The following is a 221,301-nucleotide window of genomic DNA, read 5'->3' as shown; positions in this document are numbered from 1 at the left end:
AACAGTAACAGCAACACATCATAAGCGCAGGTATCGCTGAGCGGATGTAAACCGTCCTCTTTCAGTAATGCCGAACGTAATTACAAACAATACAGAGCTCTCAGTTACTGGAAACAGCACATTGGGAGTTTTGTAATATTGAGAATTCAAATAAAATTTTGATTAAAGCAAAAATCAGCCTGCACAGTTTGGAGAAAATAAAATGCAATACGTAATTCCAATGTGTTGGAGAGCAAAGATTTGATTTAACCCGTACAGAGCACAACCTGACTTGTGTCAAAGCCAGATGACACACTCTGTTCTCTTTCATTTGGTTATGCAGAATGCAGTAATATTTAATCGCGTCCGCTGTTATATTGAAAACGCTTTCAGAGAAAATATTTCTTCATTAAAGGCAGAGAGCTCTAAGCACACAGCTAGGTCAAAACCTCCACTAACCTCCTCTCGATGTGCATATGAAATACAAAGATATTATGTTGACACCGTCTATCAAAGTTATGAGTCAGGGAAGATACATGGACCCAACTCCCAGGAATTCTGACCTTCATAACCCCAAGTGGATATCATCTGTTCAACCCCCTCTCCCTGACCGCCGCCCCCCCCCCCCCCAACCCCACACCCAGCAACCCCACCCACGCGCCCTCACCTGCCCACCCCCTTTCCCTCTCCCCTACACCGTGAAGGTAATTAAGGAGCAATGGAAAAGGAGTCATTTTTCTCCTCATTAAGTTTCTGATTGGTTTCTGCCCTAGGAGTGTGCCGGGCCTGCAGTTTGTCACCCGTTCCAAACGGGGCCGATCGTTAATACTTGTGTTTGTGTAGCTAACCGCGCGGTCTTTTCACGGCGCCTTGTACAGCGATAATGCACAGCGGCTGGGGATTAGCGATTCGCGTGTTAATTCACGCCGTATTCATCAGGCAGAAATCTATGGCGCAATTACAGCAGGAAAGCAGGCTGCTGGAAACAGAAAGGTCGTTTGCCGGGGCTAAATCACAAAGGGCCACGCGACAAGCACTCACATTCTGCGCCCGGTCTTCCTTGTATGAATACAAATAAGAATAAAACTCTTCTTCCTCACTGAAGCCCCTCTGATCACTATAGTGGATCTCATACAGAACATGTTACCAAAAAGTGTAATACCACATTAGTAAGGTGTGCCATTGTACTACCTTATGGATTTCCTGTGATTAAATGGTAAATGGACTGCATTTATATAGTGCATTTTCCAGCAACTACTGCACAAAAAAACAAAAGTAAGCCATTCAAGGCGTCAACCAGCTCGTCGAGGGGGGGGGGGGGGTGCAACTAGGGTTAGGTGTCTTGCTCAAGGACACTTTAACTCACCCAGAAGGCCAAGGATCGAACCAACAGCTCTCCGGTTACCAGACGACCGCTCTACCTAGCGCTCTATCTAGCTAATGCCAACACAAGTCAATTCTCATTCTGTGAACTGTGGGTAGAATTCATGACCTTATCTTTATATCCATAAACTTTGCTTTCGAAACCTTACCGGGCCTAACAATGTAAATACAAAGATGTGTCTCTGAATTTTAAGGTCAGGTTCATTGTCTTTAGAGTTTTAGTAAATGCATGGTGCACATGAACAGGTGTTTGCAGGGGAACTAGACCTAGCATACAGTGCTTCTCATCACCCTTCGCTGAAAGCTTGAGGACAAAGACTTCCTTCTATAAGCTGACAGTGAATCAGCGCCAACTAAGCACCACATGCGTCTCTCAAGTAAACATAACTGAAACGAGAGACGTCTTACCCCTCGTGTTTTCTAAAGAAGCAGTTTCCCCTGAACTTTTGCCCCAGTCACCCACATTCGACATTCTATCTTATATTTCCAAACTACTAAATCGTCTTTGTGTGGTTCAACAAAGGAAGGAATTTTTTCAAAACCACAAAAAAGGTAGGCAAAAAAAGCTTGACATGTTCTAGGGCTGCTAAGAGGGAACAAAACCCAGGAGTGGACGAGAGAGAGAGGAAATGAGGATACAACAATGTTTTACATTGATGGACAAAGGATAAGTCTTTTCACTTTAGTGTATCTCCACATTGAGAATACATGGGAGACAATATTCCATATTTACATAACCCTAGACATATAAAAAAGCAAATGCATGCACGCACACACACACACACACACACATGCACAGACACACAGACACACATACACACACACACACACACACTCTGCCAGATTAAACAGGATTCAGATTAACATAAAGCTCTATGCTAAGGGCGCTAAACACACTGGATTAGGGCGCGCCAGAGTGAGGCTTCTGTTCGCAGCGCGCGGGACACAACCCGACGGAGGACGACCCTCGGAGAGATCGAGTTTTCCCCGGGAATGACACGAGCGTCTCGCTCAATCATTAGAGCGGTGGCAGGACTTAATGACGCAGAAAACGCAGACGAACAGCGGGGCCCAGTCCCTTAAACAGATGCTGACTCCTCCGAGTCAATATGGCAGCCGGAGACGAATGCTGTGGAGGAGGAGGAGGCCGTTCTTACTCACCTCCGTGTTGGCACAGGGCCCAAAACACACACACACAGAAACACACAAACACACACACCCTCTTGTTGAAAAGGGTTATCCAATCACAGATTATAATAGGTGTTTACTTTGAATTGTCATGTTGTATATTATGCTCTTGTGTCACCAACTGTTATGAAACGATGAATAAACGCTATCTATAAAATTCATCGGTATCGTCACCAATGTTATGATGACAGATTCACATTCGCATTAACACTAGTTGCCAATCACTTAAATTCCATTAGGCAAAAAAGTGAAAACAGACAGTATATTTGATAAATAACAGGAAAAAAGGTGGGGCATATATCTATTCCATTTTATTCCATTCGTTTAGTACTGTTGCTTATTTATTTGCCACTCATTTGAACTGCATTCACACAAAGCCAAAAACTGGCGATCCTATCACAGAATGCTTTTGTAACACATTTATTTTTTCCAGAAAAGCCTCTGTTTCCAACATCTCGCCAGTCCAGTGTTCGCAAAGCCTTATCAGACGGATTTAGTGTTTAATTGTAGTCTCTGCAGGCCAATCTCATCCTTCAGCACCACAGGGGAGCACTTAAATCCTCATTATTGGTGCATTAGGGAGCGCGCCCAGTGGACACCAAGCACTGGCAGGAGGCATCGCAGGGGGTCAAAGGCTAATTAAACAGATAACAACCTCTGATCCCGCATTGTTAACTAATCTGTCCTGAGTGAAAGTGAGTCATTGTGAGTACTGACACACGCCTGCTAAATCATCGCCTCCTGATAATGATCCCATCAGGATGGCAAATGGCCTGTCTCTCTTTCTGTCGCACATCTGATCCGTGGAAACATTACGGATATATACCCCAAAACGCCGATCGATACCTGGACGATTTCTTTATCGCCATCTTGAAACGAGGAATTAATTAAAAAGTAAGCAACAAAGCACTGCATTAAAATTCAAATGGGGGCGGAAAAGTCGATACGGACGTCTTCCCAGATGTCTTGACGCCTGGCACGAGCTTGTTTCAGAAGCTCTATTTTAACATCCGTAACTTTCGAGGCAGGAACGCTCTAGGTCAGAAACCAGAATCGGTAATTCATGGGGGAACTAAACAAACTGCAAACAAACATGCTACTTCCGAGACTAGATATTTGATTAGATGTTTTTTTTTCCCCCCTCTTCAGTGACACAACCACTTTGAAGCCGGACAGTCTGCAAGATTAGGACATAAAACACGAGGCCTTGTCTGCTTAATCTCCTCGCAGCCTCAGGCAAACGCTAATGGAGATGTTGTACAACACATTACGAGAGAGCCCGGGGCCGTAGCAAGCAATCACACTGGTATTTAACCAAATCCATCGCGCCGCTTAGCGCTGGCGCTCGGGAGCGATGGACAGGATGACACAGAGGAGTTTCTCGCTGTCCCCCGCGGGCTTGGAAACGCGGGAGTTTGGTTACACGCGCTGAACAGGAGCCGAGCGGCGGGGCTGTTTACGCCTCCAGCCAATGAGAGGAGGCAGCCTCTCGCTCCCTCTGAGCTGAGCACAGATTTGCAGTCACCTGGGCTGGCCACACGGAGAGCCGGGCCACACTACGGACTGCACTCGTCTACGTTTAAACAGAAACAAAGCCAATGCATGGGCTTCTTCATAATTCCAAGTAATGCTACCAGATGATGATAGCTTGTGTCTGAGAGGACCATGATGGTGTCTGGGTGAAACCAGATGAAAGTCCAGACCTTTGGACCCCCCTGCCCACCTGGCTTTGGGGTCCTGGGTAATCAGTTCCACTATTCTCCCCACTACAATGCCAGTGTGTGTGTGTGTGCGCGTGCGCGCGCACACTTGTGTTTCAAGGATGCTGATTACCATGAAAATTGTAACTAGCTCTCTACCTTACAAACGTTTATTTTTTAAAATGTTTAGTTGCATGTAGCAACCATTATAATACATTCCATTTATGTATCAGAGTATCCTATTTACTTTGCTCCCAAGAGAACATATGAATTCATAATGAGGAGAAAAAAGCATCCAGCCCATCTAAGCTTATACCTTATTTTTACCATTTACCACTCTTGCTTTGCATCAGTACCAGTAAGTCACACCATTTGTATTTTCTTTGATAATAAGTTTAACTTACTCCTGAGAATTAAAGAAAACTACTTGACTTCTAGAGAAGGGGTCTGACCACGGATAAGTTGCCTCATGATTTTGGTACAAGTTGTGGTGACAGACATGGAGAAGTCAGCTGTCCTTAAGAGAATTTGTGGGTGGTGCTAGCAGTTTCTCTGCCTGTCACCAGTGAGAAGTGCTTGGAGCAATCCAGGACGAAAAGGTGGGCAAAGTGATTTACCTGTGGTTCACCTGGTACTGCATGTACATGTATGGAACCTGGGAATTCTCATTTCTGGAGCAGTTGTTAGTAAGTTAATTGGCAAAATGAACCCTTTAATTGAACATTCTAATGCTGATGTACTGTAATAATCACTATTAATAATTGAAAGCAACGGCATTCAACAACATTGAAAATCTAATCTATTCAAAGGGTTAATGGGTTACATGTACATATTCACCTTAACCAAAACACTTGATGTATCACATATTACCAAGGATATCAAAGTGGAAAACTATTTTTTTGCTGAAATGCTGAAAATGTTAAATGTATTATAAGGTATGGAACATTAAATTAGGTCAGACATGATATAAAGTTGAATCTGTGTACCTTAAAATATTTGAGACTAGTTAATTCAATAGTGTGCTAGAAATAAATAAAAAAGGAGAGGAAGGCTACATAAAAGTTAACCACGTGATCAAGATTATTCATGCTTCACATCCAGACTAATAGACATATTAAACAATAAGTAAAACTGTCATACCAATATTTTTATTTCTTTTTTCAGAGCATATAAAACCAATATGCCAAACTAGTAAACATTTTTTTCATAGAGAGACAATGGGTTACGATTCAATCAATATGGTCCTTAAATGACTTACAAAAAATGTCTGATTGCTGAATGTGTGTGTTTGTTAAGAAGAGAGCAAATACCTGCATTTAAATTTGTTAAAGTTAAGGACAAGTGTTTTTTGAATTCAGGCTAGAAACTAGTTCATACCACACTGACCTTGAAAACTCTTCTGGAGTACTGTAGCAATAGGCAGTGTTTTCAGAGTGGATTATTTGATGATGGAGATACAGATGACCCTTTACACTCCACAAAATGAAACATTACACCTCTTCTCCTGGGTTGCCCATTTCCTTGTCTTTCAATGAGAATTATTTTTCATCCTTTTATTCCCAGAGTGAATGAATGGGTATTTGAATGTCCTGTAGTATGTAAGGAGAGAGAGAGAGAGAGAGAGAGAGAGAGAGAGAGAATTTAGGACTCTCAAATGAATCTCAGTCACAACAATATCACAATTTTTCATTTAACTTACATTACATTTAATGCATTTAACAATTTCACATTGACACAATTTTGCATTTGAGAAGTTGGAGCAGGAGAAAATAGTAAAATATACTCCAGACGGAAAATAATAAATTTCAACTTTATTGACCCCGGTAACAACTCCAAATTCTGATCAATATAAAACAATTGTTAGGTGGAATTTTATATTGTAATTACTAACACAAATGGTCACAATTTACATTGTTAAAAAAAACTGGCCTACTATGCATCCTTTGAAGTATTACGCATGACTTTAAAAAGAATTCATATTCACAAAAGATTGTTTACTAAAAATATGTTTTAAAGAAGTAAAATTTATCATTTATTTGAAAGTAAACCTGGTGTTCTCACTGCAAGAAAACTAACTTTGAGCACCCCCGCCGGAAGAAAAAAACAAAAAAACGCAAGAAAACAAAAGCTGTCTCATATAACACCGAAATTCCTCCATAAGTCAATCTGGGCATCTCATCTGGGTCTGCCGCGCGCACGTTCCGAGAGCGGAGCGGGCGAGGTGAGCCGGCCGGTGATCGACTGCGGTGTCACCTCCCGCGCGGGATTTACAGTGAGCCGCTGCTGACGAGCTCCCCGCAGTAAACAGCGCGCAGGGGCGTATTTCACACCGAGCTGCCTTTTATGAAGAACACTTCAACGCCCTGCCATGCTGCCAGCGTGATGGATGGAGAAAGACGCATGACAAGCTTCATCATTGTTTGTAAATCTTAACTGTTCCCGCTCACTAACTCCAGAGGCAATTTTCCCGAAGACAGCGGGCCGACGGAAGGACAGCGTCGCACTCCTGAAGGTTATTCGGCTGGCCCTGTATTTGGCCAACTGATTACCCGCCCGTGGGAAATAAATACGCCGGCGCGCTGGCGGATTCGGGGAGTTTGGTGCTACGGAAGAGTCGCCATTGACTCTTCTCACATACGTTACTTGGTGCACCAAACTAATCTCTATATGGAACAAAGATTATGTTTTATTAAATAGATGATATCTTAATCGTGATATGTTTGGATGCAAGTAATACAGCCAGTTGTCTAATAACCATGGTTTATCTTATGACTGCCTTAGCTCTTGCTTAATCTGCGTGCATGTCTTTACTTGAAGTCGATTTAAATTCCAGCTTTCACTGAAAGATACCAATTGTAAACGCTTAACCACATGAGCTGTTTAAGTGTGGGAATCAATAGCCAGGTCACCTTCCATGGCCCAACCTACATGTTCTGCAGGCCAGATGGCGATTTCAGACATATAGGGACGTGATTTAATCATTAAGGCTGTCCATCTGCACAAGTATTTCTCTTGGCAGTGAATAATTTAAATAAGCTGCGTATTGGCTCAACAGGTGCAACAGCAGTAAAAAATCCCAATGCTGCCCAGAAAGAAGCAATACTGCTTCCGACAGCATTAAGACAAGAGGGTCTTAAATGGAGTGGGCTTAATGATTAGGAATTCCAATGGTAGCAAAATTAAACAGATACAAACTGGTTTGAAAACAGGGTCAATTCAGTAAGGGAAACCAACTATCAGGAAGACTAAAAGCTGATCCTTCATAACAAGCTAGAGAAAACTTGAGCCATCTCCTATCATTATGCTCCTCTTCACCTGTGTGTAGTAAATATTCAAATATCAAAAACATACAAGCTACTGTGATTGAACCAGAGGGGAAATTTATACTGTCATGGATGATACAGTTAGCGGCATTAAATACATTACTGAGCATGCCAGTCCCGCACTCCTTCTGACCAATACATAGATGGCCCTAATAAACGTTTTATTTCAATCATATTTTTAAAACTTATTTATATATTTTTTACAGTGCCCTTGGCATATTGTGTGGCCCTCCCTCGGATGTTCTTAACTACACTCTTGATAAACTCTTGATAAAACTTTATGGGCCTGTGAGTGGGGGGGCTGGGGTGGGAGTGTCTCACTCACAGTCAGCCTTGGGTCTGGTTCTCGTCATCCAAGATGCTTGTATTTTGTCAAAGAAAATAAAATGCTTAAGCTTTTTTTCTGTCTGGTCCAAGAGGATAATTCAAGTCATTCTGTCATCATACTATTACAAACTGAGGAAGGTATTTAAGCCAATCTCCAAACCTAAAGCAACCCACTATGTGGTTTTATAACTCCATCAGAAGCAACACTCAGTATAAAATCTAAAACTGAAAGCAACATGATAAATTACAGTGGCATGAATCGACCTCAGGGCTGGCATCTGTGCTGGGGAGTCAGTCATACTGAACCAGGTCAGGTGTGAATCTCTGGGCAGAAAATCATAGGTTATTTCCCATGCTACGGTTGTGCTGCAGACATGAATGAGACTTCATGCTGGCACTGTACAGAACTAGACTTCAACTGATACAGTCATGAAGGCTGATTAATCTGACCATGACTCACATGGTGTGGGTCTACAAACGGGGCCACTGAACCCCTCTGAACCCTGAATTTGACTGTGAGCACCTGCTCAGTATGAATACAGCCATCCATTTACAGACAAAAGCAGTGCTGTAAATAAAGGAGTTAACAGCCAAAATTACCTACAGAACAGGAATATGACCCTTTATAATGAGCTGCATTCTCACAAAACAAGCAAGCATATTTCCTTGGCATACTGTCTGGCCAAGAAAATATTTTTGGGAGCATGTGTTTGGGCCACTTAAACTGTGCTCAGCATGGGGGCATTTCTCAAAATGATTAAAAAATAAATGTGGTCAGAGAATGGGAGAAAAAAATAACATATATAAAGAAACATTTTCAAAAGCATTTGGACACCTGGACATCATACCCCCATATGCACTGGCTGAACATCTCATTCCAAAACCACTGGTACTAAGGGGCCTAGCCCAATGGCGGTGTGACACCACTCCAGCTGAAGCTTGGCATTGCACATGGTGATCTTCAGCTTGTGTACGGCTGCTCAGTCATGGAAACCAATTTCACAAAGCTCTTAACTAACAGTTTTTTTGTGCTGATGTTGTTTCCAGAGGTAGAATTCCGTAGTGAGCGTTGCAGCCGAGGACAGATGATTTTTACACGCTACACGCTTCAGCACTCAGTGATCCCGTTCTGTGAGCTATTGTGGCCTACTGCTTCATGGATGAGCTGCTGTTGCTCCTACGCGTTTCCATTTCACAACAGCACTTACAGTTGACTGGGGCAGCTCTAGCAGGGCATACATATGGTGAACTGACTTCATGGAAAGGTGGCATTCAATGACAGTGCTACATTGAATGTCACAGAGCTCTTCAGTACGACCCATTCTATTGCCAATATTTGTCAATAGAGATTGCGTGGCTGTACGCTTGATTTTATGCACCTATTAGCAATGGGTGTGGCTGAAATAGCCAAAACCACTCATTATAAGGGGTGTCCACATACTTTTGGAAATGTAGCGGATATATATATATATATACATACATACATACATGCACACACACACACACACTGGCCTATGGTTGGTTTTTCCAACAAGCTGTAGCTCTAAACAGAATCGCAACAAACAGCTCAGGCAAGATTTTTTTTTCTTTTTTCAATCACCTCTGAAACTTGAAAACGAGCCACCTACTCAGCGGCAAGGGGGTTTAGCCGATTTTCAATTTCGCTTTTATGGAATTTGATTTCTGTCAGCCAGTGATATGTCACCATTTATTGTCCACGCCATCAATTCCTTCCCAGACAGCTTTATAAACTGTTATTTAAACAACGCCGAGCTCCAGTATAGCTGGAGACAAATACACTTGAGATTGAACTGGATTTTCAACTGTTCAAACTGAGTATGCCGAAACAAAATTAAGTTTAATAAATTAAAATGAATGCGAATATACCGTTGTGTTTGAAAGGTCGCACATCGGCGCGTTACATCAAATTGACGCAATAAAACAAGGCTTTTGAATCTACTGTTTGCTTGTGCGGCTATCTCTCAAGACAAACGGCAGGCTAATGACGGAGCATTCACTAATACCGCCTTTTTTACCTACCTGAAACGCTCTTATCTGGCACCATCATATGTCTGGTTATGATTAGTACCCTTATATTTTCATTCCATGCCTCCATCTACAGACCTCTCAGCTTGGGAGATTTGGAGATGCGCGCTCAGATAACGCTCAACCAGAACACACGAGATCCTGCTGCCACACCGAGCGTCTAGTCACAAGAGAACTCGTACTGCTTACACTCACTCTTCCTTAGCTCTCAATCTTTCTCACTCCTTTCGTTTTTTGACGTTTAGCACGGAGGGAAAAATCGAGGTTTGATTTTTGCAATGGGAGGCGGCTCAATCACGACTGGTTGACCGCTCGGCCGGAGGCGAAACCGTGACGCTACGGGCAAAGGGTCCGAGTCACACTGGCACGAGCCATGCGCAAGTTTTCTGCCAGGCCAGCTGAAATAAAGTTGTGCCTTTCACTGTATATATATCTTAATTAGAGCCATCTCAAAATACGTATCACACAGACAATGTCTCATACGGCCATTTTCCCTATTAACACTCTCAATGTAATAAAAAATCTAAATGCATAGGCATTTGGAATTGATACACTTCAGTGAATGAATCATTCTTCAAGCAAATCTTAATGAAACGTATGAATGAAACTGACTATCTGAAGGCCATACAACAACAATGAATAGATATCGAATTTGGAATTACCATCAATAAATGTGCTTAAAAGCCGTGGAAAGAAACCATCTGCATAATTAATTTTAAAAACCCACACTAAGCTTGCTGTGATTGGCGCAAAAGTTCCACTTTCTCGGAGGCAGGACTGCGACGACTTCATCTTTCCCGTGACAGACAATATCATTAACCTTTGCAATTCAGCTCCAACCTGCAGCAATCTGACGGAGGCAGTGACCCCGAGAACGGTATGTTGCCATCAGAACCTCAACTGCGCCGACGCGGTGAAATACGGCCCCATCAGCACCGCGAGAGAATAAAACACTCACATTAGGTCCCAGAAGAAATATAGATTTAATTTCTTTCACACGTGAGCTCTCTGTTACAACGAGATACTTTTTAACATAAATCTGCTGAATGAATATCTAGACCAATGAGTCACATTGAGATGCATGTGCATAATAAGGCTACTCTTACATCTCTTTCTCTAAATTAATATATATTTTTAAAATTACTATTAAAATAGGTATTATATGCGTGTCTATGCCTGTGAATTAAAAAAGATATATTAATGGAAGCACAAAATGTATTTACAAATATTGATATCTGTTACCAACAGCTGAAAATGAGAATTTTGAGGACAATACCTATCGAGTATATACTTTAAATGAGACCTCAAGGAATAGAACCCTTTGCAGTCTTTGAAAGAAAACAGCTGCCTACATGTTTCTATCTCGCATGCATGTATTTATCGTGTGCTTATGTGCAATAATAGCATTTGTAGATCTTAGCTGCTCAGATCCTTCTTCATTCTATTTAGCCAGAGTACTTCAGTTCCACCATGCACGACACATCATACTAAATTGTGGGGGCATTAGGTAACTCCCTGTGCATTCAGGGGACACCTGAATTTATTGGGACAGTCCCATTAGAGCCAAAGGCCTGATAATTATACATTCCACTGCACTGAAGAAATATCATTCCTTAACCATGAAGCTAAATAACCACTGCACATTACATGTTGTCAATAAAGTTAAATGGCACTTCCTTGAAAAATTAATAAGTAAGTTAATGCCTGATCTCATAACTGTTTTCAGATTATCCAGGTACAATTCTAAATATAAGGTTTGGGAAGGGAAGGGAAGGGGGGGGGGGGGGCGGCTTGCACAGCAGAGGAATGAGTGCATGCCCCAGAAGCAACAGCAATTCTGGTCCTGGAGGGCCGGTGTGTATGCAGGTTTTTGTTTCCACCAATAACCCTGGCTAACTGAGCCAATTGCTTGTATACACCAACACTTAGATCACAATAAAATTTTTCATAAAGGGACACAATAAGTGTCCAGCAGTAATTCATACGCTGAAGAAATGCAGCCTAAATGTCAAATGGCATAAATGTTAGGGATAATTTAGTAATTAAAGCTAGAAGTTGGCATGAAAACCAGAAACAGACATGACCCTCGTTCCCCATCTCTGAGCCACAGCACTGCCGGAACAAGTGTGTGGCAAATGACTGCTTCTCCCAGACAGTCGTGACGCAATTAACCAACACACGATAAGGGCTAAGGGACTCCCAGTGGCAGAATTAGTTGCGGTTCTGTCTGGAAGGTGAGGAGAAGTGTAAACAGCGTGTACAGGCGCAGCGCAGCGTGAACGGGGGCCGCGCCACGGCCCTGTGCTCAGCCAGTCAGTCGGAACCGCGGCAGAACCGCCATTCCGGCTCGCCGGCGCGGCCTGGACGGGAGGCCGGCTCCTGCCTGCCAACTCCAGCACGGAGCCAGGGGGGGCCACCATCAACAACTCCTCCTGCGCACTTAATCATCTGCACGTGACAAGCGAGGACCTGTGTGTGTGTGTGTGTGTGTGAGAGAGAGAGAGAGAGAGAGAGAGAGAGAGGACCTGTGAATGTGAATATGAGAGAGAGAGAGAGACAGACAGAGAGAGAAGACCTGTGTATGCATGTGGGGGTGTGTGCATGTGTGTGAGAGAGAGAGGACCTGTGTGTGTATGTGCGTATATGTGAAGAGATAGGACCTGTGTGTGTATGTGCGTGTATGTGAGAGAGAGAGATAGGACCTGTTCACATGGTATGAGAGAGAGAGCAGTCCTGTGTATGCAAGTGTGTGTGTGTGTGTGTGTGTGTGAGAGAGAGAGAGAGAGGACCTGTGCGTACATGTATGAGAGAGAGAGAGATAGGACCTTTGCGTGTGTGCGTGTGAGAAAGAGAACCTGTGAATGTATACATGTATGTGCGTCTGTGCAAGAAAACCCGTAAGCGTGTGTATATGTGAGAGAGAGAGAGAGAGAGAGAGAGATCGATTGCTGTCCTTCACACTACTGAATGCAGCACACACCCGGCGTGTAGAAGCTTGTTCAGTACATCGCTTAACTGCCAGGACCAGCATGAGGTCTGCATGAGGTCCTGGCCCACTGACTACGCCCCCCCACCCCACCACCCACACTCACTCACCCTGGGAGGGCGTAGGCCCGGACTGCCCAACCCTGTTCCTGGAGATCTACCGTCCTGTAGGTTTCCACTTCAACCCTAATTTCAACAAATTAACAGCACAGCTGTTGAATGAGGTGTGCTTTGTTAGGGTTGGAGTGAAAACCTACAGGGTAGAAGATCTCGAGGAACAGGAAGGGGCACCCCTGGAGTAGGCCCTACAAAAACCCTGTACCCACTGCTGCCCTTTTCAGATAACACAGTTCTACGATGATTAGGTTCCATAAACAGTAACCTTTGTCCATTCATGGAACACATATACACATACGTAAATACTAATAATTTAGCAAACACTTCAGTATTTATTTACACTACCATGCATTTAGTTTGAATGTAAATTCTACCAGCAATTATAATATGGGTGCGGATAGCATTACATACCATATTTGACTTTCTCCTCATCTCACACTACAAACCGTTCTTACTTGGTTAGGAGCATGGCATTTAAAATCTGCTGAGCATATGGACATCATATCAGCCCAGTGAATTGAGAGCTCCATAACATACACCAGCGTTTCCCAACCTTCTTCCTTCCGCGGCACACTTTCCGAATTTACAGAATCTCATGGCGCACCACGCCGACAGAAAAAAACCGAGAGCGACGTACTGACGTTGATGTGACGTGCCAACAGTAGGCCTAAATGTTCTTTTGGGGTTTTAATTAAGCGATATGTGTTTTAATTACATTTATTTTGGCTTTTTTCATTTGAACATTTAAATTTTTTTAAAGGAGTTTTCACACGGCACACCTGACGGCACACCAGTTGAGAAACGCTGACAGGCACCTACCTACATCTATATCAGGGAGAGGTAACGCTATCGTTCCAGAGATGCAGTGCAATGGATTAAATCAGCCTTCCCAGCCAGCACAAAACATTCCAGTAACACTGTGAGAACGTTTTGTGTTAGCTGTGCTTCACTTCGCACTTGAGACCCCTGATCACTTTATTTTCTATCCAAATGAACAACATAGCCTGGAGACAGATTTTCACCTAGAACTCCTGACAGGTTGATTTTCCTATCCAAATAAAGATAGCCTCCCCTCTCAGCCGTACAGCTGAGGCAGATAGATAATAAAGCCTGCAGATAATATCTGATCTTGAGCAAGGTTAACAGGTCGTGGAAGCCAGAATCCAACCATCTGTGAATCAGTAACACCGTAAGAGATGGGGAAAGGCTATCAACACTAACAAACTCAAATTTCAATCAAGCCCAGAAACGTGAGGTTTTGGCTTGACATGGGCCACCCAGAGGTCAGGAATGGGTACCTTTCCACCCCACACACACCTGGTGAGATTCATGGTATCGCAGGTAATTCTATAAGATTCTGAAGGACACAAGAAGAGAAAAAAAGCCAACAGAAACCGTAGGAGGGGCATCCATCAACAGACAGGATGGATTGTGATCCCCCTGGTGGTTGCTGTGGGACACAACAGCGCGAATCCAGCATCTGGGACAAGAATTAAACCATCCCATGGCTCTTATTTATCTTAAGCTCTTTATCCAGGTGAATTACCACATTAACATTATTTTTAAAGTTGGCACAATAGATTAGCTTTTATTACCCATACAACAAAATTTTTTATTTTGAATCGTTTTCGTGCATTAAATGTTACTACTAAAAAAATAAAATAAAAAACATCAAATGTAACTGCATCCTTGTTAGATAGCATTTCAGCTCTGTTATTCTCACAAAGAATAACAATATGTTCTCTCTCCACTAGCATTATCAAACCACTCCAACTCATCCACAGCCTGCAGCCTATCTGGACTGTTTGGTCTTCTACCACTCTTCACGGTTGGTCAAATGCAACTTGCATCTAAATAAATCCTGTTTCTGGTAGACTAAGGCCCTGGCCACTACACACCAGTTTCTCATGTTGCTCTTAATCTACTGATGGTCTGCATGTGCCCCCAACTCTAGCCTGCTCATTCTCAGCAACGGCCCCCTAGTGGTGGAAAAAGCAGTCTTACCACCTTCCAAAGACTGCACTTGTGACACTCAACCTCAATCTGCTCTAAATCTCTAAATCATGACTGTGTATTTACATAAAGCACACCTGCAAGCCTTCTTAATACATTTCTTTACCTTATGGTAGACACCATCATCTAGCTATTGATTAATGTTGTATTTGTTGTACGTCTGTTCAGGATTTTACCGCTTTATCTTGCCTTTAAGATAGTTGCACAGAATGGCACTGTTGTCTTGCACTATACATAGCTGCATACTAAGAATATGCTATTATTTGCATCTTTTAAGATGATCTGTCTCACCACAATCTCACACAAAATGGCTCATACTAGAAGATTCACGTATTAGACCTAACAAAGCAGCAGCTTTTAACCAGAAAATGAAAAGACAAGATTACAATGTGCATCAACCAATGTCCACCTCACCACACACACGTATGGTCTCTTCCGAGAAACTACACTAGAAAAAAATTTTAATGTAATTTTAAAAAGAAAATGTAAGAAACGGAACTATTTCATTCAGGCCGGCAAAACACCAAAATGAAACACCGCATTATACTCTCAGGAAATAAAAGCAAGTCGGCATATTAATATGAGACAATAAAAACATTTGCATAAATGTGTCAGGTGTAGTGATTTAAAATGTTTATTTGCACTTTTGTAATACAACTACATAAAGAACATAAGCTGTGCGATAACAGCACTGAACATTTTGATAAACACAACCGATTTCTACATAAAGAGTACCATGAAATATCAAGCGTACTATAAAGTACTTGTGTTCTCTGTATAATACTGCAACTAGCGAATCTGTCTCGGTGAAATAATGCTGATAGCTTTTCTCACCGAGACGCCGAAAAAAAAAACGATTTGCTCACCAGACTGCAAATGAAAATGGTGTTTGTTATTCAATCCATCCAGAGAAATAAATTGCGTTGGTTGTAAGTACCAATTGACACCAGTAGGGGGAGACATTAAGCTGTATATCGGTGGCACAATGCGCATGAGCTGTTCAGAGAAGCCAACATTTCATGGCATGCAAGGAAATAAAAGTTTACAGCTTTTGGGGGAAGGACAATTACACAACATTAAGAGGTTGAAGAGCTTGGATTAAAGAGCACCCATGTACATTTAATGCAGCTTAATCTTATTATATGGCAATCTGAAGGCACTTCAAACACTTAGATAAAAAGATTAAAGTACCTTAGTTACACTAAGAAAGGACAATTTATTATAAATGTACATAAGACAATGGAGAACATGCCTACCACCTCTAATTCATCTGAAACATACAGTATATACAGAGAAATACAATATTAAAATAAGGATTAAAAACTATGTATCGATAAATATTTAACTTCATGACTTGTTTATAGGGAATATGAAATATTCAAAATACTGTGATTTTTAAATAGATAGAAAGGATCTGCATATAAAAGTTAAGTCTTATATCCCATCTAAAACACATTGACCGATTGGGTAAATGAAAAGCAGATAAATTCACATATGTCCAGGAAAGAGCTGGGACACAAACCCAAATAGAGAGAAAAGTCAGAGGGAGTTGATACTAATGCGTGTGTATGTGTGTGTATGCGCGGACATACACACACACACACACAACACACACAGATTCATGTGCGTACAGGACACACAAAAAATATATAAAATATGAAATAACAGGCAACAACGGTAAGGCTTCCACACCTCACTCCTTCCTCAGACACTTAATACTTTTGGGTTTCTCCACTGCGGACCTGCGGATTAGAAACAAGGGGACAGACGGGCACGAGCGAGACCGCACTGAAGAACACCAGAAACGCGTCCGTGTGGAAGTCCGCACAGTGAACAATGTCATTTCCGTGCACAGGCGTTTTCCGATGACATCACTTCAGCACGCGCATCGCATCTTCCTCTATAGCGGAGAACGGCTGGTGAGATCAGGCACAAATGGAACTTTTGAATACATTCAGAATGCGTCCAGGCTAAAAGTTGCCGGGGGTTGTTTTCTGGATTTTTGTTTGATTAAACACTTTCAGTATTATCCTTCTTTTGAAATATGTCTTAGGTCATATCCAGTGGAGCTCGGGATCAAGTTCTCTGTGGGGGATAAGGCTAATGCCATGCTTATGTGGAAATTAACACCCTTGGGGAAAGCGTTTGATTGGATGGTACGAGCACAAACTCGATTGGCTGCCTTGACGGGGCTGCCTGATTGGTCCAGCCAAAACACATTCCCCGCAGTCAGTTTTCCAGAAAACAACCCTGGGCAACCTTGAACGTGAACCAATAGCAGCGTGGGGGCCGACCAGGGAGGCGGGGCCTGGGATTTTGGGACACCCTAATCAAACACGCTTCTCCGCGTGGGACTGGGGGACATCTTTCTCCCGAGCCGGGGTGTCCCCTGTAGAGAGGGGGCAACAAAAAACAGTTGTTCACAAAACCCATACAACTGGAAGGGAGGAAAAATTCATTCATTCTCAGTGTATCATGCTATTAAATAGCTTAAACGCCACCTTTACCCCAGACAGATTAGCTTAATGCTAACAGTATTGATATTAATAACAGGAGACATCAGTATTATCATTCTGTAAGCACTGGGGCCCTGTGCAGGGTACACACCGGGGACTGCGCTTTGGAGAAGTTGACGTGAGCGTATAGCAGCATGGCGATGTCATTGTGTCCAGCCTCCAGAGCGATGGAGAGGGCGTTACTCTCGTCCTGGTACCACACACACGCACACAAGCAGACACAGATGAATAGACAGACACACACACGGAGGGAAACGCCTGCCGTTACTCACACAATTCTGTGGCCATGGCAGCAACATGCCTAGTCACACAAACAGTGAGTGGTCTTGCCCACTGTTACCCACAACTCCACCTAAAGTCTTGCTACAGACCGTGGGTGAAGCCAGAAACACAATCATTATTATTATTATTGTTGTTATTATTATTAGATATTGTTATCTGACTGTGAGTCTCAGAAGCTGTGAGAGTTGGGCAGTTGAGAGGGGCGGAGACTCACGCTGTCACTCAGCGTAGCGTCGCAGCCGGATTGGGCCAGCAGCAGCTTGACGATCTCCACGTGGCCGTGCTCGCTGGCGCACATGAGGGCCGTGGAGCCCTCGTCGTCCTGGATGTTGACGTCGGCGCCGCACGCCAGGAGGGCTTTCACCATGTCCATCCTCCCGTGACTGACCGCCAGCATCAGCCCCGTCTGGCCAGCCTGGGGGGGGGGGGGCAGAGCGCACGGCGCGTTCAACTACCAGCATGCTGACTGCAGAGCCACGTTTATCGTCCCTCACAATGCTGGGAAAATTTCACTGAAAGCATTTTAGTTAGTTTAGTCCTGCCAAATAGTCTAGTTTAAACCAGCCTAGGCCAGTCAAGCTGGTTAAAGCAGGGTTCTCAAAACCTCTGGCTGGTTGTAGCTGGTCGACCAGCCGTTCCCCAGCTGACCAGCCCACAGTCAGCTAGTTCACCAGTTTGACCACCAGCTTAACCAGCTTTTCACTACTTTAACCAGCTACAGGCAAGCTTTGACTGGCCACAGACCAGCTATGACCTGCTAGAAGTATTGAAAACAGCTTAAACCAGCTAATGTAAATTCAGTCAGTTTATATAAGGTGTAGACAGAAATTTGAGCTTTGCAAGACTGAAGAAGCAAGGCAACCTATATTAATTTTTTTCCCTTTCCATGTTATAGCTGCATCAAAACTTTATTGTGGCTGACCCTGCAGAACATATCTGAGAAATGTATGGACCCTGAGGATAAAGAGTGTGTTTTACTGCAGAATGAGAGAGACCTGGCTGGCTTTGGCGTTGACGTCTCCCTTGCTGAAGAGCTCCTCCACCACGCTCATGTCCTTGGGCGCCTCCACCGCCGCCAGGGCGGCCAGCATGATGGGGGTGTAGCCCGCCTTGTTCTGATGATTGACGTTGCAGACATCTGCCACAAAAAAGGGAAAGGGGGAGGGGCGGGGGTGGGGTGGACATCAGCGTGCGCTCAAAGCCAATCCCGACCACCCGCCCCCCCCATCCCACTCCTTCGTCCGGTCATGGGGGGAGCAGGAAGGAGTGCCTTTGTCAAGACAAGGACACTTGACATGCCGGCCATTCAGCCCAAATCCTGGAGGGGAGGGGAAGGGGACGCTCAACGCTTGGGTCCGTTTCCGTGGGGATAGCCAGGGGTGGGAGGAGCTTAGCGTGTCGTAGGGGGACAAAGGGGCGCGATGGGGGCGGCGCCCAGACCAGAGTCCGTCAGACAGCACGGAGGCACAAAGCCGGAGGGACAATGGCCTTTTCTCTCTGGAGTGGCCCGGAGATCATCGCCCGCTATACAAAAACGCCAGCGCTCTTCACTCCCTGAAAGGGGGGCGCACCCGAGACCTCTGTCTGACACCGGGGGGGGGCTCATTCAGGGTCCTCAGGCCGGGGGCGACCCTCGATGCCGGTTTAATGACCGGAGGCTCGAGTAAGTGCGATTGAATTTGCTTTTCATGACTTGACCAATCACAGGTGCGGAACGGTAAGTCAGCAGGGCGTCAGGGGCTAATTCTGGGATTAGCATCATCTTCAGACATTACATAAGAGCTTGTTATTTAAGTTAAACACCCTGTAAAATATTTTTTATAAGAAATTTTCTAAATAAGATATCTTATTTAGAAAAAAAAAATTCTTATTCCTGTTTTACACACATTTGCGGTGTGACAACACTGCTGAAGCTCTGGCTTTAACAGAGTTCTCAGAGGTTAGAACAGACAAGCTCGCACTTACCTGCTTGGAGAAGCTTCTTGACGATGTCGAAGTTGGAGTGGGACACGCTGTAGTGCAGGGCGGTGTTGCCGTTGGCGTCGGCCATGTTGACCACGTGTCGCAGCACGGCGGGGGACACGCCCCTGAAGGCCGCCAGGTAGTCCTCCACCGTGGCCGGCTTCGCCGACTTCTGACTGGACACCCGGAACCATTCCTGCTGGACCGTGTTCAGGCACGCCCTCTGCGGAGGTCCGAACATGACCAAGTCAACACCAAACACACGCTGAACGCTGCTCCTACTTGCGGTCTCAGTTCAACACGTGTAATATATCCATTCAATCTCCGCCATAGTGTCCCAATTCATAATGTGTCCCATTCCAACATCCATACTTGCATATATATTTTCACAAATTCCCGCATCCACAACCTCAATCCAATATCTGAACTATGTTATATGCAATATACACTCATACTCTCCAAACAGTCATAGTGTCCCCATGTACACTCATGCTCTCCAGGAGTCACTGTGTCCCCTTTCATAATTTCAATTAAAAAAAGAGTCTGCACCATATTTTTGAGTGAACCTGCTAACTTAACCTCTCTTAAACTCTTTTACACACTGGGCAGAGGGCTTCATCTCCTCTCTCCTTGCACAAACTTTTGCCAAGCTGAAAAATCAGCATTCTAATTTGACCAGAACCACTGTTGATTTCTGCCGGGCTGATCTTAAAGCCCTGGGTTCGAGCGGGAGGCGGTGGCAGGGGCATAGATGATTGTGCCAAAGGGGCACTGTTAACACAGGTCACAGTTCGCTTGTTTCCCAATCCCACAGAGCCGGAAAAAGCTCCTTCCTCTCACCACGTCTTTGCCCGTTAAAGGCTTGGATTCGCTGAGGTGGTTTTTCAGAACGTTGCAGGCCGCCAGCATCTTCTCACTCAACTCGTACCTGAGAGAGGACAAGGGATCGGGATTTAATATCCTAACAAAAATAATACTTTGTTCCATGTAATCATTACCGTGTTATATTAGATCCTTCCTTGGAATCTGTGACCTTTTATTGTTTTTGCATGTTTTATTGTCATTGATAATAGTAATATCAATAGAAGACATAATAACACTTAATGCTGACTTAGGCTGATAATAGTAATATCAATACAAAACATGCTAACACTTAATGATGACTAAAGCTCAAATGAGGCTTAAGTGCAAAGTTTGTTTCATTTAGACTGCAGAAAGATCCAGAAAGAATCACTCACCTCTCCCTTATCTCCTCCTTCCCTGGGCCGCTCTCTCCTACTCCTCCTCCTCCTCCTCCTCCCACCTTCACCGCTCCCTCCTTACTCAACGCCTCTGCCTCCGCACCCTCCTCCCCGACGTACACCTTTGCCTCCTCCTCATCCTCGGAGGAGCTGCTCTCCTCCGAGCTGGAGTCGTCGCTGGATGTCGTCTCGTATCTGGGGCCGGGAAAGCGTGAGCCAGTTAGAGGAACAGCTCAGACTACACCTCTTTCAATTACTGTCAATGCGGTGTTTTATATTGTGGCCACTAGAGGCATTTAAATACTGTACAAGTGCTTATTTGTTCTCTTTTCTTGTGATAAATGTTATTAATAATCACCACTTGCGTTCATATACGTAATGTCCAATAAGTACTGGCGACATTAGTGTTATTAATAATAACAGCCATATTAATAGATTCACACACAAACCTAATGAAATAATATTTAATAAACAGCTTATTTACGCGCATGCATGCGTACATGCTAAATCATTTCCGAGTCTCAATGCCCCATTTATTGCAAATGAGACTCTAAAACAAGAAAGGCCACATAAGAGATTCATAAACAACAGACACGAGGCGAAGACGCCACTTTTTCTGCCAAGATGCTCGTGTGAAATATCTCCCGGGTCTCACCCTCCATTAACGCCCACAAACTGCAGGTTCTTTTTGGTGCCGCCGGAACTCTGTCGTCCGTCTTTTTTTTTCATGATGGACTTCAGAGCGCCCCGGCCGCCGGACTCCCCTGGAACGACCGGAGAAGGGGACCAGAGCCGTAAGAAACGAAACTTTTAATTCGCCGAGCAGTCGGCAGGAAATTTAGCCGAAGCTCGCCGTCCGGCGATAAAAAATCCTGACTGAGGGTTACTGAGGGAGATGACACAATTACACACATCGCACTTTATTGCGTCCCACACTTAATTTAATCCCAAACACAAGAAAACGGGTTTCTATTAGCATGCCACCGGTTCATTTACCCAACGGCCATTATTCATTGTATTTTCGTACTGTAATTCAGAAACCGACAGAAAATGACTTGCAGATTGTCCGCAATTCTTCAGGGCCAGCAGCCTCGCAGCGGCAATGCTGGTGTCATCTCCTGCCTGTCTGCATTACCGCTACGCTGCATGAGTTACCGCGAACTGACTCCTGCGTTGCCAAGATCTCGGTCTTGTACTGTCAAAGCAACCAAAGACCTGTTCATCGTTTCTATAAAGAGCAGAAACAATGTAAATCTCGCTGCCTCGCTTACTTGTGAGAGCTAGGAACACTCGTAAACAAAGTATTTTAGCCCACATCTTACAAAGGCTGTAATTCCAAGAGGCACGGGAACTTTCCCAAACCTACCATCAGCCCAAGTATTTTAAGTGCAGGCCTTTGCTTTGCCAAATACCACAGCAAAAAGCAATCTCTCCTCCAGCTCTCAAAATGCAGGATAGTGTTATGCAGGGGATAATATGCCAGTAAAAACTCTGCTGGGACCTGCCCCAGAGTACGAACAATATTATGGGCCTCTCTGCCTCCCAGTGTATAGAGGGTACTGTGCAAAAACGGTTTTTGCTTCCCTTATTTTGACAGGTGTGAACATAATCCCTAAGGGAACTAATTTGGTACATGCTCTGAATTCCCATACTCATGCAAAAATGGACGTGTGCGCACCCACCCACCCAACGCACACACACACGTACACACACAGACACATGCATGCACACAAACACAAGCGTGCATGTGCAACTGCGCATACATGCATGTCAGCACATACGCGCAAATGCATACACACGCCCAAGCATGTATGTGCAGTTGCGCATACATGCATGTAAAACTTGCACACACAGAACACTATAAGCGTCCATTCTTGCCGTTCCTTATAATCTAATCATAAAACAGAAAGCACAAGGATGAGCGAGGCAGCCAGGTTTTTGATGCACATAAGTGGATGTGAAAGGTAGCAGGGTAGTATAATAGGTAAGGTCTTGTAACTTGAAGGGCACAGGTTCGATTCCCCAGTAGGACACTGCCGTTGTACCTGTGCAAGGTACTTAACCTGCATTGCTTCAGTATAAATCCAGGTGTATAATTGGATACAATGTAAATGCTATGTAAAAGTTATGTATGTAATGTAATGTAATGAAAGCTAGCTGAAGTTTTACCATGTAGAGCAGAGGACATCTGCTGGTCCATTAGGCTTTTCTGCATGGCTGCGCTCTGCTGGAGCGTGGGAGGTCTGGAGCTGCCAGCAGAGGGCGCCGGTGGCACGCTTCCCACACGGGTGACCTCCGTCCTCACGGCGACAGACTGGGTCCCGGCCCCGACAGCCATCTGGGGCGGCTCCGCGTCTGAGGGGGGGAGGGGCTACAGTCAGGTGGCAACCAGAGACGGCCCCCTATCCAAACCAAACAATGAGGTAACCGGCCCCTGACCGAAAATGGGCCAACGCAGGACAGAGCGAGTCGCATCTCAGGTTTCTGACAGACGAGGAAAGAACGGGAGGACTGTCTGAAATAACAGCGCTGGCTGACAAGGCAGTGTTACTTTGTCTGTCTCTGCATGCGTCTGGGTATGAAAACACTTCAGAAACAAGAGGGTCTCCACACGATTCAGCAAAAACGATACGTTTAGAAAACAACTTGCATCAACATGTCGGTGGAGAAGTGTGCATTAATGGACCTCTTCTCCTAGGTGTCTCATGGAATATGCCAGAGGCATTTATCACACTGTTCAAAAAATCACACAAACAGAGCTGAGATACCTCACTGTAAAACTGAACTAAAAGAAGACTATCATTCTCAGACAATACTTTCTCTAGACTCTTCAGTCTTTGTTTCCGCAGCTGAAAGCCTCATGTTTCACATGGACTTAAGGATAGATATTTTACATGGATATTGGAGATCACTGAAGTGTGCAAAAGCTGTGATCTAGTGGTTAGTAAAAGGTAACTGAACTTTCCTTTCAGATAAGAACAGAAAGACCCATAATTCCACAGTTCCAGTTCCTGTAACATCCTGTAAACACAAATTCTAAATCTATGCTCTCCAGACTTCCCCTCAACATATCAAGTTTATTGCTGACTACATTCAGTTAAAGTTGAGAGGTGAGGTGCAGTGACAGTGACTAATTTTAACTTTGTTAAAGCAAAATATCACAGCCTGTTTGTTACCAAGAAGTAAACACAGAAACATTAAGGCGAGGGGGAGGTTTTTTAAGAAAATCTTTTTTTTTTAAAGATTGATGTGCATGTAGCAAGTTAAAAAACGGGGAAGAAACGCACATGAAACACTGTATCAGAAGCTTTCTGTGCTTCGCTACATCAGCATTACCTGGGGTAGATTTATTTACAGATGAAATAGACCTTCCAGTTAAAAGCATATTTCTATGAGAGTCATAGATAAATGATCCAAAAAGAAAAAGTCAGGCAAACTAGTGAACTGTTAAGCTCTCAGATCCTGGTCTTAAAAGGCATCTTTAAGCTTCTTGTCTGGCAAAGCTCAAAGCTTGGCAAAAGGCTCAAATGACCAGCTGCAGTTGGAATTCGATATATGCACTGAGCATTTGGATATCAGGACAAACATAGGATTTTTGTCATCAGTTCAAACATGGTGATCACTGTTCTTTAATCATAATATAAGCATATTTTTGTCCCAGATGACAATCTTGCTTTGATAGCTGTTCAAATCATAAAATTGTCTTTCAATCAAAATTCAGGGAAGGAAAACATTTAAACATTAGCTATGAAACAAGACTGCTAAATATTTTAATAGTCACTTGATTTATGGACCAAACTCTGTCATCCTTTCCTGAGAAACCAGGTACACAGGAAATAAATGACCAAGGAAAGGTTCACCATTTTGTGAAAAACAAATGCAGAGGAAATGTTATTACTAAACACACTGTGCTAACCTACCAAATCACATGCACCAGCAATGTTCAGACATGCTACAAAGATCATTAATTGAACAAAAATCAGAAATTGTATTGCTATTTATGATGCATACACATTTCCCTTGTACTTTCTCACCAGACAGTAGCAATAGAACTTAAAAAAATCACTGCTTAAATTAAGCATTGCACAAAGTAGCCTACATTTAAACAGTGTGTTCAAATATTCCCAAAGGTTTCTATTTCTAATACAATGTAGATTATATTTGCAAGTGATCTCCAGTATGCTGCTAAAACAGGAGGTGGAGAGCATTACATAAGAGAAAAGATCTATGAATCAGCAGACGTTTAGCAGAACAAAAACTGATAATTTAGTCTGAGCTGCTGGTCCCCAGAAAGGAATGAGCTCATTACTGGTGCACAGCCAGAGCCTGGAGCTTTTTTTTCAGGGTCAAAGATAACTTCGACCTGTCAAATCCTATCAGAGGTCAGCTCAGAGAGAGAGACAAGGCAAGTGTGGCTCATCTCCCTCTGAGGGTGCAGGGTCCACATGGCAAAAACAGACATGTGCCCATTTTCTGGACTAACCATGGAGAAGAACCCTCAAATGAATGCTTTCTGGGGGATAGCTATTTATACGACTAACCTCCCCCCCCCCTTTTTTTTTGTTGTTTGCACAAGTTCAATTGTTTGTATAACCTAAGTGAAAACTGCTGGAGAGTGCAACTGCATTCCGTATGGCCCAAAATACCGATATTTGTAATTACCAAGACAACCAGACAGGCTTGGGAGTACACTTTAACAAAAACATAAGCTTGCCTGTCCAAGCAAAGAACACGAACAACAACTAAATGTGCAGTGGTGAAGGGACTTGTACACTCTAGTCCAACCCATTTCGCAGTTATTTAGTAGACACTGTAGCTGGCGTTAAGGTATTTGTCATACCGGCTGTTTATTATCGTACTCTGTGTTTAAGGAGGTGCTGGCCTCTATGCTTACATGTACACCTTCACAATTCCAACACCTTTGTTGTTTTTGCAATCATCCAGCAACTGGCCTAAAGCGAGGAACAAACCGCTGAAATTTATTGCGAAATCCAGTGAATGGCGCAATCTCAAACTAAAATACCGCGCCTTTTCAGTTTTCATAAGATTGCTAAATGACAAACAAATGTTTCTTATTATTACCTTTTTATTGTGTGATTGGCTTTATATGCACAAGACAAGGGGAACTGCTAAAATTAACTAAGGGTAAAAAGAGGGGGCTTCAACACACCACAAACCACCATGAGTAATTCACAAAAATATTTAGTTCCTAACCACAGCTGCCATCGGCAAGACGGAAAGAATGTCTGACAGTTTTTTTTTAGGGGGAGAAGTCAGACTTGTCATATTTGTCATCGCTGCTGTTTATTACCATGTTGGCCTGACTGCAGCTGTACCCTTTCCACCATCTTCGTTGTTTTTGCAATGATCCTGCACCACAAAAAATAAAGAGCAGCGAAAGACTACAAAATGAAAGAATGGAATGTCCAGGTAAAACGCCTGACCCGATGTCCTTGTAAGGGCTTCTGAATTTGCGTGTTTGGTCTGTGCAACCAGAAGCTTTCCCTGGGGTTGATTTTCAGTTAACTACTGAATGTTCCCCCACAGAACCTTCTCAAAGAAATGCCAAACTTCTAAATTCATACAAATTGAATTATAAATGGAAGAAAAATGACTGAATGCTCTGTAAGAGAGCAGTACTAAAAATGGCTACCACACTAAATCAATAGCTGTCATACCTCTGTTGGCACTTGTAGTCTCTGGACACAGCTTGGGGATGTCGAAGCTGCGTAGCTCCTCAACGCTGCCGAATTTCACCACTGAGTTGATGGAGGACAGGGTGTTGACCAGCTGGCTGTTGATGGAGCCGATCTGCGACTGAGGCTGCCCAAAGGCGTCGGCAAGCTCGCTGTAGTTCTCCGCCAAGAGCGCCTGCTGCTCCTGCAGGAGCTTCTGCACACGCTCGATGTAGTGGTCCAGTCCGGCCGCCGTCTCCGGCTGCTGCTGGGGTTTGGCTGCCCCCCACACCACACCCTCCCCGACCCCGATGCTTCTCGTTTTGGCAGAGTCGGGCGGGAGAGAGGGCCCGCACGCGATAGTCCTCGTTTTTAGGCCCACCAGAAAGTTCTCCTTCACGTCGGCCAAGCCCACCCCTATCTCTTTGGTCTTTGCCACAGACGGCCTGTCCAGGGCAGCCTCCCCTGGCGCCGAGGTCCCGACCGCAACGGAGCGCGTTTTGGATGCCGAGTTAAGGTCTTTCACGCGGCCATCTCCCACGGCGACCGTCCTGGTCTCGGTCGGTGGCGTGCTGGTGTGCTTTTCTCTAGTGTCGAGGATTGTGTTGGTGCCGGAGTCCATGGAAACGGTCCTGACCGTGTTGGTGAACCTGCTTGTGGCATCCGTCGCTGTGTTGGTGAGCTGGGAAGTCGTCTGAGGTGTTGCCATGACTCCCAAGTCCACTCGGCTGACCTGGTCTGTGACAGTGCCCAGAGAAGCCAGCTCCTTTACCGGACACACAGTCACATCTACTGAACAATCTCCACATCCGATCGACCTCATTTCCTTTGCCTGCCTGAGCCCTGTATTGCAAAGGCCATTACTTTCCACAGTCTCCTCTGTATTGACTCCCATTTCGCATACACTTATCTCCACTCCCACGCTCTGATTACACATGACAACATGACTGCCAACACACTTATCTTGGACCTCCGCTCTTTCCTGTACAACCCATCGATCCATAAGTACCTCTGGACCCACGGCAACATGCCTCAGTTCTGGCTTACATGATGCCGCTACTGCAAGCGTCTGTGGGGCAAGCTCAGCGCCCGTGTCCCTCAACTCTGTGTGTCCTCCCACCCCTTGGCTCTGCATCTGAACCTTCGCCTCCACGCCCGTACTGTATGTGTCCGGCCTGGCCATGCAGCCCTTGTCGGCCTTCTTCCGCGACCCGGCCGCCTGGAGCTCCAGCTTCAGCTTCCCCATCTCCACCTCGTGCGTGGTCTCCTTCAGCTGCACCTCCAGCCGGTAGATCTTGTCCTTGAGGGACTCGATAGTCTGGTGCTGCATCTCGAGCTCAGACTCGGCCTCCGTGGTGATGCCCAGCATGGCTTCCGTCACCCCCACCGCCGTGCTCCTGGTCTCCACCTCCGTCTGGACCGCCGCATCCCTGCCCCGCCTGGACGACCTGCGGTAGATGACAACGTCGTTCATGTTCTCGTCAGCGCCCACGGCGATGGACTTGAGGCCCCTGTCCCAGCGCTTCTGCTCTGGGTTTCGGTTCGTGCTGAGCGGCGCCTCGTAGCTGTTGTCCTGGATCTTCCTCTCTAGGGCCTGCATCTCGGCCGTCAGCTGTCGGAACTCTTCCAGCCTCTGGGAGCTCTGCTCCGTGGTCTCCGGCTCGTCCTCGGAGTCGATGTGCAGTTCCAGGCCTTTCCTGATCTGGGAGAGCTGCTCCAGGTGTTCCGCATTCCCCGCGCTGTACGACCGCTTCCGGAAGACTCCGCCGCCCGTCTGATTCTGGTCGGAGAGCTTCTGGTTCCTCATCTGCGTGACCATCTGCCTCTTCTCCTCCTGCAGGACGGAGATCTTGACCTGCAGGATGGGGATGGCTTTGACCTGCTCCTCCAGCTCCTTGAGCCTCTTGAGGGCCACCACCATCTGGTCGCGGATGTGCTGCAGGTGGAGGGGGCTCACGTTGGTGACGGGCGTGGCCATCCCTGAACTCAGGGGGCTGTGTCGGATGGAGCTGCCCATGGAGGAGGTGAAGTAGGGGTTGTACTCCCCGTTGGCCAGGTGCCCGTTGTGGAGGAGCGGGTGGGAGTTGGGCGAGATCTGGTTCTGCCCGCTGGAGCCCGTGAAGGAGGACAGCGAGCTGCTGGAGCCCATGCCCCCGAAGCTGGCCAGCCGCCGGCGGGGGGGCTCGCTCGCCGGGGGCTGCAGGAGCAGGCGCTCCTGCTCCAGCCTCCACCGTGTCTCCATCAGCGTCTTCTCCACCTGGAGGTTGTGCCGCGGCGCCCTGGGGGAGGGGGGCGGCAGAAGCTTGCCGTCCGGGACACTCAGAAAGGCCTGCGGGGGCTCATGGACGGGTGGCGGCCTGGTGGCCTGAGGTGGGGGGAGTGGCTGGCTCCTGGCGGGGAAGAAGAGCGGGGACTGCTTGCTCTCCTCGCTGGTGGAAGAGGACAGGGAGTCGGTGGAGGCCCATGCGCTCTGCCCGCTGCCGCCGCTTCGGGGGGGCGGCTCCGCCTTGGCCCCCCTGGGCTTCCTCTGGATGTTCAGCTTCCTGATGGTGTTCCCCCGCTCGATGTCATCCACGTACTTGAGAAAGTCCAGGTCTAGCTGGTAGCCGTACGGGGTCTCCAGGAAGTAAGGGGCCACAGGGTCATCTTCTGCACTTGCACCTCTCTCTCTTTTTTCTGTTGAAAGAAAAAGTAAACTATTAATTTTTTATATTCATATCAATCTTTGTATCAATTAATTTAAAAGACTTACACCGCAAGGAACTTAGGTGCGGTTTCAACTTAATATCACGCAAAAATTAATTTAAATAATACCCAATAAAAACAGCAAAAAGTGTTTTTTGCCAGGTTATGATCAGTCACTACCACACTTTCCATAAAATATTGGCAACTATGTTTGAAGGAAGACAGATTTACTCAAGAGCAGGCATACAATTTTTCTACCTTCATAAAAGTTTTTTATCAAACTAATTATTTAGTAAAGCTTTACAGCAGTTTTAAAATTTTATGCAAATCAAAAGATTCTTTATCATTCAGATTACACTTGTCATTTGAACTACTGGGATTAATGATAATATTAGTTCCATCTTTCTGTTCTGTTAAAAAAAAAAAAAAAACTATTACAACTGGCAGAAGAAAAGTCATGTTTTCGGTGACAGTTCAGACTACTTTGTTGGGACAAGTACAAACATGAGGAGGGAGTTTTGCATACTTTCCCAAGCCAGAGCAAATTATTTAGTGCAGAAAATAGAATTCAATATAAAATCACATTTGGAGTAAAAGTGAAGCAAACTTTACCAGTTTCTTAAATTCACAAAATGAACAATCCCATGATTCCAAATATCCCTCAAAAACATGCTTACACCTAACCTTACTATCACACATTCTATTTCAGTTCATTTTTCTTTTTTAAGCAGAAACAAATGTCGAAAAGAAAATACCAATCCTTCAACTCTGCTACGTGCTTTGGCGGATTTGAAGGGGATGGAGAAGCAAACACACTGAGTAAATATTTTCCTCTTCAAAAACACTATGTAAATAAGGGTTTGGTGATAGACGTTCCGGGAAAACAAAACAAGCCCTTCAGCGCTCTTCTTGAAAGAGGGAAAGAGAGAAGCAGAAAAGATTTCTGAAACTTCAAAAAACCGCTGCACAGAGGGAACCACGAAAGTGTTTTGCATGGAAGTCCGAATTCCTCGCGCTGAACAGAAAACGCCTGCCGTGAGTCAGAATAGAGCGTCTCTGCGTGAGTCCGACAGGCTTCCCAGCCCACCAGAAAACCATACATTCAGACTGCGTCCTCCAGCAGAAAGCATGCATTCTTAGTGTGCTTGGAACTTTCCGGAATAAAAACAGCCCAAATCCCCCCCCCCCCCCAGTCCGTTTTAAACGGAGGTAAAAGTTTCAGTTGGCCTCTTCGCTCGCTTAGCACAATACGTGTTTAATTTAAGAGCTCAACTTTGTATTCAGCTTTGCTCCCACCACACAGTTTGTTTCTCACTTACCTCAGTCTGTCTTCCTCTCGAACGCTCGCTCTCCCTCTCGCTCTCTAGCTCTCTAACTCTCTCAGGCAGCGTGTAATGGTTTTTTTTTTTTGTAAAAAGATCAGGCTGGAGGCTCGTGCTCTGTCCTGCGGCCGAGACTTCTCATTTCTCTGTCCATAAGGGGAAAAATTCCACTATCGGTGTAAACTTAGCCAGGCTCAGGGCAAGCATGCCATAGGCTGGCTGCCTCCTCCAATCAAATTGCCTGCCTTAGTTCACAACACAATCAGGAACTTCTTCTCTAATTTGCAGGTACCCCTCTCCCTCTCAAGATGTAGGGAAAAAAGAGGATCTACATTCTTAAAGTGTCTGGTTTGAATTTCTCTTCACATGGTTACCCTCAACTTCAAAAGTACTTTTTTCTTCCAGTTTCTTGATTTTTGGACCACAACTGCTTACAGTGCTCGCACATGGTAAACTGTCCTGTGTATATATATCTAGTGTAAATCCTTTTGGACTGCACTGCAACTTGCAAGACAAAACAGGAACATAGGCCATCGATATCCATTTCCTCTCGGTTAAAATTTTGGCACGGCCAGAGGCTAAATAAAGAAATGAAGTAAGACGTGGAACTCTCACACTTCTGAACTTACGACTATAACCTGACGAGCTGCTTCAACCATAGGCAGCTGCCTGATGACAATAAACAAAAGCTCGTTAAGCACGACGCATCGCGTGGCGTCGGGTGAGGCGCGCACACCGGCGATGTCATCCCCCGCGAAACAGAGAACAGTGGTACCAGGCGCAGAGACCGCTGACAGCTGAGCTGGTACCTCTGGCCCATGGAAACTGGGCGGTCATAGACTTATGACCCTGTGCTACAACGAGTGATGAATGAGGTCTACTGTACGCATGGCTGCTATACTAATCAAACACTGCCACGTCTTCAATGCTGCCGTTATGCCTTTCACCAGGGACAGTTGGAACAACTGATAACAAGTCATTTGTTCCACTTAATGAATAGTACATCTGTACACATTATACTATTTTTAATGACAATCCTGATAAGAAAGAATGGTTAAAACACACTTTTACTTCATTTTAAATACAGAGATATTTATGGTTTGCTTATAACAAGAAGGAAGTTTGAATAGGGATTAAAAATACCTATAAATAGAAATTGTAAGTAAATAGACCTTACCGCAATTAAAAAGGACACAAGTTCTCCCTTCAAAATTGAATGCCCAAAGTTAATTCTCCAGACACCATGCGTCTATGAAGATTTCCCACTTCTCATAAATTGCTAATTGGTCTTGTTAAGGCTGGTACAGCGTGTGCTTCTGGCCACAGAACAAAGAATGCCATCTGGACAAAGTCAAGAGAGGTATGACACTGACTGTTTGCTCAAGATATGATTGGTCAGAAAAACCAACATTGGGTAAGCAAATGAACAGAACCAGATGAAACCGGTTTAAGCTTTGGAAATGCTGTTTGACTCTTCCCACAGAATGCATGAAAACAGATGAGACAAGAGCAGATGGCATCTGTCATCGGTTTGAGTAAAAACTATTTAATTAGGAAAATAGCGTATAATTCCTCATTAGGAAAACACCAATATAATTAAACTACTGTGTGACGTGAACATATTAGACAACAGATCAGCTTCATCCATTGTATAAGGAATGAACATAATATCATTTTTTTTCTTCTAATTTTTTTTTTTTTGCCTTTCCACTGTGTTTTGCCAAACTCTTTGAAACATGTCAACAAGGAAAACAAATCAAACGGAACCAAAAGAGAGATGTCTAGGAATTATTTTGAGGCTGTTGAATTATGACAGTGAGGGCATTTTAAGATTTTATTGTGTTATGGTGATGGTACCATAATCCCAGACATCACTAATAGCATCTATCCATCCCATGTGGTGATATCTGCCAACATCAATGCAGAATCCCTCCGCAGCTGAGGGAAGAAGCCAACAGAATAATTCCTCGACAGTCCTCCAAAATGGACCCCGAACCCTGCAGTGCTGGTTTGTTTGCAAAGGGGGTGTGTGTTTGTGGGTGGGGGGTCACTTGTCTTGCTTGTAAAGTGGCAGTGCAGTCACAGCTCATATAATGCTGGCGTGGTGTAAACAGCTAAAAATAGAATTCTGCAGACACCCTGGGTCCAGGCAGTCCATTCTGAATGGACAACTTCATCCACTGGCCTGAAATGTGCAACGTACACTAACCACTCCCTGAATTAAAAAGGTATGCGCCATGTGCTCAGCTGTTCTCTTTGATCAACAGGAAGTGGCCGAGCATCCCGAAACGTTTAGCGTCAGAGCGGCAGACACGTGACCGCGGCTCCTTCTGTCGCCAAGCCTCATCAAGCGAGCCGCTGTCATCGACTGTAACACACTCCGCTTTCCGTGTCTCCTACCGTCCGCTTAAGTGCGTCTGCGAGCTTTATATGCTTAGGCTAGCAAAATAATGCCAGTCTCCTAATGAGACGCTCAACAATTTGGTTGAACAATCCCCCCCCCCATCCCCCACCACATCTACTCCCCATCTCCACCCATCTCAGTCCCTGTCAGACTGGATAGCAGTAGTTGTGTGGCCTCCCTGACACAACACAAATTTCCTGTTCCACTTTTCATAAACACACTGCAGCGCTGAGCGTGTCTAACAGGCCTCTGTGGTCATATCGCACAATCATTTCACTCTCTGATAAAGCTCTTAAGTCACCTTGGATGTAGAAATCTGATGTATACATGTTTACAGTGATAACAGAAGGCAGATGTGCATGTTTGGCCTTGGTCCAAAAATCACAGCGAGAGACGGGGAGGGAGATAATGAGACTGCTCATTCAAGTGGTTTGACTGAAGTGTTGAAGAAACAGAACATTTTTATGTGACATTTTAAATACAAAAATGTCACAAATATATACCTCGTACTACCAAACAAAACTGTGGTTGGTGTAAACTAATGTCTCTAAGGTCAGGCCATGCACACATTCCAAAAATACCAGGAGATGCACAAAAAACAAACCAAAAAAAAAAAACACGCTTTATATAACCAAACGTTAATTGTAAGATTTAAAGTCATAGACACAAACAACATAAATGCATGGTTTGATTTTTGATTACTGACCTGAACATTTTTGCAGATAAAAATAAATCCTAAATTCATCGATATGAAGTAATAGAATTAGACATAAGGAAGACCCCACAAATGGTCATTTCCATTTTAGCCTCTTTTGTGTATACTTGGCCCTATCTAGACTAGTGTCTCCGGCTGTAATGGGTCAATGCACCTGTTCGAAGCTGATTGTAAAGCTTTGTTTTGTTTATCTATGGAAGAAAACATAGCCCTAGCAACATGGCACACTGATGTAATTGAATGTTTAGGCTAACTGAACAACAGTGTCAGACATTGGAGGGTTAAGAAGAGAGAATCTTATAGAGAATTTCAATTTCAGCAGACTTTTCATTTTCACTTTTCCCCCTAAATGAAAGCCACGTTATACATGTTAAGACAGAAACAATCACTTCACATGAAAAAAAGGTTTGAACTTGAACACATAAAACCACCATAAACAAAAAATCCTCACAACCCACTACAGTGTGGCTTTTTATGAATGCAGAGGGCAGGGAGGTGTGCATTAAGACTTCACCACTAACCTCAAAGCCACCACAGCCCCCACCTAGACCCTAACCTGGCCTGTGGGGTGAAAAGAAACAGTATGTGGGGCAGCGCATGTTATTGGATGCTGTGCTCCCCCGAAAAAGATGGAGGATGTTGCAGGAATGTGCCGGGGCTACAATTAAGACTGGGAATTCTCAATCAATGAGGAAAGGAAAATAAAATGTCAAAAAAGAGAGAAAAAGAAGGAGGGGGGAGGGATGCAGAAGGGAAGTGAGGCTGGTCTGGTCCTAAGGGACGTGGTCCCGGACTCGGCGCGTTGTGTACACAGCCAGCGGCAGGCCCCCAGCGACTGAGGGGGAGGGGCTTTCTCACACTCCAGTGGCATTTCCTGTCCGAGGCTGCCGAAAGTCAGCTGGCCTTTAATTACTCCATTAACCCACGTCACTTCAACGCTCCGACCACAGAGCCGTCTCCATTAAAACCCTGGAGGGGAGGAGCGCGACAATACTGTGCAGTTAAAAAACCCTTTCACAAAGAGAGAGAGAGAGAAGCAGAGGGAGGGGGAAAGGGGGAGGGAGAAGGAGAGAGAAAGAAATAAACAGAACCAATAAATAAATGCCAACCTACTAAGAGAGCAGAGCTGACCCCTGCCTGCAAAAACACAGTAGTGTGGCTGGACCATGAGCGACAGACACAGGAGCACAAACGCCCCTCTTCAAATAAAGTTATTTTAAAAGTTTGCCATCCAACTAATATTTGCCAAATGTTTACCACTTCCAATCAAGCAGTGTAAAAAAAAATTGCAAAAGAGATGGAGTTAATGTTGCAAATACAAACCAAAGAAGTCATGTACAGCACTTCCACTTCGAAACTCATTTATTACCTGCTCAAACTACCTAAAGTGATTATCTAAATTCTTACAATCCGGAGGAAAAGGACTGCTGTTAAAGAGATCTGTTTTTTTCCTTCCTTCCCCGCCAACCCTTAACACCACTGAAGACCAAAAGAAACCACTCCCCTCAGGATTACTTGCGCTCCTCACCACTCCCTCTGACTGCGGGATTTTATTGGACAGGAGCAAACTGCCTGTGCAGCAGGCCGAACCTCCCTGCTGACTGCATAGCACGGGAATCACCAGGGACTACACACGGACCTGACAGGATAGAGATTCCTCATCCGGCAAGGGAGACAGCTCTCCCTCCCACGTAAATAACGTGGAGTTCAGTCACATTTGGGCTGTTGTGGGGGGGGGGGGGGTTAGTGTAGTACATACATTTGGTATTTTCTTTTTGATGATAAATTTTTGTGTTTTGTGTGTATTATAATCTGATCTTTGCACCGGTGGCAGTAGTTTAATAAATGGATTTTTCAAAAATTCCCTCTCCCCCTCACTGTCTCCCATTCTCGTTCTCTCTCTCTCTGCGTCGCTCTCAGTCTCTCTGTCCATCTCTCTCTCTTTCTCATGGATAGCAGAGCACAGTGGGGAAAAGTCAATGATTTGCTTTTCAGTCAGTCACAGAAGATAACTTTATTGGGTAACTTTGTTTAGCTTGGTGCTCTGTACTGTATTTATGCTTTACTTATTGGGACAGACAGCCCAACTAAACGAGCGCAAAGGTCTATAATGGCCTTTTTATACCAAAAATGGCTTTGGTACAAAATGACTTGCCAAGTGCCAAGTGCTTGATTTGTTTCGCAAGCCACAGACAAATTGTTTTTGTGCCAAAAAATCGGCACCGAGAAGGCTGAAGCAAAGATAAATGGAAGATAGTGTTGCAACCTAATCTTTCCCTTTCTTGCTTTCTTGTTCTGACAAAGCGTGGGAATCGTCTATAAAGGCCTAATGAATCGACGCCAGAGCACGAAAGATCGCCAGAACTCTACGTCAGTCGAAAATGGGAAGGGAAAACAGCGCGGCAGACTATTAGCCATTGTCGGTTCTCGTTTAGAAGCATGCCAGCATTCCTGGCGCCCGGACAATGGCCCGGCGCCAGCGGCGGGAAGCTCAGCTGCGCCGCGGCGAAAGCTGGGCGGAAAGCGGCGGCCTCGCACCCCGAAGCAGGTACACTTCAGCCCCGTCGTCCCAGACAAAGAATCCCCCGCTTAGCCACTGGCAAGCTGCGGGGATTACGCCTCGGTGCCAACAATGAGCTAAACCTCCAAACCTTCTCCCCTGGGGTGACCCAAATTGCACCGCATTAACAAGCAGAGGTGAGGGGGCAGAGGACCACGCCCCCCCCCCCCCCCCTCTCCCCGCCCACCCCAACCCCACCCCCCTCCCGCTCCATCTCCGCCGTGCCAGTCTCGGAGATTTATTCGGCTGCGGTTTTAAAGATGATTTCCATCTGGGTGAGCTCGGATTTGCCGCGAGGGACCTCCCCCCCCCCGCCCCCGGAGGTTTCCATTACACCTCCGGGTGGCCGAAACGCGGAGTGCATGCAATCACGTCCGCCGTTCGTCCCCCTGCTTTCCCTTTCACGAAAGGAAAGACGAGACGAAGGGGCTCCCTCACTTACGACAGAAAGCTGCCCGTATCTGCTCTGACCACTGTACTGCGTGAAATTGCATTCAGGAGAAAGACTTACATTACATTACATTCATTTAGCAGACGCTTTTATCCAAAGCGACAAACAATAAGGGCATGCCAAAGGTCAGTGCAACAACTACAAAACACAGGACCCCTAAGTTACAATACTCATTTTGTACATTTATTCATAGCCATGAACACATTAAGTCCAGTACACACAGTGAACATTACTCTGACCTAACCTATGCTAAGTCAAACTAGGAGGAATGACAAGCTACAACATCAAGACAATGATACAAGGCACAATAAGTGCTGGACGCCTTATCCATTCTCACTTTTAAGATCGTTGTGGCGAGCAAAAGGAAATGGCTACGGAATATTACGCAACTGATCAGAAATTAGACTGATCACAATCATGTAACTGATAAATTAATAATCAGACTTGACTGATCACAGCAACTGATCACAAAGAGTAGGCCGTTCACCCGCATTGACAAAAAAAACCCTGCTTTATGTAGGGGGCATACCTTTCTAGGCACACAGATGTTCCACCTTTTCTCCCTTGTGCGTCTGATTACAGAGCGAAACTCGGAATGTGTGAAGCCACAGGGCATGTGTGCAGAGATCCGCAAGGTTGACAGGGAATATTTCATATTGCGCTGTGAAAATCTCTCACGGACACACGTGCGCACAGTCTGGTTCCAGTGTTCTGTACCTAAAAAGGAATTCGGGGGCTCAAAGCTCTTCACAAGCCCAGAATGTTTTTGAAAAAAAAAATATATAGTATGTACTCTGAACTGTGCAATCAATCACTTTATCTGTGGTCTATAAGATACATAAAGTATAAATTAGGCCTATATCCAAGTATGTTAAATATGCTGATTGTGCACTTGATTATACAGCTCTTTAATAAAACCCTAACCAAACTGTATATAACTTCATTTAAAACAAAAGAAAAGGGGCTTTTGAATCTGTTTTGAATAAGTCAAATGTTCAATGTGGTTATTTGGCATCATAAAAAAGCTTAGACTAAGTTTGCAGGGCAAGCCATTTCCAACACACTAGACACAAACTGCCCTTGTCCTGCTGGCATGTTTAAAGGTCACCTGACTGGCTTCCAGTGAACTCACACATTCATGCCACTGAAGATGTGAATGCACAAAGGTCTCCTTGGGCTTCACAACGTGACAAGCAAACGTTCAATAAGACATTAACCCAAAAGTTTACAGACTATACAAAAAGCTTAAAAACATTCTACTCTGCTTCTAAAGCCAATTCTCATCTACAGCTCTGTGTTACCCTGAATAAGGAACGCTCACAAACAGGTAAATTAATGTAACGCTACAGCACTGTATGAAACAGCATGAATTAACAAATGACTAAATCAATGGGACACAGGAATGGACCACCATTTACAGGTGCTCATTAATCTATAAAGGTGTTAGATAGGACCCAGCAAAAATGATCAGTAATAGCAACTATAGTAAACACACATTAATACAAAATGCTGTACCACCTATGCCATATGATCTAAAGCTATAGAACAAGTCAGTCTAGTAAGCCTCTTGATCTTGATAAAGGTGCTGCAGAGCATTTTAAAAAGGCACCTGAATTCATGGCATGGCGAGCAACCGATTGTTCCCTCTAGCTCCAATTAGAGACCTATTCACGACCCAGGAGTTACGGGTGGAAAATCCATTAATGCGCCTCGTTTGCGTATTTCCACTCTAGTGCAAATGCAAAAGAGTGGTAGCGGTGTTTCCACTGCGGTGGATAAAACGACAACCACGGTTCTTCCAGAAGGTTCTTCACACACATCACCCCAGGTGGAGGGTTCTCACTTGTAATACAACTCACAACCTGTGATTTACATAGAATTATGGAAAGAGGAAAGAGAGTTTGCTATGGCAACTCTACATTTTAATGACAACCTGTGTAATAGTGCTTTCTGGCTCCAGGTATACAGCTTATAAAGATCAAGGCCCATATTCATAAATCATCTAAGAGCAGGACTGATTCTGGATCAGATATACCCCATCCAAATCCTAACCTTACCTATCAGCATTACTTCTCTCAGATGCTTTATGAATATGAGCCAAGATTTCTCAATATCATTTAATAACACAATCGTCAAATTAAAAAACTTCTGTTAAAAGTTACCTGAGGTATTCCCGTTAATGTGTGTTGTTTGAGCCATGGGTGCGTCTGATCGCAGTCAGTTCCACACTCAGAATTAGCGGAGTCATGCAAATGCCATGCACCAAGTCCAGGTTACCATGCAACCTGAAAATGGAGACACAAAAGACACGGTTACAGAAATCTGCTTGATCGACACGACCACACATGAACTTTCACAATATTATAAATCAAACATTTGTACATTTATACAAGCAGACAAACGCACGTGCACCCGAACCCCCTCGTCCCCCCGCCCACACACACACACACACACACACACGTGCACATGCACCCATGCCCACACACGCACGGACATGCACGCACATGCGCGCACACACACACACACACACACTCACATGCACATGCACACACACACATACACAGAGCAATGTTAATGGAAAAAGAAGAGACACAAGGGTAGACCAACACCATGGACTGGCACTGCCTTCCTAAAACAAAAACAATGGGGAAAAATGTCCTTTTGGCTGACAGCTGGCTTCCTCATACTTGACCATTTGTGCCAAGTGATTTTCTAGCAACAAGAACTGAGAGTTCCTCCAACACTTTCATTTCCTGCCTGGATTTCCTTACCCGTTTTCCAACAATAATTCACACCTTTACAGTACATTAACTTGTATCTCCTGAAACACTGCAGTGACATTCCTAAAGACTGTTCTTTGATACCGGATGATGAGTGGGTGGCCTTGTCCTGATTAGTTATCGCATAAGGGCCCGTGTTTGGGACAGGAGCCTGGGATATGGGCTCAGGTCAAAGGTCATAGAGACAGGATGCTGACCCCCAGACATCACACCGTCCCATCAGCGACGAGAACCACACTCCCACAACAAAGATAGCTTATTGCTTCTGGTCACGCATTCAGAGATACTCGGGAATAAACTAAGACACTACCAGCAAATCAGGCTACAGCATCACGCTCTTAGGGGCTTATGAATCCAAAACATGGAATCTTTCTTTCCAAAGAGCAATCATAATTTCACTTTTGAAATTATGTCTACTGTCATAACGTCAAGTTTTCTACATTATACAATCTACACAAATTCAAGCCCTGGGGATAAAAAAAGACCAGGTCCATTCTCTTTCTAAAGTTAAAAAGATGGTTAATATCTGTTTATGTCTATAACTATCAATACGTATAAATGAAGAGACTTTAAACAAATGGATTCAAACTCAAAGCAGGTGGCGAAGGGCGCACTGACAGCATCAAATATAGACCCGGGCGGTGTTCAGATAAAGAGCACCAGACTGTCGGCTCCAAGAGACCACGTCTTTAAATACTCTTCCCGTCATATCAACTCTCATTTTATCGCAGATCTTAAAAATAAACGCTTCTGGGCGGACGAGGTAATTTAACAGCTTCGATAGTCTGCTGCCTGTTACAGAAGAATGCTACGCAGTTCAGACAGTGTATAGCATGTGTGTGTATGTGTACGTTTGGTTCCCGGTTAAATAATCCGGTCGGAGCGTGTTTTTGGAGGGAGTCGGGTAGTGACAGACATGTGCGGACCAGACGGGATCGGTGTTGCGCTCGCGCCCTTTTCTGGCTCATAAATCCCTGAAGGGAACTGAGGGTAAGGTGCTGAGGGACGGGCTGAAGGCTGAGACAGCTCCCGGCGAAAAAGGCGAACCCTTTTTTCATCTTTCAACACACCAGAGAAGGACACACATTCTGCTTTAAAAAATAATAAAATATATTATTTACAAATTACACAAGCTCAAATTTCAATATCCCACAGACCGTACACTAAGGTGCATGACACCTACACATTGTACAAATAGCCTACAATTTGTTAAAAATTGTATGGGAGTGGGGGGGTTGTTTAAATTATATATCAACTCTGTCACATAATAAACAACAGATGAATGAGGTTGAAACATGCTTATTCTTGAATTTAACAGATTCCCATTAGAATGATTACCATGCTACGGTTTGCCAGGGGGGAGTTACACTTATTCCATCTTACACAACTGCAGTGAAAAACACCAGAGGCTGAGAAATCTGGGCACAGCTTTCTTTCAAAAACTCACAGCACTTGCTATACCTGACGGAAAAGAACAGAGATCCCACTACAGAAACCAGATTCATTACACAACTAAAAGTAGCCTAAAACAAGTTACACTCAGCTATAGGCTGAAAGATGTTGTCTCTGTACTTCAATTAATCCCAAGCACTCAATGAGCCAAACCAAAATGACACTAACAAAGTCCAGACATCATTCATTTCCAAGGATAACCTAATAATTGAACGAAAAACAAACCTTCATAGAGCAAATAGCATTCTACCTTTTTTCTAATTGCCATTTTTGGCTGTCAGTGGCACACGGTGTATAATTACTGCTAAGAGTGCAGGTGGGTTCGAGTTCCGATTTAATTCCAGAGATGAACAAAAACAGGATTTGAGCTCTTTCAGAAAGGATTAGACCTGAAAGCCAGCTGCACATAGTCAAAATGTGAAAACAAACCTTCACCTCTAACATCTTACATTGACCAGCAGCAGGTTCTGGTGGTGCCGGAATCAAGGCCTGTCAAGGCAGTGTAGGAAATTCAACTCCAGAAAAGGATTTTAAAAATCTTTTTTTTTCCCACCAATGAAGAACAATCCACCTAAATTCTCAGACTATCATTCAGAACGTTCTGAACGTCCTTTTCAGCAGGGATTCTGTGGTGATTGTGGGTGCCCACACGACCAGTATGCGGTAAGCATGGGTGTACTTTAAATACCGCATATGGTAAGATGCCATTTTGTTGGACAGTGATTTGAGGGGGCCTAGATTTGCAGGCATGGATATGTGGCTTACAGGAGACTGACAGCAAGTATCCTGCAACTGACACTATGGGCAGGTCCAGCACAGACACCGGCAGGAAAGGGATTGGACAGGCTTTACTCTGCACTGAACACCAACTCCGCCCCTCCACAGGATTCCCACCAACCCCAGTCCTTTACTTATTAAAAGCAGGGCTCCATTGGTGAAGAACTTTTCCTGTACTCCCTGTCATTGCATGTTCTCAGGGGATCAAATCGTGAATTTAACGTTAAACTCTGTGCAACTGCAACAATAAGGACATCCATTAAGAGACTGCCTAATTATTGTATTACTCAATTTAGTACTACTCAATCTTTCATCTGAAATTTGAACTCTGACAAGCTCTGCTACAAATCATTCGTTAAGCACGGTACAACAAATGAAATTTCGCAGATCTTTTGCTTTTTACCTTGCCATAGATAACATCGGCCTGACATGTAACATGAGTCTTCAAATGGCAGGATCTGTTTAATGTGTTCAAGCCTATCCTAACTGGCGTCAAAGAAACGTTTATACTCCAGTTTTACCTTGTCAGCCATCTCGACAGATCAAAGCCATCTACTGTGTGCCCTTGGCTGTAGACTGGTGCCGCAATGCATACACTTGGTAGTGGATTTCTGCAGCACTGTGTACTGACGTGAGAACACGAGAACTACTTCCGAAAGATAACAGGCTCGGTGCAAACGCCTCCCCATTGTAAAAGCTCAGATAATATGCAATCAAACGCGTTTGGCGGAAAGAAGAAACAAAAGGTCCATAATTATCTTCGGTACTTACGTATGCTTCATGACCTTAAAAACAGGTGGCAGGGCATTAAAGAGAATTAAGTTCCAACCCTGTTCTAAACCTGGGTGTGATAAGCATTGTCCAAATTTTGCTGTGTGAACAGCCTGAAGGCAATAAAATGTAACAACTGGCACCATATTAGTTGAAGACTAAATACAAATGCAATGCCAGGCCCAATGTAGAAAATTACACTGCAACATTTAATTCTAGGATATGAGCTAGTGGTAACCGCCTGCCGGACATTTCAAAATAAATATAGCAGTTTTCACTGCTAACTGGAATGTGTGTCTATATTTAAATTAAGCACATGGTGTCAGTCATCTAGTCATCTAAGTCTAAATGTAAGACTCATTAAATCCTGTTTAAATATATAACAAGGTGAATCATATTACAACATGGCATCTGATGAATCAAAAATGGAACACGTCCACCACTGTCTGAGTTGTATTCTCCCCAGAATCCTCTCTGCTACCTATTCAATCACCATTTACCCAGTAAAATTATATCAGAATAAAATGCATGTACATTTTCAAAATTGTCGACAAATATATTCACAGTGCATATTTCTAAAATGGCAGCCTTAAGACTTAGCCATGCAACATTAGCAAAAGATGCTTTCAGTTTAGAGATATTACGAGGCAAAATTAAGTTCAACCACCCCTCGCAAAATGTAAATGGTATTGCATAATTAAGCTTGTCGTTATAAAAATTCAAGCGTTGGAAAGTTGCTTTGCCATTCCTTCGTATAAGATTCAGTTCGGCATTAAAGGCTCTGAAAACCTCAGTGCTTACCTGCAACTTTCATACTAAATCCCACCGAGCTCTCACGGGCACCTGGTGTGAATGGAGTCACCACGGTACAGAGACCCGCCTTACTGTCGCCTCACCCCTAAGGGGCGGGTTACGCGCTAAGATTAGCCAACTTCCTCAAATGACAGCCAAACGATTCGCGCCGTATTACCAGAACGTTTTGTTTTTTTTACACCGAGCTGAAAAACCGCGGGGCCAGCTCTAAAATGAACACCTCCAACGAGCGCTCGTGGTGCCTCGCCCCCTGCCATTCAAAGCCGTCCTCCGCGGGCGAAAGAGAAAAACAAAATAAAAATAAATAAATAAATCTTTCTGCGTTACTGCCCCGAGTGAACACGGAGCATACTTCAGAGAGTAGAACATTAACAGGAGAGGTGTGGGTGGCGGGCTGCAGGGGATTCTGGGAGATTTAAGGCATTCTGATACCTGTGATCCCCCGAGGACAGCAAAGGCTGAGGCAGAATAATTCTGACCGTCATGTAGCTGGACGGCTGTACGTCTCAGCTGCCCCAAATTACACCCCTGTCCTCAGATGCTGTGGATCACTGAGCACATCTCTTCATGATGTGCTCCAGAGCATAGACCGTAAGCTCCTGCATCTTAAACGGCAGTCCAGCCTGCCCGTGCACAGACCTCAGGCATGCGTGGGATGGCTCGTGCACACCCCTCGAGCGTGCGTGTGGGACGGCTCATACACACCCCTCAGGTATGCGTGAGATGACTCATGCACACCCATTCGAGAGCGCATGGGAAGGCTCGTGCACGCCACTCAGGTGTGCGTGAGATGACTCGTGTACACCCCTTGAGCGCACGTGGGATTCTACCACCTGTAGGTTCCCACAGCGTATTACTGGATGGCTGTAAACAGGGCTGTAAACAGGGTTGAGCTGGGCCATACATTAACAGACACACGCTTACCAATGCAGAGGTAAAAATCTAAAAATAAAAGGTAAATCTACCCCAAAACTGAATATAATTAGACTGTCGGTTTCACCACACAAAACAGGATGTGGAACAGCCCTCTTCCCTGCATCTTGCTGTACTTAAAAGGCCATCCTGATCCTTGTAACAGAGACACCCCCCCCCCTTAATCTATGCACCCAAACAGTCTGAAATTAAGTTAAGCCACGTCATCATTACACTGCTCCTTTAAAAGAAAACACAAGCTCTCAACAGGACCATCAAATTAAAGACAAACAATCCTCTGGCAATGAGGAGTCAAGGCAGTCACATGTGAAGTAATATGACTGCTCCTTGTCGCCCAGGGCGACCTGCAGGTCCCAGCAGTTTGCTAATGCTCCAAAAAGGACCAATGCTGTTGCAGAGTTTAGGCCACATAAGGCCAGGACACACCCACTTGTTGACAGGTTGGTGGGCCAAATTTCAGAGTTTCTTCAGAACTGCCTGCTCCGTGTACCCAATTTACAGGAAGCGTTTGATATGGTCAAAAACTACAATCCACATCATAATATGAATAACCGACAGTATATTTTATTAAATATATAAATCAGTCCAGGTCCAATGAATAACAAATAAGCCATGCTTTACCTTGCCTGTTCTCTGCTGCTGAGATGTAGGGGTCTGTAGATGTATCCACTGTTGAATTCAATGACTAAGATGAAACAAGGGCATACATTGCCACTAAATTTGCCACTAAAAGTCAGCACTCAGAGCCTTTTTGCCTAAGCTGTAGGAAAAGATGTGAGTGTCTGAAGCTCACCTTGTGGCCATCCAAAATTTGATAACAAAATTCAGGACAACACAAGTTTTTACAAACTGTGAAAAAACCAAAACCAACCACTATGCCCACCATGAAATTGGAATGGGGGTTATTGTCTCGTTTGGGCACTCTGCCAAAAAAAAGGCCTCCGTTTGTTTAAATAACAGAAAGCTTCCGCAATAAAGACAAGGCTTTGAGTCTCTGTTGGCAGGGGTCCCGCAGTCTTGAATTGGTTTTTCGGTTTACCAGGAGAGGCCGGGCCGGTGAAGTTGGAGGAGGAGGACGTGCCCACCGCGGTCGTCGAGCCCAGTTTGGCTTTTGCAGCTGCGGTTCATTAACAGACCGCGACACACCTGTAGAGTTGCGTTAACCTCCATTTGACGGCCAGGTGCTACCGCAACCCAAACCCTCGTCGGCGTTCTGCGGAAAGGCCAATTGCCCTTTTATCTACAGGGAAATCCCACGGGAATCTCACTTCAAAGCCGCGCAATCCTCCATAAAATCAACTAAATAAAAGGGGCCCATGTTTCCAAATGTCTGGGAAACCACATGTAATTAAAGGAATGAGAGGAAAAAGTATATTTCGCGAGACATATATTTGACAAAGCAAAACCCCGAATCAGCACCTCCTCTCATCTCAACCACAGACAACCTCTGGGTAATGTAGTGTGTGTGGTATAGGCTTAAAGCAAATTTTTGTGGATGAAAGTTAACAGTTTCTATTTTTCACAATTGACTTTAATATTGCTAATATTAATTAATGTCAGTGCATATTATTCAGATAAAAATGATTTGTTAAACATTGCTAAATTGCTCTAGCTTCATTTTCATCTCACGCTCATCACCCTACACACTTCTACTGGATTGGTTACGAATACAATGAACTTGCATAATTGTTCAGACAAGGAGGCGCCCGACACAGAAACAGCTGATCCTGCAGTATATAACCCCGCAGTGCCTCGAGAGTAAAGCAACTGAGAATTCCAAATGCACAGAGACTGGCTGAACTCAAGAGCCTATAAAGCAGATAATGACAGCCAAGCTCCCCTGATAGAGTGTTCAAATCTGCGATAGAACAGACCCTGAGCTCTGGCCCTCCCAAGACAGGACTTAGGTGCTTGAAAGCAGATAACTCTTATTTTGAGCCACATGTGGCAGGCTCAGCTATCACTGGCAGATAGGACTTCATGTGAAGACAGTTGGAACTGCCTGAGTGCAAAGAGACATTGGGCGTTGTTTGGGTGATTATTTTGATGATGGTAACTTCCTCAGTAGTTTTGTTCAGAGTAAGGACATGCCTATGATTAATTTTTAATTGATTTCAGCAGAGACTTAGCAGAAGCTTAGAATAACCTGCAGAACTCACTCATTTGGGACTTCTGCAAGCATTCCAACAGCCCCATCTAGAGTCCCTAAGAGAGGGTCCCTGCTGCGATGTTGCCAGATGCTTTTCACATTCATTACCTAAATATTTATCAAAAATCCCCCAAAGTCAACTGACTCCCATTCAAATGTTTTTACACATTGCCAGCATTAACTCCGTTAAATGTTTCTAAAGCCCCCATTGTTTTTTTCCTTCTTTTTTCCAAATCCCTACATTTTAACAAAAATCCACACTCTGGCAACCCTGCCCAGGCAGATCACGGAGAACAAATCTCTTTAAAAGAGAAAACAGGACTCAGAAGAGGAAGTCTCTAAAGGAGACAGGTCTCAGAACAGCATGTCTTTAGAAGCGCATATCCGCTACGTGTTGTTTTTCCTGGGGAAAGGTTACATTTTTGCGTTTTTTGTCCTTAGTAATGGTTATAAAAACATTACCAGATAAATGTCCTGCCTGCATGTTCCTAAGCAACAAACAAACTATTGTAGGCATGAATGTGGGTCTGTCGTCACTGATGTTGGCAGGAAACAGCACTAGAGAGGAGTGAAAATAAGCAGACTATTCACAAAGCTGCACTGACCTCCATTACACAAAACTGTGAGAAAATGTGTCTGACGAGCATTCTTCACCGCCACCTCATTACTCTAATCCGGGGCTGCCCAACCCTGTTCCTGGAGAGCTACCGTCCTGTAGGTTCTCTCTCCAACCCTAATTTGGCACACCTGATTCTACTAATTAGCAGCTCAACAAGATCCGCAGCTGTTGAACGAGGTGTGCTTTGTTAGGCGTGGAGTGAAAACATACAGGATGGAGGTAGTCCTCCAGGAACAGGGTTTGGCAGCCCTGCTCTAAGCTCTCAGCTTCTGCCGTCATCTGAAACGGGTCGCCCGTACTTATTAACACCAAAACGATGATTATCCGGGCAGCTTGCGCAAAGGCCCCAGAAGAGTAATGGAAAAGGGCGTGAGGGGGCACGCCAGGGAACGTAAAAAAAATAGGAAAAAACGCCCAGTACTCGTCCCCCTGCATTTTTCAAACCCGGTTCAGTCACATTGTGTTCACTACTGCACATTTGAGACTGTCCTTTACAGAATCTAACGCCCAGCAAAGTGGATAGACCCATTTCGGTGCCCACACAGTGCATAACAGTGAATGGTGGTCAGACAGGCTGGCCCCTCCCCCGTAATAAATCCCGTTCAAGGCTTTATGGCCCAATCTGACGAGTTGTTTCACAGTGAGATAAAAACATGACCTTATTACGCGTTTTGGCACCCGCCCTTAAATCAGTAATGTAAGCTGTTTCTAGAATGGACTACATCGGGAGAGAGATTTATGAAGCAAGGTATATCAGTTCAATCAAAAAATATATAAATCAAAAGATCGTCTTTGTGTCTTGGTTGGACAAGACTAGTGAGGAGTGGAAAAATTAAGGTGCGTGATATCCTATATCTATGAGAGGTACTGCTGTATTATCTTTGTAGACAGCAGCTCTATTCTGGTTAAGTTTACATATCACAATGTTTATATAAACATCAAGGCATGATTAAATATGCACATAACTCTGCCAAATTTAAGAAATACTGGTGTGAAGAGATATTACTACATATAATTTTTATATTCATTGTGGTCATGCAACTTTTCTTAAAATGCTCTTGACACCATGATAAAATACTGAAGTCCTCACAAGGAAAATAATTTTGAATGGAAATGAATTGTGTGTTTGTGAGCTGTTTAAGTGAAAGTGTTATTAAAGCACCACGCGCACTACAATACGCAACACAGGTAATCCTTTGTGCGGCGAACAAAACAGCTCCGGCGAAAAGGGGGCTTCGGCCGTCCAATATTGAAGGCGGTCATCTCCCGAGCCCAGTTCTGGAATGCTAATCTGGCTCAGATATCCCTATTTTAGGAATGCGTTTTATCTGTTCAAACGCGGCCGCGGTCGTAACTGACAGCCTGCGCGAGCCACAGAAACGCAGCCTCGGAAGGAAAGACCGCTTCACTCGCTGTTAGCACGGCCCAGCTGCAGGAATGCAAGCCTTCAATTACCCCCAGGAAACGCTCGGCCATGACGGCTATTTTTACATGCCCAGATTTCTGCGGCACTTGCGAAACAAACGGGAGCCGAGTAAACAACAGCAAAAGGAAGAAACAATTGCTTTGAAGCACATGTTGCTTTAATTACCTCCAGCGTTCCACTTCGGGGAAATGATTTGACTTCAATTCCCAAAAGCGCACTGAAATGTTACCAACACATTAAAGTGAAACACGAATATATTACTAATCTTCGAATTATTACCTGCTTTCATATTTGTGAATGACAACATGTTAATTTGGTTTCACAATATAGGTGTAGACATAGCAGATGCTGTGCTAAGTTGTTGGTAAGCAACCCACCATTTCACAAGGTGAACAATTCACAATCACAAGGTCAACTATTCACCCTCAGGAGGCATTCACCATTAGGTCTCTGTTGAACTGCTGTCAAACCAGCAAACATTTTTTAAAATCTTGTCAAGCCAGTTTCCTCATGGCTTCAAAAGTACCCTCCATCTGCTTCCAGTTTATCACACAATTATTGTTAAAGTCTGTTAAATTCCACATTATTATATAAAAATGTTGTGCTATTTTACAGCACCCCTTTAACTGTTTATGCTTCTTTTGGAAACACACTAAAAGCAAACACACTCCTCTAAACTTCTATGTCTGGCAACACTGCCCTCTAGAGGGGAAGTTACTTAAATCGCGTAGTAACAGGAGCTGAGTCCACAGCAGGTGCACTACGGAGTCGCTAAACACATTCAGGCATACAGCAACAGCTCATGCATAAAGCCCCACTCTCAGATGTTTACAAGCACGTGCACTGCCTCAATAAATAAATTAGTAAATAATAATTAATAATTGCATTCAATCTCACAAGACTTGCTTTTGCAATACTGTGAATCCTCAATTATTCACAGCTTGTGCACAAACATGAAGATGGCAAAAGAAAGGAAAGCACAAGTTAAGACAGGAGATGAGAGTTAGTGGCTACATCCCTGGATACATATAGCAAAATGAAAAGCAAACACAAACAATTGTGGCCTGGCTACATCCACCTCCCGCACTGCATTCTTACCTTGATATTCTGTGAAGAAGAGAAGATTAAGAAAGAGAGAGCAAAGCTAGAGTGGTGAGAGGGACCGGACCAGCAGGGCACACGAGCCAGTGCTTTAAGCCCCCCCCTAGTTCAGAGAAAGCAGAGCGGCTGCTAGCGCTGAGCGAACCGCGCTATCTGCACGTTTTTGTTATCTGCTCCCTGCCCCGCTGCACTTGGCCACGGACCGGCTGGAGCCACGTATTTGTTTTGCACTTGAGCGTAGCTGGGCAGTGGGGGGTGGGGGGGGGGCAGGGTTAGTCACCCCCGGCCAGCCGCTGGGGGGGGACACGCTCCCGACAGGAAGAGAGAGTGCTAGCGAGCTCACTCATGCCAGCAGGACATTCCCGCTATCATACAAAACACTCCAAAGTAAACAAAACCAGAGAGAGGGGAAAACAACGAACAAAAAAGTATCCTGTACTGAATAACAAGGAAAAAACATTATACACTGAAATATTTCTCATTTTAAAACAGAGGATTCTTTTTAATTCACTTTCAGCTTTCCTTTTCAATCACGTTCCAAGCTGTATAACAGAAAGTCTGACCTTTCTGTGAAATTTTTATCCCACACATGCATCTCCAAAACAGGAAACGTGCCTCTCCAAACCGATCAAAAATCTTAAAAAGAGGTGGGGGCTGCAATGACATAATTCCCAAGAGATGTCCGAGGTTAACTGAACCAAACAAAAGACAATACGTACATCGGACACATCAGAGAACAAAGGGGTAAAGCGTGGGATCTCCCAACACAACTTCACTGTTAGTCACTGGTCCAGCCTACACCCAGAGAAAAGGCCATGCAGACCCAGACGTGTTACCACAGCATCAACCCAACGGAATCTCACACACAGAAAAAAAAGGGGGGGAGTGGGGGCAAAACCATTATCCATCAATCTAAGTTCCCCACAAATATACGATCCAAGAACTGAAAATGGGGGAATGTGTAAACAGTGCTACAGTGGCTGTGCTACAACGTAGGATGTGCGAAATCTGAATTTGGATGAGGACATTTAAACAAAAGTATTCAATTCAATTAGAGTTAAAACAATGCTAGGCTGGCTTTTCCAAACCTTCCGCCCCCCCCCCAAATAAACAAGCCTACAGATACATGACGTCAATCAAACCCCCGGCGAACAATCCGAGGAATTTTCCGCGCTGAACACACACCTCGTCAGCCTTCGTTAAAAACCTCCCTCCGCAGGGCCGCTCGTTTGCCAAGCGGGCGGGGACCTCGCGGGACGGACGGGGGTGTTAATGAGCGGGGGCCATTCTTCCCCAATTACCCCGGAGAAATGCGCGGAGCGGGCATCGTCCCGCGCCTGGCACACACCACACAGCGGCCCGGCCCCCCGAGGTCCCGCCAATTATCGCCAGGAGGCGGGAGGGCAGCGGCGCTGGAGGGGCAGCTCCGAGCTGACACGTCGCACGTTGCGGGCTAAAGTTCAGCGAGACGCAACGGGGGGAAAACCGCGACGCTGCGGGGCCCCGGAGAGGCCGGCGAAGCGCCGTTACATAACCCCGACACCGCCCTCCGCCGTGCCGAGGGGGCGTGGGACGGGATTATTCCTGAACACGGGGGGACGGAGCGTTAAGTTGCCGCGGAGAAAGGCCGCCGAGATCAATCGTTGCCCCCCGACCCCCCCACTGTTTCCTTTCCCTGAAGGCACATCCTGCACCCGTTCCGCCTGTCCGAAATCAGCGCGGCAGACGTATCCCCTGAGCCGTAGCCGTGGAATCGCCGCGGAAACGGCCGACCGGCCCCCCTTTTCACGGTGCGCTGTGGGCAGGACGCGGGAACCAGAGGCCGAGAAGGAGCGCTTCCGAACACGGCGCTTTCTCTCCGCCACCGCCGAGCGCTCAGAAACCCCGCCGCACAAACGCAGGTGGCAGGTGAGGCCATCGCGTGGGACGCGCAGCACAATGAGCGCTTAAGGTTAACGCGGGCTGGCGTTCATTTGCAGCTCGTCTGACACCGGGATTATCCCCTGCTTCGCCCCGTATCGTTGGGCGCATCTTGGAAAGGCTGACCTATTGTCTTTCTCTGATTTCATATTCCAGCCCTGAACCGCTTATTTATTCACCTCCATCTGGTGACTAGACCAGATGTCCCGGCCAGCTTGAACACCTTTCGCCTTTGTTCATCTCGCGGGCTCGTCCGTTAGCTGCGCTGAAAGCACCCAGCTTTTGTTCTCAAAAAAAAAAGAGGATATTGGAGCATGTGTTCTTATGGCGTGGCAACAATGTAATGGATTATTAAGTGGCTTTAATTCCATCCATCATGACATCGGGAAAGACAACCACAGTCAGCCTGTTCAATACAGGAAATATAACATAAGGCTGATAAAAATCTGTTTGGGGTCCAATAACCCGAGATACCTTTTAATTATATTTTTTAATTACAACTACGTAATGTATTTAATTCAATGGCTTTCATCCCACAAAAAATTGTACCAATGCAATGTACCTTTCAAAGTTTGCAAATAGTATTAACTCAACAGAATAACAAAACCCTGCAAAACTCACAGTGAAGTCTACTCAAGCAGTGAATGCTTTTGAATGTCAGCGGAAAAAAAAAAACTATTTGGTCACGACTCAACAGCCATGGTCTCTCCTGTCAAACCACCGGCATTTCAGACCCCAGTTCCAAACACATGCCACAATGAGTTCCTTTCTTGAGAATTCTAGTGTCACACAGAAACATTACAAATAAAAAAAACCTAAAATAAAACTTCCTCAAATCTGAATTCACATTCAAGGGGACGTTTTTTTTCAGTCCACATTCGGAACGGACTACTGGTTCTGCAAAACATAACTTTCAAAAGTTATGTTAAAAAACAGAGACACAGCCCAAGCTCAATGCAAAGATTTCCTCAGAGAGAAACAGACAGAGCTAATCCCATTTGGGTCTCAGTAAAATGATTTGTTCCAGTTCTCCCGGGATGGGACAGGCTGTATGGGATCCATCTGGGATGGACACTCCGGATAGGGAAGCCCTAAGCCTGTGTGTCCCGTGGGGGAGGGGGCAGGGGGCTCCCTTCCGCCGGCCTTTTGTGCAGCGCCCCACTTCCCCCTGGGGCAGAGCGGCCCGTTGTCCTCCCTGACAGCCTCTCGACTGCACTTCGTCACGTCACGTCGCTTTGTGCCAAAACGCATTTTCAACGGCGCGCGCACACACACAAATAAAAAAAACCACAAAATAAAATAACACAGGACAAATGTTATTTGCTTCTGGTACTAAAGCACAGGAAATGGGTGGGCTGGCATTGCAACAAAGGAAAGCAGCGATTGCAGCAGGTAAGTATGGACCGGTGCGCTAATAAACTCAATAAAAATACCCACGCAGCTCGCCAGGTGTACTGGTCCGACTGTGTATTCCATCTCACCAACAGGAAGTTACACGTGATCACCCAGTGTTACAAATATGCTTCACCTTGCTTTGATTATTTGGCTGTTAGCCAGAAGAATAATTTGATATATTTATTCAAGACTAGCACAGGTAACAATAAAACTGGCACATTTGGACCTTGCAACATAATTTTATTAACCAAAAACTAAATCTCCGATTGATCCATTCTTACGATCAATGCAAATGGTCTGAATAATCAAAACATTGTGTCGAGTTCTGATTTAAGTTTCAGATAAGGACAGCAGCTTTTCCGTGAGGTCTGTTTGATTCAGAATTTGGGTCGCAGTTGTGCTGAAAGGCCCGGGACGAGATGGTCTTGCGGTTGACAATGTGTCGGAAGCACCCGGAATCCCATTCATGTAACCGGCACGGTCACAAAGGACCTCTGTCTTTGCGCATAAACTTGAGCAGAAGAGGAAGTCATTAAAACAGAGCATGGCCACTTCAACCACCACATCTCTACCTTTTCTGCAGAGATAGGTGGGTGAAAGAACGACTTATTTTATAAACAAATTGCCTGGTGCAAATTACCTGCAATTTCCAAATGCTGTAGCTAAAATAGCCAATTGGCTTATAGCTTCTCTCACCTGTTTTTGTTTTTGTGTTAAAATACATACCTAAAAAACTGATGAAAAGCTATAGCCTAACTATTTGATTTCATTTGGCCTCTGTAAGGTCCACCCAGAGACTAACATACAATGTAATCATGTATATATCATTAATGTATAATACAGACCTTCTGAATCTTTTAATCTTTTATGCAATTTTAAAAACAATGGAAAACACTGAATAATGTTGACATTAACCCATATATAAATGTTCGGGGGATTTATCTATATTGTTGTTTTGTGTATTCAGGGCCGAGTGGAAGAGCCATTCCGGATGCAAGAAATGAGCATAAAGTAATAGAAAAAAATATATTCTCCTTGAACATGATTATTGTGGCGTTCAATTTCATTTCAAATACTTTACTGGGGAACGTGAAGAAGAAACTCGATTACTTGCATCTTTCTTGGTACATGATTTGCAAAAAACTGAAACCTATAAACAAAAACCCCCCCAAAGAATCTCAGCAAAACAAACAAAAAAAAAAAACAGAAAAACAGCCTCACATATCTCTGTGTTTACTTCAAGTGGAAAGCCCATCCTTGCTTTGTGTGCTGCCCTGTGGGGCTCAAACACAATGAGCCCGAACTCAAGCTTAGGCTTAAACTAAAGCTATGGGGTGAAAAGGCCCATCAGGCGACTGCCACATCCCATGTCAGCCCTGCGTTTCCACAAGTCACGTCTCAAAGGGAGGAGGCTAATCCGGAGTGTCAATAAATGAAGAAGCTAAAGCGGCGTGTGTGAGAAAGCCAAAAACGCGTGAATGGGGAATGTGGGGAGAAAGGACGCGTTTGCGCATCTGCGTTTGTGTGTGAGAGACAGGGGTGGGGGAGAGAATGAGAGAGAGAAAGAGAGGGAGAGAGAGAGATTGATGCGACTCACCTGGCCAGGAGAGGAGAGGAGAGGAATGCTCGCTAAATTCAGATCTCGCCAAGATCTCCAGACCGGCCGGTGGAGCAGGACAGAATCCGTTTCATAGGACAGACATCAGGACCTGGGAACACAAGACAGCCGGTCAAAATGGGGAGGAAAAAACCTCATTTATCTTTTTATCATCACTTCTGTGATCACAGGAAATCACAGCAGCAACCCACTATAAAAGCCATACCAAGAGCAGTAAGGCTACATACGACAGTTTATCCAGAGATAATGTTTGCCATTGGTAATAATGTCCTTAAAACACTTAACACTGAAAAGCGTGATCACAGCATTAATGTAGTTGGGTTTCCATACAGGCCTACATTCTTTAAGTTAAGGTAGTAGCATTTTGAGATTCAATTACAAGAGGCCAGAACATAAAGAATTACATCACATGCATCAACTCCAGCACCACTGTTAAAACCGTTTAACTCCTCTACAACAGACCACAGAGTCAATGTCGTCTTACAATGCATTCCAGTGGAACAAAACGAGGGGTCGGCAGGTCAAAAGGCTGTAAAAGTATTAACATGTCATCAGCCCACAATATATAATCAATTGTTCTGACTTGAAAAGAAGGGAGCTCGTGCCCCTTCAGGAATCATATTTCTGTAATAACTGATCTCCAGGGAGCAGACAGTAGTTACATTGTGACCCGGGGTCACTGCCACAGAGGCTGGAGGGAGAGCCAGAAATCTACTCGGCTTCTTTCTTTGGGGGAATATGCAGCCATTTCAGTGCTGCCCTTGCCTCAAGCTCCCAGAGTTCATTGCCAAGTCAAAGCCTAGCAAGTGTTCAGGTTAATTCAAGCCCATAATCTGAGTCCATAATCTGTTTATTATAAAATATCAATGGGTGTCCACATTGGTAGATTGATAAAGTTCCATTTTTGACAGAGTCCTTTTTTTTTGCTAAAAAATATTACAGCACTCTTGTATACATACAAACTGATGACCACACAGATGCACACACACACACACAAGCACGTTCTCCCCTATAAAGTTAATTAATAATAAATGATTATGACCTTCCTGCATAGGAGTGCATGAGAATGAAGCAGCATACAGTCTTAGTGAATGACCACAGATCACCGATCAAATTAAGTAGTGCATCTCTCAAAATACAAGCCTGTCATGCTTACTCCTCAAAGTATTTACATTTCATTTATTTGGGAGATGCATTTGTCCAAAGCGATGTATAATAAGGGCATACTGAATGTCATTGGAACAACTACAAAAGCAGGTTTAATAAGGTATTTACAGGGACACTGAGACCTACTCCCCTCCTTTGTGCATGAACATCAGGCTGACTCAAGGCCCTCATTCTGCATCATTATAAGAGTCTGTAATTGAGCATTATGATTGCGTCCAAGTGAACCACACTCTGGTGAGCGAGTGGTCTGGACGTGCTCCTCATTCACACAGTATTTGTGAAACCTTTGGTTTTGTTGTGGTTCGACTGTCTACTTAATACTGTGAACTTTAGACTTTGCACCAATGCCGTCCAAACAAAACATAAAGCGGGAACCCCATACTGATATGCAAAGGATGTTTTTCTACATGGTTCTTAGGGTTCCAAGGGATCAGAGACCTATCTCTGGCAGTAAGGGAGACACCAACATAAGATGGGAAGCAGTCTTTTCTCCATCCACTCTAATGAAAACATCCTCCTGGAAGCAACCACTGAGCACATCATTGTCTGAGGGCGATAGACAATTCCATGACATGGTTTAGAACGCTCAGTTCTCTCAGCAATGTGAGCACCTGGTCCATAACATAAAGCGTATCAAATTTTATGGTTTTTTTTTTTTTTGTCCGGAGTTCCCCTTTAATCTAATTTAGAGTGTAATTTGTACCCGAAGGCTGCCACTCTGGCCAAGTCCCAAGGCGGAGGAATTTTTAATTAAGACACCAAGCTGTGTGGCTCTTTCAGAACACAGCTGTATTTGGTGAAGAGGGGTTTTGCTGAGGTCCAGGCTCTGAAAGGCCTGCGGCACACAGTGGGGCAGGGGCCAACTGACATCCTCACAAAAACCTTCAAATTAAGAGCAAAAGCACCAGGGGCAAACAGCAAAAAAGGGCTTTAAATGGAGACCAATATGTTCATTAACTACTGTGTGAAATCGGTAAATTTGGGTGCTTCTTCCATGTTTCAGGACATGTTTTCCACCTCTCTAATATTGGACTGCATTATTATTATTAGTTTTTAAATACATAGGCTAACTAATGAAGGAAGCACATGCTAGTGCTCTCCCAGCCAAACTGAGCAGGACACACCGCAAGCTGCAATTGGCCATTGGGAGAAAAAACAGCGACTGATGTGGCCAGAGGCTCCCATGTGACCCTGCGGCAGAAGGGCGGACTCGCCGACACAGGTGCTACCTGGGCACGGTCCGTCCTGTTCTCAAATGTCAGCTTCGCTTCATGATAACGCTCGGAGATTAGCAGCTCATATCCACGGTTCGGGGCAGACCAGAGAAACAAGGCCCTCCATTCACGGAACGTCCATCGACGCTCATCGCCAGATGAGTCAGCAAAAGCTGAGCTTCTCGCCCAGAGAGGGGGGCAAACATTACTTTATTACCCTGCATCCAGCGTCTAAGGGCACAAGGTCAGCCATTACGGTAACATTAGCCACAAAGAACACAAACTGTTATGAGGTCAGTGACCGAGTGGCAATAATCCAGAGTATACCAAATCCAAAAGACAGCACTAAATGAATCCTTTCATATGCAAATTCGCAATACCATCATTGAAAAAATTATTGCACACAAGCAGAACAAACGACCAAGAAGTAATGCTGATGACTCCAACCAATTTCGTAGAATGTATGCTGAAATATACCGGACTTAACTAACTTTAAAAAGTGAATGCTGAAGCATTGGGCGGAGCCTATTATCTGGTTCTCCTTCATATTGAAGTTTCGGAGAGGTCAAAAACATTTACAACCATTGTGGAAATCCCAAATAAAGATTTTTTAAAATATGGCACATGAAAAAATGAGCTGACAAATAGAGAGAGCTTTTGAGCAATATGCCACGTCTCTGTGGTGATGAATTCAGGTGAACTTCAGGTACTTCTCGCCTTTACTCTTTAGGGGAGTGAAGCCCTCCATTTCTCCTTCTCTGGCCTTCAGATTAATAAGGAAAATGATGAAGATCCACAATGCTGCAGCACAGCTGGTACTTTAAGCTAATTCCCTCTCTGATGGCCCTGCTCAGTGAAGATGCAATACACCTCAGGGTGCAGATTAAAACTCTTCATCATTGCCTGTAATGGACTGACCATCCTGCTAAAAACAAAGACTGACTTGACTTGCTTTCACTTATTGCATCCTACTGACAACGCAACCATTTGCATATCAGTTCCAGTTTAGCACCACTGATCTCAGACTTTACATGAACAATATGAGAAACACTACATAATCTACAGTGAGGTCGTATACAATGGTGACCAATGAAAGAAGGTGGGGTTATTTTTTAATTAATGTTCAACAACAAACTCAAGGTGGATTTTATTTTTTAACTTTTGGCAGTTTCTGCTAATGTTTCTCTTATTGCAGTGGACCTGTCTACAAGACTCCCCAGTTTAAAACATGCAAGACATTCTCATCGGACAGTGTGTGCAAAATACGGTCACAATGTCAAGGTTTCGCAGCTCAGCTAGGCCGCGGTGCAAAATTGCTAACCGCGCATAACCTACAGCTCGCCAAAGCACCAGGCCAGACAGGCACTCCTTCCGCAAACAGACATCCAATATGCCTACTGCCGCATTGTTCGAAAGCCTGGGGGTGGCTGTGGCCCCTTTGAGAGAAAACTTTTAAAGAGTCATCCAGGAAAACTCTTGGTGCATAAACCAGTTTAGCGGGACTGCGCGCTAGGACGCTAACGGGCCTACGCGCCATCCTCGGCCATTTGAGCAGGACCCGTCCTCCCTCGGACGGGGCTCCGTGATGCGAAGAGCGCATCGACAGGGAAGCCCGTTGCCAAGGTGAGCCTCCCCCCTTTATTTGCGAAAACAGAAACCTGAGACGGCCATTATCGGCAGGGCTTCAGCGCAGGCTGAAAACCAGGCACAAAACCGCAAATGCTAAGCTAACGCTGCGCTGCTGAGCTACACTGACTGAACTGTACAGAGCTCCTGTGCCAACTGAGATCCTTTCAAAGTGTGAACAATTCCAACCGGTCTTAAATATAGGACCCACCAGATATAATCATGGGGGTCAGTGAAATTCACGCATCTTTGAAACAAGCCAATGCTGCAGAAAGGTTTGACCATGAGTGCGGAAAATACTGGCAAAAAACACCTGACATTGGAACACAATAGACAAATGTATCTCACCTCAAGCTAAGAGAGAAGGGTCATTGACCTGTGATACAAAAATGCTGCTCTGCGGCCTAAAATTTTGTTTAGCCAGCTCCAGTCCCACAAAAACTGCAACCACCTCCCACGTGGCTGAGAAGTGGTGGAACACTTCAATTTATTGCACAGTGATTAAAATACGATCCCCCAAGGGGGGGTTTGCTTGGTGCAACCCTCAATCAGTGAACCAAGCATAGCAGAAGAAGCCTTCAGTCTAAAGAGGTGACACAAGATTAAAGGGTGTCTCATTTAGAGGCTCTCCTATAAGGTCTGTGAGTGGGGGGGGGTTCACCGCTGACGAGAATAGCTCAGAAGCCAGTCTTACTCAGAAGCCAATCTTTAGTGCAAACAGAACAAACCAGACCCAAAGTGCACTCTAGATTCAACGGTTAATTGAAAAATAACAGCTGTCACACTGTTCTGAGGAAAACTAAAGCTGGCAGGCCAAACTCATGCAGCTGAAAGTAGCACACTCGTGGTCCAAAACTCAGCAGGAGGACTTGTGAATGACTGAAAAACAAATCCCCTCAAACTCACACAAAAAAACTGCACCAATATTAGAAGAGTCATCCCGCGCAGTCGTTCGCGAGAATAACTTCTTCCCAATTCGGAACGAGGACCCCCAGTGCGCCCTCGAGGACCCCTTTCATTATGCGAGAGCTGTCCCGCGACGGTCAGAATTTAAATCCGCCAACAGCTGCGGACAAGCCCCCCCTCTGTTCGGGGAAGCGGGGGCGGTTGGCAGGGCCCGGACCGGCACTTTCTTGGACGGCTCGGGTTCCTCGTTTATGCCAACCCAGGCAACTTTCACAGGCCCCTTTATGAGGGAGGAGGAAGAGGCGCACCGGACCCTTGATGCTGCGCGTGAGAAACAGCACGTTACCCCCAACCCAAAACCCCCCCTCCCCCCCAGGGCTCACACCCAGAGAGCAGAGAAAAAATAAAACGAATTAGCCTGGGTTCCTTCAAAGAGCTGTAATTATAGGGAGCTTTCGTGTGAATCTTAAAGTGTTAGAGGAACCATGGAGGGGATTCACTCATCCACCCAGTATGGACTCACTTTGTTTAAAAGAAAAAAAGTCTAAACTTCTCTTTGAACAGGCACAGTTGCAAACTTACATGATTTAAATGTACAGTGAAATTGTAGTTTCAGTTCAGTTAAAATGTGTAGTTCAAGTTTTTGGCACTGCACTCAATTCAAATGGGTCATGGATAAACTTGTAACTGGGCACCCATTACAAGGCAAAGCTTAAAAGCTACTGCACAGAACAAACAATACACAAAGCCCAGCAGCCGATCTCAAAAGTAATTCCCGTGCTTTGCACACAAGTATTACACAAAAATGACGATTAGGCTACCCATAAACACCACAGTGATGAAAAACCTCAAAGGGACCAAAATGGGAGGTAAAAGGGTTAAAAACTCACCGTGCCGTGCTCTCCCAGGCGCTGCTTAGCCCCAGCCTTAAAGCGCATTACCCATTCAGTTCCGTTCCCGCGGCACTGACAGCGCAGTGTCGGCACGGTAACCCCTCGGCAGAGGCAGAGCGGTAACCCGAGCGCGCTGGGAAGGATTGGGACACGGGCGCCTCGCAGCTGACACGTGAGGACCGCGGCGGCCCCGGCGGGCGAGCGAGCGAGGTCTCGCGCGAGTCCCCCGCCCCCCCAGAGCGCGGACGTACGCATTCCTCAGTGCGCCACTACTCCGCCTGGGGCACCGACGAACGCGATTCCCTCCTCATTAGGGCAAACGCGATCCGTACGAAATCCGCGCATATTATATCACAACCGTTTCTACGTTTTTTCCTCTTTTGCCTGCAGCCAAACGTCACAAACATAATTCACTGCATCGTTAGACTGAGAGGTATCACCTATTTTTGCGCATTTTTAAAAATGTATTTCAGAACATTTGCTGCCTAAAGGGAAAGAAATTGGCTCATTGCATGCAATGTAAGTTAGGCAACAGTCCATTAGATATGGAAATGTATAATTTACGTGAGAAGTTGCAGTTTGCTTCTCAAAGAGCTTCAAGGCAGTCATCTTGTTTGTTTTTCATAGGCTAGCCATAGCCTATGTTCAGTTTCATATTCAACACTGCAGGCATTTCCATCCTTCAATATACTCCAGACATTAAGAGTACTTCAAAGTCATTAGACTTCACAGGACAGGGCAGCGTAATTTAATTGGTCAAGGGTAACTTTCAACAGCCCACTGTAAGTTTTAAAATCCCGCTGTGCAAAGACAATAATTTTGGATGAGCCTGATTGTGCCTTTTCCCAAACTACGAAGCGTGTGCATTCAGGCCACCTTCCTTTCAGGTTCTCTTTTTTCATGCAATTAGCCTCCGTGAATAAATTCAATGATAACAGTGGGGGATGAGGGTCTGCCAAGCTTATTTTGCATGGCTACAGAAAATTCACTCCAAGCGCCGTGAACTTTAACCACAAGTATAGTATAGTATCGCACTGCATAGTACAGAAGTAACTAATTGGGCTCCGCACTTGGCATTTCTCTTGCCCTATACAGACTTCACTCAATCAACAAGAGCTATCAAAACACTCAATTATAACGACCCTAGTCAAGCAGCGTGCCGTAAAACTTTCCCATAGGGCATCTTTTCAAGGCGGAATTAAAGGGCGGTTTATTTTAGCAGGTCTTCACAGTGCTCCTGATTGGCTAGGTCAGACAACCCACAATGCCTTCACTGTATCTCCGCCATGGGAATCGGACAGCTGTCCAAGCCTGAAGAGCACCTACTTCAACAGGACACAATATCAAACCCCTTCCCCCGCTCCCACCTCACCCCTCCACCGTGCAATGGAAAAACAAGACCAGTCAACTGAAGGTTTTAGATTTATTTATGAAAACCCACTTTAGTTTTGTTAAAAGTAAAAATAAATAAATGTGACTAGCCAGGATGATCATAAAACTAAGCTTTAACTTGTTAGTAACTAGGCTATATGTGGACAAGCAAATGTGGAAGGTAAGTGCCAAACTCAATTAAATTAAAAACACAGTTTCACCAGGTCTATTTCTATTTGTTTTTTGACTCGATTGTTATGTTGCCATTTTCTCAAAGAAAACTTCAAAGCGGGGAATGTAAGACCTAAAGACCCTCGCAATAGCTGAGAGGTGTACTTCAGACACAATACACCTTGTTTAAAAGCATGCAATCGCATTTTAAAAAGCCGTGAAAGAGAGTAGTTCAGAGACTGAAGTTTAATTTTAAAAATTTCATATTTAAATTTGTGTTTTGATGCTTTGAATTTTGTTTTACCATGTGTCATTTCTTCTTTAATTCTTTCCGATACTTGTTATTTAATTTTTTTTTTTAATGTACCTACACTCATTGCAATTTGCAGTTGAGACTGGCTTTTAGGCTGGGTTTGGTCCCTGAAGTCCTTTGAAATCTTTTCATGTTGTCTTTCAAGGCTCTGTTCAACTTAAAGGAGTCTCCATTTCCATCCTTCCCCCCAAGGTTGTTCAAACAGTGTCTGTTTTTTTTCTAGGTTTTCATTCCACCAAAAAAGACTTTCACTAGTGGAAGAGTCACCAGGGCAAATGGTGTAGCAAATGGTGAACTTTCAAAGAGATAGTAAGTGCTGCATCGAACTATGCAGTAAAAGAGCGGGAAGACCTTGAGAGGATGGAAGGAGGAACTTACACATCAAACGGACACCCCAAAATTACTAGCTATACATTTTACCCTTCCTAGTGCTTTGAAAACTAACTTGGAAGGATCTGATTATGTGGCTTTAGCGCTGAAAGTGTTAGCGGTTATAATTTCAAAAATGAATGGCCCGTGATTAAAATTTCAAAAGTTTGGGCTGTTGAAGAAAGGGCTTAACATGACGAAGAACAAAAACATCTCTGTGGCACGGTGGCGTGGGTGTCGCGGCTTGGGTAATCCCAAGCGAGAGAGACCGACCCGCTCTCCTGCACCGCCACAGACCATGTGTGCACTACCAACCTTCTGCAAGTTTAACTCTTTGAAGTGTAGGTTTTTTGGAATGTTCTCCCCCGCCCCCCCAAAATTAAAAGTTAGCATTCTGTAACCTTTGCTTGCACCCAGAATTCCATTTCATTAAGCAGGAAGAATGTGCAGTTAAACTAGTTATGCTTAAGTGTGGAATGATGACGGCTTTTGGTCTGCTTCTAAGAAAAAAAGAGCAGGTGTTTTTGGTTATATAAATGGTTATATAAAAGGCTATTGCTACATCTTCTCAGCTCATTCAGAATACTAATTTTGAGAACCATTTTCTTGTCTAATAGAAGGTCTCCTTATATGTAGCTACATTGTGAATACTGAAGAAGCAAAGGACACAGGCTTGCCGTGAATTGTGGAGACCGTGTGCGGCACTTGAAATAGAGGTTGGTAACCTGAGCCGTCCTCCAGGGTGAAGGCCAGAGGGAGGACAATGTGGATTGGTTTCACTGGTTGTTACAGTCATCTGATTTCAAGGTTCTAACTAAGGCCCTCTGTTGCAAATGCGGCTGAATCCCCTGTAACAATTGAACATCGCCCTGATTGGTCGATACCAATTCAGCTCAGGAACCGGATTGGCTCTTATTTGCCAAATATAATGAAAATTGACCTTATAAGTCAATGCAGCCTTGAAGCTGGAATAGGAACTGCATAATATAAAATGTGTAGTGGACAGCACTGAAATTTTGTTTCCCAAATTTTATTAAAAAAAAAGACTTAATATGATAAAAATGATTCTTATGAAGAAAATTATGCTATACCAACCGTTTGGAAAAATATGAAAAATGTCTTTGCACAATATTATCTCTGCTTCCCAATGCTATAATTTGAAAGAGGAATAAAGTAGCTGTAATCATTACTTACAATGACTTCCTTGAGAGAAGCAATTACAGAACAGACAATTTATTAAGTTACATCACTGTCAGTACAGTACACTTGTATCATCTTCATAAATAATAATTTAATCATACTTTTAATACACTTTTTTGTTTCTCATATAGGCTACTTCCAGTAACTTCACAAGGAGCCTGCAGAGTCATTCTTGAGGACATGTGACTTAGGCGATGCACAGTAGTTCCTTAAAGTGAAGCCCAATCAGCCTCATTTTAAAACCTGTAAATCCAGAAAGTTGGGGCTTAACGAGATGTGTCAAATCCAGTCAGGGCTTTGATCATCAGATAATCGCTTCCTGGTAAATTTCTTTGCAAATATGCCAGTGTTAACCTGGCTACCAGCCCATCACATGGGGGGGATCACCTGATCGGGACAGAGGATGCTTGCTTTGTCTTTTTTAACACACCTAAGTAACCCCCCCAGCTATCTTTTTTTCTATTTTTCAATCCACTTTCAATCTACTAGACCCTGTTTTTTCATTGCAAGGTGTTCAACAACCCTATTAATGGTGAATGTCACTGCACAGCTTAAACTTTTACTCAAAATAATAGTGTGATGTTGCTCTCCCCCCACACTCCCTCTCTCACTATCAACCCACCAACACTACAGTCCAATTCCCCCTTCCACATTAACACAATACGCTTCATTTTCCCTTTCAGACTAAAGCAGTAATTGTGCTATGCTCACATTAATGCAGGCATGACACAGGCCAACGCATCACACACAAAGCTGAACAATGTTCTGCGCAGTGCTAACAGCGCTGTGTTTGCCTTCTTCAGTGTGACCGGTTGGCGAAGTCACACGTGACCACTAGACAAATAGGATTTTCATTCTATTCCGTCCGACTGTTTCTCGAATGACACACCCACTGACGAGAGAATTCCTCGTTCATTGTTCAGCTTTGGAGAGGCTGAGGAAGTTCTGTTCCCTGGAGTTCACAGGGACAGCCTGTTCTTTTGAATCATATAATGGGCGGTATGGGGATTCCGTACCAAAAAGTGATTATTTTTTCTTTGGCATACCATTGCTGCCAACATTTTTCACACTTCCCTATTTTCACCATATAATTGTCACCATTTGTCACCCAGCTCTCTCTGCTTTCTGTGACAGTGGATGTGATTTCTAAACCATAGCGTAGGAAATCTACACTAACTTGAACTGCAATCACCTGCTTTATGGTTTTCAGGAATGAACCAACAAATGTAATCAACCCTCTCTATAGCTGCACAGTCGCGTTCGAATATTATTTGGCCAGAAATGTCACCCTGGACCAGTAAAACAGACCTAATCTTCACAATGTTTCAAGTTTCAAAATCTAACCTCTCTCAAAGTTCCACACGCACGGCCTTTTTAAAACTTTGCAGGAACTCAAGCATAACAGAGCAGTTGGTTATATTTCTCCACCTTTGTACTTGTCAAGTTATATGGAGTGTGTATTATTCCACTCCCACTTTAATTTCCAAGCCACTCAAATAATACAATCTCAGACCAACCTTTGCTCAAGCTTCTGTTGGTCCGATTTAGATCACACCTCACTTGTTGCGTGTATCTTGCATAACCACTCAAAGCAGCTGAGCCGGAGAGTCTGTCCCCGGTGTCTCTCACATTGTAAAGACCGAGTCTCCCCTCCGCTGAGGGGGATTACGGAAACACAGTCATGGCAAGGGCAGATTAGATGAGCAAACAGTTCTAACCAAGCAGCAAAGTGGAAGTAATTTCCCCTAAACTAACACGGGCTGATGGAGCCATTTTACAACGAGGCCCCTTCGGGGCCAGACGGGGCTTTGATCAGCCTGCGCCGAATTCACAGCAAGGCGTAAATTTCGGAGCCTCGGCCCATGTGTCCACAGGGGCCGTACTTAAACATGTAGGCTACGTACACTCCCCCGCCCTCCGGGAGAGCGTCCATACGCCAAACCAACACCACCCGGCGCTTTCCCCTGGGTTACGCCAATGTACTTTGGCGAGGCCTGGAGGCTGGTTCTTCAAGGAGAAAATGCCGCAGGAATGTATGCCCACGACAAACATACGCTGGTTGAGAAAACCGTGCTACAGCAGCCGAGGCTTATCCACCCAGAATGTGCACACTGCTATGTCCTCATAACCTGGGTGTCAAAGGCATAAAGTAAATCCAAGTGTACTCAACTCAGTAGAACTTTCTGGAAACAGCCTACTCAAAATAAAGTTCTAGGCGCAGACAGGCACAATATGGGCTGCGGCCTTCAAGGCTTCAGCTCTGTAATCCTCGCCTACCTTTTGGTCTTGGGCTCGAAGTGCGTAAAGAGCTGCAAAAAGCCTCTTCCGTCAGACCGTACAGCCATTTGCTGACGGGCAGAGGCGTGATTGGAGCGCTGGGGAATTATAGACTGGTGAGAAAGCCAGATCTGATTATTCTGAAATGATGAAAAGGGGAATTAAATGGCAAAAAAGGGGGCCAAGCAGGACCTCGTTCTTTGATATTGCCTCCCGTTATTAAATTATCAAAGGCTAGCATATGATTAGAGATGAAACCAAACTCTTTGTACCGCTGGGAAAATCTCCAAATTCAGAAGGGTCTCTGCCCAGCAAGGCCTCAGAAAAGAACATTGTGCAACTGACACCCTGTGGATGACCAAACTTTATATTCTGCTACCTTGACTATACACACAGAGGAGCACTGTCAACTTTAGATCAGACCCTTATAGGTAAGGGGAAAGAAAGGGGGAAAACTGTTAATTGACTAGAAATTCAACATTATTCCATGACACATCCTGTTATATCTGTTTCTCAAAAAAGTTCCTGTTATAATCACATTTTCAACAACAAAAAAAGAAGAAATAAATAAAAGCTGTGCAATAACTTTTCCCACTGTGTTGATGAATAATTAATCTTCATAAAGAAAGAAATTAAGAGAGGAAACAATCCAGATTAAGTTGTAATTCTGCCCAACGGGAAAATAGGAAATAAGGTTTTTTTTTCTTTAATCTTCCAAAAATACCTGAATCAAGCCATAATTGATAGTGAATAGTCCTTAATTAAATTGACTTTTTCCCACTTTCCACCAAAGCTGAGTGCTCACCGCGTGGTGACTGTTGAGCTCAGCTGGTGGCTGGCCACACTTTTTCAGAAGGGCAGCCCTGCTATTCTGAATTCCAGAATTGACGAAGGTTATTGCAAAAATGTGACAGGCCTAAAATTACTTCCAGGCGTTCCAAAATTAGAGAGTAGAAAAATGGTTAAAAGAAATGTAAAAAAAGATGGAGGACGCCACAAAAATAGCCACACTGATTCAAACAGATAAAAGGCAGAAGTGAAACACAGCAGCAGGATTGGTTTTTTTCTCTCAGGTTGCTTTCAGATCTTCGAGAAACAAGCCCATGCAGCGCATCACAGGCTGAGCTGGAGATATCGGTTAAACTTTTATACGGTGTCTGTCAAACCATTATGAAAACAGAATGCACGCCACTGAACTCATATTCACAGAAACCTGTACCTTTCAATGGAAAGTAATGGTGACAGTGTATAAGTGTTGCATTCGATTTTCTATATCACCCTCCTAGGTTACCCCTTCTCTTCACATGACACTTGGTAGCAGGGGGCAGTTTGGGGCCAGGGGCCCTCATAGCTTAGCAGTTTCCAACTGGGGTTCACTAGACAACAAAAAAAAAAAAGTCCACAGAACTGAAGCTCTGTACTTAACCTGTTATTCTTACTTTTACATGTTTGTGATGTTCTACCTCTGATGGCTACTGGAAAAACAAATGTCCCAAGTATACACAAACGGTAAGACGAAAGGAACTGTCCACTGAGAATTAGGCTAAATGCATGGTAAGCAAGGGTACTGACCCCAGATACTTTTATATAGACTAGAATTGTGTACATACACAAATTCCTCTTAGGATAGTTTAAAGTGAATAGAACATGAGCGGAAATGAATTTACTAAGCATTTTAAGGACCACAGACACAGTGTGTTTGGGACATCCAATAAAACACATTTTATGAAGCATCATTTTCAAATCATTTGAATGTAGGCTACAGTGACTTTACCCTTGCACATAACTGAGTTGTGCTCATATCCTGTTATAAAGCTGCTATTTTCTGCTGCCACAACAACATTAATGACTTCCAACAGTTAGTTTTGGGTGAGGAGAGATATCCACTCGGCATGGTGGGGCTTTGGCATGATACACAGTCTTCATTAGGTTGTGAACAGAAAAAAATGTATATCATAAAGTAATAAGAGTGGGAAACGCTTTGAGTCATAAATACCTTCCATTTCATTGAAGCCTTCGGGTTTTCACCATCGATTCAACTATTCTCGTTTGAAAACACAAAGCTACATGTGCACTCACTACCTAGTCAACAGAAAACTAACAGGTGCAGACGCGACTGACCAGACCGACACACTTCCACAACTAACTAACGACAGCCAAACCGATTAGTAGCATTCGCGGCAAAACAACTATGTTTTAAGTTAAGGTTTCACAACAAACTTGAAATATTTGACTTTAAAGGTAAGCACTGCAGTTAATCTTTAGAAAATGCAATGCTTTACATTCAGTACTATATATGCATTTGCTACTATTCTATAAGGATTCAATAAACCACACGGGTCGTGCAGAATGCATTTTGCCCTATAGCTACATGATTAGCAAACATATAAAGACAGCGTATTAAATGATTAGCTACTCACTTCGTCTCGGTGAAATGCAGATGCTTCAATTGTTTACCACGATGCGGATGTTTTTCATTTAAACGAAAAATACCACTCTCTCAGGCGAGCTAGTTAGTAAACTTTCTATAGGTGATTTTTCCACTGTTGTCCGCCAAACTAAACAATGACCACCCACACTACCGAGTCCCGTAGCCTATATCTTTCTTTCACTCTTCTCTTTGTAGTTTGTGTGTCCGCCACCAGCTTGCCTCGCTTCGTGCTCATGCGCACAAAACTGAGCCCTACGACTGATATTCCTCTCTACGCTATGGGGTGCCCCGCAGTGCGACGTTCCAACAGGACACCGCGACAGGTGGACTATCCAAAAGAGCTTTCCTAAAGGTGTCAAAGAGTCTGGAATTTCACAAGAACACCCAGTTCTTAAACCACAAAACGCAATCATGTTGTTTTCTACGAACGAGTATTATTTCGTTATTTGTAATAAAGGGGAAAATAAGCTAAATAAACAAGAGGTCACATTAACTTGCATGAATAATGTTCCGTTTTCTGCTAGCTTACTCGAGATGTATTTTAGGGGTTAGCAAGTCTGTGTTTTAAAGTCATTTAATATAGGCCAATGACAAGTTAATTTAAATAGTCTGTATTTTATTATTTCATTGAAATCTTCAAAAAAGTTCAAACACTTTGATTCTGCAGTCCTGTTAGTTGAAAAATTCAAGATGTACTTAATATGGTTTTGCAAATCCACTACATAGGCTAGCTACATATCTGGCTCTGTCGAGCAAAGAAGCATACCGCGAGAGTCGTTATTCAAAAGTCGGCCTATAATATTTCATCGCACAAAGCAAGAAAATAGGCTACCTGAAAGGAATTGTGAATGGACTTGTATCGTGTTTCACTTCTCCAAATCGTCATTTAATGACGTAGGCTAATTGAGAGGACGCCCATTTATAAAATTTATTCAATTTAGAACGCGTTACAAATCACTTCCTTCAGCCTAAATTTACTGAAAAGGCCCTTTGAATCAAGGAGAGGAAAGCCCTTCCACAATTCGATTTAAAATCATTTGGCCAGAAAGCGCACGCCTCCTGAAGTTTGCCTTACCTGGCTAATGAACACCAGAGCTTTCTATGGCTCTGATGAACACCGTTCAGCATTTTTTCCCCCACTTGAGTGTTATCTCTGGTCCTGGATTACAGCACAATTTCCATATCGTGACTAATTCTTATTCTATTTTTTTTTTTTTCGACCCACGAGCAGCCAGCTGGATCGTCGCCTGCTTCAGCTTTCAATTCACCTGGGCAATAAATGTTTCTTTTGTCTTATAGCGAATTCAAAATTTACTCATGGGGTTATGACGGACGGTCCTACAAATACTAGTTTGGTGTAATTTAAAGGGTCGGCTGTCACTATAATTATATATTAATAAAATATCTAATCATTTTAATAACGTGAGACGAGTCTTTAATTCTTCTCCCTAATAATCATTCTTAAGTCAAGTCCCACCATCACACCACCTTTGCCATATAGTCGTGTTGATTTTATTATGAAATACGTTTATTTATGCCGTTTGAGAATACATACTAGCACATGCTTAAACCATAGTAACACACAATACATATGAATTACTTCAGCTCTTTTTCAGACTGTGCGTATCTCCTGCGGAATTATTTTATGAACAGATGATGATTATGGTCCGTGTGATCTGATGTTGGGGATTAGCAACCCTGGTCAATGAAGGGCCCATTCGGGAGTAAATCGTATCAGTAGCTTGGTTAATGTGCCAATATCTGTGACAGTCTGCACAGCTTCTTTCATACGCTCAACTAAGAGTGAGCACCATCGCAGTCAAGCTAACCCGCCAAGGCAGGAGTTTTTTGTCATATCTGCATATAATTCACTGAAAACATTACTGAGATTGTGAGTAAACAAACAAAATCTGTTACCAACTGTTACTTTTTTATCACACCCAATTGTCATTTGTAAGCACAGTACTTAAAATGTTCTTGCTGCATGATGGTAATGAAAAATTATACATTAATGAAAACACATATATTTTATCAAAGTACAAGATAACACACATTTATTCCAACGTTGAATAAAAATTCTTAAAACTTTCCGTCCCTCACTCTCGCTATTATTGTGTGGACCTGGCATATCTAAATGAATACAAGTGTGACACCTTTTGGTCGTATGAGGAAATGCTCTTTTACATTCCGCTCTTAACTTTCCTGGAGTTTTTATGGAAGGAGAAAAGAGTCAACAGGCCTACCTATATTGAGTTTTTATTTTATTTATTTTTTACATACTGTCAAAATACTCTGTTGAAATATTACCATCATCTTGACTAAAATTAATTCAGCTGGTGAGTGAGGAATGTTGTGAATGGAATATCCCCAGTAACAGCAACATTTCTAAAATTAAAAAATAACTCTTTCTATATTTAAACATAAATGCTCAATCTGTTCATTTGCAGGGTAATTTCAGATTTGTGCATGCTCAATCATATTTGGATAAGTTATGAAGTGTGTTATGAAATAATGTTTCTCCTAGCTTGTGACCTTATCTCACTATCGTAGTCATCAATGGCTTCTGTTCCCTCTGTAGTTGTTCAGTAACATATTAATTAATTTTGTGTTATTCAATCTTGAGACTGAACTTTGATCATGGAGAGCTTCTATGTATGGATACCAATGAGAGCATGCTCACGGAAGGAATATTAATAAGTAAACATTGTGGAATAATTGCATATTATGTGGTTATATTTAGTCCCATACTCCACCTAGTTTTCATTTTATTTTATTTGAATTAATTAGTGAACAAACAATGACCAGAAAGTTTGACTTAGAGGTGATAGCATTAGCATAGCTTTTTAAATACATATTTATATTTCTGTTCTTGCAGCAATAGAATTTATTTTATTATTTTTTTATGCTCAAGGTCCATGGAAACCAATTACATCTTCCTATGTTGCTGGCTATATATTGCCTAAATATCGGAATACTGAATTGTAAGTTGCCAATTAATATATAGTTGCAGGCACAACTCTTACACATGCACAGACAAACACCATTGACTGGACCTAGTAAGTGGTTTGAAACAATGGGATTTCCCACAGAGAAAAACTTTTAAAGACTTGTATAATACGCATTTCTATACTGACAACACAATCCTATATGCCTCTGCTACCTCAATCAGTCTGGCTGTGTCATACATGCAGGCTGCATTCAATACCATACAGAACGCACAGGCAAACCTTAAACTGCCTTTAAATGCTGGGAAAACCAAATACTTTTTTCAAAGGCACTAAACTCAGAATCAGTATGGATACATTTTAAACAGTGATCAAATGGAATGAATCCCACACAGTAAATACATAGGTATTTGGAATAATAAAATGTTCCCTGTTAAAATGCATATTATGAATTTAACCCAAAAAAAAAAAAAAAAAAACTAAGCTAAAAGTCAAAACTGGATTCCTATAGAGAAACCACACAATTGCCTCACAATTGAAAACCGCAAAAAGATTGTGCAAGCTACAATCTTACCAGTTCTTGATTATGTGGATATTTTATATATGCATACCACAGCTATATTCCTAAAACCCCTGGACACAGTCTATAATAGTGCATTACATTCATTACAGGTGACAAGTTTCCTATTAATCACTGTCTTCTTTACCATGCAGTATCATGACAATCGCTAGCCTGAAGGAGAAAGCAGTACAGCATTTTATTTACATACAAAGCCCTCCTCGCAAATCTACCTTTTTATCATACCACACTTTTATCTTTTAGAAACTCAAACTATTGCACAAGATCTCATTATTGGATTGTGCTAGAAACACCACGATTCACAAGTGAACTAGGAAGAACTGCTTTTAAAGTATATGCACCACACGTGGAATAAATTTCAGGAATCACTTAAACTTGGTGTCCTTTCGACAGTTTAAGGCCTTGGTGGTTAATTTGATCTTTGAAGAAGTGTATGGAATTGCTTTGTATAATTTAACTGTCTTAGTTGTATTGTATGTTGTGTTTGTGTTTGTTCCTTTGCGTTAGCTTTTTTTTTTTAATGTATGCTATTGCTATGTATAATTCTTTCATATGTGTACTCTGTTCATACACTTTATGTATCAGGCCTTTGTACAAGGCTTGTCTAATATGTATGGATTGCAGGGCTCCTTTGCAAAAGAGACCTCTGGTCTCAGTAGGACACCCTGCCTAAATAAAGGTTAAATAAAAATGGCTGGAAATGTGGTTTAGTAGGAGCTGGAAAGACTGAAAATTCCAGGTCCAGTTCCCTGGTGTGGAATGGCCATTATCCTGTTCAGCACAGAGCTTAATCTGAAGTATTTCCAATATAATTGGGCTCTATAAAAGAACAATATAGAATAGTACAGATTGCTAACGGGTTTTGACAAACAAGCGCATCTCCAACTGCTTCTCTCTTCACTAATCAACAGAGATAGTGAACGCTCAGGGCAAAATAATAATAAAAAAATAATAAAATATATTACTACCCCTTTGTTTTTGTTAACAGTCTACTAATCCGTATTCCAGATGTATTTAATGGTCAGTAAACTATAGTACAATAGCAACATGGCAGCTCAATGACATGTAGGCTAATACAGCCGTTATGCTGACACTCAATTGTACTGCAGAGATGCTACTCAGCGAGTCCGCCCTCTAGCTAACTTAACACTTATCTGACGCTACGAAAGGACAACTATGAATTAGGCTTTCATTCATTCACAGAATTCTTTTGACTCTCCTTGTGTTTATTGTCCTCCTCAATGTGCACCACACAAACACATCAGTGTATTCGTCCTGCCACACCTCTGTGTGTATGCTTTCTGTTTGGATTGGTTCAGTTTCACTCACACCCCCTTTCCAAACTATTTCCGTGTTCGAGTCCTGCTGGTGGGTAAAAGTGAATTATAGCAATCCGTGTTCATTTTCTGAGGTGGAACTGCACCTGATCAGCTCCGTTCGCAACGCCAACATGACAGACAAAGGTGCATTCGATACCAATGTTGTTACCTTAACCAGATTTGTGTTGGAGGAAGGCAGGAAGGCGAAAGGCACAGGAGAACTGACAACCCTGCTCAACTCGATGTGCACAGCCATCAAAGCAATCTCTACTGCCGTCAGAAAAGCTGGTATTGCTAATCTGTAAGTTTTCCAAATGCAAGTACTTGCCTGCTAACGTTAAACTACTGATTGATCGTACAGAATCAAATCGAAAAGACTGCATCAGTGTAAAACGTACTTTTAAATGAAGGCTGAATAAAGTATCTAAGGAGCTGGCTTAGTATAGTTAGCTAGCCAGCCAACAGAGGTGAGTTACACGCTTTCACATTAGCCCATGTTATAGCGACCTTTGGTTATGCCAGGATGATAAAGTACAGTTATACATTTGAATCAACATTTATCGATGAAACCCAATCAAACATAAAAAATCTGGCTAATAAATGTCAGTCATTGCTGCGATGCATGTGCTAGCCAACTAGCCATTCTTGCCAAACAAACGATACCGCCCGTGCAGACGATGAGAGACAACGTGGAGAGAGGTGTGTCGTTTGGACACCTTTTCTCCTTATCGTGCGGGTAGAATCCCCTGACCTCTTTCATACGTCTGGCCTGTAGACTTGAAAATATGGCCCTGTTGTAAACAGCTCAGCAGTAGAACAGTAAAATTCGACTTGCAAAATCATCCTTGATCGCGCACGCAACGGGTAGGTGTTCGAGATGACGAATGATTTAGACTTCAGTAGTTAGAATCGTAGAACTGCTATCAAACAGACGTAAAGGCCATAGTATCTGCTGCCACAGCTCCAGTTCTGGGGTTTATCCACATGACACGATGCCAATGTTGAAGTGAACGCTGCGTTCCTGTCATTCTGACGTAGAAAACGCAGCATCATGCCTGCAGTGTGCATTCGATGTTGCGAAAAAAAGTTAGCCTAACTTCTTTGCACGTTGTCTCTCTAAGTTCTCCAGTTCTTGGATTTTACCTGTTCTCTGAAATACTACTCCTTAGAAACTGCAGTACGGTATCCACAGTGTATTTAGTATGCACAACCTCATATCAAAAAGAACCCTATGTATAACAAAATCTACTGTCTCCGTGTTTGTTAATGTTCAAATAACAGAAAGGCAATTAAAGTTGCCATGAACGATTTGCAGAACTTCGACTGGGTGTGTGCCAGTACCTTACTGGCTAGAATATACCATCACCTGCTCAGTAGTTATGCAATCATAACCTGAATCCTGTATTGCACTTCTGTGGGCTGGAATTGATACGGTCATAAATTGTAAACCCATTTATACCAGGAAAATGCATGAAACGCTTATGTTAATTTAAGAAAAATATTAATGCATTGTGTAGAATCCATGTGTTTTTGGTCTTTACTTTGTGCATAATTTCAAAATCAGGTGACAAGCATAGTTTACCATCTGTACAAACAACAAACACTTTTCAAATGAAACATGCCCCACTGTGCCACAAAACATTGAATTATGAGTGTTCTGCTGATAATATCTTTGAACAGTCCTAGCAAAACCTGAGGCAAAACAGTCACTGAATATTTTCATTTTAGTCAACCAGCTTTAGTAACTGCAGCTTTAGTAACTGCAGTAATAGGAAGGGCACTTCCTTTTATTGCATCAGTGTGTCATGTGATTATCTAAGACCTTGGAACTACAGGCTAAATCTCCCACCCAACACAACGTCTGTTCCATGTGCGTTTTTTAAAAACCACAATTTGTTAATTTTTTAGCCACCTTTTGTTATTTTTATCTGGATTTTGAATGCCCAGTTCTTTCTTTCCGTAGGCCTGTTGCGTCACTGAAGCCCTTGTGTGAGTTTTTATCATAGCTAAGGCTGAAATCACACCACCAGTTGGCGTGACACACTTTTTAGACTTCATGAGAAAACTACTACATCTCCATGCTAGACCACAGCTGGTATCTGTAATCCAATAGCGTACATTCTGTTCCTGGTCCCTGGTGTTCTTCTAGCCCAAGTCATTCCGTTGCTAACACGCCCCCTTCTGGGCAGCTATGGCATTGCAGGAAGCACCAACGTGACTGGAGACCAGGTGAAGAAGCTGGACGTGCTCTCAAATGACCTGGTGATGAACATGATCAAGTCCTCCTTCACTTCCTGCGTGCTGGTCTCTGAGGAAGATGATAAAGCCATTATTGTGGAGCCTGACAGGCGGGTGGGTGCGTGGGTCTAGATTAAAGGCCCCTAGCATGACTGTGTAAAGTTTTTTTCACCAAGGTTTGTCATTTAATAGGATTTAATGTGGTGTTAGCTTGTTATATCAACCTAAACCCCTTAACTGGAGTTTATTTTCAAACCTAACTTGATTTAACACAGTTTTACCTTTGACGTTTTATGTGATGCAAAATTATGAAGTCACTTCTCATTAGAAAAAACTTGCAATGATATACTTTTCGATGAGTGTTTTTGATTGATTTATAAAGTTTTTTCATCTACGGATATAAAAGTATTTGTTTCTTTTCGTCTATATCCCAGGGCAAATATATCGTCTGCTTTGACCCTCTGGATGGGTCTTCGAACATTGACTGTCTTGCCTCAATTGGATCCATCTTTGCCATATATAGAAAGGTAAATCTCTAAGGAGTTATTGTGCTTTCACTATTACAATTTGCAATTGGTATTGACCCAATTGGTATCTCACCCAATTCATGTTAGACTAGACTCCAGACCCTGGCCAGGAATAAGCGGGTTCGATAATGGATGGATGGATGGATAAACGGTCATCTGTTTGCATCGTATTTTCCAGGTGACGGATGACGAGCCCAGCGAGAAGGACGCGCTGCAGCCCGGCAGAAACATCGTTGCCGCCGGGTACGCCCTCTACGGCAGCGCCACCATGCTGGTCCTCTCCACCGGCCAGGGGGTCAACTGCTTCATGCTGGATCCCGTGAGTCCTCCTCCTAACAGACTCAGGAAGTGGGCCTCAACTACGCCTTCAAACTTTAGCGATTCCAGTTTTTAAAAATCAACCAATTTACACCACTTCTTAACACAAACATTTAGATTGGAACTATCACCCTGTTTTAAAATTATTCACATTTCATTTGAATCACATTTGAATGCCCTTGAGACACTTTTTTGGGAGCGGTGCACTGTGGATTGTACATCTTTAACCTTGTGTTGTGTATAGTTTGCATTGCATTACTGTGGACTAATTTACCAGTGAGCAAACATGGAGAATGCTGTTCATATATATTCTGTGCTGACTTTACGCCATCTGTTGGTTAATGTCTATAGAACATGCCTCACACCTTTCACAGAAGTTCTATCACACCGGTTTTCTTGTTGAATTAACATACAGTACGGTGCGTACTTGCATACTGTGTATATGTGTGTATTTGACTTTACCCCTCAGGCTATTGGTGAGTTCATCCTGGTGGAAAGAGATGTGAAGATTAAAAAGAAGGGGAAGATCTACAGTCTGAATGAAGGCTATGCACAGTATTTTGACCCAGCTATCACAGAGTATGTGCAAAAGAAGAAGTTTCCTGAGGTATGGAGGCATTAATGTGAAGTACAGAGATGCAGAGAGTAGGATTAAAAAGCACTGCCATATTTAACTGCCATAGCCTGAAATATCATGTCATGGATTACTTTAGTCTTCAGTCAGCCAGTGTATTTCAAGCGGTCTTTGTGTTCATAAATAGTATTTATTAGCATAGAAATAACCACTCTGCATGCACTTGCTGGAATTCAGCTCCTCATTCAGGCACTCGTTTTATACTTTGGTTTTCAAGATTCAAGGTTATTTTACAAAGGCTAAAATCTCCACAGCTTGCTGTAAACGATATACATGAATGGAAAGTGAACCGGACAAATGTGTTTCTGTATTTAGCCAATATTGAGACCGTTATGCGGCCTAAATGAGTTTGATATAAATTTGGATTAGGATATAGGGTTTCAGTGAATTGCTTCTGTGCCCTTTCTCCTGGCGTTTAGGATGGCAGCGCCCCCTACGGGGCACGGTATGTGGGCTCCATGGTAGCGGACGTGCACCGGACCCTGGTGTACGGGGGCATCTTTCTTTACCCGGCCAATGTGAAGAGCCCCAAAGGAAAGGCAAGTGCTCAAGAGCATCTTCTAAAATGGCATCTTATAATAGAGGGGCTCATGTTCATATAAAGCAATACATTTAATGTATTACTGTCTACTTAGTTTATTGTGCAGAATATATCATTTTACAAGCTTGGACATTTTTATGTAGTTCTCCATCAAGCCGTGTAGTTAATTGGATGTACCCTCTTCTGTTGTCAGCAGTTTCTACATCTGAAGCCTGTAAGATCAGTTGATAATGTTATCTTTGTTTTGATTCTTGACCTTTAATACATGATATGCAGTGTCAAAGTCTGCAGGCGAGTTGATGGTGTCACTGACTCTACAGAATTAATGGCAGTTCATTTCTGCACCTGAACTATAACCTTTGTGAGAAATTTTGAAAGAAATAACCCGGTAAAACAGAGACGATCTTCTGGAAAGCAACTGCTCAGTAGTGAAGCACTTAAATGTCTGCCATTACTTCAGTTATAGTTTGATGCATAATTGGGAAGGCACCCTTGTGTCGCTTATGTGCATGGCATGTTACACTAACTGCTGCACCTATTTATAGCCAAGTCACACCCAGAACCCCCCCCCCACAGCAGAAGGGACGGTGAGACTTTGCACAGTTAGACCTTCTTGGGCTGAGGAGTTTAACTTGTGCTTGATCTATAGATCAATAGGTAGGACTTGCCCTAATCGCTGAACTTGCAGTGATAGCCAATCCGTATGAAATGAAATGGGTGCCAACAGTGTCTGTTAACTTCCCCTCCAGCTAAGGCTGCTGTACGAGTGCAACCCTATGGCCTTCATCATGGAGCAGGCAGGGGGGATGGCCACTACGGGGACCATGAACGTGCTGGACATCCAGCCTGAGTCCATCCACCAGAGGGTGCCTGTGGTGCTGGGCTCCCCTGACGACGTGCAGGAGTACATCTCCATTGTCAAGAAGCACGCCAAGTGAGTGCGCCATCGCCTCCACCTGGACTGGAGGTCAAGGAGACGGTGCAGGACCAAAGCGGCATAGCAGGGGGCGTGTCTTCAGTATTGTTCATGGTGAAATAATTATCAATCCATCCCAGCTACACTGGTGGTGTCACTGTTCATAAGTATTTGGCATGTGACTGTCAGTAATTTGTTATGTGGACCATCACTTGATTTTTCTAATTCCAATGTTTGTAAAACACAAGTATTGTAAATATGACAATCAAAGTGAGCCAAAGCTGACCAAATGTGACCTGTGTGCCTTACACATGTTCTTGACAAAAGATGTGCCTTTTGTTTTCCATGGTTTACTTGAAGGATGTTTCAGAATTAAAATGCATCTACAGAAGCCTGTGCAGTTGTTTTTTTTCATCGCCTGCAATACCAAATCTTTTTGTGCCCACATATCTAATTCGCACTTTCCTTTATTGGCTGAACATACTGTTCTGTCTCATTTGAGACACTGCAATAAGCAGCTAAGTCTAATTTCTGTTCATTTTGAAAATGGAAAATACGTTATAGCATGCTAAGCTGTGAAGCAGGATTTATTTTCAGAGCCATATTTACCGAGCATGAGAGGGGTTTCTCCTACGATTATATCTACTATCTCAATATTTGAAATGATTCAGATTTCAGCAGAGGGTAGAGTGATATCCAAGATGCTATATCTAGAGAAGGCAACCTTTATGTGAAAGGTCAGGTGAGCTGTCTGTGGTACAATGATATTTGAGGCCGACAGACATCTTTTTCACAACACGGTCTAGACCCCTAGTGTGCTTTATGTTTTCAGTCCGGTCCTTAGACTTTACTTACTCTAAGAAGGTAAATACATTCTGACAACCTGTAGAGACGAGGATAATTTTCATATGTAATTGATTTATATATTTGCTGTATTGGTTTATTCAGACTATCTTGTTCATATTTAATATAACATTTTCTGTGCCACCATAAAGTACAGTACTGAGGGATCTATGGTGTGTGTCCCATTGTCCCATCTGCATGACAGCCAGTAGTAACCATCCATTTGCCATTATACGCATTTAAAAACTTAAATAATGAGGGTTTGTAAAGAGTAACATGATAAGTGGCAACACAATTATCAAAGGATATGTATAGAATTTAAGTATTGACAATAGTGACAATGATAGTAAAATGATGGTAATCAAATCAGAGCATATTGTTTAATTAAAATGATTTGTTCACTGTTTATATACTTGCTAAAAAATAATTGCCTTATCTTGGACAGTTTACCTTGCTTATTATTTTGCACATACTACTTTATTCAGCAGGGTTTTTGTTGAAGTAATTCAGATGGAGTATCTAACCCATTTTGAAACTCAGACTTCTGTTTTATAACAAGTTGGGTTCCCTAAATCACTACAAACGAAGGATTAAACGGAACCAGATTGTGGGTAGAACCTGTTCAAATGCCACGCCGCCTACGTGTCGAACAAGCCTGGCTGCACATCACGCGACGTTCTGTAGCAGTTTCTCTTCTGTAGATTCCAATGACTGGACTCTGCTGAAATATCTTGTCACTTGATACCCACGACATTCGGGTAACAAATATAGCGCTGGGCGCTCATCCACCGGAGCCGTCTGAAAAGAGCGAGGCTGGTTGCAACTTCACTCACAACCTCCCCTTCGTGCCTGCCTCCCGCACATACACCCACACACCACTCAGAGCCAGCGAAAATGTCGGATCAATCGGCTTTCGATACGGACGTATGGACGCTTACCCGCTTCGTCATGGAGACGGGCCGGCAGGCTAAGGGAGCGACCGGCGAGCTCACCCAGTTGATCAATTCCATGCTGACGGCCATCAAGGCCATCTCCTCAGCCGTCAGGAAGGCGGGTCTCGCTCACCTGTAAGTCCTACCTGTCTCCGTGTTAATGGTGGGTGCGGGAGGAGGTGCATGTGGATGAACAAAACAATCCCTTGGTATGTAATATCATACCATTTGGCGGGGGATTTCTGCTGCGAAGCAGTTAATCTGCTTTTTCCATGGTGCGTACAATTGCAGAATGCAGTTGGTTAAACTGATTTTCACGTAAACCGTAGTATTTTAACGCAGTGTTAAAGCACTATTCAAGCAGAGTTACGTTTGGCCTGGAGTTGACTTTCAGACAGCCTTGCCTTGACGTACTCACAAGCATGAGGTGACCTATGACATTTAGGGCTTGTTTTTAGGGACTGTCCATAAACCAAGTTTAAAGTGCCTGTAAATCTATGTATCCATGTAAGTTTTTGCATATCATTGCACAAGTCAAACATAATTTTAGTTGTGTTTTTATCTTTTTTTGTGTGAGGGATTTGCGGTAAAGCAATGATAGAGCTGCAGTTTTATGACTCAGTTTTATGGTGTTACTAACGACATGAAATCACATAATGTTTCCAGGTGGCTCTGCACAAGATATAAGACACAAGTTCTCTGTCATTCAGACAATAGCATCCAGCAGTGAGCACTTTTCTCATTGACTGAAAAACTTTGCCTGTAGCCTTTCTCCTTTAAAAGCAAATTGTGTTATCTTAAATCATGCAATATTTATGTTTACCTGTAGAGTAAATCCAGGCAGTAATTCAGAATATATGTTATATACAGATGGTTGATAGATGACAAAATTCAAATTGAGCTGGACTTTCTAATCCAGCCAAAGAATGGCGTATGTGAAAAGTCATATTGGGTTTGGGGGAGGGTGGGTGCAGCTGCAAAGGTTTCAGATTGTTTCTATGGTGCTGGATACTTTCGTAATTCATATCTACCTTGTCTAACTTGGGCTGATCATTAATGCATTCAAAGCATTGTGGGGGGGTGACTGCTGCTGTGACCAGAAACACCAGGCACTGTGGAAGGAAAATACTGCACCAATACATGCACCACTGCGGTGCATATAACAGCACTGCACGCTACATGCATTGGCGTAGAAAAAAAGACACAACACTGTAGGTATTGCAAGTAACTACAAGGATGCACAGTGCACAGTGTCATTGATTTGTAGCACCATTCAGCTACATTAGTGTTAGTAGCTCCCTCTTGTGGAGAATGCATTCGTTGCAGATAAAGATATGTCAATGCTCTTACAATGTAACAGAAACATGAAAGTCGCTCTGGATAAGAGTGTCTGTTAAATAAATGTAATGTAATAATACTGTGTTTCTGATGGTTAGACAGGGCCTTGCTGGCTCAGTGAATGTTACTGGGGATGACGTGAAGAAACTGGACGTCCTATCCAATGATCTGGTCATCAACATGCTGCGATCCTCGTACAGCACCTGTGTGATGGTCTCAGAGGAAAACAAGGATGCAATTATCGTACCAGCTGAGAAGAGGGTATGTCATACACATGCCTGGCCACTAGGGGGACCACTGGTATAGTTGGAAAAAAAAGAAGTGACAACAAGACCAGTTTCCAACTATTTGGACTATAATAAAAATACATATGAAGTGAAATACATTTGGTAGTTATATTGACCATTATCTAAATTATCTCCTCTAATTTGGCTTACTTATCAATCTTTGAGCAGTCTTATTTATTTAGTTATTTGCCATGTTTTTAAATGCTCCTAAATGCCTTTTGAATAAAAAGTTATGTAATTTATTGAACAACTTACATTTATATAGAACTAGATGTAAATCATAATATCATATCTAAGATACACATATTAGAACCAAGTCTCTTTTCAGACAATGGAGTATAGACTGTTACACAATCCTTTATTTTTTTTTCTAATAATATTCTATTTTTCTCTTTCTGAGAAAGAGAATGAAAAATGTTATATGAAGAGATATATCCTGTACTTAACTGTGTGAAATGAAAAAAAGTTATATGATAACTTTATTTGAGGTATATTATAATGTCTTTCTGTAAGGAAATAAATTGGAGAAAATGGCTATTTCTGTGTTATTCACAGGGCAAATATGTTGTCTGCTTTGACCCGCTGGATGGTTCCTCCAACATAGACTGCTTGGCATCCATAGGCACAATTTTTGCCATTTACAAAAGAGTGAGTATATTATAGGACTGTTTCTGGGTATGAAGTTTGTTTCTTTACCAGATGTAAATGTGTTTTTTGCGTCCATATGCTTTTATAAACCTTTGCAATATTTATGTCCATGTGAAGCCTGTATTGTTGATGTTGTGAGCTTCTGTCAATAAGCAAAATGAACCCATATGTGTGCTGTATTTTGAAAAAATGTGCAATGTATGTCAAAAAATACATGGTCTTTGTAGATTTAAGCTTGAAAAATATGTTGCTGTTGTTAATGCCTTCTAACCTTACAGTGTGAAAGATGGCTTGCTTTGACGTCCAATCTGCTTGTGCTACTCTCTCATGCAGATCGATGAGGTAGAATTCTCGTTTTCCAGCAACAAGATCGCACGCCCCAACTGCAACACGGAATTCCTTTATTTTAATCCGGCTTGCTTTATTTTACCATGAAAACTCAGTTGCTACAATACAGCGCCACTGACAATCGCACAATTAGCAGTGTGGCAGGTGAAATCTTAAAGATGAATCTGATTAAATACGAAACATGCAAGGCTTTGATAGGTTTGGTCAGGTCAGCGACCTTCACAAACCAAATATTTTCTGGTAAGCGCACTCTGCAAAAACAAAATCTGTAACCGATGCAGTAAGTACCCTCTAATTCACAATTGTCACAATGTGTGAACAGACAGTAAGAACAGTTTACTTAGATTCCCCCCTCTCTACAGACTTGTATTGACCTGAAGAACTAATCCATTCACAGAGCTGTTCTGTGCAAATAACTGTTTGTGTTGGAGACTGCTTATGTTGGAGACACAGGAGGCTGCAGTGACTCTAACTCACATCCGGGGGGTGCTCTGACCTTATTAAATTAAGACACCACACCAGGTTCTGTAACCTCGTCCTAGAGAGAAACGTGCACTCTATTTAGTTATGAAGTCAGCAACCAATTTAAACCCAAAAAAGAGGTGGGTTTACTGTGCAATCAGCGGGCACTTGTCTGAGTCTACCCAGTAACCACCTGGTCCTGTGACTCTCCAGAACAGGGTTAGGATTCTCTGCACTGATTTCCACATTTATGAAGTTAAAACTAAATGCTCTACTGTCTTGTAGCCGATACATGCTATTAATTTCACTCCTTTGAACATGTTATGCTGTGCTTACATGTGGGCTGTGTCAAAAAAAAATGTATTAGTTCATAAAGTGCGTCATGTGCTTGAAATATTTTGGAGCCCCTACTTTTATAGCTGAGGAAGTGTAAATTAACACAATTTTATGCTACTTTTGTCTGAAACTAATTGAATTAAACAGTAAGATCATTCAACAAATCTGCCATTTGTACACAGTAAAATGTTCAGTGTTAAATTAACTCGTACGGTGCACATGTGGTCCCGACTGGACTCAAATAAACTCTGTTGGAAAACTGGACATTTTACTGTGTACGATCTTGATGAAAGTTTTTAATTTTTTGTCTTCTGGGTGTGCAGCTAAAAGTAATCTTGATCTTTGTTTTGGTCTACAAATTCAGACATCCGAGGGCGAACCAACTGAGAAAGATGCCCTGCAACAAGGCAACAAGATTGTGTGCGCTGGCTACGCGCTGTACGGCAGTGCCACGCTGGTCGCGATTAGCACTGGCGCTGGAGTGAACTTCTTCATGCTAGATCCGGTGGGTGGCCTTTCTGCAGGCTTCTCTTTAAGCTTCACAAAATGGAGGACACTGTAGATTCTCTGAAATGCTTTAGTTTAGCTCGCCCGATAAACGAAGCCCGTTTGGCCACGGAGGTTTACGTAGCGTAGAGCGATGAAACGTGTTGCCAGAAATAGCACAATAGCCTACTGTCGTAGGCCATCGTGAAGGCTTTCAGCCTAGCAACAGAGCACTAAAACTGTCAGCAGTGTGCTGTGGTAGATATGGAGGAGGAATGAATAAATGACTGATGGGAGGAACACGAGACAGTGTTATGCAAATCGACCTTTTCTCATGACCTTATTTATTTACTTATTTATTAATTACTTATTTATTTGTAAGTGGGTCACAATGTTTTTAATATACAAACGAATGTTTCCGAATGAGTCTTGGAGCCTAAAGTGGCAGGGTTATTTGGAAGAATTACATCTACAGCCTAACCATCTACTTTAAAGTGGGATCTAGCCTCAACATGGATAGTCCTTTAACGTGGCTCCACGGCGTGATATTTGGTCAGTGGTCATGGTTGTGCCATGATAGAGAGCATGCATTCGTAAACTGCTTGTTTTTCATTTTCAGGCTTTGGGGGAGTTCATTCTCACAGAGAAAAATGTGAAGATCAAGAATCGGGGCAAGATATACAGCCTTAACGAAGGCTATGCCAAGTATTTTGATCCTGCTCTGACTGAGTACTTAAAACACAAGAAGTTCCCTGAGGTACTGTATAATAATACTAATATAATAGTCATATATAAGACTACACAATAGGTACTGTGAGGCATTGTGAGCTTGCCGTAGTGATAATTCAACGAGCCCCCCTTTTGTGTTTGTTGGAGCACAACTAATGCTAAGCATTCCATTCCTGATGCTTTGTTATTTGGGCTTCCACATAAACACAGTGCTTTTGTACAGATGGACGCATCAAGTTCTTGTGAACCCCAACGGCCATTTAAATTAGACCCCAGCATCTAATAATAATCCTTTTAAACACGCAGAAGGGGAAATGGGGGTTAAATGGGCACAAAAAAAGGCAGGAAACAAATGCAGACAGGACAGGAGTTTCTTGCTGTAGTGGCAGGATGACAGAACTCAGCACATGACAGGTTTCCTCACAGAAGGACGCACAGGGGTGTGATCCTCTTCCTGTTTGACCGCAGCCTTGGTCATCTGACCCCAACCGATGGTGCGACTTTATCAACACCAGGTTTTGCTGCGGTTGGTCTTTCCTCAGGAAGTATGGCATTAAGCGTGGTTGAATCACAGTGACAGGACGCTTTCTGCACGTCCCGGCTGAAACACTCAGCAAACCTCGGTCGCGCGTGACTGTACGCGTGTCGGACGGGTCCACGCAAAAAAACGTGCCAGATAGGTGAAAATAAGTGTGTAGTGTGCTGTCTGCTGTCAAGTCAAGTATAACCAGAGGGAAGAGATGGTCATGCCCTGGTGTAACTGTGGCCACAAAATTGGCTGACCATTAATAGCAAGATTCCGAACACAGCGTTAAAATAGCCACAGCAAGGAGACCTTTGATATGAAAACATGGTTGAGTGATCCTGTAAACACTGGACTCAAAGTCTGTTTTCTACTGATGGGTGATTTTATATGACAAATGTGAACTGTGCAGCAGCTCGAGAAATACTGTAAAGAGCACAAAGGCCGTTTCTGTGCTGAACTCATGTGTTTTGCATTGTCATGTCTTTCTTTTTCAGCATCATGTGATTAATCAGACTTGTTTTTCGAGCGTTGGATTGTCGGGCTGCTGTAGGGGTTTTGACATACCTGTCACTCCATGACACTGTTCATAATTCAAAAAAGGAATGATCACATGATCATGTGCTGCTTTACTACATGCCTTGAATTTTCTTGTTAATTCTAAATGATATTTTTCAGAGAAATGTTTTCTCAAGCATTCTGGCTTAACGTGTCTCAGTTTCACATTTATACAGGTAGCATTATCTAAATTTCAAATAGTCGCTGCTATCTCTTCTTCCTTTTTCCTCTGATAAGTGTTTCTGACCTTTGATCAAATTGTTATTTGTTGCTCTTTGGGCTGTTTGTGATTACTTTCCTTATCTGGCTGTTTATCCAGAACTGTTACAGAATATTCCATTGTATGACTGTATTACTGACAAAACTAAATATTCTTAAACATTAAACAAACATTAAACATTTTTACTCTACCTTACAGAAGCAGACAGCTAGCATTCTATACATTAAATATATTGCGCTCACATATCATTTCTTTAGTTTCAATGGTTCAATGTGGTGTCTGGCTGACTTTGAGTTATTGTCACAGAGAGAATAATATTTTGGATGGATTGTTCCAGACAAGTCACACTAAATTCTCAAAACATGATATAGTTATTTATGTTGGGGGTTGAAAGGGATTTGTTCCATAATTGGATTTAATCTTTAGTCTTTAGAACCTTCTTAAATAGATTTGGTTCAGGCCCTGACATTTGAAAACTGATCTGCCCTGTAAAAATCTCAAGAATGTTTGGTTGTTTGAGTACGTGTAGCCAATGTTTCAATAAAGCACTGTGCTATGCATTGCGTTCATGCCACGTAGGCTTATGTGTTTCTGCTTTGAGCTTCTTTCATAGAAATTTTGTTTTCAAAACTGGCAAAAAGGTAGACAATTATGGGCACAATGCTTACATTTTAATTACCTATTTAAACAAAGGGTGTTTGAATATTACAACAATTGAAATTGACACTCCATTGTTATTGTTTCATTTGTACAACTGTTCAGTAATTTTATGAGAAACCTGGATTAAATCTTTTTCCCCCTCAACTATGACTTAGAAATGCAGGTGGATCTTTTTTCTTCATAGTCACACTTTCAGCAAGTTCACTGAACCTTTACTCACTAAACTGTCTGTGGAAAAAAAACAAGCATCTGCATTTTGTAGGTCAAATTTAAGGGTGAATGCTGATTGAATCCAGGTCATCGTGTCAGGAATATACTGCCTTTTGCATTATGTTGCATAGATAGCTTTGTTTTAGCCTTACGTTCTTTTGAAGCAATCGGCTTCTAGGGAGACCTTTAAACCCTCTGAGGGGCATGGCAAGGGACAGGGTCTGCCTGTCCTTTCTTGGTATCAGAGTTTAAGTTAGACTTACTGTAATGTTTTCTCAAAACATTTTGACAAGAGATGGTCTCAAGTTATTTGATGTTGACCTTCAGTGTTCTTTTGAACCTTGCATGGTGAGGTTTTTGTAACCATATAGCAGAGCAACAATTCCGCAGTTGAACTGTTTTTAGTTTTTTGTGTTTCATTTTAGCAAACTATACACTTCTGTATTTCAGTTTTTGCTAAGTATTAATGTGCCATTGGCTTTAGCAGTTTGGTTTAAACTAGGGCCTTAACATTAATTATTACCCTGTCCAATGGCTACATTTTGTTTATTTATTTATTTGTTTTATTTTTTTCAATTCAGTAATTTTTTTAGTATCTTTTACATTACCATCACACCACTTGTCACATTCAGACTTTTAAACAAATTCCATCCCTCAGTTTCATGTCATGAATCCTCACTGTAGAGTCCTCTGTCAATTTTAAGAGACTATTTATTGAATAAACGAAAAAACTAGGAGAATATATGCTGGGAAAGTTCTGAAATGCATTCTAAAATAAATCCTTGTCCTTCTGTAATTTGCAGGATGGTAGTGCCCCCTATGGAGCTAGATATGTGGGATCAATGGTGGCTGACATTCACCGCACAATTGCATATGGAGGAATCTTCATGTACCCAGCCAATGAGAAGAGTCCAAAAGGAAAGGTTTGTATGGCTGTGTGTTTGCATAAGTAAAACATGATGCAAAACAGTTAATAGTTCTCAGTAATGTCTCCCCAGACTTTCTAGTTTGGCCAACATTATAAACCTCATTTTCATCATCAAAGACATACTCCTGCCCTTGTATTATTTTTTGGTGAATTTGCGGATCCGCATGGCAATGGGTTTTAAGTACCTTGGAGTAATTTAGCTTCAGAACAATATAACCCCGGGAAATTTAGAAATCCTAAATGTTTGTACCATCTAATCTAAAAAATTCCCATGGGTCTACCATTACCATTTATTTTTCCAGGTAAGTATCTTTGGACCACTTTAACCCAGATAGACCATGTGCTTGTAATCTCCACAACAGCGTCTAAGGAAGGCATTCATTTCAGACCTCTTCCTTCTGTTTATAATGGAAGACGCATGTTCCCTTAAGCTACAAGTGAATAGATTTCATATCTGTGCTTTTAACAATACATTTATGAATACTTAATTAATTTAGATCAGATTGAGGTTTAAATTGTTCTTCGCCTTAAACAATCCACTAAATTGCCCATGTTTTTAAACAGCATAAACTTTAAAAACTGTTTAATGCATTAATCATGCTTTGCCTGTGTGAAACAATAGTTTGTGTACCTTGAGGAAATTGTAATGGTTTCTAAAGCTTTAGTAGTCTTAAACACCTTCCCCCATTCTCACTTATATCAAGAGACACTTCCCTTTGCATTTCCTGCAGAGGTTAGTGAACCATGATCGTCTAAATGGAAACAATTTCCTCTTCTAACCCTCAAGTTCAAATTCTCTTAAAGTGGCTTAAGTTATTCCAACACGATCAGAGTATGCTTTGTAAACATAGCTAATGTTTAAATAATGCCTCTCATTGCACTTGACCTGGTTTCTCAATGTAGGCTACATCACACCGAGACCTCATTGTGAAAAAATCTCTGTCATGTGGTGAGAATGTACTGGTTTAGAGTGTCGTTCTGTATTTTAACGCATCAGCAACTGTAGAAGCGTGCCCGCAGAGTTTGCTATCAAATATAGCTTCACTTTTTCCCTAATACGGTATTATTTTACGACTCAACTGAAGCAGAACAGAAAGTAGCCGATGTTTTTTTATTATTTATGTTTAATCTGTCATAATATAATACTCCGTGATGCCTACTACGAAAGCCAAGCTCTAAAACAAATCATGTCATGGAAGACGGTACTTGCTTGGATTGCAGTCTTTAAAACTGTAGTGAGAAGGGGAACGCGTTCTGACGTCATTGATTCTGAGTATCGCGGAACCATCGACCGCTTTTGAGTTCTGGGTAGAATCGCGTACCTTATTTATTTACACTGTCTCGGTTTGTTCTCCCTCCCGGGTCTGCGTAACTAGCTGAGGCTGCTGTACGAGTGTAACCCCATCGCGTTCATCATCGAGCAAGCGGGCGGCATTGCAACGACCGGGACGCAGCGCATTCTGGACGTGCAACCTGAGGCCATCCACCAGCGTGTGCCCTTCTTCGTGGGCTCCCCGGAAGACGTGGAAGAGTACCTGTCCTTCGTCAAGAAGCATACGAAATAGTAACTCGCTGAGCCACACTGTTCCCAGATCAGTAAAGTCAAGGATCTCGAGTAGTCCATAGTTACCATTAAATGCCTGGCAAATTCCCCAAGGAATGGTAAATCCAAAAGAAGTGAAGCGAGTGTTGAAGTTCAGTGAGTTTTTGAGTCTGATCATGAGTAAAAAGAAAGATAAATGCAGAACAATGTATCATGTTAGAAAGCATTGATTGTTCTTTTCTATGAAAAGCACAATAATAAAAACTGACTTCGCACTCCTTGGCTAAGGACGAAAATTGCTTTTGTTTTACTTTTTGTGTGTCATTCAAATGACAAATTTCAAAAAAATGTATCTTTCTTGCAAGAGATTACCCAGTCCTCCCCCTGTATGTGGGTGTCTGTGTGGGGTGGAGTGGAGTGGAGTGGAGAGGGGAGGGTGTTGAGCATATTTGCTCGCAGAACAGGGAGAGTTGGCTCTGTGCTCCAGGCCCTGCTTGTTGTCAGCACAAAGTGCCGTGTCAGCATGTACTGCTGAGAGCAGATAGCAGGCTTGCAGTAAACACCGCACCCACCCCCGCCTTCCCACCCATAGTCCTGAACATCCAGCAATCATTCAAAACAGCCAGTGCTCATTTGAGACACCTCTCCCTGTCTGAGTTTAAAATAAATATGCACACACTGTAGGCAGACACCGTAAATAGTTACAGTGAAACACAAATTAATGTTAGCAGCTATATTGGAAGTCACTGAAAGATTAAATCACTTTTCATTTTACTTAGAAAGTATATTTATGTTCGAACTCTAAAAACTCAACTACAAATATTTAAAAATAAGACAGCAGTGGGGGTGCATATAAATTAAATGACAGATTTACCCCTTTAAACATGAAATCAGGACTAAGCAGTCATTGATCAAGGTGATGCAAAAACAATGAACTGTCATTTCCTATATGTAGATGAAAGTCAGAAAAGGCTGCTTATTTTCCAATGAGACTACAGAGCCAATCAAGCACCAGCCTGTACACAATTTGAAGTCTGTTTTTTTGACCCAACTTAACTGGCAAAGCTGACTTTACTCTGGAACACCACCGCAGAATCCCCACCAGATCCGATTTGGAATATGTTCATGTCCGATATGTTCATTTCACACGGCAAATGGGTTCTCTCGTACCCAGCCTGCAAATAGGGTCAACGCACACCAAGTTTCTTCTCAGCAGTGTTCCTTCTCAGCAGTGAAGGAAGTGACGTGGCAAGAAATGTTTACCTTGTACCACAATAGAAGCGAACAGAACATACCAGTAAGCCTTTATCAAAAGTTAAATATTCACAGGCCCTAACTAGTGGTCGTACGTCAGGTCTTTTAGGTATAGGCCCACACAACACTAATATATAGAAAACAAGTTTATTCTAGTTTTAGGATTCAAAATGCTGCACCTTATGTATGGCTCAAGGAATATAAAGTGCACTTTTAACTCGATTAGTACATTATTAATTCTGTCATGTTCATTAAGCAGCATAGAAGGGTAAAAACAGGAGCATCCCTTTTTAAAAATTATCTGAGCACTTCTAAAGCTATGAGAACCTGGGTCTTAAGATATTGGAACTTAAGGTGAACTTAAAAAAATTAGAGACAGTGGGCACTAAAAAGGAAACCAGAAATATTTTCAGCCACTTTACTCCCAAGAACATCAGATCCCCTTTGTAACCAATAAAAGAAAAGAAGGCGAAGCAAATGCAAAATGGTCAGGTTGAAACGGTTTAATTAATCATGAACGTAGAAAAACCATTTCCACTAATCAACACGTAGAACCCAAACCTTTAAAAATTACACATCTATCAACTTTACCACATGTGAATGTATTTACAAGACAAAAAAAAGTCCTAACGTTTAAAAATCAAAACATGGCATAAAAACAAATTCCATAATTCCCTAAAAACAGCTTCTTTAAAAACCACACGACGTTTGGTATGGTCTTCCTCACGTCCGAGCCTTAATCAGGCCGTAATGCAAACATGGTCCTTTCAAACCACCGAAGGAAAAAAAAAAAAAAAATTAAAAAATGTAACTATGCGTCTCAGTCGAAATCCATTAGACCAGGGGGTAGCTTGCAGCTGTGGCGATGCCGCAGTGGTTCTTCCTGTCCTTGGCCATGTAGATGTAGCCTTTGTCACCCCAGTTCTCACTCCAGCTGTAAACACAGACACAGCCGTCAGCGAGGCCTAGAATTTGGTTGTGCGTTCACAAAACTTTGCAAGCAAGGAGAATGTAAGAACAACAGAAGTGTCAAGCCCAAGCCCAAGCCCATTTTGAATTTATGGATGGTGCAAGACTGTCAGCAATGCCTGTTATGTGGTTGTGCATTCACAGTTTTGCTCGTGAGGAGAAAGGGGGAAGAAAAGAGAAAAGTAAAGAGAAAGTAAGAGCACATCTACACTGAACAGACATGAAACTCAAGGGATCCCTTTGCTGGGGTGGGGGGGGGCTCCATTTTAATTTATGTATGGCGCATGACTGTTACCTGTTCTTGACAATCCAGAACTTCTTTCCGTCAACATCCTGGCCCTGGAAACCGTAGCCCACAACCAGCACCCCGTGGTCAAGCTCCTCACTGCTGCAGTCCTTCTCATAATAGATCCCTGTGCAACAAGCAGGCCAGGCCATTAGTTCCACTATGAGGCTTATGCAAACGGAGAAGGCACAAGACACGGGGGAAAGCTTGTTTACAATAACTGACTGCTTTAGTAGCTTGGTTGAGTATGCAAATGTTAAGCTTCCAAATGTAGAACTACACATTAAAAATTTTACGACAAGAAATAACATACACTGGGTTCTCATCTAGAAACCGCACACATTTTACCACATTACAGTTCCCCATGTGTGTACTCAGTTTCATAATGAATTTCATATTACGTGGATGTGGAACTGCCTTCGGTCAGTTGGCTGAGAGGGACTTCTGTAAATCTTCTGAATTTGGGGAAATGCATTAGAAAGTCCTGTAGTAAACCAACTAACCAGTGTCAAAAAAGTGACGGGGGGGTGACTATACTGGACGATCACCCTTTTGTGAACTAAAGGTTCAGCTGCGGCAAGGAGAAATCCTAGCTTCCATTTATGAACCGCAAGTGATTTCTCTTTTGCATAGTCATGCAGACAGAACTGCTGTGTCCAACAGTAGCTCCCAGCAATACCTACCACCGATGGGCTCTCTCATCTCATACATTACAAATGCTTCCCAAAACTTCGGGAATCTGTACTGTCACTTAAAAACAAACTTCTGCTGTAGGGCTTCATCTCTTAAAACAATGTGCAGGGGACAAGAATGTCTCAGGCACTGGTAAATACGCCGATCCAATCTGGTGGTGGTCCCGATTAATCTGACGAGAACTCTCGCGAAAGCTTTGCCGGCGTACTCACCGGATTGGTAGAACTGGAAGGATTCGTGACCGGCGTCGATGGCGACGGAGACGGGGCCCACCGAGGCCACGGCCTTCATCAGGGCGCGCTCCTTCCCGCTGGGCAGGTCCACGAAGCCGGTGTCGTTGGCGGAGTTGTACTTGGGGTCGTAGTGGCACGGCTGATCGTCCTGTGATAGCAGGGGTGCAGAACAGGTCTTTTAACAGGGGCTGGTTTTTGCACAATTACCACATCAGGAAATGAAAATAGCAGTCTATTGGTTACTGCCAGGATTCCCATAGTCCTTTGTGTGTCATTAGCATTACCTCATTATTGGCCTAGGCACTAAAATCATACGCTTAAATCCACCTGAATCTCAAAACTAGCTCAGCACTCATTAGGAAAATACAGTCATAGAGCATTATTAAAAACAGTAAGAGGTCGGACGCAAGGTCTTAAATGACAGCCCTGTTAAGCAAGGCGAGTAAAGCAGACACTCACAGTTCCCAGGTAAGGGTAGGACTCCTCGGAGTCCAGGCCGCCGTTGTCCTTGATGTACTGGAAGGCCTGGTCCATGAGGCCACCGTTGCAGCCCTCGTTCCCTTCCGGCCTGGAGCACTCCACCAGGTTCTGCTCGCTCAGCGACACCAGCGTGCCCGTCTTCCTGAACTGCTGGCCCTCCATGGCGCCAGTGGTGCTGAAGGCCCAGCAGGAACCGCACTGACCCTGATGGACGGCGGAGGAGGACGACAGACACGCCGTTTAACACGGTGGTAACCGATCCTGTTCCTGGAGATCTGCCATCTTGTAGGCTTTCATTTCAACCTCACTCTACTAATTAACAGCTCAGAAAGATATCTAGCGGTTGGATGAGGTGTGCTTTGTTAGTAAAAAAAAAGTGAAAAAGTGGATGGTAGATCTCCAGGGACAGGGTTGGTTACCACTGGTTTAACACAACAATGTAAACATTCAGAAACCTAGGAAGCCAAAGCTAGTGTGTACATAAAACAGCTATGTGGGTGTGTGCATATGCATTTGTTGACATACCTATAGATAACACTCCCTCACGTGGTTGGGTATCGATGTTCAACTGAGAAAAATTACTCAGATACTACTAAAGAAAACAGGTGGCCCTGTATCGTTACTCAAATAGACTGTTTTATGTGTTCAACATAGTGCTGTACAGCATTTACTTCAGGAGACCCAGCACTCAAACCGGTGATAACAACTTGGTAAAGTGGCTAAACCTGTTTGGATGAGATAGAGCTTTGGGCTTGGGAACTGTGAAAATGTTTTGCTTGCCACAGCAAGGTATGTGAGATGAACAAATGGGAACAATTGGGGGGGGGGGGGGGCGTCGGGTGGGGAGGGGGGCGGTAGGAGCCACCCAAGGCAACACAAATTCAGCTTTCACATTCAGCAGTGCTCACCTGGTCTTTCACTGGAGTGACGTAGCCCTTCTCTCTCCAGTCAACCTGGCGCGGGGCCTCCAAGAAATTGGGCTCCAGGAACATAGACCCCTTGGACTTCCTCTCTGCTTTGCTCTTGTAACCATTCATGACCTGCCTGAACTCCTCATGTGTCTGGAGAAAGAAAATACATAAATACTTTTTCATTTAAAAAAGTAAAGGTTGTGACCACAGTATCACACACACACTGCTGAAAACATACTTATGCACAGTATGGCTGTACCAAGGCGAAACATTTCAGATCTAGTCGTCTAAGTTCACTCACCATGTCGCCGAAATGGTTCATTCCCAGACGGTAAGAATGCTTTCCCATGGAGTGCTCCAGGTTGTGCAGTTCAATCTTTTTCAGGTTTTTCTCCCAAACCATTCGTCTCCACCCTTCTTCCTTCTGAAGAGCACAGATTCACATGTAAGGTGGCAATGTCTTCATTTCTGATGTCAAAAGGGTCTGGGTTTCATAACACAATCATAAGTCACAGAATACTCTACGTTACGTTAAATTATGCACAAAACATTCTACCCTTGTTGTTTCAAACACAGGAGATACTGTGCCTGCTGCAAATCATTCATGATCAATGTTCTGCCTTGAAAACCCACCTCGTGGTACTTTTTACTGTGCCAGTCCTTCCATTGATTCCAGTGGTCGTTCAACTGTGGGTCCAAACTTGGCGCCGCGAGCACGGCTCCAAGGCAGAGTGTGAAGGACAATACCACAAGATGCATGGCGACGAGGCTGAACAGACAAAGAAAGAAAACGGTCAGGTTCCGAACTCCGCAGGGTACCCTCGCATTTAAAGCAACACTGAAGAAAAGGTAAATTCTTAGAGAAGGGGCTAGAACAGCCACAATAGACAAACGTAATGTGATCAGATTGCAGGCGGATCCCTTTACATAATACTGAAATGAACATTTCAGAATAAAACTTTCCATGTAACATTCACGTCCGCGCAGCCTAAGTTAGGCCTATAGCCAGCTACGCTTGGCGTGAAGCTCCCATTGCACATTCCGCCAGTGACCAGACGAGATACTGTGTAACATTAGCAAAACATCTTCGGATCTTAAACATGGAAAACATCACGTGCCCACCCAAACACGACGAGATCTGAAGATCAGTAACGAAATTGCTACAAACGAACAAATAAATATAGCCTATTTTTTAGGCTAAGTAGGGTATGGTGTGGAGGGGGTGTAGAGGGAATGTTCTCGCTTTGTTCTAGCAAGTCACGGGATATGGGCGCTTTCTAACCAAACAGCTGAATCATTCGGAGAACAGAACATGGATCGAAGCCAAATTACCGAAATCTAAATTTAAAAAAGCGATACAAGCATGTAGGCTCCAGTTTCAGGAAAATATAAACGAGTTTCTCTGCATCAAAACAAACAAATAAATAAATACAGCCAACGTAAACCAGCTAGCAGCGATTCTTTATAAGAACGTATTTTGGGCCACGGAGAAAAAGGAAAAACAACGCACATATTGAGTTACATATTGAGGGAGCACAACATCCAACGAATAAGGCAAAATGCTAATTTACGTTAGCTACAGAACTAAAAAACAATTACAAACAGAATAACCCCACAAAGTAGCAAATATAGTAACATAGCAACAAAACAGCCTATGTTCTGAATAAAAATAGCTTTTACATAAGCAGTGACTTTCCGTGTACGAAGAGGGAAATTATATCCATAGAAGGGTACGTGGAATACGTACACAGTAATTTGACCAATTTCAAACAGTATTTCAGCAAAATATTGCACTTACTCTGTGATGCGTGAGGTAAATAGCTCCCAAATGTTTAGCCTCCGAGGTTTATAACCTTGTGGATGGACTGTATACGTCACACTCCAAAGATATGTGATTGGCTGACATAAGGCAAGCTAAACACATCTTGATCCCGCCCATTAAGTGAACTCATCTTTGCATGTGATCTACAGACACGTGACACTGTTCCAAGAACCTCTAAGTTTTGGGAATTTTGCGTTGACGGGAAGTAAGAGAGGAAGTAGAGTGAAAGTTTTTTTTTTTTTTAAATAGAACCTTTATCGAAATGTATGAAAATTTCTTTGCAAATATAACTGGCAGCATCATATAACAATCACATATAAAACAAAAGAGGGGAAATAAAAGTAAATAAAATAGAATAAAAATAAAAAAGTAGAGTGAAAATTGTTTTATGGTGAAACAATGCGTTATGTTTCATACAGCCAAACCACCTTGCTCTTATTGAATGCTGACCGGCCACTGAAGGACACGACCAGAAAAAAACTGGGCTATTTGGTCGGATCGGCGGAAGTTTTCTGATTGACTGCAATTCCATTAAAATACTGTAACCATTATCGTATAATCCCGCCTATTTAACACATTACATGTCTGTGCATTGTAACTATTAATTGTCTTGTAAAGAAAATAAAATTCAGATAAACATTGTGTAGCGATGAGTGGTTGGCAGGTTAGCATTAACTTCCCGTCTCTAAAAGCATATTCGCTTGTGAAGAAAACTGCATGCGGCGTCCCAAACGCCCTTTGATAAGCATACGTAGACCTACAGGTTCCAACAGGTAGGCTTTGCTAACAGCTTTGAGGGTGTCATTCTCACATGACACAATTGCGAAACTGTGTTTGTTACGAGAAACAGCACCACTCAAGAATGAAATTGCGAACATTCTGTCTTTAACGCTAGAGCCTTCAATAAAATAATGCAGTGTTTTTCAATAATTTATTTTAACAGGAGAGACAATTAATTGTATACAATTGGCAGAATTCAGGAATGATTGTAGGATGATTTCCCCCCCATAAAAAGCCCTGTAGGACGGACGGGGCAGTTGGTACATAGCGCATGTAACGACAAAGCGCCACAGTGAGGATATAGGCTATAATTCTATCCTTACAAAGTAATGTGACTTGCCTGTGCTTATGTGTGTGATGTCTGCTGCATCAGGACCTACAATAGGAAAAAAGGCTTCCTATAGCTCCATTAATAGAGTTGTGCAAACACCGGACTCATGTGACTCTGGCATAGCGTACATGGTAACATAGTCTATAATGAAACAATAGTTTTTCAACACCAACAGAATTAAATGTTTGTAAATTGTCTTCAATTAAGTTCAAAACACCACATCTACTTATGTATTGAGTTATAAACGTGGTCCTTCCTACAGGCTAGATTTAAACCTTGTGAGATGTTGAAATAGTACAACCATATTAACAGATTGAATCTAGGTGTATGGATGTAAGGTTACGAACCTTCAACCTCTTCACACCTCTCTATCTGTCTCAGTATGTATTTTGTGCTAGCAGGACGCTGAAAATTAGTCTGATGTTGTCACCCTGGAATAAACAGAATATCCTGTTATAATGACAAGTCAGATACCCATAGATTCCACCACAAGCTTATCTTGTGACTGCAACAGTGATCCAATGATCCAGGAAGTTATCCAACTTTTACAATGGACCATCTTTCTGACCAAAATCTTACAAGCTTTTTTTCTTACCAGTCACGAGAGAGGTCTGAAAAAAAGAGATATGAATACCAGATACCTTATGAAGCACTTTTCAATTCAGTGACTTTCTGGTTATGAAAATACATTTCTTAAATTATAGGCAATGGTTTAAAAGCCTACAAGGGTCTGCAGCGGAAGTGTATGAAAAGTGTGCTACATAATTTCTGACTAGGTCATGTAATCAGGTATTGCACCATTTACTGCTACTTGACAATTTCCTGCTACCTGCCAACCTGGACAGATCTACCCACAGACCTACAAATGTATTATGAATTATATACTTGTTGTATATAATGCACTTAATTCAGTTTTAAATCTTAATTAAATGAAATGGTGGCAATAGCAAAAATTGACGCTACATTAGTGATCATCTTGGATGGTTTATTAATTGACAGACAGCACTTATCTGATCTATCTTTGGGTAACATGTTGTAGTGTGGGGGATGAAAAACCAGTTTTGCACATCAAAAGGCATGATCACTAGCTCAATAACATGTCAATTATCTTTGCTGTACTGCACTCGGTTTACAAAAGTAGGTGAAAAAGCCCCTATTGTTGTAGGTTTCTGAAGTATTTAGATTGTTGATAAACCAACCTGTGCCTGTGGAAATATTTATGACTTCCATGAACTTTGACGTGTGCACAGCAGACACAAACGTCTTATTCTGGGCCTCTATAGTACATTTCAGTGGTTCCCAAACCGGTAATTGCTGATTTATACCCCAGTAGAATTCCGAAAGTTTCCTTTTGATATAGAAGGCAAGTTACACCCTGACCAGTAACCCTGCTGTGGGAAAAAAAAACCCAATTCATTGTGAAATTGAGGCATTTATGTCACATGATGCACAGTACTGTAACCTAAAGGACAAACGCAAGGCACTGACTGCCTCTGCTGAATGAGGCCAATCTATCTCTTGTATGCTACAATGTTTTGCTGGTGGTGTGAACAGTTGTTGCTTTTAGCAAGTTAACTGTCATTGTATGAGTTGATGTTAGGACATCAGTATGTCACTGTTTTTCTGAGCAGTGAAAAAATGTATGATTGTGATCACCTATAAAATCATAAGCAACTGAAATTTATCAATCACATTAAATTCCCTTCTTTCAATCATTTCAAAGCATACACAGCCATAATGCTGATTTGCACAATTGTCCCTTCTAAAACTAAACCTGAGACCAAGTTAGTCTCCAAAGCAAAACACACGGGTTCAAAGGTACAGGGTTTCGTAAAGCGTTTCTCTTTTACACAAATAGCCATCATGTGATCATTGACCCAAGGAGACAGCGATACAGCAAAAATACGCCAGGAACAAACGTATCAGGGATAGCCAGCAAAACAAACACGGCTAATCAGGCAATCCCGTGTGAGCGTATGCAGTGAATGCAGTAGTTTGTTTTCTAACACCCTTGACGTGAAAACCTAAGTTGACAGCTGATTTTTTTTTTTCTGTTCCCCACTCTTCTCACGGGAAGTTAAGGTTCTGCTGAGGGCCTGCTTTCACGCACCGTAAAACCAAAATTCAATGTTTAAAAACAAACTGTTATACCCTTGAACAAGTCAATTAACATGATTTGCTTCTGGAAATATCTTGTCTGATAATGTGTTTGCCATATATAACCCTGGATTTTTTATTTTTAAAGTTTAAAAAAAAGAGAGTGGAAAGGCCACCCTCCTTTTATAGTTTTTTATTAATTAGATATGGTCATTCGGTAAGACATATCAGGCAGTCTTCTTGTGACTATTATTCTTCTATTTCATTGGGTCAAAAATTGCATTCTGAAGTCTCGCCAGGCCACAATGCAGAAGTCTTTCAGTGGCTTCTTTAAACCACATACACCACAGAGGAAGGTTAACTTTGTTTCTTCCAAACAAAGATTATCTCACCAGGGTGGAACAACACCATACAGACACTATGGGTCTCCAGGGTGCAGGGGTCAGTACGAAGCATATAGATGTTGCTGCTGAGACTTGGGGTCAAAAATCTCAATACTGATATTTTTCACATTATTACAAGTCTCTGCTTGCCTTACTTACACTCCTGAGTTGTGTTGTCAAGGGGGAGGGGGGGGGGGTCACATAGTCCAAGTTTGTTGTCTACCCAAAACAAGTTGTTCCAAACACTGAAATCAATGCTAGATAAAGCTTCAAAGAAATCTCAGGAAAATTCTTCGAAATACAATCTGCAATGGACTGAGAAAAAAACATTGTAGTTCAAGGTACTTGTCTGTGAGACAAAGAAGTGTTTTGGCATACCAGTGGGTAAAAAAAGACTGCGAGGTCATCAGGTAAACAGTTTATTATAAAAAATGTACTACACTATAAAGTTTAAGGAAGTATTAAGGACACGGCATTCCAAGACATGCTTTAAGAACATAATGGTATAAATAGAAGAAATATTCTTGTGCAAAGAGATGGCTGTACACATAGTCTTACTTACACCTGTTTCCTTTCCCTCGGACCTCCACTGGGTCAAAGAAAAGTACAAATTTTAGAACAGCCCCCTCGAAAATTCACAATCATTTCACATTAAGACTTTTGAAGGCTACCGTTCTTCCTACAGTCATTCATGGTAAGAATGTGCCTTTTTGGAATGAGAAAATACAATTATTGTTTTATTTCCCTTTCAGAGATTTAGTTTTACAGCTCGGCTGCAACGTAACCATGAGAGTCCAGAGGCAACCCAATTGTCCGTACGTAAATGGCCGCCACCCTTTGTCTTTGTGCTGTGCTGTTGTCTTTGTAGTATCCGGCAGACACTTTGACAACTTCACAAAAAGAGACGGCTATAAGAAAATGCAGCACACGCTTGGATACGTTGCCATTGTGCTGTTGTCTATGCAAATATTGAAACCCTTAAGATATAGTACATTCCAGTTGTCCTGTTTTTTTTGGGGGGGGGGGGGCAATGTCACCCTTTTAATGATGCCTTTTGGATCCAACCAACAGAGAAAACATGGGAGGGAGAAAAGACAAGAGTATATTTCTTGAAGGCCTCTGACGTTATTTACAAAATCATTACATGTGGGTACATTCTCATATACTGTTACAACTGTTCACCTATCTGGGTCATTGAAATAATGCACTGCCTTACCAAAAACAAAAACGTTAAAAAATATCAAAATGGTCTACTTAATCTGGTTGCATTCATTTAGAAAAATCTTGTGAAACATTGTTAATCGGTTAAAAAACTGTGACACATGCAGTGTTTCCCACCGAGTGCTTTGGAGAGCAAGCTGGGCTTTTTCAAAATGGTGCCTCACAAAATATTAGGATGGGTACAGTTAAACAGTTGTAGCAAAACTTGATCACGCTTCTAAGAACACTTGCATGAAATTTACCCTTTTCTTAGTTTGACTCGAATACAGATGCTGTATTGGTGCAAGCATGCTTGCATGATTTTATAAATATGCTTTACACGGTAAGGGGACGAGGTGAACACACGCACGTCAGAAATTTAATAAATGTAAATATCTGTTTTGTTTTTTTTAATTGCAATGATGCTCATGGGACATTTTGGTTTTGACATTTTGTTTTTCTCCAAAAATCAAATGAGTCAGTTTGGTGGAATAAATATGACAGAATAATCGGCCTGTGTATTCATAATCTGCTGCTTTAGGGAGCAGCCTTTAAAAGCGGATCTGTGATACCAATACTTTCGAACAAATGCGGCTAAGAAATAAAGCACTTAAAATGACTGAACAGAAACATGATGAAATTAACAATGCAGCTTCTTTAGCTCGGACTTCATCTAGTGAGATTTTGTTTTTCTCGTGTTCCTGAATCCTCAGAAGATATAAGCCCTTTTTTTCTCCCATTCTTCCACAATTTTGGTAGATCTGGAATGTATACGATGTGCACTTTTAACATCCCTTCGTCACAGAAGCGGAGTTAGGGGTGTCGTGGTTAACCTGTTGTGTTCCGGCTGGAAAAATAAGAAAAAATACAGGGTGACAAAAGTTTACGGGTCTAAGCCCGTCTGCTACCTGTCTGTCTCCAGGACTAGCACTTGTGCTATTTCCTCCCCTGAAGATTACAGTTGGATAACACTGCTTTACCTTGCTATATTCACTCTGAGAAAACAGGACTGAATTCCTCCCAAGAAGCAGCTCTCTGTGGATCTCTTCCATCTCCAGTACTGGAATTTCACAGGGTTGTCTATTTCTAGGTAGGTATGTTTGTTTCTTTTCTTTGTTGGGCGTTTCCTCCAAAAGGGGGCAAAAATTGTGCGTGGAAACCTCTTTTGGTAAACACACCTTCCCTGGCAAGGCTCTTTTGGGGAGGTAGAGGGCTCGTCTAATACAATGGTCTAAAAGGATGGTTAGACTGATAACAGCAAACCATCACACAAAGGCACTCATTTTTCTGAACTCTTTACAGTTCATGCTGCCACACATATAATTTAAATAGTTTCTAAATTTAAGAATTTTTAAGTAAACGGCTAAAAGCAAGGACTTTATTTTAAATACATAAAACAATCCCAGTTTCATAAAAGAACACCGAATGTTGATGAAGTTTCACAAAAGCGGCTATCAATTAATTATGATGTTAATGAGATAACAATAAGGTGGCAGTGGCACTAATTTGTGTTTGGGAATTTACAAAAAATAAAAGTTGCATGAATCATTCTTTCGGGGCCAACCAGAAAAATAAACCATTCATAAAAGAAGGGCCTCGGTGAGGACACCAATCAGATTTAGGTTAGCTTCCCTGTGGCTGTTGACTAGTTTTTGTACAGTGGAGTACTGGAGGAGTGGGCGGTCCCCATAAGGATTGCACTTAGTGTCCCAAACCTTGCTCTCCTTCACCGGGATATGACCGAGCTTATAGAGTTGTAGGACGTCCCGCCGTTGCAGGTGGGGCCGTAGCTGTCCGGGGCGGGTGCCTCCAGGTTGACCCGGAAGACGGGCGCCGCCTTCAACAGGAAGTCGGCGGCGTCCCGGCGCCCGAGTTCTCTGAGCCGGGCCATGAGGACGCCCACGGTGCTTTGGGGCCGCCCGCTCCACTCCTGCAGGAGCACGGCCGTGGGGCTGGGCTGGGACGTCCCGTTGGGGGGCGTCCCGTTGGGGGCGCTGTACTTGGCCACCAGGTCGGAGAGGCCCAGGTTCATGGCCAGCAGGCACCAGTCCTTCCCCAGGGCGTCCGGGGGGTCCAGGAGCCGGCTGAGCTTCCTCCTGGCCAAGAGGCAGACCTCCGACATGTGGACGTCGGTCCCCACGCTGCCCTGCTGGTAGACCTCCGCGCAGCCAAAGCTCAATATGCTGCTGAAGCTCTCCTTGTAGCCTCCCATGGTGTTGGTGAGCGAGGTCTCCCTTTGGGCCTGGGCCCTGTGGAAGTCCCTGGGCTGGTAGATCATGGCAGGGCCGTGGTGCTCCCGCAGCTGCTGGGGGCTCAGGTAGTATTTGGCTGTCAGGAGGCCTGGGAGGGTGGTGGCCAGCAGGCTGTCGATGATGCTGCAGATAATGTCCAGCAGGCCGTAGCACTTGACCCGGTCCGAGTCGGGCCCGCGAACCTGCACCTCCACGCCCTGGCCGTGGTTGACCAGCAGCACCATCACCTCGGCGCCCGCGTGCGAGATCTTGGCGCCGTTGTTCCACAGCCGGACGTCGTCCCCCTCTGGCTTCTGCTGGTGGCTCCAGCGGCAGAGGTTGACCTGCAGCTTGTGGAAGAGCCCGCAGGGGAAGGGGGTCAGGTGCTCGGCGGGAACCACCCTCACCCCGCCGTAGACCAGCGCCTCCTCCTCCTCCTCGGTCCAGGAGCGCTGGAGCCCGTTGGTCTTGATGAGGGCGGGGATGTCCACCATGGCGGGGTTGCTGAGGTCGCGGGCGCACACGTCCATGGCGTCCAGGATCTGCAGCAGCTCGTCCACGTCGCTCTCCCCCACCAGGCCCTGCACCTCCTCCAGCCGGTAGCGCCCCCTGTAGTGGTGGATGGCCTTGGGCGTCTCTATGGACAGGATTTTGGCCAGAACGCCGCCGCAGAGCCAGCGCGGGTCCAGCAGCACCACGTCCTGCACGGTCTCGCTCTGCATGATGTTGATCTGCGTGGGAGAGAGTGCGTAAAAGACGGGGTCAGGAGGGCCAGCCGCACCCAGGCTTCAGTCTACCCAATCATGGGCTGCTGTGTACGCTTTAAAGTTTCACGACTGTGAGTCAGCATGATTCATTACCAAAAGGCCAGTACTGGAATGTGAAATGACTAAACAGCGACCTCTAGTGGGACAGTAATGCCGGTCGAGTAGAACAGAACAGCTTAGGGTGAGGCTTCAGCAGTCTTGTGCCAATTATTTTCACAGTTTACACAGACCGGTGGTTCCCAGCCCTGCTCTTGGAGTCCAGTAGGTAGTCACAACAACCCTATATTGGGACACTTGATTCTACTACTTAGCAGCTCAACAATCTCAACGATCTCTATCTGTTGAATGAGGTGTGCTTTTTTAGGGCTGGAGTGAAAACCGACAGTGCGGTAGATCTCCAGGAACAGGATTGGGCAGCCCTACTTCAAAGTTTCCCAGCTGCGAGTCAGGATGATTCATTCCCAAGAGGCCAGCACTGGAATATTAAATGAGTGAAGACCGACCTCTAGTGGCACATTGCTGCTAGTCAAGTAGAAAAAGCTAAAGAAATTATTAATGTGAGTCTTCAGCAGTCTTGCGCCAATTATTTCAGTTCACAGTCATGATTTCATATAGACTTATAAATGCACAGAATACCTTTCTTTCATCTCTCATAACACAAAGCTCTGCTGACACGATGCAATTGTATCTTTTAACTCTAGTACCAGTGGTGGTTTTCTAACCGTGTTAGATACTAGTTGTACTTCACATCTGGCAAAAAGCATCTGCTGAATGCCTGAATTATAGCAGCACATTATGAATGTGCAAGGCTGATAGATTGAGTACGATGATGATATGAAGATGTGAAGATAATGGATGTGAAAACGGATGTGGTAGATGTGAAAACTGATGTGAAGATGGATTTGGTGAATGTGAAGATGGATGTGGTGGATGTAAAGATGGATGTGGTGGATATGAAGATGGATGTGGTGGATAAGAACATGGATGTGAAGATGTGAAGTGGAGCGCAAGCGTACCTCCCCCATACTGTGCAGCTGGGAGGCCACCTCCCGCAGGTCCTCCTCGCTGACCAGGGGGTTGATCTGCTCCTGTACGTCCAGCACAAACTGCTGCAAGGACATGAGCTGGTTGGGGCCGTTCATCTTCCTCCAGGATGGCAGCGTGGCGATGATCTTCTCACACAGCATGGTCATGGGCTGGCACGTCTGAAGGAGAGATACTGAACACTGAGTCCCATAGGGAGCTTTACACAGAGAGTGAGAGCCATAGGGAGTTTTATACAGAGAGAGAGAGCCACAGGGAGCTTTACAGAGAGAGGGCCATAGGGAGTTTCATACAGAGAGAGAGCCATAGGGAGCTTTACAGAGATAGAGAGCCATAGTGAGCATTATACAGAGAAAGGGCCATAGGGAGTTTTAGTATTGGGAGTATAGTATTCTATAATTTTAGAATTATAATAAATAGATTTTGTGATTTTTGTTTTGAAAGCAAAATGAGTAATATCATTTAAATATCAGTTTCTAGACAAACAGGTGCAGAAACCCTCCCTGTGTGGGTAACAGTCAAAGCGTGAAACTTTTTTTTTTTTTTTCAAGGGCTTGTTTGAGACGACGAGGCACAAGGCATGTTCTAACACATCCCCAGCAGGTTGTTTGTAGGGAACAGGACATTTTTGCCATTCTCATTCAAACGGAGACTTCATTAAAATAAAAGGTGTGCGGAAGACTTACAGAAACGATAGAATTTCGAAGTTCCTGAAGATGGTTTCGCAGCAGTTTCATGTCTTTTGAGTTGGACGCCCCGGCATCCATGACAAAAAGCTTATCAGAGATCTGCAGGTCATGGCCAAACCTAGAAAATTATTAAAGTAAAATTTGGAGAAAAAAAAAACCTTTAACAGTAAATTCATTTAACTTCTGTTATCCAACATTTTGAAATAAAACCACAAGGAATGCACAGAGAATGACCACAGAATGTGTACTCGTTGCAATGACTCAAATCACAAATTAAAACAGATGGCACAAAGTACATAACAAACAGGTCACAAGGCTCGGACTTCACAAGGCTCGGATACCTGGCTCGGACTTCTTTAAGGAGAGACCTCTCCTTGTCGTAGCCAAACTCCCCTCCAAAGGCGCGAGGCAGGTTGACAATGTCTGCGTGTGTGGCCACCAGCACCACCTGCAGGGGGTTTTTTGTCTTCCCGCTGAAGGCTGGACATTAAACAAAAGGGTCTGTGTGAGTTACCTGAGTTACATATTCTATGCTTTATTAAAGTCAACAGGGGTGAACAAGGCTATCGCTGCAGCAAAGCAAAGGTTCCCTCCGCATGCATTCCTAAGCAATAATTAAACTCTATCTAAAATATGGGGCTTGATAGCTTTGTTCACACTTACTAGAGACCACAATTTGCAATTTGCTCGCAATTTGCACGACTGAGACGCATTATTATTAATTAAGTCCTCAGATCAGCCAAATGTAAGGGATATTAATGCATTCTGGAATTTAATAATGCAAGCAATTAACCACCAATTTATCCCTTTATGAGTCAGTTTTTTGGGAATATTTTTTCTCAAAATTCTAAGTCAGTCTTCTAGAACTCCATCGCACTCAATTACCAGTAGTGATTGTTACATCAGCATTAGAATGTTCGGTTAAGATCGCTTATGTATGATCTTACACTGTAAAAGGGTTAATGGAGGCCAAGGCAACTTAAAACCAAGCTAGGCTGGTGTTATAAAAGGCCATTTGGAAAGAAAAGAAAGCACAATGTAGAACAATTCCGAACGAGACCAATGTAATCAGCAATAACACTAAAATGCACTAAAAACTGTAATTGTCTTTTGTATGCATGGAGCAGGAACTACTTACTCCAAGGCAATAGCAAAAGAGAACATTGAAATATAAAATACAATCAACCAAACAACCAAGTAAATGAATGAGGTGAATTAAAAACAGATGAAAGCAGTGGTGTACACAGGGTGGGGCTATGGGACACAATACAGTCAATAAGGACACCGTGGGCACACAGTGCACAGAGCCTGTTGAAACCAAGGCAAGGCCTTCATATCTGCTCTTTCCTCCAAGTGTTTTATGCTTCTAATGATAATTGCCCAGCCAAATAAGATTTCACCTTGCTACCTCTGAATGTTCCATCAGAAAATGCCAAAAATAAAGCAAAGAAAGGAATGAGAATGTCTGACAGACTGACTTGTCTTTAAAAAATGTATTTATGCTGGCAACCTGCTGATCCAGTGTGAACTTCACAGACCCTTCAGTAAAAGACTTGTTTTCAATAGATGATCATATGGGCTTAGAATGTCCTTGTTTTGCAGCTGGCTTGGATGGCGTCGTTAAGCTCATTGCAGCCGGCAGATACTGTTACAGCTCCTTTTTTTTTTTTTGTAAATGCATCAGCTCTCAAGAGACAGGTCAGACCTGAAAGACACTGTACTCCTACGCCATTACACAAGGCACTGGGCTCCAGGAAGACTGATAGAGCTCTAGCTCTGAGCCTCTGAGCCTGTCTGTGAGATGGGGGAGGATGCTAACGGCTAAGAGCCCCGAGAGATTACATCCGTACCTACAGGGGCGTAACCACAGCCAAACAAATACCAAGGTCAAGACTCTGGACGAGTGGGGTTAGGTGAGATGGAGGAGGGGGTGTTAGGCCAGGGCATGCACTTTTTCACCTTTTAATTTGTTAATTTAACTGAGGACGCATTTATCAGTGTAAATTCTGGACACATGCCCCCAGATTAGTCTTAAATTTGAGAAAATATAAATATTCTTTTATATTTAATAAAGACCATTCATTCCCCTCCTAAATGAATTGCAGCTGATGTTCTTACTAACCAATGAAATTGAATACAGGCTTTAGAAACGGTCATGGAAAAAAAAAAAACAAAAAAAAACACAGAGCACATGACCACGCCGTCCTCAGGGGCAGTTTAGGTCCTGCGTACCGATGTTGTCCTCGGGCAGGGTGAGGGACTTGAGCAGGTTGAGCCAGAAGGTGACCTGGTTGAGCTGGACCTCGTACGGCTCCTCCAGGCTGAAGAGGACCAGGTGGATGGCAGTGATGTCATTGGCTGCGAAGTAGTCATAGCAGCAGTAGTAGACCGGGTTGCCAGAGAATTCCCACACGCAGAAATCCCCCACTCCTGACAGACAAAGAAAGGAACATTCGGGATGTTGAGGTCGAACACAGATGCTTATGTATTCTCTGGTATGCATAAATATGTTTACAATAAACACTATGACCTGCTGTTAGGACCAATAAAAACACAATCAATTAAAAATGAAATGGTAGATATTCAGGGGGGAGTCCTTTGGGATTGCAGAGCACTGCAAGAAAGTCTGTCTAATCAAACACTTAATGTCTTCTAATAAAAATTAAAGTCTTATTTTGTTCTCTCAAGCAGAAAATATTAGCTTTGTATTAAGTTACTTCTTGCCTGATAAGTGAAATTGTCCCCATTGGCAAATCCTGAAATGAACCAACCTGTCTCATCTCATTGCCAATCTTTTTGTCTTGTTTAACAGAAATAAGATTAAGTCGAAATGTCGAAAAGACTAAAATGCTTGTTAAGACTGACTTAGTCTTTGGTTTTTGCAGTGGAGAGAGGCTGAACCACGCACCATTGAGGTTGGCGTTCTGGATGTCGATGGCCTTGGTGGTCTGGTCGTCGGCGGTGGAGAGGGCGCTGTGGACGGGGGAGAAGACCTCCAGGACCCCCTTGGTGAGGCTGGGCTCGAACATCATGCTGCGGCTGCGCACGCTAACATTCTCGCACCCGGGATACAGGTTGGAAATACTGACAGAGACTGGACACACACACACACACACACACACACACACCAGTTCACTGATTACTCGCTTACATCACACACCGACAGCAAATGTATCCACATATATCTGATTCATATACATTAATATAAATTAAATACTTTAAAGCAGAAGTGGGCAATGAGGACCACACCTGTTCCCGGCTTTCATGCCAACTTCAGACCTTAATTACTTGATTAGCACCAAAATGTATGCCATCTGACATTTTAACTACATTTCTTGATAAGTGCATGAATGATAGCCGCAGGCTGTGCCTGTGTCCCTATATGAAACGTTTTACTGTGATCTAAAGCTTGAGTGAACCAGTATTGGTTTATATAGCCAATTAGCTCATTTAGCCAGGGTAACTGGAGGAAACAGAAACCAGCACACAAACCAGCCCCCCAGGAAAGGAACTGCCCATCTCTTGATTTCAGAGACAGTATCTTTCTCAACAAGAGCTGTGCCCCAATCAGGATTTGAACCGGAAGCCTTCTGGTGAAATGCGTGATATCATTAATCAGCAAAAATTCCTAAAATAGCCTTTCTTAATATGAGGCAAACGTGAAAGTTTCATGATCCACAGCAATTCTTTGACATAAGTAGTTCTGCACTTTCACCAAAAGATGGCGCATTTCCCACACAGAAGACCTGGTAGGCAAACCTCTCTTGAGAGCAAACCTGGAATCATCCATGGTGACAGGAATATCCCTCTTTCGCAGAGTGGGCGTGGCTCATTTGCATACGGCCGGCGGGTTTAAAGTAATCACGCCGCAGTCCTCAACACCCGATACTCAGGCGGACGACGTGTGTAGACCAGACGGAGCTTTGTCTTGTAACCCCATTCTATCAGATCTATCACTGGCAACCCAGACAGGATTATATGCCGCAGAAAAAATATACATACACTGTAACCCGATGGCACTTGGACAGGTAAACTGAACATCGAGAGCCAACTAGGAGGTCAGGCAAGGCTGCCGTTCCAATTCACACACCACTATCTGCTAACTCTGGATGCCAAATCTCACCAAATATGAGATTTTAATTCCCGCTGCCACCTTCAAAACTAAAGCCCAAACCCTGGCTAAACCATGGAGTGTGTGTTTTTTTTAAAGAGGAATGATAACAGGTGCGCAGGAAAGACTGATGCCGTAAACGGTTCGGTATAGCCGTGAAGGATTCGGCGGCACTGGAGCGTGTAGCCGTTAGTCACACCGCGCCGAACGCATCGGACACGCCTGACGGATCGCGGCTCCTTCCCGCCGAAGTAAGCCCCCCCCCCCCCCCGTTCCCGCCGACGCGTGACGGACGCTTACGGGCGAGGTGACGGGACGGCACCGCCCGACGCGCTTTGATCTGCAAGAGCGGAGGTCAGCGAGGCAACAGGAGGAGGAATATCTCAATGAAAGAGCATTTTGCAGCCATTTTAGCCCATCAAGGCACTGGGCTTCTCACTGCACCTGCAGTACTAATGCACATCAGCACTCTGTCAAGCATGCTGCTGAACAGACCCAGGGCTATGCCGCTTTTATGAGAGCTGACAAGCTATTGTGTGTGTGCTTGTGTGCGGGGGTGGACTTATCAGTACCGTATCAGCGCACAGACCACTTAAGTCCTTTCCATCAATACCTCTGAACTTGTTGAACTGACGAGACTATTAGTACCCTGTCCAGCTATTGCAGCGAGTTCCCATCACTCTCAATAGAAATGAGAATGACTGAAATCAGCTTGTTTCCCGGAAGGAGTGCAACTTCTTTAAGGCCGTTGCCAATGAAAAGGTACAATGGGGCTGCTGAACTCCACCTGGGAGGGGGGCCACAGGAGTCAGGTGGGGGGAGGTGGGGGGGGGTGTGACCTTACCTGCAGGTTTGTTGAAGACGGGGGAAGAGGGGGGGAAGCGGGATGAGTTGGTGGAGGAGATGCGGGGTCGCCTCCTCCTGAAGAAGCTGCGCAGAATCCCGCACTTGAGGGAGTCCAGCAGGGTGCTCTTCCCTGAGCCCGAATGGCCGAACAGCTTCACCTTGATCCGCGGCTGCGGGGTCTGGCTGGCCCTCAGCTGCTGGATGTAGCTGCCTTTGTGCGTGTCCTGGAGCGAGCGCACAATGTGAGGTCATGCGTTGTTACAGTGCACAGAGCGTCATCAATGCAGTAAACTTGGCCTGAGTGTGTCAAGGCATTTCTGATGAGAAACACCACCCCGCCACCCCCCCTACACAAACACACACAAGCACAGGCTCACACACACTCACACACACACACACACACAAGCGCACACACACTCATCGCCACCAGTGTCATCACCATTGACAGTTTGTGCCACACTCAAACAGCAAGGCTTGGATTTTACTAGCTCTGTGACTAACATCACAACAGAGGAGGTGTGTGTTAGAAGAGCATGCAACTCTGTGGTTGAGTAACATATTCAATTAATGCCATTATTCAGAGAATCCAGTTATACTGAATACATTTCAGAGGCACACAGCAGTTGAAGCAGTGGCTCACAGTGTTACCTTTTTAAGCATCCCCAGTATAACATTCCCATGAGCGACAGGCACACAACACACAACAGTTGAAGCAGTGGCTCACAGTTACGTTTTTAAGATTACCCAGTAGGACATTCTCATGAGGGACACACAGAGCAGTTGAAGCAGTGGCTCACGGTGTTACCTTTTTTAGCTTCCCCAGCAGGAGAGCGATGTGCTCGTGCTGCTCCATGCTGGCCAGGTCCTCGGCCGACTTCCCATCCTGCGGAGAGAGCGGGAGAGTCAGGGATTGATCCACAGGGCCGTTTTTTGGGAAAAGGGCCACCCGCGTCTCGCTAAGCTCCCGTGTCTCCGAGATACCGCTGCGTTTATTTTATTGATGGGCGCCGCAACGCTGCAAGAAGCCGGCAAAGCCCTCGTCCCGAGCGTGACCCCCACAGAGTGCAGGGGCACCGACTCACCCCCAGGGGGGGGCTACCACTGAGCGCCGCACCCTCAGAGCGAAGGGGTACTGACTCGCCCCTGGGTGCTCCCCTAGGCGTGTCAGCCACACGGGTCCTGTGCCGGGACAGGACGAGGTGTGGGACACCAACCCCAGGCCTGCGGACACCCAGCTTATTTCTGCACTCCAGTTCGTAACGGGACAACCCAAACTGGCCAGTTTCAAAACCACCTGTGGACTGCAATGGCAATGCAATAAGCTACTGTAAGTGTCAGGACTGCACGTCCGCATTAAATAGTCTTTTGTCAAAAAGAGGGCTGTTGTTAGCATGAAGCGTACAGATCCTCATTAGCACAGCAGTTGATTATTATGGTCTTCTGCACCCAAGAGTGTGTATGCGCACACTGACTGTTTGCATGACGCGAGGCTACATTAATAAAAGCGGTTAGACGTTTATGTGAAATTAACACCGGCGGTCGACGCTGCCGTTTAGTCTCAGAGCTATTACTGAGGTAACAGTCGCCATCCCTCTTTCCCTACGCCGAACCCACACAGGAATACATTAAGTGTGCATTAGGTAGCTTTGCCGCGTGCAAACTCTTATGCGAAACGAGCTCGGGAAATTGTCGCTAACGGTAATGGAAGGAGACACAATGGGGCGCATCTCACAGGCGAGAAACGGCCGCGTTCAAACGCGTTCCGGAATCAAAGCGGGGGCAGGAACGGCCCACCGGGCAGTAATTATTCATCTGTCTAATAGGCCTGCGATTAAACAGGACATTCTGCTGCCAATTACTGTGTGCGAGAGAGTGACTACACAAGTGGGGCTCTTTAAATGGAGATGGCGTCTCTCTCTCTCTTTCATACGCACTCACACAAACACGTACACACACACTCTCTTTATCCCACTCGTACACTTTTTCTCACACAAACGCGAATGCACGCACGCACGCACGCACGCACATTGATTTTTAATGGCCCTCAACAAAAAAAAAAAGAAAAAGATAGTTTAATGTCTCAAGGACACATGGAGGGTTTTGACATTTCATGGAATGGAGTCCTTGAAATGAAAATGTACTTCTGCCACAACAAGAGCACAGATCATTTGCATTACAAAGCAAAATACTGAGTTGGCACACCATATCTCAGTGTCTGCCATAAAGAACACACAGAAATCATATTTAATACGAAAAAATAAGGAGGAAAAACTCCTTAAAAAACATCCAAGAAAGGTAGTCTGGACAATATTGTGGGAAGCAGAATGATTTTTACAGGACACTGGTGAGCCCATACACAATAAAGAATGAATTATAGATACTAATACCCATTTCATATACTGCACACGCCTAGTGCATCCACATGTCATACAATATTAATGCTATAAAATATGGCGAGGTCAGAGAAATCCATGAATTGTTTCCCCTACTGTATATACGGTTCCAGTATGAACATTCCTGCTACTTCCACCATAAAAGTGATGGATGCACGCACCCAAGATGTGGATTGAATGCGATTCCGCAGCGGATGGTGGAGCGAGTGCGGTTATTGATTACTCGGGTCTGACGCGTCAGGGAAGGCCTGCCGCTCACCACACGGCTCACCTGGGCTCCCCTGCGGCTGGGTCCGGAGTGGTACTGGGAGATGGGGCCCCGCTTTCTAATTAAAGAGCTTTACTGGAGGGGGGTGGGGTGTGGAAGTGGGGGGGGGATGCTGAGTGAGAGCTATGCACTGTGCCCCCCCCCCTTTCCCCGCAGCTGGAAACAGTAGAGACTCGCTCTGTGTGTGCACACACTCAAACACAGCTGCTCAGTGTGAGCTCTCAATTGCACGTCTATAGCCTGTGCTGATGTGCATTCGGCTGCGTGCAGATGTGCATGCTTGCTGTGTGTTGAGCACACCACATCTGTTCCTCTGTGGCTTACATCACCTGCTTTCAAGATAGGTCTTACTTTAATCTAACAGTCATCTGCATTCTTATATTATACCCAGTTTACTGAACAATCAGAATTTACCTTGCTGTTTGTTCAGAAGCCCCTAACCTCCCCCTCTTCACGTTGAGTATACTGCTGTGGCACAGGGAACTTGTGGGAGAATTTTGCAGGAATTTGTTACCATAAGGAACATGACATCTGAACACATTATGACTAATTAAAATGGAAACAAATCCCCGGCAGGTGGGCCACTAATATTCACACAAAAGAGACTGCTGTAAATTCCAAGTTCTTACACAAGTGCTACAATTGTTTTGTGCGAGTCATCAAATTAAATGCTGAAATTAATTACGCTTGGATTTCTGCTTTCCACATGAATAACTACAGACATCGGCTATAAAAATGAGACTCCCATGTTAACTGTGAACTATGAAAGCTACTTTGAGTTGGTGGTAATTTCTGAAGAAGTGCTTCTCAGGGCTTACGTTGGTGATGGCGTCGGTGTTTGCTCCAGCAGCGCAGAGGTGTCGTACGACTTCGAGGCCTCCGTTGGAGGCAGCCAGGTGCAGGGGAGTTTTTCCGTACTGCCGGAGAGGAAAGAGGACAGACCGTTACACACCACACACGCTCGGACTGAAGACCAGCGAGGGGAGAGTGGCTCTCCACGGCTGTCCGATGACTATGGCGGTCCTCTCCTCCCGTTGTTTAACCATGCTTCTTCTAAGATTAGAGCTGCCACCACATTTTACGGTTCAAGTAAATCATGATAATGACAATAACCCGCCTGCAACCTTCATGAAAAAAACACACTCTTTCAGCTTTAGCATTCCTAGAATTTATCACTTCTTGCCAGTTGTCAAGAACATAGTACAGAAGGTAAATGAACGTTGAATTGTCGAAAACTAAAAATAAACACTCAAATGATGCCACAATAGGGGTTTTACCTCACCATAGTGTTATGGCAATAGGTAACCTCAAATAAACAAGTCATATTGTATTTAACAATAAAATTATGTTGAATTATACAGGCTATTGGGCATGCCCAGGGCATGTCGGGGCAAACACTTACTTTGTTGGGGATGTCCAGGCTAGCTCTGGCCTCCAGGAGGAGTGAGACGATGGGCAGGTTGCCGTCCTTGCAGGCGATGTGCAGCGGGGTGTTGCCGTGGCGATCCAGGTGGTCGACGTAGCAGTGGTGGCCGAGCAGGCACTTCACCACCTCCACCTGACACCTGCGCACGGCCAGGTGCAGGGCAATGTGGCCGTCCTGAAACGCACATGCTCAGTCAGCGCCCCTGCGTCACCTGCAGCTCTCAGCCCTTATGAATCACTTCGCCCTTTCACATGTGAAAACCACTATTTCACGTGTGAATTCAACATTTCACATTTGAATGAATATATTCACACATGAAAAGATAATGTCACATAAATGTGAACTGGATATTTTCATGCATACTCTCCACACATGGTTTTTGGACACATGGTTTTGGAATATGTGATTTTTTCGAAAGTGAATGCAATCTCAATGGCAACGCAACAGCCATTTTACTCAGAGAAATTGCTCCTCCAGCTGAAGATAATAGCTAGCTCTCTGAGATAAAGTAGCAATGATTACATTTCTCTAAGGGAGACCTCTGACCTCCAGGTGAAATGAAGGTTATGTAGAGTCTGAGCTCTAGGTACTGAGGCTGTTTGCTGAAGTCTTTGTTCCCCGTTATTGATGCAGGGAATGGCTTTTAGCAAGACTACAGGAAATGAGCCCCTTCAGTCTACTTGCCAGCAATGTGAACCCGGAAATGTTGAGTACCCCAAAGTTTTATGTTATAAATGTACAGTATGGGTCCCCAGAATTTAGAAACTGCCAGATGCTAACTTGCATATGTTTGGCAATTGGCATAATTAGCATAATCACCTATATGGACAATATTTCAGCAACTGCTTGGCTGAAACAATATTGGAGTGGTTTTGGGGGTTATTGAGGATGCTGAATCCATTTCTGACATTTTAAAAATTCAAAATGGCCGTTTAAACCAGAAGTGGCCATATTTCAACTCCCAGTGGGCCGATTTTAATGAATTTTGAGTCGATTTTGAGGTTATTTATATGCTTAATACATTGGACCTGCATTTCAAGCTGTTAAGTGTTGTCTTAACATAATCACTATCAAAATTTGGCAAAGTGAGTTATGCTAATATTAGCCAGCTAACAAGCTAACATTAGCTAACTAACTAGCTAGTAAATGAGCTAACGTTAACTAGCAATGCTAATCGCGATTAGCTTTTCGCCAGAAGACGGGATAAAGCTGATTGAAGAAATCGAAGACTTCGTCATCAACGCACGACGTAAGACCCGGGATATAAGCCGTAACGTGGCGAGGATCCATGATGAAAGCTGATACGGAAAGTAGTTCAAACTCAATCAAGCTTTATTGAGGAACATGCAATATGGAAATCAGACAGTCGTACAATTCGCTTTATAATGGCGGACAGGGGAGAAGCCCCTCAAACTCTTCCTCTGTTTCACCCACGGTGACACACAACAAACACAACCAATGACAGCAAAACACAAGTCAGACACATTCATACAAGATAATAACTAGGCTATTTACAACAGTTAGAAGGCAACAGTCGCGCACGAACCCAATAAAGTGTCCCGTGCACGATGCATGCTGGGAGCTGCCCGCCAATCCCACCGGAACAGCCCCCGGACACTACATTGCCCCCACCCGAGGGGCCTGTCGTCCCTGATGGCCCTTGAATCCAGGACACAGTCCTCCAGGTGCTGCGGCGTCCTCCAGGTGCTGCGGTAACCTCCGCCGCCGTCTTGGGCGTTCAGGAGAGCTGGTCATGCGGGGTGAGTCAGGGGGTGCCCTAGGGCCCTGGCCAAGGGAGTGGGCGCCTCAGCTCCCATGGTTGCCGTCTCTGCCAACAGCCAGTAGGGGGCCAGCTGGTCGTGATGCAGCACTACGGCCCGGTCATGATCCTTCGTCCGCACCCAGTAGACCATGTCAGATGCTTTGTACAGGACTTGGCACAGCCCCTCCCATTGGCTGGTGAGCTTTGGCGACACTCCCTTCTTGCGGCGTGGGGTGTACACCCAGACCTGGTCCCCTGGGGCGAAGTCCCATCCCCGACAGCGGGTGTCGTAGGCCCTCTTCTGCCGCACTCCGGTGTTGGCCTGGGCTCGGCTGGTGTAGTCGTGGACCACCTGTAGGCGATCCCTCAGTCTACGAAAGTAGTCCATTTTCTTTTCCCCCGGCAGTCTCAGGCTCGGGCGGGGCCCGGAAGACCAAGTCCATGAGGGCAGCAGGTGTGCACTAGCTGGACTCCTGGACAGCAGTCTGGTAGGACCACAGGACCAGGGGCAGGTGGCGGTCCCAGTCCCGCTGGTGTTGGCTGGTGAGGATAGCGAGGTGGGTGGTCAGGGTGCGATTGAACCGCTCCACCAGCCCGTCGCTTTGAGGATGGAGCGGTGTCATCCTCGTCTTGTTCACCTCTAGCCGCCAGCACACCTCACTGAAGACTTGGGACTTGAAGTCCCGCCCCTGGTCGCTGTGGAGCTCGGCGGGGACCCCGAAGCTGTGGTGGTGGCACTCTGATCTGGCACCGCGTACGCCTCGGGCCACTTTGTGAAGTAGTCTATAGCCACGAGGACATAGCGGCTGCCGAAGTCGGTGATGGGAAAGGGCCCAAGGATGTCCACCCCTACTCGCTCCATCGGGGCCCCCACCAAATACTGCTGTGGCAGTTGGTCCCTTCTGGGCGGTGCAGGAGTTGCAGAAATGCACGTGTAGTCCACGTCTCATCGATAGCCAGGCCAGTAGAACCACCCCCTGAGGCGGTGGAGGGTCTTGGCATTCCCGTAATGCCCCACACCCACCGAGGACAATCTGGAGAACCTGGGGACGGAGCACACCAATAGCTGCCGGAGGTCGTTCCCTCGTCCAGGAGCCTGCCACCTCTGGTACGCCAACCCATCGTGGAGCTCAAAGTTGCCCCATTGAGAGTGGTAGGCCTTTACCTCGGGCCCCAGTGCTGACACCTCTGTCCACTCAGGGCGCCGCCCCGTCTCCAGCCAGCCTCTCACCAGCACCAGGGTCACGTCTACCTCCAGCTGCTGCCTCAGTTGCTGCGTGGTCAACGGAAGCCACCCCTACTTGTTGCTGGTGATCTGGACGGCCGCCACCGTCGGCGTCATCTGGCCCTGTTCCTCTTGCCGCTGGCAGTAGCGCCACTCCAATGCCGCACGGGGCGCCGGGAGAGCGCATCGGCATTGCCATGGTGTCACCCTGCACGATGCTGGATTTCAAAGTCATACCCTTGAAGAGCCTCCAGCCATCAGGCCACCTGGCCCTCAGGATGCTTAAAGTTCAGAAGCCAGGTAAGTGAGGCGTGGTCGGTGCGGATGAGGAAGTGGCTGCCGTGCAAATACGGCCGGAAGTGCTGTAATGCCAGGACCACTGCCAGCAGCTCGCGTCGGTTTCTGCCCGACTCAGGGCACGACTGAAGTAGGCCACAGCACGGTCTCCATCTCCTCCCCGCTGGGAGAGGACAGCCCCGATTCCCCACGTTGCTGGCATCGGTGTCCACGATGAAGAACTGTTGGGCATCGGGGTAGGCCAAGACTGGGGCTTCAGTGAGGGTCTCCTTGAGTCGGATGAAGGCTGTAGCACAGGCGTCGTACCAGTCGAATGGTCGGCCCTTGTCGGTCAGGCGGTGGAGTGGGCTGGCGATGGTGGCGAAGTCCCTGACGAAGCGACGGTAGTATGACGCCAGGCCCAGGAAGCTTCGCAGCTCGCAGCTTAGCAGGGGTTAGCCAGCCTCGGAAGGCAGCCGCCTAGCTGGGTAAGCTTTCATCATGGATCCTCGCCACGTTACGGCTTATATCCTGAGTCTTACGTCGCGTGTTGATGACAAAGTCTTCAATTTCTTCAATCGGCTTCATCCCCTCTTCTGGCAAAAAGCTAATCGCGATTAGCATAGCTAGCTAACGTTTGCCCATTAGCTAGCTAGTTAGCTATTGTTAGCTTGTTAGCTAGCTAATATTAGCATAACTCACTTTGCCAACTTTTGATAGTGATTATATTAAGACAACACTTAACAGCTTGAAATGTCCAATGTGTTAAGCATATAAATAACCTCAAAATCTACTCAAAATTAATCAAAATCGGCCCACTGGGAGTTGAAATATGGCCACGTCTGGTTTAAACGGCCATTTTGAATTTTTAAAATGTCAGAAATGGACTCAGCATCCTCAATAAACCCCAAAACCACTCCAATATTGTCCAAAATCGGCCAAGCAGTTGCTGAAATATTGTCCATATAGGTGATTATGCTAATTAATGCTAATTATGCTAATTATGCAAAATGCCCAACATATGCAAGTTAGCATCTGGCAGTTTCTAAATGCTGGGGACCCATACTGTACATTTCTACCATAAAACCTTGAGGTACTCAACAATTCCAGGTTCAGAATAGGGCTCTATTGGCTGGCAAATAGACTACTTTGTGTGCTGAAGGCCAGGTTTCACACACCACTAGACAACCTCCAGACAGTTTTTATGGCCCTCATCACACTCTTGTTCTTACATTCTTTAAATAATTAAATAAAACAATAGCAGCAGTTTAATAGATACTGATTCAAGTTGTTCAAACTTTTGGAAATGTACCCTGAGGGAAGTGTTTAATTGGTACAGGAAGCACACATGCCATTTTAGTAGCCATGGCAGGTCAGAGTCAGAATAGCTTTCTGGATTCAGCCAACCTCTCTCCCTGGACTGTACCATTCAGAGCAGGAGGGAGGGGGTCTCACTTTGTCAGTGGAGTCCAAGTCGGCCCCATGCTCCAGGAGGCACTCCACGATGTCGCGGAAGCCCCTGGCGGAGGCGGTGAGGAGGGGGCTCTCCCCCTCCCGGTTCCTGACGTTGACGCTGCAGCCGGCTTCGCACAGGGCCCGGGCCACGGAGGAGTAGCCGTGCCAGGCCGCGCAGTGTAGGGGGGTCTCTTCCTCCTGTAGGGGGGGTGACACACACACCCTGACTATGGCTGGAAACTACAGCTGGGCACTCGAGTACCAAACAGTATCAACATCACTGCCAGGAGAGTGTCCATTCTCATTTCAGAAATAACATTGTAGCCACAAATTTTGGTTCTAGATTTTTCTTTTCCCGATGCTAAATCATCGGACTCAACTCAGCAGTGCCTTGGTTGAATACTGAGATCAGCTGATTGTTTGAATCAGGTGCTTTAGTACAGAGGTAGAACATAAATCTGACCACCCCCTAACCACACTTGCGTTATGGTAATAACTTACACTCTGACCCTTTTAACAGTGAAAAAGAGCTCATTGAACTACTACACTTATCTATTATTTGATGACTGTACGTCATCCATGATGTTAGCGCATTTGATACGTACCCTGTCGGTCAGGTTGGGGTTGGCGTGTATGCTGCACAGGTACTGGACCACGTCCACGTTCCCATACCTTGCCGCTACGTGAAGGGCTGTCTCTCCAGACTGGTGGGGGAAGAACAGGAAGTGACATCACGGCATGTGTTTATGACATTAAGTTTCCAAGTAAATAAATCTACAAAGGCTACAGGCTTGTTTCCTAGGTGAGACAGAACTGTTGACAGGGCTGTTGTACTCTTGTGACAGGTACTTCTAATTGGATAGCTGCAAAAAAAGGCAGCTGTATAAATGGATGAAGACTTGTGCCAAGCAAATTAATTTTGTAGCAATGAAAAGTTACCATCAAAAAGCAAAAATCTACAAACATAAAACAACCATTATTTATTTATTTCTTATTACAAAGTTACAGCCAACACATTAAATGTATTACGTATTTATGTAAACAAATAATTTATATACAAACATAATTACGTATCAGAAGTAAGATTCAGTTGGCCGTGTACCATTTCTCGAGCCACTGAACTGGAGCAATACTAATGATGGACACAGTCAAAAATTCTCGCCCCGACAGATAACCATGGCAACCGAAAATAAGCCGATAAAGGCGAACAATCGTGCAAATCTGCAGCCAGGGCCCGTTTGAAGAAGGCCACCTCCGGAGCAATGCGACGCACAAGGCCCTGACTGAAATTTGAGGGCCTGTCTGAGAGCAGCCAGGAGATGGAGTTACCTTATCTTGGATGTCCAGAGGGCATTCCTTTTCATGTAGGAATTTCAAGGTTCCAACATGGCCGTGCCTCGCAGCGTAGTACACAGCGTTCGATCCAGACTGCGGGACGGAGGGCGGTTTGGCGGTTAAACATTGCCTAATGATGCCTCGAAAGAACATTATTTATGCATTTATAACGAGCCAAGCTCTACATTCATAAGAAAATAAATAAACAACCCACACTGATTTTTCTTTTTTAAAGATGAAGGTGAAGGATTTACCTTTAAATACACAATACACAATCTACATAAGTGAAATGTTATTAATCTTCTGACAAACCTTCAATAGCAAGAATATGGTTCAATTACTGTGCCCCTCCTTGAAATAACATTTCTAGGTCAAACAACATTTAAGGAAAAATGTAGTGGCAAACAACAGTGAAAAAAGTCACCATGCAATAAACAACAAAAAAAAATAGCTAAATTAGGTAACATGCTAAATTAGGGTCTGAATTTGTCACATTGGCAGCAAATGGCTATCCGAAAAAGGCTCAGGTAAAATTAGCCAATTAAGGGCGTGGCGCGCGGGGGGGGGCACGCAAACCTTGTCATGGGCCTGGATTTCCGCTCCCTTCCTCATGAGCACGTCAATGATCTGGATGTTTCCGCAGCCAGCCGCTATTAGAAGAGGGGGAGTTCCGTGCTGAAATAAACAAACAAACAAATAAATAAATAAATAAATAATTTAAAAACAAGTGAACGTTTTAAACATTACAGTCTGAGACAGGACCTGCACATCCCCAAAATGTCCAAAAAGAGAAAGGAAGGACTCGATGCACAAATATATTTTCGCACTTTATTTCTTTAAACCAAAGTTTCCCTTCCTGTAGTAGTTAGCTGTGACAAAGGACTTGGGCTAAATTAGCATCATTCCAATCATCGGCACGTAGTCTGTCCCTAATGGCTACATGCTTGTTTTTCTCAATTCTCAACAGCAGTTTAAATGTTCCTGCTGACGGGTGATGATTCCACTAATTTGTAAAGAACGAGGAAGAGGGTTGATATGAATAAACTGCGAGATTGGAGACGGTCCCTTAATACAGACGTGCACAGCTGGACACCTTGCGAAGCAATCAACACTGGAAGCATCTCCTCCTTGCTAAATAAAGATTTCATCACAACTCATCCTTCTTCGCACTTTTAGCTGTTACTTCAACCGTCCATATTCCTCCGGCACTTCATGAAGCAAGCGATGCACAAGTCCTTTTGCAAGCGGTTTGAAAAATCTACATTTATTCCTTCACATTCTTTGGTTTAGTGCTCGCCGTGCATCGCACAGAAAGTGGTATGTGTTTACTGAATTCACTTGTGCTTGGATGATTTTGTTCTCCACTGAGGTGCTAATGAAATCCCGCAGACTCGCAGTAGATTCCAAAATTGAAAATGGAGATAATTATTCAACAATTCATGCTAATTAGCCTGCAATCACTAGGCTGATTTTGAAGAAGATTCAAGAGAAATTTACCAAAAACTCAAAAGGTTTTAAATAAATGTCTTAATAAAAATGTTTGTGACTGGAGACTGCTTTTGAAAAGGGATGGGGGGTAGGGATGTGAAAACTTCTTTGTCATCAATCTCTATTCTGTAGCACATTAGTGTGTGGGTATAGGGTTTGGTCCCGGAGCTAATAGTGGGGTCTGTATTTCTGCTTACCTTGTTTGGCTGGTTCACATCGTAACTTGTTAGGGATCCAAGAAGGTGCTGTAGACCCGGCACGTTGTCGTCATTAATGGCGTGAATGATCGCCTTCATCACAAAAGAGTCTTCCTCATCCTGCAGACAAAAAAAACACAGCAAGGTTAGTCTCTATTAGCCTGTCTTGCACATTGGTTTACTGCCTGGGTAAACCAATTGGTTTACCCCCCCCCCCCCCCCATCGCAACCTTTATAAAGCCTTTTTTTAAATGCAACCCCTTTTAAATTATAATGGGGGTCCTCAAGATGCCTTTGAGCCTCGGTGGAGGGTCTCTGGATCATAACCGGCTGAAACCCCTAGTTTACTGCATAAATGGACCACAGAGTACAAGCATTAACGCAATTCACAGTGGATGTGCTTTCATTGTGAAGAAAAATAACTTTTCTGTTGTAGCCTTCAGCTGTTTGGCCACACAGCTGAATAAAAATGGGAAAAATCATTAATAATTTCATTGGTAACATACTTCAAGTTGTCATCTGCTGTCACATACATATATCCTGAAAACATAACCTTAACAGTATATAACAGTCACGGTTTTCCACAATCCAGTTGTGCTTCATTGTATAACGGCCTCTCTTTTAAAAAAAAAACAAGGCCTGTGGTATGTTAATCCCATTAAATAATGCACATGCCTGAGAAAAAAAAAAACACTGCCTTTTTTCCCTGACAGAGTAAGCTCACCATGTGACCCAATAACCTCCAACAGAACTTGACAGCACTGACACCAGATCGAGTCCTCAGCTCTCCAGCCAGAATCTAACAGCTACGGGGAGAAGGCTCTGCCCAGCCAAGCATTCACAGCGCGTATTAGCGCTAGCCTGGGTTTAGCGCATACTACAGTGCGTTCACATCGGTAAGCGTGACCGAACCGAACAGGACCTGGTTAAGTTACAAGTCCCATTAACCCTTTAAGGTGTACGATCATAAATAATCTATTAGAATGTTCTTAACTGAACATTCTAATGCTAATGTAACAATCACTACTGGTAATTGAGAGCAAAGTAATTCTAGAACACTGATTTAAAATGTTGGGGAAAAACATTCTAAAAAGCGTACTCTTCTAATGGTTAAAAGGGAGGCACTGTAAAAACTAATAATGACCATATTCGCTATTAACCATACACTATTAGCCTAAGCATTGTCCAATTATGCTTAAAAGTCACAAAGGCTGAAAGCGCCATTTTCTATTTTCCTCTTTTAATTCCTCCCGTAAGTCTTGATCATGCAGCTCAGCTTCAGGCGAGTGTGGCCTCTATCTCCCCTTTACAGGCAATTTGGCTTTCAAGCCTTGAGGCTTCTTGAAACACACACTGGTTTTAATACTCTGTCCATATAAGTACCTTCCCTTGTAATGGAATGATGGACACTACAAAGGGAAATACAGTAAAAAAATTAAATAAAAAAAAACCATTAAAAAAAACACAACCCAGCAAAATATAAACCGTTCTAAAAAAAATAAATATATCTGCTATCTTACACATCTGTTTGCAATTGTGAATTCCTCTCTATTGTACACTTTAAAAGAATTGTGAAAATGTCATGGCAAAATGCTGTATTAAATAAACATATTTGATTGACTGACGGATGAACTTGTATCAACTCTTTTCCTGCAATTTTGCACGCGGACAGTCTTACACCTCGCTTCTCGTTTTCTCCCTGGGATGGCAATGTGATAATCATTCTGCCCACACGCCACTAATCCTGTCTCCAAAAACCTAGCGGGTTCTCTCCAAAAAAAGCCTTTCTTTGAACATTCCTCTGACTAATCCGCAAAAGTGTCCTGTTGTAAAATGTTCACCGATTGTCTTACTTTGACATCAGCTGGTGACATAAAGCTGTATTTTCTTTAAAAGCAGCTTTAGCGATTTAACCTGTATTTTTTATTTATTTACATAAATCAATGTAAAACAGCATTGAAACTAAATCAGGTCACAAAGTGAGAAGACATTGTTTATACATCTCAGTTTTGTCCTGTTTCCCCCCTATGGGTTTGGGTAAAAGCAGAACACTCTGTGCAGACTTTACCCAACACTGGTGCTTCACTTTACCGGCCTGTACCACTGAAATCAAGAGTGGCGCTATTCTTTTCATTCATACCGCCGTCTTTTATAAACACGTCCATGTGAATGCCTCCATTCAAGGTGGAACAACCGCCATTTGTATCTTAGACCCGTTAAATACCTTGAACAAAGTGGTCAACTGTTAATGCCACATAAATCATTAACCATTTTCTTGGGGGGGTGGGGGGTGCGGGTGTGGATGGGGGGGGGGTTTATAAAGGTGCATGTTTGAACCTCATCGCAGGGAATGGTGAAGGATTACGCCACGGTTTATTGACTCATTTTCACTTCCTCGGGCAAACACCGAGCCGGGATTATACAAACCCCTCGGTCCTTTGTGCAGTCTAGTTCATTAACCTCGCCGAAGCCCGCCACCGAGGCCTCTGAGGTTTAACCCTGCGAAGGCGCTGCAAACCAGAGCTGCAGGTTCGCGTTTCCCAGGGGGCTTCTCACCCGTGACTCAGGCGACTGAACAAACACACTCCACGGCGGTGTTAGCATGCGGGCAAAGCAAACACATACTGAGGCTGTCGAGCGATAACAGTTACCGGCACGACGGCATGTCAAACCATTCTGAAAACAGAAAACGGGCCATTCACTGGTGCAATTTTGGGAGGGGGAGAGGGGTGGTCCTATTTCCCCCTCTCTTTCTTAATTTTAATCGCAGGTGCCTTACCAAGGTGTCGTCGCTGCGGGCAACGCTCATGTTGCTCCGGGACAAGAAGGATCTAGAGAGCCTGTTGCACAGGGAGATGAGCCGCACTGATTGCTGTGGAGGGGGAAACAGAGCAACTTCTTCACATTCTACCATATGTCAGCCCGAACTGCAAACTTAATCATTTTGAACTTTCATGCAGTTTTCTTTCAAATGTGTGCAATAATCGCAGTAAATCAGAGGTTCTCTACAATGACCTTCCCTTTCTCCAAAAGACAATTGCCTTACTGTTGTGATTACAGACCCTGTTTAACCAAACACCAACACAGAGTAAATGGATTTGCCCTTTTGTAAATGAGACATACTAATTGTCTGCGAGTCACGAACATATCATCTGTTTTCATTAGTTGTCGGACAGCCGTTTGATTTCCCTCTTAATTTCCACCTGTTATGCATGTTTTTTTAAAACCAGTGATTGGCAGCTGGATCAAGGTTATGAGTAATCCATTCCTGAATGTCAAACTCAGAAGCAAACATTTATTGCTCACAAACTATTTACACATACACAAACATTAGACTACATAAATTATGGGTCTATTTGTCATGGGTGAAAGTTAGTTCTAGTTCTCTCCTGTAGTGTCGCATGAACTGTACAGTGGAAATAGGTCAGTCATTTGCAAGTGAGAGTGTCAGGACAATGTCCATGATTCCGCCTCAGTATTCCTTTCATATGAGAGGATAGCACAGCAGGAAGTCAAGAGGCTAAATCGGCTATTCCAAATCAGGGATGAAAAAAAGGGAGGCTTTAAAAAAAGATACAATGCATCACACTACCTTCCATTTTCTCCTGGCTGCGAACTTCTTAAACTTCTCCATGTTGACTGCAGATTCCTTCCTGCTAAGTGCTTGTTGCGTGTCCTTTGGCTGAGGAAAACAGACAGGCACGTGTAACACTCCTTTTTGGCAGTTCACAACGATCTGCACTCATTTAACAAAATAAATATGGTGGACCAACCTTGATCCAAGGATGTTGTAGGCTGTCCTGAATTGTCATTCTTTTTCTGCAGGGGCAAAAATAAGAGAGAGACCATGAGACTAAAAAGAGCAGTAAATAGTTTCTAACAATAGTTGGAAGGCCTCAGTGGCATTGTTCACTAGGAGCAGTTGTCTTTATGCAGGCAGCTATGATAACTACATTCATGGCTATGAATTGGGAATCCCTGGGGTGTTGATCGTTTTAAACAGTATCACATTATTGAAAATCACTTTGCAACCCCAGTTGAACTAGCATAGATAATAGCTTCTCTGTCTGTCAGCTTAGTTCTCATTCAGTACTCCAGAAGAACTGAATTAGGCTACACCACAAACACAATAAAAGTGAAACAGGAACACACTGCCAGACGAATAGTGAACTACAGCCTAACAAGGCTCAGTCTGTGGTTGCCGCACACAGGCAAACAATAGGATGTGTTATTGCCAAAACATTTATGCATTCCAAGGCCATGAAAATAGGCTGAAGGCTACCACAACTGACACCACAGAGGAAGAAAAAAAAACAGAGCGTGAAAAAAGCTCCCCGTGCTTTGCCTGTTTCAGGTTCCTCTTACTGAAAACAATACAATAAAAGTGGAACTCCAATTTAAGACATCAGCTGTGTCTGGTTCTATGCGGTAAATGTGGATCAGAACTGTACTGCTTTTCTTTACACTGAACACTGGCCAGTCTGGTGAATATGCGACCTTATTTGTACTTGAATATTATGAATTAAACCATTACAGAGATCGATTAGCGTACTTTGGATCTTTGATCAGCAGCCTTGCGATGAAGTCTTTGGCCAGGGCGCTGGTGTTGCTGAAGAACTCCTCGTCGAACTCGTAGTTGACGGCGGAGACGTTGGCCAGAGTCTCCTGCTTGTTGTCCCCGAGGAAGGGGGAGGCGCCGCTCAAACTGAAGGGGGAGGACGGAAAAACAGAAAAGCGGCGGTTCAGCAGCGGGATGGAATACATTAGCATGTGGATAAACGGGATGGAATACATTAGCACGTGGATAAACGGGATGGAATACATTAGCACGTGGATAAACGGGATGGAATACATTAGCACGTGGATAAACGGGATGGAATACATTAGCACGTGGATAAACGGGATGGAATACATTAGCACGTGGATAAACGGGATGGAATACATTAGCACGTGGATAAACGGGATGCAAAGAATTAAGCCGGTGACATTCGGCCCCTGCGGAAATACAGAAGTACAGGATGTTGTATGCGCAGTCATGATGACAGAATCAACCGGCAGGACACGATCAAGAAGACAAAAGAACCAGGAGATCGGAAGTCAAAAGCAGCTTTAAAAAAAAAAAAAAAAAAAAAAAGCCAACTGGACTGCTGACAGATCTGTTGGCTGCGTTTCTCGTTTACTGTGCACAGGAACAAATCACTGTGATAAGCGTGTCCCCACTCAGAACCTCCTTATTAATTGCTTACTGCATGCTGTACTCATCATCATCCAGGACAACTCGACCAACGGAACATGATTTCAAATAGGAGAGGCCGATAACAGGAGCTCTGAGCAGATGCATCGCTTACGTCACACGGCAAAGCTGTGTCAATGTAAATGCCTTAAACAGGTCTGAAAAGGCTGATTCTGTTCAAAAAACAAGCTATACAACTGGCAACAACTATGCGGTCACATAGAAAAGAGTGAAGGATCATGGGACACGGACATAACATTTTGTACTGTCTGGGGGTTTAACAATCCTAGTCCTGACTACAATGCTTAGAAGAATGAAATCTTCACTCCCACGCTTGTCGGCAAGTGAGTCCTAAAATTAAGGACACCACAGGCAAAGTAACACTCGGCACACAGTGGTACAAACAGCACCCATTTCAGGCGCAGGCCTACACCCACCCCTAACTTAAAAGAAAAAATAAGATGACATGCCACTTCAGAATGCAGCTCTTTATTTTTTGCCTAAATGGAAAAAGGAGCTTGTTTTTCCAAGGCATTCGATTCTAGTACCATTGCACAACAGGTAATGACATTTCAAGAGAAGAGACTGCGCACGTTTTTCCAGCGGTCTTGCGTAAATATGCTTGCCCACATTTTGTTATTGCTACATCATAAGCCGTTCCAAACATTGCCGGCCAATGAACAATGAAGTTTTCCTGAGGCATAAATAAATTTGAAGCGAAAGCTCCTACAAAAAGCCAAAAGCAAAATAAACTGGCAATAATAATAAAAACATAAAATAAAACAAAATAAAATGATATAATAATAATAATAATAATAAAATGAAATAATAATAATAATAATAATAATAATAATTTGACAAATGAAGACTTGGTAGCTATAGTGACTGAGCTGGGAAACGGGAGGTTGTGATAACCATTCCCGATTCACGTCTATTTTTACCCAGCCTTGACAGGAACGTGGGAGGCCCGGGGCTGGAGACGATCGGATTGGGGGGGCGGGCGGGTTGGGGGTGGGGGGGGGATGCGTCGGAAGGAGAGGACCTCCTCTCCTCGTTTGCGGGAGAACTGCTAATCGCGTGACCAATCGCTGTGTCCGTACCGTGCAGGTGGGGAGGGGAAAAAGCCAAAGCCCGTCGGGTTTCGCAGGAACCCGCACGCGGAAGTCACGGGGACGGGGGCGGGGGGCACAGCGGCTGATGATTTGCATTTCAATTTGGGAGTAGGCGGATTTGTTTTTGTCAGGGCCGGAGCCTCCTTCCCAGCCGCTTATCTACTGAAGCAGAAAGGCGTCGTTTTCATTACAGACACGTTCACGCGGCGGTCAGAACCAGCTGGTCCCTCGCACAGGAGCATGGGAAAACAACCACGATCGCTCTGCAAAAGACTGCCACTAGCACCGACAAAGAGACACACACCAACTAATAACCGTTTCAGGTTCTGAGGGCTGCATTGTAATGACTCTTCGTAGATGGCACAATTATTTTTTTTTCCCCCGACTACCAGCCAAGCCAATGCACATCAACCTCAAAAAAGCAAATCATCACATCCATTATAATTCATTCAAAACAAATAGTCATTTGTCCACACTCTATTCAGTTCTTCTGTCCACGTTTGTCCAAAATTTCCCCTTGATTTATTGTAGTTGAATGCACCGAATATCAAACGTACTTCCCTTAATAAACAAAGGCTTGTAATTATGCATTTAGGTGCTACTCTAGGCATGGAAGAACCATGTTAGATGTATATGTGTATAGCATTAACCATACTGCATCAAATACACCAAACATTACTACATTACATCACATCACATCACAGGCATTTAGCAGACGCTCTTATCCAGAGCGACTTACACAACTTTTTACGTTACTATTGTAATGATAATGATCATACTCACAGTATGTATGTTATCACCCCGACACTCCTGGAATTGAAAAAGAGCAGCGTTTCAGAACAGATATGAAAAAAACGCAGATTATCTGATTCACATCTGGTTCGGCGAATTAAACAAGCTGCTCTCACCACATGTCAGCTTCCAGTCCGAGAGGTTCATAATTCACCACTTCTGGAGCTACAGAAACGATACAATAAAAAAAATATATTGAAACATGCGACAGATAACAGTCAAAATGCATAATGACATAGAAGCCACACATCAATCAATCTATTTGCACTGTATACACACATTTGTCCCTGAATATATGCCCTTAAAACCAACATTATGTTTTACAATTATTGACATAGACTAATGATAGACCGATGTCATCAACTTTGGTCAGCTGGCTGACGGGGGAAGTGGGAGGAGGGGGAAGTCAAAGATAGGCAGTCAATCGATAAATCTCTCTTTATGAACCTTTATGAACAGATACATAATGCTTTTATTCAGTGAATTCTTTTTCAGTTGCTGATATTTGGTGAGAGATGTGTTTGGGTCGCGTGAGAGCGTGAGACAGAGCCTAACAGCATGTCCCGCACAGCATAACCGCGAGAGCTGCCAACTCCGATGTCCGTTTATGAAACCTCATGTGAGATTGATCGTTTATGGAAACTCAGCACACAAATCTCCAAGTAATTCTAATTGGTTTTCCCAATCTTGGTGGTCCCCTGTTGTGGCCCCAGAAACCCCTGGGGGCCTGGCTGAAGCTGTCATTGTTTGCACTGTAATACCACCCCTGCCAAAACTGCCCCCCCGACTGCAACTGGCAACCGTTCTCCACATGCTGCAATTGGCTGTTGTTCTAAGACGCAAAAGATTAGGCGAAGGTCGGGTCAGGTCGGACCGCTCCGGACTGAACGGACCCGGCGCTGCCAGCATCCAGCTGGCAGCCCTTCAGGAGCGGGTCGGGGGGGGGGGGGGAGCTGCGGTGGGGACTGACCTACGAATTCCGGAGTCCCAAAGATGTTTTTGAAATCGTTGCCAAAGTCGATCTTGTGAGCCAGGCCAAAGTCGATGAGCTTAATTCGCGGGTGAGGAACCGTTCTGTTCAGCAACATGATGTTCTCCGGCTGGGAGGGAGGGAGGGAGGGAGAGAGGGAGCAAGTGTGAGAGAGAGATGAGAGGGAGAGAAATGTGTGTGTGTGTGTGTGTGTGAAAGAGAGAGAGAGCGTGAGATAATGTGTGCATGCGTGTGTGAGAGTGTGTGTGAGAGAGAGAGGGAGGGAGAGTGAGAGAGATGAGAGGGAGAGAGAGTGTGTGTGTGTGTGTATATGTGAGAGGGAGAGAGAGGATGTGTGTGTGTGTGTGTGTGTGTGTTTGTGTGTGAGAAAGAGAGAGAGAGCGCAAGAGAATGTGTGCATGTGTGTGTGTGTAAGCGTGTGAGAGAGAGAGAAAGAGAGAGGGAGGGAGAGAGGGAGCCAGAGAGAGCGAGGCAGAGAGACAGTGAGACAGAGAGAGAGAGATACAGAGAGAGAGAGAGAGACAGGAAGAATTGTTGTTGAGAACAGAGATAGGAAAGAGCCATCACAGATGGAAATCACATGCAAACCAAGAAGTCATTGCTGGAAAGTGGAACCCTGTCCAAGCCCTTCCATAACATAATCCAGGACTGAATTCCCATGGTAACAATCCTGGCTTCATAGTGCTGCTGTGTGCTAACAGACCGCAGAGCTGTTTTAGTTAAGCCTCACAAAGAAAATTGATACCATGATGATTATTTTATAATGACTCATGCAGACAGCAGACACCTTTATCCAAGGCACTTAACAGCTTGCTTGTTACATGCAATCCTTTCAATAAAGCTGGATATTAACTGGCACAATTTAACTTAAGCACCTTGCTTAATACCACAATGGTAAAGCCCCACCTGTGAATTCAACCAGACTTTGGGTTGCTAGCCTAGCTCCGTTAGCACTAATGACAAAAGTCATTTCAAGAGCATCGGTTAATAAATATCTAGACTGAGATGTACATGTACATTTTTTCTGCCTGCAGTAGAACAGTTGGAAAGCCTACCCTTTCAAAATGGCTACATCTCTGTTTGTTTATTCAGCTCTCTACTTGTCACTCTGCCGTACTTCCTGCTGTCTAGCGCTAAAGCTACAGATGAAAGGCAAATGGGTCAGAGATGAACAAAGTACACTTGTCATGCGTATACTGAGCAGAGAAGAGTTAATGAGAAAGACAAGAGGATAATAACGCAGTGTGGAAGTGTGTCGAGTATCACGCGGCTAGTTAGCATTCGGCCGTTTGGCTCCATGGCCGCAGACAGGGGGGCCGCGGGGTCGCAGTTTCAGACGGGGCGGTGAAACGGGCGGCTTTGAGCGGGTCGTCAGCTCGCCGTGCCCTGCCCCCGTGGGGCGTACCTTCAGGTCGAAGTGGGCGATCCGCTTAGAGTGCAGGTAGAAGACGCCGTCCAGGATCTGCTTGAGAAATTCGGTGGCCTCCTCCTCGGTCAGGGACTCTTTCTCCGCCAGGAAGTCGAAAAGCTCTCCCCCCGCGACTCTGAATGGAGAAAGGTGGGGGTGTGGGGATCGGGGGTGTTAAGACGCTCGTATCAGACATAGACGTTAAGGAGATCAGGCCCGTTGGGTCTAGGCTCGCTGAATACATGCGACTTAATCCGACGTTTGTGAAAGATCAAGGCACCGAAACATTTCTCTGGTTATGCGAATGCCTTCAGAATTTATCCTCTTAAACACAGGAGACATGCAGAAAGCATGCAGCTGCATGCATGATGTCCCTGTGCAACAAAGCCGGAGACTACAACTCCAGAGACTACAACTCCCAGCAACGGTTGTGATCATCGTTCCCTCCAACAACATCTACCTGACAACCTGCAACAATAGCTTACTGTTCTGCACTTGAAGTAAACCCTTAATTTACAAATCACAGCTTTCATGGCTGTCAAGCTTTTTTTCTCTCTTTTTTTTTTTTTGCACACAAAAAGACGAGACATTTAATTGAATATTCAAGACAGCAATTTGAATTCGGATTTTCGGGATTTTCAATCTTTGGTGATGGTTATAATTATGGTTCTGTGCATGCGTGTGTCAGATGTGGCATGATCCAGGCCTGTTTTTGTTTAACGAGGTGGTGGGGTGGGGGTGGGGTGGGGGGAGGGGGGTGTATAGTGGAACAGCTGCAGAGCTGTGACAAGATAATACTGCTTGATAACAGAGCCTTGAGAGTGACTGGCCATAACAAACAAGACCCCAGCTGAAAAAACAACCGCTAACGCTGAGGTTTCCCTACCCACCTGCCACAATCTAACCAGTCAAACGCACACAAAGCTTTGGTTCAGAAATCTCTGTCAGGTTTACTAAAAGCCCAGCATTGTACCACGCCAGTCCTACGAAAACCTCTTTTGTAAGTGCATTTTATATTCGAAAAACCCTTTTATAAACAACCTTTCATCCCCAGTGTAATTCCTCCCTGATTTTTATTGCCCAGTCGTTGTTGTAGGCCTTTAGGAAATTATAAAGCCATCCCAACACCAGAAAATCCTCCATCAATTCAGGAAGGCTCACAATAGCGCACGCACCTTGTAAACACACCCAGCCGGCTGGCTCTTAACACATTGCCAAATTCAACACGCTAGTGACTAAATACAATTTAGCAAAGATGAGTCGAGGAGCAATCTGAGGAGCCTTCTTTCAGTTAGAAAGGTCAAAGGTCACTGGCTTTCTCAAGCCACCACTGAGTAGGTTTCAGAGTAAACAGCGCTCCATTGGGCTAACGCAGTATAAATATGTGACCGATGCACAAATATTGACCGCGTTCGGGGCGGGGCTTCCAACAGCATGCGGTCCGAGACGGTGACGCCATTCCGGCGCTTCTTCCGGCACGTCGTCAAAGCAGCCGAAGCGCGTCAATCGCTCCTGTCTGTCGGGCGGAGCGAAACGAAGCGAAAGGCGGAGCGTGATTCCAGAGAAGCGCGGGCGAAGTGGCGTGCCTGTGTGTGATCGCTGCACCAGGCTCAACCGGTCTGGCCAGCGGGGAGAGAACCGGCCCGGCGGGTTTTTCCCTCACACAGTTAAAGCGCTTCTGCCCCGACCCGCGGGGGAAGCCAGCTGATTGATTTGTGTATTGACGCGACGGCTCAGGTGAGCTGGGGTAAGACTAACAAGCAACAGATAAATGAATAACCAAATGAGTAACTAGCACGAATATGCCCTTTTACAAAGGCTAAAACTGCACTGTTTATTCTTTCTTTATCAAGTGAAAATGTGGTGCTTGGAGGACAACTGAAAGTGTGCAAAATTAGCTTGTTTCCTTGGATTCTGAAGTTTTTCTCATTTCCAGCCAAAATGAAACCGATAATAAAACAATAATACAAATATAGGTAGTGCTGGAAATATTAACTGTAATTGAAATGTAGTCCTTAGCTGTATGTTTTCAAATACAGATGCCGAAGATATCTATACAGGATTAACCCTTTAAGGTGTACCATCGCAAATATGTGATTAAAATGTTCTTAACTGAACATTCAAATGCTGATGTCACAATCACTGCTGGCAACTGAAAGCAATGGAGTTCTAGAACACTGAAGAAGATGGAGATATCAGGTGGCACTCACAGTTCCAGTATGAGGATGACGTCGGTCTTGTTTTCGAACACGTTGTGCAGCGTGATGACGTTGGGGTGCTGGATCTCCTTGAGGATGCTGACCTCCCTCTCGATGTCCTCCTTGGTCACCCCGCGTCGGCTGGACTTGCTTCGCCGCTTCTTGATGAATTTGGCGGCGTACTCCACGCCCGTGTTCTTCTCCCGGCATTTTTTGACCACGGCGAACTGCCCACTGAGGAGGGGGGGGGGGTGCAATCGTATAGTCAGGGTGGAAATTACAAACAAAACCACATCAAGGCTACGGTCGCATTGTTTTTCTAAAGCGCTGCCGTTTATTCATGCATGCGGGAGTTAAACCATAACATGGAACCCGCATCTAAAGCAACTTAAAGCACAGCCCGTAAACAGCTCTCTCTTTACAGCAGGGCTGCCCAACCCTGTTCCTGGGGATCTACCGTCCTCCAGGCTTTCATTGCAACCCTAAATTTGGCACACCTGATTCTGCTAATAAGCAGCTCAATGAAATCAATAGCTACTGAAGGTGGTGTGCTTTGTTAGGTTTAGAGTGAAAACCTAGAGGACGGTAGATCTCCAGGAACAGGATTGGGCAGCCCGGCTCTACAGTGTTCCAATTCTAGAATAATATTGATTTCAGGGAATTTATTTGATTGGACATATCAATCACTTACCAGCTATGTGGTCTTTACATATTTGAAAGACAAACTATATATTTCATTGAGGAAACCCAACGGGCCCCTGTAAGTGAAATGTATATTTTTGTAAAAACAGGTGTGTTTTGCCTCAGTTCTGGAAGAACTGCGAGCTCTGCTACAGTGCAACTCCTTAGCAGAGACACAGGAAGCCAGTATTTGGATTTCTAACCATGTGATTAACAGCAGTCCTCAATTCCCTCTGACACATCGCGGCTCTGGCTCTCGTGAGTCACGACTCGCGGGCTGAACCGGGTCCAAGTTGTGAATGCGGCTTTGCCCACGATCAGGCGGACGGCGAAAAACCCGCCGCGAACGCTCCAGCCGTCCGCGGCGCACTCTCGGAGTGAGTCAGACGAGCGTCGCGTTCGGCGGGGAGAGAGCTTTAACCGCGGCTCACGCTGGCGGGGAACGCATGAGGCCTCCCACATGTTGTCGTTTCTCCAGGACTCTGGTTTAGCGCTGGGCTAGCCCGCTAACTCCGCCGTGCCGCGCGGTCAAAGCCCTCGTCACACAAAGACAGCGGCAGGAAAGGCCCAAGTGGCCCTTGTAACTGTGGAAGCTACAGTCGCCGGTATAAAAAAAGAGCTATGCTAATAAACGCAGTGAGAAGAAAGTCATCCTTTTTCATTATGGGAGGCTTCAGAGACGCGAGTCTGTCGACTTCGCGGCCTGTGGAACCGCGTCTGCCCGCGACACTTCAGAGAGCGGTTAGCAAACTGCTAGATCTGCGAACTGTTATGAGCAACTGCAGAGTAATGGAAACTTCAGTCACGAGATCAAGAAAGAAAACAGGAAAACAGGCTAGATAGCCCATGCATTCAAGCATATGATCATGCAGGGCGTTGGGCCGGTGCATCCAGCTACATTACGTTACATTTAAATTTAGGTGCATAAGTACATGAGTGTTGATGAGAACAGGGCACTCAGGCCAACTTGGCTTGTCATTTTGTTTTTTTTGCAATAGGAGTATTTAGTAGATGCTTTGATCCAGAGTGACTTCAGTAAGTGCACACATAAAGGTTTATGCAATCATCAGAGACGATGCCAAGCCATCAGTGTCACAACCAATAGTAGTAGTCATCAACAAATAACAATACGTGCCATAACTATAACAAAATCATAAGTGCCATATTTCTCAGCGCTGCATTGTACCCTACAGTCCAGAACTGAATCCTGACCATGCCAGTTACGACTGGCTGAAAGCAGCACACGACTGTGCACGTTTACCAGAGGAAGGTGGGTTTCAACTGGCAAGCCATTCTCTGCACAATTGAAAAGAAGCATTAACTCGGCTACTTACAGGGTACTTGTATTACGCCTAGTCTAACCCCAGTTTAAAATGTTGGTACTAGCCTACAGGGCAGTTCCACCATTCCACCAAGCTATCCCCTCCCTCTATAGACAGTCATGCTTGTCAGTACTGGTCCCCCAGTAGTGGAACAGACTTCCTATGGTACCCAGGACAGAAAAACTGTTGTCCATCTTCAGATGCAGACTGAGGACCCCCCCTCTTCAGACTGCGTCCTGGTTTCCCTCACACCCCATGCATTATAGCGTTCTTTACAGTTTCATGTTTTTCTGGGTTTTTGATGGATGTAATATGCCTTGTATACAGGGTTTGCATTTTGGTTTGCTAAGAATACTTAATTAGCATTTTTCCTTCAGTGCTGTTACATATACTTGCCGGGTTGGGAACGTTCTTAGCCTGGTCTGGCAGGATGACTCACAAATCAGGTGAGTGATGCACTTACATGCATCAGCAATGCACTTATGTTCTCCTACACTCTAAAGTCAGTGGCCAATATAATGGAACGAAATGTAATGCCTTTGACTGCGTTTACAATTCGACAGCAGTTGCTGCCGTGTTGCCAGGCTTGTTACCGCCCACGGCCATGCGAGCAGCGCAGAAAAGTACGGAGGGAAAGAATCGCAATCCGCAAACTCCTCTGAAGTGCTAGTTAAATATCAGCATATTTTTGTGGGGCGGCACAAGGGGGGTGGGGGGTGGGGGGGGTGGGGGGGCTTTGAGTCTAATTGTGACTGACAAACGGAAAGAAAAGGACGCTGATAGAAAGTTGAGCTGAGGACAAGGGCTTCCAGGCTGTCTGAGGATGTCACACAAAAGGCCGTATACAACGGCAGGAAGCAGGGCGTGTTTTCTCATGCTAATTCCAGCTATAGGCCCGAGAGTTTGCTCTGCCATTACCGGAGCTGACCGCGCTGATAAGGCCTCCTCGTTTGCATTTTATCTCCCGTCCGAGGGCCCTGCGAAAAAGCCCTCTCTGTGACACACGGTCCTGAAGCCGGGCCGGGTCTGTCCGATCGAAGCGGCAAGGTTCTATGGGACGGAGGGACCCCCGCCCCCCTGGAAACGTCAGCCATTAAAAACAGAGCGGGGGGGGGGGGGACAGCTGCAGCTGGCGCACACCTACTTATTCACTGACCAGATTCACACCAGCCGTGTTCCTAGTCGGACTTGACACTCCCCTTGGAGCCCCGAAGAGCTCTGTAATTTGAGCCATATGTCATCCCGCCATCTTCAAAAGGGAAGAAACGGATCAAGCCTCCTGACAGCGTTTAAAAACTGGCACCAGTAACCGGTGAGGCAGGAGCAATGCAGCAGCGTAGCAGCGCGTGTCTATTAGCACACTCATAACCAAGAGCGGAGCGGGAGTCCTCTTCTCTGCTAGTTTCCATGACAGTATCGAGTGGGATCTTTATTCCCTCCCCCACCCCCACCCCCCCCCCATGCCCCCCTCCCCTCACCTCCCCCCACAACCCCCCTTCCGCCTCCCTGGCCGCCATCCTCACAGCAAGCCCCCATGGGGAGCCATAGTCCAGCAGGGGATGCAAATGACATCACATTCAAGCCAGCCGCCCGGCTCACAAAGGAGCTGACTTGTCTCTCCACATGTAAATTCGGGCCGCCGGAGCGGCTGAGGGAGCGGAGGGGCTGTTCGCCGCCCGGGTTCGCCGTCTGCATGCTAAGCGGGCGCTGCCAGTGCGCGTATCAAGACGTCAGGGTGGCAGCGTCCCTTTTGCGCCACCCGAGTCTCGAACGCCACGGTGATGGAGTGCCCCAATAATCGCTCCGGCAATTTAATTGCCGGGCTAACGGCAGCCCTACTAAATCTGGCATTGTGGGAGTTTTCTGCCAGCCAAAATAGAGCCGTAGCGGCTTCGCGACCAGACGGGTTACGCCCGGTGTTATAATTCTTAAGAAACTAGGCCTACTTTCCTTTCAAAGACAGCTGAAAAGATCACTGACCTGTTCTAACGGGAACCCCTTGCCAGAGAATGCATTTGGTTATATACAGTACGTGTTAATAAATTACCCTTCCTAAACACTGGACACTGAACTTGGTCCGGGCTTGGTGCACTGCACCAAGTCATTTCTCAAATCATTATCCACGTTTCCCTGAAAAACATATCAATTGAACCTCTAATTAGATATGAATGCTAACTCACATGCTGCTCACCCTGATTGTTCGGGCCAAATGCGCATTCTAGAAGGCCTTCAGGCTGCTAATTCGCAGAGGGAAGCCCGCTTCTCCCCCCAGTCAGAACAATCCTTCGGTTGTTGTGACCCAGCAACTCGAGAGAACTGAACTCCGATACCTTTCTAAGATGCCTTTCTTGGGTGCAGACTGAGCCTGCAGGTATGAGGGGGGCAGAATGCAGTTTGCTGCAAAAGGAAAAGACAACCTCGAAAGTGAAGATAAATGTGCACGTTTTCTTTGTTTTTGCATCTTTTCTCAGAAAAGCTGTTAGAATTTTGCCACCAGCCATGACTCTTAAAGATGGACACTTGCCATTTCCACAGCCACTCTGCATTTCAAACTGCAGTCGCAATTGAAATGTCACTGCAGCCGGTTAAGGCGATGGGCAGATTTGATATTAAATGTCAAATCTGTGCAAAACCGCAATGCTACACAGGCTTTAGCCACATGCAAGGTCGCCAGATGCCTGGAATATCTGATTTCCAAATGATTTGTCTGGTCTTCAGTATTTGTAACCCTCCCTATCCTCCAGGTCTATGATCAGTACCGACAGCCAATCGATCAACAAACCCAAACTTTGCCTATGTGTTTTGACAAATTCTAAATCCACCAACCCTAGCCGTATGACTATTTAAAAGACTTAACATTAGCGTACCAGAGAACACATTTCCACTGGCTCTCTCAGCAGGGAGAAAAACGGGCTCCTGGAGGTTGAAGAAATTCACCGCAGGTGACAGAGACAGAAGGCAGCGGGGTGAAGAGGTTAATGACGCCATTACCATCGCGGCGAGCGCCAGGCGGTATGCGGCCTCCCACACGGGGCATGGCTAACATCCCTGCCGCCTCTGCTATTTCACAAGCTCAGCAGCCAGCCGTTGAGAAATAAGTGGGGGGGGGGGGGGGAGGAAGCCCCACCCCGTACGGCCACGTAGCCAGACAGAAGTGCGTGGCAACAACATGGCCGCCGTTCAACTCGGTGGAGGGGTGAAGGGAGGCCCCTAGAAGCCGACACCAGTGAGACCTGCGTCAACCCAAACACGCCCTATCTGAGAGAAGTCAGACTGCTAAGTTGAGCTCAACCCCCCTGCCAGGGCAGCATTTATTATAATTAAATCGACAGGCTCGCAGGCACGCACGAAACGCGGCAGCACTGAGCAAAAACGCTCTCACTCTAATTACTCCTACGGGATCCTTCAGGAAAACTACAAATGCTCGAACGTTGGGAAACACTCTTGAATAAACAAAGAGGAAGGGGAGGGGGAGGAGGAGGTGGGTTATCCACCCAAAATTATTCATGACTTCATGAGCACATATTATCAAAAACATGTGCTGGGGTTCACGCAGATGACAAACAGGAGGCTGGGTGGACCACTTCCCCAAAAAACTTTTCAGTTTGTTTTACTTCAATTATTTTTTAATTTACGATCACAAGCCTGCGGGGCCTCTCTTGCAGTTTTATTTATTAGGGACTTCAGCTTCCACTCGCTTGTTTGAGAGTGGCCAGGAACCGGGTGGCAAAAGAACCATGTGAACAACCGGTCCCCATTCCTCGTTGTTTTCTTTGTAGCCATCATCGTCCTGCTTGAGAGGTCCTCGCTCACAAAGAAGTACAACGCGGATTTGCATGACACAACGAGAAGTGGGTGGGAGGGTTTATCTGAGAGAGCGCACTCGGGGATTGTGTACGCTTCGATTCCACGCCAAAGAAGCCAAAGTTTTTATGGTTTTATGGCACCCGCCACTTGGGGGGTATCGTTCCAGATGCGCGAGCACGCTTTGAGACCTACCGATAACGGCGCCTACCGATTCTCACGCCGTTCGGGCTGCACGTCTGGTCTTCATTCGTTAAAAAACAGAGGCCCTTAATTGCTGGCTGGAGATAAGGGGTTGCCTGGCTTCTTAAAACTCTTTGGCGTTTGGTGGAAGAGGGCTTCTCAATTTCTGTCCTGGGAACACGAATACCCCTTTGCCTTCCCGTCCTCAAGTGGGACTCGTGAACAAACAATACGGTTCGCAACCAATTAGGTTCTCGATCGCACGCATGAATCGTTTCCTGTCTGGGACCAGTCGAGGCATAGAAGGACCACGGCTCTTAAAGAGCTGTGGTGGAAACCAAAGAACACGAAATTTGCACTTGCCAGTCAAAGCTTGACGACTCCAGCCGGTTTCGGTTCTGTGTGAAATTTCAGATGTAAGCGGAGCCGACTCAACGAGACAAAGTCGAGCGGCAAAATGGTCTGTGAGCCAAGTCTATATTCAATCCGTGCGTATCGTCGCAAGAGTAGGGGGGAGGGGGGGGGGGAGGGGGGGTGCACAGGCGTTCCCTTTGAAAGCAGCCCCCTCCCCTCTGGCTTTTGTGGCCTTTTACAGTCTCCATGGGGGGTATTTTTCCCCAGACAAAACCCAGCAGGGTAAAACCAAAGGTAAGAGCAGGTTTTCCCAACAAACACTGGAATCGCAGCCGATTTCAGCCTTCGCCGCTTAGTAAGAAATGAAAAAGAACAAGAACAGCAGATAAGCTCATGCACGGCCCTGGCACATGAAGGATGGTGGGGTGGGGGGGGGGGGGGGAGGGGTGTCACTGTGAGACACAGGGGGGCAGGGGGGACTGCTAGCAGTACGAGAGGCAGTTTCACCATCAATATTCTGTGCCGGTAGCTCACTGCATCGCTAAATGATTATAGCTGAGAGCTCTAGCAGGCCGGGGGTACTTAGGATACTCATCAGTGGGTCGATACGAGCAGGCAGACGAAGCTCCGTACTCTGAACGGTTCGGAATGCGTGGCTTTTATTGGGAGATTACGTCCTGGGCACCCTGGCTTGTCGCCTTGAAGAGGAGTGGCCGCGAGTCTCTCTCTCTCTCACAGACAAAAAGATCACCACTGTCATTGCTGAATTTCTGTTGGCGGGGGGAAGCACTACAGAATATAAACCCAAACGATGGAGTAATCTACTAGAAATGCAGTAGAGAGGGAGGTGAATCTCACAATGCGTCAGGCCTTGCTCATAGTTCCCCTGTTGAACCAGAGATGTGTGGGGAACAGCATGCTCAACTGGAAAAATCTTTGGCCCATTCTTTTGCAGTGGGCATTTACAGTGTCAGTGCTGAAGGTACCCAGAACCTCTGCTCCCTTTATGAATAATGAAAGCAGTTGAATCACAGGTTACATGACTACCCAATATAGATGCCAAACCCAAACCTTCCGAAGAAAGGTCCTACTCATTAGAAAGATGCATTACTGCAGAAACGCATCACTACGATGAAATCTGCATGACTCACACCCATGAGCATTTACTCAAAATACTGATTAACTGATACTATTAGCTAGGCTGTTTCATGGCCCTATGGTAACAGATAAAACCAGTTATGCTGCTTAAACCAAAATACGTAGTGAAAAAGGGCCAAAAAAAAAAAAAAAAACACGCCTTTTGCTTTAAATTTTCCCTTAAGGACCTGCTGTGCAAAGACTGTGTGTTTCCTGTACAAACAGCTGAGAGCCGATGACTCATCACTCCGAAAGCTCTGCTCAGAGAGACACCTGTTCAGAAACCCACTTTTGGAGCCTGTCGCTCGGACGGGATGCCAGAGGGAAGTTTTACAGGGACCATCACCACCGCCCCCGCGCCCCTCCCCCACCCCCAAATCCGAGGCAGGGGTACCCGAGGAAAGGGGAGCATCTGGCTTGAAGGAAACAGCCATCCTCCTAATCTTTGACCTTAATCCGCCCATAATCCACGTAAAAGTATGACCTATGAAAAGCGCCACGTAATGCAGCCTTAAATGTCAGAAGTGTCATGGTTGTGACGGTCCTCCTGCAGAAATAATAAAACCTGGCATCGGTCTACAGTGAAACTGGAACCTGGGATATCACAGAGGCCAAGGCCCTTCCGTTATACAGGAGAATACTATCAGCAGGCTTCATCCAGATCTTCTTCACAGATATGAATACTGAATGTTCTGGAAACTGGTCTGCCGTTAATTCTATTTCTATGTTCCCTTGTTCCTGAGAAATTGTTTTCCGGAAAGCAGACGCGGGGCTGTTTTCAAATCTGATGTTCTCTACCAAAGCCTGCAGACTCAGCTCCTCTCGAGGAGTTTCAATTTTGCTCTGCTTGTTCCGTTCATTCAAGTGAATAATTGGAAGAAAAAAATAAACGCAAATCGGAGAAAACCCTTTTCTCTTCTTTCTTTAAAATCTGTAAGCTATTTCAAACCATAGGGACACACCTCAATCCAGCCTGTAATGCTGAAGATTAGTGACAGTTTGCAGACTCTTAACACAATATTTGGCTGTACTTTACATCTGAGGGTAAAAAGGTAATAACAGGTAAAATTAGTCATAATTATAATATCAAGTTTCAATACCCAAATTACCCCAGTGTCCCTCCCCCCAGATTTGTGTAGATTGTTAGAAAGAAAGAAAAAAAAGAGAATCAACTGAAATTAAAGTGGTTCCGATCTGATGCAACACATTTGGGGAAGAACATCCATGATGCCCACACAGCAAATTGCAATCCAGAATGAACGCTAGTTTTGAAATCCTTCTAATTTATCACTCTGACTGACAGTCACATGTTGTGTGTTTTTATTTGCATTCACAGTCCTTAAACTGAAGCCTATTAAAAACAAGAGCATAAAACCCTTGGACTGACCATTGCTTCAGCCCCGACCCTTAAGTAAAGGCAATCTCCACAGAGGCAGGCTCAGAGACTAAATGTTATCAACCCCAAAAGGCAAAGGATTGCTCGTTCTAAAAAGTGACCAGAAAACCAGTTCTGCTACTGGGCCCCAAGGGCTTGTTCTGAGGTCGCTCTGATGTCACGGCAACAAAGAGGAACAAAGACCTGAATGGAACTTCCTGAGACACTGACAGCACACTGACCAGACACGGAACACGGAACACTGACCTGCGTGTTCTCGGCCTGGGAACGGGACCACACCACATTTTACCGTTTAGCTGAAGGTTTTATCCACAGTCACTCAGGTCACATTTTTACATATTGTCCAATTAAACAGCTGTAAGCTTTACTGAAGCCAATTCAGGTGAAAGTACCTTGAGCAAGGGTACAATAGCAGTATCCTGGCCAGGAATCAAATGCAACCTTTGAGTCACAAGTCCAGTTCTCTGACCTTTGTGCTACTCTGCTACCCTACATACGAAGTCAGACGCCAGGGGTGTGGAAATTAATAATATGAAACGCAGTTGGAACGACATGTTGATTCAATACAAGCTGAAATCATAATCTAGCCTCAAGTGACCTTTACCCCACCTGCCCATAATCTCTACAAACAATAACAATAATTTAACTTGTGTGTCGATATTCACCCAGCTGGCTTGTTAAGAGTCACAGTGCTCAATACTTTCCAGCCAAGCCTGAAATAATTGCATTTTATTTTCCCCGTTTTAGATATATTCTGGAATGTGGTCAATACGCAATCCAGCCTGGTCTAATTAATTTAAAAATGAATTAATAAAATCCCCTACAGTCTCCCTTCAAGCCCAGGCAAATGATGGTATACATTTCAGAAGTCTCTGGAGCCACTGATAGTAAACAGGCTGCGTAATCTGGTCGACTGCATTACGACCCCTATGAGCTTTGTGATAAAGCTGCTTTTGTGCGAATCTTTGATTGGCGCATTTACTATCCCAATGGGTGCTGGGGGTGGTTAACCACAGTGCCATATTGATTTATGCATGTGTGAATGTGTGTGTATGTGTGCGTGTGCGTGCGAGTATCTGTGTGTGTGCATGCGTGCGTGTGCGTGTCTGTGTGTACAACAAAGACGTATTTATTTGAAGTGTCCATGTGTTAAGTGCACTCCGTATTTTAATCTCTTCATCTCCGTACAATAAGTCAGAGGCCTGAACAGATTTAAAGATTTAAAGTATGTTAAACGAATCTGTTTATTGTGCTGTACAAATACATACACCCAACCGAATATCATGCACGCGCACACAAATGCACGCACACCAGCACAAGCAAAAGGTGCACATAAGCTCCTCCAACACACAAACTTGAGTTCCAGCTCCCAAACACCGGTTCACTGCTCACAGCTACAGATGATATTTTCGGGGGCGGTACCAGTCAAAACTGACACAGCGATAAAAGGCTTCTTAGGGACGAACCCCATCGGGTCTCTGCTGCAACGTCTCCAGTTTCGCTTTTTTTTTTTTTAAATACCGACCAACCGAAATGAAGAGGCTGGCGTCCGCTTAGCCGAGCCTTGATTATAAATCACAAACTCAGACCTCCGCCGCTGTGGTTGCATATTAATCGTGACGGCTTGCAGAGAAGAACCCACGAGTGGAATAATAAATAATCTCGTGCGCCTTGAAGACGGCGAGTAGACCAGCTGTATAGCGGCACTCAAACAGCGGTCACGGAGGTAACCGCAACAACACCGATCCGAGCGTGAACACCTGGAAATTACCGCGATTAAGACGTGGAAATTGAAGTGCAAAATGTGACTGCGGAGCAGTTCACCACGTGTTTTTCCACACAAACAGCCGTGAGCACTTTGGGGGCAGTGAGGAGCACAGAAATGGCTCATCTTCTTGGGCAAAAAAAGAAGGATGGACTTTGGCTTAAAGGACTGTAACGATTCCCTTTGGCCTGAGAGACAGAGCCAAACCCGTTCACTCCAAGCACCTCCGAACCTCACACCATTTATTAAAGATGACACTGTTGTGTGTGAGCGTGCGTGGGAGTGTGTATGTGTGTGTGTGTGTGTGTGTGTGTGCATGAGCATGTGTGTGAGTGATAGGAAGGCTGATCAAAGGCTAGCCAATGCCATGTTAAAATCAATACACTCATCCTGTGCAATACAGTGTGTTTACCACTGTGCATGGTGCAGTCCCCTTCACTCTCTCCCTGTGTGGATGGCAGCCATACCACAGAACCTTCCCATATCCACGGTTCCAAGCCATTTACAGAGATGCACTTTCCATCAGACACAAATCAAACAGCTACTCTGAGACGTGTCCATTATTCGTCTTAAAATAAAAAAATCAATGCACAGTAAAAGTCTGATAGCCCAGCTACTAATAAAGCTGGTTCAAAAACCCACGCGATAAAACCATAATGATATGTTGGTTAAATAAACAAATAAATAGTACTTCATTAGTCCTGGTTTTTATGTACAAGGGTTTCACACAACACAGACTCTAATTTCCACTTTGCATGGGTTATAAAACCACATTAATCCCCAACATTAATGGCCAGAGTCAGTGCTCTACTTCCTACCATCCACCAACGCATTCAGAAGAGCATGCACTAATCACGGTAAATTTACCCTGGTGAACGCATTCAGAAGAGCGCGGACTAATCACGGGAAATTTGCCCTGGTGAACACATTCAAAAGAGCAGGGACTAATCACGCTACATTTACCAAGACCGAATCTCAGTTGGGTTTCCAATTGCACTACGTAAGGAACTGCAGCATTAGAAAACAGTTTATATAAAATAAGAAAAAACTTTGTGTAATAAGGGAGATGAAATGTCCAAATATTAATTATCTTTGGCTAACTGATCAAAGCAGGAAGAGGAGGCCTTGAACTCAAAGGCTGTTGCACCACAGATGTTGGTAAATCACATTTAATTCAGGTCGGAGGAGGGCTGACTGCTTCAAAGGCATAAACTTTCCCCCCAGATTCAAAGGAGGTAACCAAATGAGAATCATCTATTTTTGATGAATGAATTTTTTTTAACCTTTATTTAACCAGGGTAGTCACATCGAGATTGACATCTCTTTCGCAGATGAGTCCTACATGTCTTTGAGCTTGGGAAACCAGACTACCCAGAGAAAATGCACACAAACAAGGGGAGAACATGCTAACTCTATGCAGGAAGGAACAGGCTGGCTGGAACTCCAAGCCAGAACCACCTCCTTGTGAGAAGTGCTTATTTAAAAGCATCATCAATTGAGACTGTATGTCCAAATCTGTAACCTCACAGTGCAAACATACTTCCCGCTAGTGACAGATTAATCATAAAAAATAAAAACAATAGCTATGTACATTTTAAAAAGGCACTAACCTTGTACCTGCACATGTAAAACATCTTGTTGGTGCATGTTTTTATATGTAATATGGTTTGGCTAATGTGCACCAAACATTTTACAAAAAATCTGGCCCCCAAGAAGTATTATCTGAAAAACTAGCTTACATTGACTGCAGCCTGATGGCGTATGTGACACCCTGCCGACAGACTGCATGGGACTTTATTTCACAGGAATAAGCCTTTCCTGAAAGCACAGCTCTCTGTAGCTGCAGGGAGGTGGGATGCCTGAACAGTCTAGTCCAGGGGTCAGAAAGTAAAAGACCTGCCATGGGTTTCTTCCACCCATGAACTCAGCAAGCTGATTTCACTAATTAGTTCTATCTCCTGGCTGAATAACTGCGCTAATGTGCAAAACTGAGGCGAATGGAACAAAATACTGGGGCGGACTTTTACTTCCTGAACCTGGATTTAAAAAGCCACAACTGCGGTCGTAAAAGCAGTTCTGCAGTTTGGCACAATGGAGCAAAACCTCTCAATAAACTGAACCGGCTGAACCTGATAGGACCACACTTAGAAAAAATACAGTGATATAAAAATGATGGATTTGATGCTTTACCACTCCTCAGATGAGACCGGAAGATAGGGGCTCTGTAAATTACTGTACGTACAAATTTCATCATTCAGACAGTGAGGTGCTTCACAATGACACAAGAAATGCCCCTTCGTCAAATAAACCCAAGAAAAGAATTTGGCTGAATATCCCAAGCATTTATAAATCTGCCTCGTAAGGGTTATTTATTTATTTATATATTTTTTTTTTTTACTACACATAATAGGTGCAGTTAATTCCACAGTACATTCGCTTCAATTTAGAGGACCAGCAGATATTCTTACTAATATACTCAGCGTATCTCGTTGTACAGTTAACTCGAAGGTCACGGTGTAAGTACACCTGGCCCTTATTTTTAAAATTTATTTTGCCTTTACACAAAGTCAGGTTGGCTTATTTGAATATACAGTATATGGTTTTACCTAATCATTGTCTGAGTCAGACAATTCATTAGTGGAAGTGAACGTGGGAGGACAGTTAATTTCCAAAGCACGCTAAACTGCATTGCCCAAACCTCACAAATTATGCAACTGCCTCACCGTTGAGCAGCAGTGGAGTAACCAAGGAAACCACATTAGCAGGAGGGAAGACACACATCAAGGTTTAAGCTCAGATATTGTGATTTGAAAGGGAAAACTCCGAAGCCAGTGTCTGTCTCTGTTGCTTGTAAGATCAGTAGTATTAATCCAAATCTGCTACTTAAAAGGAGATGCCATATAGGTGCTTCCATTTTGCTACAGCATGTCCTTAACCCTTCAAGGTGTAAGATCACAAGTATCAGATTAGTATGTTCTTAGCTGAACATTCTAATGCCGATGTAATAATCACTACTCGTAATTGAATGCAATGGAGTTCTAGAACACTGGCTTAGAATTTTGAAAAAAGAAAACATTCCAAAATACCTTCAAAGGGATTATGCTGGAAGATTTCCAAATTAGCTTGTTTTTTAAGAACACAAAAGCAGTGCATGACTCGTACTGAATGTCTGAATTCATGGCAGAAGTTTTGAAAGCCCCGCTTACACCCCCACACACACTCCAGTGCACATTTCCTTCTGCACATCCCGGTGACAGGTCCATCCACCCCCACCACCGCCTCCCCTGCTGCCACCACCGCCCCCCTCACCCCCAACAGGCCAGTTTACAAGAACTCACACCGGTTTTACCACAACAGCCACTACAAATTCAACGCCGTGCCACACTGGTGAGACATTCCTTTATGCATTGCTGCTCTTCAAGGGGTATTAAACAACAAATCATGTTTTTTGAGTTCTAAAGCAAAGTACCTTGTCTCCATTTGACACATCATATTAGTCCAACTGTTTAAAAAAAGAATAATAGTAAAATCTAATTAAGCCCTTCCACCGCATTTTGTACACTGCCAAGCAAACGTGAAAAGTTCTGTTTTGTTTCACCTTGAACCCAGCTCAATTCTGTGACATAGAACTCTGTAAAAACCTGATTTTACGTAACCAAGTCAACACCCCTTCTCAGACACACCTCTTGATTGATGGGTAAGTATTATCTATTCAACCCTACTGCACAAATTACCCAGCTCATTTCAAACCACCTGCTGTCAAGTTGTGACAGCCTGGACAGTGTTTTTTCTGTTTATATTAGCATAAGTAGAAATCCTTTCTGGCCTTTCCTTGTTACATTCCAGTTTCTATATCGTTCTTTAACTCAAAACTGTACATAGCTTTTCCAATTGTAACACTTGTTTTTTCTATTCGTAGTATTTTCCAATTGTAGCATTTTTTTCAGCTGCAGCGAGTCTGGCTGTTTTCTCATTTTAGCTCAGATAGCTAGCATGGGTTTCACTTGTAGCATTCATAGCTGTCAGACCACCACCAAGTTATTCACAAAATGATATCATTAAGATTGCTTCCGTAGTTAAATGTTCAAAGTGAAACCTATGGTCAGTTAGCTAACGTTCATCTACTTTTCATGGTCATGGACCATTGTAGTAGTTCCTGGGGACGTAAATAAGTAAACATCAGGAAGACGTTGACGAAAGTAAGCTTGGTTACCATGTCGAGTGGACGCTGATTATGCAAAGAATTATGCAAACGCAGCTATTGTAGTAATGGCATGTCTGATTTCTATGCATATGCAATAATGTAAACACAAGGGTAAACTGAATGTTCCCAATAATCGGGGTACTGGTTTGGATGTAAACTTAGCCAGTGTTACAGAGTGAGGATGCAACACTCCTGTACTGAATCTGCACCGTGCTAGCACTTGCTCTGACTAGCGCCCCCCACAGGGAGATACATTATTTTCCGTAGCATCGTCCAGGGAGGGAAGGGTTTGGCCGTTTCTAATTTCTAAGCAATGACCTTCCGCACACAGGCCAGCACACTTCCTCAAGCTGCACAAGGAACCGTCTCGCCCTGACTCACGATCCCGCAAGCTCAGCTTTTGCGGTTTGCAGTGTGAAGAGCAAGCAGAAGATGCCATCACATTCTGACAAATACAGCGTACGTGCTTGTCTGGGTTCTGTATGGACCTGTGGACTGATACCCCCACTCGCCTCACCCTGTCCATCCTCTCTAATCCACTTCCCTGTGCTTTCGGTGCATCAGTGCTTCCCTGAATGAAAGTCTTGGGCTGTTTTTTCTTCTTCTTAAACTTCTCAGTCTTAACTGAATAGGCCAGCTCTGATTTGTTTGCTTAATGTAACTGAAGATATAATGACAGGTTTTATAAAGAAGTGGTTAGTCATGTACATTTGTTGTCATGTTGATGTTAGTGAGCTTATGCTATGTTTAGAAGCAAACAAACACATAGTAATATCCATCACATAGAAGATAATGATAAATAGGAGGCATTGCAGGTATGCATTTTTCTTTAATTACTGGGGAAGGTCATTCCACATGTCACTGGGATGCAATTTAGTCAGTTTCTGTGGATTTAAGGCAACAAAGAGCACATTGTGCGCGTCGGCGAGAAAGGCAAGCGGTCATCGAGAGCAAGTGACGTTCAAACGCCGAAGGCATTCCCCGGGCTTCCCTGGACTTCTACCAAATCAATGCAAATTCAGACGGCTGCATATTACGCATCCAACAGCACTGCCCAACGGCAGAACACAAGCCGGTGGAGTTTCACCTTTCCGTGCTTTCTCCACAACGTGCCGACGTACAAAAGCACCAGCGGATCAGCTTACGTCAAAACAACTCTGCGCGTCTTTAAAAACGGCAACCCTGACAAATAACACGGAGGGGACCCATCCTGACGTGCGGAAGAGCCCCTATGTCCACAGAAACTAACCTTTACCTGCTATCTGTGAGGCCTTCTTTGTGTCATGGTGGGAGGGGTCCTCTGGGGAAGAGGTTTAGCGCACTGATTTCACTCTCCCTCCCCTCCGCCTGTTTGAGGACTCCCTGCTTAAACGAAACAGTCACACTTTAAGTCCACTGAGGAGCTCTTTGTAAGGGCAGCTGAGCCTAAGTGATATTGAGTTTCATGACTGTGGATTTTTATAGCTTGTCTCATTTTACGCTAGTTGCAATTTTTTCCCCCCTACAAACATAATGCTGAGCTAATGTTTCAGAACCAATAGAGCAACCTTTATTGTGTGTGCGCAAGATTTCTGAAGCATATTGGCTCAAGTGTTTCTTTTACGATCCTTCAATGCATTGTTTGTTTGCTTGGCAAAATAAGAGCAATGCATTAGAAATGAAGACATTCTGACATTTTAAATGAATTGAGTAAAACTACCTGAGGAAAGGCCTCTCTCCAATGAGTGATAGATGAAGGCGCTGAAATGCTGTAGTGCTGAAGTGCTACAAATGAAAATGACTGGAATGATTGACCGGAGCAGGGATTCTGCAGAAACGGACCTGGAACTGAAACTGCTTAAGAGCATTCCGCATTCCTTCAGAGAAATACCCAGAATTCATTTCAAGATATCAGTGGCAGTAACTAAGCAACGGTAGCAGAAAAAAACAGAGCTGGCAGTCTGGAGCACCGAGCAAAGTTAAGTGATAGAACTCATAAGCTGCCGAGAAATGCACTCACCGAGGGACCGTGGAGCAGAACACGAATTTATTACTGATAACCAACACAGCTGCCAAGGTAATAACCAACCTTTGTACAGTGACACAGCTCCTGCCCTGAGGATTCACTGCATTCCAGCTAGAATGCCTTTTCTGCAACAGTAAGAGAATATGGCGTAAAAGGGTCAATGGGGGATTTAACTTTTACTGCCATTGTCTCCATTTACAGTTATTCCGGAAAGCAGAATAGAGATGGCTGAGATAGAAATCATACTTGACATTCTTGATGTGCCCAATCTATGTATCTATGTGAAAACAGCTGGGTTGCATTTCTAACATACAGGTTCCATTACTTTTTAGTACATTCAGTCTTTCTCTCCCATTAGTACAGAAAATGCCTGTCAGAAGAATCTCCAGTGGAACACAGCGCGAATGGTAAACTACGTGAGAACGGGAAATTATGAACATGCCTCACCTGACAATCCCATTGTGCATTGCACCATTGTGTTCGTAAATAAAGGCCTCGGGAATTTCAAATATGATTAGCAAAAACGATTCCAAATGAGAATTATTCTTAATTACCTTTCTCTGTGTATTTTTAATTAAAAAATTTTTTGGGGGAGGGTACTGTAAAATGCTTTTCCATAATTCAGAGATTATACTTACTCATAAGATGACTTGTCAATAAGGGTTATTTAGTAGTACATACTGGGATTTCTTTGAGAGCCCTATTGTCCCAGTTTAGCTTGAAATAAAAATACCACAAAATACTGGTAGTGGGCCATTTAGAATGACGATAAATCACTAAAAAGCTCACTGAACATCAAACGTCAATGACTAAGAATCAAACTGGACAGGGAAAAAAAGCACCCATCAATTTACATGATGTTCCAAGTACAACCCATGCATTTATTCATGAAGATGACGGTTTCCATGACACAGCAGAGTCTGGCAGTCTGAAACCAACACCTGACTAGAACCACTGTGCTTACAGTAACAACGCAATCCCCATCTTTGAACAGTAGGGATGAGCGTTACCGTTAATCCAGTATTCGAATGCTTCATAGCTTCCATGGAACAAATATTAAAATAACCACCCCCACTCCCCCCTACAAGTGCTGCACAAAATAATGAATTTATGCAACAACATCTGCATTCCCCCACACTTTCGTCAGACAAACCAATAAATTACCCAATCTTAATTTATGCACAGTTCTTAGGCTCCTCTTCATGAATAAAGATGAAAAGCGGATAAGCTATGGATCCTTATTCATCTTTTCTTAATTAACAAGGATTCTAAAGAACGATCAGAGTAACCAATTTGCGCCTACGAACAATCGACTAATCAGACGGCTGAGGAACTAAATTGGCCCCGTCCCCTAGTGCGCGACGCGTTTAAGTTTAAATGGCCGAAGCACGTGACGGGCCCGCCTCGATTTGCCGCAGGCCGGGAACGTGCGATTACCGCGGTTCATCACTCCCAAACAAAGCAGCCGGTATGTGACGCCCTTCTCCTGCGGGTCCACTGTGATTACCGGGCTGGCTTGTTCCTCGCACAGCCAATTCCTCCAGCCGCTCAGAAGTCCACATATGACTGGAGACCGGAAGGGGGGGGAGGGTGGATGAAGCTGGATTCACTATCCCTCCAGGCAGCCCGATCAACACGCGCGATACGTTACCCATGATTCCTTCCTCCCTCGTGCTACCCTTTGTATCAGACTTGCCATTAATCACGCCACATTAGAGTCGATGACAGCGAGCGGAAGACTGAGGTTTGGCTGCACGCTAGTATCTCCGCTACGTGGGCCCTGACATACATGGTCGAGCTTGCGGAATGCGGAGGACTGCGAGACACTGGGGGCAAGCCGGATTCTGGGCGTTTGGGTCCCGGTGAATCGGAACCCTGTCCGTCCCCGCCTCGATATCTTCACATTGTGTGAATCCGGCGTTGGATAGTGCTAAGTTTGGGCTGTGTGGTGCTTGGCAAAGCCAGGTCTCCCAGTACACTGTACAGAAAATGCATTCCGGCGCCCTACCACCCCCCACCCCCGTTAGCGCTAACATGCATGGACAGCCACGGCTCTCTCTCCACTGTCTCCAGTGGACTCGTGCTGTGCCTCCTCCAGGCGATCTCATTAGGCTCATGCTAAGACACCGGGGCTCAGCTCCCGTCCCCTCACCCCTCAACCCCCCCCCCCCCCACCGGCTTCTTAGCATGAGCACTTAGCCGCCGTCGGCACGTTCCCTCACGGCGCATCTTCTGAGAGAGAAGAACAAGGTTGGTTTGTGGAAAACCCTACAAAAATCTACAAAAAGCCAGCACGCTGATTCAGCTACATCGCTGGGATGATGACAGCTGCGACCCTCCCTCACACGAGACCCTGCCAGGGGAAAAGCACCAGATATGACATGCTATTCCTCCAGCCCAGAGCAGCCGCCGACTTTCACTTCACTGGTGTCCGTCTTCAGTTCTCATACCCTCCCACACAATGGCAAGACAAATCTAGGTCACCCTGTGGGAAATGTTTTGCATGTTACGCATCGCATTCCACAGTTGTGTTCCGCCTTTGCGTCGAACCTGAAGCGCGACTGGCGAGTGTTCACTCCCTTAGTAATGTGTAGTCACGTGTAATGCGCTTTTTTTCCGTGCTGGTCACAACACAATCCCTTTACAGAAAGACACAAAAACAAAAAACTATGCGTTTGTTCTAGGACAATGAGTGGGCGGGCACCGTCGTAGGCATGTACCATCCCTGTACCTCCCCTCGGGCCACAGACACAGGAGGACAGACACACACACTCGCGCGCACACACACATACACAAACACTCACACTAAAGATATGAGAAAGAGGACCAATTAGTACGAAGAGACAATGGGTGCAGCCAGCCTGCCCGACAGCCCATCGGCAGCAGTGCGATGGAAGGCGATGTTGACACAGATATCAACACGCCCCACACAGCACCAAAGGAATCTCCGCAGACACGTTACTAGCGATGACATAACCGCCGCGTAACACTCTCTCAGCTCCGTTTCGATGCGGATGACTCGGCAGGACTTGTTACTGATGGGGACTCAACAGCCGCGTATCCGCGCTTTTAATGGGCAGACCTGCCTTAAACTCAACTGAGAAGATGTACCGCCATCATGAATTCACCTACACTCAAGTGAACAGCTTCTTCCTGTAGCGTTTAAAAAAACAAAACAAAAGTAGTTGGAACAAGCCCCAAAAAGTATGTCTGTGAATCCATTGGATGATTTGAAACCACTATGACCTAATCCCATCGCGTGACTTTCACCAATTAAAACACTGGAAATGTTTATTACGCATTAATCACACACTGAAAAAGTACAATACAAGCAAAAACATTAATCAATGGGGCAGTTTGCAAGAAGCAGTATTCATTAACCTTTTTCAACTCTTCCTTTTTCAAACAAGAAGGCATATGGACCACCAACAGATCTTATGTACCAGAGGTCGAGGGCAACCACACACATTCTTCTAGAAGTTTTTTCGAAAAGTTACTCGCATTGAGAGGATGTCATTAAAGACGGAAATGTCACTCAGGAGCTCTACTGAGGGAAATTAGCCAACAACCCAGGGCAGGGCTGCTGTCAAGGGGGGGCAACTGGGTACATTAGGAGGAGTCATGGGCCCAACGATCCGTGAACTTGTGCTAAATGTTATTGCCCTGGGCCCAGGAATAATATAATAATATCATTTTGTTACGGGGCGATAATTTCACCCAGCAGCCTCGATCCTGGGAATTTCCATCACCTTGAAGAAATGGGCAACACTCTGGGACCTGGAGCTTTGTGGATCTGAACTGATCAGATCCACACTGTGAGCACTCAGGAAGGAGGTTAAATTCATTCATATTAATTCTGGATTTATCTTCTTAAACTGGACACATGAACTATGAGTAAGACATAATTTACAATGCAAAGACACACACTACAAAATCTCTCTTTACTGGAGATGAAACACAAAAGACAGAGGAGAGCATCTCGTTTATGAGGCTAGAAATTGTCCATTCATAAAAATGGTGCAATCACACAACGCTGATGGATTTATGGTACAACTTCACTCACCTTTTAAAAGTTAAAGACCTATAAAGTACTTTGCCTCCCCCCACCCCGACAATGTGGCTATAAGAAAGCGATAAAACATTTTTAAAGCGCTATTCTGAGATCAACTGCGGCAGCGCGATTGAAAACAGAACTGCGCGGCACAGTCAGCGGTACGTGACGGTCAGCGCGTGATCTTCTTTTAAACGACTGGATACTACAGTACGAACTGCGGTCCCCGCTAGCCTTAGCGGGTCCTCTACACTGGGCCCGATTGTGACTGCGCTAAACTGGGACCGTGAATGCCAAGCAAGAAAAGGCTCAGAGGCTCATTCAAGAGCCCCCCCCCCACCACCACCCTCCATTATGGGGACCACCCGGGAACGGGGTCCCCGAGAAGAAAGGGTTCCCCTCGAGTCCCAGCGTTCTCCGGCCAGCAGCTCAAAGGCCCAATGAAAGGGGGAGCTATATGTGTTTAACCTCCGAGGCCGGACGCCCACACATCGCCGCTCTGACGCTCGGCCGTTAACGCTTCCCGGCCCGAAGACGAGCCGGGAAAGCCCGGCCCTTCACGCCCATTCTGAAGGTATGATCAAAGGCCAAGCCAGCACTTACTGATGGCGTCAGGGCGGGCGTAAAAATCCCAAGAAATTAGACAAGGCTGAGGGCCACGCCGCTTTGTCTTCAACTTAGTGGACCTTAACTTCGAGGAATGGCTGTAAAGGCAGCCTTACTTGTTTTGAGATGGAAACATCAGTCTGAAGTTTGCCGATGGCTGCAACTGACAAAAGAGAATGTGAGAATGCTTGCTTAAACAATTGAGTGCGCTAGCAATGCTGATGAATCCTTCATAAAATTTCCTTTCAGCTATGTGGAAGCTTAAGAGTATACGCGCCATGCTAATTCACAGAGATGGAAAAAGCATAGCTCCTAACACATAGCAGTTTGAGCCCAGTAAGAATGTGCAGAGAATGTTCGACACTAACCTGCATATATTAACACCTGTAATTGCAGAATAAACACTATGCCTATGAAGACCAAAGAGGCATGTTCTACCCTGACTTGCAACAAGTCTACTCATGCTTCTTGTTGCTTATGTAACAAACAGCACACAAAAAATATGGCCCAAGATCAAATTTAAGCGCGGAGGATTCAGACTGAACCTCCCTTCCTCCTGTTCTCACAAAAACCAGAAGAGTAATTAAATGTCATGTAACAAACGTCTCTCTAAAATCTGAGCACTTGCTAAAGATTCAAGTCGTTATCCCAGCTTTTAATCGGAAAGCACTTGCAATGTTCCAGAGCAGGCCGCAGAGATTTCCCTCGCATCACATCCCTGCCGGGTAACTTTCAACAACCTTCCCTGCGAATGCTGAAGCCTGCCATTCAAACTCTATGTAGAATGTATTACTGCACCGAGAGTTGAATGACCAGATGTTCAACAGAAAGACTACAACACCACTCTACAGTGCCAAAAGAGTGATGGGTTTTATATCAAACAGGAAGGAGGCTGTTTTTTAACATGCCAGCATTGACTCTAGCGTTGTGCTAATCCCTGTCAATAAGGATACTGGCTGCATTTCAGTGTCAGATAATAACTGATCGGTAAGGTCCAACGGGAGTAGGAAGGAGTACTGAATGGCTTATGGTAGTGTAGAAAGCACCTATGCATACTGGATGCAAAAAGGAGTGGGGGAATCTGCCATTTTAGCATCTTTCTTGAGTATGCCTGGGTTGTAACAAATACTTTCTGAAATGTTTCATAACTTTTTTGTAGCCATTGTTAATATCCTTTTTTTAAATTGTAGAGTAATAGCAACAGGAAAAGGAGAAAGTCTGGGAATGCAATTCTGTGTTTTTCCATGTTTCTACTGTTGTAGAGGTTTTCATGCATTTTTGGGTATAAGATCGTCCAATACATGTAAAACTGTTTCAACTTACAATTATATATACAATACAAACAAATTATTTATGACAAACAAATATGAATTTTTCCAGACAGTACAGTTTTTGTATGAGAGTTGCTAGGTGCACATAGCAAGATGTTTTTACAACCATGACTATTGTTCCAACAGAAGTGCTTTATGAACAAGAGATAAGACTGAATAATAAAGATCCTGAAATCCTGTACAAGGAATGAACATGTAAAAATATTTCAGGAGAGTTGAAGTGCCAATCGTTTCTGATTATATTGTGGTTGCCAGTTTAAACACTGTCATAGGGTATAGGTCAACTGTATTGAGTATATTATCTGCCAAAAGACAGAGAGTTAAGTTTGCAGTATGTTTCTGGAAATAACAATAGAAGCAATGAAATGGGGGGATCAATGAAATTGAATGAGTTTTTGTGGTGCATGTGGCTCATTTGCATAATCCAATCAATGAACAGGAACAAGCTGAGCCTCACTATCTTTTCCAACAAAAGTATTTTGAGTGATCATAAACACCGGCTTTGATCAGCAACATTGAATGAATAAAGCTCCCATCACAACAGGACAGAGGAACCGATGTAAATGGCATTGTGCTGCCCACAAAAAAGTCACTCTTTAAATGACCACAATGATCAATTTAACTGCAGATTAAACCAGTGGAATCCTTCAGAACGGAAGCCAGGGCGCAAAACACAAAGTGGTGCCCAACTGTCCATAATCAATGAACGTATGGAAATCGATAGCATCCCAGACAGACACCCAGGACTGGATCAATCCTAATTTGAATTGATCCCAGGGGTCCAGGTCTTCACACATTCGGTTTCACGGCTTTCTCACAGTTCCGTTTCTCATCAGTAACGCAACACCTTTTCAGAGTTACGCTCCTCTCCTCCCCCAGTAGAAAGCCAGCTGAGGGGGGCAGCCTCAAAACCACCTTAGCGCCTGTACACATGACAGCATAACACAGCCTAGTGGGGTACAACTTACAAGCAAAGTGCCGGTAGAGACTATTACACAACCTGGTGAGCACAATTCAAGTACATGTGTCCCTCTGGATTGACAACAAGAGCATCTGCAATATTGTTTTCTGAATTCTTTCAGTCAACAGACATCCGAGAAGACATCCATCCAGACATCCATCTCCCCTTACATTATGTAACATTATATAATGCAATACATCTATTTTCTGGTGGTATGTTACCTGTTAAATGCACAGGAAAAAAAAAAGATTTATCTCTTCCTGCCCAACAGTAGGGTATTCAGACAATATTTCTACCACATGTCTTTTCCAATAGGTAGTGTCAAACAAATAATCTTGTGATGCAAGTTCCAAGATTCAATCTATTCAAGAAAGAAAGTGCTTCCACACACCAGGTTGCACACTATCGTGTCAATATCCATCCTTGTAACGTTTACAATGAAAATGAAGCTCCCTGCTCTCAATAATTCCTTGTAGCATATAGTCCCCTAATGTCTGTCATAATATCACCAAAATAATTCTGCAGACGTCTGGGCACAAGCAGCTGAGACTGAACTCTGCGCTCAGAGTTTATTGTTTCATTACCTGCTGAAAATGATCATCTTCATATTACACACCATGCTCACTGGATGAAACATAGCCTACTGTGCACTACAGCCTCACTGTAATGATCTCTTTCCATCATTCAGAATTCAGGGTATTATTTTGATAGCTCTGGATTAACCCAAATATCCTAATACAAGGTTAGATTACATTGTAGCCTACTTATATTTACTATTATCTTCTTAACATTGGGGGAATAACTTGGGTCGGAGGGGGTGGGGGTAAGAACAAAATATTTCAGATATGGCTGATAGTTTATATAACTGAATACAAGCGCAATATGTCTAACCATTTACCAAAAAACACATTTTGTCCAGTATCTCAACCTAATGCGTGCACTACAATGCCATGACTAAGCGCTGAGTAATCCTTGTGTACATCAATACGCTGTTCCAAGGACGGTTAGTTGCTGTTAACAGGCGATTCATTTAATGCTGGTAGTCACTTTCAAAATATGAACAATTAGCCAACATGTGTTGCTACAGGACAGCATCAAAGGGTAGATGCAATGACTGCTTCTATAATCGTGGACGCTGTTCAAATTTACATTAAAAAACATAGTCGCCGTTGTTTAAATTCCCTGATGAAATTGCACTGAAATCACATGCAAAATCAACTCTGGTTAACACAAAAATACCGGACAAACATGTCTCAAGACCTGACTTTTACGAAAAAGGACCAATTTGCTCAAGGTAGGTTACACAAATGCAGCTTTAAGGTAGACGCTATTCTACATCCACGATACCAGTCAAACCATGCAATACCACACCCAATTCAGCTGTTAAAAGAAAGAAAGAAAAAAAAAAAACCAAAAGCACCTACCTTCCAAGCTCATCTCCGATTTCGTAATAGTCCTCAACATTCTCTTGGTTGAATATGGTCATGGTGATAGGCGCGACCTGTCCCGAAAATCCCAAATCAGCGCCAGCCGCTCTCTCAGCAATCCATTTCTGTCAACCTCTTGACATTTTACGGCGAACCCCTCTCATATTTGCTCTACAAAGGGAAGATAACAGGAGAGCGTAAAACATACAATTGTAATCATATTTACACGCCGCCAGTCTTAAACCTGTTTGCTATCCATGGGGAATGAATAAATGTTTCCTGTATTTCTGCTTTTACTTTTCATTAGAATACACTTCAGTCGTCTCTGACACACGCACCTTCTTCAGCGGTGTCACGACTCAGTTCCACCGACAACAAAGATCATTTTTAGGATCATGAACAGTTTCAGCCTTTCCACGACAGGAATGAAGAAACTCTGTCATTCGCAGAATAGCGTTTAACCAAAACCAGGAAGGCAAACAGACTCACCATAAACGCTCCGCGCGTTGCCTAGAGAACACAGAGATGTGTTTGGGAGTGCAGTTCTTACGTTACCAGTACAATACGAATTGTTCGTAACGCACCGAAATCTGAAATTTCCTGGAGCGAAGCAGGTGTAAACCTTTTGCATTAGTGCACAAAGCGCATGAAATATACAGGCTCACGTTTTTATTAAAAACAACAGCTGTACTTAACCAAACAGACTAATTAAGTCGGCTTCGGCCTTTTCTTTCATTTCACGTAAAGAAGTAACATAAAAGCACCAAAACACAAGAACCCAATAACAGCAGAAAAACAGAAGTACCTTCGACTGTCCACATCCGTCAGCTTCCACTTAGCGGGTACTCCCTGCTCGCAACGCGTTGAAAGGACGAACGTTTTTCCGCGGAGACATTAAAAAAGCAATGTTGCAGGAAATACGAGCATTGTAACAATGTACTACTGGTGGTGTGTGGCGTTCTCACTGTGTGTTCAGTGTAATGTTATAGCCTACACGGCGCTGGAGTGCTTTTGGACTCAAGGAGGCAGCATAGTGCGCTTACCCAAGAGGAAATACACTTCGGCTAAACCAATAGCAATTTCTTTCAAAACGATCTAGCTTCTTTGGAGTCATTCGAAAGAGTCTCCATGAACAAAATCGAAAGTGTCGGACCCTCACCTTAGTCGAAACAAATCTCGAAAAACTGGCTTATCCATTTCAATAGCGCTGTCACTGTTTATTTTGTTAACAGGACTGTCCATATCAAAACCACGTACTACCGCAAATACTGGCGGAAATAGGTAATTACGCAAAACAAACCACACACCACACGCACATCACAAACAGAAACACACACAGCTCTTTAAAATACGAACCGTCTGTTCCAGCCCTGCTATATTAAATATAAATAGACAATGTGTACTTCCATTTGGAAAGCAATGATTCGCCTTATTACATATAATAATATTACTAGGATGTAAGTGTATGAGCAATTTAATGGAAGAAAATGTACATGCAAAAATGACAGCGTCATGACCTTCTCATCATCAAAGGTATGACAGGAATATCGCACTTAAAAATACGCAAAAATAAAACTTTAATTATTAAAAAAGGGAAAGGGTGAGTGATTTTGAGCAGGTACAAATTGCCTTAAATGAATTAACAGAATTTTCAATAACATTTCACTGGGACATTGTGGCCTCTTCCGTGTAAATGAATGTTGTGGTTACAAATACGTACTATACGTAGATGGAGGGGAAGTTGTCAAATGCATATATAGACAAATTCAAAAGTTCATTTATTTAAGTCTACTTGACATTGCATCCCTACTATCGTGCGTGGTTTACCAATGTATTGTTAGACTAAGCTAATTTCCTGTGGAAATACCTGATATCGCCTCCAGTAAAATTAGTCTGAAGCTAAGGTGACTCAGTGGAAATGTGGTCTATGATCAGAGTGGAGCTGTGATCTTGGCTCGGTCCTGACATCAATGTTAAGAGTAACAACTTTGTGGTAAGAATATGGTCAACAAACAATGTTGTGCCTCAGCTTTTCCTGCCTGACAAACTAACTGAGGCTAGGCCTTGTTTGTACTTGGGTGCACTCAGATGGGAAACCTCCTGGAAATACCAGGTTGTTGCTAGAGGTGGCACTGGTGGGCCAGTATGGAGCAGTCTTAGTAGATGTCCAGTGCAGTAACCAGGATACCGCACTGTAGGAGACACCGTCTCACTGCGGACATTGAAGATTTAAACTAACTTATCCGAAGAGCAGAGGTGCCCAGTGTCCTGCTAAAATTCCCAAACTCACAATTCCAGGCATTCCCTACCTGGCTTTCTTTCCCCAGGAAGTCCTTAGGTGACCTTCCTTCCAGGTAAAAATAATGTTAATGGCACCACAAGCGCTGCTGCTGAGCAACGGGCTCTTGTGGTTACGCTGATCTGCCATGCATCCTCAATATGGGGACCACATGTTCAGTCCTCTGCTGTCTGGAAGACGTGTTTTTGTACCGTTTTCCATGGCTCTTTGCTATCGGACAGAGTGGGTGGGATTTTAGCCCTCCATGAAGTCAGGATCAGTAGCCTTATTTTAGCCCAACCCCCACTCTGAGGTAGGAGCCTCATTCACAGGGGGTGCCATTTAGGGTGTGGTGGCTTTTAAACAGAGAGCACTGTGCAAGCTTTGTTTAATCTTTTTATCAGTCACTTAAGGAATGAGTGGTCTGCTCTGTAAAACGGCAATGTCTTTGCCTCAGATTGTTGATAACATTACATTAAAAATATCTGTCTTGCAAACACATTTGGCAACGCCCTATTCAAAGTCCTTGTAGGATATGGGAAACAAATGACATGGCTAGCTGTGAACTTTATCTGGGAAAAAAAGGTATCATTGGATTTTTCATATTTTGGAAATGGTGTTCCATCTTAATTTGGTAATGAACAAGAAAAATGGCATTATTTCTTTTACAACACCCCTGCTGCATTAATGCCTTCTGAGGTTTGTACTAAATGGTGCAAAGGGAAGTTAGATATATGGGTGGGTCACGTTGTTACTATAGTAACGTGAAAGAGAGCACAATTAAAACTATTGATGTGCTGCCTGCCTTTCAAGCTCATCCTATATTAGGCTTGCGGAAGAAAGCAGCCAGGATCCGTTCAAGCTGGGTACACTGCAAAACCAAAAAAAATAAGTCAATCTTCAAAAGTATGTAATATGTCTATTACGTTTTTTGTTAAATCGGACAAAAAGACAATTTGATTAATTTTAAGATTTGCCAAATGGGCTAAGACTATTTCACTTGACAAGCAAAAAAAAAAAAAAAAAACACTTAAAACAAGCAAATATTTTCAACTTGAGAGAAAGAAAATATGATTGTAAGTCTCATTAAAAGACTAAAACACATAAAAACACATATTAGAGTGTAGTGATGGACATGGCAGTAATTGTACAGGGCTTATGTAGACAAAGTACTCATAGGAAAATACCTCATTCAAATTTAGCTGTGGTCTATGTACTTTACCCAAAGCTTACTCCCACTCAAATGTGTGCTTCTTAATTCAGTACCATCCATATATATATTTCTATCTGGTACAACAAAAGTTATATTTTCACATTCTAGTCAACAGCGGAAGAGAGAGAAGGAGAGAGAGAGAGGGGGAGAGAGAGTGACAGACAATGATATTATAAGAAAACATTACAAGCATACACTCTAAAAAGAATAACATGTCAAATCATTATTAATTCTGAACGCTTTTGTGAGAACCAGAATACCGTTAATGAACCTCATTATGACGAACTGGCTGTTCATGATGAGGAGTGGTGGAGAAATTAAAAAAACTCTGCAGTAAAAGTACACTCTTACTATAGTAAACAAGTATACAAATTGTGAAATTGACAATAATTTGGACTCATTTGCACCTGTTAAAGAACAGGCGATACTGTAAGTGTTGCATCCCCACCATCCTGAAAAAAACCCTGTTGATATTTTAAATGAGATGCTCAAACATACAAATCCCAACCTTAAGCAAGTCCTTTCTAAAAACTGTTCTAAAAAATGAGTTCTGATTCTGGAGACCCTAACAAGTACTGAAGCACATAAGTAGGAATATGGGGAAGATTCTCAGTGAGAATCAAAATCTTTTGGTTTTAATAAAAGTAATTTTCTACACTTCATAGATAGCAAATATGGAACAATCTCTCCGCCTAACAGTGTTTTGTGTCATAATATGCATTTAATATCAGCAAACTCATTGGTAATACCCAAGCCCATTTTTCTAATGTGTTTATATGTATGACTTTCATATTGTATGCTCTGAACAGATGGCTACTGACCTAAATTAATACTCAGAATGTATGCTGGTTTGTGAGCCAGTATTACATGCAAACATTTGATAGGGTGGGATTAAATAAGCTTTTTTTCCCCAAGGGAAATTTGTCTGAGTAAAATATTGAACAATACAGACAGAAAAACAGCTACTCAATTTACAATGTTTGTTCACAGTGTTGACTAATATCAGATATGATATTCAATCTACAGTCCCCATGTTTTTTTGCAAATGAAAGAAAGAAAATAGACTTGGAGATATTGAAAAATGTAAGTGTTCTCTAATTGTATTCCACATCTCAAAAATATACGAGCTATGGTAGCTATTATTCCCAAAATGGTTGTCTGGGTGCTGATGGTTATTTTATCAACCAAATAAGATTAAGCCAAGAGCAGAGATGCAGTGTGTTTTCCCACAGTTAATTTGTGTTCCACTTCAATAACTTTCACTGGATTTTGTTTAAATTATAAAGCTGTGGCCCAGGAGCAGTCAGTTCCGGTCCTGGAAAGCTGGTGTGCAAGCAGGTTTTTGTTTCCACCAATTACCCTGGCTAAATGAGTTAATTGGCTATATACACCACTGGCTCACTCATAGATTAGATCACAGTAAAACGTTTCATAAAGGGACACAAGAACAGCCTTTGGCTGTCATTCATGCGTTTATCAAGAAATGTAGCTAAAACGTCAGATGGTAGAAATATTAGGGCTATTTAAGTTATTAAGGCCAGAAGCTTGCGTGAAAACCAGAAACAGATACAGCCCTTGTTGCCCACCTCTCTATGGCCAAAGATCATTTTCCATGTTTTTCAGCATTCATCTTTTTTGTGTGAATACTTATCAACATTTTATTTGAATTTATAGTTCGAAATTGCTGTCCATAGGTGCCAGAATTGTGGTGGTTACTGGACTGAAATTAAAGCAACCTGACAGAGTAGGTTATTCCTTTTAAATGACTCAGCATTTGTGCTGTCAAAGTGATTATGCGTTGCATATTCTGAGGTTTGCGAAAAAGGGAAGACAGTCATTGTTCTGGGCTGGAGCCCTTTGCGACACGTTCGGATTATAAAAGCTGTGTTCCCTGGTGGGGCGTAGGTTCAAAGCCTGCTGCTTTCTGGGAAGATGCCCTCGGTTTTGTCTTCCCATGCCATTTCGACAGGCCTCTCAGCCAGCTCAGACACCTCCTTTACCCCATTAGAAGGTTACGTAACTTGTTGCGCGCTTTCCCTGAGAGCAGAGCAGTAAAATGTAGCATTTCAGCTTCACAGACCAGATGCAGTGGCGCAGAATTATGCACAGTGCCAAGAGGGTCATCTAAGAGTAGTCATCTAAGAGGTGGCTGATGTGAAAGTGTACGTATGTATATGTAAGTAGTCATGTGTATATACAGTATGTGCGTGTCTCTGTATTTCCTGTGGGGATATGTGGTTCTCTGGGTAGGCCAATAATTGCTTGCTGGGTTGGTCTTACTGACATCATCCCTCATGGCCGTGTTGTTGCTACAATATACACTTGTTTGTTTTCATAGGAATGAGTAAGAGGGTGCAGTCAGTCCCTTTAATTAGATGGTAAAATATCACAAGAGGTCTGACTGTTATGCCCGAGGATTTCCAACAAGTAATACCGGTATAGTAAGAAATTAGTACGATTGCTGGCATGAAGCCATACGCACCAATGAAATCACACGATACTGATGGGCTCACTGACGAAGAAATGCAGGTGGCATCCCGTTGGCCTCCCCTTAGGTACCCCCACTGCACACTACATGATTTAATATTAACCTGGTCACATTGGTAACCACCAGAAACAAACGAATGACCTTGGCAATTCCTTGGTCACCTGCTCAGTCAGGCAGTGAATTTCCAAATTGGAAAATACAGCTCTGGAATAAATTAAGAGATCACATGGAATGTCCAGTTTCACAGTTTATGGGTAGGCTATGTGCCTGTGTAAAATATTACTTTTGATATTCTTTCATGAACAATTGGCCACATTTCAATTCCAAACAAAAATGTTGTCATTCAAAAGATTTATATGCAGAAAATGACTACTCGTTTTTATACATTGAATAATGCAAACTAAACAAGCATATACCCATAAGAAATAATTAAAATAACAATTTCTTTATTTAGGAAGGTTCAACAATAAATATTTGGCGGAGTAACCCCCGATTCTTCGTCGAGAAATATGGGGTGGCCTAGCCATTTTTCCAGAGCTGTAGAATGAACCTATAATTGCTGTTCTGATAACACAGGCTGTTTGCAGGCTCTAGCCTGCCCAGGGACCTTGTTGCTGCCTACATCACAGATTAAATTAGTTTGTGGGCCATCTCTCTTGCACTGTCTGAAAGTGATTTATGGCAGAATTTATATGCGTTATTCCCAGCAAAGGAAGTATAATTTAAAAGGAAGAAAATGAATAACAATCACAAATATTACCACCACCTTTCATAAAGGTCATTATACAGGACAATGATCCTGTAACTATGCAAGGAATTGTTTTCTTACTGGCAGCAATGACTAGCATTTCTACAAATGCATCTTCTGAAATGCAGCGTGGGTGGCTAATGCCCCACACATTCTTTCTATAAGAAAATGCACAATGCCTAAGTGAGTGCAGAAGTCATTGGAATGCTCTGTAACAACTAACAAGACTATCTGAACATTAAAATTAGATTTTAAATGTCCTCGACAAGCTTGTGAAGCTTTTTGACAAAGGATTTAGGACAGTGTGAAGATACTTTTTGCTGGTGCTGCAGTTTAACAAACTGCTTTCTAGCTATATTTAAATATGTTAAATAAATATTTTGATAGTGCATGTATGTATGTATATATATATATATATATATATATATATATATATATATATATATATTTAAAAAAACACACACACACACACATACACGTTCTTAATTATGATATCTCATGAGAAGATTAACCACTAGCCGAAACTATGTCGCAGAAGATACGCAAATCTTTGCGGGAAACACAAGGCTCTAAAAGAGTAATTACACTATATCGGGCTACTTCACAAGAGGAGGCAGTGATTCGTTGAGTTGGCGCCATCTGTGTGCCCACACTGTAAGGCAAACTGCACATGTTGCTGAGACAGTTGATTAAAACTCAGTATGGTATATCAAATAGTTATGACAAATAGTTAAAACAAACCTTAAATAATAAATAAAAGAAAACATGGATATATGTTTTAATTTGACTGTGCTCGTGTAAAGGAACATTACCTCTAAGTGGTTATATTAAAATATCTGCTGTCTGTAGTTATCTGGAAAACACATTTAGAGAAAATACCTTGCATATGTCATCAGAATAATGAAGACCAATCTCACTGTATGCTTTTAGTTTGATACTTCAAGGACTTAAATTTTTTATTTATTTTTAACGTAAATTCGAAAGGAATCGTTTTAAACGCGTAGCTGCTTCATCCATTTGAGCATGATTGAATCCTTGTTTTGATCTGGCCACACCTGAGAAAACAGCGTGTCTCAAACGTGTCTCCACGCTGTTATCGTCACTAGCTACCGATCACCGCTTAAAGACAGGCTGACTAGGTAGTTTTCCATTCGACAACCGACATTGATACTGCAGGTGTCCTGTCACGTGACCAAAGTTTGACGGATAGATTGCAGGTAGGCCTACAACAAGCATGTCATTCACCTTGTGGCTAGTGAAGGTGAACAGAGCTAATTCTGAGAGGGGTACTGTGTTTACCATCTATAAAACGTATGTGTTGTAAAAACTCAAGGTATAATATGATCTCACTGTGTTGGTGGGAGATAAAGATAGCGCTCACTCTGCAAACCTTTCTGATAGGAATGCCGATATATTTCTTCTGAGGGTATTATGGGACATGCTTATATGCATATATTTTGTTGCCTTACTGTGACTGGCAGCATTAGTATGCCTGTCAAAAACACCTGGCCTTAGAATTGCTCTTCTGTGCTCCTCCTGCAGACACCAGGAAACATCATGACTTTCTTCTGACACCGGGGATGAAAGCCAGTGCTGGACATTGCTACACTATATTCTTCATGCAGGTTCTTCTCAATATTTGAATCCCAACACTGGTCTGTTTTCAATACCAGGGTACTTCTCAACACACATAAAAAAAAAAAAGAAAATCTAAATCACAGATATTTTGTAAACATCATTCAATACCAGGTCAGATTAGCAATTCAGAGATTCTGTCATCTGCCCTAGTGAGCCATACTGGATGCTGTGATTTAGTGTTGCTTCTTTTGTCTTTAGTCTCTCTCTCTCTGGACTGCTTGTCAAATTTCAAGAACTTCTACATACAAAAAGTAACTGAACTGGAAACTAGGTATCTGCAAAAATAAATGTTTTTTTTGTTTTGTTTTTTTTTTTTTTTAAACCCTCAGTGCTTTTTTTAAACTGTCGGTGCTATGAAAGTCACTCCTGGTAAATTATTGAAAACCTGTAAATGTTGCATTTACCTTTGCGATTTTCTGTTAGGTGGAACAGAACAACAACCATGCAACTTGCCATTTTTTCTTTGGTGAGATGGCTCCATCTAGTGCTTATATGTTGAATTACTACAGGCAGTTATATTGACAAAGCAATTTTACTTAACCTGCAAAAAAAATCTCCCTGTTAATATTAATAGAGGCAGACTTTGTGGAAATTAATACTTAAGCTTTTATAAAATTATGCATGTATATTTGATAAAACCACATGACAAACTCTGACACTGATTAATCATTCTGGATGTTTCTTGACTTCACTGAATCTCCTTAGAGCACAGCACTGTGGTGGTTCAATGAAAACACTTTGCTGTTAATGCAAAAAGGTTTTCAACTGTTTGACCTGTGATTTCAGCTCTCTCGAGACTCCTGCCTGAACAGCAACCGCTCTTTTCCCCCCCCTTGGCATTTTTGGCTATCTCCCCTGGCTCCGGCAGAGCTTGACATTTCGCTGCTGTTAGTGGATTTGCCCTATGGGTTTTCTCTCCCTGGTTGACAAATGCTCACTCCCCCGAGTACCCAGAATGCACCGGGGCTCGCCGCTGCCAGGGCTTCTGTGTGGTCTCCACGTTGCCTTCTTTATTATCCTGGGGAGTCTGACTCTCGCACCTGCTCAAGCTCACTTCTGTTTAGCTAGCCTGCCCCGTGGTAAGCATCATTGCTCACGCTGTTTTTCTGGGACCGTTATCAAGACCGGGGGGATTTTTTTTCCCCCTCTTCCCACCAACAGTCTGGCCTTAGTTTTTAAGCAACTGAATGGGACACTGTGCAAGACTGCTGCTCACAGTCTCTTCTTTGACTGCAGATTCTGATACGGCCATTATTGTAAGGCATTCTTACAGAAAGTCAAATTGTTTTTTTATATTGAAATATGCAATGTTATTATTGTCATCAATCATTTTCACATCAAGGCACACATGAGAGGGTGCTCTGTTAAGCCCTGGACAGAATTGAACTGTTTGTTGATGTAGCTGTTGTGGTGGGAGTGTGGTTGAGGTAGAGCTGGGCCTAATGACAGGTTCATGTTCATGTGCTTGCCCCCCACCTCAAATCTTTAAAACTTACTTGTAAACCTGTGCTTTAGGAGGTGTAATAAACAACATGTAAAAAAAAGTGGCAAACAGAAAGAGGTGTGTGTGTGTGTGTGTGTGTGTGTGTGTGTGTGTGCGTTTGTGTGTGCGGTTCTGGCATAGGTTTATTTGTGGGACGTGCCTCGTAGTGCTCCTGGATCACTAACAAACACCCTGCCATGCATTTGTGCCCCACTCCTGGCTGTGTTGTCATTCCCATTGAGCGCAACGTTAAAACTACAAGATCAGATTCTGGCGTCATTGGTCGCATTAACGGGCTGCAGGTGCGGCCGTAAATCATTCTTGTTTACCTAGCTGCTCCTAACAACAAGATCAGCCCCTTTCAAAACACAGGTGACGCAGAAACATCTCTTGTTCTCGCCCCGATGCCCCCGAGCGAACGTTCCCCCTCACCCTGACAACAAAATGATGGGTGTAGGACGCGCGGATTTTACGATGTGCTCTACCAGCGGTCCTACTATCGAAATCCACGTTGAGGGCATTTTGCGATTATTTATTTCCTAGCAGCCTTCACTGCCGGCCGGGTTTTTCCCCCCGGAGGCTCGGAATACCGGCTCGCGCCAGCGCACACTGCTCTCTTTGTGCGCTGCCGGCTGATTTAGTTGCGCACCTGTGTAATTTTCTGTAATGAAAGAATGAATCACTCCGGAGAAACGACTCTTCTCTTTAACAACACACTGCAGCACTATGTGGGCCCCGCTTGGAAGGGTTGAATCAGCCTACCCCGGTCATAGACATCAACTTTTTCTGAAACCTGCGCATTTCACGTCATCTCTGCCTACAATCTGTTTCACAGTAGCAATGAAGAATTAGTGGGAATTGCATGTTTGTATGCAGTTTGCTTTTATCGTTTCTATAAAGTTATGTTGTTATCCATTTTTTAAAAATGTCAAAGCCGTAAAACATTACGATACAAATGAAAAAATGCTCCAGTCCAAAGAACCATGCCTTAAGCCACAATAGCACAAACCTCCACGCACATATGGTAGATGTTTTTCCTCACTGGATTCAGTCACTTCTCTTTAATGTGCTATATATTATTGGTAAATAGCACTGGAGCCTAGTTAATGTTCTGTTTTTGGAATACCATGATATCCAATTCCCAATAGTTTCATAAGTATATAATATGCAACTGTAAATCTCAATCGTTTTTCCCCCTCATTTCGAAATGGCCTTGCTATTATACCCTCAAGCTACATCTATGCCCCCCCAGGGGCACTACCAGGGATTTTGGGCACCATGGAAATATCTTGCATTGGTCCCCACCACCCCAGACCACCCCATCCCTCCACAATTACATCACAATTTTCAGATGGTTCCTGTCAGGCAGGGCATATTGAATCTCACCCGTAATACAATGTCCCTGTTGCCACCCACACACATACAGGGAGCACTGCACCTGACAAATCTGCACTCCTCCTACATTCTGAAGCCAGTGACTGTGCTCCACAGTATAAACAGCCCAGCGTACTGCTGACAGGAGGAGAGGCACTGCATCGGCTGTATGCCGGTAACCTGTAGGTGTCTGGAGACAGAGCTGGCTGCTGGCATAATCACCTTATACAGTCATTTAGGGCCACAGGCACCCATGGGCCACACAGTTCAGGTTTTTAATGTTTATTTTTTGGAAAAATGACTCCCCCACTCCCCTCCAGGTTTGCAATCAGTTCCTCCCGGTTCATTCTTGTGTAGGACCATCGAAATCCTTGAGCCGGCTCTGTCTGGAGGATAATTAGGGAGAAACTGTGAAGTGGAAACCAGGCGAAACTTTAAGCAGCTGGTGAAAATAGCTTGACTCATACCCGCATTGTGAAGGACATATAGTACAGTATATAAACTGAGCATGTGCACACACCCACGGGTCTTCTAGAAGATTCCTACAATTTCCAGCCATACACTGCAATAATTAATGAAGTGAACTTCATGTATTGAGTATAGTCATGAGAACCAGTAGCTTTATGGTGACTATAATTAAATAGCCATATAGATTTTTTAAATCATATGAGTCCACAATGGCCAGAGTGGACTCATGTGAACTCTGTTAGAGCTGAATTAACACTGGACATTTCACTGTGCAGTTGCTAATGATGAGACCATGGTGCCTGGTGTTGACAAAGTTTCGTCTTGTTTCCACATCACAGTTTCTCCCTAGTGTGGAAACTGAACATTCAGCCCCATGTGATTAAAAACACACTTGATTTACACTTGCAGCCGAGGAAGTGAGTAAAGATGGGAAGGGGAGAACTTTGGAGACAGAATGGCCGGTGAATGGAGGTATTTTATTTTAACTTAATTTTTTTGGTGTGTTGTCTTGCGGCAGGCCAGGACGGATGAATTCTCTGGGTAATGATTCCCAGCAGGTCTGCCTCAGTGTGATCCCCACTCCACTCTCTCCCACAGGCTTCCTGTCATGAGAAATTGTTGCCCTGCACCCCCTTTAACCTGACAGGCTGTCAGCCCACATTAGAGAAGCATGTTACTACACCCCACCCCCCCACCCCCACCCCCACACACACACCCCAGTCTGACAGCAGCCTTCACTAGCACGTCACACCTGACTCCATCTTGTGTGCGGGTGGGGTTGCGCCAATGTGCAAAAACAGACAGCTGTGGTATGAAAAAACATGAGCTGATGTTCACCTGTGTGAGGTTCACGAGGTGTCCTTTTCCCTAATTACGTGAGAATGAGAGCTGCTTCGTTCCTGAAGCCATACATGTGTTCTTGTTTATAGTCTTCGTGGAACAATAAAGGATAGACAGATATGGTTTCAGTGTATTACCTCTCAAGTCGTATGTTCAGTGTCAAAGCAAGTCTGTTGGTGCAGCAGGAACATGAACTGACAATGCTGGAACCGATCTCTCTCTCTCTCTCTCTATATATATATATATATACTGAACAACAAACCAAAGTACAAACATTGAAAACATTTCTTACCCACAATAACATGTAAGGATTACTTTTACTTAAAAATAATCTCAGACACGAGGAGGAGGGGGAGGGGGGTAGAGAGGTAATTAAATTCAGTGTAATCTTATCTACCTTAGTTTTTTTTTAAACCCCAGGCAGCCTAATACCTTTAGCCAATAGTACTAGTAAAATAGGCACTAAAGTTACAATAAATATAGCAACGGCGAGGGAGTTAGGCATAAATATGCTGGGCCAAGTAAGTCTGGTGGCAAGAAGGTTATTTCCAGTGAGAAATTGCAAAGAAGCTTAAGATGTCCAGTTTCAGTGTTCAGTACACACTCAGAAGGTTCCATCTGATAGGCATCTGATATGTTAACAAGAGAAGACCAGGAAGATCAAAAGGCAAATATCTTTTGTTGTCAAGCAAGAGAAACCATAGTAAAACTGCACCACAACTACATGAAGAACTCAGTGCAATTAGAGAGAAACCAGTTCCCCTGACTGCAGTGAAACGGCAACTCAGCTGGTCTAAAAGTACAAATGCCTCCAAACTCAATATTCAAATGACCCCAAACATACTGCTGAAGCAACAAATGAGTTTATCAAAGCCAAATACTGGAAAATCTTAACTGGTCATTCACCTGATCTGAATCCAATTGAACATGCATTTCATATACTGAAGAGAATATTAAAGCAAATTAAAGCAACTAGCCCACAAAACAAGCAGAAGTTTAAGATGCCTGCAGTACAGGCCTGCTAGAGCAACACCAAACCAGATGAAATATTTGATTACAAACCTAAAATTGTAGTGTACAGAGCCAAATCAAAGAAACATGTATTTGCCCCAAAAATTAAAAAGTGCACTGTATAAATATTTATTTATTTTTATATTTATTTATTGTGTGTGTGTGTGTGTGTGTGTGTGAATGAACAGTAACTCCATAGAACTAAAACCTGTTTCTCTCCTCAGAAAAGAGGATTGCCCGTCCCGGTAGTAAAGGGGTTTAAGTTGGTCGCATCATGGGGCCGGTGTCCTTGGCTCCCAGCCTGTGATCAGAGGGAAGGGTTTTCAGAGAGGGATTTGACCAATAAACTACAGTTCCCTGAACTCTCAGCAGGAGTGCCCCTCTATCTAATTAACTTCATTCTGCCACCGTCAGTGATTCTGATGTACAAAACCACCGTTAAGGCTAATGGGATTTGATGCTGCTTTCATAAATTTCATAATCCCTCAGGATGAAACCGCATATTTCTGTGCTAAGCCTCCAGCGACTGTGCCACAGCTCGCAGTGTAGTCCAGTGACTGCGACCACATCAGCCTCACCTTCCTCGGTCGGTATGCCATTTGTCCAATTAGCGATCAATGGGCCAGCTTTTTGTCACGGGTGTGTTAAGGACATCACATTTTCCCAGAGGAAGCCGACTTTGAACACAGAACGTGGGTATTAAAAACAAATGAAAGGAGAAACGTTAGGCTAAGTGATTTCTAATTATGCTGCGGTTAGAACACTTCTGCTAAATCCATCTCGGTTTCACGTTATTTCCTCCATAATCAAACATGTTAAATACCCGAATATCGCAGACTAACAAGCACTCTTTTTCCCCTGATATGGCTGTGTTTATTTGGAGCTTATTTCAATCATGAAAGCTATTATTTTTAAATCTTTTTCTTACCACAGCAGGTATTTCAAAGAGAACGAGAGAAGGATCAAACTGACAGAAAGACATTTAGCATTTCAGTTTCAATTTAAGTCTAGACATTCAGAAGTGCTGTATTCATGAACCCACAATACATAATTATGGTTTTTATTGCTGTTTAAATGATTACGCTAACTTGTAATTTAATGGTTTTACGCATAGCAATTTAAAGACCTTAGCTATGCTTTAGTTTTGTTTGTTTACTTATTTCTGTAAGAAGTTATGCTTTTCTGAAAACACAACTGTATAATTTGCAGAGGGTGTGGGCTTTTTTTATTTCTACAAATCTAAACGATTGCACAGAAATATGATTTACAGTGAGTGTGTTCAGGCAGGCTTACTATTAATTCTTGTTAGACCTTCATATCCATTGCTAAACTGCCATTGCACCCTTGAGCAAAGTACTCAACCTGAGTAGTGTAATTAAGTATCCAGCTGTGTAAATGAATTGTATGTAGAAAGAATGTCTATCTCTGTATCTTGCTCTGGATATTGACATATCCTAAATGCCGTGTGAACATCATACACCAACTTTAATGTTTTATCACCTCCATTCTGCAGATTGGTAGAAGACCTGTTTGTTAAGACTTTTTTGTGACCTATCCACACTCTGTTACTTAATAATGATGATAATAATAATAATAATGACAATAATAATAATAGTAATGACAATTGCAGTAATTATAATGACAACAACAGCAACTATAATAATAATAATTATTATTATTGTCATGTTCATTAAAAACGTTCTTCACCAATTTGTTTTAGTAAGGTAATAGCACAAGTAATATAATTCAGTTACAAGCAAGGAATGGCTAAATTGTTCAGTTTATTTCAACAAACTACCATAAACACATTAGAGCAGATGACCTTCAGCTGTATGTTAACCATTCTAATGAGTTAAAGAGACGTTGCATGAATTTAACAGAGAGAGCACACAAGCCATACCCCATGCTTTAAGTTGAATTCATTAACTGTTACTATCTTCATGACCTCTGTCCAAGTGAATCCAGTATACATGTTCAGATTAGGTCAAGGCTATTCCACTCCTCTGCAAGGTGAGAGAGAATGATTCAAATGATTTGATTTATGAGGCCAGTGTTTATCCAAAGGGATTCCACACTCCTGAAGAAGTTCACAGAATTCTATCAAATCAAACACAAAATCCTGCCATGACTCTTTCTGTGATGTTTCTGTTTCCAGGTTGACAGGAATTTCAGTCTGCTGTTTTTTTCAAGTTTTTTCCCCTGTGTTAAATTTCAGTCATTTAGCCATTTATTTTTGTGTGTGACTTGGACTGAGAGCCTTGCGTGAGAACCAGCTGTTTCCAACACTGATGAGGCAACAAAAAAATTTTTTTTTTGAAAAGTGCCAATTAATTTTATTTTGAATTTCATCCTCAAGCTGTGGGGTCAGGGCTTCTGGGAACAGGGCTGAGTCAGTAAATTGTCTCCCCCCCCCAATCTGAAGTGGGACCTTTGCCCACCCTTCCTCTCTGCCAGAGGGAAGGCAGGTGGTCTTCCTCGAGGGCAAGCAGGTCTCATCAACCTGTGCTTTAATTGAAATAATGGCTTTTAAGTACAGTTCAATTATTGCTCTAATTGAGGTCTCCCGCAGTCCCAGAATGGTTGTTTTTTCGGTTTCTTCCGTGAGTTTTTCGTATGAAGGACTCTTTGGGGGATTCTCGTAATTGCTGCACTTGTGTGCAAAAGCATCAGCGAGCAGGCGAAAGGGGAACGAAGGGGAGCGTGATTAGTCTGGCGGGCAAACAGTCGCCGATGTGGTGTGGTCCCAGTTCCCTCAAGGGATGCCTGTGCTCCGTAGTTTTGGAGAAAAACCCCCAACAGGACAAATGCAGGAAAAGACAAATTGTCAATTCTTAATTCAACAAACATACCATTAACCCTTTGAGGAGGTGGTTTGTTTGGAATGTTTTTTTTTTTCCAAACTCCAAGTTGGTGTTCTAGAATTCCACTGCCTTCAATTACCAGTAGTGATCGTTACATCATCATTAGAATGTTCAGTTAAGAACATTCCAATCACACATTTGCAATCTTACACATTGAAGGGTTAAGAGGGTTTCCGGTGAACATTACATAACTGAACGTGTACAATCTTGAAGATTATGGTAGAGTGCTCCTATACACCGGGTGGAAATTGGCTCTCACTTCACATACCCTTGATTGAACAATCTATGACAGAATGGATTAGTTCAGCAGTACACATTAGTACACAGTTTGCATTCATAGATCACGTGGGTCACATTTTGTTTTCATTGAGTCTCTGTTAGCATCCAGATACCACAAGCAGCTCAGAATTGCAGGGCAAGAGTGAATGTATTGTAGACCTGCTGATAAATGTGAAGTACCTGCATTTAATTATCATGGAGTATTACGTAATTTTTTGCATATTTCTCAACGAAAAGACAAAGTAGCACAACGATTACTTTGAGTTGTGGAGTTTGAAATAAAGAATACAAATGACTTTTGCTACAAAGAAAAAAGATGATCATTATATTTCACCATATGGCAAGATGGTGAAATACAATTATATTATAAGTTGTATAATAAATATGTGAGGTTTCGTTTTTATTCTTTATTCCCCAAGCCTTGACTATGCACCTCATGGCAAAACCTGTTTGGGGTTTGCATGTCTATTTTCTTATGCACATTGGAAGTATTAAGAGGAACGTGACCCTATGCGCACAGTTCTGCAAAACACATTTAAACCCTGAAAATAGACCGGTTTTGTACTCATTTGACCACTGGAGGGCCCCCTCTCTCAGTTGTATGGTGAACTGATTGAACTGTTAAAATGTATTTGTAACGCTAAGAGGAAACCTGTTGGATGCACATTTGTCTGTTTAAAAAAATAAAATAAAATCTTATGCACAAATATAATTATTTCTATTTTTAGAAACTCCCTCTTGAGTATTTTGTTCATGGGGCGTATGCTACAGTACATTCACAATTAAAATACTTTGTGTAAGGAACAATTTCACAAAGAATACAAATAATAAACATACTCTCTTAAATAAACTTTAAGTTATTCTTTGTGCCTTTTAAGATACGTAAAACGAGAGAAGATTTATGCATTTAAATTGTCCATGTTTTTTTTCTTAAAATTTAATTATCACCCTTATTATAAGGGATCAATGTTCTTTATAAGAAATTAAAGGCTGCATTTAAGAAAGAAAAAATAAATTTTATGATTTGCTGGAGCAATTTCAATTCTTTTTTTCACTTTAGGTCTCCTTTGAAATACAAAATATATATTCTATATATGATAAAATATATGTGAAGCTTCTAACTTTCTCTTGTTATTAAAAAAATCCAACGCAACCGAGATCATTTCTGACAATCTACTGAAGTAAAAGGAGGCGATATGCCGATTTAATAGGACAGCTTTAGTTTTGCACACTATGCCATATGTGTTCTGGTAGCATCGCTGGACTTGTGCATTAACAAAGTTACGAGGCCAGGGGTAGAGTGGAGCCATAAATCACTCAGGGGCTCCGGAAAGTGTCCGGTTACCCGGCTGAGTGACACTGCTTCAGAGATTTTTAAAATAATCTTGTTGTTCTCGCTGACACAACTCGGGGACAGGCAGCTGTTTTGGTAAGGCAGGCCCAACCTGCAGCCTGGAGGGCCAGAGCTGTGAGACATTAGGGGTGGGGGTGGGGGGTTTGGGGGGGGGGGGGGGTGAACGGGTTCCTGGCAGCTGGTGTCAGAGACCAGGCCTCGGGCAGAATGTTTTACTCAGCCGAGGCAACTCCACGAGCCGACATAAAAGAGGAGGTGGGAGAAAGGGTGAAACAGACCCAATCGTCCAGTCAGATTACTACAAGCCTGCGCTCATCAGTTTGTTCTTTTTAAAAACAAAAGTGTATTTGTTTTTTTTTTTTAAAGGAATGCTTTTCATTCAAGAATTGGAAAAGAAATGGCAGAAATTGTTTTGCTTTGCCACTTTTCGTTCCGTTTAATACTTTCGTCTTGGCAGCTTGCGTAGCGCCCAGTTGTTGGTATTTCAAAATATTTATTGTGTTGAAGGGTATCTTGGATTTCATGAGAAAATAAAAGGCTGTTTGTTTCAGATGTGCCAAACTGTATGCTTGTACTTATGCTTGGCACATTCAACTTAACACTTTCCCTGTTGATTTTATTATTATTTTTTCCTTTTCCATTTAATTTTAAATTGACTTCAGTCCATGACGGAAAATATCAAAGCACAATTCTGAGGTAGACTACAGAACTCAGGTGTTCTTTAAAGTGTTCCCCTTCATTCTCCTCCACAGTGGTACAGAGTTATCAGCATCATCATTCAGTGCCAGTGCATTCAGTGCGGCGGTGGTGGCGGCGGTGTCCCGGGGAAGACCTCGTCCACGCCGGCGTTTATTTGTTCGCTCAGCGCCGAGGAGGAGGAAATTCGCCCCATTCCAGGAATTTTCGGGGCGCTCTGGAGTGCGGGCGTCCTGCTGAAGGGGTCGACCCCTGCCAGGCCGGTTAGCGCCGCTCCGCTCCATATATCTGAGGAGTCGCCCGCGGCAACAGCGCCCCCAAACCTATTAGCCGAGAGGAGGAGCGCGTTCCGCTAGGGGCTCCAAGGCAGGGGGTGGGGTAGCGGTGGTGGTGGTGGTGGTGGTGGTGGGGGCAGGGGGGAGGGGGCGGGGCCTGCGGTCGACAGGCCCGGAGCTAACACAGATATCAGACGGCGGCCTACGCGCGCTTTTCCGCCATCTGACCCCTCCGTTCCCGAGCGGCGGGGGCTCGGGGGCAGACGCGGCTCGTCTCTCTCACGCACACGTCTCTATCTCCCGCTCTCCCCTCCCTTCCCGCGTCTCTCTGCTGAAGAGGCCTCCGCGGCCCCCCGATTCCCACCTCTCCTCCTCTTCTCTCTCTCCATTTCTCCAGGGCCCCGCGCTGGACCATCTGGCGAGCCCGAAAACTTTGAAGATAGCAGGCTGAGCTATGAGAGGTCTCGTCCCCCCTCGTCCTTCAGGATTTGATAGCAAGGAGAGGTCTGGCAGAATTATTGCACCTAGCAGTCATTCATGTGCAGGCAGAGATCACATTGTGTGTGGAGGGCCCCAGTTTGCACCCCAGTCCATCGGACTGAAAAGCATTCTGCTGCATAGTTTACTCAAAATGTATATCTGTTACTCTGAGTTCATACAAAGATACAGCACAGTTTTGTTGGATCTCGAACTCCTAAATATAATTGAATATACAAACTAGCATTTTGCGTCCGTAGGAAAATAAAAACACTTTTCAACAACTCATAAAACAATCAATACAGTTTTGGACTTTCACATGAAAATTTATGTTTTTGCAAGACCTCTTAGCTTCTCCAGATCAGTAGTAGCAGTTCACAGCTGTGTAATTTTAAATTCAAATAGCTGAGCCAAAAGCCACCAACCACATCTCATTCATCCTTCATCCTGGGATTGAGGTTATCCCTCAAGTACCTAGACTGCACCTTGCAGCCCAGAAACACTAAATTACTTGTGCGACTGACAAATTTCGAGGTTTTCTGAGAGACCATGGCAAAACATGACTGTTTACATGTAAGAATCCCACAAAGCCACAGTCGTGTCTAAACGACCAACGAAGCATGTGAGTTTTGGTGAGAAAAAAAAGAAAAGGTCCAAGGTTTTATAGTTACGTTCACTTAAAAAAAAGGATTCTGGAAGATTTCTCAACAGTGCCAAGATGAACAACCAATCACATGTGGCAGAGCGCTCAGTTTTGATGTGGAATGTGGCAACCAATCTGTGCCAGCAACACATAACGTCGCTATGGCAACAGACAGTTTTTTTTTTTTTGCCTTGGAATTTTTTCAGTGTTAAGGGAATTCATTCAGGAACTTAATGTTCTGCGTTAGATCCTAGCTCTGCTGGTCAGTTATGAACTGCTTGTCTGTAGTCAGAACAGCTATATTTTTCATTTTTGGATTAAAATCATTGTATTGAGAAATCATGTTTCTTACTCGGCAGATCTGAGAGATTATTGATGATACATCTCTTCTCCCTGCCAGCAATCTTCTGTAATTTGTTGCACTATATTGAATACTTGGCATCACATGTCCACCACAAAATGTTTTCATCACCAAGAAATTACCATTTTGGCACTGCCAGCCAAAAACACCACTCGCAATAACTGGTGATGGTGAAACTTTCCAGAAAATCAGTTTATAATTTCTGTTTGAAATATTACCTGTAAAATTCCCCGTAAGCTATTCAAGTCTTCTAAATAACATTCCTTAGAGTTGATTAAGTAAGTATTATCTTCAAATACTTACAAATTAAGTATTATCTTCAAATACTTACAAATTAAGTAAGTATTATCTTCAAATACTTTAAAACATTGTCTATAAAATTTTAATTTATTGTTCACTGAGTCATGTTCCAAACCATTTATATCATAGTGCTTGCAATTACTCTGTGAAATGTGGCCACACAAAATTAAAACAACATTAATAAGCTTAATTTCAAAACGAAGTTGTACTCATTATGGTTCGGAGCCCTTTGCACATGAAAGTTGGATTTTTTTAACTCCGTGAACATATTTCAAAATAAAAGTGCACATTAATTATGAGGCAGTGTTCTGAGACTTAGTAGGGTGTTGATATTAAGTTGAAACCAGATATCAAAATAACAACCCACGGTGCTGAAATCGGCCTAAATTACATATAAATGCAATTACTGTTGGTAAACTGACTTACTGTGTAAACCGCTGACTTGCTGTGTGGGTCCTTTGACTCAGTTCACCCCCCCGCGCGCCCCCCCCCTCAAATTTAATTACAGTAATCTTTCAAACCAATGCTGCCGGCCTGCTCCGTCAAATATGAATCTCGCACCAAATCTGCGGGAGTTCCAGTGGAAATAATGAGTCTTTTCTGGCCCACAAAACGTGTTCTAGACGCTGGGTGTTTTTTTGTCGAGCAAATATGCCCTTGGAGATCGGGCTGCTTCCTGATTAAAACAGTGTATCAAACTCCTGCCCTGGCTGACTATATCCACACAGTTCTCGACACAGTAAAACATGTGACCTTTAGCAGAATCATATTAATACTTGAAAACCATGCCATGATTTAGCAGTGTTAAAAGAATGTGAATTCATACACTCTCAGAAAAGAAAGGGCTCCAAAAGGCCCCTGTGCATCTCCATAGAGGAATCCAATCTAGTTCATTGATTCATTGTCGGGCAAATTGGTTCAATCTGTGTGCTTTCACTCTTTTCGTACCTACCAAGAGGGTTCCTTAAAGAACTAAAAAGAGTTCCCTTATTGACACAAGCCAAAAAAAACCTTTTTTCTGAGTGGGGGATCTTGCATTTCCAGTTTTATTTTCCCTCTAGCCAAAAATATATTGAAGAAAAGTTAACATTATTTTATTTCGTGAACATTACTCAGAATAATAATAATAACAGAAAATATTCTGGAAGGCAGAAATAAATTGAAAAGAATAATGTGGTTCATTACTTCCCGAGCCACCTATTCAGTAATATCAGACTGCAGGCATAGAGGGCTTTTATAGTCTTGTAGCCATGAATTTTCAATCAACGTCAGTTTTACATCCAGTTTGCACCATTCCAACTACCTGTTAGAATTCTCGGAGGTTAGATTACTTTATCTGCAGCACTGAAATATAGCAAGCCAACAAGATAACTAACATGAACAGCAGAACCTCATGGCACTGTGTAATGAACAGTTTTGGTTGGAGCAGAACACTCACAAAATAACAGTTACCGTTTGTTGCAAATTCATTTCCCACTTAAGGTTACTACATGTCATAAAAAAAGAAAGAAAAATGCCAGTTGCAAGCCTCCCATGCTGGTAAAATGCCATGGAAGCCGAATGTCTTCTGACATCTGATTTACAACAGATTTCTTTAAAATTATACATTTTAAACAGCATTGTAGTGTTTGAGATAAAGTGCACAAGCACAGTGTACCAACAGCTAACCAGCATAAAATTGCATTCATAATTTACAATAATTTCTACATTCCTCTTAAAAACTATTTTAGTGCATACTCTCTTGTTTGCAAAAGGTGTGAATTGTTTCTTCACACAGTGTACACCTGAAAAAAATGAGGGCAAGTAGGCTTTCAGACCCAGTGAAATATACCAGCGAAGCGTAAAACTTCAGATACAATCTAGGACCAGCTTTTACAGAGTAATGACGTATGAATTTAAACGCTGAAAAAACAAACAAAACGTTACAGAAAACTGTTTTACTGTGAGAGGCTGGCTCTTGACACTATTTCGTTAATCTCTCGCTGCACTACCAAAAAGCCCTTGTGCAGGATCACAGTTAGGTCTTTAACGGTATGATGTTTTCACTGGCATGAAGCTGATGGTGGAGCAGTCACCAGAGTGGAAACCTCAGCAGTCAGTTTGGCATTTACATTTTCATGACGTTCATTTTGGGCAGCTATCTTGCTAGTGGAAGAAAAGAAGCTTCTGGAGTCTCAAGCTTCGATGCGCAAGATGTCTTTATTATTTTAAAGGAGAATCAACATTTCAGCAACAAGTGTATTTGTCAGGGTAGCTATTTTGCTAGAACAGAAAAGGGAACAAGCCCAACGGGAAGTATTTTGAACAAGGATGTTTCTAAGAGGATTTTCTGGTATCCTATAAAATAGCAGCATGTTTTGCTACGCATTGGAAGTGAACCCCCTTCCCCCACCCCAATAAATAAACATTTAAATAAATTAAATATATATATATTTATGAATAAATACATAAATAAATAAAAATAATAACAACAGTAATAATACTTCTTTTTCTTTTTTTATTGTAAAATAAAAATAAATAATTGTATTATTTCTGCTGTTTTTTCTGTTAGTGAGATTTAGTAGCAGTTGATAATGGATGATGAATTTAATGATAGTATCCATAACAGGAAATTATTGTGCATCAAGTGGTGCAGGTCAGAATTTACAATTGGGGCAGTGTAAAATACATAAAAGTGAAACAAAGAATTAGCATCCAGTTCAGTGCAAAAACAGATAAGCATTAAAGCACAGACATACGCTGTTTATGTAAAGTGCAACATCACATATAGAGCAACAGTTCTTAGTCTGTGGTGAATGGTAGTGAACGATGTACTCCCTCCCTCCTTTTTAGTCCAAGGGGGAACTCTACATTCAAGTTCAAAGCTTCTCATTGACTGAAAAGATCTGACGTTCCGGTCTTCTGGCAGTGACCCAGCCAAATCCTGCTTTCATTACTCCAACATTGGATTAATTGATTAATTCAAAGTTAGTTCAGTGGGAACAATGAAACCTATGACAAAAACAAGCTGGTTAAACGAACAACAAACAGACAAGGCAAACACGCAGAAGAAACCCCACAAATAAACTGCCAGTATTACTTTTAACAGGGTGTGGTGTTTTTTTTTTCTCTCTCTCTTGGTTGCTTCCCTAAAGAGGCTTGTTTGAAAGTTGTTTAAAACTGTGAAGTCTGTTTTAGGGGCTTTTTTGTTTGTGTTTGGCCTCATCTATTCATGAGAGCCTGCTGGTGGTGGGGTGGAGAACTCTTGTAAAGGGCCAGCCACTTTCGTTAAAACACAGAGGAGCTGGTTAGCCGCTAACCCTCGAAACAGGGGCCACAATCAGCTGAATGCAACTCTGTTTCAGCTTCAGCCATCCTTAAAACCCAAGTGCTTCACGAGCCCTTATTTTCCTCTGCCATTGCTCTGGCGTTGCCAGCGGTGGGGTGTGTAAAGTTCCTCTGATTGTGCCTGGCGTCAGCTGCGCGCTATCTCAGAGTCTGTGTAGTGGGGCCAAAAATGTGCTAGCATCGACAGAAGACTAATGGGCCATAAACGCATAGCCTGGATGGCCGTGTAAAAAAAGAAAAAAAACTCACTACGCTGACAGTTTGTTCAGGCACCAGCAATTACATTCTCCTGAACAAAGGAGGCTCAAAGATGACAGCATTTTGAGCCAGGGCTTATAATTTTTTTTCCCCCTTTCTTTCTTGTCCCTAGAAGGGGGAACAATCAGGCCAAGTGAACAAGCCAACTGGCTGTTCCAAGTTCTGTGGTTCCACAAAACAGTTCCAGACTGTGAGCGCAAGCTGCCGGTTGGGTGAAAGAAGTCACATGATTCAACATCCATTCTGGTGCGCTGGGCTCTCAATGGTGAACTTAGAATATAGCACAAATGTCTAGTGTTTTTAAGGGAAACTTGTATATGCACACACACACACTCACACACACATGCATGTTTTATGGTAATGGCTAATAGCTTTTTATTATGATGTAAGATTTAACTAGTGTTCTGAGACTTCATTTCAAAATTCACAACTGGCTAAAAGTGTACATTTTTTTGTTTTCATTTCTGGCAAGTGATAAAAGATTCTGAAACTGGTTTTGGGGTGCAAAGTCACAAGAGACAAAAGAGAACAGAAATTAATAGCAGATGCTTGTGAGCATAATATTGGCACAAAATGCACAAGCAGCAAGAACATTTAGAGACCTCTGTAGAATTTTTTTTTCATTGCATAGGTGTGGAATTGTATAATCTTCAGTCTATAGGCAACCAAAATACACCAACAATAAAATAAAATTATTACCATTTCAGTTTTTATTCACTGTCCCATGGAGATGGGAACATTCTGATAAAGCATGCTCAGCAGAGCATATTTCACGGACTGTGTGACACCTCTAGGGCATAAATCAATTTCAAATAATGATGATGATAACCTAAATGACATAACATATTGTTAAACGAGACGCTAGATGGGAGATTGTTTTATTCATAACACATATGACCATGTGTGCTTTGAGAGGGGGTAATAAACTGGATGCACAGTACATTACTGGAGGACATATGTTTACCAGACAAGTTACAGATTCATAATTTAGAATTTCCTGTTGCATTGTCTTATCCAGTTTTTTTGGACGAAGCTCCATGGTGCTAACTGTAACAATCATATACATGGCTTTGTCCCGCTGTACGCATGAACACTGACACACAGTCTAGAGAAGGAGAAATTAAAAAGGGATTTATTATTTATTTTGAAGTATATATGGTCATTGTTTAATCTCCAGATCCAGATGGAGTAAAATGCTGACATTTCTCGGTTGTAATTTATGGAGTTAAAAAAGCCAGGGTGAAATTTTTTTTTTTTCTTTCCGGGAGAGAGCCAGAGACGTGACTTGGACAAATAGGCACATATTAGTCCCATGCAGATCTCAGCATACACCTGTGAAAGATTACCCCTCCCACCAATGTAAAGTGATCATTATCGCAGTAAGTCTTTGGTGGACCAGGGCCCAATTGGAAAAAAACACGATTTTAAGGCATTATAAAAGTCAAGTATCATTTAAATACACATTCAAATAGCCCTCTAAATTGGGTTTATGGAATTCTTTGTAAATTGCCAGATGGATTGAAGGTTTGTGGATGATCTTTAGCGTAAATGCCTTGTCTTAGGATTGTAAAGCAGGGTAACGCTGAGAATTTTGGAGGGATGGCACTTGCTAGCAGTTCAAACAGAACAGATTGTTTGCTTCGCTACAGTAGATTTTCTGCATTTAAAAGTTTGCTGTCCAGGTCCTTGGGACACACTGTGAATGTTTTTCAGTTCTTTTAATTGAAGAATTTATCTTTTCTTGGAAGAAATCTAAAACCGCTTTAAGAAAATCTGTGCCGCTTTTAGACTTTTGTAAACAAAATGTGTTATAAATGTTATCAATATGTTTTGTTTGAATAAAAGCTGAAAGAATGTGTTTGCACCCCTTAAGTGGATCAGCCGGTTATGCAATGAATACAATGCTGAAGGCCAAAAAACAATTAATTCGTTTAACAACAATTCACAGATTGAGAAATCCTATTTCAGTGAAATCTATATATAGGTCTGCTGCAGTTAGCTTGGGTTAAAGCCTTTATATTCTGACCTATTACACCATGTGAATTGAACATAGTCAACAAGTCACCAAATGAATTCTATGCCCAGGAGAGTAGCCAGGAATTTTCTGGGCCCCCTGAACGAATAATGCACTAGGCCCCGTAGCAGGCAAAGAGCATATTGCAAATAATTTGTGACCCCCCCACCCCCTCACGTTGGGCCCCTAGAAATATTACTACCTTTCTGCCAACTGAAAAGAAAGGACACGGGTAGTGGGCATAAAAAGCCATGCTTTTGATTAAGATATTTTTCAGGTATGCAGATGGTTCATTTTATTTATTTACAATGCACATGAAAGAATGCAGTGTGATGTCTCTTTTGTACCAATTCCTGTCATTAAGGAGCCATTTCTGTCTCAAAGGCTGATGTACAGACAGTAATACATTCCACACATTATTTTGATGAAAGAGACATGCGTGGACGCTCTCCAGTCAATCGCCTTCGCGTACTTCAGCAAAACATGTCAACTTTGGAGTATTTAAAAGTGCGAAATAAATTGGGTGGAAAAGATGACCTCAAACTCTTCCCAGAATCTTGTGCGTTAGGTCAGATTTAATTTCAAGCTCCGATGGAATAAAAATGTTTCTGCTGCCCCCGGCTTCAAATAGCCAAAGAAACGCTTCAAAGCGCGCCCATTACCGGATTAAAAGAGCAGACGGCTCCAGGCGGTTTTGTCCTCTCCAGCGAGCGCGGCTTCTGTTTTGCGGGATGCAGGCAGACGGTGGCGACGTGCACATGTTGGTGTTTATTTCCATTCTGTCGTGTGTGTGAATCTGATCACGGGTCACTAAGTCAATATTTAGCTTCTGCGGGTGGATTGCAGCGGGCGCAGTTTATTTTCTTTAGCGACGCTACATCTGCTGCCAATGCCCCCGCGCGGAAGCGGACGCGGCTGAACTCGCCTCGTCGTGTGCCGCGCGGAGTGAAAACAAACACCAGGCCGCCTTGATCGTCGCGGGCAGAAACCAAATTCTGACTCCGAGGGCTTGTGAGTGATGTGCCATGCTCCTATAGCCTAGGCGTTTGTAAGCGTGTCCTGAAAGTGTGGTGGTATGGTTGATGGAAGCTGGTATGAGATAGCTGCTCTCCTGTTGGCTTGTGGGAGATTGAGTTCTGATCTTTGAGACGAGCGAGCATTAAACAATGTAAAGTTATCAAAGAGTAAAACACTGAGTCAGGCCTTGAGCCTAATTGTTGAACTGCTTTTTCCACTGGCATGTACCTGTGAAAAAAAGGTGAACTAGACCTGATTCAACAAATAGTTTTACCTCCAGATGAAAGGGGACTTTGATCAAGTTAGAAAGACCTGACCTAAAAGGTAAAATAAAAATTATTATTATTTTTTTTTTTTTTGCGGAAGAGGGAAATCTTAATCCTGCTTTATACAATCCATGTTCTCTATTATGTTCTTTGTAGGCAGTCCTTCAGGATCAGGATTGCAGAGGGGGAAAATCATCACACTGTCATTTTGGCATTTTATGTTGGCTCCGATGTGTGGCAAACCTGAAGTGTTTTGGAACATTTTATCAGAGGTTTGGACACAAAAGTAGGAGACAGCAGTGTGCTCACTCCAAATGGATGAAGCAGACAGGATATTGTTTGGTCAGGCCTGGTAGTTCCTTCTAAGAGAAATGTGTGAGTGAATCAATTTCTGGACAAATCAAAACAAAACAAAGCTAATCTTTACTGCAGGTCATATTTCTGTGTGTATTTATGTTTCCCTATTTTCCTTTGGCAGAGATTGCACAGTGGCAGAAATATTCTCTGAGTGGATGTTTGTTTGTCTCACAAACACATCTGCCAGTTCGATTTTTAATGAAATCCTCAAGGCTAAAACATGCTGGATTTTGTAAACAAAATAGATGCCAAGCCAAAATAAGTTAATGAGATAAAGTGGTTTATCCCATTTTAATTGTGTCAAACCATTTTTTCCCCAACCAAAGTTTGACTATTGTTTTCTCTAAAGGTTAAATGTCAAGTGTTTGCAACATCTGTACCTTTCATTGCTTTTCCTGTCTATTTTTGTAGCTTCATTTTTTAAATCACTTCTCTTGAGTCCATTGTGTTTGGGAGTTATCTCCACAGCACCTGATTCCATACACGGGTAGCTAGTACAAACAATGCCAAACGACAACCCTACTGTTCATACATGTTTAAATCACAAAATAGAAGGTGCCCAATATATGTACATCTTTGACCTTATGTAGAGCTTTTCTGTGGATCTCGGGAAACTTAGGAGGGTTAGAGGGGGGAAAAAATCTGTTGCACATTAAGGAATTTACTCATGCATTCCCCTATGATGAAAATACGGACGGGGAGAAGAAATTTCATTTCAACACAGTAGTGAAATCCTCCTCTTTCCCCCTCTTCCCCTCCGGCTGTCAGGAGTTGCTGTTTATTAAAAAGAGAGACCAGAATTTGTCTTTCATCCGTGACTTCATTACCTTGGTTATATTTTATAAGGAGACCACACACCTAAGCACACACAATATTGCTCAGTTGCTCGACGCAAGTGAAAATTAGCTTCTCAAATGCTAACTTTAAATTTATGGCGAGCATCAGTAGAGTCAATATTTAAGTTTAATTACAGTCAGTTCCTCAGCAAGAAATCATAGTAGTATGGTCGTGCATTTGTGACATTTCATGAAACAAGTTAAGGTGTCTTTAAGTAGCCATGACAACCAAAGTCTCAAGAGGAGAATAGAGGAAGTTCTTGCATTTTTTTCTTCTTTTTGCATTTCTGCAGACAATGTGTTTCTGCTGAGAACGTATTTTCCGTGGAAGAAATAGGATACCTGGAAGAAAAAAAAACAGGCATATCTGGAAAATTGTATTCATATCACCCTTTGGCTCTATTTAATGGTTGATGATGGGGGGGGAGGGGTTTTGGGGGTGGGGGGGTGGTCGGGTGCATGTGTCAGTACTAGCCCACTGCTGTCTCTTGGCAACGCCGTGTCCTAAGTGATCGATAAACGGGTCAGTGTGCAGGAAGTGCATTTACTGCGCCCCAACTCAATTTCACTTCGCTTTCGACAGAGCACATCTGGAATTCATTGGCCACTAAAATGAGCCATGAATAAAGCATGCAGACAGGGCTCAGTCCCCTGGCACACATTTCCTCAGATGGCCAGATAGCATGGCCCACAAAAGTATTCTGTTTGCTTTTCCCCCATTTTGAAAATATGCTATTTTTTTTCTTTCTTTTTTTTTTTCGTGTTGGTGTTATTGTTGTTGTGCCACACATATAATACAATGACAAGAAACCAGGCTGAAGGCTTAAAATTCTCACAAGAGCTCTCTGTCGGCACATTTAGAATGCATAAAATGCAACAATGCATCGGGTAGTAAGCTTAAGGGGGTTCTACTATATGTTTGACATTGAGAGGAACTATACACTGACAGAGGAAAAACTAGGCCCATAGTCCCAATTTCAACATAAGAATACAGTATATGGCTACAATGGCTTGAGTGGGTTGCTGATTTTCAAGCTTTAAAAGTTTGTTGACCTCCAGGAAGGAATTATGATTTACTGAGTATCTCCATTAAACCGCATGACTATGTGGTATTTAGAGTTGTGGAGGGGGACAGGACAAAAGAGAGGCCATTTGCTTTTCTGAACAGTACACAAGGACATACCCAAAGTAGCTGGATTGTTTATTTGTTATAGATAATGATCTTATTTATTAAAACTAGTGATAATGACTGTATTAATTAACATATTTTCCTTCTGTTTCCAAAGTTCCACAACTTTTAACCAAATGCTGAAATGTTAATTCATTCTTCATGAAGTAAGAGCTTTAAAAGCAAACGTTTTGTTTTTGGTGTTTTTTTTTTTGCTTGAAGTCAGACTAGTTCAGTTATGTGCACTGAGGATCACTTCCAGCAATAAGATGCAGAAAAGAGTTGTTTTCGTGAGTTTTTAGAAGTGTAAAGCAGAACGCTACTTGGGACCTTACGCCATCACATTTAGCCTAATGGATAAAAAAGGAAATGGGAAAGAAACTAAAGTTCCAGCCGCCATTATAATCTGCATACCATTATCTAAAACTCTGCAAATTGTTGCACCATTATGCATCAAAGCTTTAAGAAGTCTGAGATAAAGCTAAATGGGTATAATTTTGACTGGAGCCCCGATTCTCGGAAGTTCTGGAGCATTTCTCAGCGGACGCTGGAGTGACGTGGCGGCCGCCGCTTTTCTTGGTTTTGGAATCTCATATTAGTGGCTTTGTTTCGCATTCTTCCCTGGGAACTTTAACAGAAACACAAAAAAAAAAAAAAAAAAACGCTGGCAGACAAAATATTAAATCAGCTCCAAGCAGAAATAGGCTTAAAAAAAGACGTCAGTCTTATACCATTAGAATCCGAAATGCAAGAAACCTTGATGTTGTTTTTTTTTATACTTTAATTTCCTTACTTGGTTTAAGTGTTCCCAGCTGTTCTCCATTACATAAGCCTCTCACACTGAGGGGTTCAGTCCTGACAAGGGTGCTGCACAGTCCTCGGGTCCTGCAGTTTATTAGTTATGACATTAGAGATCAGCGTAGCGGCGTCCGCGGCTAAGCCCCTGGCTCCTTACTCATAAAGACGCAGTTCAGCTTATGAATTCTGCTTTCACCTTTTGATGAAAAGTGTGCCCCGCATTGAGAGAACTAAAGACAAAGACCACGTCAGATACGGCTGCCTCCAGCCAACTTGCTGCCAAGGAGCGTGTTGATTTGAGGCGGCTTGGTTTAGGGAGGCACACTGAATGCAGTCCTCCCAGGTATATTGAACCAGGGGCGTGCAACCAAGGACCCATCCGTTTCAGGATCGTGTGCCAACTTCTGCTCTTAATTATTAAATAAGCTCAATCAAATCTTGGTATGACATTTGTTTAAGCACCAGCTGCAGCCGCAGACTACAAGTGTATCCCAAAGGTTTTACTGTGCTCGAGTACAGGAGTGAACCAGCTTAGTTTATAGAGCTGTCAGAAAACTGAAACTAAGGTCCTTGGTTTGAACAAAAGCTAAACTAGCAGCTAAAACTAGCTCTCCAGGATCGGACTTGTGCATCACTGACTTAAACCTATATTGGTCCTTTTTTTTTTTTGGTCATCGCAACCGTTTTTATGGAATTCCAACAGGAATTAAATCTTGGTAAGGGTGCTCAAGTTGAGGCCCTGTATGAGCCTATCCAATTCATTACCATTAACATGTCCGACTGTTTCCTGAGATAAGTATTTTCACAGTCCATGTGATTGTTGTTACATGACTTTATGTTTCTCATAGGGTATACTACATGCTAGCAGTGTAGTCCGAACACTGGCCTCTCGACTGGGTCCTTGTGGCTTCAGATAAAGACTGGTGTGAGTGACTTTTTTGCTTTTGAGCAAAGATACCTTACCAGTGTCTCCGTCAAATAAAATCCCCTATAATAAATCACTCTCAAAAGGTTTACAGAGAGAACTGTTAGTCCCACACAAAGGTACCCTATCTAGAGAGGTTTTCCGTAATGGAGACCAGTAATGCTATGGTTATACATCCATAATAATTGATTGAGTTTATAATATCTTTTTATGGCTGTACACCTCTCTCTGGTTGCATGTAAATGGGGGAGGAACAGTGACAGCAGGATCAGCAAAGTGCCTCAAACAGCTGCATTCTGAAGATTATCAATCGCCTACAAAAACAGCTGATAACACATGAAACAAGTTCCTCTTTTTCCCCACTTGTTTTACAGATTCAGTCCAAGTTTTTTGGCAGCAAGATACCAAAAAGAAACATACAAACCTCAGCTGCTTTCAAGGGGCTTGCAATGTATTTATTTGTAAACTTTTAGCCTTATTAAAAATAGTAAACAAGTAATTTAATGTGTAACACTGGTTGGTAGCCAACGTAAATAGTTTTATTTCCTGTCGGTAAGATTCTTGTTTAACTTTTGGGCCTACTCTCAGCCACTGACTCTCAGAGGCCAGAAAGCTACATTTGACATACTCTTAACCCTCGCTTTGAGAAAGCAAGCCAGATGTGGTTTCTTTAAGCAAATTATTAACTGTTCTCTTATGCAGTTTTGCTGATAAGTGTTTCCATCCTTTTTTTTTTTTGGCAAGACAAAAGAAGATCATATTTTCCTCGACTTTTCTGTGGAGATGAATTGCTTATTTGCGCTTGCCATTTGAAATCGCCTTAATAAATAGCAAGCGTCCATGTAGCTTCAGTCTTGCAGTCCGGGTTCCAGTGCTCTCCTTTACTGTGTCCTGATTTGGAGTGGAAATTCTCAGCCAAAAATGACTCCAGAGACCGCGGAGGTACGTTGTTTTCAGACTTGAAACATTCCAGAATGAGGAAAAATGTGTTTTGGAACATTGCCCCCCCCCCCCCCTTCACCCCCACCCCCCCATGACAAATGCTACTGACTTTGTTCTAGAATGCAGTGCTCGTATTTCTTCACCACGTCTGAGACGATGTGAGGTAATTACCAGGAGAGAGTGCTCACATGTTTTTCATTAAGTCCCTTCTGGGTGTGTCTGAAATGACAGAAAAAAAAAGATTAACCAGATTGGATTAAACATAGCCAATATTAAATTCTATTTCACTTTAGTGTTAGAACAGCAGGAAGAAGAAGAAGAAGAAGAAGAACTACAACAACAACAACAACAATAAATTGCATTGGTTCATTGCCTTTCATGACCTAAATCTACTTTATTGTGAAAACGGACAGGGGGTAACCTCACCTTAAGCACCACCATTAATATGAATAAAATACCCTCTCCATCTCTATTTCCTGGATAATCTTTCATGATCTCTGCCTAATCTAAAAGGGCCGAAATGAGGAAATGAAAACCATACATAGCTATTTCATTCCCATGCCTGCATACATAGTAATGTCTTCTGCTACACACACACACACACACACAGAGCTAAGGGCAGGGTGTTCCTCCTCTTTCATCTCACCACAGGCCACAATTCACACACGTATCATATTGTAGCTGTCATATTTTTTTAAGACCTCAAGAATGCGCATTGCTTTAGCGGTTTCCCCAAAACCTCTCATAAAATGTCACTCAGCACTGGGCACCGAAAACCCGCTGTCATGGTCTCGTGGTGCAAGAAAAGAAGAAAAAAAAAAAACTCCCTCATTCTCCCCCCTGAAAACTTTGCAGTTCATTTGTTAAACACGAAGCTGAGTGAAATCTAAGAAAGCAGAATTCACACTACCCGAGACGATGCATGACAGCGAATAGCAATGAGTGTGAATTCAGCAGGGCCATGGGTCGGCCCCTGCAGAATGCCTCCCGCTAGCACGCCGCGGCTAGCTGCGAGTCAGGGGAGAGAGACATCGGCCGCTCTCAGCCGTGGGAACGCACCCAAAACTGAACCCAAACTCTGTAGCAACCCTTACAGGCGAAACAGACAGACCGCGAGCATAAAAAAAGATGATTGAGGAATACCGGACGCCCTCTGTCGGTGCTGCCCTCTCTACGAGAAGTTGGGTTGCCAGATTTTGGACTGAAATGTCTGGTTTTCACATTATTTGTTCAGGTCTGGTTTGTGGTCCTGACCGGACAATATAAATATCAGGTCAGAATAATTGATTGAAATTTGACTGGTAATAAATTCCATCTTCTTTCTCCACTATGATACTTATTTCATCCCTCTCCTTATCCTCCCCAACCCCACCTGAACAGTTCCGGCAAGTTGCCCAGTGTCACCTACATGTGCGTGTGCATGGTGTCCAGGTTTCACAAATTTAAATCTGGCAACTCTGCATTAGAGCCAACAATTCCACTTTGGGTAGGCCTTCACAGTTCCCTAGGCACTGTAATCTAGAGAGCTGAAGTGAGGTTGGGAGACACCCAAAGTACAAGAGTATCTTGACGGAAGCATTGTAGTGGAAGGCAAAGCAGTCATAGTTGCCAACTTGTCCCACGGAAAGTAGTTAAACCAGGGGTGCACAACAAGGGCCAATCCATTTTAGGATTTTGTGCCAACATTCACCAACATTTATTGAATTGGCCCAATCATATCTTAATCTGACATGCAACGGCTAGAGTTACAGTCTGCCAGTTTATCCGAGATTTCACTGTGCTCAAGTACAGGAGTGAAGCAGCATAGTTTATAGAGCTGTAAGAAATGGTAATCAGTTGGAACTAAAACCAGCACGCTGAGTTAAACGCATGCTCAGAATGATGGTAGAACTCCTGAAATGACATCAATGTTAATTAGCATATTTATGATGTCATTTGCATATGAAAATGTGTGTTTCATAAAAAAGAGGGAGATTTTCTGAAAAGTTGTATAGAATAGAATAGAATTTGGTTTTACATATGTCATTGGATTTGTTACAAGGCTGATTAAAAAAATTAAGTCAGTAAAGGGGTTTGAAAAGTTGCTAGACCTAGCCACAAAGTTGCCAAGTTGGCAAAAGTGAGCACAATTTGTTCAATGAAGTTATACGACGGGAGTTTTGAGGAAAAGAAAATGGAGCCAATGTAATTGAAATAGGCCTTCGTATTTTCCCAGCGTTTGTTCAAATCTGTAACCTAACGACAAAAATGTATCATGAAAATACAGTATTAACATACTCATTTTGTTTGTGAGGATTAATCGGCGCATACAGTATAGGTGCAGAGAATATAACAAGCACTTCTGTGGTAGTAGTTTCTTAATTCAATAGTAAACATTTGTGGGCTCTTGTGGGCTCCCGTGGGCCCTCCCACCAGAGGCCAGAGCCGTCGGTGTTCCAGAGGAGCGGGCTCTGCCCAATTGGCCTCATCAGTCTAAAGTTTCCCGGAGGCCACGCCGAGGAATGCGCATCCACGGAAACCATCTGGAGGCCGTCAGCGTGGACGCGATCAAACCCGCTTGTTAATAAGGGCTGACCGGCTCCCTCTGCCTCTGTCTCCAGAATGCCATGACCGCGACTTTGCCGTGATTTCCTCATCTCCGTCCACCCTCTGTTTCCCCCCGTCACTCAGCACGGGGGGGGTGGGGCAGACGCCCGGGACCGTAACCTGACCCCGCCTCGAAAGCTGTCCACCCCAGGGTCATCCTCCTGCCTGACATGATTATACACTGTGAAAAGAATTGAAGTTGGCAACCAAATGCAGGGAGAACTGTACGTGTCAGTTCGTTGTACTCGCCCTCAGGGGGTATTTGTCTGATTATGTGTCTGTGTTTTGTGCGTATGTGTGTGTGTGTGTGTGTGTGCATGCAACCTGTAAGTGTATGAGCTTGTTCTGAGTTTTCAAAGGAACATATGATGAGTGTATCCATCACTTAAGAAGGTGTTACACATGTAGACACAAAAAATCGGGGAAGTGTGAGTGGGTTTTAAAATGGTGGTAGCTGTGGATTACATTCCCCCCCCCCCACCAGAAGACCACTACTGCGCAGTACGTCACCCAAAGCTCAATACCTCAACCGTAACCTGCTCAACCCATTATATTTGCTGTGATAGATCCCTTACTACATTTCTGTTGCATACCATTCTGCCACTACTTTACACCAGTCTGGCCAGAGGAGGATGGGCTCCCCCTCTATAGCCGGGTTCCTCCCAAGACTGTTTCCCAATCGGGGAGTTTTTTTCTCACCACTGTCTGAGGGTTTTTTCTCTCCACTGGGTTTTTTGTTTTAACCTCATGTGCTTGTTATTTGGGGATTCAGACCTGGTTTTTGCTGATTCTTGCTCTTTTTCTGCTACTCTGTAATGCATCTTTGTGATAGTTTTCTGTAAAAAAAAAAAAAATGTTACACAAATTAAATCGACTTGATTCCATTTGATTTGAAAGGCCCAAGGAAGCACAGCGGTTCAGAGAAGCATCTCTCAGCAGTTATGGAAACATTCCTGTCAACAGCCTGGGAACCTTTTTTTAAAAAAACCGACACAGGGCCGCGGCCTGTGGTCACAGCGGGCTGCTGCCTCACTCGGATGCCGCCGCCGCGCCCCGTCGAACAACAGCAGCAACCGCGCGGCAGCGACGGGCGGGTACGTCCGGACCCGTGCTTACCCAGCGTGGGGAACGGCGGGGAGGGGGAGGAGGGGTAGCCGGTTGAAAGCCGACGTAGAGGGTCGAACACGCGGCCGGGGAAATATTTATAATAAGAATCCGCAATGCGCCGCAAGTTTACGTTCCCCCTTTAGATTGGGTGTCATTAGAAGGTGGTGGTCTGACGCGTGAATTTAAACAAGCAGGCTTTGACGGAGGGCCGCTGGCGTAAGCAGAAACACGCGGCTTGGGAACGAGCGGAGGGAAGGGCGCGTGCGCTAGCCGTGCCGCTAGCATAAATCTCCCGGCCCCGCCACGCAGAGATGATGAAGTGTAAACGTCTTCTCTTCCCTTCTCTAACCCCCACCACCAGCGCCACCCAGGGCTCAGAATGTCATGGTCTGTTGGAGAGCGGGTGCATTAACCGCCCCATTGCTCAGTGACTAGGAAAAGAGCCTCTCGGACCACTGTCTGTGTCGTGTTATTATTAGTGTGTTTCGCTTTGTTAAATTTAGACTCGAAACTTCATGAATGGTGGGGAAACTTAAAAGGAAAAAAAAAAAACATGAATTAATGTACATTGATAAAAGGAAGGCACTATTGCATTGGAGGGGGTGGGGGTGGGGGTTATTTAATAAAGAGCGTGTTCAGCAACAGAATCCTCATTTTTCAGATATTATTTGTCAAGTAGGATCTTTGTTCCCGTAGGATCTTTGTACACCCACACAGACCAGTTCAAAGGTTTCCAGTCCACCCCAATTAATTTTCTGCATGCCGACCGGTTCTGGACACGTCGAATTAGCCATTTTTAATTGGGCGTTCTTCCAAAGTCGCCATCGTGTTGTAGCAACGCGGCCGTTACCACAACATTGCGAATCCTGGTGAGAACGTTTCGCGTTCGCCGGGAAGCGGCTCTCGCTCACTGGCTCGGGCTGCCTCTCTCTTAATTGCCGTCCTCACAATGATTTCCTGTCGGGGCTCCACGAGGGATTCTTGCTCTTGACTCTTCGGATGACCCCGAACCAGGAACCACAGCTTTCATTCTCTCGTCCTCGAAATATGCTCCGCGGCTCACAGACCACTCCGGCAGACAGTGACCGGGCAAGTTCTCCTAGAGCAGAAACTTCCTGTCACCCATTGTTCTTTCAAAGTAACGTCTGATAAATGGTTTTTTTTTAAAAAGGCCATGGTTTTCAAGTTGGCTCGATCCAGCTGCGTGTCCCGAAATCGCACATAAAAAAATATGTCTCCAGTTCCACTTTCTCTGTTTCACTGCTTTTTTTTTTTTTTTTTTTTTTAAATCGCAGAGCTCTTGGGATGTTACTTAAGATCACGCCCTCATGATTCAGCTGAACTGTGTCGCCCCAGCACAGACCAAACAATTACAGATTACATGGAATACGTCATATTTTTATAAACTCTTGAAGTGTGGCGCATAGCTTTGCTTTTAGACGTGTGACAATTACAAACTCCAGAGTCATGAGAATAGATTTGACCGTCTGTGTTTGTATACATAGAGCTGTTCTTAAACGTACTACCTAAGAGGACTGTTTAAGTCAATTCCATTTCATTTGAAAACATTGTATAAATCATTGAGGGTCAGGACCACCATGAAATCTAATGCTAACCTGATAAAACACAATCAACAGAACAAACTAACAGAGACATAGTGTAATCAAATGATTAATATATCTTGAAGTGTATCTGCATGACTCCCACATTAACATTTTATTTGCCATATTCGAACATTTAGATGTTTCTGTGTTCTATGGGGTGGATATCTAGACAAAGAAGTCATACGGGGCCTAAAATTTAGAGAGTACAACACTGAAACAGCAGCAATGTTTTTCTTTTTCTTTTTTTTTGTTAAACACAAACAGAAAGCCAAGTTACCCTCTAACCAAATGATATTACAATTGAAGCAGACCTCATCTTGGTCTTTGAATTCTTGTTCACAGTTTATGTTTCTCTGTGACTCTCACCCACGGAGTTCCTGCTTGTTTAAAAAGGAAACGAATCCATCCTTAGCGTGGTGCACTTTTCTTTAACTTTTATCTTATACAAAACAAACGAAAGCGAGCGTTTAATGTTTTTTTTAATGGAACCTCAGAAACAAATCGATCACGTTTCATAAGGGATGCCAAAAACCGAATCTAACTTTTAGCTATAATTATTATGTTTTTTTTCCCCTCACTCAAAAGTTAAACACAAATCGCTTTGCAGTGTGAATGAATCTAGGCCACAGTCATTGTGCTGGCTGTAACTCTCCACCCCTCCTGGGGACAATAGGTCCTTCATATTACTTCGTCACTCATGATTGGCAGGAAGGTGCGGGGGCCCTCGTGGGAACTTCCCATCCCGGCTGATTACCCGAAAAACAAAGACAACGGCCCTCTTATTTACCCCTCTCCCGAAACAGCTGACAGTCACTGCGGCTTTGTCCTCCTCCGCCGTCGCGATGAATGGCGCTTCGTCCGCGGCGGCCTCGCGGTGGCGTCATGGTCGAGCGCCGTCCGCGCGGGCCCACGTTAATTGCAAGCGCCCCGTTTCCCCCCGGGGGCACTGATCACCACGGCGACGCAGCCGCGATCCCTCGTACCGGACGGGGGAGCTTCCTGTCGCCTCGGGCCCGCCCTGACGAGAGAGCACCTTCGGCTCCGAAGGAGGGGGGAGGGGGAGTTTTTTTTCACATGCAAATAAGGACGCGCTCCCTTCCTGTCACCTGGCCGGGATTAGCATAGCCGCGCGCGGTTTCCTTTCACTGGCGCTAATGGGATTCAATGCCGTCCCGAACGGGGTCTGAGAAAGAGCGGCGGAACGATGAGACGAATCCAACAATGAGCCATTCAGGGAACGGACGGAACAAAGTGCATTCCCTGGGAGTGATACGTTTTCAGCGGCAGAGCGGATGGGGACGGGTTAATTGGAATAATAATTAGCAGGTTTACTGTAAGACGATTTAAAATGCTTTAGACAAGATCTCGAACATGAATCCCCTGCAGAACAAAAAGATAAGTTCCACAATGTAAACATTTCTGGTTGGGAAAAAGTGATGCGATTTCAAAAAGAACCAAAAGCATTAGCCATTGTGCTAACGTACTGCCATTTGACCTCTGTGCACCGAAGACAAGCATAAACAAACTACATTTGCGCCTGTGCTGTGTGGCAAAATTGGGCCTGCAGCCTGACAGACCAATTAAAGGTCTGTCACGGCTGGTTTTGTGCCGCTATTGTTGGTGGTTCACCATGAGTGCATCAGCAGCTACGTAGCATTCTCTGCAGTTTATTAAAAAAAAAATTTAAAAAACCCAGACCCAACAAAAAAGGCTGAGCAGCTTCATCCGAGCGCATTAATCACTGTTAAAAGGAGACACGCACTATCAGTGAGACAGGACAAATGTTGTCTTATCCCATAAATGGTTAATAGGCTCCCTCTGCCACTGCAACAGAGAGCAATGCGAGTTGTTTTGGAGAGAGGAACGGGGTTTTAAAATTTACTGCTCCATGCGAGCGCGCTGGACCACCCTGCTCGAAATAACATAATACAATCCAGAGCCCACTCTCCCTTTCTCACCCTTGGCCTCCCCACATTGTATTTACCTATATTTGGGACCGAGAGAGAGCTCGCTGCTTTCAGGAATTCTTTGGCACGCCGAGGCCTACGATAAACATAATATCCTTCGCTGACTCTAGATTGTAAAACAGCACCTCGGTTGTCAGAAGAGTAATATATTCCTTGACAGAATTTATCTTGCATATTAATTGTGTTTGGTAAGGGGTAACGTGAGGGCGCTTCTACCTACAACTGCTAAGAAATAGAACTAGATTTACACTCTATTGTTCAGACAGCAAATCCCTTCTGAGCGGTTTAGTGTCAATGCCTGACAATGGTTTAATTAATTTTATTATGAGCATCAAATCAGTTTTTATCTTTTCTTTCATAACCACAGACTTGAACCGTATAACAAAACTTTTCCCCATGCAAAAACGTTTTGTTTTTTTACTTAAATATTATTGACAATATGTGCATATATAAACTTACTCGTATATGAATGTAGTTTTCTCTGTCTTGTTTTACGCTACCACTGACATTGCTACTGACAACGAAGGCTCCAGGCTAGAATCTCTGAGAATGAAGCAGGCTCCTGGATCTCACATGTGTTAGCACATGCTGAAAACTGTTCTCCTGTAATTTCATTGGGGGTGGGGGGGGTGGGGGTGGGGGTTCAGCGAAACCTCGGGCCTTTTCTGGAAAAAAAGGCAGGGAGGTGTAGGGAGCATTTTTTGGGGGGGCGGGTGGCCAGCGTCTCGGGGGGATTTTCGCTTGACAGGATGAGTTAAATTCACGGCCATGTTGTTGCCGCGGAAGTCCGAGGAGCCCCATTCAAGTGGCGAGACCTCATAGCGCTTAAATTACATATCCAAACCTCCTGTTGAAAAAAACCACGGCGACTCCACATACGCTGGAAGCCATGCTCAGCGTTTTATAGCTGTCTTCAATGCCTTTTTCTTTTTTCTTTTACTGTACTGTAAACATATTACTGGCTTCGTTTTGTGGCCCTGTTAGTGGGAAATTAGCTAATCTTCTCGCCTCAAACATGGGAATAAAAAATGGGAAAAAAGCCATCGTTGTGCTGAGGTGGAGAGTTTAAAGCAGCCATTGGTGATTAGAACAGCGTAAATGAGCATCTGGCTGCCATGTCAGGTTGCGTTAGGTTTTTGACGTTGTGTGGTTTCGCAGCTGGGGCATCTCCTGAACGATGCGTCCGCAAACCGCAACAGCAGAGCCCTTCGTGTGATGGCACGCCCGAAAAAACATCGCGAGTGAACAAGCCCCAGCGGCTGCTTGAAATCGAAGCAGAGGGGCTAAGATCTCAATTTACAGATGAATAAACATAAATAGAATCAAAAGCTGTTTTCCACACAAGACTGAAGACCTTTTCAGAAAGCACATCAATTAATGTTCTATTTAAAAAAAAAATTATTTCCTTTTAATTCTGCATGTCTTGTGGCTCTGTCGACTGAAGCTTTACTTTTCTCGAGCTCAGCGGCAGTGTATGTTAAATTCTTCTCTCACAAGTCACTTCGGTTAAAAGGGTCTGCTCAATGTCAAAATTTCAAATTGTTAATATATAACCTGATGAATATAATCCCACCATTTGCCTCTGAACAACACTTTCTGGTGAGAAAGTCTGTTTTCAAGGGTTTTCTCATGCAAAGGATGACTTCGCCGAGGCGTCATCCGGGCCGAGCTTTAATCGTGTGCTTTCCCTCACCGGAAGCGCTCCCCAATACGTCCTGACAACTCAATGGACCTTAAAGAGCAGGCCCAGGCTTTAAACCTTTCCCGAATGCCCTGATTGCTTCAAGCAGGAAAATGCACATTTACATAATTGTTAACAGGGAAAATATGCGGTGCCATAAATCAAAACGAACGTCCAGGGCGAAAGCAGACCGCAATCGCTGTTTACGATTGAGCAGAACGCAACGAAACAGCTGGTAGGTGGGACATTTTTGAGAAAGCTTGTGAGTCAACAGATGCCGATGTTCTCCCATCCCTTCTGTGCAATATTTCTGTGCAAACCATACAGGGTTTGCCCAGAGTGACACAGTGTATATAAGTGTATAAGTTCGTGCCCACTGCCTAACAGGCAATTATTCACAGGGGGAAATTCAGGCAGGGCATGCCAGGATCGTGATCTGCTTATAAAAGAATAGCATATTTACAAATGTGTACCTGTCTGTATACAGAAATAATAAACATTTTCATCTGTGTTACACCAACATCACTGCTGAAACTTTCCATTTGACATCCCCACTAGAGACTGTTAACCCTTAAAATAGCGCGTTAATGCTTATGACATCATCTTAAATCCTCCTTTTAGTTCAGCCCCAGTGAAGCCATGGTTTTCTTTAATTCCTCTCACTGGAAAAAATCTGGAAACTCTAATATATAAATCAAATAATAAAAACTGCAGAAATAGTCACTGTAGCAAATTTTAACAGCTGTAAAGTAGTGAAGCAGTAAAAGTGTACTGTGAAATTTATTCTGTTGATTAACCCTTTTAATAGTACTGTAGGCTTCTTTTTTTTCTTCAAAATTCTAAGTCAGTGTTCTATACCATTGCTTTCAAATACCATAATACATTCTAATACTGATTGTTAAATCAGTATTAGAATGCTCAGTTAAGTTAACAATTAAGTTAGCTGTTAACATTTGAATCACATGTGATCTTACACTATAAAGCTTTGATTTTAAATCACTTTCTTTCCAGACTTGAGCACAATCCCCACACTGTTCCCAGGGTTCAGTGCTTTCACGGCACATGTCCGTTTTAGTGAAGCTGGCACCAGCAGGAAATGCATCAGCGACACCCTGGAGGAGCAGGTGCATAATACCTACTTTATTCCTCCCGATGATGTCATAATGCTGTGCTACATCCTGTCTAGACAGGTATCATTTCCTTTCCCGAAATTAAATTTCATCTTTTTTTTCTGCAGAAATGTCATGCTGGTTCATTTTGGACAGGGGGATTATGGCTGCTTCTCGCTGTGGTCCAGCTGCCATTGGATAGCGCCTTGATTTGGATAAATGTTACCCTCCCCAGCCGAAATGATCCCATATACCAGATCCCACCTCATCCCTCAACATTCTTTCTCAGACATGCATACATATGCACAGACATGTATGCACACACACGTATGGATACACATATATTCACCACACAGAGAGACATTCATGCACATGTATTCACACACTCATTTTTCCTCTGTCTTTCTCCCTTTCCCACACGCACATACACATGCAAACTCACAAACACACACACACACACATATATACAAAATGTACATGCAGACACACACACGCATGCACAGATTTAAAAGTAGTTGTTCAGGGTTTTCTCCCACCGTAGACAGGAAGCAGCACTGCCTGAGAGAACATTTAAATTGATTCAGCTCAGTTTTGGGGGTTGGGGGTTGGGGGTTGGGGTTGGTGGGTCTAGCCTTGTGGCCTTCTAGTCCAGTGGGGAATATGCTAACTGCTTTGCAGTTTGGTGAAAATTTTTTATTTCATACCACTTGTTGTGGAGCACACAAAGAAATATGTAACCTCCTGGCAACCAACATAACGACAAACTGGGAATGACACCCCTGAGGACCAGGCAGATGAGACAGTCCTGCCCTTTAATTTCCCAGAATCTCCCTGGGGCTGCACACGGGACAAGATGACAAGATGGTGGATTTGTTTTTTTTTGGGGGGGGGGGGTTTATTGCATTTTTTCTTCCTGATTTTTTCTCACAAACAGAAAGAGTTACTGCAGCGATTGCATCTGCAAACGAATCCATGTATGTATTTAAAAGAGGAGCAAGTCATATGCCTTCAAACACTTATATGCATGCGTAAACACGGTAAATGTGTGATCCAATGCAAGGTTTTGTCGTCTCCATTCGATTTATGAGTACAATTCCCATAAAACAGTGGCAGCACTGGTAGTTACTGCATAAGAAGCAAATATTAATTCTGAACAAATACTCAGCCCACTGTACACGATCCAGTACCTTTCGTCACTGTTAAAGCCGTTCCAAAATGGGAAGTAGCGATTTTATGAGGTCGATGTCATCATTTCCAGAAAAGGGGTTTGGTTTTGTGTAATGCTTTAGTAGCTGGTTATTCCCTTTGTCTTTTGAATGAGGTCACATTACATTCTGTAGAAGATAAATTCTCAGTTTTTTAATTGGCCCATGCAGGAAAAAGATATTAAACAGCATTCACGTTTATCCGGAAAGCCATCTTTGTTTTAGCCTCGAAGACGTTCTAGTCCTTAGTGTCACATGTGCTGAAAACATCAAAAGCCAGGGATGGGAGCTCACATTTTCCACGAGTGATTTTGAAATGTCAGGGGGTGGACTCCATCTTTTTCTTTCTCTGCTCGCATTCTCACTTTCTCTACAACAGCAACAAAACATGTTTTTAATTTGGTGTGTCATCCATTCAGGAACTCTCTTTCTCAAAGCTATGCCTCATTCATCATGCGAGACCCACTGTAAGGAAGTGAGGTGTATCTGGGTCCATGTTTGTGTACGTGTTTGTCTGTGTTTGTCTACGTGTTTGTGTCTATGCGTGCACGTGCAAAAGCACACGTGTATACGTGATTATGTGTATTTTTGTGTCTTAGGTTACAGCAGACTTGTTTAAGCCATGTCTGTATGAAGATGTTGCGTCTGGCTTGGCAGCAGTGTGCGGTGAACGCCCATTTCATGTGTATTTGAGTATGTGTGTGCGTGCTTCTGTGTGTACACACACACACAAGTATGTGTGTGTGCGCTGGTATGTTTCCATTCATTTCCGAGTGCATGTCTCTATTTGCACGTGTGTCTGCACAGTGTGCATGCGTACGCTTTTTAAAGAAGCTTAGTAAAGGCCTTTGAGGCCTCAGACAGCTGGGCCTTTCCTCCCTCTGTGGTGGCGCTACGAAGGGAGATGTTTGCCTTGGACCACCACCAGCGCCGGGTCTCGAGTCGGAATATTGTGTTTCGAGTGAAGTTAAGAGCCTGATTATTGTCTCTCGAAGCAGGCCTGTCTGCGCGCCGCGGCGTCAGATAGAGTCGCGGCCGGGGTGAAAATACCCCGCGCGTCGCCCCGGCTCGCCGCTTCCCTCTCGGAGAGCTCCGCGGCCAGACGGCCGCTCGATATTTAACGGCCTGGTCATTTAAACAGAGCTAATAAAACACCCCCCCGCTGCCGCGTAGTCCCAGTCATAAACTGCACATTCTGCACACTGTTTCACGCGGCCTCTTCGGGCTCTTCTCGTTCACACAGCCCACCCCCCCCCCCCCCCAGTGAAATGGGACACTTGTGCACTTTAGCTGCAATGGCGGTCAGGGTCGCCAGATGCTTATGGATCTCCCGTCTTGATCGGTTGAAACCCACCAATATGAACTTTGTGAATTTTTCCCCCAACCACATTTTAAGATTCTAGCAGGGACTTGCATACATTTTTCCTTTGACATTGTTTTCCAAAATCCAAACATGAGAGGATTTCCACTGGTTTGAAAGCCCTGGTTAACCCATTTAAGAAAGAGTTTTTTGGAATGTTTTAGAGTTCTATTTTTTTCTATAAATACTAAAAAGTATTTCAGTTCTATTTTGACATAATACAAGTGCCCTGGATGACAAAATATTGGATTGTGAAAATATTATGAATATTATTTTTATTCCAGTGCCTGATGAGATATACCTCCCCAGCAGTCCCCCCCCCTCCAACCAGGAGTAAGCAGGTTAGATAAGGGATAGATGTATGGATGGTTGGATTTTTTGCATGTTCCTTAGGCAAAAATGAATTGGCAGGGAGGATAACTATCTCATATGTTTTGAGGACAAGCATATCAGTCTGCTACCCTCTTCAACCAGAGTATGTTGCATCAGGGGAACTGTCCCACAGTCCTGATTGGCCGTTCCAAATTTGGATGAAAGCTGAGGGATCTTCTTCAGTAAGGTCATTTATAAATAATGTTGACTTTGGAAAACTTGCATTTTCAACTGAAATTATATATAGAAGTGAGATTATTCAGCCAAGAACTAAAAATGCTTTCCTGAGAACAGTCTTATTAACTGCACTGTTAATTCACTTTAAAATAAGCTGGCTGTGTTCGACAGGCTTCCTGTTATGTATTATGATAGAATCATAAATACTGTAGATGTGTTGCAGGAAGATAAATTTGCACTCGGTACATAATCCAAAGGAAAATAAGAATGAAACATAATTAATGATATAAATTCTAAACTAAACTGAAATGCTGCGTTCTCAGCCGTGTTGGTATTCTGGAAAATGAATTAATTTCAACAGCTAGAGTCTCAAGGGAGCGCTGTGATGCACTGGACCAGCGACCCGCCATAAATTTGACTAAAGCCGTTTGGAACTTCTGTAATTCCAGTCTTTTTTTTTATGACGCTGCCTAAAAGCAGACGCATGTATCACCGTCTCAAGGTCTGGGCTGAGCAAGCTGTCACCAGGAAGTGGCTCTGGGGGGGGCTTTGAAGAAATCCGAGTGTGTGCTCGGATATAAAAATGGCCGCCCGGTAAGAGGCGAGTCGGAACTGGAAGGCCCCCGCTTCTCACAGTCGGGGCTATAGTGGAATCTGTGCTATTTAATCCCGGCCATGTCCCTTTCTGTTTTCCCAGAGATGTCGAGTGTGTCCCACTAGAGATTAATAACTTGTATCAAAGAGGGCTCAGGAAGAGGAGCCAAACCCTCAGGATTGATGGCTTTTTCTCTAGGGGCCGGCCTGTGGTCAGTTATCACCCCTGCCCCCACCCCGTCCCCCCCGTCCCCCCGTGGGAGAAGACTTTGCCTTATCACGTCTCTGGGGCAATAAGATCCCTATTTACAGGGTCCAGATCCCTCTTCGGTTGGCTCATATACATGCTTGGATTACTATCTATGGGAAGATGGCTTTTCTCAAGTGACTAGCAAACACAACATTATATATTTTTTTTGTCTCTAATGCGTTGAATCGAACAGCACGTTGTCTTGAAAGACACTGGGCAACAGATGGACTAATCGGATGGCTTGCAGTGTGCAGTAATGTTTGGAAACTGGGTTGGTGAACAAAAGATTGCAGTTTTGAATCTTGGCTGTCAGAACCTGTCAAGCAAGCTGCCCCAGTGACCTCAGTAAATGGATACGCATATATTCACATATATACATCCAGCTGCATTAATGTAAGCAGATACATTAGAACTGGGCATCTGCAAAGCAAACTACAACATTTTTCAATGATAAAATATCTGTGAGAAAATAGAGTTCTGCTCACAGTCACAGACCGTACAGACCACAGACTTACAGTATGGAAATGGCTTCTCTGTAAAGAAGGATTGATGCTATCAAAGGTCACAGTATTTTACAACAGTTGGAGATGCAACCAGACTGATACAGAGGGATTAGTCATTATATCTGTGGAATCACTGAAGAGGTTAACATCTTGCGTGGCTAAACTAAGGAAAAAATGTGCTGACTAAGAAGCTAATGTGGAAAATCATTTTCTTCTAGAACGTTCTAATATCAGCCAGGGAGTCGGCTCGGTGCATCACTGTGCGCAAAAAGGAATAAGTGGAAGAGCATGAGGAAAAGCACGTCCGCCGGCAGACGGGCTTCCCGCGAGCCTCGGGAATTCAGCGGATCTGAATCGCGCGGCTGTCACCTGCCGCACGCGGATTAGCGCTCGGCGCGGGAGAGCGCGCCCGACGCGGCGGCTTCGCCAGCGGCGATTCCCGGTGTGCGCTCACTCGCCGGCGCGCGCGCCAAAGCGCCCGGGGTCACACCCCGGCTCCGGTGTCTCAGAACAACGCGGTAACAACACGCGGTAAACGACGCGCCGTAAATTAGCCGAGGCCCGGCCTTGGAGCTCAGCCAGGGCCTCATCTGGCCCGGGCTCCGGTTACACTCCCAGGAAAGACTTCCCACAAATTCCTCTGTTTTATGCCTCTGGAAGGCTCCAGGAGAGTTCAGGCCAAAAAAATGAAACAAAAAAAATAATATGTGCGATAAAATAATGGATACACCTCTTTTATTACCAAAAGGGTGAGGATTGCAGCAGTCTTGTGGTACGGTTTTAAAACTTTGTTAATGTCTGTCCATGTGTTTCTGTGTGTTAATGCGAGTGTTTGTGTATTACGTGTATGTGTGTGTGTGTGTATGTGTGTGCTGTAAATTTCCCAAAACAATTAAATAGTTTATGGTAGCCTATCATTCAAATTCACCTCAAAAACCAGCAATGTGTAACACCTATTGATTTCATAAAGGTCTATTATGTTGGTCTCTACTTAATATACAGTGAGCACCATAACATATCAACACATTTTTTCTTGATTTGGCTCCAGAATTCCGAATCCAGAATTTTATATTTGGAATCAAACAATTCAATGTGATTAAAGTGCACATTCTTAGCTTTTGTTAAAAGATTTTTCATACATTTTGGATTCTCTTTTTTATGCATTTTTTGCATAGTCCCCCCATTTCAGGGCACCATAAAGTTTTGGGAAAATGGCTTCACGGGTGTTTCTAATCAGTCAGGTGTTAATTTGCTTGTTTGTTGTAGGCATTTGTCAACATGAGGATCAAGGTTGTGTCAATGAAAGTCAAGGAAACCATTATGAGGCTGATAAATAAAAAATAAACAGTCAGAGACATATGCCAAATCTTAAGCTTATCAAAATCAAATCAAATATTTGGAACATCATTATGGAGTTACACACACACACGTGCGCACACACACACACACATCTACACCAGCTGCAGCTGCATCAAGCCCCTAACCCCACCAGCTGTCACCACCAGAAGAGGAACGGATCGCGTTTCGCCTCGACCAGAGAAACTGCCTCTCAGGCTGACATCCTGTGCCATCGCTCTTTGAAAGACACATGCTGTGATGGTCGACCCTTTCCTGTTTTTCCTCAGTTTTTTTTTTTGGAGTAATTATTGTCTGGAGATTACCTTCAACCTTCGTGCTGCTTCGAACTGGCACTGAGTGGTGGCCTCTTCCGAACCCAACTTTGAACAACGGGAATCAGTTTTATCGAAATCATGAGTGGGTGAAAATAACTACTAGATAAACATGGCAGGCCCCAACCCCCTCATAGTCACGTTTCGGTTCGACATTTTACTTTTTTGTAAGGTTGTTTTAAGAATATACTGTAAAATGGAGAACCACTCTGTCTAACTAATGTCTTCTGCCGAAGCTCATGGTAAATTACTGACAAAATGTGTGGTTTAGCAGCTGTTTCTGTCACCTCCTGTCCGCGGCTACATCAACCCTCTCATTATCCGACATGGCTGTTTTACTGAAAACTACGGTCTTTAATGCAGACGTCTCTTTACAACATCAATCAGCCCACAAATCAGAAACTCACGGCCGTACAATTCATTAGCATCATGTCACAAACGACATCAATTGCAGGTGCAAGTGCAGTTTGTAATAATCAAAACCCTAATTAGGACGTATTGTTTACAAAACCAACAATTAAGTCAGAACAGCTAAATTGGACAGCTAGTGCTCACTAGTACATTTTTTTTGGTTTGGAAGTCAAGTGTTTTTTTTGCTTTCTTTTTTCTCTTTGTCTACCTGGTTATTTCAGTGTGGAATGTGAATTTAGAGTTAATTTTTATTATATTCAAGACTGAGGACTTTCAGATTTTGACCATTAAAGGATATTGGGACAAAAAGTCACTGGACTAACTAGTTACAAGACTAACTTGAGCATGTAGATTAAAGCTGTTTACATGAACATCACAGGTATTATAAACCCAGGTATTAAACCAGAATGCCTCTTTTGAAATCCCAATGGTATTTTTTTTTCTACTGTCAACACTATGATTAACATGAGACCGCGTTTTCCTGGAGTAATCTATGTGTGTGTGTGTGTGTGTGTGCGTGCGTGTGCGCGCAATGTCAATGTCAGCATGCTGATGTGACCACACACTTAAGGGCATTAATCAAACAGTTGCATGGATCAAAAGCCTTAATACTGTACAAATAACTTCTGTGATGTCACTGGATTTGCTCCGTGGCTGACTTCAGGTAACAACTTATCCTGAGAAAACGCAGCGCTATGATCTTCTGCCCATCCCCTTCTTTTACATGGCATTAAACCAGGCAGGAGGAGTGCAGTCATTTGCACTCCTCCTCCTCAGCTTTTTTTTGGCTCTTCCTCTGTCTCTCCGATGCACCAGTATTTTCTCTTGTCACACTGCCCCTATGCACCTTGCCTGCTAGTACAATGACCGGTCTGTCCAGGGGCGTTCTCCCCCTGCCCCCCCCACCCCCCACCCCGACGGAGACAGGTATTTCCTGTGGGAAAGAGCCATTATCACAGCTGAAGGAGTCGGGTTTCCCCTCAAATAAGGAGGCCCTTCTCCCGTTCCAAATCGATACCCAGGTTCTGAATGCAGCCACTATGTCTCTTCCCATATACAGGGCCCAACCCACTCCATCATACTCAGCACAGGCTGCCTGACGCGCTTTCAAACAGATGCAGGCTGGGCCTGGGCTACTGAACAGAAATCTACATACAATACGGGCGAGCAGCTGCTGATGGGGTGAGGTTACAGGCTCGGAATATCAAAGCAGTGCACTGCCTAAAGAAGCACTTAGCAGCCATTCAAAGAGAACTTCTCTGAAAACGCTCTTACCCTTCTGTTCAATTCCATTGTAGACCAACCACCACAGTACCTGTACGGGAATGGCTGTCATTGCAATTATGTTTCAAGATTTACAAATAATAATAATAATAATAATAATGATACAATGCCATGAAAAAATATTTGTCCCCTTCCTGATTTCCTCTATTATTGCATATTTGTCACAATCAATGGTTTTGGAGCTTTACACAAAATGTAATATGATACAAAAGTTTCAGGGGGCAATCACAGGGTGATGTACGTATTTGGTAACTTTTTTCATTAAATAAATGAAATAACATGTTTTGTGTTTACCCAGTTTCCATTTGTCCATGTATTTCCATGTGTAAACACAAAGCATGTGTGTCCATATGTTTTGTGTTTACCCAGTTTCCAAAGATGTAATATTAGACAAAGATCTAATATCTCAAGATCTGAAACCATTCAATGTGACAAACATGCAATAACAGAGGAAATCAGCTGGTACACAGCACTGTAGGTTGATGTTAGCTCAAGCTATTTCTAGAAAAAAAAACATTTCTTCACAAACTGAGTTGTCAATGCGTAAAACAGCCTTGTCAATATGTAGAACAGCCTTGAATCTAGAATCAGGCCTTGTAATAAAGGTAGAGACCCTCAGAGTATTAAAAGCCAGGCCCAGTGTTAGTGGACAGGTTTAGCTGGTTTGAATGGCCTGTTCTCATGTTCTAAACATTAGTATTTGCCAGGAAGGGAAATTAAAGTAATAATCCACAACTCAGATATATTACACCCAACTCAACAGAACTCATATATTCTGCTTGTGATCTAAGTATATAATTAAGCAGCAGAGATGAGGAAGGCGGGGCATCAGCACAAAGAAGGTTGGGCTTCAGAAAAGAGGTGGGACATTGAGGAATTATGGGCCCACGGGAAAGTTTTTGGGAGAAGTGATGACCATATCTTCAGGTTCCTGAAGAGCTGGCCCAAATCATAAGTGACAACGAGAAGCCAATTTGCCTCCTTCGAAACCCCATGAACTTCAGGACTTAAAGCAGAAACAGATGTTCCTTGGAAGTGAGAAGTTAACTGCAGACACAAATACTTGAAATAAAAACCATAGCAAACAGCACTAATGGCATACTGAAGATGCCAAGAGTCTTTCCATTTTTCAATGTCTTTTGATATTGTGAGTCAGTATGTACTAGTAATACTCAAGATTATGGCTTTCAAAAGGGGCACAGTACATATGATTATCGTACTATATTTGTTTTCTCATAACTATAAAAATGGATATCTGTTCTGTACATCAGAACATGTTGTGTTGTGAATGGGTATCTATTAAGTGACAAAATTAATCATTTTCATTTACATTGTAAATTATTAGAAATGGATGGCAGTTATCACTGTATTCTGGTCAGCCACGCCAGTCCAGGCTAACCTCTGGAAGGGTCGGTTCATTGGCTCTGTCCAACATACTCTCACGCATTCTTGCAACCTCCAAACTCAGATGTTTGGCGAGGGTACTGGAAAAGGCTTGGACATTACTGTGGAAATAGTTTCAGATGTCAGGGAGTGAGGAGATTAATCTAGAGATCGCATTTAATGCTGTGTTTATACAGAGCTCTTATCTCCGAATGTGAATGATTTCATTCCATTTTTCTTTCGCTCTAAGTGAATTTCCCATTGAGTCTTGTGCAAGTGAATGGAATTCTGAAAGCCCTCGAGATCATAATCGACGGACCTCTGGAAACGCGAGGGTGGGAGCTGTTATGAGAGACGGCCCTTGTGCTCAAGTTTCAAGGGAAATATGACAGACATCAGTACTTCAAATCTGCCATGCCAACACATACTTTAGGCAACGGGGAACGATAAGCCATCTTAAGGGCTAGGCCACAGACCACTAGCTCATTAGTGTGCCCACTTTGGGATTCTGGGCCTGCGTTTAACCCTAAATCTCAAGTAAAACCACTTAATGGTGCAGAAATTTCACTCCATGGGAAAATCAACAAACGAGTATAAATGTTCACCGATTTCGGCTGTCTCCACTGTGCTGTGTTTTTTCATGTTATGGAGAATAGATTAGCCAGGATCAATGATGTACATTTTGCAGGCCTGGTGCAATTAGGCATTTCTATGGTAATGCCTTTACAAGGAGGGAGCCAGTTGAGGGAGTGCCAGTAATCTCCATGTCTGGTATTTGCGAGACAGAAATGTTGTCCCCCCCAACTGATGATTTTTCAAAAAATCTTTTTTTCTCATTTGCGGCCAGCTGTGGTAACGTTAATATGATTACAGTTTAGTAACATGGAATGGCTTTTGCAGTGATTAAAATATCATTTACCAATTTGCGCTGTATTGTTTTTTACTATTCTTGAGCAGCCTTCGCTGTTGGAATATTTCTGTTCTATTGAAACAAAACAGAGAATTCCTAATACATAAATCACCCTCATAACTTGGCAGTGGGTTACACTTGAAAATTATGCTTTTGGTGCTATGCCACTGGTTTGAGCATGCACACACATGCACGCGAACTCTCTCTCTCTCACACACACACACACACACACACACACACACAGACATTTCACTACCCCAAATGGGCCTCTCTGTAATTGGCACAAAGAAAGGAAAAACATTTTAAAATGTAAATAAAAAGTGTTGTTAGAAGTATACTTTACTTTTATGAAGCGTTGTTAAATAAACAACTCTTGAAAGTGTCCAGATCAATCAAATGGTTTGTGAAAATGAAGTAAAAAAAAAAGTTTAATACATTAAAAGCAATAATGCCTTTAGATTTTTGGCAGGTCAAAAAATGAATGGTTTACAAACATTAATCCTTCAAGTGGTCTCTAAAGTGATATGTACTTTGTGATCATACATACTGCATGTGTTGAAATCCATGAATAGCGTTGTATGCCTGTAAATTTATTTCTTTTTCCAACTGGTTTTCTCTTTTTCTGTCATTATTTGTAATAGCTGTAATTAGTTGTTATTTGGAAATGCTTTCCACAGCTGACTTTGATTCATGTATGTCAACATGCATACACATCTCTATAGAGTGCATGTGACACAATGCAATGTTAATCCAGTCCCAGTGAATTCATGTGAGCGAAGTATGTGATTTGAAATATTGATTTTCTTCCAAACAGAAATGGGTCATTTTACGGGTAGAATATGAAATATGCGGGGATCTTATGCCAAAAGTTCAGTTTTAATTAGTCCCATGTGGTCTCTACAAAAATAGCCCAGAAACTAAAAAACTTTAACAAGACTTTTCAGAAGAGCTGTGTTATAATGCACATACCAGACATTGCCGTACAGAATTCACAGAAACAGAGCTTTTTTTTCAACAATGCACAATAAATAACTACAACATTTAATAATGGGTTTACGGTTTTGTTTTGACCTTGATACTTTTATTAGACAGACTGGAAATATAAAGTAACTTTTGAGTGGATTTCACTCTGGATTGGCAACTATAATTACCATTATGATAGCAAAAAAGGAAAAATAGAATGATGTGTTTATGTTTCTTAACCATGCTTAAACAAGAATATTAGCACGATTGTGGAATTCATGTGACAAATGATTGTATCAATAAGCTATAAGCCACATTTTAGAATACAATAAAAAAAAAGCCAGAAGGTAAGAAAAGCTTTGGATCACACCAAACCACCAGTTGTTTGTCAATTTGTATTTTTTATATTTATAATGCAATTTGTTCATGAAAGCTACTCACGAGCAGAGAAGGAGACTTGCACTGAACGATGGAACCCACCTTGGAATTTACAACCGGGGAGGAAAGCGCCAATCTAATTTATAACTGTCACCGTCCGGCTTGCGCTCTGGATGCCTGCACTAAGCCTGACATGGGGCTGGAAAATATGCTCTATTAATAAAGAGCCAGTGGCCTCTGCCTGCCTCTGCTAATTACCCGGCATGAGGGATGTCTTCCTATAGCGCCCGGCTCTCTTTTGTCCGTCGCTAACAAATAACTGGCTTACGACGAGGCCCCCAGCTGCAGTTTGTGAAAGTTGAGATTGTCTTGTCCGGTTCCTTTTGCATCGAATAAGCTTGCATCATTTTTGGGGCGGGGCCCAGGGTTGGCCTTCTGAAAGATTGATTGATTGACTGAGTGATGGAATGCGGGAAGATATCAGGTACGAAATGGCACCGAAGAGTCTGATGGCTCAGTCCAGGAGAAAAGGTCACATGATGACAGGTGAGACAGTGCAGATGAGTGATTGAATGGAACATCGTTTTTGTTTATTATTATTATTATTATTATTATTATTACTATTATTATTATTATTATAGTAGTAGGTCATAGAGTGAGAGTAGTAGTAGTATAGAACATTTTTTTTATTATTATATTTATATTATTGGTCCAAATGAGCTCTAGTATAAAGCGAGTCTGAAGACTAGGCTGATGTGTGGGTGGGTTAATGAATTTCCCCATCTAAATGAGTGGGGGAAACAGGAAACAGAAGACCTTGGTGGTGGGCAGTGCTCATCTCACAGCTGATTGGCTTTGAAAAAGGGGAACACCGGCAGACCCACCCTGACACCGGCCTGTCAAAATTACACGGGCACATCAATCTGTATGCCCAGTGACATCTCTTTTATCTGCTGTGCAAGAGAGCGTGTAGCTGCAGAATCACATGGCTCGCATGTGATAAAGAAAGAAACAAACAAACAAACAAACAAAAGAACTTTCTAAAACAAGACACGCTGCTCATTGCACAAGCAAGCACATAATGTCTGCTTAAAGTTTTTCTTCTTTTTTTTTTGTGTGTCATGTTTGTTTATATGTGGTTCAGATTTAAAAACAAGGATCCCAGAGATATTTTTCTGTGGATATTCCTAGGATGCAGAGGGGTGTCACCCAGCCAAACTGCAGTCGGCGTTTTTGTGACCACAGGGGCCTGGGGTATGGTGAACCATACCAGAGCGCCCTCTTAGCCTCTCTTGTGGGTGCAGAAGGTCATCTTCTCCCAAAATGTGTGACACTTACCCCCCCCGCACCCCTCCCCCCCTCCATTTCCAACATTTTTTTTACAAACCCCAGTGGCCTCGTCATGACCGTCAGTGCAACATCTGGAGTTAATATGCCAGAGACGACAACATCTGAAGCAATCCTCCACAATTTGAGCTATTTCTGCCTTCTGCGAGATAATATATCAGAGGAGATAAGACAGCCCTGTGATTCCTTCGCATTCTCAGGAACACAGGTTTCACCCCCCCCCCCCCTGCCCTTCTCTCCCCCACAGGAAAAATGTGTTGTCATGTTCACAAAGTTAACTGCTGCACGTTCCTTGATACTGGGAAAATGAAAGCAGTTTGAGCTAAAATGCCACGGCCTCCATGTTTTATGTATTCCCTCTTCCAGCCAGGCATTCTGGTATTGCAATTTGCTTTGTGTATCCGTTCGCTTCTCTTTTTCGGAAATGCAGCTCTATTCCCTGTAGAACTGCATTCTGGGAAGAGCTCCAAGGGAAATGGATTTCTCTCAGAAAGACCTTTCAGGTGGGCATGTGCCCCCCCCCCCCCCCCACCCCCATGCACACCAACACACACACACACACACACACACATGCCAAACACCCCTGAGAGAGGGAAAAAAAAAACCTGGTGCTGGAATGCTGGGTAATTCTGCCCAACCCAATAACGTCCGGACAAAATTAGAACATCATATTGAGTGTTGACAGAAATGCTGAGTGCGGAGAGAGGTTTTGAGGAATCCCAGGGTTGGCATGGCTTATCCCTCTCCGCAGACAGCTGCTCCTGTCAGGTAGGCGGAGGTCTGTATGTCGCGCACCCCCTGACCGAGGCCGAGAGGAGCGTCGGATTGCCAGAACCATTGGCATGCCGCTAACAGTCACGCACCGGGGGTCCTTCTTGATATACTGAGGGGAAACGTGTGTGTACCTGTGTGTATTTTAACAGGGCAAACATTATGAGGACATTTGCGCGCTACGTTGCCCAAGAACAGTACGATTCAGCAACACGTCTAATGTTCTCGCCCGTGGCTGCTGAGGTGTCACATGTTTTGTTATTCTTTTCCTGCAGAAATGGGGGCTCCAGTGAGTATTTGTTTTTTGTTTTTTTCAGACTTTTAATTTTAAATTTTAACTCCGACATGATGTCACATGGAAGTGACCTCATGTTAGATGTGTTAGCTTATCTGAGCGTTGCTTGCAGTAGAAGTCAGCACACCCACTTCATATTAACGGTATAAAGCGCATGCTGTCTCCTGGGGTCCTCTGCTCCCAATCCACGTAGAGAGACACATGGTCACCATGTGGCAGCCATCTTATCTCAAGTTCAAAGCAAAGATTTCCAGAGCCTTTCCAACAGCTACCCCCACCCCCTTCCCCCTGAAGAGGTTTACTCAACCTCTGAATATGCTTTCATGATAAGAGAACAATGGCTAGCGCTGAACTGCTGAAAATCGGAGGCCTTTTGCCAGACGTGCTTCGTCCTCTCGAGTGGCGAGATCAAGAGGGGAGGACGGCGGCTCAGAGCTTCAGGCTAATTGCAACGCTCTGATGTCATGGCGTAGACTTCTGACTGGACTGGGCAAAATGGACTGCAATACCGTATTTATTTTCAAATCTAAATGTGCTGTATACTAGCATTTTGCGATGCTTGACGTGAATAGATCATAAAAAACATTTTGCATTAAAATAAACTGGTATGGAGGGGCTAAATAATGCATCAACCATCACTACTTCTGACCCACCAGCACAGCACATCCATACACAATTAAAACACTGTGACTAAAATTAGTAAGTACAGTAAACATAGCTATATTCATGTCTGTTATTGTTATGAACATTTTCTTTTATACTCAGACCTATTATCAAGGAAAATAATGCAGTTTCTACATTGTGTTTGTTTGGCCACCTGTGAACAGAGTACCTGAAAAACAATATATATGGACAGATTTCAGTGACACCTGTTTAGTGTTAATGGGTGTGGGACTAACAAGGCGTGATTCAATTTTATGGCAGATACGAAATACATTGTACTTAAATAAGATATTTAACACAGGCAGTCTGAACTTATGATAGAAAGAAAGGCCCTTTCATTTGGATCTTTAACCCCAGCCATCTGTCAGGAGGCTGCATACTTAACCCTTTATGGTGTCAGATCACAAACATGCGATTAGAATGTTCTCAACTGAACGTTCTAATGGTAATGTCAAAATCACTACTGGTAATTGAAAGCAATTCAGAGTTCTAGAACACTGAAATTTGAAAAAACGTCCCAGAAAACCTACTCTTCAAAGGATTAATATGGGGGGAAAGATATGTACTCTAAGACCACTCTATCAATAATCCAGACTCATTCTACGATAAATGACAACTATCACTTTAGTGAGTAGGGCATTACTCATTTTCTCTATACTTTATAAAGAAATGAGTTTGTATTGAGAGCAATATCCATTATTTTGTTTTCCTTTGCGCTCAAGTTCAAACACGTTTTACCATGATACTAACAAATTATCAGCGACTATCAGTGAAAAGCAGATGGCAATCATCACTCCAATGACATGTTTTGGCATGAGAAGTATTAACAGATAAGCAAAGTCATTTGTTGATGACTGCTGCAGGGCTATTGTCTCCAGGCCTCTGGGTCCCTCTATAAAAATAGCCTGTTTGCCGGTTGCTAGGAGCAGCGGGCCATTCCTGTAATTGAGAATTGGCAGCGAACGACCTCTCCATTGATGGGTGGATCAGGCTGCTGTGGGGGCGGGGGTGGGGGCGAGGGTGGGGGCGGGTGGGCGTGAGCCTCACTGTGTGACATTATCCAGTCATCTGGCCTGCTAGTTGAGATAGTCCAATGTTGACAGATAGGCCGCCCCAGATCATGGCTGGTATTCACATCTATCTCCATTCCAAGGCAATCATGACAGAAACTATGTCTGACTGCAAAGAGCAAAAGAAGGCCCAGATTGTTCCAGTGTTATCACAGATGGGACAAGATTCCAGGGCCTGTCTTTTGGGACCCTGGAAGCTGCCAAGGGCACCCAAAGTCTATTTGCCGAGACAGTCTCTAGTTTCCCAACCGACTCTGATCGGACGCTGAGCTAATGGAGATGCCATCTAGCATCGACCGATTACACAGTAGCCACCACATTCGCCCAGCTGTTTAGATTGTGAGAGAAATGCGCCATTGCAGAAATCCCTGCTTTATTTGCTGCTTTATTTCTGCTGTCACATAGTGATGATGTAATGCCATTTTTTTCCACACAAGAAGAGAGGTTCTTAACAATTTTCGGGTTTATTCAAACCTTCGAATTGTGACCAGATCTATAATGTGACAATGATCTAGGGACATCTGGTCTCTTTTCAACAGTAAAGCACAGATGGGTGTGTGTATGTATGTGTGTACCCTTGTGTGTGTGTGTTTGTGTGTGAGTGTACATGTATGTGCATGCGTGTGTGCATATGTGTGTATAGCGGTGTGTGTGCGTATGTGTGCGTGCGTATGTGTTTGTGCATGTCTGTGCGTGTGTGTGTGTGTGTGAACTGTTGTGCCCACAATGGCCCCATTAAACCCCAAAGGCCAGAGTGACTCAGGTGGAGCAGAGCAACCATAAAAGCCCCCAACAAGCCGCCGCAGATCCGCAGAGCATTCCTGTTTGAAAAGGTTCACTCCAGAGGCCAACAATGTGAAGCACCTCTGAATGCCGGTGGCGGGGGTCGTAAACCTTTGTCTGTTGCCGGGGGACACACCTGCTCCTCCTTTCTTTCGGTGTGGTGCTGATGGTGCTGTTAACGGTCAACAGGTTTCTGCATCGACGAAAGCTGAACACACTTCTATTCACCGTCTACTTTAAATCGGGAAAAAATCCTCCAGTTCTTCTTTTTTTTTTTTTACCACATTTATAAGATGTTGCCAATGAAAATAAGCTCACAGACCAAACTAGGGTTGCCAGATGTCTGGTTTTTTTTACCAGAATGGACCAGGTTTTCAAATTATTTGTATAGGTCCTGTTTTTGGTTTGTGGTCTCGACCAGACAATGCAATGTTTGGTTTGAATAATTGATTGAAAAAATGTACAGATAAGGAATTTAAGTCCATGATCCGTTCCAATAGCTAGCAGCCCCTCTATACCCTGAACAGCTCTGGCAGAAATACCAACCCCCCCCCCCACCTTAGGTTCTGATGGCTCCCCACCACATTCACTATTAAGCTTCCAGCTGTGGCTTTCACAAGTTCTAAATATGGCAGCCCTACTCCAACCACCTCCCACCACAGATGCTACTTAAGTGATTCTCTCTGACTTTTTTTTACTATTTTATCCATGCACAACAGATATCAGTAAGGATGAACACTTATCACTTCCTTACTTAATGCTTCAGTCACACCCAACCAGCTAGAGGTAACCGAGCATTGCCAATATGATGCCCATATTCAAGACCTCATAACATCAGGCTAATTAAAGTGCTTTGCGGAAGACCACCAAAAATTGTCCAGAGTGTTTCTAGCTTGTACCCAAACAATCCCCAGTGTTTCCATTTACCCTTTGAATAGTACATTTTAAAAATATTTTCAAAATTCTAAGCCAGTGTTCTAGAGGTCAGTGTTGCTTTCAATCACTAGTAGTGATTATTACATCAGCATTAGAATGTTCAGTTAAGAACATTATAATCACATATTTGTGATCTTACACCTTAAAGGGTTAAAAGGTCAAGCGTTTAGCCTGTGGTCTGTGGTCGTGACTTTCAGGGTGCTGCATGGAACAGTCACAGATGGCCATCTGAAAGGATTCTCATGCCAAGACCTCAAGCCAATGAGGTTCCTCTTACTGGCAAAAAGTGAACAGTGGTTTTTAGTTGTTAGCATAGTTCTTAGGAAGATTCCATTTAACCATTATGGGAACATAGGGCAACCAGATTCCCTGTAGCACAATGTACATAATGCAATGAGAACCTACAATAAAAGCAATTACAGTCAATTACATACCCATTGAAATATGGTATGACTGAAATATGTGGAAAATCTAAATTTTCTCAGAATTAGATGGTACATGAGAGAAGGCGTTGAAATACAGGGCTGCCTCTGGGAAAAACGGAATGTCTGGTCACCCTCTGGGAACATCACTGGTTCATTTCGCTCTCTGCATACAGAAATTTGTTCCCCAAATTGAGCTGAAAGCTGAATAATAAATTCATTTTCAAAAGAATATTCTTTGAAATGTCCTCTGCTAACATAGCCTATTCAACTAAAGCAGTCAGTAGAACATTATTTATAAATGAGTGAAAAAGGACGGACTTCTAGCAACTATATAGTTGAAAAGACAGTACAATGAAATCCTATACTGAGAGACAAAATAGAACGCTATTCTTGGCAGAGTTTAAATGTGAGTCCATAGCTTCCTGCATAGCTCCAGGGATAGTAAAATAAAGTTAAGACACACTTTGACGTGTCAATACATTGGCATCATGCCAGAGTTCCATTTTATTGCTCCTCTATTTCTAATAAGCTTTGATATCAAAAAGTAGAAATGTTACCATTTATCCTTAATCTAATTTTGAAAACCCTAGGTCACTTTTCCTGGGTAGCGTCAGTTGAGAGTTGAAAGAACTATAATCTGGTGAGGTTGGAAGGGCTGTTTATATAAGGTTTTCTGAATTATTTTTTTCAATGCATAAGGACAAAAAGGTGTTGTGACTAGACTGTAATTTTGCACAGTGTAAAAGGCAACAGAACCTTTCAGTGTAAAACACCATTCTGGATTCAATCAACATCTATCATTAACATTGATCATTAACTTTGAATTAAATACAAATGTATTTTTTAGTCACAAACACATATTCGTTGATTTTATTAAATTAAACTGTGTCTACTTGTGTCTACAAAATTGAGGACAAGCGTTGACTGAATCCAGGCCACCAGCATTGACTTTGATTGCAAACAATGATTGCTCAGGGACTACCAAAAATAATGGGGGGAAGTATCTTGGCAAAGTTTTTAGCGTGCAGCGCCCCAGTGCAAGTTTTTAAGGTGATATCTATATCATCCTCCGCAGGTGGTCAGTGCCCTTTTAAGGTAGTTGGATGCGGAGGGGGTTGGGGGTGGGGGGTGTATGGGATTGTGGATGTGTCGCAGGGAACGTTTGACTGAAGAGCTCCACCGTGGGGCCCACTGAAAGGCCAGGCCTCTGATGAGTGACCACCCCACCGCTCGCGTCTCGCGTTACCCAGCACT

At 43.5% G+C, this 221,301-nt stretch overlaps 5 protein-coding genes across 12 annotated transcripts; 2 read left to right on the top strand and 3 right to left on the bottom strand.

Moving 5' to 3' along the window:
* Positions 1 to 15,672: 15,672 nt before the first annotated feature.
* On the bottom strand, positions 15,673 to 68,766 carry kank1a (KN motif and ankyrin repeat domains 1a). 5 transcript variants are annotated; one of them, XM_064296604.1, is made up of 13 exons: positions 68,556 to 68,766; positions 54,608 to 54,719; positions 39,037 to 39,159; positions 26,741 to 29,413; positions 23,232 to 23,417; positions 21,718 to 21,826; positions 21,060 to 21,257; positions 20,662 to 20,749; positions 19,825 to 20,044; positions 18,855 to 18,997; positions 18,074 to 18,274; positions 17,669 to 17,767; positions 15,673 to 17,450 (listed from the first exon to the last, which is right to left on the bottom strand). In XM_064296604.1, the coding sequence occupies exons 3-13, from the start codon at positions 39,071 to 39,073 to the stop codon at positions 17,388 to 17,390; spliced, it is 4,017 nt and encodes a 1,338-aa protein (XP_064152674.1). In that variant the 5' UTR covers positions 39,074 to 39,159; positions 54,608 to 54,719; positions 68,556 to 68,766; the 3' UTR covers positions 15,673 to 17,387. The 5 variants fall into 5 exon arrangements, with proteins under 5 accessions (XP_064152674.1, XP_064152677.1, XP_064152675.1 ...); XM_064296607.1 differs by lacking the exon at positions 68,556 to 68,766 and adding an exon at positions 68,132 to 68,154; XM_064296605.1 differs by lacking the exon at positions 68,556 to 68,766 and adding an exon at positions 60,432 to 60,580.
* Positions 68,767 to 73,439: 4,673 nt separating this feature from the next.
* Positions 73,440 to 78,975, top strand: LOC135233253 (fructose-1,6-bisphosphatase 1-like). Its single transcript, XM_064296600.1, has 7 exons — positions 73,440 to 73,711; positions 75,600 to 75,762; positions 76,083 to 76,175; positions 76,354 to 76,494; positions 76,963 to 77,100; positions 77,547 to 77,666; positions 78,418 to 78,975. Exons 1-7 carry the CDS (start codon positions 73,542 to 73,544, stop codon positions 78,604 to 78,606), a joined length of 1,014 nt encoding a protein of 337 aa, XP_064152670.1. The 5' UTR covers positions 73,440 to 73,541; the 3' UTR covers positions 78,607 to 78,975.
* A 1,153-nt stretch (positions 78,976 to 80,128) lies between these two features.
* Positions 80,129 to 89,931, top strand: fbp2 (fructose-1,6-bisphosphatase 2). Its single transcript, XM_064296603.1, has 7 exons — positions 80,129 to 80,494; positions 81,796 to 81,958; positions 82,540 to 82,632; positions 84,143 to 84,283; positions 84,884 to 85,021; positions 87,968 to 88,087; positions 89,469 to 89,931. The coding sequence occupies exons 1-7, from the start codon at positions 80,322 to 80,324 to the stop codon at positions 89,655 to 89,657; spliced, it is 1,017 nt and encodes a 338-aa protein (XP_064152673.1). The 5' UTR covers positions 80,129 to 80,321; the 3' UTR covers positions 89,658 to 89,931.
* A 1,446-nt stretch (positions 89,932 to 91,377) lies between these two features.
* Positions 91,378 to 96,407, bottom strand: ctsla (cathepsin La). Of its 2 annotated transcripts, none has more exons than XM_064296602.1 (8): positions 96,260 to 96,407; positions 95,095 to 95,230; positions 94,763 to 94,885; positions 94,459 to 94,611; positions 93,530 to 93,754; positions 93,050 to 93,218; positions 92,154 to 92,271; positions 91,378 to 91,823 (listed from the first exon to the last, which is right to left on the bottom strand). In XM_064296602.1, the coding sequence occupies exons 2-8, from the start codon at positions 95,218 to 95,220 to the stop codon at positions 91,724 to 91,726; spliced, it is 1,014 nt and encodes a 337-aa protein (XP_064152672.1). In that variant the 5' UTR covers positions 95,221 to 95,230; positions 96,260 to 96,407; the 3' UTR covers positions 91,378 to 91,723. The 2 variants fall into 2 exon arrangements, with proteins under 2 accessions (XP_064152672.1, XP_064152671.1); XM_064296601.1 differs by lacking the exon at positions 96,260 to 96,407 and adding an exon at positions 96,142 to 96,200.
* A 3,873-nt stretch (positions 96,408 to 100,280) lies between these two features.
* dapk1 (death-associated protein kinase 1) lies at positions 100,281 to 160,818 on the bottom strand. Of its 3 annotated transcripts, none has more exons than XM_064296597.1 (26): positions 160,354 to 160,818; positions 159,546 to 159,719; positions 134,334 to 134,555; positions 132,121 to 132,259; positions 130,695 to 130,824; positions 129,841 to 129,889; positions 129,716 to 129,742; positions 127,140 to 127,292; positions 126,361 to 126,406; positions 126,180 to 126,269; positions 125,367 to 125,459; positions 122,588 to 122,707; positions 121,479 to 121,577; positions 120,897 to 120,995; positions 120,173 to 120,271; positions 119,568 to 119,765; positions 114,826 to 115,023; positions 114,242 to 114,340; positions 111,568 to 111,645; positions 110,761 to 110,986; positions 108,714 to 108,899; positions 108,038 to 108,235; positions 106,147 to 106,285; positions 105,803 to 105,923; positions 105,089 to 105,277; positions 100,281 to 104,036 (listed from the first exon to the last, which is right to left on the bottom strand). In XM_064296597.1, the coding sequence occupies exons 2-26, from the start codon at positions 159,605 to 159,607 to the stop codon at positions 102,801 to 102,803; spliced, it is 4,296 nt and encodes a 1,431-aa protein (XP_064152667.1). In that variant the 5' UTR covers positions 159,608 to 159,719; positions 160,354 to 160,818; the 3' UTR covers positions 100,281 to 102,800. The 3 variants fall into 3 exon arrangements, with proteins under 3 accessions (XP_064152667.1, XP_064152668.1, XP_064152669.1); XM_064296598.1 differs by lacking the exon at positions 160,354 to 160,818 and adding an exon at positions 160,038 to 160,291; XM_064296599.1 differs by lacking the exon at positions 160,354 to 160,818 and adding an exon at positions 159,887 to 160,023.
* Positions 160,819 to 221,301: the final 60,483 nt, after the last annotated feature.

This window comes from Anguilla rostrata, chromosome 10 (assembly GCF_018555375.3).
Source record: "Anguilla rostrata isolate EN2019 chromosome 10, ASM1855537v3, whole genome shotgun sequence".
Taxonomy (NCBI): domain Eukaryota; kingdom Metazoa; phylum Chordata; class Actinopteri; order Anguilliformes; family Anguillidae; genus Anguilla; species Anguilla rostrata.
This window is presented reverse-complemented; position numbering and strand designations above follow the sequence as displayed.

What these genes read in the sequence shown, in the direction of transcription:
- kank1a (XM_064296604.1), bottom strand. Translation starts at nt 39,073, where the DNA reads ATGGCTCAAACAACACACATTAACGGGAATACCTCAG. An exon ending in GATGTCCTCTGCTCTACATG is followed by an intron (nt 21,827 to 23,231) that starts GTAAAACTTCAG and finishes CGGTCGTTCCAG; the next exon opens with GGGAGTCCGGCGGCCGGGGC. An exon ending in CAAGAAGCTTCTCCAAGCAG is followed by an intron (nt 18,998 to 19,824) that starts GTAAGTGCGAGC and finishes TTTTTGTGGCAG; the next exon opens with ATGTCTGCAACGTCAATCAT.
- LOC135233253 (XM_064296600.1), top strand. Translation starts at nt 73,542, where the DNA reads ATGACAGACAAAGGTGCATTCGATACCAATGTTGTTACCTTAACCAGA. An exon ending in TTGTGGAGCCTGACAGGCGG is followed by an intron (nt 75,763 to 76,082) that starts GTGGGTGCGTGG and finishes TCTATATCCCAG; the next exon opens with GGCAAATATATCGTCTGCTT. An exon ending in TCTTTGCCATATATAGAAAG is followed by an intron (nt 76,176 to 76,353) that starts GTAAATCTCTAA and finishes CGTATTTTCCAG; the next exon opens with GTGACGGATGACGAGCCCAG.
- fbp2 (XM_064296603.1), top strand. Translation starts at nt 80,322, where the DNA reads ATGTCGGATCAATCGGCTTTCGATACGGACGTATGGACGCTTACCCGC. An exon ending in AAGGCGGGTCTCGCTCACCT is followed by an intron (nt 80,495 to 81,795) that starts GTAAGTCCTACC and finishes TCTGATGGTTAG; the next exon opens with ACAGGGCCTTGCTGGCTCAG. An exon ending in TCGTACCAGCTGAGAAGAGG is followed by an intron (nt 81,959 to 82,539) that starts GTATGTCATACA and finishes TGTTATTCACAG; the next exon opens with GGCAAATATGTTGTCTGCTT.
- ctsla (XM_064296601.1), bottom strand. Translation starts at nt 96,185, where the DNA reads ATGGATATAATTTCCCTCTTCGTACACGGAAAGTCACTGCTTAT. An exon ending in CACGGAAAGTCACTGCTTAT is followed by an intron (nt 95,231 to 96,141) that starts GTAAAAGCTATT and finishes TTGTCTGTTCAG; the next exon opens with CCTCGTCGCCATGCATCTTG. An exon ending in TTCTGGATTGTCAAGAACAG is followed by an intron (nt 91,824 to 92,153) that starts GTAACAGTCATG and finishes CTGTGTTTACAG; the next exon opens with CTGGAGTGAGAACTGGGGTG.
- dapk1 (XM_064296597.1), bottom strand. Translation starts at nt 159,607, where the DNA reads ATGACCATATTCAACCAAGAGAATGTTGAGGACTATTACGAAATCGGA. An exon ending in GTCATCCTCATACTGGAACT is followed by an intron (nt 132,260 to 134,333) that starts GTGAGTGCCACC and finishes TTCTCCATTCAG; the next exon opens with AGTCGCGGGGGGAGAGCTTT. An exon ending in TTCGAAATTCTATCGTTTCT is followed by an intron (nt 105,278 to 105,802) that starts GTAAGTCTTCCG and finishes TCTCTCCTTCAG; the next exon opens with ACGTGCCAGCCCATGACCAT.